At 56.9% G+C, this 283,944-nt stretch overlaps 3 protein-coding genes across 5 annotated transcripts; 1 reads left to right on the top strand and 2 right to left on the bottom strand.

The window, feature by feature from the left end:
• Window positions 1–8,141: 8,141 nt before the first annotated feature.
• On the top strand, window positions 8,142–16,310 carry LOC309963897 (ficolin-1-like; the record flags this gene model as incomplete). Its single annotated transcript, XM_082842426.1, has 9 exons — window positions 8,142–8,244; window positions 9,594–9,707; window positions 11,175–11,237; window positions 11,701–11,736; window positions 12,513–12,545; window positions 12,970–13,097; window positions 13,605–13,734; window positions 14,611–14,745; window positions 15,840–16,310. The coding sequence occupies 9 exons, from the start codon at window positions 8,142–8,144 to the stop codon at window positions 16,085–16,087; spliced, it is 990 nt and encodes a 329-aa protein (XP_082698552.1). The 3' UTR covers window positions 16,088–16,310.
• Window positions 16,311–30,317: 14,007 nt separating this feature from the next.
• LOC309964615 (ficolin-1-like) lies at window positions 30,318–36,879 on the bottom strand (the record flags this gene model as incomplete). The annotated part of the gene is made up of 9 exons (XM_082843723.1): window positions 30,318–30,565; window positions 31,124–31,303; window positions 32,133–32,262; window positions 32,770–32,897; window positions 33,335–33,367; window positions 34,144–34,179; window positions 34,643–34,705; window positions 36,174–36,287; window positions 36,786–36,879. The coding sequence occupies 9 exons, from the start codon at window positions 36,877–36,879 to the stop codon at window positions 30,318–30,320; spliced, it is 1,026 nt and encodes a 341-aa protein (XP_082699849.1).
• Window positions 36,880–51,943: 15,064 nt separating this feature from the next.
• COL5A1 (collagen type V alpha 1 chain) lies at window positions 51,944–206,414 on the bottom strand (the record flags this gene model as incomplete). Of its 3 annotated transcripts, none has more annotated exons than XM_082843342.1 (66): window positions 51,944–52,809; window positions 59,771–60,004; window positions 63,557–63,625; window positions 67,242–67,354; window positions 68,267–68,522; window positions 69,031–69,084; window positions 69,478–69,513; window positions 70,349–70,402; window positions 71,559–71,666; window positions 71,982–72,035; window positions 72,127–72,180; window positions 72,298–72,405; window positions 73,176–73,229; window positions 73,773–73,826; window positions 74,688–74,741; window positions 74,985–75,038; window positions 75,625–75,732; window positions 77,153–77,206; window positions 78,423–78,530; window positions 78,631–78,684; window positions 79,527–79,634; window positions 79,716–79,769; window positions 80,836–80,889; window positions 82,087–82,194; window positions 84,357–84,464; window positions 85,745–85,798; window positions 85,895–85,984; window positions 87,270–87,377; window positions 88,146–88,199; window positions 90,785–90,838; window positions 91,871–91,924; window positions 92,442–92,486; window positions 93,787–93,840; window positions 93,975–94,019; window positions 98,232–98,285; window positions 98,687–98,740; window positions 99,410–99,517; window positions 101,688–101,741; window positions 102,440–102,484; window positions 105,750–105,803; window positions 106,141–106,185; window positions 110,324–110,377; window positions 111,223–111,267; window positions 111,496–111,549; window positions 112,138–112,182; window positions 112,748–112,801; window positions 114,110–114,154; window positions 116,082–116,135; window positions 117,329–117,382; window positions 118,695–118,748; window positions 121,136–121,189; window positions 121,528–121,581; window positions 122,430–122,486; window positions 123,992–124,084; window positions 124,947–125,021; window positions 131,343–131,405; window positions 131,598–131,639; window positions 136,536–136,589; window positions 136,722–136,889; window positions 137,877–138,128; window positions 138,805–138,942; window positions 140,132–140,263; window positions 159,127–159,289; window positions 160,240–160,453; window positions 166,461–166,628; window positions 206,297–206,414. In XM_082843342.1, the coding sequence occupies 66 exons, from the start codon at window positions 206,412–206,414 to the stop codon at window positions 52,663–52,665; spliced, it is 5,535 nt and encodes a 1,844-aa protein (XP_082699468.1). In that variant the 3' UTR covers window positions 51,944–52,662. The 3 variants fall into 3 exon arrangements, with proteins under 3 accessions (XP_082699468.1, XP_082699469.1, XP_082699470.1); XM_082843343.1 differs by lacking the exon at window positions 63,557–63,625 and adding an exon at window positions 63,427–63,495; XM_082843344.1 differs by having other exon boundaries at window positions 136,722–136,883.
• Between the last annotated feature and the right edge of the window lie 77,530 nt (window positions 206,415–283,944).

Here is a 283,944-nt window from a genome sequence, read left to right as displayed (position 1 = left end):
GAGACCTGTCCTCCAGAGGCATTTGCCGTCAGGGTCTTGCCTTTCATACTTGGTAGGTCCCCACCCTCGCCTCCCCAGGAGGAGAAACGAGGTGATGGCCGCTGAGGCTGGAAAAAAGTAAGGCAGAGTTTATTCCTTTGCTGCCCTGACTCTTTGAACATGTGCTGCATTTCCCCAGCCAGAGCTGAGCTGCAGGTCAGGAGCCACCACCTGTGCGCCAGCACATGCCGCTGACAGAGCACGTGCCCCGGGGCCAAGCAGGACCCAGAGGACTCTGCAGGAGAGAAGAGGGATTGGCTATTTTTGCATGCGTGCCTGCATCTATGTGCACGTGTGTGCATGGGTATACATGTGCATGGTGTGTGTGCATGAGTGTATATGAGCAAGTGTGTGTGCCTGCATGCTTGTGTGCATGGAAGTGTGTGTGTGTGTGAGAGAGAGAATGAGTTCTCATTCTAGAAACAAAGGGAACTGGTTCTTCTCAGCTCCATTTTTAGTGAGTCATTACAGTTCTTCCTCATTAAATCATCTCTCTAGAAAAAAGCCAATAGAACCAGCAGTCGTATTGGGTATGTCTGCTGGACATACTGAACCGACAAAAGTCAATAACGTCTATTTTCACCAGTAATGATCAATTAGAAAATATAATTTTTCCAAAGGTGCCATTCATACAATAGGAACAGAAACCATAAGGAATCTAGGAATTAACCTAACCCAAACGTGAAACTCTGATAGGACCCTAATAAATAGAGAGACACCGTGCCCTCTGATGGGAAGACCTAATGTTATAAAGATGCCAGCTCTCTCCGAATTAACCTGTAAACCCAATGCAATCCCAATCAAATTTTTTTTTTGCAGAACTCAAATGTGATCTAAGATTTATGTGGAGGTATTAAGGCCCACAGATAGCTACTCCAACTTCATAAAAGAAGGGTAGAGTATGGACTGTCCTGTGAGATAGTAAGGCATCCTGCAAAGATGCAGGAATAAATGCCACGTGGTCTTGGCACAGAGCTGTGGACTGGAACCCAGAGTTCAGGGACACAGCCCATCAGCCGTATGTGCGATCTTACTTCACCACAAAGGTGGCCCCGCAAATCCAATAGGAAAGGACGGTGGTTTGGCAGAAGGTTCCAGAAACTGGCCCATGAGATGGAGGGTAATAATGAATCCCTGTGGGGGGTGGGGTGGGGGGAGGTTACCTAGAGATTAGGAGAACCACAGGGAATTAAGAGCCAGATGGGAGAAACAGGAGAATAAAGTTAGAAAATGAAATGCAGGAGATTATCTTTGGGACTTTTGGGGCGGGAAAGACTTCGTAAACCAAACTTTAAAAGCAAAAACGATAAGCTCGGAAAACTTAACAAGGGCAAAGCTACGTTGATGAGCTTCGCTAAGGGGAGCTGACGGAAAGGGAGCAGATATTTGCAGCGTCTTAAACCAACACGTGATTCATGTCTGGAAAGTACAATGAGAAGGCAGTAACCTCAAGGCTATGGAAGAGCAGGTTATGTAAGAGGAAAGCCTTGAAGGTAAAGCGTCAGGACCGCAGGCAACCGTCAGAGCGCTGGGGAGTGCACAGGTGTGGGGAGTGGAGTGGCCAGTGTGGCCCCCGCCGGGGGCACGTCCCTTCTGAAGAACAGTCCCGTGCTATGCAGTCGAATTAAGGCTCCACAGACCACAGGGCCTGAAAATCCCACTCTTGCTGTGAGCACAGGACCCTGGGAGATTGCACAGTGGGGCGTGGGAAGGTACGCTCCTCGGGGGCTGGCCAAGAAATCAGGCCATCTTTAGGATTGGTGACACTGAAGAGGTGGTGATTCCAAAATGATGGGGTCTGGGGTGATTCTCCCTCCTGCCCCTGAAGGTATGTTTGGCAGAAATGTCTGCTGACATCTCTAGTTGTAATGACTCAGGGAGGGGATGCTCTTGGCATCTAGCAGGTAAGAGGCCAGGATGCCACGCAAGGATGGTCCCCACGGCAAAACCGGTCTGAGCCAAAGCCAAAATGTCACTAATGCTGAGACTGAGTCAGCCTGCTCTAGGGGCCTTGTTCATGGTGGGGGAGGGGCTGTTTCCGGCCCGCGAGGGGTGGGAAAGAGCAAAACTTCCCTCTGACCGCTGACAGCCTGCCTGCAGCGCCAACTCCTCCCCCAGCCCCAGCTTTTCGAGGATGCTCCAGGAGTGTGCTTGGGAGGATCCCGCCTCTGGGGACCCTGGGCACTTCTGCCTTACCAGGCCCCTTCCTCCATAGAAAATATTAAAAATTATATTTTACAACGATGGAGGTTCAAAGATGAAGATAATCTGGGCCGAATTTTATTCATTTTTTTTCTTCTGATTTTAAAAGAATTCAGAATCATTTTCGTGAGCACCTAAAACTGTCAATGGGCTGTAGGCACTGTGCGCAAACGCCCTCACGGACCAGTGGGGGCCGCGTGTCCACATAGCCCTGCCCACCTGAGGGGCGCCGCCCTCCGCTCCTGGGTCTGTGCGCACAGCAGAGCGGGGGCCCCAGGGACACAGCTCCCTACACCCTCGACAGAGCATCCGTGGCCCAGCCCAGCTGCCGGAGGGGCAGGGAGGGAAACTGTGGGTGGGGAATAGAGGTTCCTCCAGCCACCAGCCAGCGGGCTCCACCTCCCAGGTTGTGAAACACCCACCGCAAACTGAGGCCTGGCGCAGGCGGGGGCGCAGGCGGGGGCACAGGCGGGGGGTGGGGAGTGGGGTGGGCAGGCCCTGGAGGGCAGCCCTGGAGCAGGCAGAGACGCGGCTGGGAGGGAGTCACGGCCAGCTGCGTGGGGAAATGCAGGCGATGCCCACGCCCCCGGTCACTGACCCCTCGGTCCGTCCCAGACCCCACGCTGCTCACTTATTATCCTCACTCCACGAGGTCCTCAAACCCACCCTGTTATCCCAAGTCACGTGACAAAGAAGACTCAGAGAGGTCAAGTGACTGGCCCAAGGTCACACCACTTGGGTCAGGAGAACCCAGGCCCGTGTGGTACTGCCTGGGGCACAGTTCAAGGCAAGCCCTGCGTTCTCTTCCCCCCAAACAGAAACTCCCCAGGCAGGTCGGGAGGGTCCCTTTCCTGGGCTCTGGGCTGGACTGGGGTCGGCAAGCAGCCTCTCCCCCAGCTGAAGGGTCCAGGTGTAGATGGCCCTCACAGCCAAACAAAGGTGCCTCAGGGGGATCTCAGGTGTACTGTGTGCAGGACCCCACCAGTTCCGGCCGGCATGTGGCCCCCTTTCCTGCAGCCCTCCAGACACGAGTCCTTCCAGGAGCAGAAAGGAAGGAGGACCAGCTGAGAGACAGGGGACAGCCCAGCTCCGGGAACACGCCCTACTCCTGGGAGGGAGGGGCACACCCCGAGGCTGGCTCTGGTGGCCTGGAGTAGCCAGTTCTCTGCAGGGGCGGGGGGGGGGGCGGTTTACACCTGTTCTCCCAGGTGCCCTGCTATTCCTGGAGACTCTTGCACAGAAAGATGGAACCTGCAAATGCTGTCGTTACTCATTGCATTTCCCCCAAAGACCCATCAACTCATCAACAGAAATCAGCAGTTTGAGTGGACCCCCGTTGACTCAAAGTCCTTTCTCTGCTGCATCCACCAGTCCTAAACAATGAGGTGGCACCCCCTGTCCCAGGCCCCACTGGAAGACCCACCCTAAATCAGACCCACCCTTCCCGCTCTGGAGCTCCTGAAGCTCTGGCGGCTGGTGTGGTCCTTTACCCCCGAGCCAGGAACTGGGTGGAGAGAGAGTATCACTGGGTGCGCTCTGACATCCTTCCTGCATCTGTGGAGTCACGTGCAAAGCCCTCAGGAGAGCTCCACTGTGCAGCCCCTGGTACCGGGATGGAGGGCAGGTGTGCGGGAGTCCCCGGCCCCCTGGGACCACCTCCCCTTAAATGCAGTGTAGCGAGCCACACCTGTGCGGTGACAGCCGGCATCCCAGGAGCTAGGCAGGACAAGGGGCCCTTGCAAATCTCTGTGCTTCCTGGGGACGGCTGCACTGCTGCAGGAAGCAATACAGAATGATTGAGGCCTCTGCACGCTCCATTTCATTTTATTTAAACTTCCTTTCTGAAGTGGAAGATAACACCTGCTCACCAGAGCGCATGAAACGACCCAGATGAAGCCGGAGCCCAGCGCCAGCCTCCGAGCCCCTTCCCAATGCCAAGGCCCCCCTCCCGAGGGGGCTGCCATCCTGACTGGGGGCATACTTGCCCTTCTCTCCACATTCCACTCAGCAGGCACCCCCACTACGGCTGTGCAGAGTTGCCCGCTTTTGAAATTTACTTACAAATGCAATCAAACAATGTTTCTTCCCCTGTGTGGCTTCCTCTGCTCAGTGCCGTGTTCCTGAGCTTCCATGATGGTTCGAAGGAAGCAGAGCTTTGTCCCGTTACCCTGTGCAGGTTTCTCCGGCTTGAACACCCCTCAGGCCAGGGGTCCATCCTGCTCTGGGTGGACATTTCGGTTGTTGCAGTTTGGAGTGGGACGTTGTTCTACGTGTCTCCTGTGCCTGGACATGCACTGCCGTGGAGGAGGACTGAGCTCCAGGCTGTGGGTCGTCTAGCAGGCACACGCAGGCATTTCTCTGATTTCTAATAAAGTTGAGCACCTTTTCGCTTTTCTATCAGCCGTTGAAATCTTCTCTTTTGGAAGTGTCTGTATAAGGCACTTTGCCGCTTTCTGCAGAGGTATTGATTTACAGCAATTCCTTATTTATCCTGGATACAACACTTTGTCACTTCTGTGTGTTGCAAATACCTCCTCCCCCCGCCCCCGGCATGTCTTTTCACTCTCTTGGGGGTATCATTTGAGAGCCCAAAGTTCTTAATTTCAACTGTCAATTTTCAGACTTTTCCATTATGTTTAGTGCTTTTCATTCCTACATTCACCAAGGTTATTTGATATCTTACAATGTGGTCTAAAACTATTCCCATTTGGGGCTATAATTCTGCCAACATTGATTTTTTTTTTATGATTAGGGTCAGGTTTCATTTCTGGTTTTCCCACGTGAATACCCAGTAGCTCACAGTGTTTATTGAAAGTTTATTCAAGAAGCAGAGGGTTGGAGGAGGGATAGAGTGGGAGGTTGGTGTTAGCAGATGTAAGCTATTATATATAGAATGGATAAACAACAAGGTTCTACCGTATGGCACAGAGAACCATATTCAATATCCTATGATAACCCTCATGGAAAAGAATTTCTAAAAGTATATATATATATAAAACCATATCACTTTGCTGTACAGCAGAAATTAACACAACATTGTAAATCAACTATATTTCAATTTTAAAAAGTTTATTGTTTCCCCATCGCTCTGCAGAGCCACCACTGTCACGCACCAAGGGTCCGTTTACGCCTGAATTTGTTTCTAGACCCTTTATTCAGTTCTGCTGGTTTAGTCTGGATCCTGGAGCCGGTACGGCACCATCTCAGTGACTATATCTTTGCGACAATTATTGACCTCAAGCAGAGCAAGTCATCCTTCCTTGTTCTAGTTCAAAACATCCTAATTATTGGCCTTTCAACTTTTAAACAAATTTCAAATTCACCCTGTCAAGTTTCCCAATAAAATGGGCATTTAATTGCTAATGCAGTGAATCTGCATATCAAAGAGAGAGAAACTAAGATTTTTACAATATTGAGCATTTGAATCCATGAACGGAGAATATTCTTCCAATTGTCCTAATCTTTTTAAACATCACTCATTCCCATCTGACGGTTTTCTACTGCCAGATGGAGGACTAGCGTGTATTTTGCTGGAATTTTTCACAGTTACTTGATTTTGGTGTCACTATTGCAAATGTTTAAAATTTCATTTTGTAATTCTTTCTGGTTAGCTTTTAGGAACATAATTGGTTTTTACTAAGCTTATTCATTCTAAAAATTTTAATTTTAGATTCTCCTGAATTTTCTACCTAAATCGTATCTTCTGAAAATAATAATGGCCTTGTACCTGCCTTTCCAATTCTTTTACATCGTATTTGTTTTTTCTGCCTTACTGCACTGCCAGTGACACAATGTTGACCAGAAGTGGTCAATCTCTGAGGACGCTTTTCAATTTTCACCATTAACTATGTTGTCGTTTCAGTATCTGTAGCTTCTGGGGATCTGTTTCTATACTCTGTTGTTTCTATTTGTTCTTGTACATGTTGTCTTTTATCCTCATGAACCTGGTTATCTTTTATTGTGTTCTAACGTTTAATTTGGAAAATACATATATTTGCAGAAATCATTTAAATCCTGGGGTCATACTGTTCTCCTTCTGACAAGATTTGTGTTGGTTTCAGCTTGGAGCAAGTGGATACTAGTGACCTAAGGAAGACCTTATTAGAATTTCAGGAGTTGAGATTTTTTTTCCTGGGACACCTAGATGTCTCAAAACCAGTTTGCAGTCCACATTAGGTCGGCCTATTGATGATTCATCCTTATTTCTAGGAAGAAATGCCTCTGGATCCCACCCCAAATCCACTCCTTTGACAGAACACAGACCCCAAACTTTGACCTTCAATGCTGCAAAATTGTCGAGGTAACTGACCAGCTTCTCAGCTACCTTTGGGGGGTTGGCAAAAAGAGACCCCACATGCTGGTTTCCCCTCTCGAGATCTCTGTTGCTCTCAAGAACGTAGCAAAGTAACCCATTCCTACGTGGTTCACTTGACTAGGTCTTCAGGCAAATCTCTTTTTTAATGTTTTGTCTGTTTGTCTTTATGAGGATAGATGGCCCCAAATACCTCACCTGCCATTGTCAGAAGTCAAATGACCTTGACTGATCCCGCTTTAAGATGTCTGAACTTGGCAGAGTCCTGCGTTCTTTTGTGTTCTTAGGCCCACATACTCTTAGGAACATTAAAGTGACACCTGAGTGTGCTGTCAACATCTCACCTGCATCCGTTCTATTGGCAATGTGAAAAAGAGGAAGCACCCTAGGATCGGGGTGGGGGGTTGTCACTGGCAGATGGGGTTGAGGGACGAAGACCGGCTGCCTCTCTCCCTGTCCTGACTAAGGCCAGGTGAACAGCCCTGAACAGGCCCCTCTCCAACAGATGAAATCCAGGCCCATGCTGGGGACAGGCTGCCCTGTCCAGGAGCTCAGGGAGGCTGAGCGGTGCCTGAGGCAATGCAACGCCTGAGGCAACACGACCTCTTTGTTCCCTCAGTCTCCGTGGGCTGGGGCCACCTCACAAAAATTTGCAAAGTCTAGTGTCATTCCAGTGCCCATAGAGGTGGTTGCTAAACCTCTGGTCAGGCCATCCCCGGCTTCTTTCCTAGTTGGACAGTGGGTGTGGTTGGGACACCAGCCCACGAACACTGGCCCGGAAAAATATCAAACCACAGAAGAGTTTCACGCTCAGCTCCTCCCCTCTTGTCCTCTTCCTACTCTCCTTAGTGACATTCTACACATCTGCAGAAGCCCTTTACGGAATGCCCACCACATGTCCCGGTCAAGGGCGATCATAGTACGAGATGTGGAGGATGGCCTCTGGGATCTGGGGGGAGATAAGACATAGCCTCGCCTTCCGGTGTAATGACCAGACCCAGTGGCCCTTGGAGCACTAGACAGACTCGAGGTAACGTCAGGCTCTTACTGTGTGACTTCAGTTTCTCCACGTGTGGCATTTAGATAATAGTGTCTTCCGAATGGGGCTGACATAAGTAGTATTTGGCACACAAGAAGTGCTCGGAATTTTTTCTCTTCCACTCTGTTAAGTGCTCAAGGACTGCCTCAGTCATTAGAATATTCTGGAAGTCAGGCGAGGGAAGGAGCATCTCTAGCCAACGTCTCCTTATACCCCAGTCAAGGTCTCAGAGTGTTGTTTCGGTGTCGTTGGGTAATGAGGAGGGAGTCTGGGGGACTGGGCTTTCCTTAAGCCACAAAGAAGGCAGACCCTTTCCCACAGAGGGGTCCTGGGAGCTCTCTCGACTGGGAACAGAGTATCCTGCCAGGGGAAGTGAGCCTGATTCAGCGGGCAGCATGGTGGGGCCCAGCAGGAAGGAAACACCCCTTGCCATCACTGGTACCTCCTGTTGGTGTAACCAAAGAGGCCGTAGGAAGTGGGTGTCCCCCACAGGCTCAGGCAAGGGCTGGCTTCCCCTGCTCACAAGAGCAAGGTCAGAGACCAGAGGACATGGAGCTGAGTGGAGTGGCCGTGGCCCTGGGGCCCACCGGCCAGCTCCTTTTACTCCTGTGCTTCAGGACCCTGGCCGCCCAGACTGCAGACACCTGTCCAGGTGAGATGGACCTGAATTTCCAGTCCCTGAGAGCTGGTAACTACCCACTCATTGACCACAAATAGTATCTAGGGTTAAACCCTCCGTAGGCATCTTCTTCCGAAGACTCAACAGCTCAACTTCATCTGCAGACTAGGACGCCACAGGCCCAAGGTCACACAGGTCGGGGGGGGGGGCAGGAATTTAACCCCAGGTCTGTCCAACTCTCAAGCCCGTGATTTTCCCCACGAGCTTCCCGGCCAGGTCTCGACGCTGCCACCTAGGAGGACCGTGCCCATCACTTTCTCCGTCTTCTCCTGGACTTTTCAGAAAGATGTTGGAAGATGTTCTAATCCAAGGGCTCCCACGTTTACTTGGGGTTTGCTAGTGCAGATTTCTGGCTTTTACCCCAGAGAGTGCGATTCGGCAGATTTGGGTCTAAGAAGGGGTTGTGGTCTCCCTCCCGATCCCACGCAGGTGGATGGGGCCCACACCTGGCAAGAGGAGGTCCCTGAGGACAGACCAGCCTCCCCCTGAGTGGAGGACGTATTTATGGGGGAAGCATAAGGTTGCCCCTGTGAGAGAGTCGCAGCTGGAGACAGACCCCGAAACGACAGTTGCCTGTGTCTCCGGTGAGAGCACAGCTGATTCCCACATCCTCTAAGTTGTCTCTCGTGACGATATTTCAGTTCTGAAATCAACAAAATTAACTATCTTTTTCTGAGAAGGAAATGAATCTCTGGTTCCAGTTCTACTGGAGTTTGCTCTGTGTCCTTGGATCAAATGTGTCCCCTCTCCAGGGGACCTACACAGACCCCTTCCAGTTCAGGAATTCTATGGTCAAAAGTCCAAGGTCTGGGGTGAAAATGTTACTTTGACCCAGATTCCCCAAGTCATTTAAATATTTATTGTTGTTATTTAGTGAAAGTACTCACTGTTTATGAGGTTCTTTTAAAATGCCATGAATTATACTAAGAAGTTTAAATTCTGCATTATCTAATCTAATCCTCCCCACAGCCCTATTCCTGCCTCCACTTGGGCACCGAAGCGACAGAGCTCAGAGGGGTTGAGTGACTTGGCCAAGGACACACAGCACTGAGGCTGTGGGGAGGCTGGCTCAGGCAGGGTGGACCACAAGGCCAGGGCTCTGCCCTGCATCACCTCCACACCTGACCAGTGCCCACCAGAGGCGGGAAACTCACTGCCAGGCTGACCCTTCATCTGAGACGGGTGACTCTGGCCACAGCCAAGGGCCCAGGCCGAGGTCGCCGCGTGGCAGATCCCCATGGCTCGGGTGGCCTGTCGCCGGCTCTGCAGGGCTCTCAGGCCCAGGACCAGCTCCCTGACTGGTGCTCTGTGTCTCTCTGCAGAGGTGAAGCTGGTGGGTCTGGAGGGCTCCGACAAGCTCTCCATCCTCCGAGGCTGCCCAGGGCTGCCTGGACCCGCAGGGCCCAAAGGAGAGGCAGGCGCCAATGGACAGAAGGGTACGTGCTTGCGCTCGGGCATGGGGGTCACTGAGCACCGGCTCTTCTCAAATTAGAGCCCGGGTGGACACTGCCCCCTGCGGGTCTCAGGTCGGGAGCTTGGGTCACAACCCTGCTCAGAGCTGGCGTCAGGAGCGACCCCTGAGGCCCAGCGGGATCTGTCATTCCCTGAGGAGGGGGCTGGTCGCAGCTAGTCTATGAGCTCACATCGGGGTCCACTTCCATAGAACACCCGCTTCCCGGTCCTCGATCCTGGCTTTACGTGGCCGTGGGCCAGATTCCAAGCCACGCGTACCCTGGTATTCTCACCTGAAAACTGCGGCCCCAGCGTTTTCTGTCTGTACCGCAGATGAGAAAACTGGGGCTCAGAGCAGGCAGCCAACGGCAGGGAGGGTGGGGCTGGACCTCAACGCAGTAGGAAGGCCCCCGAGTGCTCCACGGCCCTCCCGTCGACGTGGTGGCCCCCTTGTGGGGTTTCGGGCCCCGAGCCTGGTACGAAGGGCAGGTGTGCACGCAGCTCAAGGGGTGAGTGCCCCGGACCTGTGTGTGAGTGGGTGCTCCAAGGGCTCCGGACACAGGGCCAGCTCGGAGGTCCCCAGCCTCTCACGTCCTGGGAGGCATCCAGCTCAGGGGCCGTGGGCACCCAGGGCCGCTCCTGAGGATGGGAGGGCTGCGTGTGCTCACCACGATGGGCTCCAGGCTGGGGGTCCTGCCGGGGGGACACTGGGAGGAGGGGCCGGGCTGGGGCGGCTGCCCGCCAGTGCGTGTGGTTGGCCCGCCCCAAGCCGAGCCGGCGCCCCCTCGGCCCCACCCCACACACCCACACTCCCCGGGGAGGGCAGCCGGCAGACGCTCCTGCTGCCTTGTCTGAGCCTGGGGCCGCCTCTCCTGACCCTCCCCTCAGGGCTCAGGAGGAGGGGCAGGGCCCTGGGTGGTCCTAGCCCCCTGCTCACATCAGTAACGCAGACCTGGGAGGCCTCGTGGCGCCCGACCCCTCCTCTCTGGAGGTGGAGAGAGAACCACCCCAGAGGGAGGCATAATTGCGCCCGGCCGCCCCTGCGTCCAGGACTGAGCACAGGGCAGGGCCCCGCCTCCCTCCCAGAGCCAAGGGGCCGGAGGGGCCTGTGTGACAGGGTCTCTGAGGACGTGCTGTTGGCCCCAGGCCCCCGGAGGGGCTCCGTGACGGTGGCCTGGACCTGGGCTGCTACACGGAGCTGGTCGGGAGCCAGATCGCTGCTGGTGGTTCCCTGGAGCCCGAGCTGGGCGCGCCGGCCGGTAGGCACCGGGTGGCTGTGAGCGCTTTGTCCTCGCCGCCTGCTGTCACCCTCGGGCTGAGTCCCAGGGCAGTGATCCTGAGGATACCGCAGCCGGGATGGGAGGGTCGGAGCTGTATCCTTAGGGCAGAGATGCTCAAGTAGAATTCTGCAGGTTGCCTTTTCCTCAATGATGTATCTTTGGAATTTACAGGAGAGCGAGGTTCTCCCGGAGTCCCTGGGAAGGCAGGGCCGGCCGGGCCCAAAGGCACCAAAGGTGATGAAGAGCTAGGACCCCTGAGCAGGACCCCAGGGCCTGTCTACAGAGACATGAGAGACGGAGACAGACAGAGAGAGGGAGGAGGTGGAGAGAGAGATGGGAGAGAGACAGAGAGAGGGAGGGGGGCCAAGTGAGAGAGGCACCTGTCCTATTTCCTGTTTCCAAAGAGCTTCGAGACAGCGTGTGAACTGGGTCCTGGGTCCGGTGCCCCAGGTCCAGAGCAGCCTCTCATAACCCAGGGAAGAATCCAGGCCTCTGAGCCTCCCCCCCCGCAACTCCCCCAGCTGAGACCCAGGCATTGGAAAAGTGTGGGCCGCAGAGCATGCACGTGTGGTGCCCAGAGCCTCAGCCCCGTCCCCCAGGCCCCAGCTCCCGAGGAAGTGAGCACTTGGGTGGTTTCCAGAGCGGAGGGTCGACGTCCACTGACCAGACGTGCTGTGCATCTCCTGTCTCTCCCCAGGAGACCGAGGGGAAAAGGGCGCAGGCGGAGAGAAAGGTGAGCCCCTCCGCCTCCCTGGGGTCACTGGGCAGGCTTTGCAGGGGGCTGGGGGTTCCCAGAGGCCTCGGTCACGGCTACCACCATCTGGGGGAGGAACTCAGACCACACCCCTGGCCCTGGCCCTGCAGCGGAGGGGTGCGGGAGGAGGGGCCTCTGAGCCCGGCCTGCTTTGTCAGCGGCCGGTGAGCGCTCAAAGCCCAGAGGCTCCGGAGTTGGACCCAGGTGACTGGCGATACCGCTTTGCTACATGATTTTGGACATTTTGCTTATAATGCTCTGATTTATGCTCATTTATTTAAAAATCTGTAAAAGCAAGAAAAGGCAAAACGCCAAGACACAGTCACATGCTCTGGCTACAAATACAAAGTGCGAGGTTGGGGCCCAGACCCACATCCCAAATGCTCCCCGGTACTTTCCACAAGCAGAGGCTGTGCTGGAGGCAGGGGCTGTGGAAAGCCATAGGCCTGGGGGCGCTGCACCTCCACCGCCGTGAGCCGTGAAGGCCAGGCGAGGTGGCCGGCACGGCGGTCCAGCCAGGGCCCCGCGGGACGGTGCTGGCCGCCAGCCCCCAGGCAGGCCGGATGCAGTGGGGGCCGAGAAAGCCCAGGGACGCGGAGTCTAGGAGCTGATCCGCAGGGCTGGAGGCTGAGAGTCCTGCAAAGAGCTGGGTGATGCTTTCCTTTCTCCACGCTGTGTTCGCGCAGCAACGGGGCTGAGGGGTGGGGGCGCTGTTTCCAGACGTGCGACGTGCATGTCCTCGCTCCCCACAACAGGAGAGCCGGGGCAGCTTCATTCCTGTGCCACAGGTGACTGCGCACACGCCGACCCCCGCACCTCCGCCTGGACCTGCTCCTGCTGGGGGTGGGGGAGGGGGGGTCGACCAGAAGGCCAGCTGCACAGACTCAGGTTCCACCTTCCAAGGACAAAACCCTCTCTGCGCATATCTTACTCCCCACTTACCCGAGTGATAGGCAGCCATTGCCTGGATAACTCAAGTATATTCCTGGAGGAGGCCAGGTGCCCAGGAGACTAGGCGGGGGCAGCCCTGGGAGGTGGGGATGGCCAGGTCGACGGGGCCTGGCCGTCACAGCCGGGTGGCCTTGGGGGCCGCGTCTCTGTCCCAGGACTCTCCCAGGCAGGTGTCCCTGCCTCTCCCTCCTCCCCCTCCCCCTCCCCCCGCCCCGCCCAGAGCTCCTGTCCTGGCATCCATTCCCCAGCTTCCCTTCCCAGGACCTCGGACCTGTAAGGAGCTGCTCACCAGGGGACACTTTCTGAGTGGCTGGCACACCATCTACCTGCCCGACTGCCGGCCCCTGACCGTGCTGTGTGACATGGATGTGGACGGCGGGGGGTGGACCGTGAGTGGGGGGGACCCAGCGATGGCCGTGGGGTTCACCCAGCGATGGCCGTGGGGTTCCTGGGCAGGGGTGGGCGTGCCTGGGAGCCTCACCTGGTGGCAGAGCACTGTTTAGTGGCCTTTGTGAGACCGTCCACTCCTTCTAGGCAGAGGCTGACCCCGTCCTTTCACTGAGGTCGGGAGAATCAGAAATGTCGGGGGAGGGGGCTGTGGACCCACATGGGAAGGAGTCCCGCGGCTCAGGGCTGTGGGCTCAGGCCCGGAGGTGCCCACTCCTCTCCAGCTGTGTGGCATTGGGCTTGTCGCCTGCCCTCTCTGAGCCTCCGTTTCCTCCTTGGTCCCATGTGGGTGTCCCTGACTGCCCCTGGGCTCTTGGATGAGACCCACGTCCTGGTCCTCAGCCTGTGATGCCTGTGAACTACCAGCGCTGCTCCCGCGTGTGGCAGGGGTGCTCTGTGGGGGGACGGCAGTGGGGCCGCGTCTCCCCAGCCCTCCCCGTCGTGTGCAGGTTTTCCAGCGAAGGAGCGACGGCTCTGTGGACTTCTACCGGGACTGGGCCGCGTACAAGCAGGGCTTCGGCAGCCAGCTGGGAGAGTTCTGGCTGGGGAATGAAAACATCCACGCCCTGACCGCCCAGGGTAGGGCCGCGGCCGGGGGCTCTGTGGTGGGGTGCCTGAAATGCACATGCCCCTGACCTCAGCCCTGGGCCATGTGCGCCAGAGGACCCCGCTCCCCCTGGCCCCCGGGGTGGTCACGTGTGACAGCAGGAGGGGTTATTACTCTGAGAATCTAGGACGTGTATCCTCTTACACTCTCTGAGTGTTCAAATCGGAGGAGGTGGATTATTGGAGCGAAGACGACTTCTGGTCTCGGGACCGATCGTGTCTAGAACCCGAGAGTCGGAAGTGAGGGGGAGGCCATCTGGATCGGGGTGGCCCTTCTCCCACTTCCAACGGTTGGTCCTTCCTTGAAACTGGGATCTTAGGCCCACGGAGCCCCTCCCTTGCCTCTCCCGCTCAGTGCATGTGGCGGTCCCCACGCAGGCCCCCTCACCCCACTTCTCCATTCCACAGAATCAGCTTCACAGCTGGTCCTGAGTTCAACGGCAAACCTGTAAATCCTTTCTTAATCCTTCCACTCCCTCATGGCAACCTTGACGGTGTCCACTCATGTGCCTGAAATCCTTGCAGAAGAAACTGCACATACAAAGGTTTCCTGCCGTGGCATTCACAGCTCTTTGCAGGAGAATTTAGTGTTTCCCACTAGAGCGAGGCTTCATTCCGTCCAGGTCCACTGACGGTGGAATTTCAGGCATGGCTGGTGGAGCAGCAGGGGAGCTATTTGAAAACAGGGAGGCATCCCTGAGGTCCTCCCACCAGCCCAGCCTCTCACACCTTCCCGGTGAATTGTCCCCGTTGCCAAGTTCAGACGTCCCCTAAAGCCCACATTCCCACCCCCCGTGCCTGTAGGCAGAGGGTCCCTTCTGCTGGGCCCTGAGCACCCACCTCCAACAGGAAGCAGCGAGCTGCGGGTAGACCTCGTGGACTTTGAGGGCAACCACCAATTTGCCAAGTACCAGTCATTCAAGATGGCGGGTGAGGCAGAGAAGTACAAGCTGGTCCTGGGAGCCTTTGTCGGGGGCAGTGCAGGTGAGAGTCCGCACGGGGCACAGCAGTGGCCTGGGCTTCAACGCGGGGTTTGGGGAAGCAGAGAGGACCTGCTTAGCGTCCCGGCTCTGTCTCCCGTGAGTGACCCTGGGCTGGGGCTCCACTCCCTGGGTCCAGGTTCTCCGTCTTTGGATGCAGACACGAAGGTACCTGAGTCTCTTTGTAGCATGGGGACCAGTGACGCCATCAGTTACCACTCCCAAGGCTGTGTCTGCAGAGCAGTGAGGTGTTCTGAGTGGAGCTTGAGGTCACTGACCCCTTTCCCTGCTAACACCTGGAAGAGGCCGGTCATTTCATATCAGCCCTTAGAGCCATATTCCCAAACTGGGCTCCACGGAACACAAACCCTGTGGGATGTTCTTTGCCAAAAAGACACCCCGGTCACAGGATGTGGGGAGGCATCTCTTATGGCGCACTCTCTTGAGAATTCCCAGTGTGCACTCTTTCAGGAAAGGTGCTAGGAGCCTGTCTGCTTGTGTTGAACCAGAGCTGCAGAGAGCAAGGTCCTCCCGGGGCGTGGGGGGGGAGTATTGCTAATGGGAGCCTTCAAGCACCCCTTTGCCACACGTGCCTCCTCTGAGCCTCCAGGGAAGGAGAAGGGCAGGGACCCTCCTCTCCATGCTGCAGGTGGTACAGCTGAGGGTCTGGCAGGGGTGAGAAGGGCAGTGGGGTGCTACAGGAACTGGGGTGAGTTGCACACCCAGGGCTGAAAATGGAGCAGAGGGCCCCGGGATGAGGCCGTGCTGTCCCTCTGGGATGACCGCGCAACCCAGGGAGTGGGTATGAAGCCCAGAAAAGTGATACAGGCTCGGGGAAGGGAGGGCACCTCAGGGGAGAGGACGGCGCGGGTCCTGGTGGTCTTGGGGGAGCCGGGAGGAAACAGGTGAGGCTGGAGGAGGGAAGCATGCGCCCTGGGGCAGAGCTCCTGGGTCAGGTGGCTCCATCTGCCCCAGGGTGAGGCAGGATCTTGACGCCCTGGGCGTCAGCTCACACGTCTCTAGAGGGAGGTGGCGCTGGGCAGGCGGCAGGGCAGGCTCCCTCTAGCCCGAACAATACCCCCACTCCCTCCTGAGCAGGTGATTCCCTGACGCCCCACAAGGACCAGTTCTTCTCCACCAAAGACCAAGACAACGACAAGAGTTCCTCTAACTGTGCAGTGCAGTTCCAGGGGGCCTGGTGGTACAACAGTTGTCACTCCTCCAACCTGAACGGCCGCTACCTCGGGGGGCCGCACATGAGCTACGCCAACGGTGTCAACTGGAGGTCGTGGAGAGGGTACAACTACAGCTACAAGGCAACCACGATGAAGGTGCGGCTCACCTAGGTGGGCGGGGCCCGCAGCCCGACCCCACGCCTCCCCGGGCCCCCTGCCTGCGGCCTCCCCAAACCCCACTCAGTCCCCAGCGAAGGCCAGCACACATGCTCCCCCACCGCCCCTTTGCTGAACAAGACCTGCTTGCCCAGCCCCTTCTCTCTCATCAAAGGGTCCGAACCCTCGTGCCCCACAGCCTCACCAGAAGAAGGATCACGTGTTAAAACTGTTTGCTTTCTGGCAGATATCCTCCAGTTTTCATTTGCGTCTTCGAACATCAGCTGTTTTGAGTATTTTTCCCAGAGCCCATCCACAGCAGGGGCTGTGGTCGAGTCAGGGAGAGTTAGGGAGCCCATTTAGCAGATGCAACCACTGATGTTCCTAGAGGGCAAGTGGCTGTTCCACAGAGCATCCCCCCAGCCTTAAGCTCCCACTTCATTTCATCGACGGGTTGTGGGGGATGTCCCCTCCCTCACCCAAAGTCACCTGCTTCTTCCTGATATTGGTCACAGCATCTTCATTCATCTTAAACAGGTCACTCTGAGACTAGAAAACTCTCATTAAAAAGGGGGGGGAGGAGTTAAATAGGGACCTTTCCGCTTTCAGTCAGTGCTCTGGGCCAGCTTCCCTGGAAAGCAGCTGAAACAGCAAACACAGATCCACAGGGTGGGCTGCGTCCACCCAGCGGAGCAAGGGCAGCTGGCTGTCCACACACCATACAAAACCCCGAGGGGCCCGGCCTCACGCCGCACAACCCTCGGCTTCGGGGCGATTGCAGACCTCAGTGTGCAAAGCGAACAGCCTGACGGGAGATGGTAAGGGAGAGTTTTCTCAGTCTCTCGGGCCGGGGAGAGGTTTCCTAACTGGGACTTCAGAAACACCAGGCATAAAGGAAAAGATTGATGGATTCAACCCCATTAAATCAAAAGCTTCTGTTTATCAAAGGACACCGTAGGAAATAAAAGGAGAGTCACAGAGGGATAGAATGCCTTGGTCACACGTAGGTTATTAGTTTTCTACTGCTGTCTCTACTCATTAACAACAATTTAGTGGCTTAAGAACAAAGGAAACGTGTTATCACAAAGTTCTGCTGGTTAGAAGTCCGACATGGGTGTGACTGGGCTGGAAGCAAGTTGTCGGCAGTGCTGGTTCCTCCTGGAGGCTCCAGGGGAGGGTCTGTTTTCTGACCTTTTCCAGCTTCTGGAGGTCCCTAGCACATTCCTTGGTTCATGGCCCCTTCTCCATCTTCAAAGCAGCGACAGCACATCACTCCGACCCTGCTTTCATGGTCCCATCTCCCTCTGGGTATAGCCAGAACAGGTTCTCTGAAAGACTCACGTGATTCGACTGGGCCCACCTGGGTATCCCAGGACCATCTCCCCATCACAAGATCCTTCATTTAACCACACCCGCCAAGTCCCTTTTGCCACGTAAGGTGACATACTCACCAGTTCTGGGGATTAGGGCAGGAAATCTTCAGCAGGGGAAACATTATTCTGCCTACCACAGCCTATTAAAAAATACCATGGTCTCATACCGAGAATAGTTAAAGAACTCCCACCAATCAGTAAAAAATTTTAATAGCTCAGTAAGAAGTGGTTAAGAGATTTGAACAGACACTCCACAAAAAATGATATCCATAGGACCAATACGTTTATAAAAAGCTTCTCTATTTTGTTGGTTCTCAGCAAAATGCAAATTATAACCAAAACGAGATGCTATGACACACTCATCGGGACGGCTAAAATGTGAAAAACTGACAACACTAAATGTCAGAGATGCTGCAGGGTAAGGGGGGTTTCATATGCTGCTGGTAGCAATGCGAATTGATGCCACTAACTTGGAAAAGTGTTTGACATCAACTGTTAGAGTAGAAGACACGCATTCCCATAACCTGGCAATTCCACTGCCTGACGTGGAAATAACTGTCGTGTGCCCCAGGGGCCATGCCAAGAATATCTATAGCCAAGCTCTTCACAGCAGCCAAACCCTGTCATCCACCCAAAGTCCCGTCAGGAAGGAGGCAGATAGCAATGCAGAGATAGTCACGCACTAGAAAGCCACGCAGCAGTGCTAACTGGACAGCTACGGCCACACGCAGGATGGACAGAGGACGACGCAGCAGCTGGCGGAGAAAGCTGGATTCACGAGAGTATGTACTGTTGGCTCCACCTTGTACAAAACTGTTTTCTAAGCAAAAATGACCTGCCGTGTTTCGGATGCCTACTTAGGTGGTAAACGTATACCAGGAAAACAAGAAAGTGGTTGCCCTTGGCGTGGAATGGGGTGGTCACTGGGAAGGGACACAGATGGCCTTTGGGGTTCTGGGTGGTGATGACAAGCATGTGGGCCACACGATAATAAAAATACCTAGACTACACGTTTCATTTTATAGACTTTTGTGTACATGTTACGTTCACAATTTTATAACTATTTTTAAAGAGAGGGTACACCCGTGATCCAGGGATGTGGGCAACGTGCACATCTTTTCCTGACGTCCACGGTCATTGACTCAGTAACTGAGGAGAGGTCCCTGCAGCCCACCTGGGAATGACCAGACCCCACCAGGTCCTGGCCACAGTCTCTCAACAGAAGTAAAGTCTGCTAGTTGAAACTGCACTTTTCTTCCTCAGTAGGTAAGCATCTTATAAACCCAGGAAGATTATAAGTCTAGAAATGATTCATATACTAAAAGCCATAGAATTATGACTTTCATACTAAGAAATCTGGATAGGTTTGGTATCTCATAATGTTTAAAGAAGTTGGCCTGTTGTAAAGAAAGTCTCATAAATCCAAAGTTAAATATGTCATTAACTCATTGACTTAGTCTTGTAATGTTATCTGGAAAGCTTGGTGCATTTATTCACAGTACTGGAACATGTAAGAAACTCCTGGCTCGTTGCATTTCTAAGTGAAATCATTAGATTTCTAAAAATTAATTAGTACTAAGAAGGTGTTGTCCACTAGGCTTTTGAAATGCCCAAGAAGGAATTGAATATATTACACTTATTATCACCATTCAAAGTTTTGAAAGTTTAATGAATTCGATTTGTCGTATTCAAAGACCCTTAAAAGCGACTGTTAAGATTTGCAGGTCTTGGGCTTCCCTGGTGGCGCAGTGGTTGAGAGTCCACCTGCCGATGCAGGGGACACAGGTTCGTGCCCCGGTCCGGGAGGATCCCACATGCCGCGGAGCGGCTGGGCCCGCGAGCCATGGCCGCTGAGCCTGCGCGTCCGGAGCCTGTGCTCTGCAGCGGGAGAGGCCACAACAGTGAAAGGCCCGCGTACCACAAAAAAAAAAAAAAAAAAAAAAAGATTTGCAGGCCTTATGAATAGAAAAACAAGATCTGTATGCCAAACGTAAGTTATTAGGCTAAGCTTTTGAATCTGGAGCTTTCGGAAACCAAACCTTAAGTTTAAAAAGCAGAGTCTTTCCTAAACACAAATGCCTCTCAAACTCAAATCATCAAAACTCAGTGATGTTTCGAACAGCTCCATGCTGGTACCTGGGGGAGGATCAAATAAGCGAAATCCCCCAAGTCTGGTTCCCAGCACCCTCTCCTGAGTAGGAGGGTAGGTGGGGCCCCACCCGCAAGGTTTCAGCGCATGTGGGGTCATTCCCCCAGCCTTGTTCTCATCACCTTTTCTCTTATTAGTGAATATTTTTATTACCCAAACTTCCCCTCTCCCAGCTTACACTGTGGAGGCTCTTCCCTTACTCTTGTGGAGTCCGTGTTTGAGACGCCCTGTCCACCCCTGCCCTCTTACGGACCAAGACAAACGAGTCCCTCTACCACTGACCTGGAGGGTCTTTCAGCCCCGGTCAGCTCATTGCCCCTCCTGCCTCCTGTGTCACCGTGTCTGGCACACACTTTATCTCTTTATTTAACACCCCACCAGACGTTACTCTTACAGGGTTGCACAGCCCATATTCCTCTTGACCTATCTGCATTCTTGCTTTTTTTTTTGATTATATATAAATTTTTAATATTTATTTTTTAACTGAAGTATAGTTGATTTACAATGTTGTGTTAGTTTCAGGTGCACAGCAACGTGATTCATATATATATATTCTTTTTCAGATTCTTTTCCCTTATAGGTTATTACAAGATGCTTAGAGTTCCCTATGCTATACAGTGGGCCCTGTTGGTTATCTAGTCTATATATAGTAGTGTGTATCTGTTAATCCCAAACTCCTAAATTATCCCTCCCCTACCCCCTTTCCCCTTTGGTAGCCATAAGTTTGTTTTCTGTGTCTGTGAGTCTGTTTCTGTTTTGTAAATAAGTTCGTTTGTATCATTTTTTTAGGTGCCTCGTATAAGCGATTTCATATGATATTTGTCTTTCTCTGTCTGACTTACTTCACTTAGTATGATAATCTCTAGGTCCGTCCATGTTGCTGCAAACGGCATTATTTCATTCCTTTTTATGGCCGAGTAGTATTCCATTGATATATGTACCACATCTTCTTTATCCATTCATCTGTTGATGTACATTTGGGTGGTTTCCACGTCTAAGCTATTGTAAAATAGTGCTGCTATAAACATTGGGGTGCATGGATCTTTTCGAATTAGAGTTTTGTCTGGATGTATGCTCAGGAATGGGATTGCTGGATCATATGGTAGCTCTATTTTTAGTTTTTTAAGGAACCTCCATGCTCTTCTCCATAGTCACCCATTATGTAGCTCTTACCCCATCTTCCAACTCTTTTTCAGTCTTTCTTGCTGTCCAACAAACCCCCTTTCATTTCATATATATATATATTTTTTTTGACATAGGTCTGCTGGTGATGAATTCTGTCCTTTTTTGTTTTCTGAAAACATCTTTACTTTGCCTCACATTCAAAAAGTATTTTCACTGGGTGTAAAACCCTAAGTTGGCAGGTATTTTCTTCCAGCACTTTAAACATGTATTTCCAGATTCCATTCTTTCTGCTGAAAGTCTGTTGCTCCTCTGAAGGGAACGTGACTTTTTCCCTCTGGCCCTTTACAAGGTTTTCCCTTTTTTGCCACGATGTGCCTGCGTGGGATTTTCTTTGAATTTGTCCATTCTCTCCACTCTTTCAAAGACTTCAGTTACACACATGAGCCTTTTTTTCCCCGTGTTCCATGTCTCTCATGCTATTTTCTGTATTTTTATTCTTTTTTTCCCCTCCACATTCAGTCCGGATATTTTCTGTTGACCTCTATTCCAGTTCAATAATAAAACCCTTTCCTCTGCTAAGCTGTCAAAACACCTGCCCAGTCTCCCAGGATTGGCAAATGACCCCAGGCGAAGATACCCGCAAATACAGCCACCCGATTAGCCATCTTTAACGCTTAGGAAGAGTACCTCTGAACTTTGTCCAGCTTTTAATTTATTTTCAGAGGAAGTGTGGTGCTCATTATCTAATCCATCATTACTGGAAGTGAGAGCCTGAATGTACAGTTTTATCTTCTGATGTGAGTTATTTTCTCATGGCCCTAGAGTTTGCTTGTTTAGCATTTTTTAAATCGTCACTGAACATTCATTTGAGGAAATGGTCATCAGTCCTATGGTTGAATACTTCTATTCCAGCTGGTGTTTCGTGGCCACAATGTTGAATGAACACATCTATGTACACAGCTTTCTCTCATCTGTGGGGTTTTCTAGAAGTAAGTTCCTGGTGAGCGTACGGATTCAAAGTGTGTGCACTTTTCTTTAGGACGTGACACTGTATGTGAAAGACTAAAATCATAAACCACTTCACCATAAAGTTATCTGTTTAAGCTATGTAAAAAGTCACTGTAATAACTAGATCTTAATTCAGCATTTTTTTGGGACACTTGACTTCCCTTTTCATCTGGGTCACTCCTGCCCATGCTCTGAGGATTGACTGAGAAACTGGGGACATGTGGCTCAAGGAGCCTGGACATGGTTTGGGGACATGCTTGGTCATCACCTCTGTCCACTTGACATGCCGCCACGCAATTCCTACCATGGCTTATCTTCAGAATCAACAGCAAACTTCAAAAAATACAGGCTCCAGGCATCACCACTGAGATTTTGGTTTTGCAGGTCAGAGATGGGCCTCCTGAATCTGTATTTTTTAAAATTGATTTTATTGAAGTATAGTTGATTTACAATGTTGTATTAATTTCTGCTGTACAGCAAAGTGATTCTCACACAGACACACACACACACACACACACACACACACATATACATTCTTTTTATGGTCTTTTCCAATATGGCTTATCACAGGATATTGAATAGAGTTCCTTGTGCTGCACAGTGGGACCCTGTTGTTTATCCATTCTATATATAATAGTTTACATCTGCTAACCCCAAACTCCCACTCCATCCCTCCCCCAACCCTTGGCAACCACAAGTCTGTTCTCTATGTTCTGAGTCTGTTTCTGTTTCGTAGATCAGTTCATTTGTGTCATATTTTATTTTATTTATTTATTTTTATTATTATTATTTTTGCGGTATGCGGGCCTCTCACTGTTGTGGCCTCTCCCGTTGCGGAGCACAGGCTCCGGACGCGCAGGCTCAGCGGCCATGGCTCACGGGCCGAGCCGCTCCGTGGCACGTGGGATCCTCCCGGACCAGGGCACGAACCCGTGTCCCCTGCATCGGCAGGCAGACTCTCAACCACTGCGCCACTAGGGAAGCCCTGTGTCATATTTTAGATTCCACATATAAGCTATATATTTGCCTTTGTCTGACTTAACTTCACTCGGTATGACAATCTCTAGGTCCATCCATGTTGCTGCAAATGGCACTATTTCATTTTTTGGTAGCTGAGTAATATTCCATTGTATAAATATACCACACGTTCTTTATCTGTTCACCTGTTGATGGGCCTTTAGGTTGTTTCCATGCGTGAATCTGTATTTTAAGTGCCTCCCCAGGTAGCTCTGAGGGACAGCTGGGCTTAGGACCCACTGATATGCTAGTTTCAGGGCTAAGTGTCCCGTTGCATGATTTCAGGGCAAGCAAATGAAAGCCCTGGGCCGTCTGGCCCATCAGAGCAGAGCTTGTGTGAAAGGAGACAGTGGTGCTACAGGGCATCAGAGCTGAGCTAGTTAACAGGAAGACATTTGGGTTAGAATCCCAGGGACACAGGAGTGGTGGAGCCAGACAGGTTATCAGCTGAGCGACCGGGAGACGCCCAGGCCGCTCGCAGCACTCAAGCTTGTCAGACCCAGAAAGTCCTGCTTAGTTACTCGGCCGCTGCACCGAGAGCCTCCCAGCCTGCCGGACAGTCGTGGTTTTTGTTTTGTTTTCTGAAGATGCGCTCTGCCCTTGGTTCCCACGCCTCGGCCACCAGCTGATAAGGCCTTTCTGAGGTGGTGGGGAAACAACTTGGACATCCTGCTGTCCAGGGCACCCGGCCCCCTCCAAGGAAGGGCTCTACGGAAAAGCAGGGCCAAATCCACAGGAGGAGGTGCTCCCGACGTCGCGACAGCTGCCCCTGGCCTCGCTGCACGAGTCGTCCAAGGCGACGGCAAGCTTCCCACACCCGCAGGTCTTTAGGGCAAGATGGAACGGGCACCCATCAGGGGCTGCAGAGGAGCTGGTTCTCGCTCCATGTGAAAGCGTGGACCGGAGGAGCTGCGCCTCACTTCCAGTGCCAAGATTTGGTGATTTCTATTCCCACCCCAATTCGAATTTAGGACACCCCTCTTGCAGGCGCAGGACTCTGGGAGGGCCGTGTTCGCTCCCTTGGGACAGATGGACGTTCCCAGATGGTGCCTGGTTCTCCCAGCTTCCTGACTGGGACTTGTGCCACAGAGTGGGGTGGGCGGGTGGAACTTGCAGCCTCCCGGGAAGCTCCAGGAATCAGATAATTGGCCGCCCCCCACCCATATGGCTGGTGAGTCACCGTGACAATGACAACCAAGTTGAGTAGCTCAAGGGTGGCGGAAGAAATGGATAGGAAACTGACGGGAGGCAAAGTCGGCTCAAAGCCCAGAGCGGGATTCAGGACGAGGATGAGATTGCGGTTTCCCCCTCTTCCCTCCCTGCACCCCATCCCTCACCTAGGCCACCTCTTCGTAAAGATAAGTGACAGCTGACTATTTAATATACAACTTCATATCTCAGGGCTGTAATGCAATACAAACTTGTCTTGGTCGCACAGGGTGTGGGGGGCGGGTCAGCCCTGCAGCGATCCAGACACCCCCTGCCCCGGACTCCAGCGGCTCCTTCCTGAGGCACGTCTCAGGTTGCATTTCTTGCTACTTCACCTCCACGCCTCCCTGTGTCTCTCATCTTAGGCAGGCTTTCTCAGAGCTTCCAGGCTTGGGCAGAAAGGCTCTCACTCCCTAGGCTGAGTGGCTCTATTCCAAAATATATATATATATACTTCACTGCTCGTTGGAGCTCAAGGACTTGCAAAAAGTCCATCTCTTATTGTTTGGGGTCTAGAGCTGTTCGGGGATTTTCCAACTCGGTAATACCCCAAATTCCTGGACACTTTATTTTTTGCTGCTTGCAAATGGCTCGGGTCTTCCCTAAGCTCTTCCTTTTCTTGTAACGCCTCCTCAGACAGCCAACACAGAAACACACGCCGCTGAAATCCTGGATTTGCAGGATCTGTCCTCGGAGCCCCAGAGGACACTCCATGGGACTGCTTTCCAAGTTTTCAGAAGCAGCACTTGAATCAAACAACGTTTTTCGCCCTCGACGCCACGCGCTGGCTGCCAGGCTAATGCCGCCCACTGAGACCCGGTTGCGGTCGCACTGCTCTTCGGGTGCAACTTCTGTTCAAGACTTCCGGGATGACAGCTGCTGTGACAAGCAGCCCTCACACTGCAGTGCAGGGCACACGCGTGCGGGCTGAGGGCCTCGGGCTTCTCGACTGGGAGGCGGCCCGGGGGTCTCTAGGGCTGGTCCAGCAAGAGGCTGCATGACGTCTGCCAGCATTCCATCTGTAGCTGTTATGAATGTGGACGTCCAGCCGGGCTGGGCAGGCAGTGAGGAGGTGACGGAAGTCTGACTCCTGTAAGGACTCAGAGCTTCAGGCTGGGCCTGGAAGAAAGAAACACAGACGTCCCTCGCGTGTCACCCACTGCCTGAGTCTTTAATTTAGGACGTTTGTAGGATGCCCCCTCTAGACCGAGCTCCTTCAGAGAGCAGATGGCCTCACCTGCCCGCCAAAGAGGGCTTTGCGGTCGCAGACGCCTCCTGAGGGATGGCGAGGTGGTGGCTGGATTTTGTCTTTCCCCATTAAGCAATTAGAACTGCTCTAGTGGAGCAAAGAGAAGGCCTTCCCTGGCCTTGAGGGAAGGGGGTCCAGGTTTGGGGCTTTTGCTCTGTTGCTAGTGGCTGGGCTGCAGTTTTAATGGCCACTGAGCCTCCTCTCAGGGTGACCAACCCTCCTGGTTTGTCCGGCTCTGAGGGGTTTCCCAGGATGTGGGAAGTTCGGTCACCGGGAAGACCCAGGGTGACCAGGACAAGGTGGTCACCTCACTCTTCCTGATCGGAGGCTACAGGGAGAGGACAGAAGCCATAGGGCAAAGGGCACTTTGGGTGCAGGGGGAGGAAGGGATGGGAGAGGGGCCTGTGAGCCCCAGGGGTCCAGGGCAGTGATATTCCTCTGGGGATGGGGTCACGCTCCCACAATGCACAGCTCTTGCTTGGTGGCAGGCTGTCCTCTTCTCTGCCACTTTCAACCGTTTCTAAGAATGTCGTTCCCAGCTCTTTGATCCCATCCTAGGTGATACCCCCTCCTTGGTTGCTTTAAAGTGCAAAACTCAGACCCCAGGGCACAGGTGTGGACCAACCTGTGCAGAGAGCAGCACGGCTCTCTCCTCCCTGGTTCTAGGCTCTATGCCTTCATTAATGCAGCCCCAAACAACATCCCATTTGTGGTGAGCAGTATCGTGCTCCATCTGGACCCAGCCGAGCCTGAAACTGACCAGATGGCCCCTTCCAGGTCCTTTTCTGGTAAATAGCTCTTAAGGCGTGGGATTGTTGGGAAAGCTTGTAACCTCAGGGTGAAGGAAAGGCGAAGGGGCCCGAGACCAGTGGATTCCGGTGGCCAGGGCAAGAGTGTCAGGCTGGTTTCGGGGTTTGGGGCCAGTCTCAGCTCCCAAAGTTCAGCTCTGCTGGAGGGAGGGGTAATGTTCCTGATGCCAGCAGAGAGGGGGAGGATTCTGATGGCAAAGAAGATAGACAGCAAGGCTTCAGCTCTGACCCCGCAGAGCACACCCCGCGTGGGTGTGCGCAGAGGCGATAGAAGGACAGAGCCTTTGCCAGAACCCCGCCCACCGACTGGCACCGCCCTCCTGTCCTGGGTCTGTGCGCACAGCAGAGCCGGGGCCCCGGGGACACAGCTCCCTACACCCTCGACAAAGCATCCGTGGCCCAGCCCAGCTGCCGGAGGGGCAGGGAGGGAAACTGTGGGTGGGGAATAGAGGTTCCTCCAGCCACCAGCCAGCGGGCTCCACCTCCCAGGTTGTGAAACACCCACTGGAAACTGAGGCCTGGCACAGGCGGGGGGTGGGGGGTGGGCAGGCCCTGGAGGGCAGCCCTGGAGCAGGCAGAGACGCGGCTGGGAGGGAGTCACGGCCAGCTGCGTGGGGAAATGCAGGCGATGCCCACGCCCCCGGTCACTGACCCCTCGGTCCGTCCCAGACCCCACGCTGCTCACTTATTTTCCTCACTCCACGAGGTCCTCAAACCCACCCTGTTATCCCAAGTCACGTGACAAAGAAGACTCAGAGAGGTCAAGTGACTGGCCCAAGGTCACACCGCCTGGACCTGGCAGAGCCCAGGGAGTCCAGGTCTGTGTGGGCACAAAGGCCTTGCCCTTCACCAGCTGAAACAGAAACTTACCAGTTCTTGAGATTGGCCAGGTCCATTCTGGGACCCCTCACCTTGGGAGTCCCGAGCCCCAGAGCCCACAGACAGTACTGGGTGGCCAACACAGGCCCTATAAACCTGTGTTGACAGCTGGCCAGGGCAGGGAGCCCAAGGTGCTGGGTGGTCACCAGTGCCAAGGCCAGGGAACCCGCAGAGCCCCGGGCTCGGCCCCCCAGCCTGGCCTGGACTGGAGGGGAAACTGGGTGGGGGCCAGGCAAGAGCAACAATTGTGTCAAGAGCCCCAAAGCCACTGGGTGTGGGGATGGGGGTTCCTAAGGGTTCCATCCATAGGGCTACCCCCGCTGGATGGGAGAAGGGGCCTTCTTCCTGTGGGGAGAGTGTAAGGTAGACAGAACCAGAAATCAGACTGGAGTCTGGGAGGAATTGTCAAGGGACAGAGTAGAAAGGGGAGGGGACAGGGGTGTGTGATGCTATGGGGAATGGAAATCCGGGGGAGGGGGTGCGCCCTGTCCCGGAGGCGTTATCACTTCAAAGGAGGGGGGCGTCTCTTGGAGATGGAGGCCAGCCTTGCTCACCTGCATCTGGACGACCGCCTCCCCGCTGCAGCCGGGATTTCTGGGTGGGCTGTCAGGACCTTCCAGATAAATGGTGTCTCGGTGAAGTGCATTTCTCTACCAATCATCAGGGGTCCCTGCCACCAGAGCAAGGCCCCCCCAGGCTGGGCCTGTGCCCTCCCAGACCACAGAGGTCATGGCCACAGTGAAGAATCTGAGGCCTTTGCTCAGAACCCCCCCAGTCCTACGCCTCCCTTTCTGCCAGCACAGACACCAAGCCCCTGGAGAAGCAGGAGGGCAGGGCAGGGCCAGTAGACGGATGGGGAGAGCCCAGATCAGGGGACACGCCTGGTCCGGGCCCAGGCTCCAATCTTGCCCCAAACCCCTGCTTCCGGCGGGCAGCCTGCGGCCCTGAGGCAGCTCTGGTTGGCCTGCAGGAGCCAGCTCTCACAGGGGGCCAGAGGAAGCAGGACCAGAAGCTTCTCTCCCCAGGGCCACCCAGAGCCGGCTGTCCTACAGTGACCTACGCAGCCTAGTTCCTCAGGTGCCCACCAGCCGGTTACACCTTCCCATGGCCCCACATGTCCAAGCACACACTGTATACAGGTGGATGCACGTAAAATGCAAGTGAATTATTACATGAAGTCAGTTCCCTAAGCCCCCTCGCTCCCCAAATCCCTCGGACCTCATTTTCATAAGTACTTAAAAAAAAAGTCTTATCAAGTCCCAAAAGCAAGAGTGTTTGCAAATAAATTACAGCAACAGTCACATTAAATGTTTCTAAAAATTGTCTATTTTAACTCTTAGCCCATCTCTCAATTAAGCAGATTTTATACATAACACTTTAAAAAAGTTTCTGGTTTGCCAAGCAAAGCCTGTTTCTGTATTTAATAGTTTTATTTTTACCTTCCGCAATAATGACGGGGCACTTAAGAAATTAAGCTTTTTCTCAAGAGGCATTTCTCAAGATTTAATTTCACAACATGAATTATAACTTCAAAGTTAGGACTTCTGGAAGGGAGGGTCCTTTCCAGGAAAATCTTGGTTCTAGGACCGAAAGGCTGAGACACAAGATCAAACTCCTGTCCTGCCTTTTCCAGCGGAGGCAGTGGGCACCTCTCCGCTGTTGAAGGCTTAGTCCCTGTGAAACGCAGTTCGTAGGGGCAGGTCAAGGTGGAGGGTGCCTAGGAGAGTCCCCAGCACCAGCTCACAATCCTGACCGTGGCTCCTGGGGCGTGCAGGTGAGGTCTTTGCTGCTCTCGAAGATTGGGCAGCAAAGCCTGGGGCTGACGTATGAAGAGTTGCATTATGTGCTCCCTGGCAAAGAGATCGCACCCCTCCAGGAACTGTCATCCCGCCAAGACCTCAAGGAACCAGGTCTTCAAGAAAAGAAAGAGATGATTGGGTATCATTTTATAGCAGCGGAGTCCTGCATCTAACACTAACCATCGTGTTTTACGGTTTGACAGCTTCTGTCCTGGGGACCGATCGGGGCCCCTGGCTGAGCGGCTGTGGCCCCGTCCTCGGGCTCGGGGGAAGGAAGGGCCGCCCCCCTCTCCTGAGCCCACTCCCCGGGCTGTCCTGCACTGGCTCGTCTCAGGCCTCTGGGCCAGCGTGAGAAGCAAGAGTGGGGGTGCATTCCAGGAGCAGTGGCCCCTGACCCTCAGGACACGGCACCTTCCGGCAAGGCGAGACCACCATGGGCCCTCTCCCAGAAAAATCCCGGACATGCCACGTTCTATGTGGCTTTGCACGGTTCTTAGACCCTTGGGGAGCAAGGATGGTAGTAACCACCTTGCACCTTTCTAGATTCTCTCCGGGTAGATGATGCTGCTAGAACAGACACAAGCGGGCTTATGAGGACCCAAATAGCCAGGCAAGGGTTAGGGAGCGGCCAGCGCCGGGACAGGCTGCCCCCTGAGGATGGGGGGCTTCTTGGTGTCTGGCGGTGGAGGCAGCGGGAGGAGAGAGCGGGACCCTCCTCAGCAGACACAAGTACAGGTGCGGAGGGCACTGGCGTGTCTCTCAGAGACGGCTGCCTGGAGAGCTGGAGTCTCCCCGCCTGCAGGTCTGTGCTGGCGCAGCTGCAGGGCGCTGTGCACTGAGATCACCCTCCCCTCTCCTGCAGCACTCCGAGCAGCCCCAGCCGCTCCTCTCCCACTTCCTTCTTTGTTGGTGGCGAGGGATTCCCAGGCCGCCATCACCCTTTATGGACAGTGGGGGCCCAGGAGCCTGGGCGGTGTGGACTAGCTGGGGCCGGGAGGCTGGGACTGCGCAGGCCACGTCACCTCTGAGCCTGGGGTCAGAGGACACTTTCTTGAAGGGCTGAGAGTAAAGACTTTAGGATGTGTGGTCACGTGGCTCGGCCTCTGGCCCTCTACTCAGCCTGAGCTCGAAAACTGCCTGGAGGCAGACAGCGGCCCGGCCCGGCAGGGAGAGTGACACTTGACTGGTACGCAGCCCGACGTGCGGGCCCTGCTCTGTGACTCTGGCCTCAGACCATCGGAAACACCTTCAGCCCAAAGGGCACCTGCAGAGCCAGGTCACGGGGACAGATGGACAGACAGGGGCACAGGTCAGAGCATGGAAGTGACGAAGGAGTCCCGCGCCTGCTGTCGGGTAAGCAAGTGTCTTTATTGAGAACATGTACGTCTGGCAAGATCTGGATTAGCATTTCCTCTTATCCTCGTGAGTGGGACAGAAGGGTTGGAAGTCAGTGGAGGCACAGAGAGAGGGCCTCCTGCCCAGGGGACAGGATGCGGCTCTGCTGCTCCCGTGACGTTAGTGACGCGGAGGTCCGCATCACCTTCCTGGGGAGGGCTCTGGACCGGCTGCCCCGCCGGGCTGTGTGCAGAGGGAGCTGCTCCCAGAGGCTCTGGCCGGCCAGCCCCGCCCTAGGTGGCCCGCACCTTCATCTCCGACACCTTGTAGCTGTAGTTGTACCCCTTCCCTGACCTCCAGTTGATGCCGTTTGCAAAGCTCTCGTGGGGCCCCCCAAGGTAGCGACCGTTCAGGTTTGACACATGACAATCCTTGTACCACCAGGCCCCCTGGTACTGCACGGCACAATTGGCAGTATTTTTGTCGCTGTCTTGATCTTTGGTGGAGAAGGCGTTGTCGTTGTGGGACGTCAGGGAATCACCTGCTCAGAAGGAAAGGTCGCCTAATTGGCACACAGGGCTAAGAGGTCCCTGACGCTGGTCCAGGTCAAAGCTGCTGTGTCCGGGTGTGCACTGTGCAACTCCAAGGGGTGCCCCTCACATGACCCCAGGGAGCATCCCTCTGCTGATGTAGTGGCCTTGGTATCCCCTCATCTCGTCTGCTCCTGCCAGCTAACAGGCATCCTCTCACTTAGGGGGAGAACTCTTTCACTCCTCAGGGGAGAATTCCAGTTACAAGAGTGGGAATGGAGCCTTCAGGGAAATGGGCTCAATTATCATCCTTCCCCGTTTTTCATCAGAAATGGTAGTTAATAATAATGGCACAGCTTTTTGGACTTTGTCATGGGTCACATCAGCCTTGTGGGTACACTTAGGTATGCGTAGTATTACCTTACCGTGTGGATAAGAAACTGGTGAGGTTAAGTCCCCAAGAACATCACACAGAAGAGGCAGAGCCGGGACGCTAAGCAGGTCCTCTCTGCTTCCCCAAACCCCGCGTTGAAGCCCAGGCCACTGCTGTGCCCCGTGCGGACTCTCACCTGCACTGCCCCCGACAAAGGCTCCCAGGACCAGCTTGTACTTCTCTGCCTCACCCGCCATCTTGAATGACTGGTACTTGGCAAATTGGTGGTTGCCCTCAAAGTCCACGAGGTCTACCCGCAGCTCGCTGCTTCCTGTTGGAGGTGGGTGCTCAGGGCCCAGCAGAAGGGACCCTCTGCCTACAGGCACGGGGGGTGGGAATGTGGGCTTTAGGGGACGTCTGAACTTGGCATCGGGGACAATTCACCGGGAAGGTGTGAGAGGCTGGGCTGGTGGGAGGACCTCAGGGATGCCTCCCTGTTTTCAAATAGCTCCCCTGCTGCTCCACCAGCCATGCCTGAAATTCCACCGTCAGTGGACCTGGACGGAATGAAGCCTCGCTCTAGTGGGAAACACTAAATTCTCCTGCAAAGAGCTGTGAATGCCACGGCAGGAAACCTTTGTATGTGTCGTTTCTTCTGCAAGGATTTCAGGCACATGAGTGGACACCGTCAAGGTTGCCATGAGGGAGTGGAAGGATTAAGAAAGGATTTACAGGTTTGCCGTTGAACTCAGGACCAGCTGTGAAGCTGATTCTGTGGAATGGAGAAGTGGGGTGAGGGGGCCTGCGTGGGGACCGCCACATGCACTGAGCGGGAGAGGCAAGGGAGGGGCTCCGTGGGCCTAAGATCCCAGTTTCAAGGAAGGACCAACCGTTGGAAGTGGGAGAAGGGCCACCCCGATCCAGATGGCCTCCCCCTCACTTCCGACTCTCGGGTTCTAGACACGATCGGTCCCGAGACCAGAAGTCGTCTTCACTCCAATAATCCACCTCCTCCGATTTGAACTCAGAGAGTGTAAGAGGATACACGTCCTAGATTCTCAGAGTAATAACCCCTCCTGCTGTCACACGTGACCACCCCGGGGGCCAGGGGGAGCGGGGTCCTCTGGCGCACATGGCCCAGGGCTGAGGTCAGGGGCATGTGCATTTCAGGCACCCCACCACAGAGCCCCCGGCCGTGGCCCTACCCTGGGCGGTCAGGGCGTGGATGTTGTCATTCCCCAGCCAGAACTCTCCCAGCTGGCTGCCGAAGCCCTGCTTGTACGCGGCCCAGTCCCGGTAGAAGTCCACAGAGCCGTCGCTCCTTCGCTGGAAAACCTGCACACGACGGGGAGGGCTGGGGAGACGCGGCCCCACTGCCGTCCCCCCACAGAGCACCCCTGCCACACGCGGGAGCAGCGCTGGTAGTTCACAGGCATCACAGGCTGAGGACCAGGACGTGGGTCTCATCCAAGAGCCCAGGGGCAGTCAGGGACACCCACATGGGACCAAGGAGGAAACGGAGGCTCAGAGAGGGCAGGCGACAAGCCCAACGCCACACAGCTGGAGAGGAGTGGGCACCTCCGGGTCTGAGCCCACAGCCCTGAGCCGCGGGACTCCTTCCCATGTGGGTCCACAGCCCCCTCCCCCGACATTTCTGATTCTCCCGACCTCAGTGAAAGGACGGGGTCAGCCTCTGCCTGGAAGGAGTGGACGGTCTCACAAAGGCCACTAAACAGTGCCCTGCCACCAGGTGAGGCTCCCAGGCACGCCCACCCCTGCCCAGGAACCCCACGGCCATCGCTGGGTGAACCCCACGGCCATCGCTGGGTCCCCCCCACTCACGGTCCACCCCCCGCCGTCCACATCCATGTCACACAGCACGGTCAGGGGCCGGCAGTCGGGCAGGTAGATGGTGTGCCAGCCGCTCAGAAAGTGTCCCCTGGTGAGCAGCTCCTTACAGGTCCGAGGTCCTGGGAAGGGAAGCTGGGGAATGGACGCCAGGACAGGAGCTCTGGGCGGGGCAGGGGGGAGGGGGAGGGGGAGGAGGGAGAGGCAGGGACACCTGCCTGGGGGAGGTGGGCTCTGAGTCCTGGGACAGAGACGCGGCCCCCAAGGCCACCCGGCTGTGACGGCCAGGCCCCGTCGACCTGGCCATCCCCACCTCCCAGGGCTGCCCCCGCCTAGTCTCCTGGGCACCTGGCCTCCTCCAGGAATATACTTGAGTTATCCAGGCAATGGCTGCCTATCACTCGGGTAAGTGGGGAGTAAGATATGCGCAGAGAGGGTTTTGTCCTTGGAAGGTGGAACCTGAGTCTGTGCAGCTGGCCTTCTGGTCGACCCCCCCTCCCCCACCCCCAGCAGGAGCAGGTCCAGGCGGAGGTGCGGGGGTCGGCGTGTGCGCAGTCACCTGTGGCACAGGAATGAAGCTGCCCCGGCTCTCCTGTTGTGGGGAGCGAGGACATGCACGTCGCACGTCTGGAAACAGCGCCCCCACCCCTCAGCCCCGTTGCTGCGCGAACACAGCGTGGAGAAAGGAAAGCATCACCCAGCTCTTTGCAGGACTCTCAGCCTCCAGCCCTGCGGATCAGCTCCTAGACTCCGCGTCCCTGGGCTTTCTCGGCCCCCACTGCATCCGGCCTGCCTGGGGGCTGGCGGCCAGCACCGTCCCGCGGGGCCCTGGCTGGACCGCCGTGCCGGCCACCTCGCCTGGCCTTCACGGCTCACGGCGGTGGAGGTGCAGCGCCCCCAGGCCTATGGCTTTCCACAGCCCATGCCTCCAGCACAGCCTCTGCTTGTGGAAAGTACCGGGGAGCATTTGGGATGTGGGTCTGGGCCCCAACCTCGCACTTTGTATTTGTAGCCAGAGCATGTGACTGTGTCTTGGCGTTTTGCCTTTTCTTGCTTTTACAGATTTTTAAATAAATGAGCATAAATCAGAGCATTATAAGCAAAATGTCCAAAATCATGTAGCAAAGCGGTATCGCCAGTCACCTGGGTCCAACTCCGGAGCCTCTGGGCTTTGAGCGCTCACCGGCCGCTGACAAAGCAGGCCGGGCTCAGAGGCCCCTCCTCCCGCACCCCTCCGCTGCAGGGCCAGGGCCAGGGGTGTGGTCTGAGTTCCTCCCCCAGATGGTGGTAGCCGTGACCGAGGCCTCTGGGAACCCCCAGCCCCCTGCAAAGCCTGCCCAGTGACCCCAGGGAGGCGGAGGGGCTCACCTTTCTCTCCGCCTGCGCCCTTTTCCCCTCGGTCTCCTGGGGAGAGACAGGAGATGCACAGCACGTCTGGTCAGTGGACGTCGACCCTCCGCTCTGGAAACCACCCAAGTGCTCACTTCCTCGGGAGCTGGGGCCTGGGGGACGGGGCTGAGGCTCTGGGCACCACACGTGCATGCTCTGCGGCCCACACTTTTCCAATGCCTGGGTCTCAGCTGGGGGAGTTGCGGGGGGGGAGGCTCAGAGGCCTGGATTCTTCCCTGGGTTATGAGAGGCTGCTCTGGACCTGGGGCACCGGACCCAGGACCCAGTTCACACGCTGTCTCGAAGCTCTTTGGAAACAGGAAATAGGACAGGTGCCTCTCTCACTTGGCCCCCCTCCCTCTCTCTGTCTCTCTCCCATCTCTCTCTCCACCTCCTCCCTCTCTCTGTCTGTCTCCGTCTCTCATGTCTCTGTAGACAGGCCCCGGGGTCCTGCTCAGGGGTCCTAGCTCTTCATCACCTTTGGTGCCTTTGGGCCCGGCCGGCCCTGCCTTCCCAGGGACTCCGGGAGAACCTCGCTCTCCTGTAAATTCCAAAGATACATCATTGAGGAAAAGGCAACCTGCAGAATTCTACTTGAGCATCTCTGCCCTAAGGATACAGCTCCGACCCTCCCATCCCGGCTGCGGTATCCTCAGGATCACTGCCCTGGGACTCAGCCCGAGGGTGACAGCAGGCGGCGAGGACAAAGCGCTCACAGCCACCCGGTGCCTACCGGCCGGCGCGCCCAGCTCGGGCTCCAGGGAACCACCAGCAGCGATCTGGCTCCCGACCAGCTCCGTGTAGCAGCCCAGGTCCAGGCCACCGTCACGGAGCCCCCCCCGGGGGCCTGGGGCCAAGAGCACGTCCTCAGAGACCCTGTCACACAGGCCCCTCCGGCCCCTTGGCTCTGGGAGGGAGGCGGGGCCCTGCCCTGTGCTCAGTCCTGGACGCAGGGGCGGCCGGGCGCAATTATGCCTCCCTCTGGGGTGGTTCTCTCTCCACCTCCAGAGAGGAGGGGTCGGGCGCCACGAGGCCTCCCACGTCTGCGTTACTGATGTGAGCAGGGGGCTAGGACCACCCAGGGCCCTGCCCCTCCTCCTGAGCCCTGAGGGGAGGGTCAGGAGAGGCGGCCCCAGGCTCAGACAAGGCAGCAGGAGCGTCTGCCGGCTGCCCTCCCCAGGGAGTGTGGGTGTGTGGGGTGGGGCCGAGGGGGCGCCGGCTCGGCTTGGGGCGGCCAACCACACGCACTGGCGGGCAGCCGCCCCAGCCCGGCCCCTCCTCCCAGTGTCCCCCCGGCAGGACCCCCAGCCTGGAGCCCATCGTGGTGAGCACACGCAGCCCTCCCATCCCCAGGAGCGGCCCTGGGTGCCCACGGCCCCTGAGCTGGATGCCTCCCAGGACGTGAGAGGCTGGGGACCTCCGAGCTGGCCCTGTGTCCGGAGCCCTTGGAGCACCCACTCACACACAGGTCCGGGGCACTCACCCCTTGAGCTGCGTGCACACCTGCCCTTCGTACCAGGCTCGGGGCCCGAAACCCCACAAGGGGGCCACCACGTCGACGGGAGGGCCGTGGAGCACTCGGGGGCCTTCCTACTGCGTTGAGGTCCAGCCCCACCCTCCCTGCCGATGGCTGACTGCTCTGAGCCCCAGTTTTCTCATCTGCGGTACAGACAGAAAACGCTGGGGCCGCAGTTTTCAGGTGAGAATACCGGGGTACGTGTGGCTTGGAACTCTGGCCCACGGCCACGTAAAGCCAGGATCGAGGACCGGGAAGCGGGTGTTCTATGGAAGTGGACCCCGATGTGAGCTCATAGACTAGCTGCGACCAGCCCCCTCCTCAGGGAATGACAGATCCCGCTGGGCCTCAGGGGTCGCTCCTGACGCCAGCTCTGAGCAGGGTCGTGACCCAAGCTCCCGACCTGAGACCCGCGGGGGGCAGTGCCCACCCGGGCTCTAATTTGAGAAGAGCCGGTGCTCAGTGACCCCCACCCCCGAGCGCAAGCACGTACCCTTCTGTCCATTGGCGCCTGCCTCTCCTTTGGGCCCTGCGGGTCCTGGCAGCCCCGGGCAGCCTCGGAGGATGGAGAGCTTGTCGGAGCCCTCCAGACCCACCAGCTTCACCTCTGCAGAGAGACACAGAGCGCCAGTCAGGGAGCTCGTCCTGGGCCTGAGAGCCCTGCAGAGCCGGCGACAGGCCACCCGAGCCACGGGGATCTGCCACGCGGCGACCTCGGCCTGGGCCCTTGGCTGTGGCCAGAGTCACCCGTCTCAGATGAAGGGTCAGCCTGGCAGTGAGTTTCCCGCCTCTGGTGGGCACTGGTCAGGTGTGGAGGTGATGCAGGGCAGAGCCCTGGCCTTGTGGTCCACCCTGCCTGAGCCACCCTCCCCCCAGCCTCAGTGCTGGATGGTGCCTGGCAGTGCTGGATGGTGCCTGGAGGTGTTCAAAAATGTTTAGTCTCCGCTTTTGAGAAGTGATGATTGCAACTCACTGTCACGAGGAATAAGGATATTGTCCAGAAGGGCTTAGCTCGGGGCCTAGCCCAGTTGGCTGTTAGCACACGGGGCCTGCGGCTTTCAGACCCGACCGCTGTCAGGTCCTACTCACCTGGTGTCTGACTCACCTGGACAGGTGTCGGGGGCGGAGGTCACGGCGCACAGGAAGGTGGTGGCCAGCACTGCGGGCCCTATGGCCACGGCCACTCCACGCTGCTCCATCGCTCTGCTGTTGGCCGCCCGAGGAGCCCCGTGCTCTTATAGGGCTGTGGCCACGCACTGTCACCTCTGGCCCTGTTTCTCCTCCCGGTGGGGACAGCCAGTTCCTCCCCCGGCTTGTGGCGCCAGCTGGAGGTGGAAGCAGCCTCAGCTGGTTCTCTTCCAGGGCCCAGATCCTCCTTTCTGAGCATCTGACTTCCGTGCTCCCTGCGGACCAGCCCCACTTCCCCTCGGCAGGGACATTTCCCTCCAGCCACCAGGCCCCCTAGGCCCTGCATAGGGAAGGGCCAGCCCCGCCCCCCCCATCACCCAGCTCTCCCCAGGCCACACCTGAGGCCTTCTCAGGGGGCAGGGTTTGAGGAATTCATTTGCATTTTATGGGCTTCAAGTCTACAGAAATTTAGAAAGTTCTCCTGGGGTCTAGGGTGATTAGAGGGGAGGAGCGAGGAGAGCAGGATGTGTGCGGCGGAGATTTCCCCAGGCCGGTGTGCCGTGGGCGTCCGACTGCAGTGGACATGCAGCAGGAGAGAAGCAGGGGCGGCCAGGCCAGGAGCATCGCAAAGCGTGGCCCTGGGACCTTGACAGAGGCTGGACGTGAACCCGACTGCAGCAGTTTCAGCCTGGGGGGCGTGGAAGCGGGGCCCGGTGTGGGGTGGGGTGGGGGAGGGCATGAAATTGCTTGGGGGGGGACATTCAGCACCCACCCCAGGAGGGACCAGGCCGCATGCTTTTCCCACACCTCCCAGGGAAGGGCCACACGCTGAGGCTAGCTGTCACCGGGACTCCCGTTAGAGATGGAGGTGGCAAGTCTGTTCCCCCAACCCCGTCCCAACAGCCCCTGCCCAGGTGGGGTGTTGGGATCACGACCCCAAGTCAGACAGACTCATGTGAGTATCAAGGGTCCATCGGAGACAATTTCAACGTCCATGGGGTGTGTGGCCTGAGTCTATGGCCGCTGCTCAAAGACCTCCACTCCGCAGGGGAGAAAAAGTAACGTTCTCCCCACCCTCTGTGTTCTCAGCTGAGACCCCTGTAATGCAAGACAGAGTAACAAGAGAAAAGCACAGAGAAGGTTCTTAGCACAGGTACTCTGTCCATATGGGAGACACCCCGGGGAATGAGTAATTCCCCGAGGTGGCTTAGAGTTCAGGACACAGTACTGTCTCAGGAGGGGAAGGGGAGGGGGGAAGGCATCTTAGACAAGAGGAGATGGTTTTAGGAAAGGGGCCTGGGCCTTGCAGGGCAGGCGGAGGTCGGCTAGTCTGTGACAGTTTGAGTGTGGTGTCCACCTCCGGTGTCCTCTCCTGTAATGAATCAAGGGTCCATCTTCCTGGTTGATGAGGCCCCCAGGAGGGGCTGACAGCGGAGTTTCTTGTGGAGGCTCTGTCTTTAGGCAGAAAGAGGGAGTGCACAGAAAGCTCCCCCTGTATTTGCTGGTTTTCAAGCACCCACAGCTCAAAATAATCCATACAGTGAAGTGTCGTGTCATGCAGCGGATGGACGGGGGTGTGTTCTGCTGCTGGGATGTAAACTTCGCAAGAGCAGGGGATGCCAGACCCCATCCATCGTGGGGGCAGACTCGGCCGGCAGAGGTGGGCTCCCTGGGGATGTGCAGACAGAATGCGAGAGAGAGACCCCCCCGAGCTGGGGCTGGAACAAAGCCCCTTAGCACCTGTGCTATGTGGGTGAGGGTTGCCCTCCTGGCCGGGGCTGCGCTTCTCACTGAGTGTAGACGGGGCAAGAGGCTGACATTCACAGTGTTCGTACTGTAGCGTCAGTAAACTGATGTCCATTTGGCATTTGGGGTGTTGGCTTCATTTAAGAGAATTTGGCCTGTTACAGTAACAGCCTGATAATCCAGTTGAAAGTGCGACCTCGAATAATGGAACGAGTTAGTGATTTTATGCGGAAATCTTGCTGTGCTTATAGTTGATAGTCGAGACCCCTAAATTCATCACGTTCATGTGTTTACGTTAGCAGATTTCTAAAAATGAGCTTCTACTCAGAAGGTTTTGTTAAAGGCAGACAACTGAAACCTGAAAGCACAAATGTGAATACATTCATTTTGAAAATGCAATTAAAACGTTGAAAGCTGTTAACTTAGTGAATTAATCATAGGCCCCTTAAAGGAAGTGATTCAAATGGGCCTGTTATATAGAGAATAAAGTTTATAAGTCCAACTTAAAAGCTTCAGGTATCACGGGACTTTTGAATTGATAATGTTAATAAATTGAACAAATTGCATTTGATTTAATTTAAAAAGACAGAAGCGCACCGAGTAGTCTTCTCTGTGCCAGAAAGGAAACAAAAGTTAGCGACGAAGCCCCACGGAGGAGAGAGAGCCCCACACGGCAAGCTCAGGCACTGCTCAGCTGCAGTGCCTCTGAGGGCATCTCCTGTTAGAGACGGGACACTGAGACGCAGAGAAGGAAGGATGCTGTCTGGGGACAGCACAGCCTGCCAGGGGTGAGGCAGGATTAGAACTCTGCTCCCCAGAGGTCCTGGGATGCTATGTCCTGCCCCCACCCCCTCCCATCCTCCTTCCCCGTCCTGACTCCCCAGCACCTGCCTGCCGGTGCGCATCTCCGCCCCCCACAGTGAGGGGTTTAGGGACCTGGGCTCAGGTTACTGGTCCAGGGCACCTTTTCCTGCTCAACCCTCATCTTTAATGGCCCCCGCACAGGAATTAGACATTCCCAGCATCGCTGCAAGGCTCCCTGCTGGAGCTGTAAGGCTGCTCGCACAGCAAGTGAAGGATTAATCCAGGACGATCCGAAATGAAAGTCTGGTCATTGGCTGCCTTGCGCTTGGGCTACTCCTGCTCCAGAATTTCTGAACTCGGATGCCGCTGGTGCCCCATGAGCATCCCCTGGGCCAGCGCACAGGGATTCGGTTTCCCGTTCAACTGGCCTCACCAGCAAGAGAGAAAGGGATGTTTAGTGAACACCTGCTATGTGCCCCGTGCTCCTCTGGGCCCCGTGACACAGGGGGAAACAGAGCAGACGGCCCCTGCACGCTGGGAGGGGACTGTGTGCTACTGAGGGGAGACAGAAAAGAATCAAAGAGACAAACAATTACATCATACGAATAGAGTGTGAACTATGATGTCATTTGAAAGCAACGTGCGCTCCAAGGAAATACATGCAGAGCGTCTCGTTAGGGGTTAATCAGACTGAAGCATAAAACCTGAAATCTCTGTGACCTCGCATACAGTGGTCCTAACAGTCCAACGAGTCGGGGGTGACTTCAAGACCCACGTTCCTCCGGCACATGTCTGCCACCTTCCAAAGACAGCTGCTGTCCTGAGGGCCATCTTCATCCCAGCCAGCAGGGTGGGAAAGAACATGGAGCGCCCCACGGGGGCAACATCGGGCCTGGGGGGGGGGCACCTCCCTCCCACCTTCCTTCCTTCCGCTGGCTCTGGGCCACGGCCCCATCTGGCCACCAGGGTCCTGGGGAAGCAGCCTGGTCGTGTGACCAGGGAGGCTCTTCCGGCGGGTGCTGCCAAGCACACGGGACAATGGACTGAGACTCCGGAGGGTGCATTTTTCAAGGTCACTGTTTGCTTAGCGTGTGTTTTTCATTCATCAGCTTCCGCCCTGCCGTCCCTGTGCGGTCCGTTTCCCGCCAGCAGTGCATCGCGGATTGGATTCTCATCTGCGCTCACGTGATTGACAATTAGCGTGATCGCTGACGTCCCTGTGTTGGGTGTACCCATGTCCTCTTCCATTTACATCCCGTCGTTTTTCCCTTGTGCTTTGCTTCCTTTGTGTTGGTCGAGCATTTTTAGTATTTCATTCTATATCTGCCTTGAATTCGGGGTTCTTCCTCTGCGGTACACTGAGCGGTTGCCCAGGGAATACATTATAAATGAATACCGTCCCCCTCAAGGGGCTTCACCCATCACGTACCAACCCTTCCACAATCCTTTTTACTACTGTTGTTGTAGAATTCGCTTCTACCTATAGTTTAACCACACGGTGCGTTTTCATTATTTTGGTCTTAAAAATTCAATAGTCTTTTAACAACATTTTTAACTGAAAAAGAGAGTACTTTGCACCTATCCTCGTACTGACTTTCTGTCACCCTTTGCCTCTTCCTAAGAATTTGCTTTTTCAACTGGGATCCTCTCCCATCAGCCTGAAGAACTTGCTTCCTCGTTCCTGGTTACGTGGGTCTGCTTGTAACAAATAACCTTTATTTTTTAAAAAATATTTTTTTGAAGTATAGTTGATTTACAATGTTGTACTAGTTTCTGGTGTACAGCAAAGTGATTCAGTTATGCGTAAATATTTTTTTTCTTATTCTTTTCCATTATAGGTTATTATAAGACATTGAATATAGTTCCCTGTGCTATACAGTGGGACCCTGTTGTTCATCTATTTTATATATAATAGTTTGTATCTGCTAATCCCAAACTCCTAATTTATCCCTCTCCCCGCTTCCCCTTTGGTAACCATAAGTTTGTTTTCTGTGTCTGTGAGTCTGTTTCTCTTTTGTAAATAAGTTCATTTGTATCATTTTTTTAGCTTCCACATATAAGTGATATCATGGTGTTTGTTTTTCTCTGTCTGACTTACTTCACTTAGTATGATAATCTCTAGGTCCATCCACATTGCTGCAAATGGCATTATTTCATTCTTTTTTATGGCTGAGTAGTATTCCGTTGTATATATGTACCACATCTTCTTTATCCATTCATCTGTCGATGGGCAGTTAGGTTGCTTCCATGTCTTGGCTATTGTAAATAGTGCTGCTATGAACATTGGGGTGCATGTATCTTTTCAAATTAGAGTTTTCTATAGATATATGCCCAAGAGTGGGATTGTTGGATCATATGGTAACTCTATTTTTAGTTTTTTGAGGAACCTCCATAGTGTTTTCCATAGTGGCTGCGCTAATTTACATCCCCACCAACAGTGTAGGAGGGTTCCCTTCACTCCACACCCTCTCCAGCATTTATTGTTTGCAGAGTTTTTGATGATGGCCATTCTGACCAGTGTGAGGTGACACCTCATTGTAGTTTTGATTTGCGTTGCTCTAATGATTAGTGATGTTGAGGCATCCTTTCATGTGCCTATTGGCCAACTGTATGTCTTCTTGATCCAGTGAATTTTTTATTTCATATATTGCAATTTTTAGTTCTAATATTTACAATTGGTTCAGTTTTTAGCTTTCTTCTCTCTCTTGAAAGCCCCATTTCTTTACTCATTATATCCATCTTTTCTCATATATTATTGAATATATTTATCCTACTTATTTTGAAGTCCTTTTCTGTAAATTCCAACATTTGAGGCACCCATTCATTTGTTTCTGTTGACTTTTCCCCTCTTGATTACGGGTCATGTTTTCCTTCTTTTGTGTGTCTAGTGAATCTTGATTCTGTGCCAGACATTGTGGATACTGTGTTACAGAGACTCTGAATTCTGAGCTCCTCCTCAGAAGAGAGATGAACTTGGTGCTGGCAGGCAGGTGGGTGGGATCACCTGGGGGTCTTGGCTCTAGGCTTGTTATAATGGCTCTATTTTGTCCTTAATCCCAGGGCAGAAACTTCAGCCCTGGGATACTGTCCTTCTACTTAAGGGTTGGGCTCCCTGGGGGAAAGCCTGAGGTGTTTATCAAATCCATCCAAAATGATGGGACTTGAACTCAGACTATACCCTGACACTGGGCAGTGCTGAAATCTCCACTCAGCTGTGTTGGTCTCCCGGCCAGTTCCCCCAGTGCACCATGGGCACCTCACCTCACACATGTTCAGATCAGCCATCAGCCAAGGACAGGAGAGGGTCTGTAGCAGATTTGGGACCTTTCCTGACGTGGCTTCCTCTTTCTTAGGATTTCCACCCCACTCCTCACCCGGTAGCCTGGATCTCTTACCCAAGTCCCCCGCCCAGTGAGACAGCCTCCTCTGCTTGAATGATGCTACCCCTGCATCCCATGGACCGGGAGGGCCCTCAGCAGAAGGTCAGAGTAACTGTCGATCTTACCCCACATCCAGTTTCTATCTGCTTTTAGTCCCTCTCCATTGCCCTCTACTAGTTGTATTTTCATAGATACTCTAGACTTTATTGTTTAATTGGCAGGAGGCTTAATTCAATGTATGCCATCTTCCAGTGATTAGACCCTAGAAGTCTGGAGGGTAGGTTGTTTTAAGCTCTGAGTTCCACAAAGCCTCTCGGAAGAGGTGGCATTTGAGCAGGGAACTGAGACGCGTGGGTCGGATATGCAGTGTTTCAGGTGAGAATCTTACAGCAAGAGGAAGAGATCTTGGTGGATCTGAGAAAAAGCAAGAAGGCTGGGGTGTCCGAGACAGTAAAGACGGGATGACTGGTAGGAGATGGCGCAGTGAGACCGACATCACCCCTGCCGCAGGCAGGACACTGGTGCAGGGCACGGGCATCCCCTCCTTCAGTCACGTTCTTTCCTCCCCGCTGCACTGCTGAAGGACCTTCAATCAGGCCTCCCTCCACACTGAAATATCAGGTCCACATCTCTTCCACTCAGCCCTGATCACGTCCATTTCGTGCTCCCCAAACCCTTCCCTGGACGTCCATCCTTGACTCCAGGACAGGCTGTCCGCCCCAGAAAGGGTTCAGAGCCCCCATCACATCTGGGCCAGGCCCGTATCCTTGTCATCTTCGTTATCCTTTTGTCCCCTGGCCAGCCTGGGGATGCTCTCTTCACGACACATGGCACATGTGTCCCTGTCCCATGACTCTTCTCACGGTGACCGCTCAGCTGCAGTGCCCCTTCCTCCCTCCCTCACCTGTAAACCTCTTCTCACTGGGTCATTTCATTCTCTTCCGCCTGAGCCCCATTCATGTCATCCCAGAGGGAACGTGAGGTCAACCAGGGTGGAACAAACACCATGTGCGGCCCTGATGCTCCCCATCTGTGGTCATGTCCACTGGGGTCTCAGGCAGGAGAGAAATACACCCTCGTCCTCTGACAAGCGGTTAAGGAGGTGAAATCGACCCCACACTGATCACCTCCACCCGTCAGAAGCGTCCTGCATCCTTTCCTTTCCTCCTTAAACTCTGTCTTTCTGCACCAAATTCCACTCTGAATCAGGCTGTCAAACTGATTTCTATCGAAGGATCACTGATAAGAAGAAACACCGCTCAAGTCTTTGAGAGACTTGCATTTTAAAGAGATGCACTTTATACAAAACGAACAAATTTCTTTACAGTGGTTTTTTTTTTTTTTTTTTTTTTTTTTTTGCGGTACGCGGGCCTCTCACTGCTGTGGCCTCTCCCGTGGCGGAGCACAGGCTCCGGACGCGCAGGCTCAGCGGCCACGGCTCACGGGCCCAGCCGCTCCGCGGCATGTGGGATCTTCCCGGACCGGGGCACGAACCCGCGTCCCCTGCATCGGCAGGTGGACTCTCAACCACTGCGCCACCAGGGCAGCCCTACAGTGGAATTTTAGAGTCAGGGGAGCCGGGGCTGGAGGGGATCTGGGTATGTGCTCGAGCCTTTGTAAAATCCAGCATGCAGGAGGTACCTGCCTTTTCTGTGGCCAGACTGGCTTGGGGTCAAGACCGGAAGAGCTGCCGATGATGCTAGTGCTTGTGTGTTTCCAAGCAGCAGGAGGATACCTGGGAAATTTTGGGAACTACAAGTTCCAAGTACCAACCAGAGCTGCTGAATCACCAGGGGAGGGACGGCCCAGGAACCTAGGTTTTAACAAACCTTCCAGGTGACCTAGATGTGGGCTTCTGCCAGCACTTTCCAGCACCTTCCAGGCCCTGAGCTCTGAGCACACAGGCTTTCTGTGCGCGTGACGAGGAAGCACCACCTCCCTCCCATGACAAACCTCTCTTCCTTCATTCTGAAGCTCTCGTATTGCCCGGTCCCAGAAGCCCCAGGCATGGAGCCCCGGATTGACACGGTCTGTGCCACCGGGAGCCTGGCTATGGAGCTCGGACGGACAGTCCACTCCACTCCCAGCCAACTGTCACCAGAAGCAAAGCCTGGGCCAAGCTGAACTCTCGCTGATAATATTACCAGCCTCTGCCTCTAAAGAGTGTGCAGCCCGGGGTGATCCCAGCTCACTCACTGTACAGCCTTTGTGACGCGCCAGCCTCCACACTGAGCGATTCCAAGCCCATCGTGGGGGCCGGTGAGTAAGACTGCAGGACCTGACCCAGAGCCCCAGGCTGGGTGGGGGGAGACCCGCCTGGGAGAGCACGTGGTGGGATTCACGTGTTGCCCATGCAGAGATGAAGCGGCAGGATTCAGAGAAGCCTGAGCCCCAGGGCTCCAGGGGTGGAGTGGATGTGGTGGGGGTGAGCTGGGATGTTTGCCAGCCGCCCCAGCTGGCTCCGTGTACACTCCTCCAGGCCCAGGAAGCCCCTCGGAGGGAGGGTCCCAGCCCAGGCGGGGGCTTCCCCTGAACCGAGCTGGGACAGGCAGGATCACGGGAGTCAGATCCAACCCATCGTCCTGACCTGGCCCGAATCCTCTTCCCCATGAAGTCTCCTGAGGATGGGGGTTCGTGGGGACCCCACCCTTCTCCAGGCCTGGCCCTCTTTCCTCAGCTTGCTGGTGCCTTTCAGGCAGGGCAGCTCAGGAGACAAGCAGTGAGCACCTGAGAGCCCCGTTTCCATGTGCACGTGGACCTCCGCCTGCATGGGGGCGCCTGAGGTGAGGGCCTGCATCTCCTCCGCAGTCACAGCCCTGTGGCCTTTGCTGTGGGCCAAGGTGGCGGCTGGATCAAGGTGGACTGGCGGTATGCGCCCCAAGCCCCCCACACAGGCTGCTTTGGCTCCAGTGGTGGAAATGGGTTCCTTCTGCCAAGCCATGGACCCTGCCTCTCTTCACTCTTCTCCCTCATCTTCCGGAATGTCAGTTGCCGAGGATCAGCTCCAGCATCCAGCCTTCAAGTGCAAAGCGCCCTCTCTATCGACAAGCATTCCAACAGTCTTTTGGCAGACAGACAGACAGACAGACATCCCAGAGGTACGCACAAGGAATCCCAAAGGAATCTTCTGCACATCTCCAAATTCTACCCACTGTCCGAGGCTCGGTCACACCTCCTGCTCACGCCAGCCCGCTCTCAGCCTGTGGATCTGATCACCGCTGGATGTTTCTCTGGAGTGGCGGCCGGGAGTCTGGTGTCTTCAGATGCACTTAGGCTCATGGGAAGCAGGATGTCCTTCTCTTCCCTCTATCTGCTCCCTAGCCAGCCCAGGGCTGCAGGCCCCGCAGGCGCTGGGCACTTAGAGATTGGTCAGTGGTGAACGTCAGAGGCGTGACACCCTGTAACCTGAGGTCACCGGGCTTACGCACAGGGAGCGCACAGGTGGGGTGGGTGCTGGGGATACAGAACTATCACACGGCAGGGACGCTGAGGCCCCGGGACTAAGCGCTTCTCGCGCATGGTCACATTTGACTCCACAGCCTGGCGCAGCATTTCACAGGTGAGGGAACCAGGCAGCTGGACACCTCACTTCTGACCTGTCCCCGTGCATCACGGTTTGAAAGACGCCTGAGGCCTCAAAGTCGATGAGGAGCACGGCCGGGACGTGCACACACATCTCATGGGATCTTTCCCCGGTTGGGTCTCCAGATGAGACCTTAGTCATATGGTACCTTGCTTGTAGATTTGTTAGAAACCCTGATGTGAGGACCAGACAGCTATGTCCAGGTCCCTGACCCACAGAAATGTCAGACGATGCCTGCGTTTTATTTTCAGCTACGTTTGGGGGTAATTTGTTATGTGGCAATAAACGATACAAATGCTGAAAGCGGTGTCCCTAGTCCGTCTCCCACAATTAGAGTCCTTTAGATCGTCCTAACCATTGAGGTTTCTAGTTTTAAAACGAACTGGAGAGAGGCCCAAGGGAAGCAAAATTCTTGCACCATCAAACACGCCAGCTCCCAACAGAGGCCTGGGAATTGGACTTCTCCCAAATCTACGTGATCTCCACTTGTCAATTTGGAAAAATAAAAATAAAAAAAGCAAGCAGGATGTGTTGTGCATGTAGCTTTTGCTGACGTCTTGACTCCTGGGGGATTACTGGAAAGTGATTCTCTTCCTGGCGGAGGCACAAGCGGAGTCCTGCCTTCCCTTCTCCCTGGACCACTTCTCAGAGGAAATCCAGGCGGACGTGCACCACCTCCACGTGGGCACGCCTTCCTCCTGCAGCCTCCCCAGGCGCTGGGTAGGCCTTGCACCCTGAGTCCTGACACGTCATCATCAGGCTCTGTTTCCCCTTGTTCTGTGTTTCCAGGTTACTGTGTTTTCAAGTCAGTATGTCTACACTGTATCCATTTGAGGTCCTTGTCACCCCTCTTTTGGGTACCAGTGCCTGGCACAGAGCAGGCACTCTAAAGCGGCATTGAATGAATGAATCAATGAATGTCTGGTAGCAGAACTTTTGGGGGTGGGAGGGGTAGGTCGGGGCAAGGAAGGCAGGTGGGCTGCACGCTTTCTGCAGGAGTCCTTCCCCGAGGGAAGGCACCGAGAGCTGAGGCTGCCCCTCCTCCCTCCCTCCTTTCCTCTGAGAAGATGTAGGCACTCTAGGCAAGGGGCAAGGGGCCGGCTCTCCCAGACTGATCAGCTGCCAGCCTATCCAGGACCCAGAAATCAGCAGGATCCCAGCCCTCCTAGGCCCCAGCCAGGCAGGTTGGCTGAGACAGACATCTCCACACCCATCTACCATCCAAATGGAGGCGCTGCCCGAGGCAGGCTCAGCTGTCGGATGCCAAGAGCCTGGGCAGATACGAAAGGACTTGTGCCCCAAGATCCGGAACCCAGGAGCCCCAGCTCTGCAGCAGCAGAAGCCTCTTAGCAAAGCCCCCGCCCCCACGCCAGATGGGGGTGCACACACTCTCCTCCCTCCCTCCATCCCTTCCTGCCACTCCAAGGGCACCCTAGGGCATGGGGCAGCAGTGCTAAGATAAGGGGCACCGAGGGCATCTTTTCCGACATGGGAAGCTTGGATTAATTCCAGCTCCAAACGGTGAACGATGGCCTGCTTTCTCCTTTGTGGGGACAGGTGTTTCCCCTCATCCAGCAAGAACTAACGCAGCCCCGTGGGAATGCTAAAGGCCAATGGCCAGCCATTACCTAGCTCCTGCGGGGGTTCGAGGCACTATCTCTCCAGGGCGCCTGAGACAGATGCTGTGAGCTGCAGATACTCAGCCGCTCTGAAGCCGAGACCCAGGTTGGCAGCCTCGTTTCCACCGAGCCCACCTCTCCCAAGACGGGGAGCAGAGTCCCGGTGCGAGGGCTCCATTCACGTCTCCAGAAGACCCAGCCCAGCTGCCGGTGGCTGCAGGGGCTTGATGAGCTCCTGCGGACCAGTTGCTGGGGCGTGATGGACGGTGCAGGGGCGGGGGCGGGCCCTGGGGCTGGGAGAGCGGTACCCAAGTGAGTCTTGCTTCACTGCTCCCATCCCCGGGGATGCTCAAGGTGGGATTGCTCGCTGGTTTCTAGGCTCCAGCCATCCCAGCACCTGCAGGCTCTCCTCCTCTGGCCCAGCCTACGGGCAGGTGCCTTCACCTGCAAAGTCTCCAGGATGAGGAAGGAGGTGCAGAGAAATGGGGGCTCTGCAGGGCCTTGCCCCAGATGCGTCTCACGCAGGACACTACGGTCTTAAACGCTAAGCCTCCTCCCCCACCTCTCCAAGGCTCAGCCTGCTCACCTTTGAGCACCCGCCTCCAGTGAGGGGAGGCCGCCCCTGGTCGTCCCAGGCCCCGTCACCCAGCCCCGCGGGGCACCTGTGGGCCAGTGCGACCCCTGGAGGCCTGCGGGTCATCCTAAGTCTCGGTCACGGACTCCTCAGGCCAGGCTGGCGGCTCTCCCTGCAGGACACCTCTCAACCAGGTCATCAGCTTCCGGCCCGTTGGATTTCACTGGGCTCCAACGACCGGCGCGCAGGCCCATAGCTCCCACAACCCCCGCCTGCCCCACTCCCTGTGTTGACGTCAGTGCAGCAGCTTCCGACCTGCCCGGCTCTGACGGGAGCGCCACACTGTTTCCTGAGTCACTCATTAGGCGCCGCTGCAATTCAGGCCGAGGTTTCGAACAAGTGCGTTGCTCAGACCTGTGATGAACGGGCTTTCATTGGCGTTTGTCCCACAGAGTGTTTCTCAGTTTCATCTTTAACCGTCGATGCTGAGAAACGGTTGCCTCTTCCAGCCCTGAAAACCCTCCAATCTGCGGACTCTGTTTCCTCTCGTGCCAAGTGCAGTCGAGAGCAAGTGGCCTGCGTCACCGTCCTCGTTCGACCTCTTCCCAGGTCACGCGCTACTGCTCGTGATCGGCCTGTGAGCTCGCCCAGGTAGCAAAGAGCGATCTGACCTCACTTTCTGCTCCTGGAGACGGGGAGCCTTCCATCTTCGGACAATAGCCCCGCCTCCACTGTCTGGCAGGGGGACCCGCCAATTCGCATTGGTGTTTGTCAAAGCGATTACCCACTCCTGGTCTCACTTTCCCATCGGCTCCGTTTTGTCCAGGCCGGTGGATCTCAAACCCGAGCCAACCCTAGAATCACCTGCGGGCCTTGTCAAAACACAGATGACGGGGCCGCCCCCAACGTGTCCGAGTCAGCAGGTCTGCCGCAGGGCCCAGGAATCTGCATTCCTAACAAGGTGCTGATGCCCGTGCCGATGGTCCGTGGACCACGCTCTGAGAGCCACTGGGTCTAGGTTTTGCTGCAGTAACAACAATCCCTGACATCAGCGTTGGCTGAAAGCAACGTGTTTCTCGCTCATGCTGTAAGCTCATGGAGGGTTGGCCAGGGACTCCCTCCAGAAACCCACTCACTGGGGACGCAGCCACTCTGGGAACGTGGCTGGTGACACGCAAGAGGGAACCAGTATGTCAGACTGGAAGAGCCACTTGCTACTTCTGCTCAGGGTCATTGGCCAGGACGAGCCAGGGGGCCGGGTACTATCACCCCGCTCTGTAGCTGGACAGCAGAGGGGGAGCCTGGGGACTTGCCACCTCCGCAGGGCGAGAGTGAGGCCCGCACCCTGTCGAGGTCGGGATGCCCCAGGATTGTGGAAACTCCCCCAGGAAGCCTGGAGGGCTGGTGCCTGACCACAACCCAAGGGCACCCCAAGGCACAGCTCTGTCTCCGGACGCCCGCTGCCACTTCCTCCGAGGAAGAGCTCCCTTGGCGCGTGGCTTGGGCAGTGGCTTCCTTCCACTTTCTGTAACCTTGGCCGGGATTCTGAGAGTTTCTCCTGTCCTGAGACTGGGGTCAAACACTGGTTTAATGCAGGGGAAGGCCCTGGTCACACTTAAGAAGACAGCCGATCACATCTGTTTACGGTGGAAACATTAATCTTGATTTATTGAAAAAGGATTACAATTATTCCTCTGTTACACAGGTTTAAAATATTTTAAAACACCCTTTCCTGGGCATTACAGTTAAAACGTATGAACACGTCTACTGGATTTTTAGGCAATGTACAATGTGTCACTCAACATTCTAGTTTTAAAGGGCCTAATGTCCTAGAATCTTTACCACAGGTTTCCTGTGAACCGTTTTCTTTTTCTTTTCGCCAACATGTGTCCAATTATGTAGATGAGGGGGAAAAAATAAAATTACGCCAGAAGAATTTCTGCAAATATAAGAAGTAATTTTATTGCAATATACCATAGCTAAGTGGTCTGGGGAAAACGGGACACATTTTGACTTCAGTACAAATTACAACAGCTCTGAAGGGTCCAATGGAGGAAAAGATCGACAGAATAAAAGGAGAACTCGGGCAGGATGAGAAATCAAAGTGGAATCACATGACCTAGACAAAGCCCACAGGGCGCCCTGGGGCGATGCTCCGACATGGCTTTTCTTTTGACGAGATGAAGGAGAGGGTCGCTGGCAGACGCTGGCATCCTGGGTTCGGAAGAATCTCGAAGCCAGGCTTTTCTTTGGAAACAGCAAGACTCAGTTTCCAGAGGAATCCAGGAAGTCCTCGTGGGCGGTGTGTTGTTATTCTTGGGTTGCTCCGCAGTGGTTTCCTCAGCCGGAACCACGGTCCAATGAGGCGGGGCGGGCGGAGAACAGCACCAGAGCTGGGACCTGTCACAGCTCCTCCCGAGGAGGCTGCACAGGGCCCTGGGGCCTGTCTTGCTTCTCCCATTGTGGAAGGAAAGGGCATTGCACACGGGCAGCTTTTCACAGTAAAGGGATCGCCCTTCCTCGCTGGCCCTGCCAGCCCTCACCCTCGCTCAGGGAGGACCAGTATCAGATGAAGCCTGGCCGGCCCCGAGCACCCGCGCGGCTGAGACCCGCACCCAGCGTGTTTGCAGATGGAAAAATCCACATCGCTTTCGTGGGGGAAAGGCACCGCTGGCAACCCCGGAGGGACTCCCAGAGTTCATTGCACACGTGTCTGTCTGCTGAGGCTGCAGCAAAGGCGGCCCAGCTGAGGCCACATGCTGCCGCTTCAATTCAGTTCTTGCAACAAACGCAGAAATTAGCACCACAAACGTTCGGCAACAGAATACAATCCGCCATCGTTACACCGTGGACCACGCAGAAAGCGACCATGTGTTGTGTGTGTGTGTGTGTGTGTGTGTGTGTGTGTGTGTTTTCAGATCACAGATGCACAGCCTAAGTTTGGTACCCGGCCTGGGGCGGCTTCACTGCTGTCTGGGAGGAGAACGGGGCCATGGGAGGGAAGGTGACCCGCATTTACCTTAATGTGCTTGGCAAAAACCCGGATGGTGGAGGCAATAGCCAGGATGGAGAAAGATGGGAGAACGAGGCATGGCAGCTACCCCCAGTGTCACCTTCAAGGAGATCTTAACAGATAGCACCACGAAAGAGAAGTGTAAAAATAAGCACCAATTTTCATTTAATTATCATCTACAGAAAATGTGGTTTCCCTGCCCTGGACATCCTCCCATCAGGCTCTGCAGGAAGAAACACGGAAAAAGGAAGCAATTAAAATTAACTTAAGCCTGCGTTTCCGTCTAAGTGCATGTGGAGAAGACAAAGTATAAAATCCTTTTTTCTTTTTCTCCCTGTTAAAAAGCAAAACCCAGAGCTAATCAAAGACTTGTCTGAAAGGGGCACCGGCGCCTGCTTTGTAAATGGTGGGGTGAATTCTTGCTGCCCTTGGCAAACTTCTAATTTCTCACACGTCCTTGAGCGGGCGGGGGTGTGGACCGCATCCCACGATGGACACCCCACCTGTTTTCTCAATTCTCCCGGTGGGACCAAAGCGGGGTTTACAGGCATGATTGAAAGTCAGGGACACTGTACATTTATGACAATACAATACAAATATTTACTTAAAACTCACAAAAACAAAAGCACCTTTAATCCATCGGAAAGGCACATGCAGGATGACATTGGGCCTGTGAATGGATCTTGTTAAAAACAGAGGCTCTGGAGGGTGAGGCGACCTTTACAAGGCTTGCCTCGGAACAATTTTTGAAGGTCGGGGGAAGTACACATCTTCAAGTTGAATTTTTTCCAAAAAACAAAACATGATCTCCAAATACTGCAGCCACACCCGGGCCCCTGTGGACTCTCAGTGAACGAGATCCACGGGCTCGGGGGCGAGACGCGTGGGCCCCGTTCCCTTCCCTGGGGAGCGTGGTGTAGACGGAACGGAACTGGAGCAAAGCAGCGGCTGCGGGGCATCTAGGTCATGTGATTCGTCTCCGGGGCCGGGACTCCGGCTCTTTCCCTTTGCTCTCTCTGGGTGTGGAGTGGGCCCGGCGCGGTGGGGAGGGACGAGGGGCCTTCACCGTCCAGGACACCCGCGGGCGGTGCGCTGAGGTCACGAGGTTGCTCTTGGGGCCAGGCTCGCGCGGCTCCTAGCCCACGAAGCAAGCCGGCCCCACTTCAAAGCCGAATTTCTGTGACGCGTCACCGAAGTCGTTGAACATGATGTCCACGATGGGCAGTTGCTCCACCTTGGGGGTGTTGATTTCCAGAACGGTCTTCTGATACCCTTTCTTTGTCTGGGGAAGGGGAGGGAGGGGGATGCGGGTCAGCGGGGGCTCCGAGATGAACCAGCCATCCACGCCCGCCACGGCTCCGAAAACCCACCCTCAGCAGGGCGAGCCGTGGGGAGCAGGCGGCGCACCCCAAGGCGTCCGCCTCACCCCCCCGTCCGGGAGGGGCACAGGAGCGCGCGTAAGGAGGCCGTGCAAGGGTCCGCAGCCCGTTTGGACCCATGTCCCCTCCCCGCCAGGTGGCACATCCACACCAGGGACTCCTTGTTCGAAGATGAGGAAGTCTGAGAATCCCAAGACCGCGCGACAGCGGATCGCAGGCCCTCCCTGGGGCCATCAGCGGGCTGGACCGCGCTCGGAAGTGAGAGGGATCCGCGTTCACAAGTTCGAGGACAGGGAACCTTACCCGCCCTCAGAGGAGTACTGGGTAAACTGAGGTATGGAGGGACCGGGCGAGCTTGGGGGAGGAGCATCTGCTGGCATGAATCAGGCCCTCCCTTGCTCCGACCACCTGTTCCATCCCTGTGAGCATCTGAGTTCACGCTCAGCACCACCCTGGGGGACGTGAGCCCCACGTTTCCGAATAGGAGAGTGAGCCCCAGGAAAGGGACAGAACTGCTCCAGGAGTGGTGTCACCCCTCTCCCGCCCTCCACATCTCCCAGAATACAGGGGGTGAAGGTGCAGGTCCACCCTGGTCAGACAGCACCTACAGCCAACCCTGAGCATCAGGACACTTGTCAGGGATGCACTGACCCCGTCCCCCATCAATTCCCCCAAGACGAGGGTCCCGGATCCTCGTAGACACGGTCTGCCCACCTGTCTGGGACCAGCAGCCTTCTCCATCTCGCACTGGACCAGGCACATCCTCAGCTGGATCTGGCCCCGGGGAGGCCCTCCCTCCCGTCTTTTCCCCAGCGAGGCATGTCCAGCTGAGGGAGAAGGCAGTGCCTCCCGGGGCCTTGTTCCCCTCCCATGGGACAGCGTGGGTCCCTCCCTCTGGGGGAGGCCGTGACCATCACCTGTGTGACCACATAAAGCCCCTGGAGCCCTGCATGACCCTGGGGAGGCGCTCAGTAAGTCCAGCTGCTATGAGGCGGCCTTCACTCTCCGGGCGGCAGCTTCCACGATGGCCCCAGCCCCCATATCCCCCACGGATCCCTCCCCAGGGGGAGCCCACTTGGTGAGGAACAGCCCCTCACGAGGGCACCTTCATGTGACAGCAGCTCAGCAACCTCACGGCACCATTAGGGACAGGCCGCGTGTGGCCCCCAGATCCAGGTGGGCGAGCCTTAGCTTCCTGTGACCGAGTTGGGAGGCAGAGCCACTGGGAGCCAATCAGGTCAGAGTGGAGCCTCATGAATGGGACTCGTGCCCCTTTAAGAAACAGCCAGAAAGCTAGCTCTTAAGCCCGCGTGAAGGCGGCTGTCTGTAACCCGGGGGAGGGCCCTCACCAGAGCCCGTCAGCCGGCGCCCAGCTCAGACATACGGCCTCCAGAACCGTGAGAAACAACTGCTTGCTCTCGACAAGCCCCTGGTCTGCAGCGATTTGTGACGGCAGCTCAAGCAGGCCGGGAGAGACGCTGGACCACAGCCATGCAGCTACGCTGCCCCCAGAGTCCTGGCCCTCGAAACTGAGTCAAATGACAGATATTTGGTTTTTAGGTGCTGCCTTTGGGAGGTAATTTGTTACAAGCCATGGATAAGTAATACGCTCTCTGCGGCTCATTTGTCTCCACTGGAACCCCAGGAGGTGGAGAGGATGGAAGGAAGCCTCACGGGGGCAGGGCTCCTGGCCAGGCCTCCACGAAGGCGCCGAGCCTGGGAGAGACCTGCTCTGTGAGCTTCTAGACGTCGCCTCCTGAAGGGCCTCCCTGACCCCGCGAACCTGTCCTCCCCACAGCCCTGCCTTAAGGAGAGCGCTCACTCCTACCCGCAGCAGGCCAGGCTGGAAATACTTTAAAGCCAGGACTCGCACTTACGAGCCGACGTGCGTCCCCTCGGGAGCTCGTTAGCACTACCGGCTCTGGTCCCTCCCAGAGATGGGATTCAGGAGGCCTAGGGTGGATGCAGCGTCTGCCTGGTTTAGACGCAGCTCGGGCAATTCTGACACACGTGGGTCACGGCCATCCCCTGAGCGACACTGTCTGAAGGACCTGCTCCGGCGGCCAGGAGCTCAAGGGCACAGATGCTACGAGCTTCCAACATGGGGTCCCCAGAGAGGATGCCCAGCCACGCCCCTGCAGGGTGGAGCCCTGGGAGGAAGCTGAGCCCTCGCCCTCCCTCGGCCAGTCCAGCGAGGAGGGGCCAGAGTCCACCCTGCCTGCCGCAGCTCTACCCCCTCACTGGTCCGACAACCACCCAGCAGGGACTCAGGTGAGACGTCTGGGCTGGCCTCCCCTGGGCCGCTGCTGTCACGGGGAGCTGTGCGGCCTCGGCCACAGCTTGGCCTGAGCCTCGTGCACCCGTGAGCTGGGCAGCCCCGCCTTCTCCTTCCCCCCAGGGAGTGGGGCAAACAGCCCTTGGCAGGGCCGGCGCCCCTCTCTTCCGCCCATGAGGGACGGCGCCGTGTGCTCAGCTGGCAGGGTGACTTCTCTCGGATTGATGGGCCCCAGAGCTCCGATGATCAGAGCGCTTAGCGGGGGCACCTGTAAGCTGTAAGCCGCCGTGCGCACACCGCTCCATTACCCCGTTGCTCCTGAGGCATTAATAACCGTTACGGGCTGGCAATGGCCCCCGGGGGTGCGCAGAGCTGCACAGACAAGGGGATTTATGTGGCGCGGCTCCTTGGGCCTCCTGCCCGGTCACCTGTGCTCCTCCACAGGGCCGGCCCTGCTCAGTGGCCCACCCATCAGGCTACAGGGCCGCACTGTGCCAGCGTCCGAATCCCAGTGTCCTTGGCCCTTATTTTTTATTTTTTTAAATAGATTTATTTTATTTATTTATTTTTGGCTGCGTTGGGTCTTCGTTGCTGCGCGCGGGCTTTTCTCTAGTTGCAGCGAGCAGGGGCTACTCTTCGTTGCGGTGCGCAGGCTTCTAACTGCGGTGACTTCTCTTGTGGAGCGCGGGCTCTAGGTGCGCAGGCTTCAGTAGTTGTAGCACGTGGGCTCAGTAGTTGTGGCATGCAGGCTCTAGAGCGCAGGCTCAGTAGTTGTGGCACACAGGCTTAGTGGCTCCGCGGCATGTGGGATCTTCCCGGACCAGGGCTCAAACCCGTGTCCTCTGTATTGGCAGGCGGATTCTTAACCACTGCGCCACCAGGGAAGCCCTGGCCCTTATCACCATGTGAATCAAGCAGGCCCCCCCCTCCCGCCCCGGGGGAGGCAGCTAGCACGCATTCCTTCAGGCCTCCTGCAGGATTACCTGGGAGGGATGTGACTTTTCAAACTGTGGCTGAACTTCTGGTGGGCAGCGGAGTTGGGTGGGGTGAGCGGAGCGCTGACTGTTCCAGGCCGTTCTTCAGAAGTGCCCCTATGCCCCACCTCCATGCTCTGCTGGGCCCAACCCTCCCCGGAATCCCCTCCCCTGCCTGAAGGAACGTGGGCCCATGTCCTCCATCATCAGGATTATTCTGTTCAGAGTCATGATCTCTCCACCTCCTCAAAGGCAACATCTTTTCCAGAAGTAAAAATGTCAAGCGCCAAATCCAGATATTTCCATGATGCTAAGTCTTGCCTCTGCATTGGCGATGCCCAGAGGACCACTACAGAGCTCAGAAATGACTGCCAGGATTCCTGGCGTCGGGGCAGAAAATTGGATCGGTGCTGTTGATTTTCTCAAGGAGAAGCTCACGGTCGGGAGTCCCGTGGATCTCAGCTGCGGAGCTCCTGGGCAGCAGGGCTGACTTCTTTGGGTGGAGGCGAAGGAGCCCGGTCCTTCCAGCCTTCTGAGCGATCCCCAAATCTTTGACTGTCCTTCCTGTAGAATGGCAGTTTTGTTCCCCGGGGCGCATGTGGCCATGTCTGGAGGAACTTCTGGTGGTCACAGCTGAGTGGGTAGAGGATCTAGCTGGTCAAGTCCAGGAATTCTGCTCAACACCCTACAGTGCACAGGACCCTTCTACTCCCCTGCCACACCCACCCACAGCAAAGAATCATCCGGCCCCAAAGGCTGAGAAACTCTGGTCTAGAACCAGCTTTTCTCTGCATGCCTTAAGGGAACAGAACAGGAATGACAGGTGGAAATAATGGGCAAACGGGTTCCAGCTCATTTCTCAGAAGAGCGTCCTAACACTGAGACTTCAGAACCGTGGCCTGGGCTGACTCAGGAGATAGTGAGCTCCCCGTTGATGGAGGCATTCAAGATGCAGCTATGCCATGAAGGGACTGTGGTGGGAAGAATGCTGGAGTGGGAATTAGGAGACTCAGCTCTGCCACACCCTGAGGGTCTTGGCAGGTCACTCACAAAATAAAGCGAAGACCCTGATGAGGTTCTCACCCAGGAGTGGGGAGCGCTCCTCGTGCCCTGGGTGCATGGATGCTGGTGATGTCCTGACAGGCCCAGGCAATGGGCAGCTGCCCCAGATGCTGACAGCACACCCACGTCATCAGGAGACGTTGGGCCAGAGGGAGAGGACTTTGGATTGTAGGATTAAGGAAGGTCCGAGCCTGCCCTGTACTGGGAGCCTGCAGAGCCGGGAGGTCAGGTTCTGAGTTCGACAGCAGTACTGGAAACTTCTGGGCAGGGAGCTTCGAGAGGAAGAGGCATGGGGCACTTGAATCTTCCCAGGAAGCTCTCAAGAGTGCAGGAGGCTTCTGGGCTGCATTAGGGGGCCACGAGCCGCTGCCTTTTCACCCCAGTCGGTTCTTCACAAGATACATTTTCCTAGCATCCCTTCCAGGAAATGGTCTCTCTTCCAGAAAACCAGTCTGCACGCTTTACCAGATGACACGTATGGGGCCACCCAGAGTGTTTCCCTTTCTGCCGTGGAAGCCAAGGAGCTCCAAGCCCCATCCCAGGCTCTGCCTCTGCTCTACGAGAGTCCCTGTTTCTCCTCACACCTCCACCGTGACTGCCTCGTGCCCGTGAGCCCGTGTTGCCTAAATCAATCACAGGAACAGGGATTCTTCTGGGGCTCACGGCAGCTGAGCACAGCTCTGAGGTCGTTTCAGGCACGTTCCCCCGGAACAGCCCTGTGACGCGGTGCTGTTATCACTTCTGTTTGTAGAAGACAGACGCGAGGGATGACTTTACTCGGTGCCTCACGGCCTTCTGGGAGCAGCTTGGCGTCTGCGTCAGGAACGTGAACACATGCTGGACGGCTGAGGCTTCCGGATGCTTCTGGATCTCTTTCCACAGGGAACTGCATCCCTATCTGACCTTAAACAGGGACCAGTTCTGCGCACTCCATGGGCAGGTCTGAAGGACTGACCGTCACCAGTCCCAGGGGCCAGGGCAGCGTGGGGGGGAGGCCGCCCTTCCGGGCACCCTGGCCCCATGCCTGCCCTGCACTCACCTCTAGCCCGAAGGAATCCCTTGGGGGTTATAACTGGATCCTTTTGTAGAGAGAAGGACTGGAGCTTCCCACAGCTGAAGGGTCCATCCCAGTCGCAGCGGGGCAGCCAGGGAGCAGGCGGGACGTGAACTTGGATCCACCCGAGTCCTGCCCTCAGCGGCTACTAGCGACCCAGTGGGTCAGCGCTGCCCTCCCACTTTCCTGCCTTGCAGGGCCATCCAGACACTCTGTCTTGGCCAAGTAGCCAGACCACCTCAGCAGGCCTTAGGGAGAACCCTCAGATCCCACACACACGCCCCGAAAGCACAGGACAGGAACGCCCAGCGGGGAAGATGGACGCACAGGCAGGAGCACTGGCTGCTCACCAGCACGCAGAGGCAGCTCAGTGCCCGGGACACCTGTGACCAGCTCTGATACGTGTCCTGGCCACTCTGTACAACAAGGGTGTTGGAGCCAAGTGGTGAAACCTTCTGGAACCAGGAAGAACCAGAAGGGACTGCACGTGGTTCCCTCAATGTGGAAATCCACGGGAAGGGCCCTGACCGGAACTGGGGCCTGGGAATTAGCGAAGAGCTTTCCCGACCTCGAGACCAGAGGCACAGTGCCTTCCAGAGGAGGGTGTCCACAGGCGCCGGCACCACGAAACTGGCCCTGGACACTAAGTGTCCCCCAAGGGAGCCAGGCTGGGTGGGGGGCCTCGGGCAGGGTCTCTGGGGAGCAGGTGGTGAGAGGCCGGGGGTCTGATGTCAGATGTGACACTAAGACCCGCAGAGGAGGTGCTTCCTGCTGACACCCCCATCTCCAGTCCTGGAAAGGCCACAGGAGGGACACGACCGAGGGTTTCACCAGGACTGGGCCCCGTGCACGGCCCAGGACAGGAGGATGCAGCTCGGACCCGGGCTGCCCAGGGCAGACGCAGCCCCGGGAGGCACAGGCGGGGGGCTGACCCTGGCAAGCGCAGGGGCCGGGGGCCAAAGAGCGAAGCAACCCCAGGCCTGACTGGCTTCTCGGGCCTGAGCAGAACGTCCTTCCCAGAGGGCGGCACAGGGTCCAGGGAGGTGACCCAGTGAGGGCCGGGGGTGTCACAAGGGCTGACACTGTCAATGCCCTCTGAGTCCGCAGGACACCTCCCAGCACGGCCACGCTCCCAGGAGCAAACTCAGACTCAGCTCCGGACATTCCCCCAAAAGTGGAGGCGTCTCAACTTCCGCATCGGACCAAGAACGCTCCACGTCACAGCAGGCACGGGATCAGGGACCCCAGTCGGCCTTTGCCATCAGGTCTCAGCGTGGCCTTCCCGACCCCAGCTCTGCGGGAAGGTCCCCACCGCTGGCCTGGGGATTCCACGTCCGCCAGCCACGGTCAGCGGCACCGTGCCTGGGCCCTCGCTGCGCACAGGGCCCGGCCCACGGTAGGTGCCCGGGAAGTTCGTGGTGACCGAATGAACTACGTGAGGCACCGACGGACGCCGTCCCCCATCCCCACCCCCAGGCAGGGCTGCGGGCGACACTCACAGCGCAGCCGTCCACCAGGGCGCGAATGTAGGGGCTGTTATCGTAGGACATCTCCTCATCGTTGGAGCCCAGGAAGCGCATGGCCTTGTCGTAGCTGCCCGTGGCGGCGTCCTGCCAGGCGACCGACTGGTAGCAGTTATAGGTGATGTTCTGGTGGGCGGAGGCGCTGAGCAGCCGTAGGAAGGTCATCTGGACCACGCCCACGGGGTTGCCTTCCGTGTCCACGTAGGAGAGCTGCAGGGGCACAAGAAGGGGCGCTCAGCAGGGAGGGCACACAGGCTGCGCAGAGCCCCTCGTCCACACCGCCGGGGCTTCCAGAGCTTCGGCCACTCGCTGTCTCCTCTGGAGCGTGGGCCACGCCAAGAGCCCCACCTGGAAACCTGCTGCACGCCCGGGCCCCGGGCCCCAGGCCAGCATGCACTGGGCTCTCTGGGGGGTTCCCTGGAACACTGTGAACCACGCCTCATTCCTTTCAGGGACCTAGATAACCCGCCCACTCTACTTTACCTGGTTGGTCCCTACTCAGCCTCCAGGGTTCAGCTCATGTGCCTCTGCCTCCAGGAAGCCTGCCAGGGTTAGGTGCTCTCACCCACCTTGGCCCGGTTCAGTGTCCATCTTTCCTACTGGCTGTCAGGCCCTCCACACCAGCACTGGACTCCTGTGTCAGAGGCACCTGGGGCCTGGTCTGCAGCCCTCCCTGGACCATGAGTACCCTGAGGGCATGAGCTTGGCATGTACATCCCTGTCACTGTGTCCCGATGCCGGAGGAAAAGCGGTGCTCGTTAGATCATGCTAATACATGAAAACCACTGGCTAATCTCTGTGACGTACAAGGACCTGGCTGGGGCCATGAGAATTGGAGACAGGAAGGGCAGGTGGCTTCGGGGAGGAAGGGGCCTGAGGCATGGGGTCTTGGCCAGCAGACAGGAAGGCTGGCCTGTGAGAGGGTCACAGGACATACGGCCAAGAGCCAGAAGCCTGGAGGGACCAGGCACCATCGTGGAGGCACAGGGGAGAGGCCCTTCTTGCCCCTGCCCGGGCATGGAATCCAGTGGAAAGCAGAGTGGGCCGTGCCGTGGCCTGGAGTGGTCAGCCCACGCTGAGCGGGCAGCCCGGGGCGCTCTGGCGGCAGGAGCCTCGCTGAAAGCCCCGCTCTCTGCCGGCAAACCCAGGGCAGCACCGGGAGACAGTGTTGGTTCTCCAGTGGCTTCTCAGCATCGCAGGTCGGATGCACGCGGGGCTGAGAGCTCAGCCGGGCGCGGCCAGTACCAGCCGTCCCAAGAGACGGATCAGTTTCTGCATCTTCTAAACTGCAACTTTCTGAGCTGCTGGACACAGCAGGGGCGGGGACAGTCCTTAGCCCCTGGGACGAGGCGGCTCTCTCCTCTCCCTGAAGGCCCTCAGCGTGAGAGGCCAGGCTCTCCTCACACACCCAGCAGAGCAGGCTTGGCCCATCACGTCTCCCCGTCAGACGACGCACAGACGGACGTCAGGATCTGAGACCCGCGTTTCTCCTCCCTGCTCTGTCTCGGACCCTAGCCCCCAGCCTACCCTAAGAGAGCCGTCCTGAACACACGAGCGAGAATTTAAGCCGATATTGTGCACGTATGTATAGAGATGTCTACATAGTTAGAGCTGAAGGCGGCGAGCCAGGCCTGGGATCCTGCCCTTGCCGCCGGAGCAGGGGGAGCGCAGAGCTGCTGGCCAGCTCCCCACACAGCCACCAGACACCGACTTCCAGCCGGACCTTGAGGAGGGAGAGTGAATACCAACCGCAGTCTGGGCCATTGGCTGTTCCTCCTGGACGGAAGGCGACTGACTGTAGGAAGGACACATGCGCAGAGAGAGGCGGGCAGTGCTGGACGCAGAAGGACCTGAAGCCCCCAGTGCCGGGCAGGTGGAGGACGACAGGCACGGCCAAGCCCCGCCCCACGATGGAGTCCCAGAGCCCCGTCATGAGGCCCCGCCCTCCCGGCGGGAAGCAGCTCTGCAGTTATCACCTTCACGTGGGGCGCCCAGGGCAGCCGGCCCAGAAAAGCACCTCTTTCTTCAGGGAGGGACCTGTATTTACGCCCTGTCCACTCTGATGGTCACAGGCTGCTAGAAATGATGCAGCAGGAAAATGCCAAAGATGCGGAGATGTTTCCCCTAGACTGTCCCTTCACCTCCATCCTTGGTCAACTGTCTGCGAAACAAGACCCAAGCAGCAGACAGGCTCTGGGCTGGCGGCTGAAAGTGGGTGTTCTCTACCTGCTTCCACAGAGCAACGGGGTGGGTGTGCGGGGCCCTGTCTGGAGAAGGCCACCAGCACGGCTGCAGAAAGGACCACGGCCCCGGCTCCTCCTGACTCCTGCGCCCCCCGCCCCCCCACCTCTATCCACCCGGCTCAAGGGCCCCGGGCACTGCCTCCCCGAGTGGGCGTCCACTTCAGGTCCTTCTGCCTGCCAGTGGCTCCTTCCCGAGGACAGCACCGAGGAGGTGAAGGAGAGAAGAAACAGCAGGAGAAAGAGGGGGCGAGGGTGCCGGAGGTCCCCACACAGAGACGAGAGGAAGTCCCCAGACGTGGCAAGGTGAGCGCAAACCTTCAGTGTCTGGAAAGAGCTGCAGTGGCTGGGAATCAGGGCTACGGGCCGTGAGATATTAATTGAGCACGAGTACCCCCGGGCCTAGGAACGGGGGGTCCCCACGTGCAGCGGGCAGAGGCCGCTGGAAGGCCCTACTCTGAGTCCTGGGGGAACGTGGCCCTAGGACCCCCCGGGGAGCCAACTGAGGGCAGAGGGTCAGGCCCGCAAGTCGTGGACCCGAGAGCTGGCTTCTGAGTGAGAAGGACGTCCTTCAAGGATGGCCCAGGTGGGACACTAGCCGAAGAGTGAACGCAGGAAGCAAAGGGGGCTCTCGTGGCACCTGCAACGCGGCCACATCTGGAACCTAGTCCTTGAACTTGCCGGGAAGGGAGCATAGAACTCTGCACTTGATTCCGGAAACGGGCCCAAATCAAAACTCCCGAGATGCTCGGGGAAAACACCCTGCCGCCTGGCAGCCGTCGCTGGCCCCATAGGGTCGGGTCCAAATGGCCTCGGCCTCTATACCGGCTAGAAAAGCATCACATCCAGAACTTTAGAGGGATGCCCGTTGCCTTTCACCTCCGGGATGGCCTATTCAAGACTGGCTCCCCAGAAGTTAACACAGGGACCAGCACGGTCGCGGGCGATGCAGCGGACAAGCCCAGGGTCCCGTCGGCAACCGGAATGGCCCCTCGGCCCCCAGCCACAGCAGGGGCAGGGCACAAGTAGGACGGATCCTGGAAAGAACTGGATGGTTTAATGGTCCAGGACCCACTTCCTCCAAGCTGCCCGCTAGGACTTAGCAAAATAAACCCTCCACTCCTGGTGTCTCTGGTCTCAATTCCTGGCGGCACCCAGCAGGGGCTCTGAATGCCAGCTTCGTGTCCTCCACCCGAAGAGACAACCTTCCAGCTGCTCCCGGCTACAGTGAACCCTCGTCAGCGTGGCAGGAGGGGCCGGCCTGCGTCTGGCGGTCGTGGCCGTGGAGCAGTTTGGCCAGAGGGCGAGAGCAGGTGCGGCGCTGGGGGCGATTAGTCCCATGCAGAGCCGAGCCAGGCCGTGCCGCAAGCAGACAGCCCCGTGGCCACTTACCAGGGACCCTCGCTTGTACTGACTGTACCAGGTGGAGGGCTGCTCTTTGGGCCAGCGGGCCATTTTACTCTGCAAGATACGAAACGGGTGGGTTTAACGGACACTGCACACGAGTCGAAGGCCGTCTTACCAGTTTGCCACGCTTGAATTCACTGAACCAGGAACCCGGGTTTTCTTTGGGCCAAGAAGTGATTCTGGCCTAAACATCGAGGCGGGAGGTGGGGAGGGAGAGAAACAGAGAGAACGACAGTGTTACTTCTGCCTTCACGAGAAATGCTCCCACGTCCTGCACACACGCCTTCTCCCCGCCCAAGCGGGCCTGCGTCCTGCCCTCACGGAGATGCAAGATGGCCTCCTGGGAGAAGATCCCTTAGGTGCACCTAACTCCCCCAGAGCTGGGCACTCGCTCCAGCATGGACCCCTGACCGCGATGGGGACGGGGGAGCCCTGGTGCCTTCCAGGCGCGAGCACCTGCTTCACGTGCAGGGTCACGAGAGCCTGCATCTGACCCGTTCTGGGTATCCAGCACCTAGGACAGAGCCTGGCACCTCGTGACTGCAGAAAACTGCTCGTGGAGTGAACTAATGAAGGGGTGAACGGGCGGATCCTCGCTCATCTCGCCCAGAGACTATCATCTACTACTGATAGGCTGAGAGCAGACAGGTGGGCGTTCCCTGACTCGATCCCCTGATCTGGGGGCGTGGCTCCATCTCCAAGGCCTCTACCTGCGGACAGAGTGGGCAGGAGACCCTACTGAGGTCCGGCTGGGTGTGAGGCGTGCGTGTGTGTTTCTGCATAGGATGTGGGCGCACGTGGTGTGTGTGAGTGTGGTGTACAATGGTGTGTGTGCAGCGTGTGTGCCGGGTGTGTGGTGGGGTTTTCTCTCTGGGGAGAGTGACCACAGGGCCAGCCTGTTCCCAGCTGTCCCTCCGGTGCTCTGCCTGGGTGCCAGGTCCCATTCCCCATTCCCTGGCTTCTCCTCTGAGCTGGCCTCGTGCAGGGGATCCTGAGAAGCGGCCCCACTGGAGGAAGAGCAAGCCTAGCCTGCCCCCCGCCCCTCGGGACTCTCCCCTCTGGTTCCAAACCTGCTGCTGTCAGCGCTGCGCCCGAAAAGCACGAAGGCCGCCTCCTCCCAGAGCAGGACCAGAGGCGTGGGCAGGTTGGCGCCTCGTCCAGACTTCTGCCCTCCATCCCCAGCCCTTCCGCCACCAAGGGGGCCCTGCAACCCGGGAGACCGGGCAGAATGCCTCAACCCGCCCGAGGCTCCCAGCCTGTGGGGCCCTGGCGGTCAGCACAGGTGCAGAGGACAGGCAAGGAGCAGCAGGGGTCACTCAGCGCCCCAAGTCCACCGTCCGCCTGGCTCCACCACCAGCGAGGGCTCCTGGGGGCGTCCTACTGGCTCTCCAGCAGCGAGGCCGTTTGCAGAGGACAGACAGCAACAAAAGAATGAGCCAGCATTTTTCCACTTGAATTTCCTCCTGGGCCTCTGCCAGATGCAACGGTCCTGAGGTTTGAATTTCCTTGTGAACCACAGGCGTCTTTTTGCCAGGAGTGTGGGTTCCCAAGGATTTAAAATCCCAGGTAGGGAGAGCGTGAACATGAAACAGGTCCCCAAGGCATCCACGTCAGTGCAGAGCCCCTGTTCCTGCTGGCCCACAGGAGTGCCGGAGCTCCCCTCGGTGACAGTGAGATTTAGGGACAGGGCACCTCTCCCTCCAGAGGAAGTGGCTCTGGGCTCTGAGGCAGCCGGGAAGCCGAGGACCACAGGTTGCCCGACTCCTGCTGTGCCCGACCCTGAACCTGCACAGGCACCATGGCTGCGGCTCCAGGAACCCCCTGCCCTCGGTGTGCGGCACGGGATGGGGAGCCCTCTGGGAGGGACATCACGGAGGAGGGTCTGTCCAGGCAGATGCAAAGGGCACTGCGGCCAAAGTCTCCACCATCTTCCCAGCTAGAGACCTCGCTCCCCTTCCTCACCTGTCCTGGGCCACAGTGGGCCTGGCCTCCAACGTGTGCTTGAGAGAAAGCAGCACACGCCTGCCACACACGCCTGTCCCTGCACGCCATCCACACGCCACCCACACGCCACCCACGTGCCACCCACACGCCACCCACACGCCATCCACGTGTGATCCACGTGCCACCCACACGCCACCCACGTGCCACCCACGTGCCATCCACGTGCCACCCACACGCCACCCACGTGCCACCCACACGCCACCCACACGCCGCCCACACGGCATCCACACGCCACCCACACGCCACCCACGTGCCACCCACACGCCACCCACACGCCACCCACGTGCCACCCACACGCCACCCACGTGCCACCCACATGCCACCCACACGCCACCCACACGCCATCCACGTGCCACCCACACGCCACCCACACGCCACCCACACGCCATCCACGTGCCATCCACACGCCACCCACACGCCACCCACGTGCCATCCACAGGCCACCCACGTGCCACCCACACGCCACCCACACGCCATCCACGTGCCATCCACACGCCACCCACACGCCGCCCACACGGCATCCACACGCCACCCACATGCCATCCACGTGCCATCCACACGCCACCCACACGCCACCCACGTGCCATCCACACGCCACCCACACGCCACCCACGTGCCATCCACATGCCACCCATACACCATCCACGTGCCATCCACACGCCATCCACGTGCCATCCACACGCCACCCACACGCCGCCCACATGCCACCCACATGCCATCCACCAGCCATCCACACGCCATCCACACGCCATCCACCAGCCATCCACACGCCACCCACACGCCATCCACCAGCCAGCCACACACCACCCACATGCCATCCACCAGCCATCCACACACCACCCACATGCCATCCACCAGCCATCCACACGCCACCCACATGCCATCCACCAGCCATCCACACACCATCCACACGCCACCCACCAGCCATCCACACGCCATCCACCAGCCATCCACACACCACCCACATGCCATCCACACGCCATCCACCAGCCATCCACACACCACCCACATGCCACCCACCAGCCATCCACACGCCATCCACACGCCATCCACCAGCCATCCACACACCACCCACATGCCACCCACCAGCCATCCACACGCCATCCACCAGCCATCCACACACCACCCACATGCCACCCACCAGCCATCCACACGCCATCCACCAGCCACCCACGTGCCACCCACATGCCACCGCACACCACCTGCACACCCATCCACACACACTGGTTCACACCCTTCCACACACACAGAGACCCCACCACAGAGGCGAGGACGCTGAAAGACCAGAGGAGACTCAGACCGACACCCCACAAAATCTCCACGGATCAGAACCTCGCTAAACAGACTGTAAGGGACGCACGGCGCTCAGGAGCGACTACCCAGGAAGCTGACACTAAGAATTTCAGCAAACGCCAGCTTCTAAAAGACGTATTTGGGTCACTTTCGCTCCCAAAAGTCCTTCCATGGGTTTCAGGTTGCTCTGAGGTCAGAACTGTAGGGTCATTCTAGGAAGGATTTGACCAACGAGTGGCGGAAATCCCAGCCCCAGGCGTGGTAGGGGGAAGAGAGCCAGGAGCCAACCACCCCTGCAACTTCCACAAATGAGGCTGCACTAAGCCTGTCCCATTGCTGGAAATTTCTTCCTAAGGCAGATTCAAGTCTACTTGCGGAGGGACAGCCTTGAGTTTAGATCTGGCCCGTTTCTGGTCTTCATTCTTAAAGCTGCACGCACGTGAAATCCCTGGAGCCCTGGCCCGGCCCCACCGGGAGAGGAGGCCACGGAGGCGGGTACTCACCCCCTCGGACTTCTTGTCGGGGAAGACGCACGTCGAGCCCCCGGCTGTGAAGTTGCAGTAGACTTTGAAGGAGTCCCTGGAGCAGCCTTGGTTCGGATCCACCCAGTATTCACCTGGATCGCAGGGTCAGGGGTGGGGTTAGGGAGGGAGGCGGGTCGGGAGGGCTGCTCCTTGGACAGTTCCAGAAGCAGCTGTCACACCTCAGTCCAGCAGTGCCAGCACCCAGCCCGGGCATGTGCCGCAGCACAGCCCTTTCTGGGCTTTGCCCAATGGCATCCTGCTGGGCCCACGGAGTGACAGGGACAGACGCATCACCAAGAGCACAGCTGGAGCGTGAGGCCCACGGGGTCCAAGCTCTGCCTGCTGGCGGGTGGATGGGAACCCAGAGGTGCTCCAGGAAAACTCCTAGAAGTTCACGTACTTAGGATCAGAGTCAACTGGAACCACAGGCACCCCTTAAATCTTGCAGAAGAGTTCATCCTTCCCAGAGCAAGCCAGTGGGATCTTATTTTCTAGCAGGTAGGTAGTGCTTGGCTATTAATGGTGAGAATGGGACTGAAGTTCTGGAGTCTAAATAGTACTTTCCCAAGTACAACTTCAAATACCAGCACGAGGACTCCTGCTAACACTGACAGCAGCTGCGGCCAACACCACGTCAGGCCCAAAGCATTTCATACACTGTACACACGTCCTCTGATAGGCACGCGTTTTAATTCCCATTTTGTAGGTAGGGATCATGGGACTCCGGGTAGAGCAGGTTACCTGCCAGACAGTGGCTAAGATTAGACTAGACCCCGGCTCTGCGTGACCTCACAGACTTGACCTCTTTCCCCGGCCTCCCAGGACGGCTTCCCCTCCTACTATGATGCCTCGTCAGGTGACAAGGGGGGACCTGCATCCCCACTGCACCAACGGGGACCTGAGGCCGAGCGAGGTGCGTGCCCGCCCAGGCCTGGGTCCCTCCCGCCACACCGGCTGCTCAGCCCCGACCCCTCCGTTTGTCCCCGGGTCCACGGTCGCCTTACCGTCGGGGAAGTCAGGGTGGCAGAGCTGAAGGTCTTTGCAGGTGCGCGCGGGGTTCTGCTGCGTGCCCAGGGGTCGCTTCATCTGCTCGATCTCCAGCTTCAGCGAGTTGAGGGAGCCGAAGATCTCCTCCATGCCGTCCGCGTAGTCCATGTAGTTCTCACCCTCCCCTTCGTCCATCAGCTGGCTGGCGTCGATGTTCCGCCGGGTCCTGGACGCCTGGATCGGCAGGGGCTGGATGACCTCGCCTGGGGGGCCCTGGGTGTGGAAGAGGGACAGTGACGGATGGGAGAGGACGAGGCGGCCCCGGGTGGTGGCCGGGCCGGGACCGCCAGGGCCGCACCTGCAGGGTCCTGGGCCGCAGACGCCGGCCCCTCCTGGTAGTACAGTCCTCTTTCCTCTTCTCTGTCTCTGGAACATTCCACACCCATCCCTCGGGGCCCTGTCTAGGGCTGCCTGCTCCTGCCACACACATGCATGCATGCACACACACGCACACACACGCATGCACGCACATGTGCACACACAGAGGCACCTGGGCATACACACACACGCGCACACACACCCCTCCCCCTTCCTCTCTCCTCAACCAGACTTCCAAGGCGGAGGCGCCCTGGGCTGACCTGTGTCCCGGGGAAGGGGACAGGCCCCGCCCCGCCACACACGTTTCATAACGTTTTGGGATTGAACCACACAGTTGCTTCCACGATTCCCTCGGTGTTAGGAGAACCCCCATCTGGCTCCCAAGTCCTCAAGGGCTACTCACCGGCAGGCCGGGGGGTCCTGGCTGGCCAGCTTCACCCTTCGGGCCAGTTGGACCCTGGGGAGAAAGGAAAGAGAACCAACCTTGGTCACTGAGGCCTGATGTGACTTGAGTCCCCCTTGAGGTCTAGAATGATCCCCGGAAACACGTGGAGAAGGTGGAGGGACAAACCTAACATGCTGGGGCCCCTTCCCAGTCCCAGGTGTGAGAACTGGACACCTCAAGGAGGGGACTTAGGGGGACAGAGCCCTTTCTGCAAGGCAGGGAGCCTCAGTCTGAGATGACTCAGGGTAGAGGCGAGCTCAGGGCAGCCCAGTCACAGAGGAGGGGTGTGAACGACCGGCCCCATGAGTCAAGGGAGAAAGGGGACCCCAGGGTGGTTCTCATCCAAGGGAGATGCACGTCCCCCCCACCGGGTGGCATGGGCCGCTCAGGGGCAACACCACTTACTGAGGATCCCTTAGCACCTTTTGGACCAGGAGGGCCCTGCGGAGAGAGGGGCAGAGCGTCAGCTGGTGGGCGGTCCCTTCCCCTCCCGGCACCAGCCTGCTCTTCACGCCCTCCTTGCACCCGTGTCCCCCCTCCAAGAGTCTACGCTCGTACTTGCTTGACAGGGGAGGTGGGCGGGGGCAGGCGCTCACCCACACGGAGGCCGGGAGGGTCCCGAGTGCCCCGGGTCAGCCTCCCACCCGCCCCAGCAGGGAAATCACAGCTCAGGCAGCCAGAGGCCCTGACACGGAGCCGCTCCAGCCCTCGCAGCAGCCCACAGCAGGGGCCAGCATCGGACCAGCCGGGGCTACCTTGGGCCACGTGCACCCGGGCCCAGGTGGGGCTCAGAGGCTGACTAGTTTCGGGCGAGAAGAGACTCAAGGTCGGAGGATGTCTTTGCAGTCCTGGGTCTCCCAGCTGCATGGGGGGGCCCCAGGCTCGTGACTAGAAGACGGGACACCAACTCCTCACATCCGGGCCAGGCTGGCTCTGCTCATGCCAACGGGGAGGGTGGGGGGCCAGCCACCGTCTTTGCCGCCCCCAAGGTGCCTACCGTGGACTGTCCACACGCCCTACAATGCCCGGAGACAGAGGCTCCCCACTTCTCCTCCCCAGCCTGAAACCAGAGCCCAGTGACCGCACTTCCTTGCTTCCACTGCTCGGAACGCGGATGTGAATTAACGAGCAGATCAACCCGTGGTGCGGGGCACCAGGTCCACCTGGGCGGTGGCCCAACCCCAGGGGGTCCCATGACTTCCCTGTAACTCTGAGGCCCATCCCCCCACTCTCCCAGGACAACCCGGGGAGCCGTGCACCCCTCCCAGATACGCACCGGCAAGCCAGGGGGGCCCGGGGGGCCGATTGGGCCCGAAGGACCAGTGATACCCTGAAAGAAGCAGAAACGCAGTCATCAGTGTTCGGATCAGGAGGGAGCCTGTCCTGCAGCCACGCCCCTCGGTTCTCGTTGGCCTCTTCCCCCAACACGGGCTGGCCACGTGCGAGGGGAGCCCTTGCTCCCTGCTGGGCCCGGCAGGGCCTGAACACCTGCTGTGAGGCTGGGCACCCGGCGCTGCTGCCCGCAGGGCGGTGGGGGGGGGGGCAGCTGAGTGTGAACGCTGCCTTCTAACGTTCTAATGTGAACCGTCCCTGCCTGGTCCCCTCTGGCTGCTTTCTGCTCCCGAAGCAGGGGCCGCGGGGCAGGGGCGGCGAGTGTCCTGGGGTCCTGTCTGCTGTCTGTCCATCTGGCCTCCTAGTGGCTTCTCCCACACTCGGAGTTTGCAGCCTCTGAGCCGACCCTCTCTCCAGGTCTCGGTGCCGCAGGGAGACACCATGGATGAGGCCACGCTGGGAGGACGTCACCCCACAAGCTTCCTCCCCGCCTCACGGCTCTGCCGCCTCCAGCTCTGTCTCGGGCGTCCTGTCCTCTTCCAGGTCAGGTGCAGGCCAAGGTGGGCAAAGCACAGGGGCACGTGTGAACCTGTCACACCTGGCTTGGGAAGCGGTCATTCACAGGCTGGAGTGCGGCCCCGTGGCCCTGACATGGGGACGGGAAAGACCGGCCTGCCAGGTCCCCCCACCCCCTGCCTCCACTCGCTCCCCGCCTCTCCTGGCCATGGAATCCACTGCAAGCAGCTCCCAGGCGCAGGACGGGCGAAACCTGCAGGCTAAGGGTTCCCTGGCTGTGGTTTCCTGGGGGCTTCAAACTCCAATTAGCTGCAGGGGTTCCCAGGCAAGTCTAGGGTCAGGTGTGCATACACGGGGTCAAGGTGGGAGCAAGGATGTGGCTGAGCGTCGCCAGGGACCTCCTGGACAATTAGCTGGGTCAGAGGGTCTTGCACAGAGTGGGGGCAAATGACCTTCACTTCTGAGGTCACCAGGACCACGAGGGCTAACGAGGGCCCGGGCTGGGCTCCAGTTCTGCCCCAGGTTGCTGTCACCTGGGCGAGCCCTGAGGGCGTGCCCTCAGCTGTTCCCATCTTGATTTGATGGACATGGGGACGTCCTTCCGGCTCTAACGAACACAGAGCCAGCATCCCACGCACCTGTTCTCCCTTAGGGCCAGAGGAGCCCTGCGGGCCGGGGAGGCCGCGGTCGCCCTTTTCTCCCTGTTCGCCCGGAGGTCCGATGAGCCCGATCAAGCCCGGATGTCCCTGCGGGAAAATGAAGGGGCGTTGGCGGTGGCGACACCCCCCGTCCAGCCACGCGGGCCAGCTAGACGTGGCAGCACAGCTCTGCCTCGGGGGCTGCCTGGAATGGACACAGGCCCAGGGCAGGTGCCGTCCACGGGGCCTCGCAGGCCCCCGACTGCGGGCAGGTCTCCAAGTCACGTGCATCTGTTTCCTTTGTGTCCTCACGCTGAGCACGTGACAAACGTGGGGGAAGAGCAACCCCTTGCTGAGTTTGAAACCACAGGTACCTGCGGGGCCTGAGTTTCAACCACAGAGTCACCTGGAGCCCCACCTCACCTTTTCCCCTTTGGGTCCAGAGTCTCCTTTGAGGCCAGGGAGTCCTGGGGGACCCTGCGGGGGAGGCAGCGGGATCAGAATTCTCGTTCCCAGTCCCGCCCTCCGCCACCACCGGGGGCTCCTCGGGAGCATATCCGGGACTCACCATGGGGCCGGGGGGGCCGTCGGGGCCTGGGGCTCCTGGGAGACCTTGCTCACCCTGAAAGACAGTTGACCCTCCGTGTGAGTCCCGCCCTGGCCAACCCCGTTCCCGTCCTCACCCCTGCTCCCCTCCCTCTGCAGCCGCGCCCCCCAGGCCTCCCCGGGGGCCACTCACCACAGGGCCAGGGATTCCTCGCAGGCCATCGGGCCCGGGCTTCCCAGGGGCCCCCTGGGGGCCGATGGGGCCAGTCTTCCCAGGAGGGCCTTCCAAGCCGGCTTCTCCCTGCAGGGCACCAAGGAGGGCACGGTGGGACCCCAATGCTTGAGGCTCCGGTCACCCCAGCCCAGAACGGCTGCTCAGAAACCCCCAGGAGCCTTGGAGAGAACCCCAGATGCCCCCAGATATCCAGGGGCTGCCCCCGATTCTCCACATTCCTCATCGAGGCCGCCCTGCCCAATCCCCCACCCACCAGTGTCCACAGTCAACTGTGCTCCAGCCTCCCAGCTGTCATGGCCAAAGCGGCAGTTATGGCTGGCGCGGAAGCCCTGGTGGGCACGGCCGCCACGTCCTGGGCAGACGTGGGGCTGGACGAGTTCCATCACTGTCCCAGGCAATGCTGGGGCACCTCCAAGAAGAGGTCCCGCCCAGCACCTCCCGGCGGGGGGGCGGCCTCGAGGGCTCCGGGCACAGGGCTGCACCCTAACCTCACCGCACGGGCACCCCACCGTCTCCTCAGCCCTGACGTGGGCACCGTCACCATCTCTGCTTCACAGGCAAGGCAGCTGAGGCCTGGCCGGGTCAACGCCAGGCCGGAGGGCACCCAGCACTGGCCTCCCCCGCTCAGGCTGGTGGGGCAGACAGAATGTGACAGCAGAGTCGGGGACCCCGGACCCAGAGGCGCAGCCAGCGCCCCTCCCTCTGAGCCCACCTGCCCCTCTCCGCACGTTCACGTGTGTCCAGTCCCCACCCCTGCGGCCGCCGTGCCGAGGCGCGCTCCGTAAGGTCTATGCGTGGTCGCGGTCGTGACCGCGGCCGGGCTGAAAAGCACTTACCTTAGCCCCTTTCTCTCCCTGCCTGCCTTCGGGACCTATGGGGCCGGGGGGACCCTGGAAGGAGCAAGAGAGTGACACGTGACAAGTGGGTCCGCAGAAGCTCGGTGAGGAGCTGAGGAGGGGCCGTGGAGGCCACTCCCAGGCCCTTAGCACGAGGCCAGGGCCTGCACATCCAGAAAAGGCCCCCGGTCGGGCTGCGGAGAGGGCACTCCAGCAGCCTCCTTTCCTGGCTGCACACCAGGGGCCAAGTTTACTGCAGCCCCAGAGAGAGACTGCATCATTCAAGTAGCTGGTCCGGACTTTTCCAAAGGTCTGACCCAGGGGGAAAAGGGGTTTTTTCAGCTCCATGGGTGTTTTTCTCCCACGAAGGCCGTTACTGATGGCGTCAGCAGTGGGCTCATCCGAAACGGAGCGGAGCATCGACCCAGTGGGTCTGAGATTTGATGCTGAGGCAGGAAGCTGAGCAGGGAATGCACTTCAAACAGAAGCGCTTTCCTCCTCGAGCCGCCTAGGGCCCCAGGGTCCAAGCCGGGGCGGGGGAAGGGCACACTTCATTCAGGAGGTTGACGGGCAAGGGCACCTTGCAGCATCACTTACCCTTTTTCCCGGAGGCCCAGATGGACCTGGTTCACCAGTAGGGCCCGGGGATCCCTGGTGTCAGAGAGAGAACAGAGCATTTAGGAATCAGGGACAGTTAAGCTAAGACGTGGCAGGGCTGGGGGGGTCCGAGGCTAAGAAAAACGCAGAGTTTTCAGTCTGATTTGTCCTCGGCCAGCCCTGAAACTGCCTGTCTCTTCTTTTGCAGAATTAGTCTTACGTGGAGGTGGTCCTGGAATCCTCTGCTCTGACCTCTACACTCAGCCCATGGGCTGCTGCGGCGTAGGGGACCCGCCTGCCACCTGCAGTTCTGCTACATTTGGGGAACGTTCCCACCACGCCTGCCAGCACCCCTTCTGCAGAAGTGGACCCCGAGGCACAGGGAGGGCAGGTGTTGTCCTGGGTCAGCGGCTAGGGAGTGGCAGAACAGCAGACATCTCTCCGGGGGAACTGGCCCCAGAGCCGGTGTCCCGAAGCTTTCAAAACTTGAAGCAACGTTTCAGAACACTTGACATCAGGTGAGAGGCAACATCTAATGTGAGCTCAGCTCCAGGGGCTGATGTGGAAAGAGCCTTCTGAGGAGAGCATCTAACTCCCATCGGGCAGAAACAGGTCATCCTGACGTTCCGGGGGCGGGGGGGGAGCTTCTGGGGGGGGGGCGGTCGAGGACGCCAGGCTCCGTGTGCAGAACCACTGTCGGGACTGTGTGTGCGTTTCCCCTTCTGGGAGGAGGGTCCCCAGCTTTCGAGGTTCCTCAGAGGGAGCTCTCAGCCCCCTGTGGTGGTTGAATCACTAGTCTAAGGTAACTGGGTGTAGGTTTTTCTCAGAAATGAACAAAGCAAGCTGTAAACCCCAAGCCCTGACACCTCCCCGAGGAGCTGCGTCAGGGTCCTTAGAGGTCCTGGGCGGACTCACCGTTTGTCCAGATTCACCGTCATCTCCTTTGTCACCAGGGGGACCGTCTTGACCCTGTGGGGCCAAAAGCAAGTTCATTCTGCCTCCTGGATGGCACCCGAGTTCAGGTACCAACACACAACGCGTCCCCGGTCCTCACCCCAAAGTCAAATTCCATCCCAGAGGTGCCGGCGCCTAGGGCGCTCAGAGGTGGGAGAGGAGAGTCCTAACAGACAGAACCGGAAAGGAGAAAACAGGGCCAGCGAGGCAGGTCATGGGCTGTGGGGACCCAGGGGCTCTGCCACCTCGAGCACCTACCGCGGGGCCAGGCTCTCCGGGGGGACCGGGATCTCCGGGAAAACCGACCGGGCCCTGAAACAGAGGAAGAGAGGCATTGGGGCCCTCAGCAAGCCGGCCTGGAGCGCGCTGCCCTGCGTGGCTGCGTCCAGACTGCCGCCCTGCGCCGTCCAGCCCCGAGCATCCCACTAGCTCTGACACCTCGGTGCCCTTCACAGCAAGGCCTTTCCAGAACATCCTCTCACGTGAGCCACGCACGCCTGAAAGCGAGCAGCGCGGGCCAGGCTCGACCTCTGGAGGCCCTCAAAGGGCAGGCTCTTGCCCACACTTGTTCCTGGAGCCCCCGGCTGACCCTGGAAGCTGGACCTTTAACCCCTAGAAGGCGCTGCTCTGCAGGCCCTCCTGATGCAAAGCCGGGGCAGGCTGCAGGAGGGGAGGGGGCCACACAGAGCCTGCTCCGTCCAGAAAGCTGCCTGGGCCACAGACGTGGCCTCCGAGGTGCCCCCCTCGCCCACCTCCACTGTTTTGGCTCAGTAGCTGGTGTGGAAGCCTCTACACCTTAGGAAATCGCCCCAAGACCAGCGAAGGTCAGGCAGCCTCAGCGCACTGCCCGTGGAGCGAGGATGATCTAGGGGCCCCTGGGCACCTCCCAGGTACTCACGGGGCTGCCTTTGGGACCGTCGTCTCCAGGAGGGCCCTTGGGTCCAGGGGGTCCAGCAGCACCAGAAGGGCCCGACTCACCCTTCTCTCCCCTTTCGCCTTTGGGTCCCTGCGGGGGAAAGGCGGGCCCCGTGTCCCCAGAGCCAGCCTTGCGGTTGCCTCGAGCAAGAAGCCTGCCGGGGGTGTGCTCCTCACGGGCACCGGGAGGGAGGGGGCACACGCCTGTGGCCGGGCCTCGGCCCCTGTGGGCGCCAGCGGCTTCCCGAGCTCCGCCACCCCTCAGCAGCTCCCTGCGGGAGTCTGGCTTCCCGGGGCCTCTGAGGCCGACACCCGACTTCTAGGTGGGCAGGGTTGAGTCCTGACGAGACAGCAGGCAGCGTGGACCCCGAGGGGCTGCAGGGACCCAGGCCGCCCACCCACTCACTCCGTGGTCCTCAGGTGGAGGGAGCCCAGGAGACCTCTGTCCAACAGCCGTCTCCTGGGCTGGAGGGCCGCCCTCGGGGGGGCCTCAAGACACGGCTCATCTGACCTGCGAAGGTCTGCATGTTCCGGGTCTGGGCTGACCGGGTGACAGCGATGGGCCCCACATTTACGGAAGCCAGTGAGAGGGTCCTGGAGCACGGACGGCTGTCCTGGGCGCCCATCACTACCGTCTACGCACACACGCGGACACACACATGCACGCACACACGCTCCGGACGGCTGTCCTGGGCGCCCATCACTACCGTCTACGCACACACGCAGACACACATATGCACGCACACACGCTCCGGACGGCTGTCCTGGGCGCCCATCACTACCGTCTACGCACACACGGACACACACATGCACCCACACACGCTCCGGACGGCTGTCCTGGGCGCCCATCACTACCGTCTACGCACACACGCAGACACACACATGCACGCACACACGCTCCGGACCGCTGTCCTGGGCGTCCATCACTACCGTCTACGCACACACGCGGACACACACATGCACGCACACACGCTCCGGACGGCTGTCCTGGGCGCCCATCACTACCGTCTACGCACACACGCAGACACACATATGCACGCACACACGCTCCGGACGGCTGTCCTGGGCGCCCATCACTACCGTCTACGCACACACGGACACACACATGCACCCACACACGCTCCGGACGGCTGTCCTGGGCGCCCATCACTACCGTCTACGCACACACGCAGACACACATATGCACGCACACACGCTCCGGACCGCTGTCCTGGGCGTCCATCACTACCGTCTACGCACACACGCGGACACACACATGCACGCACACACGCTCCGGACGGCTGTCCTGGGCGTCCATCACTAACGTCTAGGCACACACACGGACACATACATGCACGCACACACGCTCACTCGCCACGGCACTCCCGCTCTTTTCCAGCAAGACGGTGAGGTAGGCACGAGAGGAGACGTGACTCCCATTTCAGGATGGAGAAACTGAGGCAGAGCAGGAGCCTCCCACCCAGGACCCAACCACACCGCATCCCCTCCTCCCCCAAAGCCCACCCACTCACCGGGGGGCCCCCTTCGCCGGGAAGGCCAGGCTCTCCAGCTTCGCCGGGCTCACCCTAAGGAGGAAACGTGATGTGATTACAGCAGCGATGAGAACAGCGGTTCCAGCGTCCGGCATTTAGCGAGTCGTCCCTGACATTGGGCTGGGTGGGGGAGGTTAGGGGGCCGGGGGTGAGACGCGGTCACTGTCCTCTGACGGTTCCCAGGACTGGAGGAGAGACAGGTGAGGGACCCAGGGATAAAGCGGTGACAGTGACATACACAGGCATGTGACACACACAGAGCAGGCACGGAGGGTACGTGGGGGCATTAAAGATGGCTTTCCCCAGCAAGGGATGCTGCAGGTGAGTTTTGGAGGACGATTGAGAGAAGCCAGGTGAAAGGAGGAGGGGGAGAGCTAGGCAGATCCGTTTGCCGGCAGGTGGGACAGAGCAGGAAGGGCGAGAGTGGTGGCGGCCGAAGCTGGGACGTGCCCTGTGGCGGGTGGGGAGGGCACGGGGAGAGCGTGCTGCTCTGAGCAGAGGTCGCACGCCATTCACTGGTGGTCTCAGCAGGTATGTTTCTCTGTGACTTTCCTATCGTAAGAAATGAGCCGCGATGGGAGACTTCTTTCAGCTGAATGGCCTGATGTCAGAAAACAAGTTCTGGAACGGCGTGAAAGGAGTGCAAACACGGGAGCACAGCCATCGCCTTCCTTTCACCCCCAAGGAGCTGGGGTAAGTGCTTTAAAAGTAGTGCAAACTCCTGGGCCCAGGTGGAGTCAGACTCTGGCACCATCTCGCCCGCTGCACACGTGCACACAAGTAAGGCACGTACACACTGTGTGCACGTGCATATGTCCAATGTGCTCGCGTCATCTCCAGGGCCCAAGCCCTAACATTAACCAGATCAGAGGAAGAGGACCCGGGGCTATGAGAAAACAGGATTTGACGGAAACGGGAGTTGAAAAGGTAGCAACTACACACTTCAAGGAATAGATAACTATGTCTATCAGAGCCAAATCTCAGAGGAGGGGGTGGCGGGGCCTTTACTGGTGGCTGTTATCGTTTGGAAAATCTCCTGGGTAAGGGCAGGGCTCCCAGGTCCATTGCACACATCTTCTAAGTTTCAAAATGCATCTGACAGGAATGGCCCAGCAGTGCACCTGGACATCTCCGTGTATGCGGTGGACACATACACATGGGTACGTGCACGTGTACACGCACACACGCGCGCGCACACACACACATGCTCGCACGTCATACACCGGGACAGTGACGGGGCGTGAATCACCTTCTCTCCCACTGCACCAGGATTGCCTATTCCACCTGGGGGGCCTTGCGGCCCATCAGCACCTGGAGCTCCGGAGGGTCCTCGGGGGCCGGGGGGACCTGGGGGACCCTGGGAGAAGAAGAGCCATTGAGCCCAGAGAAAACACAAACATCTACCAAAACAGCAACCAGCCACCATGGCCGGGTCTCCACGAGCCAGTGCCACTCACCATCTGACCCACATCTCCCGTCTCGCCCTTCTCTCCTGGAGGTCCCGGCAGACCCTGAGAACAGGAATTCATCAGAAACTCGGCACGTGGGCGTGGCTCTATCCCCCAACACACAGCTTGCGCTACCTCCCCAGCAAGGCCCCAAACCGAGCATTCAAAAGCCGCAGGAATGTGCTTTTCAACGCACAGCCACATGTGAGCACGTCCCCCAAATCCCAAGGTTCAGAATTAGCGCAAGGAAAGAATTAGAGAAGTATGCAACGATTTCCTGATAAGGTGCTTACTGAAGGCGTCCCATAAAACAATGAACCCTCATGAGCCGCCAGCAGGGAAATGTTTGAATCAGTTACGTCACCACCATATGCTGGGACACAAGGCAGTGACTGAGAGTCACGTTTTCAAATATAAATAAAAAGTGATGTGTTCCAAGAATGTTTAATGACATTTGACGCGACGTGTCATATAAAAGGAAGTGGGAAAAGCTGGATCCAAACTCTCTATACATGCAGCACGAGTCGCAGTTTGCAAAAACCGAACAGAATTATGCATGTGCGCGTGTGTGTGTGTGAGCACAGGCGTTTAGGAGGTGTGGAAAGGCACCACCACGTGCTGAGAAGCCATTTTTGTTTCCTTTGCTAACAGTTTATCTGTAGTTCCCAACAGTTCTACAATGAGCAAATTCACAAATGTCACCGGTTAAGAGAAGTGAATGTGGGTGTGTCTGGAATTCTGAGAATTCACAGCACGTCATGTATGGAGACGCCCCTGCAGCCTTGCCTTAGCTTTCAGAAGACAGGAGGGAGGGGACAGGAGGGCCGGGCAGGGCAGGGGAGGGGAGGGGAAGGCGTCACAAAGATGCAGGAATCAGCGGAAGCAAGCGCAAACTCCGTTGTTACCTGCAGCCCCACGGGTCCCGGGGGACCGGGAAAACCTCTTGGACCTTCATCACCTTTCTGCCCAAAAAGGCCCTGCTGGCCACGAGGACCTGGCTCGCCGTCAGCTCCCTACAGGGAGACCGTTGAGCATGGTGAGGGCCAGGTACGGGGCCACATCAGCTCGAGGGATGGGGACTCTCTGATACTCACAGAGGGGCCTGGCTGTCCAATGGGGCCTTGAGGTCCTGTGGGCCCAGGTGGACCCTGTGGGGAAGAGACAGAGAGAGTTGTTTCCTGAGGCACAGCTCAGGCCGAGGGAGAAAGGCCAGCGCGCGCAGGGGCTCTGCAGCCAAGGTCATCGGGGCTGCACCCACGCTTGGCCGTCCTGGGCCAGGCTGCCGGCTCTGGAACGCGTGATGCTCTCTGTTCAACCCTGAGCATGTGCTGTCAGGGGCGGGGGGACAGCCACACCGACGTCCCGCCAGAGGCCACCGTGCATCCTCTCGGCCCCCACCACACACCCATGACACAGGCCCCGGAGGCCCCATTTTAAAACGAGGACCGGGATCACGCGGCTCATCCGTGGCCAAGCAAGGGACTGATTCCAAAGTCCACACCTGGCAGCACAATGCCTGCCCCCAGGCACATTTCACTGTTGGCACAGGGAGAGCACGAGAGAGGCCAGCATGCTGTCGCTGTCCTGGGAAGCCTGACTGGCCCCAGGTCAACAGGGACGTGGTCACTGTCTGCCTGGGAACAGACACGCCTGGCGAAAAGGTCCGCTGTGCAGGCCTCCTTCCACAGCCACCGGGCGGAGCTGCCAGCCAAGTGACAGGCCATTTGCAAGAGCGCACCAGTATTTCTAAAGCAGAATTTTTTTTTTAAGGGAAAATTAAGAGGCATTTGGTCAGGGTGCTGCCTCTGTTGGAACATCCTGCAGCCCTCAGCATCAGAGGGCGGTGATTATGTCTGTGGGACCGAAAACCTCAAGGACAAAAACGCTGAATCTGCTTTACTTCACAAAACCTGTGAGTGCTTTCTGCCCATCTGTCAACAAGGGATTCTCTTACAGATACATGTTACACGCATACGTGTGCACCTAACACACATAGCTGTGCATGCACACACGCATGAAGGCACACGCACACATACAAGATTTCAACAGGGAAGGAAAGCCCAAAGCCCAGCTCTGTCCCATCAGTTACCGGTGTGAATGTTGTTATACTATAACGGTTGTTCACGTCAGTGTTGAGCGTGAGCCACACCGAGCACACAGCCCTGTGCCGTGGCTCCACTGGTGGCCCTGCACGTGGCTCGTGTGGCCCCTTACCTGTTCGCCTTTGTCTCCCTTGCTCCCCTTCTGTCCCGGTTCCCCGATCTCCCCCTGTGGGAACATGTGAAAGGCCCATCAGACGGTCCAATGATCATTTGCACGTTATCTGCTCCCCTTAATTAATTTTTCTTGGAGAGTGAGAATAATCTCTCCAGGGGGCCCTATAACTTTCCTAAGAAGAAACATTTCCATATATTAATTTGATTTCTTTTTTAATAAGAGAACTAAAAGGGATGAGGCCTTGATCTTACGCTTTGCAGGACTGTACCAGATTTGAAAGTGTGATAAAAAATCATAATGGAAATATTTACTTTGTCAAGTTGGATGACATGACAGTATAATAAAGACAACTCAATTACTACGCTTCCAAAGTTATTAAAATCTCTCCAGTGTTTCTGCCGTGCAGGGTTGTCTCCCACCCTGAGAGGCAAGGCATCATCGCTGCAGAGGTGACGAAGTCGGAAATGTCACCGGAAAGTTCTCATAAACAGAAAGTTAAACCGAAGAGATAAATGTCACTGTCTTCATTAGACGGAGGATGAAATACAAGCTACGGCAGTAACAGCGTCAGGATTATAAAGCACGTTCTTAATGGAAGGGGGCCTTGATCACTGAAGTGGACACATTTAAAAACAGACATTGACTAAAACCTCATTAAATCAGGCTCCACAGATTTAGAATCTGAAATGATTGAGAGCGTTCTCCCGTGCTCTGGCTGCTTCAGCAAACGTCTCTGGCAACACCAAAACTACCCAAGAGAAAAGCAGCGTCTAAATCCCCTCAAGCATGTCAGAGATCTCATTTATTACCATTATTTGTGAGCTATTCCGAAATCATCCACTAGCGCCAAGAATGTCGGATGGCAGTATGGGGTCCCTCTGTCGCCAGAGCCCCTACGTCACCTGCATCCCTTGGTTGAAAAGGAACCCCCCCCCCCCCCCGCCGGGCTTCCCTGGTGGCGCAGTGGTTGAGGGTCCGCCTGCCGATGCATGGGACACGGGTTCGTGTCCCGGTCCGGGAAGATCCCACGTGCCGCGGAGCGGCTGGGCCCGTGAGCCATGGCCGCTGAGCCTGCGGGTCTGGAGCCTGTGCTCCGTGGCGGGAGAGGCCACAGCAGTGAGAGGCCCGCGTACCGCAAAAACAAAAAGAAAAAAAGGAGGAACCCCCCCGCCAGCTCTGACCTGCCAGCACTGGCCAAGCTTGGCTGTGCATGGTCCAGGTTGGGGGACCTCACCGAATTCTTCTTACCTTATCTCCATCTTCTCCAGGGGGACCCACAGGGCCAGCTGGACCAGGGAGCCCCACGGGACCCTGTAGACCGTCTCGGCCAGCTGGGCCTTGTGGACCTTTCTCGCCCTAAAGAGGAGAGGAGATCCTTGTTCAAAGGCAGCTCCATCGTGGGAACATCCTGCCACCAGCTCATCCCCCACAGAGAGGCCCACAGGCAGGAAGTGGGCAGATCCTGGGCAGGGACCATCACCACGGTCCTAATGGATTTCCCTCGGATACACCGAGGGTGGCTCCGCGTCCGGCCTTGTATCACCCCTTCCCCTGCATCTCTGCATTTAATCCTCGCCCATCCTAGGAAGGGCTACTCTTTTACAGATGGGGAAACTGAGCCTCGTTCGTAAGCAGTAGAGCCGGGATTCAAACCTCGCCAACCAGATTCCTGGGTCCGTCCAAGCCAGTGGCCAGGAGGGCCTGAGCTCCGGCCTCGGCCAACTTGCTTATTACTCTCCCGATTCCCTGCAAACACCCTCCCTGCAAGAGCACACGGACCTGCACACACGTGCGCACACATGCACACACACACACACACACACGCTCCTATCTTCCCTTCCTCATGGTTTGGGTTCATTTTCCTATTTGCCCCCTTGGTCATCTCAAATGATCCTTACTGAGTTCTTGCTTAACTTTACCAGCCACGTTCCACGCTGTGAGTGGCTGGAACTTTCTCACCCAAGCCGGGATTCCCTTCTCCCAGCAGAGGCACAGAACGAGGCGTGGACGTTGGGGAGGGGACACGGGTGGGGAAGTGCACAGTCACACAGTCACGGACTTGGGCCGGCATCCTCTCCTGCCCCCTCTTCCCCTCTCCTGCTGCACAGTTCACTTCCTGCTCCTCGATTTAGTTCGTCCTGATAAAAGTTCTTCCCCAGTGAAGCCAGAAAATGCCCAGGCTGACTGTGGCTCACAGGGAACCTTCCTGCCCGACATGACACCTGACCTTTGTTTGACCTTTTCTTCTCCTGCAGCTACTCTGGAAGCATGACAAGCTTTTCACAGGATGATACAACCCTGAGAGGTTTCTGCTCAGGTATTTACTCTCTTGAATCAATGAACTCAACCGTTTCCAACCGCATCTGTGTGTGCTCTACATGCATCGAGCGCCCGACGAGAGTCAGGGTTCTGGGGCAGAATTCAGCGGGATTCGTGTCCTGGGAGCCTCACAGGAAGGAGCAGATGCCATCAGAACTGCCGATGACACACTGATCGGATCCTCCACGGTGCCCACGTGTCCAGCGTGGTTCCCATGGGGAGTTCTCGGCCGGGAAGGCAACCAGGGCCCTCCTTCTACCCATGCGCCATGGACAGGGAAACACATAAGGAAAACCGCCCCTTCTAACAGAAATCAATCCACGCAGGTGTCTTAACTCAACGGGACACCATCCTTGTAGCCCGTTACCCCGGAACTCGGGCTCCTATGACATTCAGAATTCGAAAGGGAGGTTTGAGCTGGAATTTGTCTCCATGGCTGATTGAATGCAGGGGCAGGCGGGCGTTTCCAAAATCACGTGGCAGACGTGAAACGTGGCCGGGGTGAGGGTACGTCCAGGCAGGAAGGGGGCGCTCTGGGGAGTCGTTTGGGGAAGGGGCTGGTGGTTGGCTTCCCAGGAGGTGTCTAGACAGGGAGGGTCTCTCTAACCCCCTTCATGGAAAGCAAGACTCCAGACCCCCTGCCCCTGAGCTTTCACAAAGCCTCCAGGTTGGGGCGATCACACTTGGGGTTCACTGGGAGGTCGGCTGTCAGGGGTCTGGGAGGAAGCTGCTTATCTGCCGGTCACGTCTCCCGTCCCTTCCTTTCTCCACGCCTACCCCCAGACCAACACCGCAAGCACCACCCCAAATACCCACCTTTCCCATACACTGACCAGCCGTGGGCCCGGGCCAGGGGGCAGGGGGCTGTGCACACAGGGCACCCAGAGCCTGGACCGGGGCCAACGCCACGTTTGGACACACTGTCTCCACCCCTCCCCGTGCCTGCACGTGCTGGGGCCCAGATGCGTGGGTGTGACCGGCCGAGCCTGGCCCGGACGCTCCCCGAACACCCCTCCAGCTCAGGCAACTCCGGGAAAGAACCTGGCCGCCACTGTGATCGGCCCTTGGACCTCAATCAAGACAGCTGGGCACACACCACACACTGCCCCCATGTCCCCGATCCCGCGAACCCCCAGGGAAATGCCTGGGGAGGGGACAACACGGGGGCAGGGACAGAGCTCCTTCGAGGCAGTACTTACAGGAGCTCCTTTCTCCCCAGCCGGCCCGGGAGGTCCCTGGGGCCCAGGTCTCCCTGGAATTCCGATGGGCCCAGCAGCACCGGCCGGACCTCTCTCCCCTGGAGATCCCTGGGGCGAGGCAAGAAAGTGGTTCATTTCAAAGGCTCTCCAAATGCATGGATACAACTTCCTAAAGCACCGCCTGGTCATACCACTCACCCTCTCACTCTAGAGCCCACAGTAGCTCCCCAGGGCCCTTTGCAAACACAAACTATCTGGTCTAGCATTTGGGGCTGTGTTTCTGACGCCCTCTTCGCTCCCAACCCATAATTCCAAGTCGCTCTGCAGTGTCTGAGAACACATCCTCCCTCCGTGAGTCCTGGCTTTGAATGACCTCCTCTGGGACGCTGGCAGCCACTCTGCCCTTTGGGGTCTGCCTGCCACAGAGCGTCCGCCTGCTGCCCTGCTCCTCCACGCTGTACGTTTTAAGGCGAGGCTCTGGCCCAGGAGCGGGGCTGACAGGTGGACACCTGGACTAATTCTAGGGGTTCAGCGTCGCGAGACCACTGTTGCCTGGGGTGTTCATCCTGTTCCTGGCCCTTATCACAAGGAAAGGCAGTATTTGACTTCCCCGTCACTGTCTCTCTCAAATGGCCCATAACTCAGGGGAAGGGGGGGGTCATTTCATGGTCCACCCTCAAACCCAGCCAGGGGCCAGGGGCAGCTCCTGAAGCCCCACTCTGTAGGTGAGTGAGGGGGCTGTCAGACGGGCTCATTTGAAGGGCAGGGGGAAGTAACACAGATGTCGCATTTCCATAAAAAGGCAAGAGCAGGGGGCCCGTGGGCGTGTCTCTGGAGCGTGGGCACAGCCTCTCGCGGACCCCGATTCCCCCAGACCACAGCCCAGGGTCTGGAAACTCTGGATCTCCAAGCCTCTTGTAGCTAGACTCAAAGTTGGGGGGGACCACCTAGGTTAACAGACAGCACAGCTCTGGGGGACAGGCCTCCCGCCTGTGCTGGGTCACCTCTGCCTTGGGCAGCCCCAGGCGTGCGGACAGCCCCGCTCTCGAGGCCGTGGAGCTGTGTGTCCGTGCCCGTCCCGGCTGCTCCGGGACCAGACCCACGCGAAGCCTCCTCCACAGGCTGGGGGGCCCATGCAGCCCTCCTCCAAACCGCCCGGCTCTCCAGCTGTCCTCATACAACACGCCCCCGCCCCTGGCCCTTCGTCACCGGCTGCCAGCTCGGGCACACCGTCCACGTCCCTCCCAAGCCCAGCTCCACCACCACAGCTTTCCCAGGACCCACGCGGGGCCAGGGCAGGTGTGCGTGCTCCCCGGGCCTCGGGACGCCCGTCTTGCCTGCAGAGCAGAGGGTGGGAAAGAGGCTCTGTGCTGAGCCAGCACACTCACCGCGGGGCCTGGCGGGCCTGGGGGGCCTTCACTGCCTTTCAGTCCAAGCGCCCCCTGCAAAGCAACAACATGTGGGCAGGGCACCGAGGGGAGAGGCCCCCCGGGTTGGGCAGCCTCCAGCTCCATCCCCCCGGCTGGCCCCTCACTCACCACTGGACCAGGAAGCCCTCGGTCCCCGGGGAAGCCACGTAGCCCTGGGGGGCCATCTTTTCCAGGAAGGCCGGTGGGGCCTGGGTCACCCTGAAATCAGAGCCATAGGTGAGTTTCTGACCGATGCCCAAGACCAGGGTGGACAGGGAGCTGGGCGGGGCCTGGTCTTCCAGATCCGCTCGGGACCTGGGTTGGAGGTGGGGCTTCCCCGGGCACTTGGCTTTAAAAGGAACCTCCGCGTCTTGACTCGAATCATTGGTTGGCAGGTCCACGCGCTGGAGCGCAGCCCAAGCTCACAGCCGGGGGCCTGTGCGGCGGGCTGGCTCTGCGTGTGGCTTGGGGACGGATTCCGACCGGGACTCCAGTCGTCTCCACGGAGGCCCAGGCCCCCACCATGTCCTTCGGGGCCACGACGGCTGAGCCGGGGCTAGGACCCCACGTCTGCCCTTCTCATCTATCTGGGGATCCTCGAAAACTGGGCTCAGGGGAAGGAGTCCGTGGCCGAAGCACGGGAAGCGTTGCCTTGGAGAGGACTTGCCGCTCAAGACACTTGTCTCGAGCCCGAAACCACATATTCTGAAAAGATTCTCCACCTGGGCATGTACCTTCCCTGAAGTTCACTAAAGCTTTGACATCTTCCAGAATTTTCTCTGGGGTCCAACATGGCAGCATATCGGTCTTCAAACCAGCATGCCCTTGGCTCCCTTCCCAAACTCAGAGAGCTCCCTTTGTGGCCAGACACCTGGCCCTGTATTATATACACACATACGCGTGTCGTTTTTCAAGCACATACACATGTACTCAAGCATATATGCATGCGTGCCTACATACGTGTGTGTAATTTTTTCACTATTGGATTACTTCTCAAGTTTAATTTCTTGTATGTGTTCACACAAGGGGCTGGAGAGCTTATCCTTCCTGTGTCCCTCACTGAAAAGCTGAAAACGGGAAGGCTGTTCATTTTTATGCTAAAACACAGAAAGTTATAACCACCAGCTTGGGGTACCCAGGGTGGGGATAGATATTTTTAATATTTATTCTTTCACGTCTTACAGTGGGCAGTGTTTTAAAGGGTCGCTTTCTGCTAAATCCCACTTAGACACATGAATTGTCAGAGTTGTATCCATTTCTGGGAATGGGCGTGGGCAGCCCGGGGAAAAGGTGGTCCCCAGCCCCCGTCACATCCATCCGGGCGGCAGGTGTGCTCAGCTCCCCTTCAAAGTGAGCAGAAGCTGAACTAAGTTCCTGGTTTGGGGGATCGATTGGCACGAGGAGCACCTGCTTGAGAATTACCCACTCTTCAGAAAAAAGCAGACCAAAGGCCGAAATGGTTCCTTGGGAAAGTCTACCTGGCACGGACGTCCCGGACACTCACCTTCGTCCCTTCTTTTCCGGCCAGGCCCGGGAGCCCTTGTTCACCAGGGGGGCCCGGGGGCCCAGGGTGGCCACGCTCACCCATGGGACCAGTTTCTCCCGTGGGACCCTGTTGGGAAAAGTGTGTCAGCCATAAACCGTGTTCGAGGGACACGCAAGGGAGTAACCTTCTCTTCCTACATCTAAGGACAGCCTGGCCACAGAGGCAAAGGGCCATTGCAAGCCCACTAGACCTCCACATTCCTTTGAAAGTCATCTCCCTCCGGTAAAGATCCAGAAAGGTCAAAGCGAACCAGGTGGGTGGTTCTCAACAGCCACTGCCTGGCCCAGTGGTTCTGTGTCTCCTCCCCAGTGAAGTGGGGCAGGGCCTGCGTTTCCCAGGGTGTCACGGGGAAACCAGCAGAGAGAGGGAGCGGGGAGCGCACCCGCATTTCCTGGGGCAGTACCTTATCCACTGCCACGTTAGGTGGGAACTTTCTGAGAAGCAAGGCGACTGCACCCTGCTGTGTGGCTCTGAGCCTGCAAGCCCGTCCTCACACTGATCCACGGGCGATGAGAACAGCAGCCCTGGGTACTGGATCCAGGGCGGGGAGTCAGGCGGCATGGACACCAAGGGGTGGGCTGCCCACGGGCCTGGCAGCCCCCATGGTTCTGCCCGCTCCGTGTATGTCCATGTCAACAGATCACTGCCCTGCTCTCTACACCTGGTCCCCTGCACGGAGCACATCTCTAACAAGCACTACGGGCCTCGTGATGCCCTCTTGGCCGCACCCAGACCTTGAGAACGGTGGGGAACTTCCGTCCCGAGCGAGACTCTCTTTCCTGTGTGGGTGGGAACCCAGGACGACCAGTGACACCAGGGGATGCTGTATCTCACCTGAGGGCCGACCACACCCGGGGGGCCTGGAGGGCCGGTCTTGCCTTGGAAACCCTGCGAAGAGAGAGTTGGCACACTGAGATGTCCAGAGCGACCCGACAGAAGGCTCGCCCCCGCCAGCCCTCACCCCACCCCCAAACAGTGGAGGTCCCAGCCCTCATTTCAAAGGGCCATTTCTCTCGTTTCATTTTGCGTGAATTTCAGGAAGGTCGTGAAGCCAGACGGATTCGTTTCACCAGCTGCTTCCCGTCGCCCTGGTTCGTGCTGAGAAATATGTTTTGAAGCCGTTCATCCTTCTGGCGCCACTAAGCGCTCACTTTCTGAGCAGACTTGGTGTCCCCTGTCAGGAGCCACCCCTGGGCTGTATCTCGTCAGTGACTTTGTGGAGACTGCCCTGCTGCTGTCACCAAGGCTCCCGGGGCAGGGCAGGTGGTTCCACTGCCGCGTCCCTCTGCACTGGCTGAAACCGGGACGCGGTGGGGACTTGCAGCGCAGCGGCTGGGAGATATCCTTAGCTCGGTTGCACAGGACTCTCTTGCTTCTGCTCTTCACAGCGGCACGGAGACACCCATCTGGCTGCACTGCACACTCTCTCCTCCAGAGGAGAGGGCTGACGGCAAAGCAACGCGACTTTAATTTCCGGCACGTCTACAGAGCGATGCCACCTGCAGGTGTCACGCGATGCTGGGGAAGACGGCAGATGCTACGCCCGGGAGGATTTTAGCGGAAACTCTTTAGAGTCTGGAGAGGGAGGTGCCCCGTTGAAAGCCACAGCGAGAGCTGCAGGGTGAGCTGCCCGCGGGGCTGACGAGCGAGCGCCTCTAATTCACTGCACGACGGCCAGCGTGCCGGCGACGGAGGCGTCACACTCAGCCGCTGGACCTCACAAACCCACAGGGGACTCGGCCCCTCGGCAGATCCCAGGAGGGCTCCCTTCTTTAGGCCCCGCTGAGCTGCATGCAATGGACTAATACGGCCATGGTCGATGCAGCGCTCCCCGTAGGCAGCCTTTACAGGGTCAGAAACAAAGAACGGCGGACAGGTCGAGGCCACCTCCCGCTCGGCGGGCCGGGCAGCAGTGCCCAAGTGGAGGCAGGAGCCTGGGTGTAAGGCAAGCAAGGCCCCCCGCGTGGTCCACTGCGGGGACCGTCCACGGCTGCTGAGGCCGGGATCCGTCTCCAGCCCCTCCCGAGAAACGGGCTTTGCGGTTGCACTTAGGAGATGCCGTGACCTCTCGTGTTTCCAGCCTCTACAGAAAGCACAAGGCAACACCCCAGGGAAGACCTTTCTGGAGGCGTCTGGACTGGCCCGTGGAGGACATGCCACCCCAGGAGGGTCTGGATGGGGGTGCCCCCGAGTCTACGGGGGCAGCTGGGCGTGGCAGGTGGAGCCGGGAAGAACCTGCCCTACTTTCCCAGCAAAAATAAGCAACGTCATCACTTTGCCAGCCTCCTCCCAGAACAAGGCAGACGGGGAAAAGCACACACGACGTGAAACCTTCCATCTTGTCTCCTCAGAGAAGCGTTAGAGAAGAAGATGCAAAGCTAGGAACGTTTTCATTTTTCTCTATCAACAAAAGAGCAAAGCAACCTCCATTCATCAGCCACGGAGCGCCGTGCGGAACCCGGATGGTACAATTAGAAGACGTTTCATCGGAACGAGCCGAAGAGGGACAAAGGGACTCTTTTAAGCAGAGTCACCAAGAACATATTAAACATATTAAATGTGCCCGCAAAATGCCCTTTCACGGGGATTGCTCTTCCTGGGAGCGCCCGCCAGAGACCTCTCGCCACAAGGACACCGGGTGCAGAGACAAGGGGGCCTCTCGGCCACTCTCCACCAATCTGGTGACAAGGACGTCACCAGGCGCTGTGAGTCCCCAACTGTCCAAAGCCTGGAGCCCCAAGGTCACAGGTTTGCCTACGCCCTTCTGGGGCACAGGCCTGGAGGGGACACAACGTGAAGCTGGGCCGAATCCCCAGTGGCTCCCGGGACCAGAACGTCATCACATTTCCGATAAATGCTTTTCCTAGAACTAAGAAATGCGGGTGTCCTTTAAGTCCAGCTGACAAAGGCTGGAACGGGCATTGCTACAAGTCAGGGCCAGGTCAAGGAGAGCCTGTGACAGCAGAGATGCTGGCCCTGAGCACAGCCAAGGGCCCAAACTCCACCCTGACCGGTCACCTGTCCTCCTTCCTATAAAAGGGGACTCGGAAGGAGCCCTCCAGGCCCCCTGCCGTCAACCCCGAGGCCGGAAGGGCCTGGACAGACAGGGCTGGGGGCGGCATAAAATAACCAAACGACAAACAGAGAATCTTCCCAACGACTTTTCCAGATCAGATGCACACAGAACAAACCGGCCACACTCAGACTGCTGTGGGAGGAAGGAAAGGCGGCTGCGCTAGGTTTTTGTTTGTGTCATGATGGTTTCACGTGTGACCTTGGACCAAACTGGCCAGGATGACTTTGCAGCCAGCGCCTGCCTTTGCACACAGAGTGTCACAGGGTTGCTGCCTGCGCTGGGCTCTCCCCGAGGCCACAGAAGATGGCCCGGCCCTCAGGGGCTTTCCCGAGGCTGACCGCCTCCCATAAGCTGATGGGCAGCGAAGGCCAGGTCCCCCAGCCCTGCCCATACTCACCGTCTCTCCTCTCTGTCCAGGGTGTCCCGGGAGCCCATCCTTGCCCGGGGGCCCCTGAAGAAAGCAAAGGAAGGAAGTTGCCTTTTGTTCTGAGACGCACACACCTTCGGGGTTTCGTGCCACACCAGGCAACAAAAGCTGCCACTTCATTTCCAAGGCAACGACGGCAAAGTTACGGTGAAGAGTACCACGTGGGACCCAGGGTCTGGGCACCGTCCCCTTGAACGCTCACAACCACCCTGAGGGTCACTGTCGTCTCCCACGGGGAGAAACCAAGGCAGCGAGAGGTCAGCAGCTCCCTGAGGTCCAGCCAGTGGGAGGTGAAGGAGGATCAAGTGTGTCTGGCTCAGAGGCCAAACTCCTCCCTAACCCCTGCCCCCAAGCAAGCGCCGTTAGGCACGAGCTCCAACCACGAGGGGTTTCGCTTTCTCAGAGGAAACATACTGTGTCTGTTGTGAGTTGAGCTGTGTCTCCCCCAGAATAGGCTGAGGTCCTAACCCCTGGAAGCTGTGACCGTGGCCTCATTTGGAAATAGGGTCTTTGCAGGTGGGATTAGGTCAAAGTGAGGTCTGAATGGGTTAGGGTGGGGCCTGATCCAGCGACCAGTGGATAGAGATAGAGAATTTGAAGACACAGAGCGACAGAGAGGCCAGGAGAAGACACAGGCAGAGATCCGGGTGAGCACTTGCAACCCAAGGGCGGCCAGCAGGTGCCGGAAGCTGGGAGAGGCCTGGGACGGATTCTCCCCGAGAGCCCTCAGAGGAGGAGCCAGGCCTGCCCACACCTGAATTTTGGACTTTGGCCTCCAGACTGTGAGAGAACACATTTCTGTGGTTTTAAGTGACCGGCTGTGTGGTCATTTGTTATGGCAGCCCTAGCGCCCTAAGACAGTACCAACTAGAGAATCGTGATGGTCTAAATGAAAGAGGGGTCCATGCTCCCCAAAAGCAGCTCTCTCCAGCCAGAGCTTCCGGGCAGGTCTCCCTCCCCACCCGCCAGCTGCCAGGAGGCCACTGGAGCCTCGGGGAAGATCCAACATCTCTGGGAAATCCTGGGCCAGCCCCACAGGGAAAACGCAGTACTCACCGGGGGACCCTTTGGTCCAGGGAACCCCGTGGGTCCTTGGGGTCCGTTGGGTCCCTGAGGACAGAGAATGGCCAGTATGAGGACAGACATCTTCTCCCCAGCATCTGGGGGGCCCAGCAGCCCTCGCCGTCGGCGCTCTGAGCACAGGCACCAGGCTCGATTTATCACTGCTCCCCATGACCTTCTCTCTATTTTTTCCAGCCCTTGCCCTCACCGATGTGAAAAGAAGTCCAGTCAGGGGCCGAGGAGGCCGGGTCACAGAGCAAGGTCCCTCGGGGCAGCACGGGCCCAGGACCCAGTTTCCTGACATCTCAGCCACTGTCCCCCCAAACCCTAAGGCAAGGGCCAAGTGGATGGGCTCTCCATCTGCAACCAATAGAAGACTCTACTCCCAGGGAAGGCTACCTCTGACCCCCTTTCCATTTTAGGAAAACCCTCTCCTTCGGCAGAGTCAAAGGCTAGCCTCCCTCTCCCCCGCCCACTGGGGAAGAATGCAGGGGGGCTATTTAAGGCAGGCTGCTTTCCTGCACATGTTCCTGGAGATGTTTCCGGGATGTGTCCAGATGCTCACCCGTTCACCCGGAGGGCCGGCCGGGCCATCGCCTCCAGAGTTGCCCTGGGAAGGGAGGGAAAGGTCAAGAAAAGCTTATTATTATTTCTACTCCTACTATATTTGAGCAAAGACTCTGGCCTGTAACATCATCAAAAGTTCAGGGTCACATACTGCACGTGTGCCCTCGTGGAGGCTCACCCCACCGGATTCTCAGTAAGAGCCAGGCCGTGGCTCCCAAAGGCCACCTGTCCCCTTGCCTCTACAGGCACACCTGACACTGAGCGGGCATCCCCGCGGCTGTGACATTCCAGGAGAACACTCTCCCGCTGTGGGACAAAGGCCACGACGCTTCCACCAGGGGGTGCAGCCCAAACTCATGAGAAGACGGGACACAGGCCCCGTCCCAGGGCCCACCCGGCACCGGGCAACAGCTGAGCGTTAAGTCAGCCTCCGGGGAGCGTGATCGTGGCTCAGAGCTCGTCAGGGAAGGATGTGTGTAGCCCCCGGGCCGTCACATCTGCCCGGCTCTGCACCTCGGCCAGCAGCGGGCCCATCTCCTTTGCAGGAATGCACTTTGCAGATCACATCCTGGAAAGGACAGGACAGGACCAGCCCGCCTGGCCGAGGTTTGTTTCCACACTGACGGTGGCGGGTGGGGCGGTGGGGGACGGCGCGAAATTGGCTTCAAGGCCCCAGGGCAGGAGGAGGGGACCCAGGGGATCTTTCACCAGGGCAGGAAGAACTTGCTTTAGAATCGCAGCAAAGATGTCTCTGCAGCTTCCAAGCCCCTTCTCAAGAGAAGAAATGAGACCTCCCCATCAGAACTAGGGCGGCGGGGAGAGGGGGAATCTGTCCAAAGCCTGGCTGGGCCACACCTCCTGGAGCTGCGGGGCTTCTGGCTGGAAAGTTCCACGGGGGGATGGCCCCGGGCAGCCTCTGCCACGTGACTCAACCTGACCTAACCCATCCGAGGGCTGGTGGAGGAGACCAGCTCCGTCTTAAATACCCCCAAGAAAACGTCTTTCTTTCTTTTATTTTTTCAAGTGAGAAGGGCCATGGGGCACCCTCAGGGGCTTGACATTCTGGTGCATCAAACACTTTGGTCCAGGGCTTCCCTGGTGGCGCAGTGGTCAGGAGTCCGCCTGCCGATGCAGGGGCCGCGGGTTCGTGCCCCAGTCCGGGAAGATCCCACATGCCGCGGAGCGGCTGGGCTCGTGAGCCATGGCCGCTGAGCCTGCGCGTCCGGAGCCTGCGCTCCGCAACGGGAGAGGCCACAGCAGGGAGAGGCCCGCGTACCGCAACAAAACAAAACAAAACAAAACTTTGGTCCATCCCGGGGCCACAGAGGATACTGAACACATACCTTGGGGCCAGGCTTCCCAGTGATGCCTCGGGGGCCTCTTTCACCCCGTGGACCCTGGACAAACAGGAAACAAGACAGGTCAGCGCCAATCCTCGGCACCCTTGATGCCTCCTTCCCCCCACCCCCCACCGGGCATGCTCCCACAACCCGCTCCCAATCTGGAAGATGGCCCTCACGCCCAGGGTTACCGTTGGGCCTCGCTGCCCCCGTGGTCCTGGCTTCCCAGGTGTGCCCTGGAATCAGAGAAAAAGGGTGTCGGTCAGTCACTTGACACACCTGTCACTGTCTGGGCGGTGGCCCCCCTCCTGGGTGATGGAGAGACCCCGCGAAGTCAGAAGCTAGGAAAGCCCCTCCTCCTTCTCTTTGTTTTAAAGGAAGACTTTTCAGGGTGACAGGATCCACTGCACATCCAATACACACAGCTTTATATTTCTGTACAAGGCCTGCTGAAATCCAATTTTCTCCCTGCTGCCTGATGGATGTTAACCACGCTTATCTGGTTTCCTTCCCTCAAAGCATCTAGCCCTCCCTCCTCCCCCCTCCTCCCCCTTCATCTCTCTCTCCACTCTCTCTCTCTCTCTCTCTCAGCAGGGGTGGGGGGAATCATTATTACAAGAAAAGAGAAGGAAGTCAACCCCTTTCCTACATAATTTACTTTTGCTACAGTTAAGGATATTAGCCATTAAATTTTCAACAGGCGCTGCAAATGAACAAACTTGCAATTTAATACATAAATCATGTATCCAAGAGTCATTTGCTTCTCATCTAATAGAATTGAGACTCCTTCTCTCTCTGTGGTTTTGCATTTTCCAAACCAAGGAAAACAAATGCACGGCATTTGTTTTTTTCTAAAGCAAATATATAACAGCCGGTAAGTGCAGTTTACCTATAGCACATGGAAGTAATGGATCGATCACGGCTCCTATATCTCCACCACTTCTCCATGCATTTTCCGGGAATTTTTTTTTTTTTTTTCTGGTTTCTAACGATAAAGCCCAAGATGGATCTGTATTGCCAAAGGCCACCTGATACATTTCCTCTCACCATCTTTCATTCACTGCCACAATCAAAACTGCTTTCTAGAGCCTCCCGTTTTGAAGTGAGCTTAATAAAACCTTTTATGATAATGAGGTGATTATGATGCTTTTTAAGGATGCACTCTGCTCTCGCTGCTTTCATTAGATGACGAGATCTTTCGGCTTCAAATAAACATTTGCCTACAACAACGAATGAAACATCTGCTTTCTTCAAATGATGGACTTCCACCAGCAGAGACACCGTGACCCACCCGGGTGCCTCCCTGGCATTTGCGGGTGAGTCCAGCTGGCACGTCATCTCACGCCCAGCCTCCACCCAACACCACGACCCAGGTCGCAGTTCTGATCTCGTCACCTGAAAGGCTCTGGGTTCCGACCTAAACTAACTGTGCTCCGGGCACTGGGAGCAAAACAGAGTCTCAGCCACGGATTCTGTCAGGCCTCCCAGGTGGTGCCAATGCTCTCCAGGTTTCCTTGTAAACAAACCCAGGGCTTTGCATCCCGGTGACTTACGTCACTGAACAGAAGGTGCCCCGTCCACGGCTTCCTTAACAGTATCTCCCGTGAGCGCCTGTCCTTGTGCCCTTGCGGGGGAGGCATGGGCCTTCCCAGAACTAGCCTTGCTCGAGCCAACATGCCCGACGCAGGCGGCAGAAGCCTCCGATCGCTGGTGGTGCTCCTAAGGGGTTGGCTCTTCCCAGGCAGGGCCGGCTGGGGACCCCGCCTCGGCCCGGGGTGCGGGCCAGTGACAGGGACAGACTGTCGACTGCTCACATGACAGCCGGCTGTACGTGGAATCCACAGCCAGCAGTCCCCCAACCCAGCCAGCCCCTCCGCAGAGGCCAGGATGAGGCGGACAGAAGGGCACCTGCCGGCTCACAAGCAGCTGTCAGACGGGAGGCACACGCGTATCAGCACACACGCCACCCGTCACGCTGAGCATCCTAGCACTTAGAAGCCTCCACCGGACCAGAATGTCCAAAAGGAGAGTAAAACGACCTCTGCACAGAAGCACAGCCCGCCGGCTCCCTTCCCATCCGCTCTCCACACCAGAGCGGGGACCAGAGCTACTCTAAAAACCTCCCACGTTGCTCCCCCGATGAAAGCCTGGGTGGATTCCTCCTTCCTTCCGTGGGGAAGGTTCCAGAATAAAGGCATCTGTCTCTCCGGAGGGGAGGACGGGCAGACGTGCCGTAAGTGCTGAGTCTCGTGACTCCAGGGTCCTCTCCCGGGCGCAGGGACATGCGGAGCCCACGGCTAAACAATGAACGCTCGGGGTCTCAGACCCGGGGGCTTGTCCGTCTGCCAGGACGTGCACTAAAACGGCGGCGCTAACTTGTCCGCCGCGAGCCGGCTGATCTCAGACGGTTCCTGGGGACAGACGTGGCCATTTTCCCCTGGAAAATGTGCCTGGACACATCTCTCCCACAATGAACAGACGTGTGCTCCAGTCATGCCTGACCACGGCCCAACCTCTCCCTTCGGGAAAAGCTGGCATCTTTGCCATCCCAGCTCTCTCTAAATGCTGGCGGCCACACCCACCCATGTGGCCACGATACAGCCACATGCAACCCTGTCAATCCCTAAGTAGATCGTTTCCTCGGGGTGTCCAGGTTTCAGACCCCAGGAACCACGTCCGAACCACAGAAAAGGAGGAAGTGTCCCGGTCCCAGGCCCCCCTGCTTTCCAACAACGCGTTTTCAGTGGTGACCCTGGTGATCACGTGCTGACGCACTGGAACAATGGCCCGTGAGGGCCGGGGGGCATCCAGGCATCTGCCCAAACTTCTCGGCTCGGGACTGGGGAGGCCGAGAAGCACGAGGGGCAGGAGAGGGCGGCAGAGCTTGGACCAGAGCGCCACGGCCCCCAGAGCCACGGCCAGGCCTCTGCTGCTCGACGTGACCCCACGGGGCCTGGACCTGCAGTGCAGCTCCTCCACGGAAGGGCCTGTGTCACATCACATGACCCCGTTAACCGTCATGACCCCTCTTGGGGACTCTCACGGCAACGTGGCGCGGAAAGCCCTGTGCCCTCCACGAGCTCAGGGGCTGCCCACCCCGCCACCCCGCGCTTCCCACGCTTGTACCAGACCCTGGACCACTTTTCTCAAATGACAGTCTTTCCCTGAAGACACTAGTCAGACTGTCCCTACCAGGAAGAACTAGACAGACGGGTAGGCAGGTAGATGATGGACACACAGACAGTTACAGACACAGACACAGACATGATGTAGACACGACATACATCTAAACATTGCAGATACAGACACAGGTATAGATACATCTAGACACCGATACAGACAAATAGATAAAGGTCTCCCTGTGGTTATGCCGTTGACTTGCACTCAGAAAAGTCCCTGTCTTTCTCTTTTGTGAGCCTGGCAGACACGTTCGTGCACGCGGATTTTGGATGGCTGAAGTCTTCCTCCCTGCTTTCAAGAGATCTCACTGTCTCCGCTCAAACGCAGTAACATTAGTTTGTAGCGAGCACGCTGAGGAGAGGCAGCCCGTCCGTCTGCGTGGGGAGGACCAGCCCGGGGTGGAGGGGACCGGGCTGGGCCCAGCGTCTTCTCCAGGCCTGCTCTGCACACACCCCCCACGCCTGTGGACAAGGCCGCTCCGAGTCCAAAGGCCCAGGCGGACCCTTCCTGTCCCATGATTTCCCTAAGCAGTGTTCAGGGCAGCTCCTGCAGGATGGCCTGGGCCGGCAGCGGGCCGGGAGGGCGGCTCCCCCAGCCTGAGCCCTCGGATCACCTTCCCTCAGGGGGACAACAGAGGGAAGCAAAGCGCGTGGCACCTGGCGGGGTCCCGTGACAGCGGCAGCGCGGGAAGAAGAGGAAGGAGGCGACTTGACCCTGGGAGAGCAGAGTCCATGAGATACAAGGCAGAACTCCTTTCCTTCCTTTTAAACTTAGCCTGGAGGGAAAGTCACTTGGGCTGAAAGAGGAGAATCTGGGTTTCGCCAGTGACCCAAAAGAGATGGCAGGATGGCGGCTGTGCATGAGAAAGCACTGTTTCCTCAGCGTGCCTTGCCCTCAGGCCCGCTGCCCTTTCTACTGCGGCACTGCCCCGCCCGGGGGGCCAAGAGTCACCAGCGTTCAGTGGACAGGCTTAAGGTCAGCTGTTCCAGAAAGCAGTTTTGGCAGCAAAGTGGGTGAGATGTATTGGAGAATATACCCGCAAAATATATATATACCCGAGAATAATATATATATATAAAATATATATTTTCATATATATATAATATATATATAATAACATATATATATAAAATAATATATATATATATAAAAAATAGATATATACCCAAGAATATACCCGAGAATAAACAGGATGTATTGGAGAATATACCCGCGAAATACCAAGGCAGCAGAAGAAGCCGCCTGAGCAGAGGCCAGACCGTCCTTACCCGGCCACCCTTCTCTCCGTTGGCACCAGGAAATCCGGGAAATCCGATAGAACCCTGAAAGAGAGTTAATCAGGGAAGAGGCTTGAGAGCCTGGTCAGGAGGACGAGCGATGCTGCCTGTGCAGCAGGAAGAGTCCGTTAGAGTTCATGGTCTCGGACAGAACTCACCCACTACTCACCACCCATCCACCCACCATCCATCCACCTGTCTACCCACCCACCACCCACCTATCTACCCACCATCCATCCAGGCCCCTTACCACCTAACTGTCCAGGCCCCTTCCTTCTGACTTAGCCGAATTACCACAGATGGTGGTGAACGGGGCAGAACCGAGACACAGCTACTGTGACCTTCTGCTTTGTCGCAGCAGCTACGCCAGGGAGGGCGAATGGGTGATAGTGTGCGGGGCAGGGAGACGCCAATTGTCAAATCTAACAAGGGAATTAGTACGTTACCTTTGGCCCTTGTCTTCCTGGGTAGCCGGGCAATCCTGGGACTCCGAGTTTTCCCTGGGGAAATAAAGGAGGTGAATCCACGGCCAGCTCTGTACTTCTCTGAGCAGAGAGAAAGCCAGCGTGGCTTGGCAGGGGACTGGAGCAGGCTGGAGTCTCCAAAGGCCGAGGACACGGTCATCACGGAACGCGCCCTGCCTGGTTTAAAGCAAAGGGCCCTCAAGCAGGGATGGACGCCACCGCTGAAGCAACAGTGGGTGGAGGCAATCGCTCCAAATAAAGGGAAAGAGTTCTTTATCTACGATATTTTGGTCAATCTTTTTGTAAAAGAGTTCCAGCCTTGGGGCAGGACAGGGCGGGATGACTGGGCCAAGCAGAGCTGGTTCCTGTTCGGGGGTGAAGGTAGGGGGTAGGGGAGCAGGACGGGGGTGGGCGGCCTCCTGCAGGTGTAGGAGCAGCTGTCGGGAGCCCTAACCCCGCCACAGAAGATGGTGCACGTGGGTACCAAGCTCAGACCCCAAGCTTTGTGACCAGCGGGAGGAAGGAACTCTTCCAGGAGTGGATTTGGGGACAAGGATGCTGGGTGGAGTCAAGGGGACAGGAACCACGTCAGGACTCGCGCCAGCTCCCACCTGGGGCTCAGCCCGACCAAGCCACTGCCTGGACGCCCAAGGCCATCGGGAAGAGACTGTCCCTGGGAAGCGGTCAACCTCCTGTGTCACGTACCTTCTCCCCAGGGGGTCCCAGAGGACCCGGGTCGCCATTCGGACCTCCACGACCCTTGGGACCTTCGGGACCGTCCTCCCCTCTGGGACCAGGTGGGCCGATCTCCCCCTGCAATTCAGAAAGAGAAGGTGAAGGAGACCCCCAGAGTCTCTAGCCCCCCAAAGTTCCCCCCTGCCCACCGTCTGGGAGTGAGGGGCCGGATCCCAGGCCAGGGCGGTAAGAGCCGCTGGGCCCCCTCAAGCAGATGGACCCTCGTCCTCGCACCGAGGAGACCGGGGCTCTGCTGAGCGACCGATGCCCTTCGGGACCCACACTTAAGCCCTTGCTCCCCTGTTCCCAATGATCTTCTCCAAATCAAGCACCGCTCGGCTAAAATCACTTCGGTGGCCACGGCAGCCCTGAACTGCTACTTCCCCAAAGAGAGCAGAAGTGCCTTGCACTGGGGCAGCCACTTTCTTCTGAAGCCCCAGGAGGTATCAAAATGGACCACAGGCCTGGCTGGGCCACGCCTGGGCGTCATGGCACACGGGAGACCCACAGGGTGTATCCAGAGATGGAAAAAACGAAACGTCACCTCATCCAACTTCCCCAAGTAACAGGTGGGGAGGCCTGAGCCCACACAAGGAAGAGGGCCTTGGGGCGTGGCCAAGTGCAGCAGCAGGGGCGTGGCCCGGCCTCGGAGTGCCCACCCGGGCCCTCTCTATCGATGTGTTCCCCTCCGATCACGGATTTCCGGGAGCAGCTGCAGGACAGCTGTGCAAACCCCCAACAGAAATGTGCGCTGCACGCATAAAGAGAGCTAATGACTCCCTTATTCCCCAGCCCCAGTGTGTCTACAGGTCGAGGACTCTCTGTCCCTAAGAGTTGCTTTTCTCGTTCAACAAAGAATCCTTCCCATGTTTTCTGAGCACTCAGAAAATTAGGAAATGCCAAGCACTGGGCAGAAATTCCTCTCTGGGAGAAATCAAGACTGAGGAGCCTCACTGCCCAGCTGAGGAAGTGTCCCCGCCCACCCCACCCCCGTCCATCCTCATCCAATTCCAGCCAGAGGTCCACTCAGGGTACGGCGTGCAACTGCGGAACGTCTTTTGAAAATGCAACCTCCTCGTATGGACCCAAATGTGTGCATCAAGTCGTTGGGAAGGAAGATAAAAGGGACTTTCACCAGCCAGACAGAGAGAGGCCCTCAGAAGTGGGGAGTCGCCACTGCAGAGAAAGTTCTAGAAAAGCTGTCTTCAGCAGCAATATAACTGGGACAGGACTATGAAATGAACCCCTCTCTTTTATTCCCCTCCCTTGTGACAGAGCCCCGGATCACGTCTGCCTTTTCAGCGTGGGACAAAGCGCCAAGTGTGCGGGCTCTCTGGTCCTGGCAGGTGCTGGTAAGGCATCTGTTTTGTGGAGCACAAGGAGGGCGGCCTGTATGACAGCCCTGTTTCCACGACAGTGTCCGTCCAGGCACGTGTGCCGCTGCCGCCACAGCGGGCCCACCGGGGGTGTGGGCATCCCCTCCCTTCTGCCTGGCCTCCGCTCATTCCGAACTTGTCGGGGGAACTTCCAAGTGTCCCCACGGCAGCAGGCAGCTGGCCTCCTAACCCCACTTCCTGAAGCACCACCTGCATCACCTTCTGCTCATCTGCACGAAAACACCGCCAGTGGCTTCCTGTGGGGCGCCAGCCGCGTGGCACGCGCCATCCCGCCCCAGCACCCGCCAGCTTCCCTGGAGCCGGGGCTAATCATTCAATAAGAACCAACTAGGTTGTTGCAACGTCTGACAGCCCAGCAGGAGGTCCCGGAACACAGGGGTCGTCCGGGGATCCGAAGAGCAGCTGAAGAGGTGTTTGGGGGCCAAGTCACTCAGAACGCTGGTCAGGGTGTGGCCCTGCCAGTGACCGGCCGGTGGCCTTGGTCAGGCTGCTACCCTCCCTGGTGAGCTGGGTCGTTTCTGTGACCCCTTCTTCTCTCCCAGATGCCTGTCACCCTTCCTGACCCAAAAGAATTGCTCTGCAAACCAGGGTATCAGCCAGAAAAAAACAAGTTCCCCCTGACCCACTAATGCAGGGCAAGGACACAGGGCAGAGGGCCCAGGTGACCCTGTAAGCAGGGGTTTAGGACCAGGTGCCAGCTGCCATGGCTCCGAACTGGAAGCTGGGGAGGAGCTGGAACTGCCGGCGGCCCAGGAGCCTCCACGGAGGCATCACCTCTGTCCTGAGAAGCTGCCCTGTGGCCCCAGCGGGGCCTCCGCCCAGCCCACCTTTCCCCGCCCCCGAACACTCACCCGGTCTCCCTTGATGCCCATGTCTCCTTTGAAGCCCGGAAAGCCGTCTTCACCCTGCACGGGGGACCGGAGAGAGCCTCGGTCTGTATGAGAAAACCCACCGCCCAGGTCCCCCCACCCAGACCCTCTGGGCCCCAACCCCAGTGCCAGACGTGCGGGCAGAGGACTGTCAGTGCCCGGCCCCCTGTCCCTCGCGAGATGTGTTCCTGTCAACCCTTTGCATTCTGTGGTTCTGGCTGGCTTTGCAGCCTGCAGTGGGAGCGCTGCAGCCCTGGTCACCCTGTTTGAGCTCAAAAGCTCTGCACGGCCGGGCGCTGGGCAGCCCAGCACCCAATCTGTCAGCATCCGTTTCTCGGAGCACATTTGTCTCATCCAAGCATCACTACAGGCCCAGTAGCGGCGGACGGGCAGACGTTTGAGTACGGGGAGCCAGCCGGAAGAGCCCCCAAAGGGAACGGGGCTACTGCTGATGGCCTTATGGGTGGGGGCGGGAAGAGCTCTCTGGAAGGGACAGGCATCGCCTGGAAGGGTCTGGGGGCGTGCGCTGTCCTGCCTGCAGGCTGGGCCAAGGACGAGCAGGTGGCCGGCGTCGCTCAGTTACCTAGTCCCGCATTCCACGGGGGAGCTGTACACATTCGTGCTATTCGTGAACTGGGGGATTCAAAATGCCAGTGGCCTACGGTCACTCGAGTTCCCAGGGTGGACCTTCCTGGCTCTTGGCCAAGCCCCTGAGGAAAGGAGGGGACGCTCACCTTCTCGCCCTTGGTGCCCTTCAGACCTCGGATGCCATCTGCCCCCTGCGCAAACAGAGAAGAAAAGTCAGCAGCCGCAAGCCCGAGCCCCTACGGACCCCCCAAAAACGGGCCTGACCCCCAATACCAGGGGAGCTGAGCGTCCCGCAGAGACCAGTCCCCTCCCACCGCCCCCAGGCTAGGGAGAGAGAGCTCTGTGGGTGTGCGGGGCGTCTTCTAGAAACACCTCGGTGTCTCTCTCGGTCTCTGCTTGGGGAGCAGAGGGGGCGTGAGGCCTGAGCTCGGGCTCTGGAATCAGGCAGACGGGGTCAGGCCCCCCACGTGTGGCCTCTGACGAGGCCCCAGACTTCTGCTCGCTTGGGAAGAGGGGGTGATGACAACCCTCACCCCATCGCTGCTGGGGGGAGGGGGGGGCGCAGGAAGCCCTGGGACGGGGCCCGGCAAACGGCAGGTGCTCAGTGAGGGGAGCTGTGTGCCACCCGGCGATTTTCGTTCTCCGTTATTATTAACGTAGAATCATACGTTACGATGGTAGCAATAATAATTACCACTTAACGACACCAGCCACTCCCACTGCCCTCATCTCATCGGCTCAGGACGTTCTCATCCCCGTGACGAATAAGACTGTCGGGGCAGGACCAGCCCCCTCCCTGTCTCCCAGGTGAAACCACTCCATCCCCGGAATGGACTTGACAGCCGTGCCCCCCACCTGCCAGCAGGGTGCAGAGCCTGCCCCCGACCGACTGCCAGAAGCTTCCTCAGGCCACCAGCCCGCGGGGCCCCAGAGACGCCAGGCCTCCCGTTCGGGTCCAGCTGAGGCTGCAGCCGGGTCCCTTGGGCTGCCAGCTGCCCTCCTGTAGCAAGAACCTTGCACAGAATCTGCAGTTCTGAGCCTTTTCTCTGACGCCCAGGAGAGCTGAGAAAAGCTGTGGAGGGACAGAGGGACGGGGCCGGACAGACGCAGAGAGCTGGGCTTGGCCTGTGCCCATGGCTACATCGGCTTCAGGACAGAGGGGAGGCCGGTTACCCCGAAACCCTGATGTTGGGGGCGGGGGGAGGTGGGCTATGGCACCAGGTCCCCTCCCCCTTGCCGGGCAGGCCAGCTGGGCTTCCCCTGCCCACGCACTTCCAGAAAGAAGAGGGTAAGACGGCATTGCTCAGATCCCTCCCAGACCTAAAGTTCTACTGTCTCGTGACCCGCCCGAGGCCAGGGGAATGGGGCCAAGGAGACGAGCAGACCAGGGTTTCCCTGCCTCGTGCCATCGCCTTCAGGGTCTGGATAGTTTGTTGTTGCGAGGCTGCCCCGGGCAGTGGAGGGGGTTGGATGGCCTCCCTGACCCCTGCCCTGCCCCTCCAAGCTGAGACGGTCAGAAATGTCTCCAGGCGTCCCTGGGGGAAGACTCTGCCCTGGGGCTAGAGCACCCATCATGGCCCTGGTGGTCCAGCGCTCAGGGAGCGAGGTCAGAGGTCACAGAACAGCCCAGTGGAAGGAGCTGCTGGGCCAGCGGCTGTGAGGGCACAGGGGGGGACAGGGCTTTCCCAAGGCCTCCAGTGAGTGCGTGTGGGGGGACTTCCGCCAGCCCACCCAGCTCCCGTAGGCTCAGGGCACTGATTTGATTTGCCAACAGTCAAGCCCAAACAGAGCCCTGAGGAAGGGACAAGTCAGAGGGTGGCCCGGGGGATGCTTAAAGGTCAGTGAGATCAAAGAGCTTGGAAGGGCCCCTTTCCCAGGAGGAGGGCAGGGCTGCAGTGGAGGAGAGCTAAGGACCTTGGTCTCTGACGGTGACACCCGGACTTCCCACCCCACCTCCGCTATCAGCGCCCTCAGGGGCTCATCACGCCACGGGCTCTGCAATCTATTTCTCCAATGAGAAGAGCGTTCAGTCTCGCTTCTCCTTCCACCCTCCGCTTGCCCGTCTAGTGGGATTGCTCATATCACGGGTGAATTTAATCAGACCGACAAGATAAGAGCATTCTCCACAAACATCTCAGGGTAGACACCTTCCCGGCTCACGGAATCAGCATGTGGCACAGGCTCCTTGTGCAACGGGAATTTGTAAAACAAACGCGCACAGAGCTCACACAATCAGCACAGTTGCTAAATCGCCGCCCTTATAAACTCACTAGGCAGCATGTGGGGCGAAAGCCTGCTTCAGAGAGAAGCTGCCCGTCTAAGGGTCCTGACCTGGGGCATCTCTCTGCCCTTGACCTTGGAACATCCCAATTCTGGGAAATGGAAGTTGAAGCCCCTTGGGGTCAGGATGGGGTACCTGGTTAGGAATAAGCAAGTCCAGGGTTGAGTCCTGGCTTCTGCATGGACTTACGGGTAATTTGGGGTAAGTTAACTAAAAACTGAAGTCTCGGGTTCTGTGTCCTCCACACAGAACCCTGATGTGGAAAAATGCTTGAAAGTATAAAGGACCGTGAACGACACGGGGAGGGGACTCCGGAGCTTATGGGTGTGTTCCTGCAGATCCCCCAAGATAAACTAGATGTTTTATACACGTTCGTATATATGATACTTCGCATCAAATTACAGTCATTTTGAAAGAAAGACCCACCCTTAGCTTTCCTGTGGGTGGGAAGCCTGAGACTGAAGACACGGCAGCATCTCCACCCCGAGAAAGAAGGGTTCTCCCCACACACACCCCTGGGGGCACATCCCTCTGCGTGTATACATCCAGAAGCAGCATCACTGAGACTGAATTGCACAGCTCAAAGCAAACCCAGTTAGCTCAGGGCAAACAGACAGGGCCCTGTGTTTGGAGTACTGCTCTGGACCTCTGCGCCCATTTGACACGGTTCCAGGAGCCTTTCAACACGCTGTGAATAAATGGACGTCTCCCACGAACGCGTCTCGCAACAACAAGGTCTGCCCAGATGTGATCGGCCTGGAAGAAACAGCTCCAAGCATCCCAGGAAAGGGCGCCCAGCTCGTCACCTGGGCTGAGATCCACTGCCTCTGAGGGGCTCCAGAGCAGCAGGTCATTTGGCAGGTGGTGATAGTAAAAGGATCATGGGGCAGAACGGTGCCTCCCCGTCCCGGCAGACGGCCACCACCGCGTTGCTCGTGCTGTCCCAGATGCCCCGGGGAGCGTGCCCTGTTCCACTGCAGCCCCTCCTGGCCCCGCGGGCCCGTCCCTCACCTGCTCCGGCCCACATTCTGGGACCCAACCTCCCAGACCAGGGCCACCCCAGTTTTGGGGCAGGAGGGACGTTAAAGCACAGAGGAATCTCTAAAACCGGCCCAGCCGTGCCCCGCAGTCCCGACCTTGCCCTCCAGGAAGACCTGAGGCTGTGAGACCCTCACCTTGACTCCACGAGGGCCTGGGTAGCCGATGGGGCCCTGGGGGCCGGGCGGACCCTGGAACCAGAGGGGAAAGCGCGTTAGGCCTATCTCAGGTGGAGGGCGCAGGGCTCACTCTGGGCCACCCCCTGCATCCTTCCAGAACAAGCCAGAGAGCTTGCCTGCCCCTAGCACACTGCCCTCTCACTCCGGGCAGAACGGATGGACGTGCCAGGTCGGACCCGCGGGGGTAGGCATGCGGGCACTGCCCAGCCCCACGGGGAAGGCGCGTCCACAGGGGTGTGTCAGGATGGGTGAGGACAGGGCTGGAAGCCCCTTCTGGACTGGGCGGGGGGGCAGCCCTGCCCATCCCGCAGGAGATGCTGGAGGGGCCGAGGGCACAGCCGGTACCCACCTGGCCTCCCTTCTCTCCCGGAGGGCCTTCTTTGCCAGGGTGCCCCTGTCAGGAAAGAGAAGGCTGGCGTTAGTCAGTGGCCTCTGGGAAAGCAGGCCTGGCCATGCTCCAGCTTCCCAAACTGAGGGTCAGAGCCCAAGTCCCTCCCATTTCCTCCCCGCCCCTCCCCACAGCGGCTTGGTCACCCCCAGTCCTTTAGCCCCAACCTCGGCTGCTTCATCTGTAAAATGGGAATAGTGCCGGGCCCCGGCAACAGCAGAGGGGAATGTGCGTCAAAACCCACAGATGGGCTCCAGGCCCCACTGTGCACCAGTGTCCCCTGACTCAGCCAGAGCCCAGCCACCCCCAAGTGCAGTGGGAGGGGACAGTGACACAAGGGCGTTTGTTCAAGGCCACCCAGCAAAACCTAATCGGTGGCCAAACAAGGACAGTGAAGTGGGACCAGGCCTCCCGGGTCCCAACGCACCCTAGGTCTTCAAAGCCACCCCCCAGGTGACACAGAAGCTGAGCGCAGGGGAGAATATACATCCTACCCCACAGATGCGGAGCTGAGGCCCCGCGGAACTGCTCATGGCTCCTTGGTCGCTGCCCCCTCCACCCTGGCGCCCATCAATTCTATTCTCAGGAACTTGACCTTCTCTGACTTTCTGACCCAAGCTGGTGACTAGGTTCAATGCCTCTGAGTCCACGAGCCAAACACAGATGATAAAAACAGAAACAGAAGTATTCATTATCCGGAAATACAGTTCCACCCCCAAGGATTCCAGTAAAGAGAGGCCATGTGGTGTGGTGAGAATGCTGGCAGGGCAGGGTAGGGCAGTCTGGTTCTACTCGTGGTAACACCCAACCCGCTGTGTGACCTTAGGTAAGTCACTTGCCCTCTCTGGGCCTCCACTTTCGTGTGTGTAAAATGAGAGGGTGGGTTGGCTGCTCATCCAGCTTGATTGTTCTCAAGTTCTAGGACGCTACTTGTAGAACACAGCAGCACTGCGGAGACCCAGAGCTCGTCAACTCAAGCAAATGATATGTGTGTGTTCTTTTCAATTTGTATTAGTCATGAACTGGATCTGATGCCATAGCGAATAGCCTATCATGGTGGCAACGCGACGGGAAGGATGCAGAAGTTCCTTTGCAGGGTGGGGTACCCCAGGGAGCCCTTGAGGACAGTTAGGCACCGGTCGGACCACGCCAGCTGCCCGGGCCTGGAAGGGACACACTGCCCGCCATCCCCCTTCCCAAGACGAGGCTCACGGCACCAGCAACCCAGGCCGGCAGGGCTGCACCCAAACGGTGCCCAGGAGAAGATCCTGCCCTGGGAGGGCTGGGAGGGAGGAGGGTCCTGCTCCCTTTGCCATGTGGGCTCTTCATGGGCCTTTTTTACAGGTTCCATCAAACCCAGAATTTTTCTGTGAAGGAGCTGAGGTGATGGACAGCTGTGGTGAAAGCCAGGCCCCAGAGACACACATGGGGGCAGACCCCACATCTCACTCACGCTGGGAAGAGGGCTGACCCCTTCACGTGGCAATGACCTCACTTACATGGTGGCGGTAAGAATAGACCTGATCACAGTGTTTTGGGAGAGATAAAAGAGAGGGACTGATCGTCACCACGATTACTGTTTGTTTGTTTGTTTTCCGCCGTACCAGGCGGCCTGCGGGATCTTAGTTTCCTAACCAGGGATTGAACCTGTGCCCCCTGCAGTGGAAGCGTGGAGTCTTAACCACTGGACTGCCAGGGGAGTCCCTGCCATGATTACTGTTGTTTGAATCAAGGCCAAGCTTCTTAAATGCATTCTAAGTTGTAACTTTCTGGGCATGAGAGTAACTTTCTTGGGGGGGGAGCCCAAGGCTCATTTATTTTAAATGTTTGAACAGAAAAAGATGGAGAGGAAATACATCAGAGTCAGAGCAGCCGCCTTCCTGCCGTGAAAGGCCGGGCCGTTTCCACCCTCCTTTCTGGCCTCCTTTGCTGGCCTTGCCCCAGTATTCTATAACCAGCAAGACTCTGTAATGGAAAAGTAATAAAACTTCAATTATGTGTATTGGATATTTTTCTGATTAAAAAAGCAATATATGTTCATTGTAGACAAATGGAAAAATAATAAAGCTTAAATTATTTGCATTTGATATATTTCTGATGACTAAAGTAATATACGTTCATTGTGGACAATTAGGCAAGTGGAAAAGAAAATTAAAACCCTTCATAACCCCACCACGCATAGCAACGGTGGCCAAGAGTGTGATATAGCACAGCTAATCTATTTTCTCTGCACATTTGCATGCAAAATTGCCATCAGAAGATGTATTTTTAATTTACTGTTATATCATGAGCATTTCCTCATGTCACTGAATAGTCATTGGAATTCAATTTTTTCCTGGCTCTGTAATATTCCCATGAGCCGGGCGGGATTCCTCGCCCGCATCCTTTTTGTGTGCTGCCCAGAACAACCTCACGATGTATTCCAGAGCATCAAGTCTGCCCCGAAACCCCTCACACTTCTCAAAGGCTCTGAAATCTCTCTTCCTTTCTTCAGCCCAAGCCACACCAAAGCAACACAAAGGGGAAAAGGAACAAACCCTCTCTTTCAGCTTGATCAGCCATGGGATGCCTCTGTTAAGGAGAGATTTTTAAATCTTCTGCTGCCTCCCAATTCACCTAAGACAAGGACTCCGCTCCCCTCAGCCTGCAGTGTTGACGTTTTCCCTTTTTATCTTTTGCTTTGAGCATCTTCAGTGTTGACCCAGCACAACCACACTCCCTCGGGTCCTTCACACGCTCATATTTTAAAGCGTGATGGTTGTTTGGGGGAGAGAAATGGAGACGCAGCCTCCTGGCTCCCTAACCCTCTTAAAGGTCCCTCTTTCCCCACAGAATCTGAAAGGAAACGGGTGACCCTTTAGGGACCCTAGTGACTGGAGTTTCAATTCAGAGAGAGGGATTCCAGGGTGTGACCAGGAAGGTCAGGGAGGCAGGGGCCGCGTAGGCACCGCCCCCTTCCTGACATGATGCGCTGAGGGAAATGCCCCACTGACACCCAATACTGCAGAAGATGAATAGAAAAAATGACTGGAAGGATGTACATTCACCTGCTATCAGGGTTTGGCCCATAGGAATGGGACCAGAGGTAGTTTCCATTTTGTGATTTTATTTATTTTCCTAATTTTCCAGAAGAAAATATCTTATCATTAGAAAATGCAATTCGGTGTCAATGTAAGTGAAAACACATAAAAGGCATATTGCAAAATATTCATCTGTTCATATCCAAACTCAGTCCAGGAGACTGAGTCCCCCAGAGCAGTCCCAGCAGGAACGGGATTGTAACCTGCTGGTTCAGACAAAGGCGGGACGATGGGTGACGTGTGATTCACGGGACCAAAGGATTCTCAGCCGTGAAAACGGAAAGACACCGTCGTCCTATGCCAGTCACCCATCACCGATGAACGGCTGACAGACTGAACTTCCTTGCTTCGCTTTTAACGGCGTTATTATTAACGCAACAAAATAACCGTGTCCGAAATAAACAATTGCGCTCATCTCATTTTCTGAAATAGGCTCTCTATTCAGCGTCAACTAGATATGCTAAAAATAACCGAAAAACAAAAAACCCACCGGCAACTCACACAAGGGGGGGTGGGTGCAGATAAGCTCCCGCAGATGGGCCCACACCCAGCGTTTGCCACTTCCCCGCCCCTCCCCCTCACAGCTTGGCCACAGATGGGTTTGTCCCTCGCTCCCTATTTCTAGGCAGCATCTACTTAGCTCCACAGCTGCGTGTTCACACCCCTCTTCTCCGTGCGTGATGGCTAAAAATACAGCCGGCACTGGTGACACACGCGACTGCTCGGAGCCCAGCCCAGCCCCCCGTAGATTTAAAAGTACGAGGCTGGGCTCTGATCACGAGCGTCAAACCCCAATAAATAACGGACGTTCCTACTCACGCAATCACCACCCTCTGATTGAACCACATTACGGAAAGTGTGTCCAAAACCCAGTAATTCCTAAGCAATCAAGCTCGCCAGCGGAGAGGTCTTCATCGAAGGGGCTGGAAGAGGAGACGGGGGCCACGCGTGCATGGCCGGCTCGAGAGCGAGGGGAGCGGACGTTTGCCCAGATTCCCAGTGCCCACCCCTGGGTGGACACGGGCAGGTGGGGTGTAAAGGGTGAGGTGGGCAGTGGTACTCACCGGGGGTCCATCAGCACCGGGCATTCCTGGGAGGCCTGGTTTACCCAGGGGACCCTGGAACAAACCACGGACTCCGTGAGCAGATGCCCCAGGGATCCCCTCAGCTGCCCACCCTCTCTACAAGCCCCCAAAGTTACTTTCCAACATTGCTGCTCGAAGAGTACTCGTTTAAAAAGGTTGCTCACAGGCACCCGCTCCCCCCCGGCTACGAAGCTTCCAGCCGCGGGCAGCACCCAAAGGTAGTGGACCCTTTGCTGTTTCCAGAGCCTTCAGTTTTGCTACTGGAAAAAAATCACCCTCCAAGTGAAGTCAGGAGTTCTCCAACAGGGGCGGCCGGGGGCTATGAGGCACTGAGAACCGCCCCTTGGAGGTCACTCTGCCGGTGCCGCCCCAGGTGCTGAGTTCACTGGGCACCTGGGGCTGAGCCACGAGATGTGCAAGGACTCCGGCTCCGGTTCTGTCCCCAGCATGTGGACTCGGGGTGCCGAGGGTATATTTAGGGTTGCCAAATTCAGCAAGAAGAAACAAAACAAAACAAACGACAAAACGAGATGCCGGTTGGATCTGGAATTTCAGACAACACAGTTCAAATTTAACTGAGTGTCCCGTATCTGCTTTTCTTCTCATATCTGGCAACCTTATACATAGCTAGAGAAAGGAGGGAGGGAGGGAGGGAAGGAGGGAAGGGAGGGAGGAAGGAAGGAAGGAAGGAAAGAAGGGAGGGGGGAAGGAAGGAAAGTGGGGAGGGGGAGAGGGGGGAGGGGGAGAGAGGGGGAGGGGGAGAGAGGGAGGGAGGGAAGGAAGGACGGAAGGACAAAGGTCCACACCACAAGCTGGTGACCAGTGCTCCTAATGCACCCCACAGGCAAGCACCCCTATGCCCAGCTCAGCCCACCTACCTTTTCTCCTGGAGGTCCAATTGCACCCTGGGGGCCCGGAAGACCCTGGGAGGGGAAAGAGTGAGCAGGAAAGGTCAGGGAATTGACTGACTCAGAACCCCTCCCTGCCATCTGTCCATCTTCCCCCGACCCGCTCCCTCATCTGGGTGCCGACCCCATCCTGGGTCACCTCCAGGCTGCGGGGCCCTCGGGGCTGCACTCAGCGGCCGCTCACGCCCCGGGCACTGCAGACCTGCACCTCCCGCTGCCCACAAGCCCGCCCGGCTCACTCACCTGGGCGCCTGGATTACCCTGCTGTCCCGGGGGGCCGGGCTCTCCCTGGGGACCCTACAGGAAACACAAGTGAGGCACTGAAGGGGGCTCTGGAGGGCGAGCAGGGGGTGTAATCTGCTGTCGTGCCCAGACGGGAAGGCAGGGGGCCAGATCCAGGCCCCCCCGGGCCAGAAGCACAAGCCTGTGTCTGTGCAGGCACGGCAGACGGCTGGCCAGGAGGGGCCAGAGACAGGACCTACCAGAAAATATCCCCCCCGGCTGAAAATTCCCAAATCCTCACGCCAGCTAAATTCTCCCGGGCCCTTAAAAGAGACGCATGAGACCCCTCTCTCTCTCAGTGGGCGCTGTCACAGCACCTGGCCACCACCAGCTTGCCACGCGCAGCGAGAAAGAGGCTTCCCTCCACACCTGTGCTGACGCGGTCGGGCTCTGGATGGAGCAAAGCACCGACTCCGGGATCTCACAACGTGCTCTCCTGCTGGAGGCCTGCACCTCGCGGGGCCGGGGCTCAGAGTCTGCACCCTCCCCGCCACATCCCCATCTGGTTTCGGTGGCACGGATCCCCCTCCCCTGCCCCGAGCAGCTGGGAGTGAGCCCAGGGGTCACCGCCACGAGACCGGGGCACGGGACCCCCAGACTCACCACATTGCCTTTCGGGCCCGGTTGGCCATCCATTCCCGTCACACCCTGGATGAATGACATTGAAACAAAGAAGACTGAAAATTAACAAGGCTCCCCAGGAAACGTCCACTGGACACAGCTTGGTCCCGCCCGCAACGCCAGGGGGCGCCACACCCTCTGAGGGAGGGGAAAGGCTTGATCCCAAATAAACCCCGAGATTGGCTAGGGTTTAGCGGGGCTGCCAGGCCCCAGCATCCCGTGGGGCAGCCCTGAGTTCTCGGACAGCTGGGCAGGGGGGCCAGCCCTGGGGAAGCCACCCCCTGGATGAGCCCCGCCAGAACCACGGGCTTCTGTCTCCCTCCAGGAGCTGCCAAGATGCTACCGGAAGTGTTTTCAAGGGCGGGAAATGGGCGTCCTGGTGACAGAGCGAACCCTGCACCTCCACCTGCAAGCCCACACCTGCCGGGGCTGCCCCCCACGGGTGAGCATCAGGGCCCCACGGACACCCAACGTGAACACTGGGCAGCGTGCACAGCCGTCAGTGCGGGCAGCTGCCGGCAGGCCCGAGTGGACCACAAGCTGAGGGTGGGATCTCGAGGGCAGGGATGGGACAGACACGCGAAGGACTTACAGGAGGTCCAGGAGGGCCTGGGGGCCCCTTCGGCCCCAGCAGACCACGAGGCCCCTGCGAGAGGAAAGAGCAAGGAAGGTTCAGACTCGGCCAGGAATCCCAGCCCCCTTCCCCGTCCCCAGCCTCCCTCAGCGACCCCTCTTCCCAGAGCCCCTGCTGCTGAGGCGGGTCTCCCGGGGAGTGTGGCCAACTCAACTCCCCCTTCTCCTCTGCTTCAACTCCTCACCGCACCCCAGCTCTCCACCTGGGCTCTCGGAACCAGAGGCAGGGCTGGCTAGAACTGATAGGGGCTCAGTACCCGCTCCCTGGCCGGGAGGGGCATGTGTGTGGGAACCGCCCCACGCACAGGGGCAGGGGCCACAGAGCGGCCACTACCTGCCAGGGGAAGGACCCACATCCGGACGGCTCCCTCCCTCCCTGTCAGCTGGAGAGCTAGAGCCTTTCAAGGCACCGCGATTTCGAGTGCCTTTAATTTTGATAGGACCTTCTCAGATGCACTACAAGAGAAACCCTTCCCACGTTCATTGCCACTTAAATGTTCCCTTCCTTCTTTTAATACCTAGTCACGTAAATGTTTTTCAGAAGTTGATAACCCAGAAGGCATCGCCTAGACCCGTGTTAAGGGGGGAGCTGTGTTGATGAACCCCCATTGTGGCTAACCAGACACCTAGGGTGTAATTTAGTCCCAAGCGGAGGTGCAAACGCCGACCCCGGGCGGGCTCTCCTCCACGCAGCGCCTGCAATATTTCTCCTCAGTTAACGTCCCCGGATGTGTATGGCCACGTTGACGTGGGTAACAAAAATGAGATGTTTGAAAAGTAACAGTAAGTGAAAAGGAATTAATGTCCTTTTGTCACTGAGGAAATCGCTCTGGTCTTAAACAGAAGTCAGCTTAGGTAAAGAGCTTCTGGAGGCCCGGGTAGGGGCGCCCTCCTGGAGGACTCTTTATTTGGAAAATGTAGCCATCAGAAAGTGTGGCAGGTCAAGCGACTGCCCCTGGACACCTACCCTGATGGACCCTGGACACCCAACATGGTGGGCCCTGGGCACCCACCATCATAGACACTGGACACCCACCATCATGGGCCCTGGACACCCACGATCATGGACCCAGGACACCCACCACATCTGTACCTGGAGTCTCAACCACGACCCTCGGGGGCCGGGGCTTCCTCCCCGGCAAAGGCTCAGGCTGACTCCTTAACACTGTCCGCCCACCTCACCCGTTCCTTTCCCGGGAGATCCCCAGATCTGTGTGTCTCAAGGCTGAGCCCCTCTCGAATCTATGCTCTGAGTCGATCCCTGATTCTGGCCAGAGCATCAAGGAGGAGACACAGAAGCCCACCCAGTCAGTGGACTTACAGGCTCCCCGGGCAGCCCTCTGGGCCCGACTTCTCCATCGTCACCCTATGGGGGAGAAAAGAGGCAGGATTTTAGGGATAAGCCATAAAACCTGGACACGAGAGAGACCATTTTTCCTTCATCCGTGCAGGATTCTTTGGCCTGGGGCTGCTTCAGCATACGCCAGTTACTAGTCCCTGCGCCAGCAGGCAAAGCCCCGAGTGTCCCCACTCCCAAAGGCTGCAGGTAAAAGGCGGGGTCTGGGGCTCACAGCCCCAGTGAGGGGAAAGCTGAGCAGGAAACATCAATGGTTACCTGACAGGTAAAGACACGGATGCAAACTAGAACGGCAGAGACTAGGCAGAGATAGATGGCAGACAGGTAGAGAGACAGCAAGAGAGAACCAATGGTTACCTGACAGGTAAAGACACGGATGCAAACTAGAACGGCAGAAACTAGGCAGAGATAGATGGCAGACAGGTAGAGAGACAGCAAGAGAGAACCAATGGTTACCTGACAGGTAAAGACACGGATGCAAACTAGAACGGCAGAGACTAGGCAGAGATAGATGGCAGACAGGTAGAGAGACAGCAAGAGAGAGATGATGTATAGATAACAGATAAATAGGTAGAGGATCGATACACAGTAGGTCGGTAGCTTGATGAATAGATAATAGGTAGATCATAGATAGATGATACAGATAAATAGATATAGATAGATGACAGAAAGGTGATAGAGATAAATAGATATAGATAATGATAGATAGGTGATAGAGATAAATAGATATAGATACAGGGTAGATAGATAGATGATAGAGATAAACAGATACAGATAGATAATACATAGATAGGTGAAAGATACAGACATGAATGATAGAAACTGGTGTAGGGCAGGATCCTGAGAGAATCACCAGATGCCCTGGGCCAACCCCAAGGGGCCCTAACGTCTTAAACACAGACGGGGAGCAAACCAGGATGAGTCTTTTCCTTCTGGCTCTACAAGGAAAGCTGCCTTAGCTTGCCTGGTTCACGACCAGGAGATGCTTGTTCACATCCCGCTTCTCTCCATCAAGGCACTGCCCCCTCCTCCTTCCTTCAGCGCACACATGCACACACCCTGTGCAGGCACGTGCACGCACACACACACACACATGCACACAGACACACTGCAAATGCACGCACACATACCCACTCACAGTGCACATGCACACACACAGCCCTGCACACACATGCACACACACACACGCGTGCACGCACGTGCACCTGCATGCACCTCCTCGTTCCAGAAGCACAGACATCTGGGGACCCCTCTCCCCTCTCTCATCTTACAGTGGACCGTGCAGGCTGAGGCCCCAATAGGAGACAGTGCCCTGATGATGCCACAGCCCAGGAGCTGTCAGGACAGGCATGCCCCTCTTTCCCAGGTACTGGGGCTTCTAAACCTGTCCCCCAAATACCCCTAACGCCCGAAGAAACTGTCTAAGTGACTGGGGCGCACGGAGGAAGAGGGGCCGCAGGAGGGCTGTGCTTCCGTCTAAGGACATCGCTTGGTCTGCAGCCCCACCAAGACGCAGCTGACAGAACCAGGACTCGGGGCAGAGCCCACCTGAGCGCCCGACCTAGCCCAGGCCCTGACCTTGGATGGCATCACCGCCCCTCGCTCTGTCCACACGCTTCCCTCACCTTGTCCCCACCTCCAGGGCCAAGGAAGGTCGTTTTCTGGACTCTCTGCACCTCACTCCTCACCCCAAATCCCAAGCTCTGCCACTCGCTGCCTCTGTCCGCCCCTCACTCAGACACGGAGCTCATCGGCTCCCCCAACATCAAGGTCTGAGATCTGCTTCTACAGGAAGGAAGTCCTGTGTGGCCGTCTGTCCACTCCCATCAACTCCCCTCCCGCCGATGCAGGTGCCGATCACTGCTGCCAGCATCTTGTGCAGTTTTCACCGAGGAGACGGGCAGCGGGTGTGGCCCACACACAGCAGGATACGTACCCTTTCTCCGTCTTCCCCTGGAGGTCCCGGAGGGCCGGAAGGACCAGGGTCGCCCTGGGAAGCCAAGCAGGGTCAGTGTTAGGCCCGCGGGCAGACACGCACGGCTGTCTCAAGCCCCCCATTTCGTCTTTCTCTGCTTCTGAGACTGAAAATCCCAACCGCCTCCCAAGACTTTCCCAGAGTCACAGAGGACCCCTTTGGAGACAGGGCCTCCTGGCGTGACGGGCTGCAAAGCTGGCTGGCAGGACTCTCAACCCGGGACTCGGTGTCCTGGAGGAGGGTCGGCTGGACCGGCACCCAGGGACCGGCGGGCACCCCAGGACACCTGGGTCTGAGCTGCACCCTACTGAGCTCTCCGTGTGAAGCAGGGGCACACCCCAGCCCCGCACCACCCCCTGAAAGGGCCACCACTCTGCACTGTGAAGGTCAGCGCTGGTCCACCTGACACCCCTGCAGCTTCAGGCCTTGCACACCATCGGTGCTCAGTACGTGCTCCTCTGTCAGCCCCACGGACTGGCCCTTCCCCCCGGTCTCCCCATGAGTGTCGGAGAACGTGGGCGAAGAAGCTCTGACTAAGGCACGCGAGCCACTTCTCAGGGCGGCAGAGACATGACGGGTGACCCTTACGACAGAATCAACAGCGTGCGTGCATGTGTGTGTGTGTGTGTGTGTGTGCGCATGTGTGTTCACATGTGCGTGTGCCTGCATGCCCAGGACATGCCAAAACATGAAAGAGGCATCATCTACATCAGAGAAAACAGGTTAAGGGCTGCAAAGAGCATCTCATGGGGACACGTGGGACCGGGCAAGATAACAGGCGGGCCCCCGGCTGCAGCGGGCACCCCGACCCCCACCCACGGGGCCGTCACGTGGGACCAGCCCACCTCCTGGAGCCGCCCCTTAACGGTGAGAAAGGTCCTCGGGTCCCCAAAGGGCAGCCCCTGGGTTTCCTGAAGGTGTGGAGGGCCCCTTAACAGAGTGGGTTTCCCACGGGAGCTCCACATTCCCTGCCTCACCCACTCGAGGCTCTTTTGCCATCAGCTGCGGGTGCGAAATCGGCTCTCCTTGCGCTGACCTTCCATCCCCAGGGATGTCATGCCCGCGTCCAAGTCCACTGCCCCAGCCTCATGAGGCTCACCAGCGACCACTTTGGAATCGAGTGCCCAACCCCCCAGGAAGCCTAAGGCTGCCCAGAAGAGCCTCCGGACAGCACCTCCCCCAGCAGCTCCCAGAGAGGAAACACTCACCCGGTGGCCCTTCTCTCCCGGCAGCCCAGCCAGGCCATCGAAGCCGCGGTCACCCTGCGAGGAGGACAGAGGGCAGCTCAGCCCGTGCCACACGGCCGCTCCACCTGCCTCGGGCCACAGTGTACGCAGCGCCTGTGCACCCGGGGCCCCAGGACCCTGCGGAGGGGGCCCTGGCCGCCGCCCCATCACACATTCCACAGCCTTGGGTCCATCATCCCAACGCTTTTCCCCAAAACACCAACAAAGGCTGCAAACAGAGAGATGACCTCTGTCCCAGAGCCACAGACAGTGGCCCGGAGGGTCCTGAGACCTCAGCGTTTGGGGTGATGGCTGCGAAGTCGGGGTGTGTGTGTGTGTGCGCGCGCACACCTGCTGTCTGCCTGTGCCTCGTATCACGACACCCTCGGGGCTCAGAGTGCCGCCCGCACACAGCAGGTGCGCCTACCCATCTGGCGGATGGCCCAGCTCCGCCCACCCTCGGGCACCCCAGCTCCCCGGCCAGCCCTCCTTCTGCCACCCAGGTGGCCTCCTGGAGTCCAGCTCCCCGCCTCGTGGGTGTTGCAAGCCATGTGGGATTGAAGTCAGGAGAAGACTAGTTCAGGCTTGAATACTTTTGTTGGTGAGAGAAGGCCGTAAGCTACCGGGACAGATTCAGGAACCTTCTCCTCCTCCGTCACCGCACGTCCCTGAAAACCAGGGCCGCTCGTTCGCTCGGCGCTCACGGGAGCACCGGAGGGCCGATCCACGCCAGTTACCGGGGGAGCAGGTGCAGTGCCCCGTGGGGGGTTTGGGGACCCCTGAGAACAGCCGCTGTCCCCACTGCGGGCTGCTCGCTGGAGAAAGTCAGCACTTCCTCCAGCACCTTGTACGGGCTTTAGACGAACGCTTCCAGGGCCGAGAAGGAAGGGTCGACCAGGAACAGCGGGAGTTTCATCCCAGATTCAGGGACAGAGGGATGGGCACACCGAACCTCCGCAGCGGGAGGGGTGGGGCTTCCCCGGGCTCCTGCGGCTGCCCCCGGGGCACACGCACACGCCTCAGCTCCACGGTCACCCACGCGCAGTCTGCTCGCTCCCTGCAACTCCGAAGAGCTCAGACACCCCAAATCTAGGCAAGAGGACGTCCTGCCCCGTGGACTTGTGAGAGACCCATGAAATTCTCCCCACCAGCCCCCGTCTTTGTGCCAGCGTGCCAGAGGAGCTGACCCAAACCGAACCTTCCAACCCCCGAGGTCCCACCCCCGGATGAGGGCAAATGTCCGAGTCATCACGTGTCATCACAACCGTATCCGTCACACAAGCACGTGCTGACGCCGTGGTGACGCTGACCGAGGAACGGGCACCAGGAGGCGGCGGGCGGCACCTACCTTGGGGCCAGTCTGTCCAGGCATGCCTCTTGCTCCGTCGCTGCCCGCTCGGCCCTGGAACGGAGCGGGCAAACTGTCAGTACGCGGGAGTGGCCGGCTTACCGAGACCTCTGGGCGGAGGCTTCCCGTGACACCAAGCGGAGGCTTCCACAGCCCCGGGGGGCCGGCTGGCCCAGGGGACCCCAGTCCGGAGTCCCGGCTGCCGTACGCAGGTTCTGGCCTTCCCGAGCCTCGCCATCCTGAACCTTGGCGCGGGGCTAACGTGCTTGCCCCCGTGTTGGTGAGGACGTGGAATGCCCGAGACGGTGTGATGGGGGGCGACCGAGGGGCCGTGTGGGTCCGTGGGACCCGCTTCACAAGCCGGGAGAGAGCCCGCCCCTGACATCGGCACATGTCCTGTCCACCAGCTGACATCAAGGGAAAGCCCAGAGAGCCACAGGGCGAGAGAAAGCATCTGGTTAGTGCGATGGAGGGGGAGGAAAGTGAGGCCCAGAGGGGTGGGCTGGCTCTCTAAGGCCATGCAGCCGCCCCCAGGCAGGGTCTGGACGGTGAGCTCGGCCCTCCGTGCCTGGGGGCCACTCCCACGGCCATTCCTTCCAGCCGGGGCAGCAGGCCCATGGTCCCCACCTGGGGCTAGAGGACAGGGCCCCGACCTACCAGGGTCCCCGATAAAGGCCGCAGTCCCCCAGGAGAGCCTGCCAGGCGTGAGGCCACCTAGATGGGGGCGGGGACCACGGCAGACGTCCACTCGCTGATAAGGAACGTCAGGCAGCTGAGCATACATCCCTGGCCTCGATCAACACCACGTCCTCTCCAGGCCACACGTGCCTGACCCATGAGGCCTCGCCAGGGCCACCGGGGCTGCGCTGACGGGCAGAAAGGCCTCACGGCACGACCAGGACGGGGAGGGCAGCACGACAGCGGCGAGGGTCTGGGGGGACCACCAGGAGGCGGCCTGCGCACCCCAGGTGAAAGGTTACAAGGAACCGCCAGGGAGGAAAAGTCATCTCGGAACATGCACCCGAGCAACGCAGCTCCAGGCGGAACGCGGACACGACCCCGTGAACAGAGGGGCCGACCGGGAGCCTCTCCTCAAATTTCCAAACGCTTTCAGAAATCAAGAGAAATCTGTCAGAAGAGTTGACAGGATTTCACTGCAGGACATTGCGGGCAAACGGCCGGACGCTTCTCTCACGCTGACGGGCTCCGCACTGTACAAAGAACTAAAGGGACAGCCCGCCATGCGGCCTTGAGCCCCTCCCGCCGTCCCCTCCTCTCCAGCCTCATTCCTCCAGCACATGCGTATCCACAGCCCTGATGCCGGTGGTCTCTGCCACGAGTCACCCTACGAACCATCGCTGGCATCCTCCCCTTTTCAGTTTTCACCTTGCCCTGACCGAGAAACCGTATCCACTGAAACTTGACAATAAGTGTTTACAGAGATACAAAAGACCCTCAAAGAAATAAAATGCCTTTCAGAACCAGACCCAAGAAAAACCACCTCACTGTCTACCAAGAACCCCTGAATTCCAGCATCAGTGGTCCTTTTAGAATCATCGTGCACCCCTCTGCCTCGTGCCTGGGTCCCCTCCATGATCCGTGAAGCTGCAGCCTTGAGGGGCCGGCATGAGACAGCCGTGCCTGAATGCTGTCACTCCATCCCTTGCCTTGTAGCTACAATTAACTCCCAGGACAGAGGCCCTGTAACCGCTAAGGAATTGTGCATTTTTGCCTTGTATACTTTGCAGCTAAAGCAAGAGCTGGCAGCTCAGTGGCGACCCACCATTCCTTGCAGGGGTTCATCTAGGTATAAATACAACACAAGAACGTGTAATTTTTTCATTCGGTAGAAAAGTTCACTCGATGAAAAGATCCACTAGTTAGAGCCTCATGTGGGTTAATGAGGATTTCCCGAGCTCAACTGGATGGTGTTCATTAATTTATATTAGGTTATAAACGCGCGCTCTCTGTCAGTAGCCACGGTCTCATGGAAGCAAAGCAGTTTCGTCCACTAAAATTACAACCTAAATAGAACCCAGGAGTCTAGGAGCACAGGTAAGGTGCGGGGGCCCGAGCAGCCGGCCGGTCATTTCCCCCAAACCAAAGCCATTTCTGGAGAAATGAGGCTGCCCCCGAAGAAAGGACCACTGATCATTTAGTCTTTTCCATAGTTGCTCCCCACGAGCCTGGGAAATTGCTTTAATTAAACATGTTTGTTAAACTACGTTCACATGCTCGGGACAGAGGCTGGGGGCAGGGACGGGGCAGCTCGCTGCCCCCGTGGAACAGGACCCACCCAGCCTTGGACACAGACACGCCCTCTGAAGGGAGGGGAGCAGCTGGGCCAAGCCTAGCAGGCAAGGTGCAGCGTGGCCGGGGCAAACGCACCGCAGGCTCCCGCCCCGTCCATGGCCCAGCCGCTGCCACTGAGAACTACTCACCCTTCTTCCAGGCTTTCCCGACGGGCCAGGTGGGCCCTGCAAACCCCGGGGACCCTGTCGCGAATCAGAGGACAAAGGTCAGCAGCGCATCTGTTTCTCAGAGGCAAAAAGCAAAGCCCGGTCCCCGTGCTCGTCCACCTGGCCCGTGGCTACTGTCCCAGCTGCCAGCACGTGGGCAACAGCAGGACAGGGTGCGGGACCCGCTGCCCTGAGGGCGGGGACCGAAAACAGCCAGCTCGGTCCCCTGCTGCTGACACCACTGCTGTCCTGCATCCAGCTTTGCATCAGGTGATGGCAACTCCCGCTACTTCCTTGACGAAATGCGGCATCGGGGGCACCGCCTTCCGGGGGGGGCGCCCCTTCAGACAGAGGAAGGTGAGGGGGGTACGTACCTGAGGCCCCATGTCTCCCGGCTCGCCCTTCAGACCTCCGCTCCCAGGAGGGCCCTGGGGAGACACGTCTGGTTAGGGGATGCCCGGCAGGTACAGGCTGTAGGGGTGACTGGGGAAGGGTCGGGAAGCAGAAGGGACACAGGACTGGCCCGTGGGCAGGGCTCCCACAGAGCCCGGCCGGCTGCCTTGGACAGAACCCGAGAGACAAGCAGTCACTTTTCCTCATGTGCATCTCTTCCCAGGTTTGAGGGAAATCCTGGACAGTGGCGCGCACGAGGGCCACGAGCTCAGAACACGCTCGCTCCTCTCCAGGATGGATCTGACCACGGTCTGTCACAGCCCGTAGCCCAGGGCCGTGTGTGGACATCCCCGCCCACTGCAGGGCAAGACCCCCAGATGCTGGGAGGGCACCGACGCAGACCTGGGGCCAGGGGCCAAGCCCACCCCACACGGGGAATGGGGATGGGAGCACCGTGCGCTTCAATCCTCCGGCTCCTTGCAAGCTTCAAGGGCCATGCACACCCCCAGGGGCCCCCTTCACTGCCCCGAGTGTGTCTGGCTGCCCGAGGCTCGTGCAGCAGGGGCCGGGCAGGGGACTAGAATCGGGGTCTGCCCCACACTGAGGTGGTCTCGACTATAAAGAGGGATGGCAGCCTCAAAAGAAAGAGGCTTGGAGCCCCCGGGGTCACGAGGTAAAGTCGTAGCCAGTGCAAGTGTGAGGGCTTCCCAGCCCCCAGGGCACCACAGGCCCCAGCCGCCCAGGCCCCTCCTGCCCCAAGGTCCCAGTGACGTAAAGTGTGCTCTGACCTGGATAAGCTGCGAGCCTGATGGGCTGGGGGGGCAGCAGGAAGGGAAGGCACCCCATCCCCCAGGCTCCCCCAGGCTCCCCCGTGACTACTTACCATGGGGCCGGGTCTCCCAGTAAGACCCATCGGGCCAGCCGGCCCCCTCAACGCCAGCTGAAAGGGAAAACGGGACACGCTGAGAAATGGCTGGTTTACCTGTACCGACAGGTGAGACGTGCCAGGTGGGAAGGGGGGCCGATATCAGAGGCCAAGGACAGGAGCCTCTGGGGGCGGAGGTCACATGGACCCCCAGACCCACTTTCTCTGATCCTCTGGGCTCCCGGCAACAACCACAAACGGAGCGGCAGAGGTGGGGTGGGAGCCAGGTGGGTGCCCACTCCCCGCTTTGGGGATGGGCGCTCCACCCACCTGGCTGCTCAGAGCCTCTTGCTGCCTGCCTCCTTCTCCCCAGCTGGCCTCGCACAGGCAGGGCCTGCCCTCAGCCCTGCACCCCGCAGAGGAAGCGTGAGAAGCAACCCCGCTTCCGGGCTGGGTTAGGGTTCCACGAGAGGCACTTCCAGCGACCGGGGAGGTATCGGGGAGCCCTCGTAGGGTGAACTAAGTCATGCCCACGAAAGGCAGCCAGGGAGCCTCAGCCACGCAGGGCCCCACCTAGACACCTGCCCAGGTGGCTCCACGCCTCCCAGCTGCACCACACAGCTCAGCCTGCTTTCTTAGAGGGCTTCCTCCACGGCACTCTGAGACTCTTTCCCCTGCATGATGCCATTTTAATTTTGGAAGATTTTGTGTTATAAAATCTTCTTGGGAGCCCATCGCCCACTTGACTTCAGTCAAAACACACACGTATTCGAAGGCCAGCCAGGCCGGCCCGTCAGTAAATCCGGTGGCAGGTGATGGGGTTTGCTACCCGCTGATTGTATCACACGACAATGTGTTCCGTAGCAATGACTCAGTACCCGCCGCCCTGTAATTCCTTATCCACACGTTCTGATCGTTAGCATCTATCCGCTGCGCCAGAGCTCCGTAAATGTTGCCAAACAAGGGACTGCTTAGCAGCTTGCTGCAATGCCCCATCACGGGCACTCCACTGTCACCCACCCCACCGGGGGCATCTGCTCTTATCACAGGCAGTCAGCAACCTGGAGCCTCGTCAATTAGAAACACAATTCGCTAATCAGCTCATCTGTCAAGAGCAGAGCAGTAATGGGGCAAGTGCTCCTCGGGACCCCCAGGCCGAGCCAGGGGCTCTGGGGCCCACGGGCTCTCTCCCCGGGGCGTCGGGCTCGGCCCAGCCCATCACAGGGAGCCCCTGCCAGGAGTACATGGCGGGTCTCTCCATCCCCAGAGCCCAGGGGAGGGCAGCGGACGGCTGAAGCTGGGCGCACGGGGTCAGGAGGTGCCAGAGGGGCTTAGCAGCCGTCCTCATCCAGGAACCTGGACCCTCGGTGTGGGCGAGGGACCCTAAGAAACCTCCCCCACCTCTCCTGGTGCTCACCCGGGTCCCCCAGATGCACAGGGATGACTGGACCCCCGCAGGCTCCTGACTCTTGGGCAAAGCACACCCAAGTTGGCCAGAGTCACCTCCCCTCCAAGCTGGGCCCCGAGGCCCGTGGGGCCGCGCTCTGCCCCCCAGCCCCCCGGCCCCAGGCCCCACTCACCCGGGCCTGCTGGAGGATGGCTTGAGCTTGGGACTCCTGGGCCGAGACCATGGGTCCTTTGGAGCCCGCATCGCCGCCCCCTCCGAACCGGAACTGTAGGTGTAAGACTGGGGTCACCAGGGGCACACCGACGTGGTGCCCACTCTGGACCCCAGGGCTGAGGCGGTGCCCGTCGGCCTCCCTGGCAACAGCAGAGCCTTGGAGAGTCCGGATGGGCAGCTTCCAGCCCCAGTCCCCGTCTCGGTCACGCCACCCGACTCTGCCAACGCAGAGCTGCTCCAGGCCCGCCGGCCAATTTCAGCCCTGGGGCCGCCCGGAGAGCCTCCCTGCAGCGGGAAGCCCCTTCCGGCACCTGCGGCATCTCACCTGAGACCCCACGGCCCCAATTTATTTAAAGGAAGAGCCCAGGGCCCAGTGCAAACCCCACACTGAGGCCCAGCAGGGAGGCGACAGGTCCACGCAGGGTCTCCCGAGCTGCACCCAGTCTCCCGGGCACACGGGCTCACGGAGAAACTGACATGGGCCCAGACCAGCCCTCCATCATGCTCGCCCTCCCGGCCTGGGCTCCCCGTGAGGACCCGCAAAGTCACGAGCAGGCCAAGTTCAAGGAGGGGCCGGCTGGCACGGGGGTCTGAGTGGAGAGGGCAGGTGTGTGGTGACGGAAGCAGACACCACACAGCTTCCCGCAGAGCTGGACTCCGTTCCCTCAGGAGGGGCCAGCCCTGGACACCGGCAGAGGTGGAGCCCTTGACCCTGGTGTCCACCCTGCCGTGTCAGCACAACAGCCCCAAGGGGTCTGTATCTACAAGACAGTCGGCCCAGGTTGGAGCTAGTCTTCGGCCCGGTGACCGACCCCCCTCGGAAACAGCCCAGGGCCCCACTCCTCCGTCGCACCTGGGACCCCAAGCCCACCCACACGGCCGCCACCCCCCAGCCCTCAAGTAAGGACACTCACAGGCAGCATGAGCATGGTTCCAGGAGGGCCGGGCAGCCCGTCAGCCCCAGGAAGGCCTGGGCGTCCAGGGGGACCCTGTGGACAGAAGGGCCAGGAGAGTGGGTCAGCACACAGGGCGGAACTGGGCTGGGATGAGGTGACGGGGCGGAGTCAGGGTCCGCAGGAAACGCAGGACCCCGGGAAAGGGATGTGCACACCCCAAGCCCAGAGGAGGGGGCTTCGCTGTGGACTGAGGACAGGATCCAGAGGGATCAGAGACACAAAGGCTGGAGCCTGCCGTGGGGGCGGGGCGTGGAGGGCAGAGGCCACACCGCGGGAGGTGCTGGGGCTTCCACGACCACAGGAATAACGCCAGGAACGTCCCTGCCAGGTGTCCCACCTGGGGGGGCAGCCCAAGGACACCTGCGCTGGCTGCTCAGAGGGCAGCTGGTCCGTGGTCAGCGAGGGGCCCCTCCTCATGCGCCCCCGGCTGTGCGGGTGGAGCAGAGGCCAGACGGGAAGCATCCACTCGTCTGGACAGACGTGCAGGACCGGAGTCGCCGGGAGGACGGTGCTCTCAAGCACTTCGAGGCCCCACCTCTGCACAAACATCATCCCTCCAGCTCATCCTAAGAGCACCCCACCCCCCCACCCCCCGCCGACAGAGTCTCTAACTGATTCTGGCCCAAGTCAGGCTTATGTGAATGTAACACGAATAATACGGCTTATTGACAAAAAAGCGTTTTATCGCTCAGCTTTTCACTAACGCAGGCGGACTCCCAACCGGCTTGCGGGGGACGAGGTCTGTCTGCAGACAGATGCTTAGCTCCCCTTCCTCAATGAAAGAGACCACCATCGGCCCCACCGCGAGGGATGCTGGGTCCAGCCCTCACACCGAGTGCAGACACCACCACAGCACGACGCTCCCAGCTCAGACGCAGACTGACTCCCCGGCCCAGAAGACCAAGCACCCGGGGGGTCCATCCCGGAATGACCCAGAAATGTTTACTCCAGGACCGATCCCCATTCTTGTGAAACGTGGTATAACACAGAGTCACACAAAGGGAAAGGTGAAAATTCCCTCCCGTTCCTCCCGAAGTAAGTAGGGCTAAGACCCTGTACATGTCCAGAGAGGCCAGAAGCACAGGCACTGAACACCCGACGTGCATCACGTCCGTCAGTCTAGGGGTCCGTGGCCAGGGAGGTGGTTTTCCTCCTTTTTCACGAGATCTAGTCCATATTGTTCTGCAATTGGCTCTTTTCCTCTGCTGCACACCGTGGCCTATTTATGAGTTTGGCCTCATTCGTTTTAATGGCCACACATCAGACTCATCATTTATTTAATCCGTCCCCCTCTGATGCACGTTTAGGTCATTTCCAGTTTTCATTAGGACACAGGCTGCCTTGATGAGTCTTCAGGCATCTTTCTTTTTTCTTGTGGCCACACTGCACGGCATGCGGAATTTAGTTCCCCGACCAGGGATCGAACCCGGGCTCGTGGCAGTGAGAGCACCGAGTCCTAACCACTGGACCACCGGGGAATTCCCAGGCAACTTTCTTAGGGAGGTCCTCAGAAGCAGAACTGCTGGGTCAAAGGATTCCCGTCCCCCTTTTTGCTAATGGATACAGCCAAATGGTCCTTGCCTGCCATTTCAGAAAACAAAAAAATTCTCAGAAAATAAAACCTGCTTAAAAAAGAAAAATCCAGAACGTGTTCTGCCACCCAGATTTCCTCCTGGAAATCCAGTGCTGATAGCTGTTCACAGCTGAGTTTTCTGCTGCTGAGTCGATCCCAGATCAAACCCCCAATTCAAAGTTTAGGGTCCGTGCCTCCCAGGGACAAGATGCCGTCCATGTGGTATCCACGTGGAGAGTGTGTGCTTGTGTGTGTGTGTGTGTGTGTGTAACACTGGAAACCAGGAGGCATACTGGGGCCGCCCCTCATCCACTGTTTCCACTTTCAAAGACCCTCTTCCTGCTGCTTTTAAGCCATGGAGGGTGAAAATTCAACCTCAGGTGCCCAAAAGCTATTTCACCCTCACGCTGGCATGCTTCAATTACACCCGGAGTGATTCCCAAGAGCGTATGCATAGATGGACAAGGAAAATCTGGAAACCCTGTGAGAAAGAGAAGGTTCACGGGAGAAAACCACCCCGTGAATCCTTCTGACGCTTTCAAATCTGATGTGAGTCCCGCGTGTCCCCTCGCCCGCACCTGTATTTACCACGGCTTGAAAAAATCGTCAGCCGAGCTTTGCCAAGCACTGAGGTCTGTAACTCAAAGACTTTGTCCCCTGAGCCAAAAGATGGGGCTCACAGCCGCCTTCCCACCCTTCAGGACACTGAACGCAGGCTAATGACGGGGCCCACTCTGTCCACGGCCTGTCAGACACGGGACATGCTCCAGCCACCAGGCTCAAGGCGAAATAAGAAAAGTCACCTGGCCTTTGTGTGTTCTCCGATCAGTGGCCTAAGTTGGTCAAACGGAAATGTTTTAAAGCACTGGCACCGCAGGGCTGGTCACACGTAGACCAGGTAAAGAAACAAGGCTCCCCTTCCACGGTTAACAGAGGGTTTTCCTGAGGCCGTCCTGGTGTCACTCTGGCACGGAGACGAGGGGACAGAGAGCTCAGACCCTCTGAAAGTGGCTGTAGGCCCAGGCCCCAGGCTGAACCCAGGAGCCCGGGGCTCAGGACCAGCTGCAAAGCCGAGGTGCTTCCCATAATAAAAGCAGCAGGGTCGGGGAGGAGCTGCAAAGACCAGGGGAGTCTTTATGCTGAGATATTTTTGCTTTTGCTCTTAGAAAGACCCAGAAAAGGAGAGGAACACGCACCAATCCTCAGGTCCTCAGTATCAGTGGTTTGCTTTTTTTTCAGGTCGGCTCCTGTGCAATTACAGCTTGGGAGAGGCCAGAGAAGTTCTCGGGGGTCAGCGCCTGCTCTGGATCTGAAACCCGGCTACACCTGCGGCCGGGGCCAGAGCCCTGGGGGAAGGGGGCACCATGCACGCTCCCACCCCACCAGGAGCCTCAGCTGGCCCTGCAGCAGGAGGGGGCCAGGAAGTCCCAGCGGAGCTCACTGAGGTCTTCTGAGCCCGGGAAGCCCGACAGGCCTGGAGGGAGGCGTTGAGGTGTTCCTATCGATACTTTCAGCCTTGTCCCAGCTCAAAAGGTTCCCCCACCCAATGTGCTCCCTAATATGAAAAAGGGTCTTTCTGGCTTCTAGGGGGTTCAAGAGGTTAACAAGACGACTCAGGTGGCCCTGGCTCAATCCTAGGGATGCCTCATTGATAGCACCGGAGGGGGGACGACCAGGTCACAGAGAGGACGTGGCCCCAACACACCCAGGGAAGGCCCGTGTTACTGTGGCTTGTGGCCAGGACATCACAGAGATACCTGGCTGTGTGGAACAGGTGAGTAACCAGGTGTCCCAGGTTGGATGGCCCCACAAAAGATGTCCTGGGCACACAGGGGCACTGGAAGGTGGAGCCGCCTGTCCTACCCCCAGAAGGCAGGAGATGGTCGGACAACCTTGCCTTGCGGGCATCAGCGGTCACTCACCACGGCCTTTGCGAAGCTAAAAGCTTCCTATGGGCCTCAGTGGACTCTGCCTCTAAGCTAAGTTGCAGGGACCCAGCCTGTGACCATTCCCCTGGCCCTGAGTGTACATCCAGCCAGCCGCGGGGGGAGGCAGTGACACAGCTGGGCATCGTCCCAGCGGGCCCTGGGGATTAATGCAGGCACCTGTGAATCACGCTTTCCGTGGGTGTAATAACGGGGGTTCTTACAAGCCTTTTAAAGGACAGAAAAGACCCTCAAGCAAAATCCCGAAAGGATGTCCAACCCTTGAAACCTAAAGAGGTGGGAGGGAGGGGTTGAGGTCTCAACAACCGGGAGAAGGGGCTGGAGAAGCTGTGCCCATAGCAGCGTCATTACCGGGCTGCGTGGACATGACATAGAGTCATTGATCCTGCTGCTCCCTGGCCCCGAGGGTATCAAGTGCATCCCGATTCTGCAGGGAGGGAGGCACCCCCCGCAGGAAAGGGCCACTCAGACGAGTCTGCATAAACAGACCTTACTGAAACAAGCCTTATCTTCCATTAGTTTCCCCCATGTATTTTGCAGTCACTTCTCCGTAGTTTATTGCTTTCTGTTAAAATGGTATATAAGTTCCCAAGTCTAACCACTTCTCTGGGTTTCTTCTTCTTTTTCATGAAGTCTCATGTAAAATTAAAAATATGAATAAACTCATTTGCCTTTTCTCCTGTTAATGTCTTTGGTCAGCTTAATTTGCAGGTCCCACTGACAAAACCTAAGAGGGTAAAGTTCTTTCCTCTCCTACACGGGAATTCCGAGGTCATGCTGCCAGCAACTGGCACTGCAGGATCCTGACTCTGCATCCAATGTTCTTTCACAGCTAATCAGCAGACAAGCAGGAGATGTGGGCACTGCGAGGACGCTGAGCTGCGAGCAGGGACAGTTCCTGGACAAGCTGGTTAGGCAGGGCCCAGCGGGCGAGCAGTGCTCAGCTCCTGGCATCAGCCCCTGTCCCCGGGAAAAGCCCTGGTAAGGTCAATGGGCCGCAGGTTTCCCCTCCAATTCCAGCGACAGCGGGCTCTAGAGCAGGTGATTCCTCTGCCTCCCTAACCCCAGGCCCTTTCTCCTGGACCCGAACTTGAACTTAAGAGAGACCAGCTCTCAAAGCACCGGGATTCCACCGTCAGGTGCCGTGGCTCTTCCAACTCTCAGGTCTCAGCACGCAAAGCGCCGGCAGGGTCGCTGCCTCTGGCCCTGACCCAGGTTCAGTCCAGAGGCAGGGACCAAGCGGGGAGGAGTGTCCCTCTGGTTCGTGAGCATTTAGACCCTCGGTGCTAGACCAGTGCCCAGCACTGTGGACACTCCGTGAATATCTGTGCTGGACGGACAGACGGACAGACACTTGGAGCAACACTGAGGCTGACGGGAGATGTCAGTCAGTAGCTGTGGCCCCTGTGGACGGCGACCTTCCCTACGTCTAAGAGAGAAGACGTCTGCTACGGCAGGCCGGCCTCTCTCACTGACGTCTGGACTCAGTCGCACCCCTAGGTCCATCTGAGGATGGCTCTGTGGGGGGACACGGCTGTCACGCCTCCATCCACTCCCAGACCTTTGGAGTGAGCTGGGTTAGAGACTGCAGCCCCTGGGGCAGAACCTGACTGGCGTGGGTTCAGGGGTGGGGAGAGGACAGGCCCCTCACCTGCTTGTCTGGAATTTCAACTGTGGCAGAGGCAGGAGCGGCATGGGAAGTATGGGAAGGCCAAGTAGGTCACAGGCCAGCCACGGAGCAAAGCCCACCTACTCTGCCCCCAAAGCCACTGGCCACAGGGAAGCAACATGGCGGAGAATCCTGTTTGGTGCCCAGTCTGACCCGGCTGCCCGCAGAGGTCATGCAGCCACCTGCTTTGTCTGCGGGCATTTCCTCACGTCACCTGAGCACCACCCCAAAGCCCCCAGCACCTGACAGCCAAACGCCCCCCCGGAAGCAGACCCCAGCCGCCTTTCCTCAGGACCAGACCCAGGCACCGTCCACCCCACAACCGTGAGGCCTTTGCTCTGGGCAGTGTGCCAGGCGCTGGGGAAAAAGGTCTGTTAGGATGCACACACACCCCCAGTGTCTCTCATCTACAACTACACCCAATTATAGCTCTCAGTCTGACTGTGCTCACATCGATATTCATTAGACCAGCAGGAAAAACAAAAAGAAAAAAAAGGTCAAGCTGGTCGAGAACCCACAGGGCAGCAGTACCCCCAAACGCCCACTAGGAGGCGGAGCGAAATTGCCGCGAACTGGGCTCAGCCTGCATCTCTCCAGCAGCCACCCAGGGCGACCCGGGGATGGTACCTTTGGTCAGGGTGACCCCAGGATGGTTCCTTTGGCTAGGGTGGCCCCAAGATGGTCTCTCTGACCCAGAGCAAGTTTTCTGTGTCTGTTGCTAGATTTCCAACAAGGAAGCTGGAGCCGGTCTTAAGGCCAATGAAGCCCGCGTATTGAGGGAGGATAATTCGGACCCTGTGGGATACCCAGGCAGCACCAGAGCTCTTTGGCCACTGCAGCTGTTGGTACTGCTACCCTATGCAGGGCCGCCACTGTGAGCTGGTCCCTGGAACCCGCCGGGGGACCCACAGCCCAGCTGAGGCTCACTCTTGCAGGGGTCTCCTGCCTCCAGCTCAGGGCCAGGCAACAGTCAGCCCCCTAAACATCTGAAGAGAGTGGACGCACTAAGGGGTGGCGTGAGATGCGAGGGGACGGGGCAATCTGGGGAAGGACGTCAGTGTACGGCGGTCACCCACACAGGTGAGGGCAAGGCTGCTCCCCGAGCACGGAGGACGCCTGGACGAGGCCACAGAGCCCGTGATCCGAGGGGACTGAGCCGCCCTTACCCTTTCTCCAGGGTCACCCACTTGGCCAGTGGGACCCATCGTTCCTGGAGGTCCTGGGAGACCCTAGAATTAAAAGTAAAATCAGGCAGAGTTAAAGATGCAGCCACAGGGCGGTTCCCGCCTTGCCAGGAGAGGGTTCGAGAAAGTGCCGGTCCCAGGGCGCTTACCCCTCTTTTCCATCTGGGAGCTTTAAGGGGTCTCCCTCCACCCCTGAGCGCCTCCCACAAGTCACGGGACATAAAATGGGACACTCACCGCGGGGCCTTCGGGGCCGGGTGGCCCCTCCAGGAGCATGCCCTGGAAGAGACAGGGAGAGCGTCTGAGACCCCAGGACCCCTTCCCTCCATCCCCAGACCCCGAGTGCGCCCGGCCCCTAGCAGACCCCAGTCCTGAGGAAGCCCTCCATGCTGGGTGGACCACAGGGCCACCGTCTCAGGCCCCTGGGTCTGCACCCTCCGTCCTGGGAGGGGTCCCAAGCAGCAGCCTCTGGAATGGGGGCCACGGCGACCGTCCTCTGAGCGTTTCCAAGGCAGCCACAAGCCAGACAGCAACCAACAGGTTTCCCTCAAGAACAGCTTCCAGAGGAGAGAGGAGGAACCAGGACGCCCCGGCCACACCTCCGGCCTTCCTGTGCCCAGGGGGCAGTGCCCAGGCAGGCCCCGGTGACGGCGGCCCGAGGGAGCAGTGCACCCCAGGACCAGGGCCCAGCGAGGCTGGAGAGACGACCAGCCGGTGGCTTCCGGGAGGACAGGAGGAAAGGGCACCACAGCTGAGGTCCCCGCCTAGAGAACCGTTAGGCCCAACTGCTAGAGCGGCCATGCTGGGGTCTCCAGCCCCCTCCTCCCTCCACCTGGGCACTCAGCTGCCCTCCTCCTCTAGCCCCTCACCCGGCTGAGCCGAGGTTCATGCTGCCTCTGGCCCCCAGGCCTCACTGTCTTTCCCCCCAAATGGGGACAAGGCCTCCTGCCCCCCCGTCAGCCTGGGCCCTAGAGTCGGCACGGGCAGCGGAGGGGAGAGCAGGCTTCAGGTCTCTGCGGACACAGCTCCCGGCCCGGGGTCTCCTGCTCCCGGGCCTCGGCTTCAGCTACCTTCCCAGCACGGGCCTCCTCTCTACCCCTGTCCGGTCAACACCAAGGTCAGCGTCCTCTGTGTTCCATGCCCACCGCCCCAGCGTCCTCTGTGTTCCATGCCCACCGCCCCAGCGTCCTCTGTGTTCCATGCCCACTTCAGGAGTCAGAGGCAACGCATGGCCTTCCAGGGAGGGAAGGACCTCTGGCCCCTGCGAGGGTCTGCATGCTGAGAACACCGTGGTGGATCGTTTCTGGGGGTCCTGGGACCCGGTGGGTTCCGTCCGGCCCGGCTGGGCAGCCTTCAGCCTCACGCGGGGCACCTGGCTGCCGTGGACCCCTCCTCCCAATGAATTCCTGTGACGGCTGAGACAGCGGTGAGAGGGCTGGACATACTTGGCCCCCGGTGGCAGACCTGCCTCCTGTTTCCCCGGAACAAAGCAAGCTCGGGTCGCTTCTCTCTGGGTCTGATCAATGCTATTGTGCCCTGGGCTTTTCTTTGAAAGTGAACAGTTCTCTTGTGACACCTAGAATTGCCTCCTAGGAGTAAGAGGGTGTGCCCAGGACAGGCACCAGGTCAGCAAAGGTGTCGGACACCCCCCAGTGGGGGGCAACCAGGCCAGGGGCTGCAGGTCCCCTCCAAGCCCCTCATCCTCCCGACCAGGGCTCCCCAGTCACTGGGAGGATGCACCCGCTGTTTACACAGATGTGCACTCAGAGAAATGTTTGTACACGAGATGTACACAGAGAGTTCATCCAAACGGCCTCATCAGTCCCACTTTCCTGCCTCCTCCTCTGACAAAGGCAGCTGAGGAAGCTCAGAACTGAGCTAGGCTTAAGAGAGAAATCCCTGGCTGCCACGGACCCTGCAGGACCGCAGCTGTCTTCCCGGACACACAACCGCTGTTCTCAGGGAGTGGGGGCCACGGTGGGTGGGCTCTCATGGGAGGATCATTGCAGGTCGGCCCGGCAAGGGCCGGAGGCCGCTGGACGGATGAGCCCAGAAGAGGGGTGCCGGCGCTCTCCCAGGTACAGTGAAGGGATGGACCCCTGACCACCACCCCGAAGAGAAGTGCTCCCAAGACATGGGAAGCCATGGCCTTCCTTCAATGGCCCCGCTCCACGCCCTACCGGGGTGGAAGGTCTCAGCCTCAGCTGAGAACTCGAAACCATCCTTCACGGGGGTCCAGTCATCTGCTACACAGCACAGACCGAGAAAACCTCCCTTAAGCCCCAGTGGAAGGCAGACGTGCCTGTTACGGGCCTTCGCCAGATGATACAGGACATTGAACCTGGACATGCCTGGCTCCCTGAGGTCCCAGGGCAGCCGGGAGCACCAGATCTGACTGGCCTGAATCCGCTCGGCTGAGGGACTCCTGTCCTGTCGAGGAGCCACTGGTGTCGCTGACCCACGACACAGGGTACCAGGTCTGCCCCTGTGTCCCCGGGATGGACGGATGCAAAGAGAAGGAGCTGGTTCCCAGAGCCCCATGGACAGTGAGCCACGCTCCCCAGAAGGAGGTCGCTGGGGCAGGCTGGGGAGAGGAAACGGCCACCCAACCTTCACGGGCCGTGACGCCTGCGCGGCCGAGGCAAGACCACGTCGGCCGTGGTCCGGGACTCGGCCATCTGTTTATAGGGCGCTAAGACTTTGAGGACATCTGGTGATGCTCCAGGTTGAGAAATTCCAACAGTTTCCATGATGTCTCCAGGGAGACCGTCCTCGGCCCCTCGGACACTCCGAACAGGCTGGGGGCTGGGCGGGAGCAAACGCTGGGGCCAGAGGGGAGGGCATCCTTCCCTAACTTTATCCGGATCACTCATTTCTCCCCGAACAAAGATGAAATGCATTTTCTGGAGACATGCTATCTGTGTTGGGCCGCTTCTATTTTCTCAGCCTGTTCCCCCGGCCCACGCTCGCCGGTGGAGCCTGGTGGAGCCTGGCCACTGGACGCTTCATCCACTCTCACCCTCCTCCACCTGGACCTGGGACGCTATGGCTCTCACACCCGAGCAGCCCGGTCTGAGGGACATGTGAAAAGGAAGCTCGTCCTGACTGAGGTGCCGGCCAGGCCTTCCCAGAGCCAGGACCAAACCCAGGACTCCACCGAGCCTGGCCCCCGCCTGCCCGAGGGTTCTCCTCTTCCCAGGCAAGATGCCCCTTTCACCAAAGCGATGGGGACACCACGGAAGGCACCCGAGTCGGCGGCAAGTCCACCGGGGACCAAAGCCATCTGGACCGTGGTCTGCACACAGCTGGACCACAGGGAAGGCACACTGGGTGCGGTCCACCTTCTGGCACAGCCCCTCAAGGGCTGGCGCGGGTCCCCGGCAGCCCCGTGTCTTGAGGCGGCACCACGGGCCGCACTGCTCTTCCCCGAGGGTCGCCTTCCTCCCTGAGTCTGGACTTGGTGTGAGGGGTTTACATGTCGCCGAGCAAGGAGCCGCCTGGTGCTGGTGCCCCCTTCGGCCCCTCTGCCCGCTTCCTCTGCATCCCCATCTTCCAGCCCCAGACAAGTCCTGACTCCCTTGGACCCTTGGGGAGCACCGGGAAAGGAGTGTTCTCAGCCCGAGAACAGATGTGTGTGCCCAGCGGCCACAGCCCAGTGGGAGCGGAGGCGCCCATCCCTGGGACATGCCCTGGGGGCCGGGGCAGGAGGCACAGAGCAGGACAGTCATCTAGTCCCCCCGTCCTGATGCCCCAGCCACGGGCTTCAGGTGCCTCTAAGGGGGATGAGGTTCCAAAAGAACCTTCCCAGTCCCACGGGAGGATGGGGGTCACCTCAGTCCCCCGTCCCGGAAGTCCCACGGGAGGATGGGGGTCACCTCAGTCCCCCGTCCCGGAAGTCCCACGGGAGGATGGGGGTCCCTCAGTCCCCCGTCCCGGAAGTCCCACGGGAGGATGGGGGTCCCTCAGTCCCCCGTCCCGGAAGTCCCACGGGAGGATGGGGGTCCCTCAGTCCCCCGTCCCGGAAGTCCCACGGGAGGATGGGGGTCCCTCAGTCCTCCGTCCCGGAAGTCCCACGGGAGGATGGGGGTCCCTCAGTCCTCCGTCCCGGAAGTCCCACGGGAGGATGGGGGTCCCTCAGTCCTCCGTCCCGGAAGTCCCAAGATCGGAAGCATCCTGGAGCCTCCACGTGGGGCAACCGAGTCCTGGCAGTAGAGGAAGCTGGAGCCTGGCCCCAGCCTCGTGAGCCGTCGAGTGCAGGACGCTGGCCTCCTCCCTCTGGCTCTTGGAGGACGTGGCAGGGGTGGACCTTGGCAGCCAGCCCCTCCCCACTCTTAGAGCTGCTTCCCAGCCCATGATGCCACATCCACCACGTGCAGCTGCAGGGCACCCCTCCCCCAGCCGGCTGATCACCCGGCACCTCGCCCGCCCCGACTCAGCGCCTGGACCTCGGCAGCCCAAAGGCCACAGGGTGGACCCTGGTGCTCCCCGGCCAGGCACGGCTCCCTGAGGGCAGAGGACATGCCAACGCAGAGTGGGGCCCCCGCCGACACCCACCGCCCCACGAGGTGCACGTGGGACCCTCTTCCCTCTGATCCCAAGGTTAAGACGTTCTCAACAGTCATTTTGTTTAACTCGCCCCCAGCCCAGCACAGTGAAGTTTCACTCAGTGGGAGTTTCAGGGCAGAGCTGTTTTATTAAATCCCCTCGGCGTGGCTGACAGCCAGGCTGCACATGGCTGCACATGGCTGCACAGCCCGCGTGGAGAGCTGGGTCCGTGGCTAACTCTCCCTGCTCCAGACCGGCCGCCGCACTCAGCCTGCTAACCCCCTCTGCCCTCCAGGGGAGCTCCCTCCTTCCCAGAAGCCGAGTCTTTTAACAAGGAGAAATCGACACACAGCGATGTGCCCGGATCCTAAGCGTGCGGCACAAAGGGTCCTGACCCATTCGAATCCCAGGCGGCCGCCACCTCATTCGAGGTCCAGAACCTTACCCCCGCCCAGGCGCTTTTCCAAGCAGCGTGTGGCATCCACGAGGTCACACAGCTCCTCGTGGTAGCCCCAGGCATAGAGGCGCAGGGGTCCCACAGGTCCAGCCACATCCTACCTAACCCGCCACGTGCCCCCAGCTTCGACCCACCACCCCGCCGTTTCGGGCGACAATAAGAAAGTGTCTTACTGGCTCGACGATGGCAGGTTCTCCCTTTTGACCTTTCTCACCCCGTGGTCCGATCTGAGGTTTGTAAGATGCAGAGAGAGGAGAGGGAGAACAGGAAGAAGGTACAGATTACACCAAATCCATACGGCTGGTGAAGCAGGGGGTCCCCCGCAAGGGCCCGGGGAGGCACCCTCCCTAGCCACTCACCCCTTCGTAGATGGTGTCCTGGTTGGCGGGCATGCCCGGCCCGATCTCCGACGGGGAGATGGTGGGGTCGTAGTAAGGGTCGTAGTAGTTCTCGTCCAGGTTCCTGATGGTTTCTTCTGTGAACTCTCCCTCCAAGTCGTCCATCCCCTCCTCCGGAGGCGGATCGGGCTGAGAGGGAAGGCGGCAGGGTCACCCAGAGGAACGGACACGCACAGGCCCCCAGCCCCCGGACTCCAAGCACCGTGGCATTCCGAGGTCACAGAACACAGGTAGCCTGGGGTTTCACTTGTTGGGAGTCATCGTCTCCCTCTCACGACGGGGAGACTCACCCCAAAGCCCCCAAGACCCCGTGGAAAATCAGGGCTGCAGAAGGACGGGCACGTGGCCCCAGGCTGCACCGTGTACTTGGGGAACCTGGGGCCGCCAGGGGCTCCACCCAAGGCCCAGGGTCTCGGGGTAACAAGCTCCTAATCCCATGCCCGCTGCCAGAGGGGTCTGGACCCATCAGAACCCCGTGTGTCTGCTCTGTGGCCATCAAGGATTCAGCATCACATGATGGTTGTTTTTAAGCACTCCCTATGGACCATGGGCTGAGCTCAACTCCTCTCCAGTCTGAAGACGTGGCAACAGCCCCAAGAGGCGGGGAACACTGGTGCCAGGTTGTAAATGATATCACTGATTTTGAGAGAGGGGATATCACTTTCCAAGGCCACTGGCAGAGACTTCAAGTCAGGTCGGCCTGATGGGAAAGCCCATGGTCCTACCGGGCCTCACGTCTGGTCTGCTTGTCCAGACCCCCAGCTCATGTACCTGTCTGGCCTGCCCTCACCCGGGCCCCAGACAGGAACACTGTCTGTGAACACGCATGCCCTCATCCGTCACCGCCGAACCCCAAGAGACCTGGAGGGCGGGGCTCATTCCACCCATTTTGCTGATGAAAAACTGACAACGCTGAGATGCACCCAGCAAGGCAGTGACGGCAAACTCACTCGGCCATCACTTAGAACGGCCTGGCTGCAAAGGGCTGCAGGGCCAGTTGTGGTGGGCAGGGGGAGGGCAGCTGCCCCAGGACAGCGAAGTGAGGAGTAGAGAAGGAAGAGCCCGGGGTCCAGCCCCCTCCCCCGGACCAAGCCCACGCGCTGGGAAGGCAATTACGTTAGAGGCATTGGAGGTGAGGACTGTGCTGGTGGGAACTTCGGCCCGGGCGCCCTGGTCGGGGGACCGGTCGGGGCTCTCGTCGGGGCTCTCGATGCCTTCGCCGTAGCTGAAGTCCTCGTAAGGGGGTGGGGTGTAGTAGTCCTCGCTGGGCACGTACTCGTAGTCCCCGATGCCGGGGTCCTCCTCCTTCCCGGCCCCCTCGCTGGTGTCGGGCACCGGAGGGGCTTCCGTGGGGGGCTGGGTCAGCTCCTGGGAGCCGGGCAGAGACATGCGGGGTTAGGGGTGCGGCCGGCGCAGCGAGGACCGGGTCGGGGCTTTCCTCTGCGGCTTGAGAGGGAGACTGACCCATTAACCAACCGGGCCCTGTGGATCGGGGTGCAGGGGTCCCCTCAGGCCGGGGGAGACAGCCCAGCCCGCGGAAGTGCTGTGCACGGCTAAACCCCGTGGTCATGCACTTGGACAGGGTGAACTGTATCTCAAATTTTTTTGAAGAAGTAAGAGAACAGAGAATTCCCTGGTGGTCCAGCGGTTAGGACTCTGCGTTCTCACTGCCGAGGGCCTGGGTTCAACCCCTGGTTGGGGAACTAAGATCCCGCAAGCCACATGGTGACCAAAGAAAAAAAAGTAAGAGAACATTCCAGACTCTTAGAGCCTTCTGGGCCAGTGTCCCGGCCACCCGTTGGGGAGGGGACTGGATTCCATCACAGCCATGTCCCCTGGTGTCCCCCGCGCCACGGAAGGCCCTCTGCCCTACACTCCCCGTGAGGAGAAAGCACATACGGTCCCCGGTCCCCCGTTTCCCTGCCAAGCTCCGCCCACCGCCCCTGCTCTCCACGCATCTCCAAACGGCCCCCATGTTCGCCACGGCGCCCCCGGCCCCCCCGCCAACCACGGCCTCCAGGGACCAGCAGCCACCCGGCCAGACCTCGGCCACCTCTGTGGTCTCTCGAGCTGCTTCCACTGGTGTCTTGGTGGGGGTGGGCTCCTTGCCCACGTCGTCCGTGTCCTCATAGTAGGGGTACTCGTAGTAATAGGTGTCTCCTTCACCCTCTCCTTCCGGGTACTGAGAGCAAATAGGGCCACGTGAGGAGGGTGCGGGCCCCCCACCCCGAGATGCCAGCCCGCCATCTCCCTCCCTCGTGGGCTCAACTGGGAAGATCGGACCCCCAGAAGTCGTGCCCAGCTCCAGGCACCAACCCCGTGGGCCCTGAAAGGAGTCTTCCCCCTCCATCCCCTGGGGGAGCAGAGCCAGCCCCACGAGGAGTCCAGGGAAGGAAACGGGGACCCCCGGTGGCCTTCAAAGAGAGATGAGCCCTAAAAGGTCCAAACGTTCTGACCCTTTGGCACCCACCCAAACCGAGGGCCCCCCCGACCTTCACCGAAGGCCCAGGCCTCACGGGAGGGACTTCACAGCGACAGAGACGGTCTCACCCTCAGACCCATTTCTGTGTCGGGCATGGGGAGGGTGAGGCGTGGCCAGGAGGCCTCGCCTGCAGCAAGCCAGCTGGGAGCACTGCCAACCCTGTTCTCGGGGTGGGAAAGACATGCCTAGCCCAGGACTCCACAGCTTCATGGGGTCCCCCCTCCTTCTCTTCCGACTGCTCGTGAAAGAAGGGAAGCTCAGAGAAAAAATAGAGAGCAGGATTGAATTTTACTGAAAAGAAACAGGAGTCCAACCTGAGCAGGGGATGGGAGAGGATTCTCATTTGGAAATGGTGCAAAGAACTGCAAATCCAATTAACCGAGGTGCTGCTGGGGCGTGAGGGCGGGTGGATGGGAAAGGCTGACCCACTGACACGCGGGTCACGGCCAGAGGACAGTGGCATTGGACACGCTCCTGAAACTCTCGGGCCGAGGCTGCCCCTCAGAGTAGCTGCCGCCCTAGGGGTCAGAGGGGACCATCATCCGCTCCGACAGCCCTGAGCCCCTCCTGCCTGGCCAGCTCCAGACGGCCCGCCGGGGGCACCTGTGGCGTTTCCGCTCACAGCACCCCACCCAGGTGTTGGTCCAGGGGGCACATGGCTCTCTTCCCCCAGAAACTTGGGTGAAAGATCCTTTACCAACATCCTTTTTGACTCCATGCTTTGGGAGCACAGAACCCTTCGTAAAGTGAGTCAGGAGTCCACCTTGCCCCGGGGATCAATTATAGTCTCACCCAGTGCGTTTGCTTCAAACGGGAGTCCCACAGCTTCTGTGTGCCTCCACGCCCAGCACCCCGAGATGGTCCGCCCACGGCTCCCACCAGGACTCACATATTCATCGGGATTGGGGTCCTGAGACTGGGGCTTGTCAGGGGCCGCAGCGTCACAGTCAGGGCTGTACTGCTCGCAGTAGTCGTAAGCTGCCCGGTGGTCCGAGACGAAGAGCAGCTGCTGGATGTCTCCCTGGAAGAGGACAAAAAGCCTGAACAGGCAGCACAGAGGGCACCCACGTGGGGACCCAGGAGAACTGCCTGATGCCTGAGAGCTTGTCCTCGGGGCCAGGCCTCCTCTGGGGGAGCTGCTACCTCCAAGAGCCATTCAACCGACCCGGCCATCCAGGCATTACTGATCCATCCACCCACCCACCCATCCACCTATCCACCCATCCATACACCTATCTACCCATCCATCTGCCCATGAATCCATCCATCCACCCACCCATCCATCCACCCAGCCATCCAGTCATCTACCCACCCATCCATCCACCTACCCACCCATCCAGCCAGCCATCTACCCACCCATCCATCCACCCATCCATCCATCCACCCACCCATCCATCTACCCATCCATGCACCCATCCACCCACCCACCCACCCACCCATCCATCCATCCACCCATCCATGCACCTATCCACCGACCCACACATCCATCCACCCATCCCCCACCCATCCATCCATCCATCCACCCATCCATCCACCCGCCCATCTACCCACCCACCCCTCCGTGCACGGACCATCCATCCTTCTCTCCGTCCACCCATCCACTCATTCAATAGTCATTACTGAGCACCTACTAAGTGCAAGCTACTGCATCACACGTGGCGGATGCACGCACGGCCCAGAACCACTGCCTAGGCGTGCCCACACCCTGCCTAACACCTCGGGCTTGCCCTGTGCCCCACGGGTAAGACCCCATCACACCCGGACTGCGTATTCATCAGATTTCCATCGATTCCTGCACCAGTCCCGCTGCCCCCTTCTGACCAGAAGCCTGAGGCTGCCCCTGCTGCTGAGCCTCTGCTCTGCCAGGATCCAGCCAAAGGCTCGCGGCACTCCTGAAGGGCGGGGCCACGGGCAGAGCAGGAACGCGGTGCCCATCTGCACATGTCAGAACCACAGGCCCAGGCAAGGAAGCCGCACCCTCCCTGCCAGTCATTTGGAGAAGGTGCGTGAGGCCCTTCTCTGTGCCAGACCCCAGGAGGAGAGAGAGGCGGGCCCCAGGCAGGGGCCAGATGTGGCCTCTCATCGCTGGACCATGGCACGGCTGGGGTGATGTGTCACCCAAAGTCACTAAGCGTGGGTCCACGGATGGCCTCTGGGATCTGTGAAGCAAGGTGCCGGCCGTGTGCACAGCTCTGGGGACAGGACCCTTGCCCTCCGTGGCTTCCCAAAGGCTCTATGGGTAACCTGACCTAGAGACGGGGTGACAGTCCTGGAGTCCAGCAAAGGCCCATTCCTACCCGATCCCTGAGGCACAGTTCCAAATACGCGGCCTCCCAACCCGAGTTTGAAACTGCCCCCTGACGAGCGAGGACTCAGAACTACCCCCAGCAGCCCGTCTCCACGCAGGGGGCTCGGAGGGGTGGAGCATGCCCCCCCCACCCCGACGTCCAGCACTGTCTCCGGAACACAGACGGACCCTCACCGTCAGCATCACCGACCACAGCCTGGCCGCAGGCCCCCGGGGCTCAGTCTGCAGCCCCTCTGCCTTCCTGCCAGTGGGAGGAGCGGGCGCGCAAGGTGAGCAGCCTGTGGGGCTGTCACGGGGGCAGAGCAGGAGAGGGGCGCCCCCCGCCCGGCGCCCACCCCCTCGCTCAGCCACCCCTTCTCTCTCCCTTTGGATGTCAGAGGCTCCCGGCCCACGTTTTAAACTCTCCAGCACACAGGAACCATACGACAGGCCCAGTGAATCAAAACCACACATTTTTATTGAACAACATGACTTCTAGTTCAAATTTCATCCAATTCAAATAAAGTATTTCTCCCAATGGACTGGCAGCTTGACATCTGAATACACGCTCTCCAAATGCGGTTACCGGAAAAAAGAACAGGCTCGGGGCATTTGGGGGGCAGCTGTGACCCCGGGCAGGGGGTGCGGCCCTCGACGGAGCCGCCAGCACACTCATCACAGTGGCCCGGCGGAGGGCCTGCCTCCCCGGAAAGCCCAGGTCCCCGGGTGGCGGACGCGGCCGGTGCATCTCTGTGTCCCTCTATCACAAGGTGTCCGGCCCAGCGCCAGGCCTCGCAGGCCCCGCACGGGGCGATGAGCAAAGCCAAGGGCACGGCATCCACTCCCACAAAGAGGCCCCGCCGGAGTGGAGGTGCTTCCCAGCACTCAGCCCAGCCTCCGGAATGTGCCTGCCGACCCGCCTGCCCACCCGTGCCCCAGACTGCAGCAGTGACCACGTGGTCCGTCGAGGGCCCCGCCGGCAGAAGGCCCCCTTCATCTCCAGCACCCACCTTCCCCTGCAAGTGCCCGCACGTGTTGAAAATCATTCTTCCCGCCAAATCCTCAAGTGGGTTTTCACACCAAAAAAACATGCCTGTTTGTTCTGTGGGCGTGTCCCTCAGAGGGCAGGGGTCTACTGTCCCCCACCCACTATGGAGAAGGGGAAACTGAGGCATGGCTGCAAAGCCCCCCAGAAGCTCTGCACCCGGATCCTCACCCAGAGCTCCCTCCAGCCCTCCCCCTACCTCTTCCTGCACACAGGGAGGGGCTCACATCCCCGGGCACCCCATCGGGGCCAGGAGCTTTGGGGCAGGACCCTGGGGTGACAGATGTGGCTCTGCCTCTAGGCTCCCAGACGGAGCAGGTGGCTCCCCTGCTCCCAAACCACCCAGGGGCGTCACCTCCCGAGGGCAGGGCAGGGTGGGGAGGGGGCTTCAGAACGCTGCCCCCAGCCCCCAGCAGCAGACCCCACGGAGGGCTGGGAGGCAAAGCCGGGGCTCAGGGAACAGCGGTCAAACCCACCTTACACGAGCCAAGGAGGCACCTCCCTGGCCTCACGGGAAACACCAGGGCTGCGCGAAGCGAGGGAGGACCTCGGCCTCCCTCGGGGGTTCTGACCAGAGGCAGGATGGTTCCTGGACCCCAAAGCACTGATGGGGTACTGGGGGCACAGGGGGACGCTGGGCGGCCCTGGATGAGGTGTCCTGGGGGAACCACACTCAAGCACGCCCTGAAAGCCATGACCTTAACACCCCATGAATACCCTGAGGCCTCCAGGGCAGAGGGAAGTCCTGTCTCCCCTGCCCCACACCCAGCGGGGGCTCCCGAGGAACCCGGGCCCCTCAGACACTCTGCCCTGAAGGGCTCGGGGGCAGGGCCTGGGATCTGGGATCCCTAAGGCTCTGGTCATTGTGGGGGCAGCCAGGCCCTAGAGCGGCCCCTTGAGTCTTCAGACAAGCTCTGATCTTACATTCGGGTCAAAGGCAGCCGCTGCTCTGCACCCCGAGAGTACCCCTCCTTCCGTCCCCCGTGAGGCCTCAGGAACTCCTCTGCCCCTTCTGCAGCATCCGATCAGAGCCAACCAATTTCTCTCTGCAGCAAGGGGGCATGTGGGCGACTGTCCTGGTGGCCGGCGACCCCAGACAGGACGCAGCCCCTGGGCTCCCCATTTAGCCAAAGGAAACCTGGGGCTCCCCTGCCCTCCTCCACCCTCGGGTGGTCCAGGAGGAGGGCTCTGCCAGAAGTCTGGAAAATCAAAATAGAGCCTCTGCCGTCGAGAGGCTGGGAGCCGGAACTGGAATTATTCGAGGCTGCGCTTCAGGCTGGGGACACGGAACACCTCGCGTGCCCCTCCCAGAGACCCCGTCTCCCGCTGTGCTTTGTCTCATTGAGACCAGAGGCAACTCAGAATCCTTCTCAACACAGGGCTTCCGGCAGCACCACCCGGCGACTTGGAGACGTCGTGCCCCCTGGCTGCCCTAAGGGGTGCATGTTGCCCTTCAAACATGCAACGAGTGATCACAGCTTTATGACTGTGTCTTGAGAGCATTTTCACGATGCCTCGGGGGATGGGAAACCAAGCTCCAAACTCCAGACCCAGAGGCCCATCACGGAGCCCCTGCCCTGGTGCAGCCTTCACAGCGGCTGCTGGAGGGAGATGCCGGAGCCCAGCTGCAGCCCCTCGGAGCCCAGGGAGCACCAGCGGGATGGTCCCCACTCGCCGAGCCGGCCCTCGCTGACCTCCCGGGACGTCCTGCCTCCCGCCTCTGGCCCCTCGCAGGTCCCTCGGGACGTGGGGACCTGGAGCTTGGCCTGGCCAGGGCTTCTCAAAAAGGGTTCCATGGAGGGGCCTGGGGTCCTAGCAGGTTTTAACATCAGGCTGCCCCAGAGGAATGTTAGTTAGGAAAGGGTTTACGGGCTTCCTCAGAAAGTCAAAATCCTTGATATAGTAAAACCGTCTCATTTTACAGATGGAACCTGAGGTCAGCAGGGGTGGGTCCCGCCAGCCTCAACAGCAGCTCAGCCCCAAGGGCTCCGAGTCCGGGGAACTGTGACGCCGTGACGGGGGTCCAAAGTCTGCCTGGCCACTGCTGGGTGCCCCCCACAAATCTCTCCTGAGCCTCACTGCAACCGCCACTTTACAGATGGGGAAACGGAGGCCGTGGGGTGGAAGAACTTTCCAGAACCAGGAAGGTCCCACTGTGTATCTCCTCACCCCGCAGCATCCGTGCTGTCTTACACTTGACCAGGGCCTTGGTCCCCTCATCCATGATGCAGCGAGCGCTCACCGAGGGTCCCCACTGTGCTCTATCTCTGCTCCCCGAAATCCCCACCGTGATACGGGTGAGGCCGTGACCCCCCTGCACGGTCACCGGCCCAGGCGCACTTCTCCCCCGGCTTTCGCCCCACCCTGCCCGGAGCCTTGCCCTCTGAGCCCCGCAGAGCCTGGAGCAGTGGATGTGCACCCTGCATGGGGAGCTGCTGACCGACTGCCACCCACCCTGCCCCTCCCACAGCCTACAAGCACCCCCCCCCCCCCCGACAGCAGCATTTCTCGCTGCGACCTGCAGGGGCACGTGCCCCGCTCCAGCCCCTGACGGCAGGCCTCCGGGCTCCCACGGATGACAGGACCCACGAGTCACATACGGCCCAGCCCAGAGCGGGCAGCAGACCTACGGAGGGCGCCGGGGGGGGGGCACCAGGCGGCTGGGGCTCCGTCTCCTCCTTCAGCAGCAGCCCAGGGCCCGGGGCTGCACGCGCCCACCCCGCCCCACCTGCCACCCGACGGGATGGCTTTCCAGGCACCCACTGCCCGCCGCAAGCCTCTGCCTTTCCCCATTCCAGCCCACTGCCCCCCGGCCCCTCCAAGAGGGAGCTGGACCTCGTTTCCTCCCTCTCATCCCCATGTCACAGATGCACCCACTAGGCTCGGGGGGGGGGTCACTCTCGCGAGGGCACGGAATGGGGGCTCCCTGGAGCCGACTTCTATGTCCCGCACGCACATCTACCAGAGCTTCCAGCTCCCATAAACGACACCATCACCTCGTCCAGGCAGCCCTCTGTGGGGCACGTCCCCGCCCCACCCGCCCCACCCGCCCCATGGGTGCTCCTGACACCAGACTCCACATCTCCAATGCAGGCCACGCCCTGTAATCGCTCAGGTTACCTCTAAAAGCCGAGCCCCAGACTCGGCGCCCCGCGCAGCCTGCCCTGCGGTGGCCCACGTCACCTGCCCAGAGAAGCAGGCGCACTGCTTTCACTGCATCCCTCGCTCCGACGATGCCCAGGGCGTTCTCGATTAACGCGCCTTATCTCTGCCCCCACCAGGTCAGTAAAGCTCTACAGACCCCCTAGAAGCTTCTGCACCAGCCCGGGGTCACCACGGCCATCCCACTCCCCACACGGCCCCAACGCCCGGGGTGGCCAGTGGCTGTCCCTCTTCCTGCAGAGGACAGGCCGGGCGGCCCGCGAGGCCCCAGTCATCGGGACACACAGGACACAGGTGTCCTCAGCTGAGCCGGGCATTCTGCTGAGGGAACCAGTCCTGCCTTTTCCCATAATAAGATTGTACCCAAGCTGCGCTCCTGCTGAGGAAACTGCAAAGTGTTCGTTGGAGAGCTTTGCAACCCTAAGGGCTGTGGACTCAGAAAACACCTTTGCCCAGATGAGGGAGGCCCTCGCCCCTGCTTCCCGGCCTGGGCGTCTGTGCCGCTGCTCCCTCCAACGACGCGGCCGGCTTTTCATTTCCTCTCTCCAGTGCTATTTAATCTTGCATCCCTCCTTCCAACAAACAGCCATGGGTCCCCCGGGGAAGCCAGCCCTGCAGGGCCTGCCCCGCACCACGGGCCCCTCCCTGTCCAACCCGAACCGGCCCCGAGGGGCTCCCACTGCGCACTTGGCTCTTCCCGTGGTTTTAGCCAGAGCGCTTCACCCTCGTAAATGGAGACACACGGTCTTTTGAGAGGACGGACGGACGGATACTTCTTGTCCCCGGCTGGGGTAGGAGCGCGCAGTCTACGGAGCAAAAACAAGAAGGAAGCATCGACCTTCGGCTGCCAGGGGTCTGGTCACAAATCTGCCCCCGGTGAGGACAGCCCAGTCTGAGTCCACTTGCCAGCAAGTGACACAGAGCGGGCACACGTGTGCACAGAGCACCAGGGACACGCAGGCACACATGGTCACTTGTCCACCCTGCAAAGCTTTCCTTCCCCGGGGGAGCCTGGTGGGTCTGACACTGGGACCAGCCTGGCGGACACAGGGCAGGGGGCTTCTATGAGGCACCTTCCTGATGTCCCAGGAGACTTCGCACATGAAAGCCCTCCCGAGTCCCCCTTCCTGTTCAAGCTCTCACGGCCCAAACGGGTCACACTTCACATCTTGTTGTGACATTTTTCATCAAAAGTCACACAATTGGTCTTCCCTGGTGGCGCAGGGGTTGAGAGTCCGCCTGCCGATGCCGGGGACGCGGGTTCGTGCCCCGGTCCGGGAGGATCCCACATGCCGCGGAGCGGCTGGGCCCGTGAGCCGTGGCCGCTGAGCCTGCGCGTCCGGAGCCTGTGCTCCGCAACAGGAGAGGCCACGACAGTGAGAGGCCCGCGTACCGCAAAAAAAAAAAAAAAAAAGTCACACAATGGAAATGGAAGGACCCAAGGCAGGGGGTCTAAGTCACTTCTTCTATGATTTTCGCAGCACCCACAGCGTGAGAAAGAGTCAAGCACCATTCAGGCGAGTGAGTGAGTGAGCGAGCGAGTGAGCGAGCGTTAAAGAAAGGTCCCCACGCGGTTGGAAGCCACTTCCTGCTGCCCCCCGGGTCCCGCCTCCATGGTCCATGTCTGTGGCCTCCCCCACTACGTGGCCACCACTGGTCCCAGCCCAGTTCTCACCTGCGCCACCCAGCCCTGGTGTCCCTTCACACCTGCACTGGTGCAGGCGGTGCACACCACACCTGAGTCTCCACGAAGGCGCCAGGGGCAGGGATGGTGGGGGGATGGTCAAGTCCCAGCCTCATCAGACCTGAAACTAGCCACAGTGACTAAAGGGTCACCTTACTGAACTCAGAGAGTGGACACCTCATCCCCAGACCAAGGGACAGGGCAGCAGAGCCAGCGGCAGGGACCAGGCTGGCTCACGGCCCACCGGACTCTATAAAGGGCATGGGTCTCACATCCTTTCCCCACTGGCTACGCGGCCCTAGATATTTCACTCCAGACATTTAGGTGAGCAGCCCAGCCTAGGCAGCACGTGAGTGAAGCTGTCCCGTCCTTCTCCCACCCCAGACTTTCAGAGCAGCAAGCCTGTAGGCACTGGACAGACCACGCAGCACAGGGACACATCTGTCGTGATAAGCTCCGCAGAGGAAGGAGCACGACTCTGGGCACCACTGCAGGAAGGGGTGAGGCAGTGACACAGGTGGCCTGGGTGCAGGATTCCGCCCCTTGCAGGCTGTGGGGCCTTAAGCACATCACTGAATCTTCCCAGGCCTCTGAGTGTGCATTTGCAAAGGAGATAACGAGATCTACCTCACTGAGGACTAAGCGTGACGGTACACACAGCATGCTCGGCGGGCCTGGCACCCGGTGTGGCCCAGACAAAGTGGAAACTGCCATCCCTGCCATCACCACCACCATTTCTACCATCACCACCTTCACCATCAACATCATCATAATCACCACCATCACCACCTTCACCATCACCATCATCATAATCACCACCATCACCACCTTCACCACCATCACCACCATCACCACCACCATCACCATCAACATCATCATAATCACCACCATCACCACCATCACCATCACCACCATCACCACCACCTTCACCATCAACATCATCATAATAACCACCATCACCATCATCACCACCTTCACCATCAACATCACCACCATCACCACCACCACCACCTTCACCATCAACATCATCATAATCACCACCATCACCACCATCACCACCACCATTACCACCATCACCACCTTCACCACCATCATCACCACCATCACCACTATTACCACCATCACTACCATCCCCATCATCAACATCACTACCATCACCACCACCATCATCACCATCATTACTATTATCATCACCATCACCACGAGGACCACCACTGACCATCACCATCACCAACACTAACATCACCAACATTATCATCACCACCATCACCACCACCATAACCACCATTACCATTCCCACTCCCATCCCAGCACCACCACCATTGCCGTCATCATCACCAACAACATCACCATCATCATTACCATCACCACCAACACCACCACCTCCACCACGACCACCATGACCGCCATCACCACCATCACCGTCAGCCCTGGATCCCTGACAAAGGCTCACTACCCTCTCCCTCTGAAGGCAGTCAGCTCTGATTATTCATTCTTTCACCCTTTCAACCAGCATTTTTAGCACCCCTATGATAAGCTTATTGACACCAAGACAAAAAAATCAGTGCCCTTGACTGCAAATCTCAAGCTCTCACTGATTCCTCAGGAGGCGCCCAGGTGACCTCCTCTGCCTGGCAAGGTCAAGGAAGGCATCCTGAGGCAGTGGCCTCAGAGCGGGGCCCTGGTGGAGGAGGTGGATGCTGCAGGTTCATACGTGTGAACGCCCTGTTCCGTGGTCCTCACTTTGCCACTCCTCACCCCACACCCCTGGACGAGACGCTCTACCTCAGGCACCAGCTCCGTCTCCACCCTGCCGCCCCACTCTAGGCGCAGACCTCAGGTCTTAGTTCAGCCTCCGCTGCGCACATCCAGCCCCTCGATCATCCCACCCTCTGTTCCGAACGCATCACACCCATGGTCGCTAATGGGCTTGCCACGCACAGACCCCTGCACCTCCTCCACGGGAGTGTCCTACACCCGCATCTCCCCATCCCGCACCTGCCAGCTGCTTGTTTTGAACCCAAGTGCAGAAATGCACAGTCACCTTCACTGAATTTCACTTCCTTGGCTCTAGAACACGGTCCCAACCTGAAAGACCTTTCTGCGGCATCTTATTCTGTCAACCAACGAGAGAAACTTGGCATTGTTTGTGACAGACCCCACGCAGGTGTTTCTGCAGGTCCACAGCCATGAGGACTCACACTGCAAGCAGAACACACACTTCCCTGCAGGGCAGGCAGGGGAGTGGTGGGGAGGAGTTGATTTTAGAGGCCCAGGCTGCCCCACAGGCTCCAGGCCAGCACCCCCGTTCTGAGCAGACTCTGTGCCGTAATCCAGCCCCACTTCAAGCACTGAGGCCATGCGGCACAACGCCGGCCAAGGTCCCAGGCTCTGCCCCAGACCCGGCAACCTCGACTGCAAACACACACTGCTGGACGTGGGAAGGATGGGGTGACACAGTGTGGCTGGCTCACGGGGACAATCTACACGACCCAATCCCTGAGAAGTAGCCTCAAACACAGCCTCCCGGGAGCATTAACTGCAAGCAGTGGGGCTGGGCTCTGGAGAAGGTGGTGTGTGCTCAGGGAAATTAACTTGTAGAATTATTTATATTAATCGATTTGTAGAATTCCAGGCCTCCACGAGGGTCAAGAGTCACTGCAGTGCCCTCAAGTACCGGCTGCCGCCTGGTCACTCCCTGGACCTTTTGGAAAGGTGGACAGACTCTGGACCGGCCGCAGCTGGATAGACGTCACCTGGAGGGGCCTGGAAAATGCAGCTCAGACTAGAGAAAACGGCGATTCCGGGTTGAAAGTGAGCAGGGCCAGGCCTGGGGGGGAGGGGGCTCACTTTGAGTGGAGACACGCATAGTCCTTGGAGTTCAGGAAGGACTGAGAACCAGGGGCCGACTGGAGGGTCACCCCCGAGAGGGGAGTGAGCAAACAGGGGCTCCATCAGGCTGGAGGGTGAGACCCCCAAAGGGACAGGAACAGAAGTCTGACACTGGGGACCCAGCAGCCCCCATCTGACCCAGGGAATGCTCCAGACCTGGGCCCCAAATCCAGCCCTGCACTTCCCTGCTGTGTGACCTTGAGCAGGTGGCTTTACGTCTCTGGGCTCCAGGTTCCCCACGGGTGCTACGGAGCCAACACAATGCACATCCCCTGGGCTCCGTGAAGACTCATCAGGTGAAGGAGACCAAAGAGCACAGCCCGCTCACACAACTGAGCTTCCCGGAGCTGAGAGCTTCCAGGAAAATCCACGGCGGCAGAGTCAGAAACAAGCTGAGATGGATTTTCCGTGTCCTCGGAGATCGAGACCATCAGAGACCTCTGACGAATGCTCTGCACAACTGTTATCGGGTCCCCCCGCCACCGGCCCCCTCCAACCCCAGAGCACCCTCGAGAAGGGGGCACCCAGCAACCTCGTGCGCTGACCCCCATCTCGGAGGCTCTGGCTCTTTTCCTGGAGGCGGTGGAAGGGGTCACAAGGGTTCCAGGCCTGGAGGCACGGCGCTGGGGGCCAGCCCCTCCGCGCCTTCCCCTCTGCCCCTCAGGAGGGTCTCACTGCACCCCCAGAGCCGCCCAGCTATGGCCCACGCCCAAGGTTTGCAGGTGAGGATCGAATCCCCGCTGCTCTCCCTGCAGCTGAGCCTGCAGACCGTCAGGCCCCCCTCCCATCCCGGAATCCGCCCGCCTACAGCACAGCGCGCTAACGACAGCAACGACAGTCCATGTTATCACGAGAACCATCTTAAGAAGAAAACTCCCTCCCCGAGAATTCACGCGACGCCTGTGTCCCCCCCGCCCGCCAGGGGCCCTCCACCAGCATCACCGACAGCAGCGGGACGCCCAGTGCTGGCTGGCGGGCTGAGGACTCGGTCAGGCACTGTGGCCGTCCATCGTCACCGCAAGCACGGCAGTCCCACCTTCAGGGTGAGCGGGCCGAGTCCCGGGACTGCCCAAGGCCCTGCGGACGGTAAGTGAGGCCGGGGCTGCCCTCAGCGGCTGGCTGCGGTAAAGAAGGAGGCCATGCACCGGCGGGACCCCCTCACCCTCCAGCCGTCCACAACGGCAGCTCCCTGGCTCGAGTGGGTGGGCTCCCCTCGGCCACTCCCCTCACCTCCCCATCCCACCCACTGCCACTGCCGGCGGGACCGCGGGACTCAGTATCCACAAGCTTCGGCAGCAACGGCCTGACCCTCGTCCGGCACGACCCGGTCCGTCCCCAGCGTCCTCCTCTAGAGCCGCTGCGGCCTGCGGGTCACCGGGCACCACCCTCCCTGGGGACCCACAGATCAGAGAGTCCACTGTAAGCTGTGTGACGCCACAGGGCCGGCCTCCAGCACCGCGTCAGCCTGCCGGGTTGGGACGCGGGCCTGTTGCTCACAGTTTCCATGGAACAAACCTGCAGCCCTCTCGGGCCAGGCAGCAGAAGGAGCCAGGTCCCGAAGCACGTGGGCCAAGCAGGGCCTGCCTGATGCTCTGGGGTCTCTCTGGAACCCTCCTTGCCGGGCCCAGGTAGAGAGGTCCCCCACCCACTGCTGGGCTCAACGCAGATCACGAACACCCGGCACGACCCAGGAGAGCACCCCACCCCCTGAAAATCACTGCCCACCCGAGGAGCGATTCCAGGCGAAAGCCCTTGGCCTCCGGAGACCTGAACGTGAGATCATGCGATTCCTTCACTGTCACCCTGCTCCCACCAGCCTCTGCTAAGTGGTCACACCCTCCCCAGCCCACAGGCTGCCGGTCACCTGCCCCAGGAGGAGTCCTGGCCCCTGCTTGCCCACAGCCCAGCCTCTCCTGCACCCGAACTGGAGACAAAAACGCACTTCAAACTCCCTGCCCACTGCCTTCACTGGTCAGTCAGCCGCCCATTCAAGCCGGGAGCCGTGCACAGGGCTGGTGGCCCCCTAGCCCCTCCAGCCGGCAAGAGCTTACCCCCCAGCCTCCTTGCGCAGACACAACTCAGCAGCCCGAGACAAACCTCGATTTGAAAACAAGCAAATATGCATGCCCAGAGGCCCGCTTTTAATTCCCCACACGTGCCCCGCAGGCATTACTGGGGAGCAGCCCCTCCCCACGCTGGCCTGGGCAGTGGGCTGGATACGGACCCCCACCCCAGGGCCAAATCCTCACCCCTGGAACCTGGGAATGTGGCCTTACTCGGAAACAGGGTCTTCACGGGTGTAGGTAAGTGACGGGTCTCAAGAAGAGAATCAGCCCGGATTGAGACAGACCCCGAACCCAATGACTTGTGTCCTTACAAGAGGCAGACAGAACAGAGACGCAGGGAGGAGAGGAGAGGCCAGGTGAGCACAGAGCAGGGACGGGAGTGATGCGGCCACAGCCAGGGACACCTGGGCTTGTGCTTCCCCAGGAGCACCTCCCTGCCCTGCCAGGCCACCGGAGGCAGCACCGCTCCAGATTACTCCACCTGCTGCTGGGCCTGGCCACGCCCACTGCCCTCCAAGCCGGAAGCTGGGGGAAGGACCCTCCCCTGGAGCCCCTGCTGGGAGCTCTGCCCCACCCATTTCAGGCTGCAGAGTTCCAGCTTCCAGAACCAGGAAGTAATAAACTCCCGTCTTTTCAAGAGACCAAAGTGGAGACGTGCGTTTCTGGGGTCCCAGGAAACACACGGAGCCTGCAACATCTCTGTTCTCGCCAGGAATCGGGGAAGGTCCCTGTGAAGTGGGCAGAGCTGAAGCAGAGGGGCCTCTGACCTTGACTCACTCACGCCCCTCTGCTTCCCTGGGGTCTGCCTCGCTGGGCGCAGGGCTGCCGCCTCACGTGGCCTGACGCAGCAGGACAGGGCTCCCGGGCGATGCACAGATGGACGTGAAGGAGAGGGCCGGGACCGGGGTGGACACGGTCCTCAGCCAGGCCCTGCCCAGGACGTGCGGTTTGCGGTAGGAAAGGCTGGGTCTGAGCTGCCCCCTCGGGGACTTGGACCCAAGACTTAGCCCTGGGAGCTTCCACACCACCGACTAAGGTCCGAGTGCACGGCCTCGACTGTGAGAGCTGCCGTGCAGACACTGGGCCCTCCACGGCGGCTCTGCGTGCCAGGGCAGAGCATTCATTAGGGGTCTTTGATGGTTCGCTCTGAGTCTTGATCTCTGAGAACATGGGGGCTGTGTGCGCAGCAGGCCGACCTCAGCATCAATCTTGAACGCACTGGCCCGTTTTCCAGATGGAGCCGCGCTTCCCACCCGGTCTGGCTCCAGAGCCCAGCTCCTCCTATGCCCAGCACCAGTCTACCCAGCAACGCCAACTGGAAAAACACCCGTGGAAACAGGGAGGGGTACCTGGCCTGTGAACACTGTCAACCAGTGGGGATGGAAGCGCAGAGACACCCCCAGACAAGCCTGCAGAGCTGCTCGCTGCCCACAGATGCCCTCTGGCCATATCCCCATCGTACCCACCTGTGTCTGAATGGACACGAAAGTGAACCCAGAGTGGCCCCACTGGCCCTGCAAATGCACCACCTTCCAAGGAAGGGAAAAGCGCACTCTGGAAGTGTCTGCAACCCCTCTCCAGAGAGACGCTGGGGTCAAACTGACAAAGCCGCGGGAAGGCAGACAGAAAGGGAGTAAAGTGCAAATGAGGGTCACGCTCAGACACAGCCAGCTCCAGGCTCATTGCCACCGGCAGGACGAGCGCTTCCTCCAGCCGCGTCCCCGGGTGGGACAGGACACAGGAGGCCTCGTGTTACCCAGCCCTGCAGCTCGCCCATCACCACACCCGTCGCCCAGGTGCACGCCTGTCTGCTCTGTGGCCTCTAGACCAACCAGTGTCCTGCACCCCAGGGGGCTCTGGGCAAGTGATCAGTGACGGGATGTTCCCAGAGTCAAGGGTCACAGGTCACAGCCTTGGCCTCTGACACCAACTCACTGCTCCCTCTCCTTCGAGACCCTGACGCCAGGCACCCCTCACATCAAGGAGGGTGAGTCTGTGCTCGACAGGCATCCCGGGCCGGCTCCGTGGATCGCTGGGAAAGCGCCTCCCCCGCCGTGGCCCCGTTCCCGCCCCGGGAAAGCTAAATTCCAAGGAAGACCATGTCAGTGGAAAAGACAGGCCCCTGGAAAAAGGGAATCAGGGATTAAGTAAACCACTGGGTCTCTCCAAACGGCCAAGGAGAGCAGACAGACGGCAGGACCGTGACTTGAACGCAATGCCGTTCTCTCCCTGCCAGCACCCGGGGATCCCGCGGAGAAAAGCTGCAGTTTGCAGTTTGTTTGGTCTTGCTGCCCCTTGAAACATTCAACAGCTTAAAAGCAGACTTGGCTCCTGGCCCAGAACTCGCCGGCTCCCCGTCCCCCAGGGCAGGTCTCCTCTTCCATGATCCCCTCCATTCGAGGACCCAAGAGGAGGGCCCTTCCCCTGCAGAACCCAGAGCAGATGCTCTGGCTTGCCCCCCAGTCCCACCCTCCGGACCCCTCCGTCTGGAACACCGGCCGGCTCCAGGACCGCAGGTGAGCCCAGGGCGGGTGCGGGGCCCACCAGTTCAGTCCCACGTTTGAGAGCCTGGCCCGGGGGAGGGTGCCGTGCAGGCCACCAGTCACGCAGGGGAGGATATAGCTCTGGCAGCCACCGCGCCTGCTAGCAGCTCGTGCTGGCTCTTCCTGGAAGGGTCCAGGGCTTCAGACCCCACAGGCCAGGGGACTCCGGTGTCCCCGGGGCCTGTGCAGGACGATGGGAACCGAGCAGCCTGGAGCAAGGCCAGGCACCCACCGGCACCGTCGGGACCACCAGGGATGAGCCCTGGCTGGGGACGGTCCTGGTTTCCTTGGTCAGGTGGATAGAGAGATGCAGGGGCTGCCGTGACTGTCACACCCGCCACGACATCAGGACAGGCCATCGGCTCTCAGCAACAACAGACCAACCCCGCTGCGCTGTAGTTTTGCTGGGTGACCTTCGGTAGGTTACTCAACCTCTCTGGTGTGGGGAGGGCAGAGCACACAGGCGGCGTGTTGTCACAGGGCCCTGTTGGTGGCCCTGCCTGGCTTCCCACCCAGGTTTGCCACTGAAGAAATATAGCCACTTCCCCCTCCTGCCAGACACACTCGCTCTCCTGGCAGTCTTGTCTGTTTCCGAAAACACAAAGCTTGTCCTAAGCCCGGGGTGAAAACAACACTTTCTCCTGCACAGGGAGGCCCGCAGGACCCCACTTCACAGGGGTCCGAAGAATACCCTCCACTTCCCCCGACGGCGGGCCCTTGGGGCGTGGGACGAAGCCCCGGGACCCCCAGCTGCTCACTGGTCCCAGGGCACGGGTACACCCCAGGAGAAGGGACAGGACACAGGACACACAGCTCCCCAGGAACATCACTGCGGACGCCCCCCGCAGGCAGGTCCTCAGGCAGCCCTGTAGTGCACACGCTCCACCTGGAAGCAGGCGGGCAAGGACGGGGGCTTGGCCAGGTCAGCAAGGTGGGAGGCAAAGCAGTGACCAGGGAGCCAGCTCGAGCCCCTTCCACAGCACACCACGGCACCCTGAGGGACAGTCCCCGCCTGGGGGCTCTGGCCAGGAGCATGCACCCTGGCCAGGGCAGCATGACCCACAGCCAGTCCCTTCCCCTTTGGGTTTCTGGGCACAGGAATGGGGGGCCCCCGTGAGCCCAGGCGGCTCCACCCCCTGCACGGCTCAGGGCCCTCACCTCTAAGGCGGAGGTCCAGCACCTAACTCGCACGGTGAGATAAGGGACAGCTCGTGACCCTGTGCCACCACAGAGGGAGCGGACCTTGGTCACAGCTGCCGCCATGGTTGACAGGTAAATGCAGGGGGATGCTGACGGTGGGCCGCCCGCTCTGACTGCCAGGGGTCTGGTCGGTGTGGTTCGCGATGGTCCTCACAGGTGCAGGCATCTTACAGAGATTCCCTCGGGCCACCCCACGACCCCTAGCACTGGCCGCGTCGCGCCCATCTTCCAGATGAGGACGTTGGGTTCGGACAGGTTCAGTGTGGGCTCCAGGCCATCAGCCGGAGAGGAAGAGCATGAAAGCCTGGGGGACCTTGCTACGCACCCCACTTCCTCCCTGGCCCACGCACACCCCAGGAAAAACCCCAGTGGTCCCAACAGACTTGCTGGAGTTCAGCAAAGCCCTGTTTGGAAACAGCACACATCACAAAACCCAGCGTGTGCCAGCAGCGACTTGGCCCTCCACCAAAGTACCCAGAATCCTTCCGGCTCCCCCAGAGCCTCCAAGAGCTTCGGGGCAAATTGGCTTTTAATGAGGGGAAGTCATCCTTCCTGGGGAAGAACGCGGCTGCCGGGGAATTGGTTTCAATGGTGCTGGCCCCTCCTTTTAAAGAGACTTCTCCAGAAACCAGAGCGGTGACAAATGCCAAGTGTCGTTATCTGGAGTCTTCTGGAAAGTCAAGAGTTAAATCACTTTTATTTATAAAAATTCTGTTTCACTCGCCACGAGACAAAGCGGGGCTGGGGATACGAGGCCAACCTACCCAACTTTATCCTTGCTCTCTGAATAAAACAGCAAAAAGGGATGCTCTGGGGCCCCCGAGGGCATCACCACCTCTAGCTCGCTGCTCTTCATTAGGAAAGACAGGTCACATTTCCCGACGTGGACACATCCAACAGCCGGGGAAGTCCAAGGCTACGGAATCACCTCCTTCAGAACGCGAACGGCTTGTGGTCAACAAGAATCTCTGGTGCCCGGCGGACACCCTCCCTCAAATCGAAAGCCATGACCAGGAAGAAGGGCTCCCCAGAACGCCGTACGTATTTTTGAGCTACGGATTCCATCAAAAGCCTGCATGCTCTGAGCCGCACAGCAAGACCTACCCAGCTTGCTGGGAGGCTAAACAGAGGAGGAAACCAGAGTTATCCGATTTGAGAGCCATTTCTTTTTTTTAATTTTTGATTTGGATTTTATTTTATTTATTATTTTTATACAGCAGGTTCTTATTACTTATCTATTTTATACACATTAGCGTATACACGTCAATCCCAATCTCCCAATTCATCCCGCCACCCCCCACCCCCCGTTCCCCCCCTGGTGTCCATACGTCTGTTCTCTACATCTGCGTCTCTATTTCTGCCCTGCAAACCAGTTCACCTGTACCGTTTTTCTAGATTCCACATCTATGCATTAATATACGGTGTTTGTTCTTCTCTTCCATTTCTTTTTGGTAATTATAAATTGTTTTCTTTCTCTAATCATAAACGTGGGTAACAGCTACGGAACGCTGGCCGTGGGCCACGCGTATGCCTCGGTGGTCCTTAAACACACCTCACGCACACAAGCATTTCAGAGAGGCGAGGCAGTCACCCAGGATCTCACAGCATGTAAACTGCAGCTGGGGCTTGAACCCAGCCCTGACGTCCCTAGCGCTTTCCCTACAGCACCGGAGTCTTAGCAGACGTGTGCTCATGGGAAAACTGGCTCAGAAAATCAAGGAAGCAGGATTCGGTTTAGGATCCTTCTATTTTTAAAAGACAGATAAAGCTTCTTCCTGAGTCGTTACGATAAAAGACACACCATCGGCGCACAAAAGGCACTAGAAATCGGGAAGATGTGGCAACAGCGCAGAAAAGCTACCACGCGGTACGTGAATTCAAACCCCAGCCTCGGCACACGGACCCACCTCCGCATTCAGACCTCGAGCAAGGGTGGCGGCAGCGACCCAGGCTCCCGGGCGCTTCTCGGATGAGCCCAGGTGAGCCCCCGGCACCTCTCGAGGCAACACTACCAGTACCCGCGTTTTACAAGTAAGTCCTGAAGCTCACCAAAGCCACCTGCTTCACCTGGATCCTCCCACCAGCAAGAGGTCTACGCCGGCAAAAACTTAATCCCAGTCGGGGCGACCCCCAAGCCTTTGACAGCAGCTCCCCGGGAGGACCCGAAAGCCGCTCAGGCTGTCTGCAGTTCATCCCGGGTCTCTGGGCAACTGTGGTCGGAGTCGTGCTTGGAGGGGGTGTCGCCATAACTCGCAAAATTTGGCAGTGCCTGCAGAATCCAGGCGCCCAGCCCACCCTGCTGTCCACAGGCTGCGGCCGTCCTGGACTCCTGCTGGGCTGAGGGGCTGACAACTTCGGCAGGATCCACGGACCCAGCTTCACATGCTGGTTCGCCCATCCCCCAACCCCCGCCTCCACACAGACGTGGCTGTTCTGATGTTTCCTTGCTCAGCCACATCTGACCAACTGGGCTCTGTCCACCTTTCCACCTGCCCCGACGCGGGGTTGCTATCAAGGCTGACACACATCAAGCGCTTGCTATGAGGAGGCCGTGGTGCTTTACGCATTCAGCCCCACGTAATTCTTGCCACGTTCTGTGAAGGAGCTGCATGCGTGATCCCATTTTACAGATGGAGAGACTGAGGCTCAGAAACGTCAGAGCAACCTGCCCAAGGCCGGGAATCAGCAAATGAGACAGTGGAGAGTCCGGCCCCGCGGGCCTGCACCGAGGCCAGCTCCCCCGCCCCCGAACCTCTCATAGTTACACACGTGGCCCCAGTAGGACCCCCGAGACAGGTGAGACCCAAACCTCATCCTCCCCACCGGCGCAAAGCCCGAGGGCCCGTTCGAACGCCCGCCCGTCTCCACCGGCAGACATCACTCCTGCCGTTAACAGAAGCAGGACAATCAGTAGGCGTTCCCTCCCCCCCACCCACGCCCCCAGCAGAGCGCCAGCATCCAGGCAACACGGCGTCGGCTTGGCTGGCCCCCAGCCCCCTGCTTACCTCAAACACCTCCTCATCCAGAATTCGGGTGCCAAACACGATGATGCCGTTGACGTCTATCACGGGGTGATTGCTGCGGTCCAGGGATGTCGTTATCTTCTTCTTACAGTCCAGGATCAAGGTGACATTCTTCCTGTGGATGCTAAGAGCAATTCTGTGCCACCTGCAAAGAAACAGACAGCCAGGCAGGTGAAGGCGGGCCGGTGTCACGAAGTACCAATACGAGTGCCTCAACCGCAAGTCCCTGGGGACCCAGGAGGACATCTCTTTCCTGCAGTGTCACGGGGCTGAGCAGTTCAGAGCCGAGCCTCTGTGGGCAGACAGCCGTGGGCACAGGTCCACACCGCGTGCCACGTGAGACCCACTGGACTCAAAAATCAGGTCTCTCATCTCTGGGATGAGACCAGCTGTGCAGCCCGGAGCACAGCCCTGAACCCTGGAGTGGGCTGGTCAGTGGGTCAAGGGCGGAGAGACCTGACAGTACTTCCCTGTGTACCATCTCAACCCCCAACAGCACATGCAGGCTGCTGGAGAAACCGAGTCTGACAGGAAACGGTGGGACTGAGGGATCTACGTGAAACTCTCAATTAGAAATGCAGAAATCATGGCCTGAGGTCTTCAAGGATCACGGCACGTGGCCTCAGACGTGTCAGCCAATTAATTTCAAACTACCGGGGTTTAGGGATGCATCCAACAGAGAATTCTGGAAAGACCTGACTCCTTTTTCCTTTTTTTTTTTTAAATCATTCACTCTCACATCTGTGTCTGTATCCTTGAGGATGCCTTAAATCCTTTCTGGAAGAAGCTGGGTATAACTACACAGTCTCCCGTGTCCCTTCGGACACTAAGAGGCTAGCATTTGACACAGCTCAGTGCATTTTACAAAGGGGACGTGGAGGCCCAGGGAGAAGAAGGCCTCCCCAGAGCCACAGAGGATGCACCCAGACCAAGACCCAGCTCCCAGGACTCCAAGCCCGGTGCTCTCTCCGACCTGTGGGCGTGCCGGCACCATCCTGCTATATAAAGCACATTCTGCTCTAAGGTCCCCGGTTCGGCCGGGGGCCCCGACCCTCCAGCAGGAGAAGGAGTGGGTTGCTGAGCGGTGCCACTTACTTGCCATCTGACAGGTTGATGCCTCTGAAGAGGGGGTAGTCCTCCGGCCCCGGTTTCCCTGTGTGGTCCTCATAGAGGAAGACCGGAGAGCGGCCCATCTCCAGGCCGATCTGCTGGATGCCCTGCTCATTGTAGATGGAGACCAGGAAGGCCTGGCTGCCCTTCTTGGCTTTCACAGTGGTTAGAATGGAGAAGTCCTCGGGAAATGCAGATGCTGGAACAGAGGACAGAGACAAGGCAGTCGGGAAGCCCCCAACCGTGCCCAGCCACAGCTCTCTGCAAACAAACCAGCTCAGGGACCTGGCAACATTAGCTGGATATGGTGGTGCATTTGCTGCACATCTGCCCCTTGATCAAACTGTTCCTGCAGCCTTCCCCTAACACCACATGGTCAAACCTACCCCCTCCGAGGCTCAGTCCAAATGCAAACCTGATTGGTCCTTCCAACTGTGAGCCTTCACTGCTATCTTTTTCAGTTCCCACACCTCAATATATCTATGTATAAATCCTTCTTAGAACTTTCTAGAATGTGAGCTTCCTCTGGGCAGGCGCTGTTTCAGACGCGTCTTTTACCCTCCGCAGTGCCTAGAGCTGTGCCTGGCAGAGTGTGGCTCATTTTGCGCCCTCTGGAGGGAGGGAGGAGAGAGAGAAGAGGGGAAGGAAGGCAAGAGGCAGGGAATCATGACGAGAATTGCACTTCTTGACATCTCCTGGTTGACATGCAAATCAGAGAAAAAGTAAAATAAACCAGAAGACTTCAAATTTAAAAGGGAAACCCAAACCCTGGTATGTTGGTGGGAGGGAGGGTTCCTTACAACACAGGCCGGAAACAATTTGAGGCCATTAAAAGCCAGAGCCGCGCTGGCCCTGCCGAGGGCACAAGGCTGCTCCAGAATCCTCCACACGCACGCCCTCCACGCCCTGCCTCACGGACGGGAGAGGAAATCGCAGCCCCGTCCTTCCATCCATCCTGGTTCTCTCTGTGTGCAATTTCCCCGAGAGCGAGGGCCCGGGGCTGACAAGGGAGCTGGGCTATCGATGCACAGCCAGGAAGGCTCAACCCAAGTCAGTGTGCTTCTCAGAACCAGGCCGAAGAAGCGAGCCCGAGGGGTGTCAACGGGGACACCCGACAAAGGAAGGACAAGGCCCTGCGGCTGAGGCTAACTCGCTGCAGAGCGCTGAAGCCCAGCCCACGGTCCTGGGCAAGGACAGAGCCCATCATCAGACCCACCCCTTCTTTACAACTGTAACAAGGTCAACCAGATGGCCCGCGTGGCAGAGCGCCGGCCAGTGCAGCTTTCAGTGGGGATGTTGTCTTTGGGCGCCCTCTGCTGGCGGAACTGCTGCACGACGGGGCAGCTGGGCTCTGCTTCTGGTCCCTGTGAGCGCTGCTGATGCCCTGCTGAGGGGAGGGGGGATGCCACGAAAAGAACTGCCCCTGCAGCCCCTGGAGGACCCAGGGTAGACACACGGTCTCTCTAGCGTGAGGACAAGAGGGGCCACGGCAGCTTCAGGCAGAGAAAGGAAACCCCAAAAGCCAACAGAGTTGTGTGAGTTTTCGAGGCCGTGATGGAGAGCAGGTGGAGAAATCCATCCCACGGCCCCCAAAGCTTTGGCTAAGGTGCGGATCTGGAAAGGCCCAAGGCTTACAGCCCGGGCAGAATCTGGCCCCGTGTTAAGGAGCTAGAAGTTGGGGTCTGTTTGCTGTGCTCAGCACCGTGGCCCAGCCCATCCCCCAGGGCAGGAACCAGCTGGATGCCTCCGCTCTCGGAGAGGGGGTAGGTTTAGCCATGTGCTGTTAGGGAAAGGCTGCAGGAACAGTCTGATCAAGGGGCAGATGTGCAGCAAATGTCTGAGTGCCACCATATCCAGCAAAGTTTGCCAGGTCTAGGTGGAGGGTGAGGAGGTCAGTGTGGTCATCTGTCTGAGGAAAGGCTGGCTTCATTGAGGGACCAACTCAGGCTGCCCTTCCACGGACAGGAAGCCATTTGGAAAGAGGCCCGTGGAGGCCACTACCGTCACAGCTGTCCCTCCACGCTACCCTCTAAACGTGGGATGTGAGAGGGAATCAGAGATCCCGGCCTGAGTGAACGGCCGTGGTGGGGAGGGGGTTTGCGTGCAGGCCCCAGGGGGAGACCCCAGCCAGGCCAGTGGCAGGACCTCGGTGGTGGCCCTTTGGTCCCTGGGGGTGAGCGGGCACTAAGGGGCCCAGGGTGGTGTCTGACCCCAAGCATCTCAGAGGTCCCTGCTCACGTCCAGGATAGACTTCAATCACCATGTGAGTCCGTGAGCCCCTCACTCTCACCTCAAAGGGTCGCCTGCCTCCCGTCCCCACCCCGTGGTGACTCCACGCCTCTTACAGTCACCCCCCTGCCTCAGATAACGAGAAGAGCAGACATGGGAGTGCCCCTCCCCCTCCCTGCAGCGTGACGCGCCACCCAGGCCCACGAACGGCCCTGCTCCCGACTCACTCAGACGCTGCCTCCCAATTTTTAAATCGCTACAGTAACACACGCTCTCAGCTCAGAGAAGCTGAAAGGAGAAATTACGTGTAATATTCATCTCCCTCCTGGCAGAATGACAAAGGATCTGCTGTCACCGTAGAGAGCGTTCATTCTCGTCTGGACGTGAGCCGGACGCTGACACGCTTTATAATCTACCCTGTCTGGGAGAGACTCGTCTGCTATCCAACGCTTCATGTTTTGTTTCTCAGAGTGAAGTCAAAACAGGGGTGAGCTGAGCAAGAGGCCCAGTTACTTCCTTAGACCGTTTCCTTTCCACCCGGGCTGAAGCCCAAAGACACGGAGCAGTTTAGGTGTACAGTGGGCGTTTAGTAAGTGCATCTGCTACTAAACTGAACCCTAGTAAGGCAACAGTTACAGGCTCTGCTGGGCAGAGGCCGATTCTGGAGGTCCCGCCCCATGGTGCAGGGCAGGCCTGGAGTGAAGGCGGAAGAGTGAGCGGGGGGCATAGCTATGCCCAGGCCCCGTCTCAGATCCTGAGCAGGAAGGGAGTCTCAGCGGCCCCGAAGGTACCAGAGGGAGTGCGAAATGGAGAGAGGACCCCAATCCTAGGCACGAGAGCAGAGGAGGGGGCCGCGTGACCACGGGGAGGCTGGCTTGCCGGGATGTCTTCGGAGGGCATGGCTGGACCTCGGTGATGGCCGCAGGCCCGTGGTGCCGGGGCAGCCTCGTGGGACACGCCTGCCTCCTGCCTTCAGGGAGGGCCCATGACGGCTTCTTCTAGGGTCTCAGGCCAGCCTTACGTTGACGTGCTGCCCCCCACGCCCGCAGGCAGAGGCCCAGGAAACGCCCCGCTCCAGGCAAGCTGTGCAACCCTCTCTGGTTTGTTTGTGGCCTCCACTTCCCCCAAAGCGTCACCTTCCCAGGTTCCGCTTTAGTCCTTACGGCCTGGTCTACCCAGTGTCAGGACCACCCAGCGCCAACCGTCAAGGTCTGTAACCTGGAGTTGCACTCCTGGCCCTGGTGATTCAGAACCCGGATTACAGGCTCTAAGCAAGACTAGAAAATCCCCTTAGGATCGGGCAGGAACAGTAGGCCCCGTCTTGCCGGCAAGTGCAGAGAACACCAAACTGCTTCTCTTCACCTGCTGGGAAGGGGGCGAGTCCTCTGAAGAACCCCAGCCCAAGGAACCTTGATTTCCCCAAAAGAAACGGCCTGGATCACAGGCGATCTGTACAAAGTGGGAGAATCAATGACAGGGCGAGGCCGGCGTCCGGGCTGGGGAAGGGGGACAGGTCCTGCAAAGGCTCCCAGATCCCTGCTCAGTTTTGGCCCCCAAGCCCACATCCACGACCCAGACCCACCCGGCCTGCACAGGGGCGCCTGCAATCCCAGAGAATCCAGGTGGCCCTCTCGGGAGAATGATGGGAGTTTTCTCGTTACGGAGAGGTCACGCGGACCCGGACCTCCTTTGCACTGAGACATTTAAAACGTCTATGCTCAACTCAGGCCACCACGGCCTCCCACCACGGTCTCGGCCCAGCTGGGGCCCCCTGACCACACCAGCCCTTCCCTCTGCAGCTGCCCAGCAGACACAGCATCTAAAACGCAGCCAAACGCCACGGCTCCCAGGAGGCCAAGCGAAAAGCAAGACAGGTGGGTGCCCCTTCCGAGGTTTCCAAGAGAGGAAAGGCCAGAGAGGCTGTGTGGTTTCATCAACCCTGGGGCCTGCAGAAAAGACCCTCCAGAAGTTCCCACTTAAATCATCCCCAAAGACCTCCAGTTCTATTTGGCATTAATGAGACAATCATTATATATGGACCCATTGTACCCCATAAGCTAATGATGGCTAGAAGGCCCTGTAACAGCCTTTTAAACTCTTTGAGGATCTAATCAATATCCTAATTTGACAGGTTAGGAAAAATGTGGGCTTAAAAAAAAAGATCCCTGGGCTTCCCTGGTGGCGCAGTGGTTGAGAGTCCGCCTGCCGATGCAGGGGACGGGGGTTCGTGCCCCGGTCTGGGAGGATCCCACGTGCCGCGGGGCGGCTGGACCCGTGAGCCATGGCCGCTGAGCCTGCGCGTCCAGAGCCTGTGCTCCACAACGGGAGAGGCCGCCAACGGTGAGAGGCCTGCGTACCGCAAAAAAAAAAACAAAATAGATCCCTGTCTGCTGTTGAGGAATTCATACCAGATCTCCAATGACTGGCCTGTATTCTGAGACCCTCTGACATTTCTCGCCCCAAGATAACCGGGGTCCGGGGGGTGGGCAGGGATACTAACTCCGATGAATTGGTTGTGACCCTGAACTGGGTGGCAGGGATCAGATTTAACTAATTTTCAGCAAAGCAACTACAGATGACCTCGAGGCAGGACACCTAATTCCACAGGTCGGCCTTGGAAGGTGACCACGTCACACACACGTCAGGCAGTGGGTGTCTGTCCCAAAGTGCAGTCACCACTGTCTGGGGCCGTGAGCTCTCACAAGCCTCCCCTGCCCCTCAGTCCCCCTAGGACAGGAATTCTAAACTGGGGACTCGGGGCAGGCGAGCAGACAACTTCTGGGTGATTCTAAAAGATACGCTGGCCCCAAGCAAGGATAAGAAACGCTCCTCTGGCCGTGAGGGAAAGTGAAATCCCCACGGTTCTTTGTGGCGAGTGACCCAGGAGCCCTGGCAGTGACCCCTGTCTTCAAGGATGGTCAAACGCTCTGGAAGGGGGATGTCTGGCTCCCGAAGGCGGTAAAGCGGGGGGGCTGTTTAAGATAGTGATGGGGCTCAGGGCCCCGGACAGATCTCACCGACCCCAAATGACATTCCAGCCCCTCTCGCAGAGACAAACCCTTAAAAGTCCCCACTGGACTTAAAGGAAAGCTGAGAAAACAGCTGGGGTGAAGCAGAGTTATGAGTGAAAGGGTTCGAGGGAGCCCAATGCAGGCCCTGAGGGAGTGTGTCCTTCCGGGCCCCGGGGGGGACGTGACGAAACAGAGACGCCATTACTTGTCAAAAGGTTGCCCGATTCAGGGCTCAACGTCCAGGGTGCTAATGCAGTCACCAAAACGATGTCGTATGTCTTCTAATGATTGCAAGACACCTCCTGAAGTGAGTCCATCTGCCCAAGGTCCCCTGGGCCCTTTCTGATGTGAGTCAGGAAGAAGAACTCCTTTGAGGTGGAGGGAGAGGTAATCAAACCTGGGCCTAGTCCGCCGGGCCAGGCCCCGAGGGTGTGAGGGGGGCAGTCGGGGACCACCTGGATGCTGCATCCGACCAGCAAACGTCACTTCCCGCTCTGGGTACGTAACTAAGAGCAGCGACGTGACACCGGGCAATGGATTCTCATTAAGAGCCTGCACTCTCCTGCTGGGAGCCGTGACGTCTGATTCACGTGTCTCTTAACGTCCTCGCCCCCAGTTAAGCTTCTGTCTGGAAGCGTTTCCTTTCCCGTGACCCCAGGGTTTCTCTTAACCCCGTCACCCGGGAACCATCCATCTCCTTTTTGCCTTTGGAGTCCTGACAGCCTGTCCACAGCTGGAGAGACACCTGCTTGGAGAAGCAGTGTCGACAGATGTGGCCCCGCTGTCCCTTTGGTGGTGGACGGTGAGGGGTGCCGGGCTGTGTTTTCACTATCCTGACACCAAACCAGGCTCATCTGCGGAACACCAAGCACGTTTCTCCACCCCTCCCACCGGCTCCCGGCTCTGCTCCCGGGCTGGGGGCGGGGGATGGAGCGCACCCCACCAGGCACACACGCCGCCTCTTACCAGGGTACAGCTGCTTGGTGGGCGCGCTGAGTTGGGCATCTTTTGTGACCCTGTAAGCGACATCCGGGCCTTTGGAAGATCGCCGCGCTGCACAAAAGCCTGTGGCCTTGGTTATTCCGTCAGGCAGGTTGTGAAAATCTAGAACCTTCAGGAGATCTGCTGGCTGAGCTGAAAGGACGAAGAGGAGGTGTAGGTTAGCCACGGGCAGGAAGGGAGTGCCTACGGGGCAGGCCCACCCTCTGGTGAGCCCCCGGAGGGTTTAGGTGAGCTGGGAACCCACCTTCACCACCTCCCGTCACCCACACCTCAATCTCTGACACTCAGGAGATAGATACCAAGGGATCAGCTCAGAAACCGGGTGCTCTTGGGGGCGGGACACCCCACTTTGTAGAAATTTTCCCGACCTGGTCCCTGCAAGCAGCCTCCCCCCAGGAGCAAAGCCTCCCTGATTTTGCATTCACGCTGCTCTGCTTCCCCAAGTGCCGTGCGAGCCCCGGGCTCCCGGACACCTCTCCTCATTCGTTGTCACAGAAGACCCACCCCAAACACAAGCTGAAAGGCGGTGTTAGATCCCACAGCTGATGGAAGCAGCTGTATAAAGGCTGGTCCCACGAAACGGGAGTGACTGACAGCTCACGAAATCTGTTATGTAACTGCTGGAGCGCGTGCCCCTCCTGGGTGCCACTGAGAACAGCGGGCATGCCCCTGGCACATTTTATCCCCCATCTTCATCCAATTAAGACATAATTTCCCCACAACAGTTTACACAAATAGTCAGATTCTATCTGCCCCCAGAAGACCGGCGCATACAGGGCAAACAGCACAGAACCGAGAGCGAGAGAGGGGCGGGTCCCTGCATCGCTTCTGGAAAGTTCCTGAGCTCCCTCCAGGGCCCCGCAGAGAAGGGAGCAGCCCCTGATGGCAGGGGAGAAGCTGGCATTCTGGTGAGCTCAACCGTCCCCCACAAATGCAAAACGTAGCCTCCATGTGCCTGCACATGCCCCAACCACGTCAGAAAGACCCCAGACCTCCAGGCTGTGAGGACCGCAAGCGTGCGAGCCACACGCCCCCCTGCCCTAAACAAAGCCAGTTTCGTATGGAAAGTTCAGCTCACGCTGCTACAAACAAGAGTCCTGGAGTCCAGGCAGAGAAAGTAAACTTGAACTTGGAGTCAGCGTGACAGGACATCTGTGCAGCTGGGCTTTTGGGGATCCCAGTGGCCAGCACCCGCCTATCCATGTGGGTGTGGGTGGGGCTGCCACACCCCCTCCACTGGAGCATGTGGGCCTCTCTGGCCAACCAGAGCACAGCACCACCCTGTCCCTGGGGCTTGGTCCAGGGCCGGGCATGTGACTGGCCCAGGCCCAGGAAGCTCCATCCTGGGGCTCTTTCCTCTCTGCTCTGCTGCCTTCACTCACGGATGATGACCCTGCAGCTGCAGGTGGCTGTCTTCTGGGGGTTGGGGGAGCGCCTGTCTGAGGATGTGGACAGACAGACTCCCGCCACAAAGCTTGGGCTCCTGGATCAAGCCGTGCCTGAAGAAAACTCATCTACACAAACCAACAGGTTGTCATCATGCTTCTGCCAATTCAGGTTAGATGCTGATACCTGCTACTAAAAGTCCACAAGCACTGCTGGGTGCAGCAGCAGGCTGACACAAGCTCGCCCCTGGGGTCTCCGGGCTCCGTAACCGTTCAGTTCCCCGGCCCACTGACCTCCTCCCCAGAGGGTCGGTACATGCCTGGGACTCGCTCAAGAGGAAAGTTCCACCTTTTTAACAAGGGTGATAGCTTTGCAGGTGAGAAAGGACCACCAGGGCCGCTTCCCCTTGGCCGCGCTCTGAGCAATCCTGCAGCCAAGCTGCTGCACGTGGAGCCCAGCACAGCCGTCGGGGGCGGGTGGCCATGCAGCCCCGCTGCGCGGCCAGGTAAGTCCTTAGCAAGAGAGTCACCCAGATGGAAGCCTGGGCGGGGAGCAGGTGCCGGGCGGGGCATTTAGGGCAGGCATGGTGGACGGCGCCAGAGGAAGGGGGGGACGGTGCCCTGTAGGCCATTCCCACCATGAGGAGCTGGGCATGAGGGGAGGACGGCAGGTTGGGCCAGGCTCTGAGGGGGACCAGGGTGGAAGCGAATTGAAGCTGCTCTCCATCACTAAACACACACCAACCCCCCGGCCCCGCCCACAGTTCCCTGCAAGGCACCGTAATGCCCAGATTCCAGGGTTCTGAGGTCCCCTGTTCCAGCGGTGTCATTTCTACAACTCGGCTTTGCTGCACACCTCTGTCACTTTAATCAAGGGACCAGAAACCTGGGGGATGAGGATTTCTCACCTCTGCAGAGGGAGGGGCACGGTAGGGACCCAGGACACCCTTGGTCCAGGCTGGCATCCACCACGAATAGAGTTGCTGCTTCTCAGAGCCTCTCTGATTCTCCTGGGGGGCTTCAAGCTCCTGCCCAGAGCCCTCCCCCCACACAGGGGGGTCAGCCCCTTGCGCATGGGTGGCACCTCCGAAGCGCTTGGCACCAGCGACCCCTCCCACCCCGCGCCCCCGCCTCCCCCACCAGAAGCTTGTCCACTTGACATCAGAAGCAGAGCCAGACGCAGGTGCCTGGCACAGCCCAGGGCCTCGACTTGGCCTATGGGGAGAGATGGCCATGCCAGCCGCTGGCTCACCTGCCCCGTGACACAGCCAAGCTCTGGCTCATCTCTGAGATGGTCGGCTCCAAGGTCGGCTGTGGCCAGGAGAGGCATCAAAGATCCGGGCTGGGCATCTGGGACTCACATCCCAACAGACGTGATGCTCTTCCCAGACGCGCAGGCTTGCGGACCTGCTTCTTCCATGGCCAGCAGAGAGAGCTGTTTCCCAGAAGCTCTCCAGGCCATGTTTATGGACCTCTGTTGCAACAAGCTGAAAAGGCCGCCGACATTTCCAGGCCCAATGCCACCCCTCCAGCTTGTGCCAGAGCTAAAACAGTATTTTCTTTATTTTATAAAAAGTGTGGTAACGGCTTCCATGGTCTCTCCTCCCTGGGGACGCCAGAGACCCCCCCCCCCCCTTTGAACTGGGAGCCTTGGTTCCTCTATCAGCGCAAGAATTCCGCTGGGAGACAGCACCAGCTTTGGGGACAAGTGGGCGGGGGCTTGAGCCCAGCATCACCCCCCAGGGAGAACATCTCAGGGCCACTTCCTCTGGGAAACAGCCCAGCACAGTTCCTGGGACACCAGAGCCTTCTCCTGGCTCCTCCCTCCGAGCAGAGAGCGTCCCGGGGCTCCCTGGGGATCACCGTGGTCCACTGGTTCAGGGAAGACAGAAAAGGAACTGACCGTGCAGCCCGTGCACCCTACCGGGGGCCCCTCCCCACCTGAGAACCACAGGTGACATGAGCAAGGCAGCTCCAAGGGCTTCGTGGAAACAGAGCCTGGTGGCTTCCACGTAACCCTGGTCGTGGCGGGGATCGCCCCCGCGCTGGGAGCCCCCGGGAGCGGCGGGCGCCAGGCCCGGGCTCACTCAGGCTCTTCCAGTGTCTTCCTGTTCCGCGGAGCCTGGGCGGCTGAAAACTACATTTCCCAGACTCCTCTGCGGGGAGGGCTCGGGATGAAAATTATGTTCCACACTCAGAGGGGAGCTGGAACGGGAGAGAAAGAAACCCTCTTCTTGCAGGGTCTGGGACCAGGTCACGGGGTCCATTGACATTTGCAGACTTCTTGAAGTCTGGGTGCCCTCCCACTCTGGTGGTGTGACCATGAGTGGCGGGGGGTCTGGTGACCCCACCACTCCTGCTCTGCCAGTGGCTGTGTAAGCCCCCGATTCCTGCACTGTCTCCTTCCCCTACAGTAGCCTGCTGCTCCCTTTCTGCTTGTGCACTGAACCTGCCTGAGACCGCGTAGATGTAACCAGGTATTATACCCCCAGACCCGTAAAGGAATGGACGCCGGAGAGGTCAGTTTTAAGGCAGAAAGGGGGCAGCTGAGAAAGGATTTGGAAACATAGAGTTGAGTTCCAGTTGCCCTATGCCAGAAGGGCAGCATGAAGGCCCTGAAAAGCAATGGCACAAAGGAGGAGCTCAAATATAGAAGTGTACGCTGTACACCTGAAACTAACACAGCATTGTAAAACAGCTAGACTTCAATAAAGATATATATATAGAAGTGCAGGATTGATGGATGGATGGACAGATGGATGGATAGACAAACAGATGGATAGACGGACGGATGGATGGATGGAAAAATGGTTGGACAGATGGATGGATGGATGGATGGACGGGTGAATGGACAGATGGATAGACGGATGGATGGATGAAAGGAAAGATGGACGGATGGATGGACAGACAGATGGATAGACAGATGGACGGACAGATGGATGGATGGATGGATAGATGGATGGATGGAAAGTTGGATGGACAGATGGACAGATAGATGGAAAGACGGACGGATGGACAGGTGGATGGATGGATAGATGGATGGATGGACGGATGGATGGATGGATGGAAAGATGGATGGACAGATGGACAGACAGATGGAAAGACGGACGGATGGACAGATGGATGGATGGATGGATGGATAGATGGATGGATGGATGGATGGGCAGATGGATGGAAGGACGGATGAACAAGCAATACACATGTGAATGGTGCAGATCAGGAGGTAGATGTCCCAGAGACAAATTTTACAATTGGCCTGCTAAGCAGTCAAACATTTCAACTGCCAATGGCAACGTCTCCACCAACCACACAAAGGTGACCTCTCTGCCTCCCGCAAAAGGCACTTCCACAATCATCCCTACAAGTCAGCTGCCCTGTGCTCCTCTGGACACAGCATAACGGAATAAGGGAGCTCCATGTCACCCGGGGTCCTGCCGGCCCTCATTCCACAGCTGCAGGACACGAGATGCCAAAGCAGCCGTGCAGAATGACTGCAGCACGCTGCGCGCCCAGGACACTCATGACCTGGACCACCAGTGGGTCACTCCGGCCAGGCATGTGGAACCAGAGATGGCAGGACCAAAACCACACTGGTGAGACTGGAGGACACGGCACACACCCCCGCCAAGAAGAGTCAAGCTCCAGTGGCCAGCTGGCTGGTGACACAGCCGGGGACGCATCACTGCGCCTGCCCGACGCTCCGCTCCCCTGCCCAGAACTAGCAGCCGGGGACGCATCACTGCGCCTGCCCGACGCTCCGCTCCCCTGCCCAGAACTAGCGGAGCTGCCGGGGGGCTGGCGAGGGCATCCAGCACCTAGGAGAGCAGACGGAATCAGGTGACTGCTTTTAGCAGGAATTTAAATTGGTTTCTGGCAGTCAGCTGGCTTCTGGACACCCCTCCACTGTGCTCAGAGCAAGGAAGGGGCCACTGAGGCCAGGGCGCCAGCCTGCCCAGGCTTGAGGGTCCATCTCAGGCTCAGCAGCTCCTCTTTTGCGAGGGGAGCCCCTCATGGAAGAATGTTTCTCTGCCAACAATGGCAAGTCACAGCCCGCTTTCAGGAACGGGCGGAGGAAGGAAAGTAGGGAGAGGACTTAGGGTCACCACCCTGAGCTACAAAGGACGCGCCCTCAGAGTGGTATCAGAATGTTCCAGCCGGGCGCTGCCGACCAATGCCACCTGTCTTCTGCCAGCCCCAGGGCACAAGAACACCGGGGTTGGGGGCTCCTCACCAAGTGCTGACATCAGCACCTCATCCCCCCCAGCCTTCCTCAGCCCTCAGAGCTTGATGTGGGAGGTGGGGTTCAGAACAAAAGTGACTCAGCCAGAAAGACCCACCTGAGCCCAGAGGCCCAGGGAGAGGGAGCCATTTCCATGGTTTAATGATTCACCAAATTTAATGTCCCCAGGTGTCAGCGGGGACACCAGTGCGGATGGAGCTTAGTCACCAGCCATGCAGAAGCTGCTGCACACACCGGGCACTCAGCCACGTTTGTTGAATGACTAAGTGAGCAAACCCACAGCTCTTACATATGACAGGCAGAGAAGGGGGACGTGACAACTTGAACACTGCCGCTACCTCAGCTTGGCGCGCCGTCACCGTATCACGTTGGACTTAACTCTCAGAGTGACACTGAGCTGCAAGCAGGGGACACACTACCGTTCCACGTGCTGGGAAGGAGCTGGGCCGAGGTCCTGAGAGTCAGGCCTCCTGAACGAGGCTTGCCAGGGTCTGCACTGGCTCGAACTCCACTCCTGTTTCTGCTTTTCCCCCAGTAAGCTATGAATATTCTTCAGCACATGCTGTCAGTAAAGACTGCCTTTGAAGCCCAAGCCAGACAGTGTGTTCGGTCACCATCCCCCTCCATCCTAGAGGCTCAGGCAGGAGTCTGTGACGTATCAGAACTGCTTGCGGTGCGCCTTGAGATTCCACCAGGTAACCCATGACCGAGTCCCACGCGGAGGCAACCTCGTCCTCAGCCCCCCGTGTCCCACTCACCGTCTGCACAGCCCCCATCCCATGCCTGCCTTCGCTGGTCTGGGAAGGCCACGGCCCTGGTGACGCATGCACAGGACACTCCAGACCCCGGCTCCCAGGCAGCGCTGCTGGGTAGAGTGAAGCCAGCTTGAGCCCCCGGCACCCCAGGGGGCATGATGCTGGCCTGGCCTCTCCGGCCAGGGGCGGGGGTGAAGGGGCCTTTGCTCACTCCAAGGTCAACTCCATCCCGTCTTCAAAATTCTCGGAACTGTCTAATTTCAGAGCTAGAAGGGGTCATAAATGACACCCAGGCTGATGACCTTTCTTCTGAAAGAGGAGCTATGTGGAGAAGGGCTGTGGCCATCTCGAGTTCACACAGCAGGCGGGTACAGAGCTGCCCGCAGCTTCTGATCCACCCCAGTCCTGAACTCCCTTCCACGCGGCACCAGCAGATGAAAGACGGAGCTGGTGACGGGCCCTGAAACCGCAGCCCACTGCCCTCACTGCCCTTGCCGCCCTGGTGTGTCTGTCATTCCCTAAGTATAAATACACCTAATTCCCTGCGTGAGGTGGGTCTGCCTTCCTGGGCTGCGAGCCTCAGGAGGGCGGGGGCCCGGCCTGGCGTGTCCCTGCTGAAGCCCTGTCACCCGGCCGGCTCTCACGGTACCTGCCACCAAAGGCAGCATCTGTTCTGCATTTGCGGGGCGCCCAGCAGGCTCACCCGCGAAACACACCTGCCCTTCCCGCTGTCCCTGCTAGATCCCATCTTACGCTTCCCGGAAGCAAAAAAGAGTCATGGCTCTTACGGGACCGAGGGACGGCCAGTGAGTGGGGTGGGGAGAGCCGAGGGCCCCTCACCCCGGGCCAGGGCCCCTCCCCACCAGCCCTCCCCGCGGGGCCCCAGCACAAAGCACGTGGCCCTGTCAGGAAGGTCAGCCCAGCAGGTTGGAAAACAAACAGGCTGCCTTGGAGGCTCCGAACGAAATTCTTCTTCAATGACCCCACTGCGGGAACGAAGCGAAGGGGAGGGCCGGGGGCAGGTGAGGCAGGACACTGGGTGGCCATCCCCTGCCGGACCTTCCCCGGCTGCCACTCACCCGGGATGTCACAGGGGCAGAGACCTGAGCCCAGCGCAGGGGAACTCGGGCCGTGGCCACAGGTTGACAGGCTCCTGCGCTGACAAAGACCACCGCCCTCAGTTCTCCTCGGTGGGTCCCCTAGAGCCTCCCTCTCCTCTACCGGCCTCGAGGGCACTCAGCCCCCTGACCCCAGCCCTTCCCAGGGGCCCACACTCCTCACCCAGGCCACACGTTACACGGTGCCCATGAGCGGCATCCCGGGGGGTGCAGTGCCCAGCGCACCCGCCCTGCTCAGGCTGGGGGGCCGCCTGAGGGCCTCTGAGGGTCGGCAGAGCAGAGAGTGGGGATTGGAGGGCGGAAGGGCCAGGCTCGAGCCCAGCTCTGCCCGCCCTGTGCCAGGGTGCCCAGCGGGAATGGACGTGAGGGGCCTGCCCGCCGGGCAGGGGAGCGCCTCCATCCCCTGCTTAAACCCCGCCTGCCTCACACCAGCTCTGACCTCCTGTCCATCTCTGTCGCTTCCTGGGGACGAGGAACAGCCGCCAATGAGCCCAGCTCGGGCCCACGGGGGCCGGTGACAGTGCGCTTGCCCCTTGCCTCTGGTCCATTTTGAGGACCCACCAGCAGGGCTTCTGGGAGGATTTTTACCGAAGGAGACAGCGCCATTGTGTGTCATCATCCCTGCAGACCCGCCTGACTTGGCCTCCCCCGCGCCCCCAGGGGTGACACAGAACACCCGGGTTAGGGTGCAGTGGACGTGACGCTGACCCAGCCCCCTTGTGGGCCACGTGGCCCTGGGAGGGGTCACTTGGCAAGGAGGCAGCACCAGGACAATGGCTGCAGGGGTCTGGGGCAGGGCTGATGGGCGGTGGCACCCAGCCTGGGGGAGGGGCAGCTGGGCCCTGAGCTCTCCGCTCCCTTAGTCATCAAGACCGCTCACCAAGTAGGCACCTGCCTCTGCAGATGAGGAATCTCAGGCTGGGAGACGTCAGGGGAGTCATCCCAGGTCCTACTGGGATGCAAACAGCTGTCTGGCGGCAAAGTCTCCCGTCTCCCCCGACACTTCGGGGAGGAGAGAGGGCAGGGTGCTCCCGCGACACCTCCAGAGAAACCACTGCCGAGCTCGCTCCCCTTCCAGGGAGGGAACAGCAGACAGCACGGCAGCAGTGACAGGGTGGAGCAAGGTCGCTCCAAGGCAGCGAGCACCTGCTCCTTCTAGAGGTTCAGGACCCTGGGGAAGCCCGGGGTGGAGAGAAGATCCTCAGCCTCCCCCGCCAAGGGACGGCGGAGGAGCTCAAAGCCCCGGGCTAAGAGAAGAATGACAGGTCAGAGGATGCCTCTCCTGTTTTACTTTCTACCTCGTCAAAATACTGGTCGGAACATCAACTGAGAAAGCATCTCAGAGACATAGTTCTCTCCTTTGTCTCTTCAAAGTACCACATGGGATGCTCAGTAAACCCTCACTGAAGGATGGACACATGGGCACAGGGATGAAGTGAATGGAAGGATGGAGGATGGATGGATGGAGGGATGGATGGAAGGATGGATGGAAAGATGGATGGGTGGATGGATGGATGGAAGGATGGATGATGGATGGATGGAAGGATGGATGGATGATGGATGGAAGGATGGATGGAAAGATGGATGGATGGATGGAAGGATGGAAGGATGGATGGAAGGATGGAAGGATGGAAGGATGGATGGATGATGGATGGACGGATGGATGATGGAAGGATGGATGATGGATGGATGGATGGATGATGGATGGATGGATGGATGATGGATGGATGGATGGATGGATGGACGGACAGATGGAAGAAAGGATAGAAGGACAGATGATTAATGGAAAGATGACAAAAAGGAAGGACGGATGAAGCATGACTTCACAGATGACTGAGCAGACGGATGGATGCATGGATAAATGGATGGATGAGTGAGTGAATGAAGGAAGGAATGCCGTCATCTCGAAGATTCAGTTGATAAACTTTCACTTCTCAAAGATTTTAGCTACCAGCCATTCACCTGGCCACTCCCTGCCCTAGTGGCCTCACTCTCCCTCTGGGCCGGAGGTGAAGTCCCGTGTGATGTGGGTGTCTTATTCCGTGGCAACCTCCTCCCCGAGCAGAGGCAAAGGCTGCACCCTGGCTCAGCACCCTTGAGAAGGGTCTGCCTGGGGGTAGCGTGTGGTATGTGCTCAGGGCTCGCTCAGGTCCTCCAGGGAGTGAGGCAGTGCAGAACGGACCACAGAGAGGACTTGCTGCCCAGCCCCCATCACCAGCAGGGGCCTGGCGTAAGGTGGCAGACCTCGCAATTGGAGCACGTTGTTGATCACCCAGCTCCTGGCCCTCTCCCAGCTCCACGGCTCTCCTCTCCTGGCCAGAAACTCAAGAGCTCTGAGAAGCTTTTGACAGGTGGTTGGGAGACTTTATGGTGAAATGTCAGCTGGCGAGGGCATCGCCCTGCTTATAAACACGATGTTACCAGGGGGCGGCCACAGTGGGGAGGCAACTCCCCCATCCCCGCGTTCAGAGATGGGACACGTCTGAAACTTGCTTCCCCCGGGGTGTGATGGCCGCCTTCCACTTCTCGTTGAAGCTGACCCGAGTGTCTGGACACCTGGCACCTCCACATCATCCCACACTAAGCCCAGATGCTGGCGGTGCCTTTGCAGGTTTCTAAAGGATGCAGGTGCCACCACCCAGCCTGAGGGCACCCACAGTCCAGCCTGGCCACCCTCAGCGGCTACTTAGAAGTCAGTCATGTCGCCCACGAGGACTCACTCGAGCGCCAGGTGACCTGCAGAGCCCTTGGGAAGGAGTCCTGCAGCAGGAGGAGAGAGGAAGACGGGGCTGCCGGGAGCCGGCAGGGGCCTCTCGGCTAGTCTGGGGCCACGCGAGGAATGTTCCAGGCTCAGACGCTCCCTCACCCAGCAGGGCAGCATGGGGACATCCAGGCAGGATGGAGCCGGGCCACACAGAGCAGGCTCGTTCCCACCGTCCTGACGGCTGCGGGTGCCGCAACCAGACTTAGACCCCACTGCGAACTGGGAGGAACCGTCACAGCCGAGGGGCGGGAGCCCTGAGAAGTACGGGCATGTCCAGCTTCTCCCTGCGTTTACTCCGCACCTCTTCCTCTCATCGGTCATCCCTGCTTTTCACCTGCCTTTATAAAAACGTGTGAGCATATACGTTCCTCTCCCCTGTCAACCCTCAAAGGTTATGAACAGAACAGACACGGCCACGGACATCAATCCTGCATCTGACTGCCAACGATGGTGCAAGGCGGAGAGGGCCAGCGCTGCCAGCGGGGGCTGGTCCAGGAGCGGAGCCCGCAGGCATGATGCAGAAGCAGACGATTAATCTCAGTTTCCTCAGAGGTAATTTATCTCCTTGTTCTGGAGGAAAGGGGTGCAGATGGCGCCCAGCGCCAGATTCCACATGCTGGGGTTGGCCGGGTTTGCTCGGGCAGGCTCTGCACAGCCCCACCTGCTTCCAGGAGGCCCAGAGGGAGGGCTGGCGGCCATCGGGCCAGCTGGGGTCACACTGGCAGAGGCCCCTCTGCATCCAGGGCCTCGCCCAGGCGGGGCACCCGGGGAGCCGTGCTAAGGAGGGACACGGGTACGGGCCAATTACAGAACCGCACCAGCTGTGGACCAGACCACCCCACCCCAGACAGCATCTTGAAAGGGACCAGCAGGACCTGTCCCTGAGGCTGGCCTGAGCTGCCACGCGGGCTTCATTCACTCAGCGATGCTCTATGAGCATCTGCGCTTTGGCATGTGGGGAAGGTCCAGGACGTTTCTGGACTCACCCTCCCATCACTGCAGAGGCCAGGCTGGGCCCTGGCTGTGCTGACCTGTGCGTTTGCTGCCAGCGGGTCCCCAGGAGGAGACTGGGCTTCCTGCACGTGTTAGTGGAGTCCTCAGGACCCGGGACTAGAGGCAGTGACACCCACGATGGAACACGTGCTAGCACACCCCAACCAACAGCGGCTCCATCACCCCGCCGGGCCTCCTGCCTCCCTTGGGAAGCCGTGAAAGGCCGCTGGAATTAACAGCACCGGAAACGCTGGATCTCCAGACTCCTTCCGTCCCTCGAGAGTTACAATGACAAGTCAAAGTGGTGGCCACAGGAGACCCCTTTGCTTCATGAAGACCCAGGAGAACAAGAGGCCACCGTACACCGGGGCGGGCCTCTGCCTCCTCCGTGTCACCCCAGCTCCCCACCACAGTCTGCCCTGGACGGCAGCAGGTGTTCCTGCAGCCCTGCCACTTCCCCACCTGTGAGCTCCCTGAGAGAAGCGACAGTGGTATCCTTCATCACAGCAGAGGAGAGAACTTAGCCTGGGGCAGTCACTCAGCATACTGAATGAAGGAACGCCCAACCAACCGGCCATTATGAAACCAACCAACGTCCAAAGGTGCCTTCTGGGGACCCAAGATAAACGCCAGTGGGAGAGAAACCTTCTGGGCGGGGTGGCAATTATGCAGCATTCCAATTAGGCCGTACACATAGATGGACCTGGTATCCCCCCCCCTTTGAGGGGAAATCCTGCACAAAGGCCTGTATACATGCAAGGACATCCAAGGCGGTGTCGTCTGTAATAGAACTGGAAACAAGGTAACTGCCCATCAGTCAGGAGGCTCATCTGTGAAATACTCTGCAGAGGCTGCAGGAGGGGGGTGATCAGATGCCCTGACACAGAGAGACAGCCGAGACGTGTCATTACGGAAAAAGAGCGAGTCACCGAACATTCCCAGAGCACCACATCCCTCGGATGTTAAAACGAGAGACGTCTGTTGTAATCTGAAAACACACCAGGTAAATGCACACACGAAAATGCCCAGAACAGTACCCGCCAAACAGTGAAGGGCGTACGCCTGGGAAGGGGCTGAGAACGGGTAGAACGGCGAATGGGAGGGTCTGCTCCTCTCTGGGTGCCTCTCCTCCCGAAAAATGTTGTAAGTCTACATCCACCTAAAATGTGCACCATTCTATTAACAACAACAACAACAAAACGCTAAAGCATATGTTTTAAGTGTGGCAGTTTAAAAGTGGTCACAAAGTCTTTAGCACAAGTGCCCATGAAGAGGTGGTATCTGTGCCGCCCCCCTTTAACGCAGGTGGGCTCCGTGACTATGGGACCCACAGGATGTGGTGGAAGTGATGCGTGCTTGCTAGCGTATGGATCTAGGCTTTAAGAAACCGACACTCTCTACTTCCTGCGTCTGGAATACTCTTCTTTAGAACCAGACACCATGCTGTGAGGAAGCCCAAGCAGCCCCTTGGAGGCTCCCATAGGAAGAGAAACCCAGGCCCCCAGCCAACAGCCCCAGCCAAGCTCCCAGCCAACAACCAGGGCCGACTCGCCAGCCGTGTGGGAAAATCAGCTTAGAAATGGACCATCCGTCCCCAGCCCAGCCCCTCTACCTGACGTCATGGGAGCAGACAAACCGTCTCTGCCAGGTTCTGCCCCAGGTGCAGACTCACAAGCAAACTAAGATTGCTTTCGACTTTAGACACTACATTTTGGGGTGGCTGTTATGCAGGAACAGGTAACCACAACAATGGCAAGCAATAAAGAAGAGGAGACACTTGTAACAGAAATACAATTTATGTATGTATGAAACTCCTGTGGCTAAAAAAAAGACGGGGCAAACAAATAAATAATATTCAATGTCACTAGAAGTTAAATAAATCTAAATCAATCAAGACTCCTTTGTCTCCCATCCAACTAGCCAGGGGGTGGGGAGAGGAACATGGGAGACTTCTCGAGGTAAGGGAAATGTTCTGTATCCCGACTACGGTGGTGGCTACCGGACTATACATTTCTCAAAACTTACGTCCTTCTTTTCACCCGCTGGCCACTGGCGACCACCAATTTTTTTCTGTTTCTATAGTTTTGCCTTTCTCCAGTGTCATATAAATAGTATCATGTCCTATAGAGTCTTCTGTGCCTGCTTCTTTGACTTGACATAATGCTTCTGTATCCGTATTGTTTCATGCATTCATTTTTCTTACAGCCCAGTAGTATTCCATTGTATGGATGTGTCACAATTTGTTTATCCATCTACCAGTGGATGGACACATGGGTTATCCCCAGTTTGGGGTGATAAATGGCATATGAACATTCACATACATGTCTTTGTATGGACATATGTTTTCACTTCTCTTGGGTAAATACCTAGGAGTGGAATTGCTGGGTCCCTCTGGCAGGTGTACAACTAACTTTATAAAAACCTGCTAGAGGGCTTCCCTGGTGGTGCAGTGGTTGAGAGTCTGCCTGCCGATGCAGGGGACACGGGTTCGTGCCCAGGGCCGGGTAGATCCCACATGCCACGGAGCGGCTGGGCCCGTGAGCCACGGCCACTGAGCCTGCGTGTCCGGAGCCTGTGCTCCACAACGGGAGAGGCCACAACAGTGAGAGGCCTGCATACCGCAAAAAAAAAAAAAAAAAAAAAACTGCTAGACTGTTTCCCAAAGGGGCTGTACGAGTTTGCGTTCCCACCAATAATGTATGGAAGTTTCTAAAATCACATAGCATGAGTCCCCCAGTATTCGTCTTTTTCAAAACTGTTTTGGTTATTTTAGGTCCTTTGCATTTCCATGTAAATTTCAGAATCATCTTGTCAATATCCATTTTAAAAATGCTTGCTGGGATTTTAATTGGCATTACACTGACTCTGTGGATCAATTTCAGGGGAAAATGATACCTTGACAATATTAAGTGTTTTTGTCCATAAGAATGGTATATCTACCCAATGCTTCAGATCTCGTTTAGTATCTCTAAGTGATGTTTTATAATTTTCAGGTATTTTATCATATATATCTCTAAGTATTTCATATTTTTGATGCCACTGTCTAAGTTTCTATTTCTAACTGTTCGTTTCTACTATCTAGACACAGGACTGCTTTTGGTATACTGATTTTGATTCCTGTGACCATGCTAAACTTACTCATTAACCGTAGAGGCTTTTGAGTAAATTCCTTAGAATTTTTAACACAGACAATCATGTGGTCTTCAAATAAAGACAGTTTTAGTTCTTCCTTTACAATCTACATGCCTTTTATTTCCTTTTCTTGCCTTATTGCACTGGCTAGGATTGCCATATAATATTGAATAGGTGTGCTGAGAGCAGACATCCTTGCTTCTTTCCTGATCTTAGTGGGGAAAGCATTCAGTATGTGGATTATACATGAATATCCTTTATCAGATTGAAGAAGTTCCCTTTTACTCCCCATTTACACAGACCTACTCATCATATTTTTCATTTAAAACTATTACAAAGGAGTATGTACTCCCAGTTTTGTAAAAGCGGGTGTAGAAAAAATACTGGAAAATAAATACATCAAAATGTTCAATTAGTCATTTATTTGGCTGCACTTAACAGAAACCACCATGGCGTCAGCGTCATGAGCACCACGGTTTAAACAAGTAAGGGATGATGAGGATGGATTTGGACGTGTATTGGTATAACAAATTAATGGCATCATAAATGCCAATCGATGTCCAGCAGGAAATGGCATTATATGATTAAATAACTGTCCTCTCTCCATGTCTACCTAAAAATGCAAGATAGCCACAGATCTCTTGTTCTTTGCCTTGATAATGGACAACGTTTAACTGGTCTTTATAAGACAGAACCACGTTTGCACTTCTCTGGACTGTCTATGCTTCCCAGAGTCTGACATTTGAAGTGGGCCACCCCACACCAGGAGTCCTCACAGGGCCCCCTTCGTCAGGCCTGGCCAGCTCGCCCCTGCCCTTTTGCACTAACGTGTGGACAAGAGGCAAGCGCTCTGTTGGGCTCCTTCATTTTCTTTCCCTGGCATCAGCTGCGCTTTGCCTTGAAATTCTCATTGGAAAAGCCAGCTTTGGAAATAGAAGATGGTCTAACACCTATTAAATGTCACAGCAATATTTCCTGCTCCAGATTGAAGCCACTGTCTGGACCATCAACACCTTCACACACTCGTCCAAGTGTGCGGTTCCTCACACAGCCCCAGACGGAGCTGCTTTCAGAGCACACGCTGCAGAACCATCCTGGTGTCTAGGCGGTTCTATGTATTCAGCACTGAAATGACTTTATTCAATTATGTGATTCAAGGAAAAGAACATTGCACTGGGTCACTCTGACCTTTAGAGAAATATGTCACAGTGCTTCCCCCGGGACCAGAAGGCATCTTTCAATCACTAGAGCTACGAAAGCCTTCAAAACACTCTAACTAGCCACGTGGACACAAAATGAACTGCGCATGGACTCCATCAACTCCCCTGGGAGGCACCACATACAGGGAGCGGGACGGAGCCCTGACTTCCACAGTCACTACCCACGAGTCCGTACCACCAGTCCCAGCTGAATTTCCTGGGCCCCACACTCAGTGGGGTGACGAAGCCAGATTTCAGGGTCCCCCCCTCCCCTCCACCGGGTGGACAGCTGCAGGCTCTCCAGGAGTCACAGTCACCGTCTCAGAGAGCTCCATCCACCTTCCGGAAGTGGGTGAGGGGCACGAGTGCTGAGCTACACGGAGCCCGTTTCCACTCCTGGAAGATCCACGGACAGGAACACATCCTCTGCCCCAGACCAGGTGAGGAGACGCTGCCCTTTCCTCCACACCTGCCCCACCCCAGCCCAGGCCAGCCCAATCCAGCACCCATCTCTAGCACCCCCAGATGCGAGCCCCACCCTAGCCCACTCTTCCCTCATCCTCCAGTGCAGACGCCAAGCACACTCATTCGATGTGACCTCCTTGGTGGGGAGAAGATCCTACCAAGCTGGACCCCGATATCACTGTTCACTCAACCAGCCACAGCAGGCACTCAGCAGATGCACAGATGACCCAAGAGAGGGAGAGAAGGGGAGGGGAGACAATTAGCATCTGCTGACTGTCTAGTAGGTTCTAGAAGATGCCCTTAGGTTTTCTGACTACATGAGAGGAGGTGCCTAAAGCTAGGCACGTACGTGAATTATAACTGTTATTAATCATCCAACTTCTACCAACGACCCCGTCGAGTAGGAAGTGCCACTCTATTCTCCAGACGAGGAAACCGTAGTGCCTGGAGGCCCAAGCGACCTGGATGAGCCACAGGCCCAGCAACGGTCACACCAGGCCCCAGGCATTAAACGACAGCTTCCTGCTGCTTCCCAGGAGGAGAAATGGGGAACTGACTGGCTTACATGGGGGTGGGTAACCCCAGTTCTATCGCATGGGGTCCACCTGGGTTCAGCACCTGAGGACTGACAGTGCTCAGGGCACAGTAGCTGGGGCAGTAACTGCCCACCCTTGGCTGGAATGTAATTCTGCAATAAAAGGGCTTTACAACATTCTTGTGCTCAGATGCAGTGAGTCAATGTCTAGGAATCCACCCCAAGGAAATAATCAGAGAGGATTCACCAGAAGATGTTCATCCAAGTGTTATTTATAACACAAACAACAAACGACCCAAATCCAACATGAGAGGCACAGTTAAGTGAACTCCGAGGCAAGCCTCTGATGGAATGTCGGAAGCCATGAAGATACTTACAAAGAGTCTGTAATGAATGACACGGGAAGCGTCCACGAGGAAGGCACACACAACACTGTTTCTATACATGAGCTCAGCCATGAAAAGGGGAAAATGTGAGGAAAGTCTGTGTCCCCCCCAAAATCCAGAGAGTGAAATCCTGACCCCAAAGACGACGGCTCCAGAGAACTCCCTTGCCCCTTCCACCATGGGAGGACACAGCGAGGAGGCACCAGCTATGAACCAGGAAGAGGGTCCTCCCCCCGACCATGCTGGCATCTCGATCTTGGACTTCCCACCCTCCAGAGCTATGAGGAATAAATTCCTGTTGTTCATAAGCCACCCAGGTTGTGGTACTTTATTATAGCAGCCCAAACAGACTAAGACAGAAAGGAAAGAAAAAGGCATTTTTATAGTTTCCTATTTCCCAAATTTGCTAGTAAGTGTGTTTTATTTTTATAGTCAAGAAAAGTTAACAGAGGTATTTTGGAGAATTAGTAGAATTTCTGAATGGACAACCAAATATCCTGAAACGTGAACACTCCACCTCCGGGTTCCCAGGACGGAGTTTATCTTATGTTACTGCCAACTGGAAGGCTTCCCGTGCTGCTCTCCACCTGTCCACGCCCCACCTCTGCTGAGAGCTCCAGGTCACCTCCCACATCCCCAGCTGCTCCAGAGCCACAGGCTTCCCTTCTCTCCTAAACTCCTAAAAAGCTGCCAGCACCTCACTGCTATCCTGACTGCACTGCCCTCTGCTGCTGCAACTGTACTTATCCTGTCTCTGAGTTCAGGCCAACAAAAGTGAGGAGAATCTCGTGGCACCTGGTACTACGCTCGGCACTGCAGAAGCTGAAGGGAGTCAGCCGTTCCTGGCCCTCAAGGAGCCCTAGGTGGAGGGTGGGAGTCTGGGGTGGGCATATACACCCTGATGCAAAAAAGAAAAGTGATTTGGTGTAGGGGGCAACCCAGAAGTGTGATGGAAGAATGGACGGATCAGTGGGTGGGCAGATTTGATCTGGATCAGTGGGTGGGTTTAAGGTCTGGGTCATGGGTGGGTGGGTGAATGGATGGATGGATCAGTGAATGAATGCCTGGTTGGATGGATGGATGGATGGATGGATGGATGGATGGATGGATGGATGGATGGATGGATGGACGGATGGACGGATGGATGGATGGATGGACGGATGGATGGATGGATGGACGGATGGTTGGATGGACGGGTGGGTGGGTGGATGGATGGACGGATGGATGGATGGACGGATGGACGGATGGACGGATGGATGGACGGATGGTTGGATGGATGGGTGGGTGGATGGATGGATGGACGGATGGAAGGATGGATGGATGAATGGATGGACGAAGACAGCAATACACCTTCACCAGTTTAAACTGAATTTAGGGACCCAAAGCCTCATCTCTTATAAAGCCCCACCCTCCGCCACCATCCTACTCACGCTATGCTCTAGTCAAGCGAAAGCCTGCATTCAAAGACCAGGATCACAGAGTGTCAAGGCCCTTGCACATTTCGTTCCCAGCACTCGGAATCCTATTCCCCTGCCCTCTACGCCTGGTGAATCCTTTCACTTGAAGGCCTCAGCTCAGGCATTACTGCCTCTGGGAGGGACTTCCCCGAGCCCCCCTGCTGGATCAGTGGTCGTCCTCAGTGCCCGCCCTCATGGAATGAGATTGAACCATGTAAGATGACCATTTGATTATTTCAGCCCTTAAAGTGGCAACTCCACGTGATTCAACCAAACACACCCATCCCCAGGCTAAGGCTGTCCATCCCACCAGAACGTGAGAGTCGAGGGCAGGGAGCCTGGATCCTTTAGTTACCAGCTCTGGTGTCATGATCAACCCAACACACCTGGCACACCCATGGCCCCATCAGATGAACGGGTGAACCAAGGGCTCCCAGCCCCTCCCCCACCCCCACAGCTCTGTGTTCCAACAGGACAGAGCAGCACCCTGGTGGGAATAATAGTGACTGAAACTGGGGGAGAGCTCAGGGAAAGACGACATGGAGGGCCCTGGGAAACAAGTGGGGACTTCAGTCTCCATCGTCCCGTGACCCCACAAAGCCCCCTCCCCTGACGGTCAACACCTGAGGTCCTCCAGGTGCGGGACCCCCAAGGCCTCTCGTCTGGGCTGGCTTTCCAGGAGGCAGGGCACCTCTCAGCTGGCAAGGGAGGCTGGAAGGATCCCGTGCCTCGCAACCGTGGAAAGGGACAAGCCTTATGACAGCTGGTGAGGGAGTGCAGGGCCGTGATGCAGGGTCATGAGTGACCACAGAGCCAGGGTGGTACTACAGGGTCAGAGGTCACAGGGCCACACCCACCACCCGCTACCACATGCTGAGCTGGGCCCCAGCCTCCCGGCACAGAACCTGTCCCACGAAAAGCTGTCATGTCTACGACCCTCTCAGGCTTTGCCACTGACACCCCGAGGGCCCCGGCTGCAAACGTTTCTGTGGCCCCTGGTCCTGGGAGTGCCTGGTACCTGAGAGGCTGTTACCTGAGCAGAAGATACAGTGCGTGAGTGTTCAGTCCACAGGTGGGCGCCAGGTACCGGGCAGGGTGCCGCCCTCAGAGTGTGCAGTGCTGGGGAAATCATGCAGACTGGGCTGAACCTGAGACCCACTCCCTGCCCTGCGGTTCTGGGCAACATCCTTCATGTCCCTTTTTATAAAGTAAACACATTATCAGAACCTACTTCTGAGGGTTAAAACAGACGAAGTCTGCAGGCCTCTGCCCCCCGTCTGCTATGCGACACCAGGAGATGTGTGTACCAGCCTCAGTCTCCCACCTATAGAAGGCGTGGACGGGGGGTGACAAGGACAAATTCAGTTCTGCAAATTGACAGGTGCACGTTCCTATTTTCAAAGGATCACTGCATGACGCGTGCTCAATCAGTCCAGTCCGTCCCTTCCTGAATTGGTCTATTGGTCTTATTTCTTTTCTTTACTTGTTTTTTGACCATAAACTTTTTTTTTTAATTAATTTATTTATTTTTGCTGTGTTGGGTCTTCGTTTCTGTGCGAGGGCTTTCTCTAGTTGTGGCAAGCGGGGGCCACTCTTCATCCCGGTGCACGGGCCTCTCACTATCGCGGCCTCTCTTGTTGCGGAGCACAGGCTCCAGATGCGCAGGCTCAGTAGTTGTGGCTCACGGGCCTAGTTGCTCCGCGACATGTGGGATCCTCCCAGACCAGGGCTCGAACCCGTGTCCCCTGCATTAGCAGGCAGATTCTCAACCACTGCACCACCAGGGAAGCCCCTGACCATAAACTTTTCTAACTGACCAAGTCATTCCAGCCAAGCACATCTGCCTGTCAGCAGGAAAGGCACGCAGCTCCCAAGGCAGCCAGCCCACACTCCCCTGTCTCGTGTCCCTGTTACCTACACACCTGCCCACCTTCCAACCAGCCCACCCGTTTTTAACAACACATTCACCCAATTCAAAAGACGCCGAGACTTTGTGACCGCCTGGAGGGGTGGGATAGGGAGGGTGGGAGGGAGGGAGACGCAAGAGGGAAGAGAGATGGGAACATATGTATAACTGATTCACTTTGTTATAAAGCAGAAACTAACACACCATTGTAAAGCAATTATACCCCAATAAAGATGTTAAAAAAAAAGACGCCGAGAGAACTGCACCCCCATGCACCCAGATGTCCCCTCTAGAGAAAACCGTGGGTCCCCATTTTTGTGTGTCCTTCCTTGACATCTACGCATATGCAAGCCTAGATATCTGTGGGGTTTTTTACTAGAGATGGATTCATACCAAGAGGAGCATTCTTTACCTTGCTTTTCTTTACTTACATACCTTGGAGACTGATCCATTTCAGGAAATGTAGAAGCATGTAGACCCCACGCCTGCAGCTGCTTCACTGACTCCCCCACAATTGCTCAGTGACTTATCTAAACTGGTTGTTTCGACCCTCTGCTCTTGCAGATGGTGCTACCTGCCTGTTGTCATCACAGGCATCTATACACATGTGCGCACGTATCCACAGGAGACATTCCAAGAAGCAGAGTCATCAGCTCCAAGAGTATGTGCATTTTAATACTTCGACAGATGTCACAAAAGCCTTTCCTGGGAGAACAATCTGTGAGCACACCCACTTCCCTCGCCGGAGCCAACAGTGCCTGTTCTCAGGGTTCTTTGTCTACCTGGCCAGGTGAGAAGCTGTGTCTCCCTGGGGTTCACCTGCATTCCCTTCTTGTAAGGTCAAACATCTTCCCACCCGTGTAAAAGCTACCGGTGTTTTCTTTTCTAAGAATTATTCATGTCTTTTGTCCATTTATTTGGTTTGATTCTTGGCCCTTTCTTATTGATTAGTAGGAGTTCTTTGCATATTATAGCATATCAATCCCTTTTTATTAGACTATAGTTGCTTTACAATATTGTGTTAGTTTCTACCGTACAGCAAAATGAATCAGCAATACGTATACACGTATCCCCTCTTTTTTGGATTTCCTTCCCATTTAGGTCACCACAGAACACTGAGTAGAGTTCCCTGTGCTACACAGTAGGTTCTCATTAGTTATCTATTTTATACACAACATCTATTAGTTATCTATTTTATGTACAATAGTGTATATATGTCAGTCCCAATCTCCCCATTCATCCCACCCCCCTTCCCCCCTTGGTATCCATACATTTGTTCTCTACGTCTGTGTCTCTATTTCTGCTTTGTAAATAAGATCGTCTAGACCAGTTTCTTCAGATTCCACATCTATGCGTTAATATGCGATATTTGTTTTTCTCTTTCTGACTTACTTCACTCTGTCTGACAGTCTCTAGGTCCATCCATGTCTCTACAAATGACCCAATTTTGTTCCTTTTTATGGCTAATATTCCACTGTATATATGTACCACATCTTCTTTATCCATTCCTCTGTTGATGGACATTTAGGTTGCTTCCACGTCCTGGCTATTGTAAATAGCGCTGCAGTGAACATTGGGGTGCATGTGTCTTTTTGAATGATGGTTTTCTCTGGGTGTATGCCCAGGAGTGGGATTGCTGAGTCATATGGTAGTCCTATTTTTAGTTTTTTAAGGAACCTCCGTACTGTTCTCCACAGTGGCTGCATCAATTTACATTCCCACCAACAGCGCAAGAGGGTTCCCTCCCTTTTCTCCACACCCCCTCCAGCATTTGCTGTTTGTAGATATTGTTGACGGTGGCCCTTCTGACCCGTGTGAGATGACACCTCACTGTAGTTTTGATTTGCATTTCTCTAATAATGAGTGATGCTGAGCGTCTTTTCATGTGTTTGTTGGGAATCTGTATGCTTTCTTTGGAGAAATGTCTACTTAGGTCTTCCACCCGTTTTTTGACTGGGTTGTTCGTTTTTTTGGTATCGAGCTGCATGAGCTGTTTGTATATTTTGGAGATCAATCCTTTGTCAGTTGCTTCATTTGCAAATATTTTCTCCCACTCTGAGGGTTGTCTTTTCGTCTTGTTTATGGTTTCCTAAGCTGTGCAAATGCTTTTAAGTTTAATTAGGTCCCATTTGTTTATTTTTGTTTTTATTAAAGGAAGAGGACTCAAATCAATAAAATTAGAAATGAAAAAGAAGTTACAACTGACACCACAGAAACACAAAGGATCATAAGAGACTACTACAAACAACTCTATGCCAATAAAATGGACAACCTGGAAGAAATGGACAAATTCTTAGAAAAGTACAACCTTCCAAGACTGAACCAGGAAGAAACAGAAAATATGAACAGACCAATCACAAGTGATGAAATCGAAACTGTGATTAAAAATCTTCCAACAGGGCTTCCCTTGTGGCGCAGTGGTTGAGAGTCCTCCTGCCGATGCAGGGGACACGGGTTCGTGCCCCGGTCCAGAAGAAAAAAAAAAAAAAATCTTCCAACAAACAAAAGTCCAGGACCAGATGGCTTCACAGGCAAATTCTATCAAACATTTAGAGAAGAGCTAACACCCATCCTTCTCAAACTCTTCCCAAAAAATTGCAGAGGGAGGAACACTCCCAAACTCATTCTACGAGGCCACCGTCACCCTGATACCAAAACCAGACAAAGATATCACAGAAGAAGAAAATTACAGGCCAATATCACTGATGAACATAGACACAAAAATCCTCAACAAAATACTAGCAAACCGAATCCAACAACACATTATAAAGGTCAATCCCTTTTCTGTGATACACGTATTTTCATATTCTTTTTTTATAGTGATGGGTTGTCTGGGGGGTTTGTTTTGGCCAGCGAGAAAATCTTGACTTCTATGGGGTCAATTTTTTTTCTTTCATAACTTCTAGGATTTCTCTGTCATACAGAGAAAGGCCTTCTCATCCCAAGATCATAAAACCCAGTCTCCCGTATTTTCTTCTAGTAGTTTTATGGTTTCGTTTTTCAAGTTCACATCACTGGTCCATCTGGAATGCATTTTGGGGCAGGACTGAGACAGGATCCAAGTTCTTTTTCCCAGATGGCTTCTTCCCTAACCCAGCCCATTTCAATGACTAATCAATCCTTCCTTTCCCAGCCAACTTGAAAGGCTGCCTTTATCAAACCCTAAATTCCTGCGGGTGCCAGGCCTTAAAAGCCACAGAGCGATGCCTACGCACCTCCTTCATGCCCCACATGGAGGGGAGGTTCTGCTCCTCGGCCAGACCGCCCCCCCAGGATGCTCTCCTCCCCCAAGTGCAGCCCAAGAGGGTAAGCGTGAGCCTGCACAGCGGATGTGGCTCAGAGAAAATCCAAGTCAGCATGCTTCACTGACACACAGATACTGACAATAACCAAAAAATGGGAAACAGCCCAACACCCAACACTAGGGGACTCTTCAAGTAAATTAGGCTTTTTACAGGCCTTCATGGACGTGAACAGAACGCCTTCCTTTCCAAGTGAAACGAGAACGTCCAAGCCAACTGTGCTGGGGTCGGAGGCCTTCCCCTTCAGGGGGGGAGTGCCCCGTGGGGGACAAGGCCCCTGAGTAGGACCGCCCCCCACCCGCGCCAAGAATTTCCAGATCAGCCACCATGAGGTATTTCCTTCCGTTCCTTATTGTTTGTACTCAGACCCAGTGGAGTTTGAGCCTGGGGGTTATGGGTGATTTTTATTTTCTTCTTTATCCTTTTTCTTATTTTCCAAAATGCCTATAATGAACATGTATCATTTTTAATTTAAAAAAAAATATATAACTAAAGAAGGAAGAGAAGTAGGGGGAAAACACTCCAGGAGAGGGACACAGCTGGACAGTCAGGGGCCGGCCTTGCCCTGGTTCCACCCACGCCATCAGCACGCGTCTTCAACTGACCTCTGACCCCCAGGGTCCAGAAATGCTCTTCCTCCTTCGGGGTACTGTTGTAAGAACAGGGCAGCACAAGGAAAGTGACACTTGCTTGGACCGGGAAAAGCCAGGGGCCCTGACTCCAGGACGGGGAGCCCCAGTTTCCAAGGCCTCAGGGTCAGCCCATGTCGGGCAGGGGCTTCCGCCTGCACCCCCCAGGGCCCGGCTGTGAGCCCTTCACGCAGGGCTGCATCCGGCTGCCCTGGCACAGCAGTGTGCAGACCGTAGGTGCCCCTTAAATGCTGAACTGCATTTCAGGAAAGCGGTCTCTTCAACCAGCCCCTTGGCAAAGCCACGCACGCTTCCCACGCTGTGGGCGCCCACAAAGACACTGGGCAGGTTTAATCCAGAAGCAGTGTTTCTAGAGAGTTTCCCACCATGCGCCTAACTGGCAGCAGGGCACACGGAGATGCGCAGACACAAGTTCCCCAGGCAACAATTCCTCCCATGGCCAACAGCTCCGGAGTTTCGGATTACAGGCTTGGGCCCAGACACGATGAACACCAGACCCAGGGCACCGTTTCCCAGGCCAAGAGAGCGCCCCAGCCAGGCCGCCCTGCCCCACGCTCCGTCAGGGAGGCTGGGACAGCCGCGACAGAAAGCGCTGCACACCTGGCCAGCATCAGGCCGGATCTGGCCCCTTGGCACCGGCTGGGTGACAACACCAGCACGGAGCTTCCCAAGGCACTGGGAAGTCAAAGTGGAAGGAAGAATCTGGGCTGCGAGAGGAGAGAAAGCAGTGAGTCGTCGGAGAAAAATGCGCCAAGCGTGCAGCTGACGAACCCCAGAGATGGGTGGGTGCTCAGAACAGCACAGATGTCAGGGCTTCTCCTGGGGGCAGATTTTCATGGCTGCTTCCACTACGACAGACATCAGACCAGAAAACACTTTAATAAGGGACTAGAAAGAGACCAGACTACCCCTCTTCAGAGGATTTTTTTTTTTTTTTTTTGGCCAAGATATTGACCAGGCATCAAAGTTTATGGGGAAAGGCACATGCCTGGAGCCCAGCGCTTTTATTGGGGCTTAAATTCAGCACAGGAGGGCAGATCGTGGAAACCCAGAGGCAGCCCAGGCTTGGCAAGGGCAGCCCAGGCTTGGCAAGAGCAGCCGTCCCGGGGAGGGCAGCTTTGAGCACGTCATGCTCGGAATCCATGCTGGGGGGGCGGGGCGCAGGAGGCGGCGTCCTGGGACAACGTGAGCGACACCGCCACCTGCCCAGAAGTCCTGGAGGACAGAAGCAGGTCAGGGTCAGGGCTCGGAAGCGAAGAAGGGCAGGCAGAAGCTGACCGTATTTAAAGAATTCCAAATCACAGCCGAAAGGGTTTCTGGACATTATTTATAGGGTAAGATCATTGATTCTGGAACGAAAGGGGCCTGAGGCGGAAGGGCCTGGACAGATTAAAGACAAGAAGCAGGGTGACAGCTGGGGAAATGAGCCAGAAGACGGAGGAGTGGGTCTTCGCAGAGGAGGTAGCCTGGGGTCCCGCAGGAACCGCGTTCTAATCCCCGGTCTCTTCCCTGTTGGCTGACCCGCCCGGACAAATCCTCACACGACTGACCTCACGGGTTTGCTGGGTGGAGTAAGAAATCGTGAGTTTAGTAAGGCACCAGGACACAGCGCATCCGTGCTCACGGGGCAGGGGACACCGGGAGGACGGTGCTCACGCCTGCTTAGGTGCACATGACGTGCACGAGCGCAGGCACACACACACACCACACACACTCACATACACACACCCTGCTGCACATGGGTCATCTGCTTGGGGATCCCGTGAAAGACCTGGGGTGGCTCAGATGGCTCTGTGAAGCGTGCTGGGCACTGTCAGTGTGTGACAATCCAGCACAGCCCTGAGCCCACAGATTCCATCCTGCGCACTCCCTGGGCTGTGCTCCCACAGTCGCCTGACTGAACTCCAGAGGGACCCTGGCAGACCTCCTGCTTCCTCTCTCCTCTGGCCTCTCCAGGGGCATCAGGCCCAGAGTACCCGCCTCTGCCCGACAGTGAGGGGCCCCCACCCTCCGCCCGGAACAGCCCAGGCCCCCTCACGTCCGCCCACCCCACTTTGGAGAGCCTGCTCAAAGCACGTCGGCCGACACCCTCCAGGCTCCCCAAGCATCTTCAGCTCCACCCCACAGCTCCTGCAGGCACGGTGGGATGTGACACACCCAGAGACCCTGTGTGTGTGGAGATCCAAACTGCGCCTCCTTGAACTCTCTACGAGGAAGACATCCCCAGCTCTATTTTGCACGTGAAGAAACAAGAGACACGGAGGAGACATGACGTTTCTGAGGTCACAGCTCAAGAACGAGGCAGCCCCAGCCCCCCCAGCCTCGCCCGGGTTTCCACGGCAGGTAGAGCTGGGCTGCAGTACCTCCCTTGGCCTCTAGGTGACCACGCCCACACCTGGTCTTGAGGCTTGGTTGTCATGACGGTGAACTGGGGACTCGCTTCCCCCACTGTCTACCGTGACTTCTGCCCAATGACGTGACCTTCATCTAGAAACGCCTGGGGCCACATGTGCAGGATGACTGTATTCCCGTGGTTTCAAATAAGCTGCAACTCCCTAACTTTTCCCAGTAGAACCTGCCTGGCCCAGTCAGTGGGGTAGGTGGGCCACCCAAGGAGCAAAATTTCAGAGGGCTCTGACAATTCTCTAGGACTCATGATCCATCCTCAGGGAAAACCAAGAGCAGAATTCTTTTTTTTTTTTTTTTGCGGTACGCGGGCCTCTCACTGTTGTGGCCTCTCCCGTTGCGGAGCACAGGCTCAGCGGCCATGGCTCACGGGCCCAGCCGCTCCGCGGCCTGTGGGATCTTCCCGGACCGGGGCACGAACCCGCGTCCCCTGCATCGGCAGGCGGACTCTCAACCACTGCGCCACCAGGGAAGCCCCAAGAGCAGAATTCTTGAGCCCAGTCCTTGGCAAGCCTGTTGACTCTCCTAAGATAAAGGGCGGGCTCAGAAATCAGACCTCCGGGCATTGCTTCTCTCAGGGTTTTTTACTTTTCTTTTCTGAAATGCTGATGGTTTAAAGATGTAGAGTCTGCCCTGACCCAGCAGAGGTGACGGCTTAGCTGTACCAGCTTCACTCCTGGAACATCTCATGGGTGGCTCAGTCCCCACCTCGCCTTCAGAGGGGCAGCGGCTTGAAGCGTGCCCTACCCTCATCCTGTGCAACATGTGGCTTGTGGGCACCGAGCCCCACGTGTCTCTCTCAGCGTGTGTGAACCGATATTAAACAGGCAGGACCTCCCTGGCTATAATCCTCTCCTATCACTCCTTCCTCCCCACTAAAATGGAAAAAATGACTCATCCAGGGCAGCTCACCCCTGTATACAAACACAGCTGAACGCTGGGCTCAAGATCTAATCCTGCAGATCTGATCCAAGAAGCATGAGGAGGACCCAGAGCAGCCCAGGACTCAAGGGGGCTTTGGAAAGTGGGTGCTGCATACAGCACTGCTTCCTCCTGACACCAGGCAGGCGCCCACCCCCAGCCTGGGCCCCGGAGACAGGGGGAGGGCAGCCACCAGGTTTCACCCACCTCCCCCTCTCTGCCGGGATGAAGACCCCAGAGAAAAAGATGGGGCTGAAACCCCACCTCACAGTGATATCTGCTCTCGGAAGGCCCTGTTCCCCAGGAGGCTGGACGAAACCCAATTTCCACAACTCAAAGGCTATTTTAAAGGTTCCAAAAAAAAAAAAAAAAAGGCTCCAAATCTGCCACTTACTGGCTGTGGGGCTCCTGTGAGCCTCAGTTTTCTTGCCTGTAAAATGGGGATACCTCTTACCTAGGAAAGATGTCACCAGGACATCTTTCCTGATGACAGGAAACAACCTGTGAAAGCACTTAGGATAAGAAAGGAAGGGAGGGACGGAGGGAGAGAGAAGGAGGGAGGGAGAGAGAAGGAGGGAGGGAGGGAGAGATCTCTCTGACTCTTCACCTTCCGAGAAAATTCTCAAGCAGACACTCCTCTTTCTTGCATCATATGCTCTTTGAACATAATTCACATTTCAGTTGCTGGGTTAAGGAAAGGCCCTGAAGGGGCGGTGACCCCAGGGCCAGATGGGACCAGCTGTCCCTCATCCTCCAGGCCCAGAGGCTGACCATCCCTCAGCTGATCCCCACTGGCTCACAGAGGGGTGGGAGGCAGCTCTCTAAGGAGCGGACCCCCTCCCATGCCTCCCAGCCCTCGACCACAGCCCTCCCCCAGGTTCATAAGTCCTGCTTGCGGGCCAGGCAGCTGTTTGTAATCGGACAGGCCCTGGCCAGGAAGGGGAGGTGGGAGCCTGTCCACACCGAGGGGCCCAAGGCGCTGCAGGGTGTGTGAGGACAGGCTGCCTCCTGGCGGGAATACCACAGCGGGCAAGGCGTGAAATGAAAGAAAAGAGTGAGCGTCTCCACTTGGGTGCAGCTTTTGTTTTAGTTCTGCGAGCAAGGAAGCTTGAAGAGGCCCACAAGCCCCAGGTCTGGTGACATAAAGGTTGAAACCATGGGCTCTGGAGGCCAGGCTCAGGCACATTCCGTCTGGGTACCATCTGCCTGCACGGGGTGAGCTCCCCGACGGGGGTGCCTGGCAAACAACCGTCACCAGGTCTGCCCTAGACAGAGGGAACCCTGGGACTGGACACCTGAGCTCCCTTGCAGCCTCGGGATCTCAGAACAAGTCTTCGAGGCTCAGACACCGTCCCCTGACGGCAGAGCTCCGAGACCACCGGGTTCCCCCAGCCTCGGGAGCTGAGCACAGCCCACCCGTGGGTGACGGAGCCAGACGCTGGGGCCTGCTCCCCCTGCCGCCCTGCTTTCAGCAGCCTGTGACCCTGGAGACCCCCAAGTCCTCTAGGTCTGAGTTTATTCGTCTGCAAAACGACCCCAAGGCCAGAGGCCGGATCACCGACTCTGTGAGCCCTCCCGGTAAAACAGCCAACTCCTTCCCGGGCGCGGGGCCTGTGCACCATCAGAGCCCCACACTCCTGGCAAAGGAAACGAGCCGGAGGTAGCTCCCACGTTAAATGCAGTCGAAGGGACTTCCCTGGTGGCGTAGTGGTTAAGAATCCGCCTGCCAATGCAGGGGACACGGGTTCGAGCCCTGGTCCAGGAAGATCCCATACGCCACGGAGCAACTGAGCCCGTGAGCCACAACTACTGAGCGCACGTGCCACAACTACTGAAGCCTGGGCGCCTACAGCCCGTGCTCTGCAACAAGAGAAGCCACCGCAATGGGAAGCCCGCGCACCACAACCAAGAGAAGCCCCTGCTCGCCGCAACTAAAGAAAGCCCACGCGCAGCAACAAAGACCCAACGCAGCCAAAAATAAATAAGTAAATAAATTTATAAAAATAAATAAATAAACGCAGTGGAAGGTTCCACAGAGCCCCCACCCCAAGTATTAGCTGCAAACTGGCACCCCCTGCCCCACCTGGACACACTCCCCGCCCGGAGCCCTAACTGGGCCCTTTGCACTGACAGTTCAGCCTCCTCTGAGGCCCAGCTGTAGCCCCGAACCTGCAAGTGGCAGCTTTATTCCTACTTTGAAGCCCTTTATAGAAACTTTACACAATTACTGCCTCTGTGAGCTCCACCAGTCATAATAACAATACAAAATAACAATGATATAGAATAATTAACAAAGGCAGTTACTGTTATCAGTATGATCTAGCATTTGCTGTCCTGCATTGAAAATGGGAATGCAGGAGACCCCAGGAAGGGCCCTATGTCCACACGCAGGTCACCTCCTTCCAGGTGGTGCCAGTACCTCTGGTTTGGAGATGAGCTAACTTGGATCAGAGAGGTTAAGTAAAGCATTCGAGGTCACACAGCCCGGGGTCCTATTCTCCGTGCACTGATGCATCACTGCTTCCCAGCCTCATCTCCTGAACTTTCCTTTCGAAAGTCAGAGGAGAGGCTGACTGTCAGCTGGCCACAGAGGCTGGACCCACACAGGGAGAGGGAGGGCCAGGAGGAGGTTCAGACCTTCCCATCTGGTACACCCCACATTTCCCAAAGTGCCCTCGACTGGTCACTGGCATCAGAACTCGAGCGGCAGGCCCCAGGCTCCACCCCAGACCCTTGGAGCCCGGAGCTGTGAGGCGGGGCCCCATGGCTGCGGAAGCTCTGGTCTCACCGGGCCCCTTGCTGAAGCCCGTCAAAGCCCACCTCGCAGGAAACTGGACCTCCTCACCAGCCTCCTGTGCTCCCAGGCAACCCCAAGCCAGCGCCCCACGCCCAGAGGACTCCACCCTCTGCAAAATACCAGCGAAGCTGCTGTCTGGGGCCCAGGCCTCCGGCTAGAACATTCCTGGGGGTTCCGAATGCTGACGTCGTGGCTTTAACACGTGGCAACATAATGACAAGAGCCTTTAGTCCTCCCAGCAGGCCTCTGAGACAGGTACTAGTTTATGCCCATTTCACAGATGGGGTACTGATGCTCAGAGAGGCTTTCCCAGGTGCCGCAGCACCTGTGCTGAGCCCAGGCACACTGGGACAGGCAGGAAGCAAGGGGCCTGCCCTCTCAGCTCACCAGGGAGCTGACAGCCTGGGGGTCGGCGGCGCCCACCCTCCCACGTAGGGCACTGGACCTGGCTAAGCTCCTTCTCTGTGTCCCTCGGGTGGGGATGCCCACCGTCCCTCACCCACTGAGACGGAAGTACTCACTCTTGATGTGCGGTGAACACAGAGGAATAGTTGCGCGAGATCTGACGTCAGGGACTGGCTTCAAAGTAACTGGGTAGAGGGGAGTGGGTGGCGGCTGGACCATGAGAGTGTCCTTGGGCTGATCATCGAGCCCAGGAGGATCTCGATCTGCCGTGCTGTGTTTGAAACCTCCCCGAACAACAACGACGGCAATAATAATAACAACACTCTCAGAGCTGAGCCCGAGTAACCTTCCCACTTGAGGCTCCGCACTGCGCTCTTGCAGAATAAGAGTCTTTCCTTAGGAGAAGAGCAAGCTTGTCCCCAGGCAGGGAAGGAAAGCAAAGCATGACTGCTCCTTCCAGAAAGTGAGGCCACCGTGAAGAAAGCGGGGAGGACACGGGGGCTGGGGAGCATCTGCCTCTTCCTCTCTTCCTTCCTGGCACGCCTCCCCTCGGAGGTGCCCACCCCATCGTGTATGCTGACACCTGCAGTCCCCCTGTTTCAGGTGAGGGAGGAGGTCCTGAGAGACCACTGGCCGCCCACCCATGCCCCCTCCTCTCGGTCGGCTCCAACCCCTCCCCCGGAGATCCTGGCATCGCTGGGCAGAGCCGCCCCACCGCCCTGCCCGGGTGTGAGCCCTGCATCCCCACCCCAGGCCCTCCCGAGCGCCAGAGTCATCACACCGAGGACCCCAGGATGCTCCCCGGGATACCAGAGTTAAGTGACATGTAGCCATCGCCCAAGCAGTGCTTTCTGAGCTCAACGGCCACAATTTAAACTATGAACCTAAATAACATTAGTAATAATTCCCTGGAGAAGAATTACAGTTAGAAGCCCTGTTCCCTGCACTTCCATCCAAGAATGAGCTATTCGCCCTGCCTTCTCGATGTGAACATTTTCTGGTCTAAAATGTATGGAAGGCGCAACGCCCCTTCCTCCCCCACTGCTCAAAACCAACCGGGACCGTCTCTCCCTAGAAGAGCAAGGTCTACACAGGACACTGACGCCAGAGGCTGTCTACTCCACCTGCATCCCAGGAGAACACAGGACTGCCTCGAAGGAGGAAGCCAGAGCTGCCCGTCAGCATTTCAGATTCTCCCCAAAGAAAAAAAGCACAAAAGAAGAGAAGTAACGGTAAGGCGGGTCCCAGAGACTTCACCCCAGCGGACATGAGGACACTATCTCCCCAGGCAGGGCCCTTGCAAACTAAACCTGGGGGCCCAGGGCCAGAAATGGCCCATCTTTCCTTCTCAGCTGCACCCTCCCCTGTGCAGGGCTCTGGGCCCCGGCCAGCTCTCCCCTCACCTGCCACCCAACAGGGTCCCCTAAAGGACCCCCGTGAGCCAGGGCCCCAGGTCCCACTGGCGCACAGCTGCCCACTATCCCCCCAAAGAAGAAGACCTTGACATTTAGCAAGACAGGACTGTACGCACACCCAGTTTTATGCATCAGAAATGAAGGGGGAATTGAGGCCGAGGTGCAGAGGCTACTCACAGTTGGTGGAGGCCGTGGACCTCTTCCGGAAGCACAAGGACCCTGCCACCAAGGGACTGTCCCACGGCAAAGAAGAGCTGGAAGCTGCTGGAGCCCCCCTCCCCTGGCACCTAGAATCAGTTTATATGCCGGTAATGACCTACACCAAGGCGGGGCGTGATTTTCACTGGGATACAGAGGGCAACCATCACTCCTTTGTGCCAGCTGGGCCCACAGGGCCTCCCCTTGCACATCTGCAGGATGGGGCCAACCCCACCTGGTCCAGGTGCACCCCAGAGCAGGGCACTCCACAGGTAACACCCCAGAGCAGGGTTTGGTTAAATATGAACCGGAGTCAGAGGACAGACACACATGGGAAAGTGCCACTTGCCTCCACCAAGGGACTCCTCCCTTCAAACTCATCGGGTGGGACCCCAAAAGCCGCAGGCCCTGGCAAAACGGGCTGGTCTCTGATTGGCCAGAGCCCCACTGGGGCTGGCAGCTACCTCCCTCTGATTGGCCAGTGACCCAGGGGCTGGCAGGTGCCTCCCTCTGATTGGCCAGTGGCCCAGGGGCTGGCGGGTGCCTCCCTTTGACTGGCCAGTGGCCCAGGGGCTGGCAAGTGCCTCCCTTTGATTGGCCAGAGCCCCACTGGGACTGGCAGGTACCTCCCTCTGATTGGCCAGTGGCCTAAGGGCTGGCGGGTGCCTCCCCCGATTGTCCGGTGGCACCACTCTACTAGCTGATGAATGTTTCACTACCTCCCACTTTGCACTTCACTGGATACAATCGCCTGTTCACAGGTCTGATTCCTTCACTGCACCGGAAACTCCTGCAGGGCTGGGATGCTCACCTACCTACCGCTCACCTGTGCACCTGCTGCCTGGTGCCCGGCACAGGTCTGCCTCCCATTAGAGGTCTGCAAATGCTTCAAGCACAGCCACTGTCACTCCGGAGTTTCTCCACAAAGGACCAGCCTCTCCTGCATTTCCTCTGCACCCACACAGGAAAGGATTCCACTAAAGCCTCACCCATGGCGCTCTGGGTTACCCTGCCAGCAGAGTGGAAGACAATGGCTTCCCACCTTCCATTCAGATTAAAATGCTCACTCTATTTCATTGTTAGGTCACTAGTCTTCCAATGCAAGAGTCAGAGTTTTTAGTTAAATCACTCCCGTCACACACGCACATTTTGATGTCATTTTATAGCATTTATTAAAAAATTAATAAAGAGACCAATAAAATCCCTATTGCCAAGGTGCTGGCAGAAAAGAACAGGACAGAAGAGTGAATTTCCCCCAAAAGAACACAGGTCTAGGAGACAGGAAATAAAGGAATCCCCCATTTCATGCACAGAGACATCGCAGGAAACGGGCCCCTGGAGCTCTGTGTAATGAGACGTGGAGAAAAGTGGGTCAGACTGTGGTACCATTTCTTAGGTCTGAGTCACCAAAGAGTGGCGACATTTACTCCTACTGTGGGTTATGACATAGGTTGGGAACCTGCCAGAAAAACTAGCGGGTGAGTCTAAGCTGATGGGATGACGGCTCAGACAGCATGACATGTAACACGGAGCGACCCCCCCATCACCCCACCACGAATCCCCACGCATCCAACGGAGCATTCATTCATTCATTCTATGGGCTTTGCCCCAGACGCTGGGGCCGCGCGGGTGCAGGAACAACGTCTGAGTTACCAAAACCCCCAACGCACCCGCCCCAGATGTCCTTCCAGATCACCAGCCATCACCCACCGTCATGTCTCTGGGGCAGAAGACCAGAGTCTTTGAGGCGGGACATGGGCAGGTCCATTCCCATCCCTGAGGCCCCCACTCCTCCTTGTACAGTGGGGGTGGCCTGAGGAAGAAGGGGAGGGGCGTGCTGCACGTGACCCGCCCCACGACTGCTCCGGGATGCAGGCGCCTCCATGCTGGGGCACAGACCGCAAAAGTGGCAGCGAGGGCTCCAGTAAGCTCACCGGGGGCCGTGTAACCCCTTTTCATGCTCACCCGCGAGGGGGCACCAGGGTGACGGTTCACAGGACAGAGGGGGTGACTCATACAGCCAGCCAGTGAGCAGAGCCAAGAACTCACCCTGGACCCCAGACCTGCTGCTGCCTGGGGGCCCCGGGAGGACGTAATAGTGACAACAGTGACAGGGGCTTGCTCTGCGCTTTGGACACGCGATGCGCTGAACCCTCTCGAAAATCCTGCAGGAGTCACAGCCATCACCCCTTCCTGCAGATAGGGAAACTGAGGCAAAGTGCACCGCTGGCGGGGGTGGGGTGGGACGTGGGCCCAGGCTGCCGGCCCCGAGCCGTCCCCCACACCGGGTCTCCATGCCGTGTCCTGTGGCAGGGGCAGCTCTGCCTGGGAGAAGGGCCAACGCAGGCTCCACCTTCAGGACCTCAGTGTCTCCACGAGCCAGGCCAGAAAGCTTAAAACTAACATTTGGCCAAGGGCTGACACCAGATGAGTCGATTACAAGGGAGAACTAAACAGAGGGAGAAGCAGAAGCTATAATATAACATCGCCCTCCTGTGAGCAGAAAGAGGCTCATCAGAGTATCAGACCCAGCTGGACTGAGTCTGTGCCGGGGCTGGACCCAACGCCCCGTGGCTGCCCAGGGGGCTCCGTGGCCACGGGTCATCTCCTCGCCTCCAATCCCGCAGGGCTGGGGCACAATAAGGAGAGAGCTGCGGCCTTGCCGTGAGCACCTCAAACACACCAGGCCCCGCCTGAGCAGACCCTGAAAACACAGGGACCTGTGCGTGGATGTGGGCGTGCATATTCGTGGACACGTGGACAGACACACACGGACACGTCACACACATGCATCCAAAGGAACGCTCATATCACATGCACACACACGCTTGGACACATACACACAAACGCGCACACAGGCGTACAACCCTCCAATGGGCTTGTAACGCATTTTCACATACGCTGCCTGGGGTGACCTTTACCGCGACCCCACGAGGTGTCATGGGAAATGGACCCACGGAGCATATGGGGGTGCAGAGGAGAGTGGGGGGGGGGCCCGGGCTGAGTCACTTGTGGATGGCAGAGGACTGGGGGTCTCACCAGCCCCCAGAGCCTCCTTGGACAGACACGCCTCCCTCAGCTAGGCTCCCGCTGGAACACTCGCATTTAGAGAGGATCGTGGCAACCCTGCGCTTTTTCCTTTTGCAGAAACACCACCCAAAACAGTAGCTATAATAAGACCCTCCGCTCATCAGGGGCTTCCTGTGCCTCAACATTCCACACGCGGTCTCTGTAGATCGCCTCAGTCTCCGTAACCACCCTCAAAGCGAGAAAGCCGTTTCTCCCCGTTTCCCAGAGAGGAAAGCTGAGGCACGGTGGCTGGCCCCCGCCCAGCCAACCCCTTAGAGGCAGAGGAACCGTCCACGCTGCCCTGGGTTCAACAATCTGACTGCCACGGACTGTCCCCCCACGCCCCTGCCTCCCCAAACAGGGGACCCAAAGTGTGCAGGACCCGCCCAGGCCAGGGCAGGCGGCATCCCTCAGATCATCTCTTAACCCAGAGAGGGTTAAGGAAGGCCCCGGCCTCCCTCCTGTCCCCTCAGAGGCCCCCTCTATCTCACAGCGGCCACTTCTGCTGGCACAGCACTGCCGGGGCAGGCGGTGCTGGAGGCGCCCTGCCAACCAAGTTAATGAGGGGCTTTCGAGCCAAGGGAAGCAGCTCCGGGAGAACAGTGAAGCGGCGGGGTGGGATGTCTGCAGGGAAGAGGCACGGGGGAGACAAAAGCCAGAGGTGGAGGAGGGCACCTGCGGAGGAGGCCCTTTGGAACAAAAGGAAGGGGCAGAAAGGAAAGGCCAAGTTTAGCATCACCTCCTCCAGGAAGCTGCCCCAGATCTCCCCCAGGGGCCAACCCTCCAGACACGCTCGGCAGGAGAATGAACAGTACAACCAGCGGTGTCCACATGCGTGCCTCGCAGCAGCCTGTGGGCCCTGGAGCCGGGCGCTCTGTCACCTCAGCCTTCCCACAAGCAGGCCCGGCGCAGGCAAAGCCTCCCGGGGTCATCGGGTCACGCCAGTGAGTGAAGGGCCTGGTGAAAGCGGAGTGGAGACTGCAGGCCCCAGGTGCCCCTTGATAGCATTCGGATAAAAAGCAGGGGTGTAGGGGGCAGGAAGGAACCGAAACAGTCTGCTGGGGCCCAATGGAACCCCTCCCTGGTCCCAGGGCCGTGTCTGGGCTGAGCCCCAGGCTGACAGCAGCTCCAGGCACTGGCCCTCCCCCGTGGAGAAGCTCACTCAGCGCCCAGGTGCAGAGACCAGACTGACCCAGAGCGTGCAGTCCCAGCCCCCTGTTCCCTGGGCCTCTCAGAGTGCCAGCACCCCCCCTCCCCTTGCAGGCCGGGATGTGAGGGTCCAAGGAGATGATGTGGGCACAGGGCTAAGAGCAGACCAGGCAAATGCCAGCAAATTCATTCCAATCGGTACCACGGGCGCGGGCGTCCCAGGGGCCAGCGACCCTGCCCGGCTCCGTGCTGCAAATCCCAGGCTCCACCGTGGGCACAGCAACGGGGCCTCGGGGTGCGCGTGACTCATCCTCGACCCTCAGGGGCTCGGAGCGAGTCTGCGCTCACTGTCATCGTTATTCAGTGAGGGGCAGGGGGCAGTGGGTGTCGGTTCCGCACACCCCTCTGCTCCACCCAACAATGTCCGTGGCCCAGGGAACAGGCAGGAGTGGGAGACGGGGGGGGGGGGGGGGGGGGGAGGGGGGGGGCAGACAGCCAGAGGGCAGGGGCGGGGCAGGCGGGCATCAGCTGTGCTCGGCTAAGGGCGTGGCTGCGGGAGAGTCCAGAGCTATCTGAAGGGTGGGGTAACGGGGCAGGCTCTGGCCAGCACCCCAGGGACAGCCATGGAGCGACATGACGGGACAAGGGAACTCTGTGCTTCCTCCCAAGGAAGAAACTCCTGCCCGTGGCCACTGCCGGGTGGTCACAGCGCTGGGCAGCGACCCGAGCTCCAAGCCCTGCAGCCACTAAAATCTGGACCAGAGGAGATAGAGGGCTTCGGGGAATCAGCTTGGCTTCTGAACTCCTCCCACTGACTGCTCTTTTATGGGGAGGAGGGGGAAGGGGAGGGGAAGATGGAAAAGGCTGTCTTTTCAGCCAACATGATTGAGTCAGAGGAAATTTAACCATTCGATGTCTGTCAAGTCCCACAAAATTTGGACAAGTCTTCCCACCAAATTATTGCCAACAGCGATCACGTGACTGGCGTCAACCAATGATGTGCCGAGGAGATGACCTCAATTTCCAAATATTGGGGTCATGTTTCATTTCACTTACTCTCCTTTGCCCGTTACAATGTTAAACGGCCCCAAATGCAATCTGACTTTTCATTCCTTCACACGCTTGGCCAAGAAGAAGGTAGGAAAAAGAGCCATGTTCAGAGGGAACTCAAAAAACATCTGGTGGATCTCAAAATGGAGAAGAGAAGAGCTGCCTGCGGACGGCCTCTCCCGCCCCCCCGCCCGCCCCCGCATGTCAGTGGACAGCCGTTCCCGCTGGCCACGCACTGACGATGACTTCCAAAAGGGTCCCACCCTCATGGCGGTGAGGGGAGGTCTGTGAAACCCACCCAGAGAGGTGGCTTCTTCACAGGCTCTCAGCGTCTTTTCGACAAGAGCAAAATGTCCAGCTCTACAGCCACGGTCCAGGCATCCACCTCACGCCACACTCAGTTAGGAAGGGAAACCGGAGACGGGCGGGGGGGCGGAGATGGGGAGTGGTACAGACAGCCGACCCCAAACCCAGGCGAACGCACGCTCTGTGTGCTCCCCAGCCAGTGCCCAGCCCCGGCTTTTGGGGGTGGCGACTCCCCTGAAGGATTCCCACCTGACTTCCTAGAGGAAAGCCCGGCAGAGGAGCTGGGACAGGGCTATGGCCCTGGGCCTACGGGGTCCCATGACCACATCCCCACCCTGCTCCGTGCCACTTTTCTGGAGGCCACTACTGTCCCCCATCTCCAGTGACCCCGGGGGAAACACAAAGCCAGTTAGCCTGGGATCCAGGGCACGTAGGTGGTAGCCCAGGGCTAAGACCCCAGGTCCCCAGAGCCAGGCCAGGCTCCCCTCCGCTCCCCCAGTCCCTGACTGGCTGGACACCCTGATTCCTGCTCACCCCCTCTGGCCCACCAAGCACTCACTGTACCAGGAAAAAGGGACAGAATGTCTTAACTGGCAAGTGGAACACGGAAGTGATTCTTCCCACATGTCTTCAAATGACAAAGCGGAGAGAAGAGCGAAGGCAGTAAAGCGGTGTCTTCTCACAGGGGACCCCGGCTGGTCCTGCTGTCCACTGAGCCACTGTCCCATCCCTCTGCCCGCACTTCCCTTGACCCTGCAATAGCGGCTCTGAACCTTGTCTCCGCGTTTGTTAATGGGGCCCCAGAGGACTTTCGGGGCCTCGGGCTCCGACGACCGAGGCTTGTGAGGTCCCATCCCACAGGTAACCACAAAAGGTGATGCTTAGAAAAACCACTGTCCTGTCAGGAAGCTGTGTGGGAGAGAGCTGGAGCTGCAAGCATCTAGGCAGGCACACCGTCAGTGCTGGCCTGGCGGACGCCATCCACTGGAGACAGCTCCTTCTAAGGGCAGACCTCTGGCAGAAGGAGTCCCACATCTGTGTGTCATCTGAATCTCTCACAGCCAAGACTCCGAGAGCATCTCCCGCCTTTGCTCCAAGAATCCCGTCTCTGGGCAGCTAACCCAAGAAAAACTGCCTTCCAGGAGGTCGAGAGGTGGGATTAGAGCAGGGCTTCTCCACCACCCCTCCCCGGGGCTCCCCAGTACCACTCACTGAGTACTTAGATGGTGGGGACCACAGGAAGCTCTGTTCCCTGGGAAAGGGAGAGTCAGCCGGGTCCGGAGGCAGAGGAAGAGGGTGCTTGGAGAAGTCCTGGGCTGGGGGGCTCAGCTGCTGGGATTCTCCCCAGCGGCCCCCCATCCCAGGAGGCCCGGCCGGAACTGGCCCGCTGCGACTCTAGGGGGCGACCCTTCCCGGGTTTCAGGAAAGGAAGTTCTGCAGCGGGGCTGTGTGGGCCAGAGCTGCGCGCTTGTGATGTGGGACAGAGAACCAAAAGTTTCGGGACAAAAGTTTGCCTGCCTGGTGGACAAGCCCTCCGGCTGATCCAACGCAGAGCCCTTCCTCGGCTCCCCGACAGTCCCACCCGCCGGCCCGTTTGACGTGGGGAGTATTGTGCCGGCGCGTTTCCCTCTCCGGGGCCCCCAACGAATGGCATTCGGAGTCCCGGCCCGTGCATTCCACAGCCCAGTGGGGGAAGGTCGTGCACGCGCGGAAGAGGCCGGGCGCCCGGGGATGACAGCCGCGCCGGCCCCGGCCCCCCGGCCCCCGGCCCCCCGCGCCCGAGCGCCCAGCCCTTACCTGCGCGGCTCGGAGGCGGCGCCCACAGCAGCAGCAGCAGCAGCAGCAACGGCGGGGACAGCAGCGGGGCGCCCGGGAGGAGCGGGCTGCGCGCTTTCCAGCGGGTGTGGACGTCCATGCCGGCGGGGCGCGGGTTGGGCGCGCGGGGACGCACGGGGCGCGGGGCACAACTCAGCGGGGCCGGCACAACTTTAGGGAATCATGGGAGCAGCCGCCGACCCGTTCTCTTTGTGGCGGTGGCTCTCTGGAGGGTCGGCTGGCGCGCTCGCCCACGGGCGGGAGGGCTCGACCTTGGCCCGCGGGGCGGCCGGGACCCCCGCTCGGCTCGCTCGCCCTGACCTCCCCCGCCTCCTCCGACTCCTTCTGGCCTCCTCCTCGCCGCCGCCGCCGCCGCCGCCGCCGCCCCACGACTCGCTCCCCGTGGGCGCTGCGCTCGAGTGAGGTCCTGCGCCGGCCGCGGGGACGAACGAGGAGTGCGGACCTCGCCTCGGGCGCCGAGCACTTTTCCCCCTTTCCCTCCCTCCCTCCCTCTCTCGGGGACGGCACCCGAGGAGGCCGTGGCTCCCCCGCGCCCGCAGCAAATCAGAGCCGGCGCTCGGCTCGGCCGGGCCGGCCCCCGCCTCCCACTGGGCGCAGCGGGCGAGGGGGTGGGGCCAGCGGGCGAGCGGCAGCGAGGAAGGGGCTGGCCCGGGGCGGGCGGGGACTCGGCGAGGGCCCGGCGCCCCCAGCTCTGCCGGCGAGCGCGGGCGGACGGGGCCCGGCGGCCCACGCTGCACCCCGCTTTCCCCCCCCAGGTGCCCGCACCTGGCCGAGCCCCAGAACCAGTGTGGAGGGGCCCCGAGTTCGATCATTTGGGGTTTAAAAAGGACGTTGCAGCTCACCCCGCCTTTTTCGTTTACTTGGAGTTCAGAGCTCCTCTTCTGGGTGGAGACTGAACTTCCAATCCAGCCAGATCGGGGCGCCCAAGACTGTGGCAGGCATGTCCACCCCGAGAGAGACGACCCGCCCTCCACCTTCCCCCACTGCAGATTGGGCATCCGTGCCCAGGCTGGGGTCGAGGCTCCCAAGAGTTCTCCGAGGGAGCTCGGATGCCACACATCCTGGATATTAATCAGGCGAACTTGGCCAGCTCCCGCTCCCCACTCACTCCCTCCTACTGCGTGGAGACCCCTCTGCCACAAAAAGGAAAGCAAAGAAGACACCCCTTGGGGAGGTGACAGCAGGCAGAGGGGTGAGGGGTTGGGGCGCTGCTGCCCTGGCACTGACAACTGGGCACTGCCTCTCTCCCTCCGCTTCTTTAAGCCTTGGTGAGGTCTCCCTGGAGCAGGACGCCTGCCAGGCGCCGCTGGCCGGTAGCAGCCCCTCCCACCTGGCTCCCCACATAACCTGCTGAAACCCACTCACACCCCTTCCTCGAAGAGCAACAGAGCTGGTTTTTAAAGAGGAGGGAAGGTGAGTCGGGGCTTTTCAAACCCTAAGCCATCCGCATCCCCTTTGAACAGTTCAGCAGTGATGCTCCAGTTACATCTCCAGACTGGGCGTGACACTCCCCAAATGCCCTTTAATTCCCATCATTCTGGAAACAGGAAGGGAGGGGAGGTGGGTAGAGGTTAGGTTTGCTGGGATGGCCACACACTGCCTCTTGAGCCAGGTGGTGGTTCACTGGTGCTACCCTGATGGTCCACATCTGCCCCACGTACCCTTCGCGGCGGCACTAAATGTTGCTCAGGAAAAGGTAAAAAAAAGTAAAGCTAAACTTTTTTCTGGTTTTTTACAGTCCTTTGTTGTTGTTTTACAACCTGTATAAATCACATATATGATCGGGGAAATGTGTGTGTGCGTGTGTGTCTGTGTGTGTAAGTGGTGTGTGTTGGTTCCGTTGGAGCTGGTCCTTTGTGTGCCTTAATGAGAGAGAAATTCCATCAGACACTCCCTGAGCCCCCAGCTCCACCTGGCCCCTGGAACGACCCCCCCACCAGGGGAAGGCCAGCTTCTCCCAAAGCCTTGGGATGCTACCATAGGTCAGTGGTCTAGTTATCAGAAGATAGTGCAGACTCAGGGCTCCAGTTTCCCCCAAGGACACAGGGTGCTCCTTCTGTGACAGTTACAGGTGCCTCTGTGCTGGCCAGCCAGCCTTCCCAACACCTGGAACTCAGGGCGGGCATCTGGTCCCTCAAGAGCTGATAGTCAAGGGACACCCAGGGTCCCCCAGAGAGCTGAGCTCACAGTAAAGAGAAAGCTTGAGACAAAGGTGGGCTCCTCCACACCTAGACTTGGGTGAGGAGGTAAGTTTCTATCCCACTGGAAAACTCGAAAAAAATCCCCAAACTGACCAGCCTGGCCTGTCTGCCCAGGACTGTAGGAGAGTAACCGTGACGCCTGGTCACGATTGTTATTCCAGTGGGAACAGCAGAAGTACCAGCCAGCCACATGTGTTTCCCACTTTAAAGCCACTCTTGCATCAGGTCACACACAGCAGTAGGGAATACTGTCATTTCTCCCCTCTACAGACAAGGAAATTGGGGCTCAGAGAGGGTAAAGGACTTACCCAAAGTACCAGTCCATCCATCCGTGGCCGAGCCTGAATTTGAAACCAGATTTACCTTCGGGCGGGAAAGATGCAGATCGCCTCGCCCAAATCCTTGCAACAATGCCCGGTGGTGGTTGGCCCCAAGGAGCATCCCTTGGCCCTCCCATAACTGATTAAACTGGAGAGTCCTTTGAAAACTGTTTCTTTCACTCTGGGCTCTAGGATGTCTGCAGTGAGCAAAGGCACCCAGCCCCCTGGCCAGCCCCCAACCCAGTCTCTTCCCCTCAACTCCTGTACGGTGAGCAGAACCTGCTTGCCTGTGTGCCTCCCTCCCCTCCTGAAATTACTGCCACGTTCCCACCCGGTCCCTCCCTGTGCGTGGACTTCTAGCCATGGTACTCCAGCATGGGAGGGACTCACCGCCATCCAGGGCTCTGCACACCCCTGGTCGCCCATGGCTGTGTATCTCCCACAGTGCCTGGCAGGCCGGGTGTGCCCCCAGCTTTGCACCTGGGACCTGCTGCCCACCTTCTCCTTCCCCTGCTGTAAGTTCTTCTCGATGATTTTTTTTCTTTTCCTTTCTTTTCTTTTTTTTTCTTGGCTGTGTCGGGTCTTAGTTGTGGCACGCGGGATCTTTTCATTGCGGCGTGGGGGCTCTTTGTTGGGGCGCATGGGCTTCTCTCTAGTTGTGGCTCATGGGCTCCAGAGCACATGGGCTCTGTAGCTGTGGCGCGCAGGCTTAGTTGCCCTGCGGCGTTTGGGATCTTAGTTCCCAGACCAGGGATCGAACCCGAGTCCCCTGCACCGGAAGGAGATTCTTAACCACTGGACCGCCAGAGAAGTCCCCCCTCATTGATTTTTCTCAAGCGGCAGAGTTGTGGTTCTCAGCGTCCTTGGCAAGCCCCAAGTGTTACCCTCTTGCGGGTTGTTTCATTTCCCACCCTCCCACCTTAAGGGGCCACCCAGCCTCCCAGGGTCATCGCCTGGCTGGGGAAAGCCTGGGGAAGCCCTCCGGGACAACTGGGCTCCTTCTCTCCTTCCCCCTCTCACAGGCGGGTGCTCACAGACCCACAGAGCAGGTGGAGGAACCCGGTGACCTGCTTGCCCTACAAGAGGTCGTGGCCCACTGGGCCCAGGAGGGACTGGGGAGCTGCTGCCTGGTGGACTGAGGGACTAGAGCTGCCCCCAGTTACTCACAGCAGTGGAGGTGGCCTCGAGGTTCCCCCAGGCTGCCCGAGGAGGGTGCTCCAAACCTGCACCCCGCACCCGTGGCCGCAGCTGCATCCTGCAGGGGGGTGTCTGGGGCCAGGCCAACTCCAGAGTTCCCGACTCAGCTGCAACTCCAGCATCAGGAACCGCCGGCCAGGGGAACTTGGGCCAGTGAGTCCTCACCTCTGCTCCCCAGTGCTGCTTCCTGGGAAGTGGGGTGAGAAGCCAGCCTCCGGGGATCCCTGTGGAGCTTGGAGGAGAAGCCAGGCAGGAAGGCCTAAAAAGCCCTGCTGGGCATTGGGAGGCCCCGGTGCCCCCTCCTGCCCCCTGCATCCTGCAGCTGGGTGGTCTTCCTGCGACCCCTCTGAGCCTCCTGCTGGAGCCTTCACCCCATTCACCTGCACCACTGGCTCAATAGAGTAAAATCGCTCCCTTGGGCGCAGGAGGACGAGGAGACCTGCTCCAGATGCAAAAGTAGGGGGAGGGGTGGCCAAGCCTGAGCCCAGAGCTCCTGCCGGGGCCGCCAACCCCGTGTGAGCCTGCTCTCCAGGACGAGGGGGGCTGTCGGTCAGAGGGCCGCCGGGCTGGCTCCCCCCGACTGACCTTCCAGCCCTGGGCCCTGCCCACTGCGCCCTGCAGTGCTGGGGCTTCAGCACACCAGGGGCTGCTGCCCCGCCCACCCAGTCAGCAGGGCTCTCCCTCCATGCTGGGGTGGGTGGCTGTTAATCCCAGGGGACTCTCCACAGCTACTAGGGGAAATCCACCGCTTTAAGGCGTCCACTTTGACACAGTGGAGGAGCCGGGGAGAGAGCCTAGCCAGGCCGGCCAACGGCCAAGGGCAGCTCCCAAGATGCCAGGCTTCTCAGGGGATCAGTTTCCTAGGGCCACTATTGTGTTGTGGCTTGAACGACAGAAATGTACTGTCTCATCCCGGAGGCTGGAGGTCGAGCTCAGGGTGTGGACAGGGCTGGTTCTCCTGAGGCAGCTCCAGGGCTTGAAGACGACCCTCTTCTCCCCGCATCTTCCCTCTGTACAGATTTGTCCTCATCTCTTCCTATAAGGACAACCAGTCACATTGGACGAGTTCACCTTAGAATGAAGATGGCCTCATATTACCTTTGTCTCTTCTTTAAAGGTCCTTTCACCAAAGACAGTCACATCCTGAGGTGCTGGGGGTCGGGGTTCAATAGGTGAATCTGGAAGGGGGGCACATAATTCAGCTCACGACACCTTGGCAATCCTAGTCTGTGGGCCTTTTGGAGACACCCAGGGATGGGGGCTCTCTGTTCTCCAGAACAACAGGGACATTCTGATGCCCGTGAGGGTGGGGGCAGGACCCTGCCCAGCGGGAGGGACCTGGATGGCGGCTCACCCTGGCTGTTGGTCCAGGCCTGCCGACAATCTCGCCCCTTCTGCACGTGGAGCTAAGTGTCATATCTGTGATGCTGTCCACACCGGGCAAGGGGGTGCGGCGGCAGGCAGCGTGAGGAGGCAGAATGCGGCTAAGACAGAGCCACCTCCTGCAGAGGCTCCGTGCCGGGGTCTCCTCTGTCCATCCCTAACCACAGCACCTTGCCCTTCCCGAGGAGAGGCCCAGGGCTGCAGGGAAATGCACCGCAGTCCCCGTGACAAGTGTGGGCAGATGCAGCCCAGTACCGCGGGTGGAGCCGGGCCTCAGAAGGCCACGTGGTCGTGCCACGTGGTCCCTCCCTCCAGGGACCTGATCTCGGTCAGCATCCCGGGCCGGCCCCCAGCATGTGCTGCATTTGCTGGGTGAACCAGAGAGTGAGTGGGGCTGAGCTGGAAAGAGTTGGCACAGGGAATCAGGAGCCTGTGTTCTGGTCCTGGCTGTCACACTGCACTCCAGGGCCCCGTGATTGCACCTAAAATTCTATGGGTTTTCTCTAATGGTTTACCCATGAAGCCCCCCTCCACTGCGTCAAAATTTCCACACAGCTCCAAGAAGTGAAGGCCTCTTCACCCAGCCAACCCAGAGTCCAGCAAAGGAGCTATTTCCCTCCCAGAGCTCACATCCAGGACCAGCAGCCCTGTACAAGCAAACCACTCAACGCTGAGCTGGTGGCATCACGCAGACCCGACACTCAGGTCCACCTGAGGCTGGAGTTCTTCGTGGCTGCACAGCGCCGGCCCAAGGCCAGGCAGCATGGTTCTCAATGGCCAGGGAGCCGCCCCCCATCGAGGGCAGGGACAGGACAGCATAACTGCTGGAGCCGCCCACAACAGGCGCGCCCAGGACCGGCTGAGACGTGATGGGTGAATCAGGCCTGTCGGTCCCTCGCTGCACGGCCCTCTCCCTGCTCCGTGCGGCACGGCTGTTTCCATGTCATGCCCTCGATGTTTCTATCGGGGGCCAAGTAAACGTCACAAAATAATGGCATTTCCAGACAAAACGGACCGTGATGGGCCCCAGTCGGACTCTGGACGCACAGAGCGAGTTTACGATTGTTCAGACAACAGGATGTGGACCTACCTCTCCCGGCCTCAGACTCGCTGGGCAGGTTACCCTCCTGGAGAGGTTTCCTAGACAAATGTTGAGTTTGCAGCCCAGAAAAACGTCAGTTGGAAAAATCCCTGTGGACTCTCGGTAAGAGCAGTCTGTGTAAGTGAGAGCTGCCCAGAGGTAAAGGGCTCTGTTCCCCAGACGTAAAGGGCGTTTCTAGACTGCCCAGGACAGTGTCTGCTGAACATGGGGATCTCATCCCATCTTCCCCGCCGGCCCACACGGGACCCCACCTTGGGAGGGGAAGGCACAGGTGTCCACGGAGCCTGGAGCAAATGGCCCTCTGTGTGCACGGAGCTGACTCGGACCCCAGCTTCCTGGTCTGGAAAATGGGCCAGGAGAGACCCCTTTGCAGGCTGTGTGATTGCTTTGGGGGGATGAGGCAGGGACAGTTCCAGGCACAGAGCACGTGCTCACGATCAGGGAACAGAACCTCAGAGAGGTTAAGGCACTGACCGGTGAGTGGAGGCGAGGGGGGCCCAGCCCCACGTCCGAGCTCTAGCCACTCCCTGGCCGCAGTGCTCTGTTTGCCTCTCGGGTCTGTGGGCTCAGGCAGAGGTGCTTTGCAAACCGTGAGAGGTTCCCGCTTTCAGCTGCCGCAGGGGCCGAGGTGCCCTCAGAGATCCGCACTCCTGTGGCCCTGCAGGGAGTGGCGGCTGCCCAGGCCCTAGCTGAGTCCCCCGAGCCCCTCCCTGCAGGGTAAGCTCACTCCCACGCCTGGTTGGTGGGTGGGCTCCCGGCCCTTTTGCCTTGCGTGGATTCAAAGCAGCTCAGAAGGGCCTTTGCCATAGCTGCGTGGACCCCTGCCTGGGCCTGCCGCCCTCGCCCTCCCTGTAAGGCCCTGTGTGCGGGCCCCGGGCTCAGAGCCAGGAGCCTGGTCAGACACCATCTCCGAGGCAGTTCTCGCCGCTGGCAGCAGGAGCTCAGAGCCTGGGGCTGGGGGCTCAGGGCAGGGCAGGTGCCCTGGTGGGGAAAGCAGAGACGGCTGTGTGCTAGCATCCGAGGGCTCCGACCTCTGGGGGGCTGGGGGCTCCCCGAGGAGGTGACCCTGAAGCTCAGACCCCAAAGTCGCAGAGGAGTCGCTCAGGGCCTGGTGCCACCTCTCAGGGATGTCCTCCCTGGATGGTCCCCACCAGCAGAGGGAACACACGCACCCGGGCCCAGCGGAAGACTCTTGGGGCTGCACTTCGGGCCGTGATGGAGCAGAGAGTGGAGGAGGCCGGGAGCCTGGGGGCCTCTGCTGGTCCAGGCAGGGACTCTTGCTAAGGAGAACGGGGCCGCGTAGAGGGTTTTAAGAGGAAAAGGCTACATCAGAGTTGTGTTCTGGAAAGTTCTCTGACTGCAGGGTGGAGAATTGCTCAGAGAGGCAAGAGCAGGTGTGGGGAACGAAGAGGCCAGAATGGGGATGGAGGTGGGAATGGGGAGGCAGGGGCTGGGGTCAGCCTGGACTTGCCAGGAGCCCAGGGCCCAGCCTGGAAGCCGACCCGCCCGTTATGCACCCTCGTCACGGACGCTGTCCACTGCACGATGTGAGTCCGGGGCCCGGCACCTCGCGGGGCCCCCAGCAGCCGGGGGGGAAGTACTGTCTCCCCTCCTGTCCACAGATGGGGGAGCGAGGTTCCCCACCGCGGGGGGCCCTCGACCCGCCCAGGGTGGGTCTATATTCTGTTCTCCACACAAGCACCCCCTTCTCACATCCTCCTACACAGCCACCTCCCGGTCCCCATTTGCCTGGCCCTTGGCATTTCATCAGCTGTGTCCTGTGAGGAGTCAAAGGCCAGTGCCCCCGTTTCACAGGTGAGAGCACCAAGGCCCTGAGAGGGGGGCGCAGACCCCTGCATCTCCCTACAGAGTCTCTCCCGACTGGTCCTCCCCTCACAGCACCCACCACCACTAAGGGATCAGATGCGAACACACTCTGCCCCCGAGAAGCAGGGCTGCCTGCTCTTTCAAAAGTCCTGGCCACGGGACACGTCCACATGGCCCCATCCTCTCACCCACGCCACACACAGAAACTGAGGACGACACCAGGAGGATGTGGTGCGTGGGGACTGGAACCTGGGTGGTCCTAAACCCCTCTCCGCCTGGCCCCGAGGACAGCTGCACGTGGAGGACCACAAAAATCTGCCGCTTAACAAATAAACAGGAAGATAAATCAACTATACTTCAATTTATAAGAAGGAAGTCACAGAAGAATTCACGAAGTGAAAACAAAAATCTGTCACTAATTATAGGGAATGTGTCTTAGCCTTGTGAATAAATACATGAATTAATCTCTTAAAAAATAAAACTAAAAAATAAATAAATGAGAAGAACTTAACAGCAGTGGAAGGAGAAGGTGGGCCCTAAATTCGCACAGGCTTCGTGGTGGGATGTCTATTTTTATGCTTATTAGTATTCCTGAAAAGTAAACCAGATGCTATTTTAGGGCAAAAACCTTCAGCTCTGTTTTCTTCACCTCTCAGAGCAGTGGCGTGGGTCTGGGTGGGACAGCATCCAAGCAGGGCCCTGTTCCTTGAGACAGCCATGCTTAATTTTTATTCATTTATTTTTTGCGGTACGTGGGCCTCTCACTGTTGCGGCCTCTCCTGTTGCGGAGCACAGGCTCCGGACGCGCAGGCTCAGCAGCCATGGCTCATGGGCCCAGCCGCTCCACGGCATGTGGGGTTTTCCCTGACCGGAGCATGAACCCGTGTCCCCTGCATCGGCAGGCGGACTCTCAACCACTGCACCACCAGGGAAGCCCAACCGTGCTTAATTTTTAAGAAGCTCCTGTCCTGTGGTCATCATCTTCACCCTGGTCCTCATATTAGTGTCCCAGGGCTGCTGTAACAAATGACCACAAACCGGGTGATTAAAACAACAGAAGTGTATTCTCTGAAAGCCAGGTGCCAGAGCTGCCCTCCCTCTGGAGGCTCCAGGGAAGGGTCTCCTGCTGGCCTCTTCCAGCATCTCGGGGCTTCCAGCATTCCTTGGCTTGTGGCCACATCACTCCAGTTTTGGCCGTCATCTTCATGTGGCTCCTCCTGTGTGTCTGTTCTTTAATCTCCCTCAGCCTCCCTCTCTTATAAGGATCCCCGTGATGGCGTTTAGGTCCCACCTGGGTAATCCAGAATGCTCTCCTGCTCTCAAGATTCTTAACTTCATTACATCTGCAAAGACTTTTTTTTGCAAGTAAGGTCACATTCACAGGGGCCACCATTCCACCCTCCGCCGTCCCGAACACAATAAAAGAGGCCTCCATGCCTGGAGTTTCAGGTACTCCCCAGCTCAGAGACTGAGAAGACACTGCAGTCAGCATGGGTTGGAATGCCGGGCCAGTGGTGCAAGAGCAGAGAACCCACTACATTCCCTGCGTCCCGAGGGTAAGGTCCCCAACGGCAGGGGACAAGGCCAGGGACAAGGCAGCTGGTGAAAGGACATGCATCTCGGTGGAGCCATGCCTGCGGCGGCACGGTGCCCAGGGGTGCCAAACACCGCCTGGGGTTGTTGTTTTTTCCAGTAGGGGTTAGTTTTATTTGTTTTCATTTTTAGTATGAAACCAATATTTTGAATGGAAATAGCTCCCAGATTAGATTTTCTTCCATAAGAGGAAATAGAAGAGAATATAGAATTTAAAATGAGTGTCCCAAAGTGGAGTTCAACCCAGACACCGAGTTCATTCATTCCTCCGAATCTTTGAGCTCAGTCCCTGAGCTGAGCAGCTGTGGAGCTGCAAGTGACTCCGGGTTCCTGCAGAGGGGGAGGAGGACGAGGATGGCAATGTTGGCTGGAAGGGACATGGCAGCTGCGTGACCTTTAACCCTCACTCCTGCCGTGACACAAAGAGCATCTGCGATTCGCAGGTAAGGATTCAGACTCAGAGCATTTAGAAATGGGGGCCAGCGCTGTCAAGTCTCCAAGTGGAGAAGCCAGGATCCCACCCATCCACCCCAGGGCACACGCCCTTTCCCTGCTGCCCTCCAGCAGAAACAGTGCCAAGCAGACCCACACTGACTCTCAGGGCCCGATGCGGGGACCAGGGCACCGAGAAGGAGGGTGTGCAGAGCTGACACTGGGGACCCCGGACAGGTCTGGCTGTGGGATACTGACAATGGCTCCCAAAGACACGCCCACACTCTGATCCCCAGAACCTGCAACTGTGACCTTATTTGGGAAAAGAATCTGTGCAGATGTGCTTAAGTTAAGGACCTTGAGATAAGGAGATCATCTTGGTTTACCCCTAAAGCCCATCGAAATTGTCCTTAGAAGAGGAAGACAGAGGGAGGTTAAAAACAGACGCACAGAAGAGGAGAGATGGGAAGACGAGGCTGGGTCTGGAGTGACCCACCAGAGCTGGAAGGGACAAGGGAGGTCCCTCCCCTGGAACCTCCAGGAGGAGCGCGGCCCTGCAGACCCCGTGGTCCTGGACTTCCGGGCTCCAGAACAGGGAGAGGGTGAAGCTCTGTGTGTTAGCCACCTGGCTTGTGGTCATTTGCTATAAGAGCCACCGAACACTAATACGCTGCTCTTCTGAGACCTCCAGAGTGTGGGGCACCTGGAGGGGGACCCGGAGGGAGGTGGGACGTATCAGGAGACAGGTCCGTCTTGAGCCCAGGCCCCTTAGCTGACATGGCCCAGTGGCACCTGTCCCCTCGCTGGGCCAAGGGGGTGGTTCTGGGAAAAGGCGTCGGGCCTGGGGCAGCCCTAGATGGGCTGAGGGGGCTGCTGCTCCAGGCTGGGTTCCGAGAGGCGGGGGTGGGCCTAACTCCAGTGACAAGCGTCCTTATAAGAGATGCAAGGAAGGGAGACACGAGGAGAAGAGGAGAGGCCACGTGACCACAGACGCAGAGACAAGGGCGATGTGGCCACCAGCCCGGGGCTGCCTGGAGCCACCAGTAACTGGAAGAGGCAGGAAGCCCCCTCCCCTAGAGACTCCTGCCCCTGCCACACCTTGGTTTCAGACTTCTGACCTCCAGAACCGGGAGACGATGAAGTTCTGTATTTCGAAGCTCCCCTCCATGTCCCCCGCCTCTGGTGCCTTGTTACAGCAGCTGCAAGAAGCGAATAAACTGGGCAAGCCAGGCTCCCCATATGTCCTCATCAGAGACCCAATGCTCAAAGATGTGGGAGACCAGCTGGTTCCCACCCGACCCGGGGGCCGTGGGGCCCCCCGGCCCGGGTGCGCAGCCCATCGGTGGTACCTCAGTCTCACCAAGCTGCCCGAGCTCGGAAAACGCTGGCTCTGCAGCTGAGCTTGCCAGCAGCATCCGTTCCGCACTCACATCCCACCTCGCAGCCCAGGAAAATGCAGACATGGTGCCAAGGAAAATGAGACAGAATGTGTTGGGCGCTAATGAGACCCTGGGCTTGGACATCTCCGGGCCGCGCCCCCCCCGTGGGGCACTTCCATTCTCCAGCGCACCCCGCCAAGGCCCCTGCCCGCTTTGGAATTTCCCCTTTGAAGCCCGTGGGCCTCTGCCAGTTGGGAACTCGGGATCCAGCTTCTTGTGGGAGAGTAAACGCGGCACGCCGACGGCAAATACTGGCATCGACTGAGTTCTTTTTATTTTTGTCAACAAGGAGATTTGTTTTAATGGGATCCAGGAGCACCAAAGCTGCAGATTTTCCACTCCTGCAGGTCTGAACAGCAGTGGCCTGGCTTCCCACCCCAGGCAGGACAGCTGCGAATTCTGTGGGCAGAGGGGGAGGGGGAGGACGGCATCCTGGAGAGAAGGGACCTCAGCTCCACTCTGTCCCTCACTCCCTGCTGTGGGCTCCCAGTGCCACCCCCAGGCTGCTGCCCCCTCACTGCACTGACCACAGGGACAGAGGCTGACTCTTGTCCCCGGCTCGTGACAGGGAGGCACCAGGAACAGACGTGCTCCGAGCGAGCGGACCGCACGTCTTGATCAAGATACCCAGCCTCTCTGTGCTTCAGTTTCCTCATCTGTACAATGGGAACCTCACAGGCTTTCATGAGGATTCAGCGGGATGAAACACGCCCTCCTGGCCAGGCGGCAGAAGTGCTTGGTCCACGTCTACTAATGTCAATCAGACCTTGGTCTGGATTGGGGAGAGTCAAACTGGCGAGACCTTGGTGGTACACATGTTTCTAAACTGGCCAGCGTGCAAACTTCAGACACTCCAAGGTGTAGACATTAGAATAATTCCCGGGATGGTAGGAGCCTCTGCCCCACCGTCCCGGGGACCAGGCCGCACAGACTGCCCCTCTCCTTTACCTCTGCAGACCCTGGAAGATCTCATCTTCACCCTGACTGTTTCCCCTGAGGCCTGTCCACTTGTCAGATGTTAGCAGAGGTCCAGAGGTGGGCCTGGAGCTGGCTGGTACCAGCTCACAACAGCCAGTCGTGTACTTCTTAAAATCAGCCATGGTGGGAGTATTTACACCGCAGAAATTGGCAAACGCTACAAAGCTAGGCCTTTTCCTTAAAGACTCGGTCGTTAAACGTTTACCAGCACCCCACTGGTTTCACCCTAAGTGGCCCTCTGACCCTGATCTACCTCCTGGAGTCCCGGGTGGCGGCCAGCATCTTCCCCTGAACCCTTTCGGTGGTGTCTCAGGGCTTTAGGGGAGAATGGGAAGGCGGATCTTCCCCTATTCCATTTGTAAAGCTCAGATTTCCTGTGGGGTAGCCACCTGCTTTCCTAAGAAGCTGTCTTTTCTAAACAGCTGTCCTCACATATTTGAAGGGCTGTCATGTGGAGAAGGAGTCATTCCATATGGGCCCTGAGGACAGCAGAAACACCACAGAGCAGATACTTGGGAGAATGGTTTTCCTTTTGCTCCAGATGTACCTTAGAGCCACAGGGAGCCTTCCCAGGGTTTATCTTGTCTGAGGGCCCCTCAAAACTCAGCTCATTTCCAGAGCGAGGAGATGCTTTCATTGTAAATGAATTCCTCCCGTGCCCACTTAGGAGGTGTACCTAACTCCTCCCGTTGGTATAACCTAGATGTCTTCCCAGGAAATGGTGACACACACACAGCTTTTTGCACAGGCCTGGCCTGTAGCAAGAATTCACTGCATGGTGACCAAGAGGCCCCTTATTTGCATCAAATCACGGAACGTCAAAGCTGGGTGGGCTCTCGGAGGTGGGCTAAGTGCCAACACTGTCACTCCGCAAACACCCGAGGAGGACAATGTCTCCATCATAGACCCTGAAGCAGGTGCCCTGGAACAATGAGTTCCCGGTCCCCCGCCCTGGTGGGGGCTGGGGCTGCATCTCCCAGCAGCTGAATGGCTGGCTTTCTTTCAGACCATCAGCTGGACACCCCAGATACAAAGTATGCTGTCTTGTTTTGTTTCCTTTTTAACAAATATAATTGATCACAATAGATTTTTATGTATTTTTATTCCTTCTTTTTCTGGCCATGCCATGCAGCATATGCAGGATCTTCGTTCCCCGACCAGAGATCGAACCTGTGCCCCCCGCAGTGGAAGTGCGGAGTCTTAACCGTGGGACCCCCAGGGAAGTCCCCACAGTAGATTTAAAATTGGGTTGACTAATGGTCTTTGGGGGGCCGGGAAGGGAGTGATTGCATTTTCCTCACATCAATCTTAAGTTAGTGTCACGGGAAAAGGATGGGTATTATCCAATGAATGATAAGTATTTCCTTCCATTTGCTTACTGTTTACACTTTAGGCCATGCTTTCAAACACATCCTTTCTTTTGTCCCCCGCGAGAAGCTCACGAGAAGCTCACGAGAAGTATAAGGAAACTGTGGAAGCCAAGTCTTGCCCCAAATCATAGCACTGTGTGTGGCAAAGCCCAGGTGAGAGCTCTGGGCCCCTGGCCACCGGTTCAGCCTCCGTTCCCATGTGGAATGGCTACATCCAAGATACAAAAATGACAGCGTTGTCCAAAGAATAGGTCCCAAGAACTGAGTGCCTGGTGCCTGACAGGCACTCTGGGGGTACTTGAGACACAAAACCATATTTTATCCTTGCAGCAAATCCCAGAACACGGATGCCGTACCTTTGCTTCGTAGATGAAACCTGAGGCTTAGAGAAGGGAAAGGAACATCCGGGCTGGAATTGGGGCCGAGTCTCTCCAGCGCCACAGCTGTGCTTCAAGGCTCCGTCCTCACACCCCAATGCCCTCATCGCTTAGGACCCCACTAGTTCCCTCCTCTGCTGAGATGACTTGTTGGCCTGAGCCGGGGCCAGGGGAAACCGTGCTGCTTGATCAGAAGGAAGATGTAGGCTTCTGTGCCAATGCCCACGGCAGTGTGTGAGAGGTTGCTGGGTCTGCCTGAGAAAGTGTTGGCTTTAAAGGCAGGAGGGTCTGTGGGGTTGACCCACTGCCTGATCTAAATAGCTGGCCTGCTCTTCATCCTCTTCTCCGGGGTGAGCCGCACGGCTCCAGAAAGACTGAACCACCCACCGCAGCACGCAGGCCGAGTGAGTCCGTTGGCAGGAAGGCGTCAGTCACCCTCAGTGATGAGCAGTTGTGCTGGGGTAGGAGAGGATGTGTGGGTGGGGAGGTGGTACTGGAGGCACCGAGACGGCACCCATCCTCTGCAGAGTATGGGGACGTCCACAGACACGTCTCAAGCCCCAGCCCCACGGGCAGGCCAGCTGGTGACTAACGAGCTCGGAGTCATGCAGATCGTAAGGTAGGTGGACCCTGAGCTGGGAGATCCTTGTTCAGGGTACTGTAGGATACAGGATACAGAGTCAAGTTGAGCAGAAGGCCAGAAGGTAAGCCTGGCATTGGCCTTTCTGAGCCCATGCAGTGGTTGCAATAGGGCTTCTGGAATACCATGGAGGCTTCCCGAAAGTTCACAGTTCCTTTGTGCATAGATGCTGCACGAGGTAGACCAGATGTCCCGATGATGCTTCGGTTTCATTCTTTCCCATGGGGTTTAGAGATTCCTTTTCTTTTCTTTTTTCTTTTGTTCTTTTTTTCCCCCAAAGTTCTGAAGGCTCTCTCTGAGAGAATTGGAAGGCCCAAACGTAAAAGAGCTGACTCTTTTATTCCTACATCACAGTGAAAGTCTTCAAACGGTTTGAGAGACAGACTGACAAACTCCTGCCTGGAAATCCTGGCCAGTCTCACACCGCTGAGCGATTTACTGGCCCCTCTGAACTAAGCTTCTGCCTCCTGGGTTCTGGTGATGAAAAGGGATAATGTACACGATAAGCTCCTCTGCCGCTACCGAGCACAGAGCATGCTCTCTGCAGGTCTCGGCTGTAAAATTCGTACCTGACCTTTGTCTGGTGCTGCATGGCTGTGGGCCTAACTAGCTCGACGGTTCCAGAACCGTGCTGTACATCGTCCTAGCCGCTAGCCACACAGGACCATTTAAATATCAACTTAAAATCCATTAACATCGAATAAAATGTAAGAGTCAGCTCCTCAGTGGCACTAGACACGTCGCAAGCGTCCGACGGCCACAGGTAACTCGCGGTCACAAATTGCAGATATAGAACGTTCCCGTCAGGGCACCGAATCCTTTTGGACTTCGGACAGCGCCGGTCCAGAACCTCAACAGGCCCACCATCAGCCAGGACATGGGTTAAAAACTCTGATCTACTCCACGCCTGGAGAACCTGCTCAGAGGAGCCCAGGACTTACACGTATAAGAAGCTGTCGGGTGATTCTGCTAGGCACCCTACTAAACCAGTAGCATCCCTTCGTACCCACGAGGCCGCTGAGGCCCAGCATCTTGACCAAACCCCATAGCTAGCGAAAGGGCTACCCATCCTTGGGCTTTTGCTCCAGGGGCTCTCTCATGTGTGTCCCTCATCAGCTGAGTGGTCCGCTTGGCCCCAAAGCCTCAGTCCATCCTCCATCTGCATCTCCAAGGCCTCCATGTCTGCGGGTGAAAGGGACTCACACCCTCGGCTCCCTTGGCCTCTCCAGATTGCGGTCTGCCGCGCTCCGGGCACACAGTGATAAAACTACTCATCTCATCGTTAAAACCAGTGGCTCAAAAACACTATAATTGTCGTAGAGCTCGTGTGTGAACCCAATCCACTGAAAAAGTATCCTCCACCCTCCAGAACGTTTTAATGGAAACAGCTTTCCAAAGGAGAGAGAACAGGCCAGCAAGCCAAGAACTAGTTTCTTGAAAATGATTCATACGGTGCTGGCCTGAGCCCGGCCCTTGGTCTCCCCACAACCGATGCCGATTTCTGTCTCTTCAGAGTTTGTAGAATCTGCTCTGGATTCATTCGCGTTCTGGGAAATTCATCAGCGTGACCCAGAGGAGGGTTCTGAATGTCCATTGCTGCCCCTTCAGCCGGGGCAGCCCTGCCCTTCCTCCCCTCCACCTTCTGCCAGCCGTCACCAAGGAACTGTCCTCCGTTACCTGGAGCCCCCGGAGGCCTCTCGTCCAAAGCCAGCCTCTCTCATGTGACTGCTGGCTGATTCCATGTGATGTCAGATGGCTCCGGGCCCTCATTCCGTCATCAGAGAGCTGAGGCTCGGCGGCCTGGGGCGGGTTTGGCTTGAAGCCCTGACTACAAAGTGGGACAGACCGAGCACAGGCCCTGCCTGTAGGGGCTCCGTCAGCACCTCCCTACGGCGCACCCCAAGAGCTCCATGTTAGAAGCTTGTACAAAGTGGTGTGTAAGCGCGGAGTGTGTGTGATTCTGGGTGGGAAGGAAGACGGAGGGAGGGCGGCTTCCAGAAGGTTCCAGTTGCAGGCGAAGTACAGAGGGCCTTCCAGGGACTCCCGTGAGGCGAGGATGGGTGGGTGCGGGGCTGTGAACCACAAAGGGCCTTGTCTGCCATCAGTGATGTGGTTTCTGTCCCCCACCTTCAGTGAGATGAACCAAAAGCACAAGCCCGCTTTCTTTTGCACCCCATTCCTCAGGGCGGAGCACGGGGCTGGCACACGGGTGCGGAGAGCCACCGTGGAAGGCTCAGGACTGCCCGATCACAGCAGAGGGCCCGGCGGGTGCAGCCCATCACATCCCACCCTGAGCGCTCCTGACTCAGCGAGCGGGGTCAGACTCCTGCTCTGCTGGGTTTTCTCAGTTTCTGCCTCTTCCAGTCCCATCTGACCCCTCCCCACTGATGCAGGCCTGGCCCGATGACGCACACAGCGGCTGGAATCAGGCTTCTTTACAGCAGAGTTCACAGCTTCAGCCCTGTCAACATTTGGGGCCAGAGAATTCTCTGTTGTAGCCATCCTATGCTGTAGCCATCCTGCGCTGCAGGAGGTTTAGCATGATTCCTGGCCTCCACTCGCAAATGCCGGTAGCATCCCCCCATCTGCAGTGAAAACAGCATCTCCAGGCCTTGTCGTATGTCCCCTGGGGGCAAAACGGCCCTGGTCGAGAACCACTGATATCCATGGATTTGGGGGTCGTTGGCTGGCCTATCGGACAAGCCACAACCCCCCTCAAGCTGCATGCACAGGTTATCTCACGCACCCAGCTGCTCTTGTGCGGAGAGTAGCCATTACTCTCAGCATATGCTCGTAGGGCCCACAGCCTTTGGTTGTGCAGAGCACCAGGAACTTTTCCTGCAAAGGGTTAGACAATGAATATTTTTGGCTTTGCAGGCTGGAGAGTGTATGTCGCAGCCACGCAGCTCATGCTTGTAGGGTGAAAGCAACCACAGATAATTATAATTAATGACGGGTGCAGCTGTGTCCCAATGAAGCTTTATTTATGGACCCTGAAGTTCGAATTTTATATAATTTTTACATGACAGAAAACAGTCTTTTTCCTTCTTTTTTATACCAACCATTGAAATATGGAAAAACTGCCATTAACCCGTGGGCAGTACAAGCACAGGTGTCCAGTTCTGAAGCCAGAGCGGCATCCCTGATCTTATGACCACGGCCTGCACTTGGCTCATATGCCCAATCCCAGGAGGGGGCTCAGTCCAGTCGGCCTCTCTCCGGGGACACACTTGAAGCTGGAGAAACCGTTCTCTTCCTGGAAAGAAAGGGAGCGTCTGGTGGTGGGTGGAAAGGGATTGACATTAACAGGAAATTAACCCGTGAGAAAAGTCACCTGCAGTCTCAGGAAAGCCTGTGGGCACTTGGCTTACCAGAGCCCAGAGCTGCTCTGCGGGTCTGGCTCGAGGAATGATATAGTTCCATCCCGGGGACAAGCGCGTCCACCAGGGCCTGTCTCAACGACTGTGCTGTGCTGCTCTAAAGCACAGCACTGGTCTGAAACACCCTCACCCAGAAGGAGTCTGCCCACCAAGGACAGGCTGCCCTATTTATAGCTCTCCTGGGCCTTCTCAGGACGGCAATTTCACGCCCAGCCACAAATCTCCCCTTCCAAACTGGTACTTGAAGGTCAGCAGAGGGAGGACCGAGAACCACAACTGCCAGCCTCCCCATCTAGGGATAGGGAGGACCCCTGGTGGGCAGCGGCCAGGCTTCATCCGAGGGCAGGACACGTCGGCTGTGGGCGAGCACGGAGCCCGGGAGGCCGTGTGGGCGGCCATCCTCAGAGAGGCCGCCCAGGCAGCCGTGAGTGAGCTCTGCCCGCCAAACCCCGGGGGGATCGCAGGGGCCCAGGCTGCCCTGACCGAGCCCCGCTGTGTGTGCCGTGCTGGGCGAGGTGCAGGCTGTGCCCCAGCAGGACACAGAGATATCCAGAGCGACCCCAGCCCGCAGGGTCCACCGGGGCCCTGCTTACGGCTCACGGTGTCCGAGTGCCCACCCTGGACGCTCCACGGACAGGACACTCACCAGGCCTCTTGTCGAGGCTCTGCATAAGGATGAAGGGCTGGATGCATCGTAAAGACACCTGCAACTCCCCCGGATGCTTGCCTCACGGAGAAGCCTGGGGGCCTGGGAACCCACGTGAGGGGGGCGCCAAGCACAGAAGGGCACCAGGCGTCAGCTCAGCCTGAACAGAAGTCAGGCCTGCTACTGTGCCAGCTGCCAGCTGGCTGGGAACCTCGGGCACGCAGGTGAGCTGCCCTGGGCCCTCTTTCTTTCAACTCTAAAAGGGGCGACTGGACTAGATGTGTCTGTGGTTCAGTTACGATATTGCCGCAGGTCCAGCTCCTGCCTCCTGGTGAGCCTGTGCCTGAGGGTCTCCCCAGCGCCCAGAGCCACCCGCTGAGCTGGCACCGGGCTCCTGTGTCCTCCTCCAGGCAGGCTCAGCCCTGGGTCTGGTCTTCATGAAGCAGCGCTTTTCCTAACCCCGCAAGTGTCAAGGGTGATTCTTGACAAGATCTGGGGACAGCCCACAGCTGATAGCGTATCTTTCCATATGGCGTGTTCCCTCCAGCCACACCCACCAGAGGCGCAGCCAGGAGGCTGCTGGTCACACCGGAGTGGACCCGCATCCGGGCGACATGGAGGAGAACGTCCTCAGACCGCACACGGATGCTGCCGTGTCCTGTCCAAGCCGATTGCCTCAGCGAGGAACAGAAAAGTCACCACAAACACTGTCACCTCTGCATCCCTGGGTGTCCCCCCACCCCAGACCCACCCTGCAGGACAAAACCCTCGCTCCCCAGCCTGGCGCTCCCGTCCTCTGCCATCCTGACCCAGCTTGGTCTCCAAGGCAGTTACTGAGCTCCTGGGATTTCCAGGCGTTGCCATTCACCGCCCCCCCCCCCCGGAGCTTCCCAGGGGACAGAGTACAGCCCCACCCGCAAGGAGCCCTGTCTGGCTGAGGAGAGACACGAAGACAGATCATTAAAGTCCACCTTGGGGAAGGCGGAAGGGGCCAGCGGGGCGCCCCAGAGACCTGGGTGAACCCCGGCTCTGCCGTAGACTGCAGTCTGATGGCCAAGTCCCATCTCTACATCCTCAGAACGCGGTAGAGACAGCAGCGACTCCACAGGGTCAGACCCAAGAATAGCAGACTGGCCGGGGAGCATGCTCGCACCCTGGGCCAGGGAAAGGCCGACACGCAGTGGGGACGCTGGCAGTGGCAGGACGGCAGAGCGGACCCCGGCGGCCTCCCCACCCCAAGGGTCTCCTCCGCAGCACAGCTTTCACGTGTTTTCCCAGGCCCTTCTCTGGGAAGATGGTCCGTCCTTCCTGGACCCAGAACCCTCCCCCACACAGCATGACGGACCCCCTCTTCCCTCTGCAAAGGAACCAGGGCCCCTCAGGTACCTCGAGCTGCCCGATGGGCCCAAGCTGCCATGCCGGGCAAGGTGGGCGAGGGGCTTGGTCCCTGCGTGGGAATCACGTGGCCTCCACGTCCACCCTGGTCCCCGGGTTGGGGGGCGGGGGCGGCCAGGAAGGCTGGGCACATCTGTGAGTCCCAGGAGGGGAAATGAAGGAGCCTTGGGACAAACAAATGCTGATGAACTGGAGGAAATGGAAAACATCAAATCTGCTCTCTGGCAGGAGAAGCAAGAGAAGTGCTGAATGGAGACAGGGAGGGTTCCGTCCCGGCCGTCAGGCTGCGGAGCAGCTGGTCTGAGCGTCAGGACGGGGGTCCAGCGCTTGGCATTCCAGGTGGAGAAAACCCACGTGTGCGGACCTGCAGGAAGCTCATAAAAAAGTCACTGTTCTGAGTCGGAGAGAGGAGCCGGAAACAGCCTGAGGGATACGGGGGCGCTGGAGAGAGGGCTTTGCCGGCAGCCTTATAGCACGGCCTTTCCCAGCGCACCCGGTCTGGGGACGCCAGTGACCGCAGGGGCAGGGAATGGGGTCTGTTCTCTTCTTTGTCTCCCGAGATCCAGCTCCATGAACTAGAGACGAGCTCTCTGGGGCAAAGGAGCCTGGACGTGCAGGCCGTTGACAGGGACCTGGAATTCAGAAGGCAGTGAAGCTGGCAGAAGGAAGGGGTAGGAGGGGTTGTTGAGTCTGCCCAGAGGTCGGTGTGAAGGAGCACAGGCCTTAGTAAGTAGGAGGCTTCATCTGCAGCCCCAGAATGCGAGCTAAGGGGTCCGGGAGTCGGGGAGATGAGGTCTCAGGAGAGAAAGACGCGCCAAGGTGATGCCGCCGAGGGCTGGTTACGTGGGCAGCTCAGGGGCACCTCCGAGGCCCGGGCCCTTCCCATCTTTCCGTGCAGCCACGCTCGGCCTCAGGCAACCCCGGGCATCTTCACACACCAGTCTCTCTGAGAACTGTTTTAAGAGCTAAGAACTCTCAGGATTACCCCTCCACCCTCACTCTGGCAGAACTCCCCTCCTGGCCCTTCCCACCTCTGTTTCAAGGAAGAACAGCAGAGAATCACTGTGATTAGCTGAGCGTAGAGACGCGTCCCCTCGCTGGGGCCGGGGATCGGGCCACGGCATGGAACAAGGCGCAGGCACCCCCTGAAGCCCCTTGTGTCCTCCCCTGTCTGCTGGCCCTGTCACCACCGAGGGGCCAGCTCTCTGTGGACCTTGAGCCAGGCCAGCGTGGCCTTGTCACTCTTCACACCCAGCCTGGGTACCTGCTGTCTCCCACCTGAGGCCTCCCATCCAAGGGGACCTCGCTCCTGAGTGTTCTGTGTCTCTTCCTATGGCTTCCGTAGAGCTTTACCTTTCATTCTTCACCCCTATGTGCCTCAGTACGCATGCTTTGAAATTTACATGAATGGACTCCCACTCTCCTGTGGTTTTTTGCCAACATTTTTTCTCTGAGATTCACCTCTTTTGTTGAAGGCAGCCTTGGTTCATCCGTCTTTGCTCTTGTACCCTCCACTGTGTAAATGTGACACCATTTCTGCACCCATCCCACTGTCGATGGAGATGTGGGGGATTTTTCGTAATTTGCCATGGTAAACACCATTCCATGAATACACACGAGGATACAGCCTGAAACAACCCCGCCAGCCCACCCTTGGGCGCACACCTGGCACGGACGGCTGGACCATATGGTAGCATCTATTCAACTTGACCTGATAATGCTGAATTTTGTTCCAAAGCAATTGTGCGAGCCGTTTATATTACAAGGAACAATGGTAAGGATGCCTGCTGTTTCACATCCTTGCCAAACATGTTATTTTTATAATTTTTGATTTTTACCAATATGGTATATGTGAAAGCTTATAACATTTTGGGTTTAATTTGCATTTCCCCATTACTGATAATGTTGAGTATCTTTTTCTGTGTTTATTGACCTTTCAAGCGTCCTGTTTTGAAAGTACTTATCTCAAGTCTTTTGACCATGTTTCTACATTTTAGGGGTCTTCTATTGATTTATAAAAAGCCTTTGTAAATGTCGAACACTAATACTGTTTTTGGTTAGGTGGGTTACAAATACAGTTCTTCACATTGTGTTCTGTTTAATGAGCAAAAGTTCTGAATTTAAATACAGGCAGTGAAATCCAGCTTGACCCTTTTGGTATTCGCTGCTTCGGCAGGGTTCGTGAAATCCTTTCCTATCCTGAAGTCGTAAATATATCACCCTACATCATTTTCTAAGAGTTGTACAATTTTCCTTTTTTTTGTTTTGTTTTGTTTGTTTTTGTTTTTTGGGTTTTTTTGTGGTACGCGGGCCTCTCACTGCTGTGGCCTCTCCCGTTGCGGAGCACAGGCTCCGGACGCGCAGGCCCAGCGGCCATGGCTCACGGGCCCAGCCGCTCCGTGGCATGTGGGATCCTCCCAGACCGGGGCACGAACCCGTGTCCCCTGCATCGGCAGGCGGACTCCCAACCACTGCGCCACCAGGGAAGCCCCCAATTTTGCCTTTTAATTGGGATCTTTAAGTAACTTTTCAACATACTGTGAGATGGCCGGAGTCCAGTTTATTTTATTTATTTATTTGTCTATAGGCAGCAAACCACCCTTTAACAATTCATTTAAAAGTCCATCTTTTCCTCTCTTGATCTGCAGTGCTGTCTTCTCCACAAACCCAGGTTCCAGATAAGTCTGTTTATGAGATCTCTGTTCCGTGCCATTGGTCTTTTTGTTTGTTCCTGCAGTGTCTTAAGGCCTAATTACTTTAGTTTTGTAACAATCCTTGAGATCTAGAAGGCTAAATTCTCCCACAATGTTTTCTTTCAGGAACATCTCTATTACCTATGTTTCCTTAATCTTCTGTATAAATATTCAAATATGAAATTTTTTAAGTTGCACTCACATACTCATGTACACACACACACACACACACACACATGCATACGTTAAGAGTTTTATTAGAATTGCATTATCAATAGATGAATTTGCGAAGAATTGACGTGATACCTATCATTCCCAAACATAACAGCTCTCCATTTATTTAGATTTTCTTCCAAGTCTCTTACTACAGTTTGTAATTTTCTCCACAGTAAAAGTATTGCACACAGTTTATTAGATTCATTTCCAAGTATTTTCTATCTTAAGTGTTATTATTAATGGTACATTTTACCAGTATTTTATTAAAGTATAGTTATATAGGGTAAAACGCAAAAATCTTTAGGGTACATCTCAATAAATTGTACATGTTTGCACCCATATGACCACTACCCAGATCAAATACGTGACTTTTCCATCACTGCGGAAGGTTCTGTCCTGACTTTTCAGTCAACACCCACCCCCAGAGGTAACTCCTATTATCAGTTTGGTCACCGAAGATTAGCCTTGCCTTTTCGTGAATCTCCAATAAATGAGATCATGCAGTATTTATCCTTTTGTGTCTCGGGATAATTTTGAAACCCATCCGTGTCGCTGTGTGTATTAGTACTTTGGCTTTTCTCTTTTTATTCCTGAAAAGTATTTCACTTGTCCACGTACCCCAGTGTGTTCATCCCTCCCCTTTGGTGGGTATTTGAGTTGTTTCCAGTTTGGGGCTACTAGGGAAACAGCTCCTATAAAATTCTTGTGCCATGTTATTATTATCTTGTTTGAAGTAGTTCTCTACGAGTGATGGCTGGGTTCTCTTCAGTTTAGATCAGAATGGTGTGTGTGTGTTTGCGTCTCATTATGGCTTTATACGTGCACTTCTCTGGTGACTGATGATGGTGAATATCTTTTCATGTTATTAGCTATGCAGTAACTTTTATTAGGAAGTTTTGTTAATTATTTTGTCAATTTTTAAACTTGGGATACTTATCTGTTTATTAATGGGCTGTACTGTTCTTTATATATCCTGGTCCAAACTCTTTGCAGATGTGTATAACACAGACATTTCCTCCCTATCTGTCCACTGCCTTTTTAATTTCTTAGCAGTAGTTTTTGAACATGGGAGGTTGAAATTTTTGATTAAATCCGATAGATCAATTATTAGTTTGATGCTTAATGACTTTCGTATCTTGTTTAAGGGGTCTTTACTTACACCCAAGTCGTAAAGATGTTCCCTGATGTTCCCTTTCAGAGACTTTATAGTTCTAGCTTTCACATTAGCTTTGTGATTCACCTCAAAATAATTTTGTTCACGTGGTGCACTAAGAGTCAAGGTTGTTTTTTATTGTATCCATAGCCATTTACCTCAACACCATTTACTGAGAAAAATCTCATTGTCCCAACTCAATTCATTTGGTGTCTCTGTGAGTCTATTTCTAGAGTCTCTATGTTCTATTCTTTTTTTTTTTTTTTTTTTTTTTTTTTGCGTTACGCAGGCCTCTCACTGTTGTGGCCTCTCCCATTGTGGAGCACAGGCTCCGGACACACAGGCTCAGTGGCCATGGCTCACGGTCCCAGCCGCTCCGCGGCATGTGGGATCTTTCTGGACCGGGGCACGAACCCGTGTCCCCTGCATCGGCAGGCGGACTCTCAACCACTGCGCCACCAGGGAAGCCCTATTCTTTTTTTTAATATACATTTATTTATTTATTCATTTATTTATTTATTTATGGCTGTGTTGGGTCTTTTTTGCTGCATGTGGGCTTTCTCTAGTTGCGGCAAGCGGGGGCTACTCTCTGTTGCAGTGCACGGGCTTCTCATCGTGGTGGCTTCTCTTGTTGTGGAGCATGGGCTCTAGGCACACGAGCTCAGTAGTTGTGGCTCACGGGCTCTAGAGTGCAGACTCAGTAGTTGTGCTGCACGGACTTAGTTTCTCTGCGGCATGTGGGATCTTCCCAGACCAGGGCTCAAACCCGTGTTCCCTGCATTGACAGGCAGATTCTTAACCACTGCACCACCAGGGAAGCCCAAGAGTCTCTATGTTATATTCTTGGGCCAAAATCACACTGTCCTGAGGACTGTTAACTTCATAAAGAGTCTTGAAATTTGAGAGTGTAAATTCTTCAAAATTTTCTTCTTCTCAACAATGATTTTGGTCATTTATTCTAGGTCCTTTTCATTTCCACTTAAATGTTTAAAAAAGATGAAACCTTTTTGTTAGCCCATGCTCATCCTGTATCAGCTTTTCAGTTCAATGTTTACTTTAGAAACTACAATGTGTATTATTGATTTATTATAGTCATTGAAACGTATCACAGTCTAAATGCTAAAAAATCAAAACAAAATCTTAAAAATAGTCTGTGGGTGGTGGTGGGGAAAAGGTAGGAGGCATTTTATCTTCAAAGGAGCAACAGCAAGCATGATGGCTGACTTTTCCACAAAACTATGGAAACCAAAAGGCAATGGAATGACGTCTTTTAAGCACCTAAAGAAAAAAGTGCCAATAAAGAATTCTATAGCCAGTGAAAATATCTTTCACAATTTGAGATGAGATAAAGATGTTTCCATACAATGAAAAAGAAAGCTAGTATTCCAGATTGACTATAGTTCCAGATGGAATCACAGAACTACAGGAAGGAATGAAGACAGCCCCAAAAGGTAACATGTGGATAATTAGCAGCAAATATTTATTTAAGACAAGACTAATAGTAATGTCTTCTTGGTATTATAATGCTGGGAAAAGCAAAATATATGGCAACAGTAGCACAAAAGGCATGGAGGTGTAAGTGGAGTTAAACTGATGGAAAGTTCTTGCATTTGCAGTGAGGAAGGGAGTTATCCTAGTGAAGTTTTTTTGCCTTAAAGTCAATTTATCAGATATTAATATAACTCTTTCTTTTCTGTTACTGGGTACTTGGTCTCCTAACTTTCACTCTTTCAACCTCTCTGTATCCTCATGTTACAGGTATGTTTCTTTTAAACAGCTTATAACTGGATTTTTTAAAAAATACACTTTGGCCATTTTTATCTTTAATGGAGGTTTTAGACTATTTACATTCATTTTAATTAGTGATATATGGTTTTATTTTCATCATTTATTTTGTATTTTTTATCTTGCCTTTTTTGTTTCTTTTTCTTCTCTCTTCTATTTGATTGAATATTTAATTCTAATTTTCCCTTTATAGTTATACACACTCTTTATATTATAATTGGCTACCTTAGACCTTTTAACATATATGGTGAACTTATCAAAATTCAAGGTCAATCCATATATTTACCCTACTCCCAAACAATAAAGGTTTAAAACTCTTTGACTCAGACTGTTCCTTCCTGACTTTTCTATTCTATTATGGCAATTTTTTTAACCCAATAAAGTATTTTTATTGCTCTTCACAGTCAATGTCTAATTACCTTTGCTGCATATGTACTTTGGTCACCATTTCTCCTTGCATCTAATCTCCCACCTGAGATTACTTTCATTTTGCCTGACATGCATCCTCTAGAATTTCTTCGAGGGGAGATTTATTAATAGAGACACTTCTATTTTTCCTGCATTCTTGAAAGATATTTCCTTTGGGTATACATATTCAAGGTAAATAATCACATTTTTGCCATGGAATAATGATTCCATTTTCTTCTGGTGACCACTGTTGATACTGATGAAGTAGATGTCAGTCTAATTGCCATTCCTTGGTGGAATATTTGTCTTTTCTCTTTGATACTTTTATTTTTTTAATTAATTAATTTATTTATTTTTGGCTGCATTAGGTCTTCATTGCTGCTCGCGGGCTTTCTCTAGTTGCGACGAGCAGGGGCTACTCTTCATTGTGGTGCATGGGCTTCTAAGCACACAGGCTTCAGTGGTTGTGGCACATGGGCTCAGTAGTTGTGGCTCGCAGGCTCTAGAGCGCAGGCTCAGTAGTTGTGGCACACAGGCTTAGTTGCTCTGCGGCATGTGGATCTTCCTGGACCAGGGATCGAACCCTTGTCCCCTGCAGTGGCAGATGGATTCTCAACCATGGTGCCACCAGGGAAGTCCCTCTTTGGTCCTTTTAATATATTCTCTTATACTTTAGGGCTCTGCACTTTCATTCACATGTCTTTGAATATTGAGAGGTTTTTATATGTCCTGTTTGGATTTGATGAACATGAAGATTGGTATCTTTTTATCAGTTCTTGGAATTCTTGGCCATTATTTCACCAAATATTGCGTCTACTCTGTATGATTAGAATTGAATTAAACCTTCTCACTCTATTCCCATAACTCTTATCTCTCATTTAAAGCTTCTGCTCCTTTTCTCTCAGTGCTACTTTCAGGGTAATTTCTACAACTCTATCTCCCAGTTTATTGATTCTCTCTTTAACTGTGTCTAATCTGTGGTTAAACCCATCCATTGAGTTTTTAATTTCAGTTGAAATTATTTTCATTTACAGTGATTATATTTGGCTTCTTTTCCAAATTTGCTTGGTCATTTCTTTAAATACTCCCCTGCTCCTTACCCATATTTCAGTCTCCTCTTTATTTCTTTAAACATGTTAAGCATACTTATATTCTTTTCAATACTTCCAATATGTGAGGTCCAGTGTGTCTGATTCTTACAGTTGCTGCATTTTGCTTTTTGTTTTTCATTTGGGTCTTATTCATGGGGCCCTGTTTCCTTGTGTGTAATGTGATTTTGATTGTGAACTCAAGCCCCTTGTAGTGGGTTTATTTGGGGGATTTTTTTTGAGGCCTGATTTAAAGGTGAGTTTCCCCAGACAGGGTTTATATTCCCTTCCTTCAAGTACATCACAGTGCTGCCCACCCACAACCACTCATCCCGTGACCACTCTAAACTAAATTTTCAGGTTGAGACTCTTTGGATCATCCAGGTAGTGTGAACTTGGGCTGAAAACCATGTGTGGACTGGCTTATGGTTATAAATTCTCAGGGAGAATTTTTTCTCCACTCAATGCCAAATTCTTTATAGACAGTTTTCCTGGCTTCGCCGGGGGGACCTTGGGGGTATGTTTAATAATGCAGATGTGAGTCCCTTGGAGTTTTAGCAATAGACTCCGTTAGAATCGCCTCAATAGACAGGCTGTGGCCTTTCAGCGTCCACTGCCTCCTGGAAGGCCATAAACCCAGAAGCTGGTGTTCACCTAAGGTCATCATGGTGAAGGCCCATTTTGGTGCATAGGTGCCCACTTGTACTGAGTTATTTTGCCAGGAATGCCCTTCATTCCTGCCAGGAGGGCATTTTGACAAAGTGATTCTAAAATTAACCTCGAATAAATGAGTGAGAATAGTAGCCAAGGCCTTTGGGGAAAAATCATAGTGAGTCATGACACACACTGTCCCGCATTTTGATAGTTAATTGTATGTGTCAACTTGATAATTGTATGTGTCTAAGGGATGCCCAGATAGTTATTAAAATATTATTTATGGGAGTGTCTGGTGTTTCTGGAAGACATTAACATTTACATTTGTAGACTGAGTAAAGAAGATGGCCCTCCCCAATGCACGGAGACATCATCCAATCCATCAGGGGCCTGAATAGAACAAAAAGGTGGAGGAAGGGAGAATTTGCCCTCTGCTGGACTTGGGACATCCATCTTCTCCTGTCCTCAGACATTAGCATTCCTGGGTCTTGGGCCTTGAGACTCAGACTGGGTTTTACACCATTCTCCCCTCCCCCACCCCAGTTCTCAGGCCTTTGAACTCAGACTGAATTACACCATCAGCTTTCCTGGTTCTCCAGCTTGAAGGCAGATCCTGGAACTTCTCAGCCTCTATATAGTGTGAACCAATTACTGTAATAAAGTTGTGTGTGTGATAAAGTCGTGTGTATACACATACATATATCCTCAGTGATTTTAAATGTATGACACCAGCTCATGTCACAGCTAGTAAGAATCGGTAAGAATGCACAAAAGGTCTAGGAACAGACTGTGTAAGAGGAGGTTTTCAAATAAGTGGAGCTAGAAAAGATTCTTCACCAAAGAGCCAAGAGCTGGATAACCAGTTAGTCATTTAGGAAAACGGCCAACTAGAGTTCCATCTTACGCCAAAACAGAGTCCAGATGAATCAGAGCGGAATGTAAAAAGTGAAGACATAAAACAGCATTAAACATAGAGGACAATATTTACACAAGTTCCAGGTAGGAAAGACATTTGTAAGCATAAAAAGCAAAGGAAAAAACATTAAAAATATATTTAAACCTCCATCAGTAACAACAACAAAAAAAGAACATGATGAATCACAGTGAAAGGCCAAGGCAAGCTGGAGAAGCCTCTGGAAACGACACGAGATGAATGTTCATGTTCCTGGCCTTTAAGGAACTATTACCAATTCATAAAGCAAAGGTGTAAAATGACATGAACGGAAAATTAACACCAAAAGTGCTCAAGAAACTTTGAAATAAACATCCAAGTTCACTAGTAGTCAAAGGAGGGTACATTGAAAGAGCATAGCTTCCAGACTCATCAAGATTTTGTCACTGATAGTCCTCAGCATTGGTGAGCTTTCGGGTGGATGAACGTTGCCTATCCTGATGGCAAACTGCATTGCCATTTCTGAGGACAATGTGTCCAGGGCTCCAAATGTATTCCAACACTTTTGACTCAGCAAGCCCCTAGGTAAATCCACGACAGTACGACAGTTACTAGCAAAATGATACAAAACAGACAATCAACACCCAAAATAGAAACTGGATACATATATTATGGTATGTCCAAAGGATATGACACATGATGAGCCAAGTATGAAAAATAAGGCTTTGGGCTTCCCTGGTGGCGCAGTGGTTGAGAGTCCGCCTGCCGATGCAGGGGACGCGGGTTCGTGCCCTGGTCCGGGAAGATCCCACATGCCGTGGAGCGGCTGGGCCCTTGAGCCATGGCCACTGAGCCTGTGCGTCCAGAGCCTGTCCTCTGCAATGGGAGAGGCCTCAGCAGTGAGAGGCCCGCGTACCACTAAATAAATAAATAAGGCTTTGGATAAAGGCAACACAATGGACAAAGATAGTCTTTCAACAAATGGTGCTGGAACAACTGAACAGCCACGTGCAAAAAATAAATAAATAAAAGAATTTAAACACAGACCTTCATGGAAACTATGTCAAAATGGATTACAGACTTAAATGTAAAATGCAAAATTATAAAACCCCTAGAAGATAACACAGGAGAAAATCTAGATGACCTGGGGTACAGTGATGACCTTTTATACAAAACACCAAATCATAATCCATGCAAGAAAGAATTGATAAGCTGGACTTTATTAAAATTAAAAACCTGCTCTGCAAAAAAGAATGTGACGAGAACGAGAAGACAGGTCACAGACAGGGAGAAAATATTTGCAGAGACACATCTGATAAAGGACTGTTACCCAAAATATACAAAGGACTCTTAAAACTCAGCAATCAGAAAACGAACAACCTGATTGAAAATGGGGAAAAGACATGAACAGAAACCTCACCAAAGAAGGTAAACAGATGACAGATAAGCGTAGAAGATGCCCCGCCTCATACGTCATGAGGGAAATGCAAATCAAAACAATTACGCAATGAGACACCTCTACGTACCTGTGAGAATGGCCAAAATCAAAAACACTGACAACACCAAATGCTGGGGAGGCTGTGGAGTGGCAGGAACTCTCACCCACGGCTGATGGGTGCAAGGCAAAACGATACAGCCGCTTTGGAAGACGATTTGGAGTTTTCTTGCAGAACTAAACACACTCTGACCGTATCATCCAGCAATCACGCTCCTTGATATTTATCCAAATGAACTGGAAACATATCCACAGAGAAACTGGCACGCAGATGTTTATAGCACATTTATTCATAATTGCCAAAACTTGGAAGCAACCAAGATGTCCTTCAGAAGGTGAATGGGTAAATCAACGGTGGTCCATCCAGACCATGGAATAATATTCAGCACTAAAAAGAAATTAGCTATCAAGTCATAAAAAGACATGCAGGAGCCTTAAATGCACGTTAGTAAGTGAAAGAAGTCGATCTGAAAAGGCTCTAGACTATGTGATTCCAACTATATGACGTTCTGGAAAAGACAAAACTATGGAGACAGTAAAAACATCAGTGGTTGCCAGGGGGTGGAGGGGGATGAATAGATGGGGGAGTTTCAGGACAGTGAAATTACTCCATACGAAACAGTAATGATGGACAGGTGTCATCGTATATCTGCCCAAATCCATGAATGGCCACCACCAAGAGTGACCTCAGTGTAAACTATGGGCTTTCGGTGATAATGACATGTCAACAAAGGTCCATCCGTTGTAACCAATTACCACTCTGGTGGGAGATGGTGAGAGTGGAGGAGGGCTGTAAGTAGAGTGTGGGGGGAGGAGGGATACGGCTGATCTCTGTACTTCCTACTCAGTTTGGCAGTGCACCTAAAACTGCTTTGAAAAATAAAGCTTATTAACTAAAAAAATTTAAAAATAAAGGGGAAGCATCAGGGTCTATCTAGCCGCAGGGAAACTGCCCATGACGCCCCTTAGCACGTACCACACAGTAGGTCCCAGTTTTGCAAGAGTTCCCACGGGGAAGCTGCTCCCCATCACCTCCTCTGGTGGGTCCCTCTCCTGTGATCCTTCGTGGGCCGCACAGTGGCTGCATTGTTGCTCCCCCGATGGCTCAGAGACCCACAGAGACCGCCGCTTCTCTGTGGCCTTTATCTCTCATCGCTCTGCTGTGGAGCAGGGGTGATACCCACTCCAGATAAAAGCTCAGTAGAAAACGGCCGGTTTTCACTGGCATGAGGAAATCAAACAGCCATTAACCAGACAGGGGTTATTCATCTCTTTACCAGCACTGCTAGCACGTGGAGTCCTCCCGGGGGACCGCCTTGCTGGGGGATGGCAACGTGTCCTCGGCTAGAACAAGGGATGGACCACCCACCTCCACTCTGGCCAGTATTTTCTTTCTCTAAGAAGAAAAGCGACAGCAATGGGAAGAAGAGATAATCCGTGGTCTTTGTCAGCAAACGGCAATATTATGGACCGTCAGCTGTCCTGCGGGGTCAGATAACTACTGGGTTTGTCAAATAAAATCAGCCTAAACGGATTTACAAAGAGCCGTCTGAGACGCCGGGAGTCATCCAGGCTCTTAGCCATCTCCTCCTCCCTGATGCGGACGGTGCTTCATGCAGGAAGAATGCGGTGCGTGTTTTCCCAGCTTCCTTCTCGGGCTGCCACCAAAGGTGGGAGTAGGGCAGCCTCTAGGAAGCACAGACTCCTCAGCTTTCAGAAATTCCACAAGTCGATCTGGGACGTGAATCACGCTTCAGGTTTGGAAAAAGTTGCAGGACCAAAGCCGACGGAGGTTCAGGGCCACCCCACCGTGGTGGCAGCCATGGGGGTGGGCGGAGGCGGTTCTGGAGCCTGGTTGGGCTGAGTCCCTATCTGTTCCATCTGGGGGTGGCAGTGGGGGCTGTCAAGCTATAGGCAGCATTTAGTCACAGGTCAGCTTTTCCCAAAACTGGATTCATCCCGTTAACTCCCTCAAACCACAAACATGGCCGTTGAGTCCTGGTTCTACAATTCTCTGAGGAGCCTCAAATGATTTCTTGGGGCGTCCTGGAATTCCATGAATAAAACCATTCCTTAAGCAAGCACACAGAAACCCTGGAGTGAATTGTCACTGAAAACTTCTGGAATGTTGGTGAGAGACCAGGACGGGGGATGGGAGAGTCTCCCTGCCCAATAGTCAACGGTGTCCCAGTATCTAGCTGAGGAGTAAAGTAGCCCTTGCAAGGTGAAAGGTCACGTTTTCCTTTTATAAACAGAAAAACTGAGGCCCAAACAGGCATAGGAACCCCCCCACACCCAGGTCTCAGAGTATCATACAACACAAACCACTCACATGCATCTAGTCCAGAAATGTTCACTCTTCCGTTTACTCCCTAAAGACCTTCCAAACACATGTATGCATTTTTCAACTTTATAACCAAAATGCATAAGGATTCACATGGAACGAATGTGTCACTGCCACCCCCCACCTCGTGACCTCCCCTCAGTGAGTGTCCCCATCTGGCTCTCTTGAAGGGCTGGAGCGCACCCTTCAAGAATATCTTTGGAGAAGGACATGTAGCCTATAGGAGGATGACTTCCTGTTGCCACCTCGCAAGGTAATCGGGCATGGACGGGCATGGAATTTAGGGTCAGGACCTTTATCTTTCAAGTTCACTAGGATGTTGGTCCAGCTGGCGTTTTGTACTGCAGAGAAATCTTGAAACAAACTTGGCTTCTGCTCCTTTGTACAGAAACATTTTTCCCCATCCTGCTAGGATGGAATCATAAGAAGGGGCCTCGGGTCATTCCCAGGAGAAAAAAGGAGCAAATCAGCCCAGATTCCCCCCCACCCCAATCTCCCAGGGTCCTGCTTTGGGTCAAAGGCCAGCCTTGGGTCAGATAGCCTTGACTTTGTTCTGCCGCTAGTTGGGTCCATGACCTTGAGAATTCATGTTACCTTTCTAAGGACACTTCACTCCTTTTTAGTAAGGAGGGAATATTTCCTTCCTGTATCTGTTAGCACAGGCTAGGTTATTCTGAGTAACAAACATCCCCCAATTTCTTCATAGTTTAAAACAACAAGGGAGTGTTTCTCCCTCAGGCTACATGTACCTCCTGACACTTGCACACAGTGACCAGACACTGGCCCATCACCTGTTCCATGGCAGGAGAAATGACCAGCCTTCTCTCTGCCCAGGCATGGAGGGGGCTGGACACTGGTGAGTAGCGGGAATGACTGCCACACCTGTCCAGACATGGTGTGCAAGCAGGCCCTCGGCACCCAGGTTACCAGATGGCAGCCAAGATTCCCTGGCAGAGGCTGGTGGGAAGCTGGAAAAGCCCAGAGGACGGGTGGTGGTGCCTGAGGGCATGCAGGGAGCAGGTGCATTTCCAGAGGTACACCTTGGGAGGGCAGAACGCAGACAGCGAGGCTGGACCGGCCCAGCAGCGGGTCTTCTGGTGACTACCTGACTGCCGGAGTGAACTCCATCCACACGTCTCCCTTCAGCCCACATGGTCAGGGACCCTGCTCTGCTCAGGGGTCACAAGCAGGCACAACTCTACAAAGGAAGAATGTGCCAACCTGGCAAAAACGTGATCATCTAATTTTCTAAATCCCTGGTTCCTCTTGATCTTTAAAAATCAGCTTTTTTTAATCTGAAGCTCAGGATGTGACAGAGCTCAGGTTGGAGACTTTGGTTTCCAGTGAAAACTCCAGAATGGAATGTGCATCTCAGCCAACATGGCTGGGGCTGCCGACCCTTCAGGCTCCTGTTCCCTCTCTCTGTCTCTCTCTGCTTGTCTCTCTGTCTCTGTCTCTCATTCTGTGTCTCTGTCTCTGACTCTGTATTTCTCTGTGTCTCTCAGTCTGTCTCTGTATCTATCTCTGTCTCTGTGTGTCTCTCTGCATCTGTCTCCCTCTCTGTATCTCTGGGTCTCTCTCTGTATCTCTGGGTCTCCCTCTCTGTCTCTGTTCTCCTTCCCTCCCCCGTCTCTCGCTCTGCATCTCTCCCTCTGCCTCCCCACCTCCTCTCAAGCCAGACAACAACAGATGATGTAACTTGGATCCCAGGCAGCCAGCTAGTTGTATCTGAAGAATCCACGTGTTTTAGGTGTTTCAGAATTACACCCTCTTTCTCATGGGAACACATCTGGGGGCTCCCCCTCCCCCTGGAACAGAGCACCCAGACCCTGACACGACCAGCCAGGTGCCCCAGGATCTGCACCCCCTGGAGCCCAGAGACCTCCTTGCTCCTGGAAAACAAGTCTCTTCCCGTCCAACAGCCCTGCTAACAAGCAGGTCATGGCCGCTGGCAACAGCACCTTAATGACAATCGCAGACTCGGCCAGAGCGGCCAGCCTGGCGCAGACGGACAGAACAACCTCCCCCTTCCAGGTCATCATATTCGAGCACTGCACTGCAGGTGGGCCTGGTGGGGACATGCGGGCCACTCACCCCCCCGCATGGGCCATGACTCCGAGCGGTGGTGCCTGGACCCGTGAGCACGCAGTGGCCATCCCTGTCCACCAGGAGCGCCTTTGGCACAGGAGAAAAGAAAAGCCTACGTGTCCTTATGCAGTGTGAATGCAAGTTTCTGGCCCTGAATGCGACTTTTTCTAACCAGCGATGCGTCAGAGCCCCACTGGGGCTGTCAGGAACCACCAGCACTTGGGTGTGTGTGGCGTGTTCCCTCGTTAAGAAAGGGTGGGCACATGGAGGCTGAGATCAAATGGGATTCAAGGCTAGAAAAGCATCTATACTGTTTGATCTCAGTTTTGTTTGAATAGGTTTTCAATGCAGAAAAGTCTGAAGATGGAGGGGAGAAAAGAGGGAAAATCATTCCAGATTTTTACCTTTACTGAGGCACAAATAAATTGCAGGTGAGATAAGGAAAGGGGGAGAAAGGAGAAGACTCAGTGCTCCGAAGACAGCCTGGGTCCTCGCAGGGCGTGGGCAGGAAGGAGCGTGTTCTGGAGCTGCCCCCACCCCTACCCCCGAGAGAGACCAGCGTGCGTGGCTGAGGGGCAGGGATGTCCTGGAAGATGCAGAACGTCAGGACACATGTTGTGCTGTGTGCAAGTTAGAGGCTGTCTCCCAACTCCTCCAAGATTACAGATGGAGTTTAGCACCAGTAGAGACCATGGATGAGAATCTAGGCTTCCTTTACAGATGGGGAAACCGAGGCACTCATGGGGAGTGACTGGTACCTGGCCCCGGTTCTGTCCCGTTTCCTCATTCTTTGTCTGCAACTTTCCCTTTAAATCTCAGCCGTCTGGGGAAAGGAAAAAGGTTGTGGAACAAGTGTGCAGTTTCTTTCAGCCACTGAGGTTGAGGCAAGGAGTGGGCAGCACGATGGTCATTCATAACCATCTTATTAGTCAGCTCGGCTGCTGTAACAAAAACCATTGCCTGGGTGGCTTCAAAAACAGACATTTGTTTCTCCTGAGTCAGGAGGCTGGACGTCTGGCATCAAGATGCCTGAAACTTTGTCTCCTGTGAGGACTCTCCTCCTGGCTTGTGGATGGCCACCTTCTCCCTGTGTCACTTCTCACTCAAATGGCAGAGAGGGTGAACTCTGGTCTCTCGTCCTCTTCCTATAAGGAAGCTAATCTCAGTCTGGGGGCCCCACTCCCATGACCTCAGCTAAATCTCATCACCTTCCAAAGACCCCACCCCCAAATACTATCACCTTGGGGGTTAGGGCTTCAACCTGTGAAATTGGAGGGACACAAACATTCAGTCCATAAGCCTGGTGCACCTGGATAGATATGGCCACTGCACAACTCTAGGGGGCACAGGTCACATCCTGGTCTGTGGACAGATCCCCGGGGTTGTGCAGTGCACAATCTGTACAACCATCCAGAGTGAACCTGAGCCTGGCATCCACCAGTCACTTTGAGCTAGCCTGCATTTGGGGTTCTCTCCCTGCTCGTGGGGCCTCCTTTAACAAACAGGTGATGCATTAGAATGTTAAAGCAGTGAAGAGGCTACAACCCAGGTGCAGGAGCCCAGGAGCCCCGGAGAAGACAAACCTGTCCCAGGAACATGGGCCTGGGACGACTTCGCCCCGCCTTGGGTCCGTTATCCGATTTTGCTCTCCTCAAGGCCATCAGGTAGGCATTGCTGTCCTCGAGTTACAGGTGGGTAGCACTGGGGCTGTGAGGCCAGACCATGGCTAGACCCTTGAATCCCAAACCCCAGCCGTAGCTGGCTCCAAAGCCAAAAGGCGGCCCTGGGCCCTGCAGCCTCTGTCTGCTGAGAGGGGCCCAGGAAGCAAAAGCACTTCACAGTCAAGCGATGGGCCACCGGGTGACCACACATGCGCCAATGTCACCCCGTGAGGCCCCTGAGCGCCATACCATCTGCCTCATGCGACGCAAACCTGGTGAGTCACAGGGGCTGGCTCTCAGCTGGTGTCTTCCATGGGCAGGGACAGAGCTGGACATTTAATGCCCATCAGCTCATTGAGCCTCGTATCGGCAAGCGTCAGGCAGAGAACCAGACAAGCAGGAGATGCGGACGGATTGACCACGTGTTGGCTCGTGGGCCTGGGTCGCTGGCGGGGCAAGTGGGAGACCCACAGGGCAGGCTGCTGGGGGGCGGGCTGGATGCTCTGGGACAGGGTCTGGGCCCCTCAGGGAAGCCTCCACTCTGCTCCGGTTGAGTCCTGCCCTCCCCTCCTGGATTATTGAGGAGGGTCGCCCTCATCCAAGTCAACACACCCACCAAACACCTAGGCTGCCGTGTGATTGACTCACTGGGCTCCAGCGCCTCCTCAGGTGGACTCAGGAATCGCAGTCCCGATGTTACCTGCAGTTGACGGATGGTGGCACAGAGACCCAGAGAGGACACGCAGCTCGGCCAAGGTCAAGTGGGGGGATGGGAGGCTGGGCGCCGCCTCCCCTGCAGCTCGCGGGAGGCCTCACTGAGGTCCAGGTCCCCAGGAGTCCCCACACTGTGCCCTCCAGGGGGGACAGACCGCTCACCAGGTCCTCCGCACAGAGGCAGCCGAGACAGATACATGCCAGTCCTCAGGAACCTCTGTGCTGGGCACCCGGCAGGCTCTGGACAGATCATTCATTCACCGGCAGGAGGTGAGGTGCCCCGGGATGCATGACAACAGGGACCCGACTGGCGGCACTGAGGAAAGGCTTCTCGGAAAGTGACATTTAAGCTGATTTCAGGATGACAAGAAACAGTGAAACAGGCTACCAGTGCCTGCTCTCACCACGGAGCCTGCAGTGTTCCGGCAGGAGCACGGCCTCCCATGTATGAGTGTATGTTACTAGACTGGGGGACAGTGGGTCTTCAGACATGAGTCCTGGGCAGCATTCAGTGGCCGAGGGCAGAGCATCGATGAATCGATCCATCGGACCCGTCCTTCCTGGGCGCGTTGGCTGGGGGGAGGGGGGAGCCCTCGCAGGGAGACAGGGGGGTGATGGCTCCTGGGGTCCTGCACGGAGCACCCGCTGAGATGGGCCTCGCCCGTGTTCCCCCTGACTGCCCACGTCATGTCCACGGCAGGCGCTCCTCGTGACTCCCTGGGGCCATGCTGGGCTACCGGAGGATGAAAACCAGGTCTGGAGCTCCTCCGGCTTCCTCCATGCCCTGCCATCCCCCCAGACCTTGCAGGGGACCCCCATGATCTACGAGATGAGGTCTCTGTGGCCACCACCTGGCTAGACTAGACGGGTGACACCTTCAAGCCTCCTGTGGAGGAGGAAATGTTGCTCTGTGTCCAGTCCTGCATGGGGAGTGTCCTTTTAAAGTGCTGCCCAGGGATGGGGCATGGTACAGCCTCACAGCACAGTCCCACACACGTGCAGGCACCTACCCAGGCTCCAGCAGCAGAGGATGCCCCGGATCAAGGGTCCTCACACCTAACACCTGCCCCGACCACGGAATTATCCCAACATGGGCATGTGGCCTGGAGGATGGCCCCAGAGAGCAGCACGCGTGGCAGACCCTGCTGCGTGGGCCCATGTGGGCCCCCCACCCTTACCCGCCCTCCAGAGAGAGACCTGGGGGCGCCCTGAGGGACTGGAGAGGACCCCAGCTGGCTGGACCCCGAGCACAGCACACATGAGCCTGGCGCTCCGGAGATGCTTCTTACATATTTGCTGAAGGCAAGACTGAGTCCTCACAGGGGCTCCTGCCAGGCCTCTTCACTGAGCCAGTCGTTCTACACGCATTGATGGAGCACATTTTATGTGTTAAATTATGCTGAGCCCTAGGGAAACCAGCCTAAAAAGAGAGAGATGGATGGACAGAGGAAGGAAGGAAGGAAGGAAGGAAGGAAGGAAAGAGGCAGGGAGGGAGGGAGGAGGGAGGAGGGAGGGAGGAGGGAGGGAGGGATGGAGGAGGGAGGAGGGAAGGAGGAGGGAGGGAGGGGAGGAGGGAGGAGGGAGGGGGAGGGAGGGAGGGAGGGGGGAGGGAGGGAGGGAGGGAGGAGGGAGGAGGGAGGGAGGAGGGAGGGAGGGAAGGAGGGAGGAGGGAGGGAGGAGGGAGGAGGGAGGGGGAGGGAGGGAGGAGGGAGGGAGGCAGGCAGGGAGGGAGGAGGGAGAGTCCCTGCCCAAGATGCCCGCTCACCCGAGAGTTGAGGATGGAGGACAAGAGGGTGTGGGAGATGCCTGCAGGCTATCACAGTGGGGTCTGCCCGAGTTATTCATCCAACAGTGACCAGCGGCCAGCTGTGCTCCCAGCGCGCCTGGAGGGTGGGGCCTGAGCTTGGCAGTGGACGGGCAGAAGGCAAGCAGTGATCACAGTGCTGACGCGGATTAGCACAGAGGAAAAGCAGGACTGCAGGGTGAGGGTCTCGGAGGGTGATGCCCAGTGAGAAGGGGCCGCCAGGTGGAGCGGGGAGGGGGCACAGGTCCAGGGGGCTGTTCGGAGCCTGAAGACAAGGCGGCTTGACTTCGACGTGGACGTTCACCCACAGCCAGGCCTTTCCCGGCCCTGAGAGCAGACAGAAAGTGACCCATTGCTTTCCTGAGAAGGCCAGCCCCCGGCAGAGGTGGCCCCAGGTGAACTTCAGACTGTCAGGAGAGGCTTCCAGAACCAGGTGGCCAGCTGGCCCAGTGCCTCACCCAGCACTGTCCACCTGGGGGGGGGCGGTGTCCCCCATCAGAGAACCCTGAGGCCCGGGCCTGGGAACCCAAGGGGCCTGGTGGTCGGGCGGGAGGGGGACGGCAAGGCCAGAGGGCAGAGGATGTTTGCACAGTGAGTCAGAGCAGATTTGGGGCTCTCATTGCACACTGGTCCACGGAGGCTGGAGTCGAGGCCTCACGACGGCCGACGGCCGACGCCTCTGCTACCTCCCGCCAGAGGGGCCCTGGATGGGGGCAGGGAGGCGGCTGCAGACAAAGGCGGGGACGCACAGCCCGTGGCCAAGGGCCAGTTTAAATTAGTGAACATCTGAAACGAAGGAAGTTTTGTTTTGTTCTAAGAACCCAAGTGTGTTGGAACAGTCGGCCCCAGATTAGCAGCCGGGGAACACCGCCAGCCCGGCGTCTTACGGGGCCTGATTGAGGAACAGATATAAATACCTCGCTTTCAGATCCTGGATCATTCAGGGGGTGAAGGGACACAATTACAGGGACCCGAACGCAGCCCCCTTTGGGTCAGCTCCCTGCCACTCAGGGTCCCCAGCGGCTCTGCGGTGGCTGCAAGCCCAGGGCGTGTTATCCCGTGGGCACACGTGCCATGGAGCGGGCTCTGCTGAGGGCTCAGGATGAAGAATCTAGAGCATCAGGAACCTCACCAGTGACCCGCCCGCCGCTTGCCTCCACATTGGAAAAAAACCCGCTCAGAAATTCTCCTGCGGCTAACTCATTCCAGAAACCACCAGACCGAATATCGCTACTGTAAATACATTTCTTCATTATCCTGGGGCATCTTTTGGCCAAAAGACTAAGGAAAAAACCAGGAAAGACTCAGTAAGTGTCTGGGCCCCCGGCAGGGGTGGAGGAAGGGGGCAGAGGGAGGTTGGAAAGACAGCATGTTCTTGCCGAGGATGTAATCTGTGCCGTTTATGAAAGCGCTCGCTCGGCTACAGGCTCTGGGCTGTGCATCTGTGAGAACCAAGGCGGGAAGAGGCACAGCTTAACCACCCAGGAGGGGTACAGTGGGCGGCATTTCACCACGGTACCCGGGATTTAATTTATAGAGGTAACCAAGGGAGGACACGGGTGAACAATGGCATCGAAGAAGAGTTTACCACTTAGAGTTTTCAAGGGGAGGAGCCATGCCGGGCCGTGCAGGGCCACACGGGGAAGCACCAGGGTGGGCCGTAGCCTGGGCGGGAGGGGGAGCTTGGCCCAGAAGCTCCACTGTGGTTTCTGAGGTTAGGGCCTGAGGCAGGCTCAGCACTGGTGGGTTTGAGTCACTCCAGTGGGCCCTGGGCCATTGGGTACCTCTGGCTCTCAACTACCTGGCTGGAGATTCAAGGCTGGGGATCCTGGCTTGTGTAGGAGTTAGAGAGGCAGGTGGTCACGGTGGGCTCTGGACTGTTGGTCTGCATGTGAAAGGCCTGTTTGCAGGGAATGGCTTGCTGTCTCCAGGAATTTGCTCCCCTCTGGTGAGGGACAGTCTCACCAAAAAGCCCCCAAAACGTCAAAGCATCATAAGATCCAGAAATGTTTAAACGTGACTGATACAAGCAGATGGACGCTCTTCTGTCCTGGGGTTTGCACTCTTTTCCAGCACTCAACGCAGCTGGCCACTCCCAGTCCTCGGGACGGCCTCCCCGGGAGCTCCAGGACTCCTTCTGCTCCTGGAGTCTCCTTGGACACCCTCAGGGCCCAGTCTTGGGTGGTCTTCTGCCTTTACCACCACCCTGTGGCCTCCAGGGGGCACGCACAGGTGCTGGGCCCCCATCTCCACCTGCTTCAAGCCCCTCTCCTGAGCTCCGCACCTGCAGACCCACCTGCCCCACCTTTCACAGACCTTGGCCAGGCCCCAAATCTTTTCTCCCACGTTGTGTTCTCCTGCGGGCTCTACCTCCGTGAACGGACCCTCTGTCTTCGTCACCCAGGCCAAAGTCCAGGCTCCTTACTGTGCTGTTCATTGTGTCTGCTAATCCGTCTCCTACCCCTAACACCCAGAAACTTAGGGAGCGCCTGGTATCCCCAAAGTGGGCAAAACCCAGCTGGCAGACAAGACAGGGGCAACTCCAAGGCCCTCGGGGCCTGTCCTGGGTTGGCGTGTCTTCCCCAGGAAGGCCCACCCTGGCAGCTCAGCTCTCTCCCTCCCCCTTGGAACCACAGCAGTCAGAGAGAGCAGATTGTCTGAGCCCCCATTTTACAGAGCGGAAAACTGAGGTCCAGAAAGAGGAGGCCATTTGGGAAGAGCTGTTTAATGGGCGGAGGGACCTGGCCTGGGACTCAGCCCTAAGCATCCTGCTGTGGTGTTTTCTCGACTCACTGCTGGGCCCAGCGAGGCCCCAGGCATAGCAGCAAGGCCAGTGTGGCCAGAGCAGCCTGCAGGCCGGGTATAGGGTCAGAGGTCGGGACAGGGTCACAGCCAGTACCCTCGCCGGGGTTTCCTTCTCAGGAAAGGGTGGTGACCAAGAAGAGGGAAGTTTCTCGGGCACCCGCTATGCGTACTCGTTTGCTCCCACAGAAGCAGAGTACAGCCTCGGGGCGGGGATGAGGAAGTGGGCTCAGGGGTCCCACAGCACCACTGGAGTCCTGGGGACAGTGCCCCTGAATGTCTGCGCAGTGCAGGACCGCTCGGGGACGGGTAGCCGTCAGGCCGGGCTCTGGGTGGCAACAGTAGCCCAGGAGGGACACAGCACCCTCCTGGGGGCTGACGCCTGGGCCCGCCCACCCTGGGCGCGGGCACTGTCCTGGGTCTCTGTGTGGAGTGACGCCGTCAAGAGGAGTTATCTGCTTTGCGATGCCAAAGGGCATCCGAGGTCGGGAGGAAACGTGCCCACCCTACAGGGCCAGCTGCGGAATCTGCAGGGCTCAGCGCAAGCGCAAAGATGGGGGCCCGTGTTCCGCAAGTGGGAACGATTTCAAGGCAGCAACAGCAGAGAAGAGTCAAGGGCAGGGCCCTCTCAGCTCAGCCCGGGGAGCAGCCCGGGGCCGTCTCGGGAGAGGGGGCTTTCACCAGGCAGTGGGAGCAGGACAGGGGGTCCCAGCCGAGGGGCCAGAAGGAGGTGGGCTCTGCCCCAGGCCCAGTGTGCACAGGTGAGGGGTGTGCAGAAAGAGGGACAGAGGCCGGAGCCTGGTGGGACCCCTGGGTGGTTTTTAAGCAGGGAATGGAAAACACTAGAGCCTTGTTTGGGGGAGAATAGGCCAGCGAGGTGGGGGGCAGGGTCTTCGTGGCTCCCCATCCCCTGGGCTACGCCATCCAAGTGAACCCCACCTCCCGCCCGCCTCACTGGCTCCAGGGACCCCATTCTCCATTGCATTAGCTTGGTGAGGAGGACCTGCAGCTCAGTGTACCCATAAAAGAGGGGGGGCACCAAAACCGGGGGTCCTGACCTGATGGTAAGCGTTTGGGACCAACCCCCAGAGAAATGCCATGTGCACCCATGTACCCACACCACGCGGCTCTCAGGCCCGCTTGAAGCCCACCCTGCACCCTGTGACCCCACGTGCCGCTCCTGGCCAACGCATCAGCTTCAGGGCCCGACAGGTGGCGTGTGGCCTGGTGTCCTGACCCCCTGGCCCCTCGGTTCCCAGAGGAGCTGCACATTCCAGGGGGCCCACATGGGAAGCAGGGCCACGACCCCTCAGAAGTCACCCCATGCGGCCTCTGGGGTTCTCAGTGAAGTGAGGCTCCCACATCTAGCTCTAGCCCAGGTCAGTCCCTCCACAGCAGGCCCCTCACAGCCGCTTCTCCCTGGCGGTGACCTGGTGCTTGGATGACCGCGTTCACCCAGGGCCAGGCCAGGTGGCACGCCCCTGCCCCCAGGCCCCGCTCCGCTTACTGTCTGTCCGCTCCAGCCCCATCACCCTCTTCCCAGAGGCCAGGAAGACAGGTCGGAGGTGGATGGCGCCTCTAGGGCCAAGCGTGGCCATGGTCCAGAAACAGGTTTTGGAGTCCTCAGGGCAGCACCGGCCAGGGTTCCTGCTGGAGGTGGACCCTGTCTGCCTTTGCTGCCCGGGACAAGGCCAGCCGTGCGCCCCCGGCAACAGGAGAGGCCCCAAGGGGCAACAGGGGTCCACAGGCAGGAGACTCAGGGTGGTCTCGGGCTCGAAGTGGGGAGGATACCACTGAGACCCACCGGCCAGGCAGGCCCCACCCCACCACTCCAGAGCTCTGGTCCCAGCAGCACGCCCTCTCCCAGTGCCCTGTCCCCTCCTGGTCATGGGATGCTGAGGACCCCACCTCAGAGGGTAATTGTGGGGTTAAAAGATAAGGCCTGTGGAATCTCCCAACCAGTGGGAGCCTTTAGTTGGTGTTTAGAAGAGATCTAGAGCTTTCTACAGCTTCTGTGCTCCCTTGTACTGTCTGCTTGAAAACAGTTATCACACCTGTGGTCATTGTTCGCCCAGCTGTCTCCCCACCAGACATTCGGCTTCAGAGAATAGGGTCGTACAGTGTCATATGTATTTCCCCAGTGCCTGATAAGGTCTGAGTGCGTCCTAGTCACTCTGACGGTATTCACTGAACAAACGAATGAGTCAAATGGAAGGGAACCAGTTCTGTGCCGAGCACTCAATTTCTGTCTCACTTCTCCTCTCCCTAAAGGCTGTCCCATAATGGTTTCCTGGCTCCCGCTGGTCCTACTACATAAGACATCATGTGGGTCTCAGCAGTCCTCCCCCCATCCCCCAACACTGTTCCCCGGCCCCCACCAAGGGTGACCACTGCCCTACCTTCAAATGCAGTGGGATAAAATGTGCTTGTTTTGAACTACGGATAAACGGAATCGCACAAGTGTTTGTTTTTATTTCTGCCTAAAGTTCTTTCCCTCTGCGTTCTACTTCAGAGTTTCGACCGAATCGGTCCACGTGGCAATAGTTGTTCACCCACGTCGCTGCACAGTATTCTCTTATGGAATATGGCCATCCACTGACCTATCCTATTTTGATGGACGTGGGTTTTTCTAGCTTGGAGGTATTACAAAACAGCTAGGATGGACATCCTGGCACACGTGTTTGCTTGCGCCTGCGTACGCATTTCCGCTGGGCATGGACCAAGGAGCAGAATTGCTAAGTCGCCAGGATTGCATGTTTTCACGCGTGCGCGTTCCAGTTGCTCCACATTCTCACTGACACGTGGTTTGTCAGTTGTCTTTAACTTGAGCCATTTAGGCAGGTATGTGATTGTGGTTTTTAAAAAAATAATTTATTGAGTGAAATGCACACACCATAAAATTAACCACTTTACAGTGAACAGTTCCATGGCACGTAGTACATCTACAAGGTCGTGCTACCACCACCTCTGTCTAGTTCCCAAACATCTCCATCACTCCAAAGTAAAACCTCTCAACTCTTAAGCCATTTCTTCCCATCCTCCCTCCCCACTGGCACCCACCAAACTGCATTCTGTCCCTATAGATGATCTATTCTAGAGAGTTCATAGAAACAGAATCGCACAATGTGTGACCTGTGGTGTCTGGCTCCTTTCAATTAATATAATGTTTTTCAGATTCACCCGTGTGGTCGCATGTATCGGTACTTCATTCCTTTCTTATGGCTGAATAATATTGCATTGGATGGATGGACCACGATGATTTTCACTGTAATTTATCCTGCATCTTCCTGATTACTCGTGAGGTGAAGCACCTTTTCAGAGGTTTATCAGCTCTCTGAAGAACCTCTTTTCTGAAGTTCCTGTTGAAGTCTCTTGCCCACTTTTCAGTTGGGATTTGGGTCTTTTTCTTACAGATTTGCTTTTCTATATTCTGAATTCAAGTCCTGTATCAATTTTATGTGCTGTAAATATCTTCATGCATTTTGAGGTTTGCATTTAATTCATTCACCTGTTCCTCACCCATTCTTTCTGCTTCAAGTCCATGACGGTAGTGTTCAGGCTCAGAGCTGGCTATGGGCTGTCAGATCAGTCATGACCACACCCCTGCCCCGGATTCTATGCAGTCTTAGAGAAGAGGCTCAACCCCGGCTTCCCTGCCCCTCTGGTCGTCTGGAGGCGCGTCCCAGAGAGGCTTCTCTAGAGCTCATCTTCTTGACTTCCTGCAGCTACCTGACCACAGACACCCCCAAACCCCAAGCGCACTGCCAGGGGGAGAGCCCAGGGGACCCCATCGATTCAATGCCATTGAACAAATCTTTTATCCGCACCTGCTCTGTGTCAAGGATGAAAGTCAACCCCAAGTCTGCACAAATGGCTCAGGACCTGCTGGTGAGGTGCACTGGGATGAGATGCTGCTGCAGCAGGGAGAGGGGGGCACACAGCCAGGCTCAGGGTGTCCTGGGCCATCCCCCTCTCCCCCCACCCCCCAGCATTAGCTGGGAGCATCCCAGTGGACGCACCTGTGAAAGAGAGAGCCAGCACACAGGGAAGGACGCGGGGCCCCCAGGGCCTTGCCTTTGGCCAGCAGCTCACACAGGGGTGTGGAGGGCAGAGGGAGATGCTGCATCCACACCACCCATCCTGGGAACCTCCGGGAGGACGGGAACTGCGTGGGTGGATGCGGTCGGCTGATAATGGCCCCAAATATCCCACGTCCTAGCGGCTAGAACCTGTGAAAGTCACCTGATACTGCCGAAGGAATGCTGCAGATCTGATTAGGGATGTTGAGATGGGAGAGTACTCAGATTGTCCGGCTGGTCCCAGTGTCATCACAAGAGTCATTGTGAGAGGGAGGCAGGAGGCCAGAGGAGAAGACGCAGGCCAGAAGCAGAGGTGGGGGGGCTGTGTTTAAAGATGTAGGAGGGGCCATGAGCCAAACGAGGCGGAAAAGGCGAGGGAACAATTGTCCCCGGAGCCTCCAGAAGGAACCAGCCCTCGGGAGCATCTTGACCGTAGCTCAGTGACACTGATTTTCTACCTCCGGCCCCCAGGGCTGTGAGCAGGTCAACGTGTGTTATTTTAAGCTCCTCGGGTTGTCATCTGTTACAGCAGCCGCGGGGGGGAAATGAGACGGGACTGGAGTTCAGGGGCTGTGGGGAAGATGCTCAGGAGAGCGTCCGGGTTTAGACACCCGGATGTAGGAGGGGCATCTTAATGGGCTCCCCAGACCACATGCGAGAGAGCCCAGCTAGGCACTGGGGCAGATAGCAGAAACGACGCTCTCGCCTAGACTCTCGGGGATTCTTTGACCGTGATCCCTAGTAGCACAATGTCTAAAATCACTCCCCTGCAGCCACATCACAGGGCTTGGAGTCTAGGTGAACAGAGGCTCAGGAACCCCAGTACCTCATGAACTGCCACCGCTCGTGCAGAAAAGAATAATCCCACCAGCAGCACCCGAAACAACACCTCCCGCTCCCTGGGCACCGGGTCCAGTTACGAGCAGCGTGTGGGCTCCTGGCAACCCCTCTCACAGGCCTTGCTGCCCCGTCTCACAGGTGAGCCCCAACGTCACTTAGAGGATGTATTTCTTTTTTTTTTTTAATTTTATTGGAGTATAATTGATTTACAATGTTGTGTTAATTTCTGCTGTACCGCAAAGTGACTCAGTTACACGTATATATATATATACTTTTTCATATTCTTTTCCATGATGGTTTATCACAGCATATTGAATATAGTTCCCTGTGCTCTGCAGTAGGACCTTGTTGTTTATCCATCCTATATATACTAGCTTTTTCATCTGTTGATCCCAAACTCCCAATCCTTCCTTCCTGAGGATGTATTTCTCATTCCAAAGCCATTGCCTTTAACTCTGATGCCTCACGGTCGTTCTACTGCCCCAGAGCCTCTATGCTTTTAAGTAAAACAAAACCACAAACACTAATTTGGGCGACACTAATTCTGCTTTTGCAAACCTTGGGCCTTTTCTTAACAAACCATTTCCTCATGGGCGATTCATGTCCTCGGCACCACCGCCAACCAGCCTTTGGAAAGTCTGAGAAAACCTGGACGCTCTCTCACAGCCTCTCTTGACTCTTTGCACAGAAGCAAACAGTCCTTTGCTGTTCTGCCACCTGGTCCTTTAAGGATTTCCAGGAGACGATTTCCAAAAACCGACACATACCTTTCCAAAGCCCGCAACGTGCGCTCCAAGCCAGGAGAGTGCATTTACACTAGCCCATTTATCCAGACGTCTCCCAAAGCCAGACTGGCCCATCTAATTAATTCAGGGGAGTGGTGCTCATCCAACCACCGGTACCCACCGGCCTCCACCCCTCCAGCCAGCCTCTCAGTGCTGGCCTCCATCCTAAGTGTTGTGGAGGCCGAGGCCACAGAGCTCGTCCACTGCACAGAAAGCGGCCAGGAGGAGACCGGTCCATGAGGCAGGCATGGCCCAGGGGTGGCCCCCACCTGCTAAGTGTGTTGACTGCCCCAAAGGGATAGGCACCACAGCCTGAACACTAATACCTTCCAGGGCTCCTGGGCCCCGCTCACCAGGTCAGAATGAGGTGTCAGGGAGGACCCAGGGTCACCCCGGGACACACCCGGCGCCCTAGCTCTCTGCTCTGCGTCCTCTTGTCCCTGGAGCGTCCCTGCCCCTTCCACAGCCTCACGGCGCTCACGTTCAGCTTAGCGACTGCCAGGTTTGGGAATGTTATCAACAGGTAAAGTTTTTTTTAAAAATCAGAACCTAGCAGTAGCCAACTTTTAAGCACGATTTAATGTCACCTCTATCTCATGACAGTAGAATAAAGGACACTGCTGAACGTGGAGTGAACAGAGTTTTATGCAAAAAAGCTGTCCTTGTTTAGTTTCCTCACCATGGACCTGTGGAGATGTCACCCACGTTTGGGACACACGGGCTGGAGGGCTCTAAGCTCCTGACAGCTCCTGACACTCTTAAGTTGCCGGAAATCCAGGTCAGGCTGATTTCACCGACAGGTGTCCTTGTCCATCTTCTCGACCTGCAGAAGCTCTTGGAGGACCACGCTATGGTATCCTGTCATTCTGAGCATCCCTTCTCACTGCTAAAGGCGATTTGTTGCCTAAACACGCATATGCACAGGCTCTGGGCAGGATGCCGAGTGCCGCCGGCGCCGGCCGTCGTCCTGACTGAAGAGCTCCTTCATCCCTCTTGCCTCTTGCATTAATTGTCTGCTTCTATTTTTCTTTTCCTCTTTTGGAAAATGTGATTTGTCACTTTCAGGGAGGTCTTTATTTACAGACTCTCGTTTCACTTTCGGTGAGCGGCCTCCCTGTTTGTCACTCACCTTTCCTTCTAAAAACACGGGTATCTCGGTCACCTTGATGTGCACCTAGACAGTGACACTGTGACAGTCACCCGAGTGATGCCTCTGTCCCTCAATCATCTTTGCCTTTCCTCCTGTATTTTCTTTGAATGCATAATGTCCTCCAGATTGCTGTTGGTTCACTTTGTTTTGTCTTTTGCCAAAATGCTTTATGAATTTCCTACATCCTAACATTTCAAAAGTAAACTTCTTTCTTGAAAAGCGTCCAATCCTTTGTTAAGCCTTCAAGCAATCGACAACCTCCGTGTCTGTGTCAGAATCCGGCACGGAATCAACAGATGTATTACAGCACATTAGCGTGGTGACAGTTGACTGTTACTTCAGGGCAGCTGTTTAAATTATCAACCTCAACTGATCAGAGTCAGCTTTGGTTTCTAAATGTGACCTTTAGTTAGGGTTCCACCAAAGAGAATAGCCACAGATTGAATATTTGGACTCAGTAGCTACAAATAAGACTTTTGGAGAGTGTGTGTGTGTGTGTGTGTGTGTGTGTGTGTGTGTGTGTGTGTGTGTGTGTTCCCGTTTATTTACTTAAATATCAATCAAGCAGACAAAACCTACTCCTTGGGCTTAGGGTTGGCTGGGCTGACCCCGTGCTCTAGGGAGCGAATAATGTCACAAAATTTAAGGAAATACCTGATTCTGGAAACAGTCTGTCCAGGGCCACCAAGATCCTGGCGCTTGTCCCATCCTCACTCAATTCCTTGACATGAAGTAGAGGTGGATTAGTGCCCACCCCATATCAATCCCAACACAAGGGTTCTGCAACCCAGCCCCCCAGATATCTGGAGGTAAACAGAGAAGAAGGGTATCTCTGAGGGCCAGGAAAGCTAGCTCAGGCACCACGTAGCTCCCAAGACCACAGCTGTGGCCTGTGGGAGCTGTCAGGGCTGAGCCCTCAATCCTCCGGCCAGATCCTTCATGAGCCTCAGGACACCAAGGCCCAGGAGAGGGCTCTGGTTGAGGTTACATGGTGATGTTGAGGTCACACTGCCTGGGCCACAGCTCTGACCCCTGCCCAGAGCTGTTTCCTCCGCACCATAGACATTTGACTCAAGGGGCTGCTTAGGGTGTGTGGGACGCAGTGTAATCAGTTAAGGGCCTGACCCAACTGGGGCGGGGGCACTCAGAGCTGCCCTGCCTGGACAGGAGGTGGAAACCACTTCTGAAGCCACATTCCAGGCAAGAAGACCCACAGGGACGTATTGGTGGTAAAGAGGACAGGTGTGGAAGGAGGGAAGTCAGTGCAAAACCTGCTAATGGAGACAAAAAGGAAGTGTGAGGGGCACCTGAACTTACCAAGTCCCGCAGCTGGGACCTAACCCAGGTCAGTCCAGATCTGCCATGGGTTGAGACTCACAAAGATGCCACAGTTAGGACAGCTTCATTTCGTGATGACTACAAAATACTTGATCTTATAAGTTGTGCTAGCGTTTCCTTTGATGTTTTTTAGTAGAACCCAACAGGAGGTTCCTGAAAATCTATTCTTTTAAATCTTTTGATAGAGGGGATGGGGAGAGGGAGGAAAGAGGGAAGGAAGGAAGGAAGGAAGGGAGGGAGGGAGGGAGGGAGGGAGGAAAGGAGGAAGGGGAGATAAATAAAGACTATTACTCCATCTCCATCTCACTGGCCAATAACCAGGAGGCCACATGCATCTAGCTGGAAGTGACAGATTATCTTTTCCAAAGGTGGAGACAGCAACACCTTCTTTCCCACACACTCTTTTACAATGGGACCTTACTACTGTCTATCAAGAGATGTGGCCTACATCCCTTCCCCATGGACTTGTCACTGCTTTGAGCAACAGAGTATGGTGAGTGAGGCAAGTGACACAGAAGGCTGGGTCACAGGGCCCTGCACCTTCTGCTCTTCTGCTGAGGCACTGACTACTGGAGCCCTGAGCTCCCAGGTGAGACATTCGACCACCCTGCGGTGGCTGTGCTCTGAGGAAGCCCAGGGCATGGGACCTGCTCCATGGAGGTTAGGAGGTCTATGTGGATGGGGAGGGGTACCCCTCAGACCAGGATCTACAGCCATTGCCCATGACTTTTAAACTCTGTGTGCAAACCTGGGTATTACCTTAAACTTTTTTTTTTAATGATATGTATTTTAAAATGTTTTAAATACACTCACAAGTCCTAAGTGCATGGATCGATGAAATTACTCAAACTGAACACAGTTCTGTTTGCGGCACCTGTGTCAACAAAGAGATATTGTCAGACCCCAGAGACACCCCCATTGGTGCCTTCCCTGTTACTACACCTAGGATAACCACTGCTGTGATGATATAAACTTAGATGATATAAAACACAAAAGTAGTGAAAGTAAAGAAAACAATAGTGTGTTTACTTTTTTGTATTAGATTGTTTTCATTTCTCACGTTGTTTGTGAATTTAAAGTTGCATAAATTTGTATATCATTCATTGGCATTGCTGTACTGGATTTCACTTTATGAATATCAAAGAGTGTTACCAAAGAGTGATTCTAGAGAAATGGAATTTAAGGAAGAGTTTTAGTTTGGTTCTTGGGCCAATCCATTTTGCATGTGAAAAAGAAACAACTTGGGGTTCAGAGGTCTGAGAGTTATGAGCTGAACTGCATCCCAAATCATTATTAGTGTATTAGTGTATAGAAATGCAACAGTTTGGGTGTCTTAATTTTGTATCCTGCAACTCTACTGAATTCAGTTGTTAGTTACAATGTAGTTCCAAAGCATCTTTAGGACTCTATATATAGTATCATGATGTCTGCAAACAGCTACAGTTTTGCTTCTTCCTTTCCAAGTTGGAGGCCTTTCATTTTCTTTTCTTGTCTGATTGCTGTGGCTATGACATCAATGCTAATTTGAATAAAATTGGTGAAAGTGGACATCCTAGTCTTAATCCTGATCATAGAGAAATGCTTTCATCTTTTCATCATTGACTATAATGTTAGTGTCGTCTTACCATATGTGGTTTTTACTATGTTCAGATATATTCCCTCATTACCCACTCTGTTGAAAGCTTTTACCATGAATCCATGTTAAATTTTTTCAAAAGCTTTTTCTTCAATGCTTGAAACTTTTTACTCACTGAGTTTCACCACCTAAGACTTCCCCATTGAGTGGATTCCACATTTGTTTATTTATCCACTTTCCTGGTGATGTGCCTGCATCCTGTTTTCTTTAAAAAAAGAACAAACACCTGGGACTTCTCTTGCGGTCCAGTGGTTGAGACTTCACGCTTCCATTGCAGGGGGCTTGGGTTCTATCGCTGGTCAGGGAACTAAGACCCTACATGCCTCACTGCATGGCCAAAATATAATAATAATAAAAGATAAAAATCTTCATTGAGGTATAACTCACATACCATACAAATCACTCATTTAAAATGTTCAGTTCAATGGTTTTTAGTGTAGTAATAGATGTGTGCAACCGTCACCACAGTCCATATCATACTGTTTTCATCACCTAAAAAAGAAGCCCTCTACCCTTTAGCTATCACCCCCAGTACTACAGCCCCCCTGCCCTAAGCAACTACTAACCTACTTTCTGTCTCTATGGATTTCCCCTTTCTGGACGTCCTCATAAATGGAATCATATAATATATGACTTTTGTGGTCAGCTGCTTTCCCTCAGCATGTCTTCCAGGATCATCCAGGTCATAGCGTGTGTCAGTTTCTTCATTCCTTTTTATGGCCACATAATATTCCATCATATGGAAACAGCACATTTTATTCACACATTCATCAGTTGATGGGTATTTGGGTTGTTCCTCCAGTCTGTCTGTTACAGATAATTCAGAACACTCATGCGTCTTCATTTCAGGAATTGGAATCTCTGGGTCACATGGTAGCTCTGCATTTAATTGTTCGAGGAGCTGCCAGACTGTTTCCCACAGCAGCTGCCCCATTTCACCTCCTCTCAGAAGTACAGGAGAATTGGATATACGCATCTTTAACTCCACAAGATACCACCAAATTGTTCCCAAGGTCCCTCTGGCAACCCAAGTTGAGCCCCGCTGACAGGGCAGAGTATGAAAGTGTCACATTCTCACCAGGAAGTGGCATCACCAGACGTGAACGTCTGATGACCACGTGGGTATGCAGTGGTCACTCACCAAGTTGGACCTTAGACTCCCCTGATTACCAGGACAGAACCATGGGAAAGCACCAATATTCTGTCGTGCTGACCTACGGAGAATATTATTTCACAGGGCTCAATCTCATAGTAGGATCGAGCTTCCTTTAAGGAATGAATGAACCATTTATTTCTTTATTTACTTCATCCACATTGATTTCCTCTGCTGTGAGTTTCGTATTCATATATTTTGCCGATTTCCCTGCTTTTTTAAGGAAAGGGGTCTTTTTCCTTTTGATATATGGATATAGGGATATTATTTATGCATTCGGGATATTAAGCCATTATTGCACGTATGATGAAAGTATCTTCTACTGCTCTGAGGCTTGCCTTTTCACTCTGCCCATGGTGTTGTTTCACGATAAAAGGTTTTTCATCTTAAAACAGATGAACTTATAAACCGTTTTGGGGTCTGTGCATCCTCTTTGCTGCCTCCTTTAAGAAATCTTTCCCCACCTTGAGATGACTCAAGATAGCTTCCTTCTTTCTCTTTCAGTAATGCTGACATGCTCATCACACCAGGTCCTTAAACCATCTGGAATATATAATTTGTGAGTGATGTGATGTCACAACCTGATTTTCTCTCTTTTCCGCCCTGATAACAATGATGTCCACATCGTTTGTTGTCTGAGCTCCCCTGAGGATCACTTGTCCCTCTGCCACTTGGTGAGTTTCCCTGTGGGAGCGGACCTGTCCCCGGGCTCCCGGCTCTGACCCACTGGGCCCCTTTTCTCTCTCCGCTACACCAATCTCCCTTTTTTTGGCCATCACTTTTTAAGACTTAATAGCTGAAAGTGCAGATAACACCACCTCCTTCTTCAAACTTGTTTTGCTTATATTCCTGCCCTGGTCCTTGCGCAGCAATGCTTATGGTAGAATCAGTTTTTCAAGTGTCGTTAAAACAAACACAGGCCTCCTTGAGATTGCGCTGGCATTCCAACGGATGAAAGCATGACGTGAGGACGGATGACATCTGTAGGACGCGGAGGATCCCACCCATGAGCCTGGGGCCACTGCCTCCTTCTTTTTTCCCAGCTGTTTTCCCAGGATTTCATCTGGGGCTGCACCAGAAGTTATGTAAGCAATTCTTCCCTGGTGAGCGCTCAGCTAGGGTTGAGGGTTTTCTACTGTAAACACTGCTGCAGTGAGCGTCTCCTTGCGCGGGTCCTGGAATCCGTGTGAGAGGGTGGGGTTAGGATGCATCCCTAGACGTGGGCTCGCTGGGCCGTAGAGCATGAATGCTCAGAGCGCGGGAAGGTGTGCCACGTTTCCTCCTGGAAAGATTATACCAGTTTACGTGGCGAGGGGCCAGACCTCACGGGTAAGCAGTGGGCTCAAGGCAGTGGGATTCGCTTCGTTCTGATCCCACTCACAGGCTGGCAAAGGTGGAGGTGTCCTGCCGTGAGTCCATAATCGCAGCAAGACGCGACCACCCCCCATACCCACCCCACCACTGTGGTCCCTCTGCTGGTCTCACTGACCAGGCTCGGGGGAAAGTGGCTGGAGGCGTGTCTCCTCCTTCAGCTTCGCCCCCAGACCTGGGGTGAGGTCCCACCCCAGCCAGGGTCTGTGGAGCTCATTTGAGCTCTTCTATGGGTGTAACCTCTGCAAGGGAAGGAGTGGAGGCCAGCCCTTCACACTGCATCCCCAGGGCTGTGGCAGCACCCAGGCACAGAGCCCGTCCTCAGGATACACTTGGAAACTAATTAGATTAAGGACTGTCCCAGCTGTGACCGGAGCCTCAGGCTGCACGCTTGGCAGAAACGTCCCTGTTCCTGTTAACAAGACACACCCTGATCGGGTCCTATGTGCACTTTCTCCAGACTCCCAGAGGCACCTGAAGACACCTGGCGCCCCATGAACCAGGGAGCCACGTCTCCTGGGAGCTGGCTGTGCGACCGCAGGGATAACCTGTCCTCCCAGGAAGCTGCCCCTGAGCCTGACCTCAGCCAGATGCAGAAGCTCTTGGGCACAATCTCCGCCATGTTTCATCAGTCAGTGTGCACACAGGGCCAGCCCCGATGCAGGGGAGGGAAAACGAACTCCACCTCTCAACAGGGAAGTGGCAACAATGTACCCAAGAAAGTGATGGTGGCCACCTGGACCCTGGTCATAATGTCAGCATCACCCATAATGGAGGTCATCTGCCAGGGTTGATTCTGGGCCAGGCATTGGGCACCTACCCTTCTGGGTACATACTTTTGTTCCCATTTCATGGATTGGTGAACTGAGGTTCCTGGGGGCCTTATAGCTAACAAGTAGCAGCACCAGGGTTCAAACCCTCTTCCGTCTTGTTCTCAAGATCTTACTCTTTCTACTTCATCAGGAGGCTTTGTGACAAGAGCCACCAGGGGCCTCCTTTAATTGTTTTCTAGGATATCTTTCCAAGGACACTCAAATTGCTTCAGCTCTCCCATATAGTTTAATGTTTTAAATTATTCTAATTTTGAAGATATATAAGAATATATACATTATTATAAAGCAAACAGCCACGGATCCACCACCAAGGTCGAGACAGACAGCTGTCAACAGCCAGATGCCTCCGCCCTGACCTTCCCGAGCACGGCCCCCCTCAGCCCTCCAGAGGTAACTACCACCCTGACTTCTATGGTAACTGCTCCCTTCTTTTTCTTTTTAGCTTTACTATCTAATTATGCAGCCCTAACAATACAGTTTAGTTTTGTCTGTGTTTTAACGTTATATAAATGGAATCATACCGTAAGCGTTCTTTCATGTCTGGGCTTTTTCTCCCCCTCAACATTATGTTTTTAGGTTTATCCGTGTTGTTTTGTGGAGCTCAGTTTACGCGCGTGTGGATGTGTGTGGGGTTTGTGGGTCCCGGTTTTTGTTGTCACTGGCTCCTCGTGCCGTGTGCAATTTCTTTGCATGAATACACCACACTTTACCATTTCTCTCTCGACGGGCATTTGCACACACGAGCCCAGGCTCCATCAGGATGCTTTTCCAGGGGTGGGACCGCTAGCTCAAGGGCAGGCACACTTCCAGCTCCGCCAGGTCGTACCCACCCATTTCCCCATGTCCACTCCGACTGGCAGAGGTTAGGCATCCCAAAGCTTTACATTCTTGCCAGCACGTGATATTGACAGATATTTTCATTTTCCTCCATCTGGCTAGACATTATGATACCTCGCTGTAATTTTACGTTCCACAGCATTTTAAAGCCCATTTCCACGGCACGATCGATGAGTAAACAGCGCTGAAGAATGACGCCCTCTCGCATCTAGAAGCACAGTGGGGCTCCAGGGCTCCTTCCCCAGCTTGTTCTGGTTTTATTCCTATTATTTTTATTTCAGTGATCGCAGCACCTGTCTTTCTTTGGTGATGAGGTTGCAAAGCCAGGGGATGGTTGTGAGTCCCCCCCAGAGGTGTCCAGTCACAGCCCTGAGGTTTGGCCCCCTGCCCAGGGCCTTCCACAGTTCCGAGAGCTAAGCAGGGTGAGCTCACCACGCCATCCACAATTATGGACAAGGACAAGAGCCACGTCCTGTGCGCCTGGCTAGCAAGCCCCCCACCCTGAGGTCTCTAGTCGACGACCAGGGCCTTTGGTGAGTGGCTACCCTACATTCATGCATCCCTTCAATCCACCTTTATCACGTGTCAACTCCCAGATAAGAATGGCGGACACCACTGTGCACCAGGCTGTTTTGTGCCGGTCTCAGTCTATCCATAGCGATGCTATTGGCTGGGAAGGGGATACTGGCCAGAGAACACTCACGTGGTCGCCTGCTTCTTGTGGCAGCTCCTGCAGACATTTCTCCACCAGAGCCAATGTGGGGTTGCACCCACCCTTGTGGTTCTCCTGACTGCAAGTCGCATCTCAGCAACACCCTTCAGGGAACGATGGAAAAGCAAGGCTTGTCACTCGTGGGTCCTGGAGGGTCTACGCCTCACGTAGGTCTGACCCCACATAGCGACGTCACAGGTAGAGAGAGCATCGACTGGAAGTTCTGCCTCTTCTGAGGGATCCAGGGTGGAGTCACTCTTTATTGGCAAATTTTAAACCCGAGAGAGAGAATTAAGGTTCAGGAAGGGAAAGGCGGGGTCATTTGAAGGCCAGTTACCTTGGTCCCCCAGGATTTCCTAAAAGAACGTCATGAGAGGGGCGGCCGAGCTCTTTATCTAGTTGTGCAGTGGGAAGGTGTTTATTGAGGAGGGATGTCTTTGAAGTGGGTCAGGCACCTGCCTTACAAAGCCACTGTCCTCAGCATTCATGCCGTGTCAGCTCACTCAACCCTTAGGCAACACCGTGAAGGAGGTACGGTAATCTTCCCTTTGGACAGACAAAAACACCAGCACAGAGAGGTTAAGTGAATTACCCTAGGTCACACAGCAAGCAAATGGTGGAACTGAACTGGGGCTCAAACCCAGGCACTCTGTCTCCAAGGCCCACACATAGAAGCGTCCTGGGCTCAGGGCACCTGGAAATGACGCCTGTCCCCCTCCTCCTAAAGGGCTCATGTTGCCCAATTTCAAGACACACTACAGAGCCACAGACCACGTGATAGAGAAAGGATAGACACGGGGATCAATGGAGTAAGATAGAGAGCCCAGAAAGAGCCACGAACATCCCCAACCGTTTTGTGCAAACCCACTTTAAATTTTAGAATAGCTCTGAGTTTACAGAAAAGTTGCAAAGATAGTACAGGGTTCCAGTACACCTGCACACCCAGCACCCAGTTCCCCCATTGTTAGCATCTTACGTTACTACATTACTACAGTATAGTTGTCAAAAGTAAGAAACAACATTGGAACATTTGTAACTGCACTGGTTTGGAAACTATAACAAAACTCCACTTCATTCTGAGCTCATCAGTTTTTCCCTAATGTCCTTTTTTTGTTCCAGGATCCCATCCAGGACACCGTACTACATTTAGTCATGTCTCCTTAACTTCCTCTGAGCTGTGACAGTTCCTCAGACTTTCCTTGTTTTGGGTGAACTTGGCAGTTTTGAGGACTGCGCAGGTGTTTGGGGGGAAATGCTCCTCCACTGAGATGTGTCTCGGGTTTTTCTCATGACGGTGCTGGGTTCGAGGAGTGGAGACCACAGAGGCGAGGTGCCACCCTCCCAGAGGTACAGGACGTCCACCTGACTTATCACTGTTGAACTTGACCTTGAGCCCTGGCTGAGGTCGTGTTTGCCAGCCTTCTGCCCCGTGAAACTTCTCTTTTCCCTTCCACACTCTCCTCTTTGCAAGGAAGTCACTAAGTGTAGCCCACTCTCAGGGCTGGTGGGGGTAGACAGGAGGGTTCTGTGTGGGAAATTTGTCTCTTCTCCCTGGTTATTATTTATTCAATCATTTATTTATATCAGTATGGAATTGTGGGTATTTATTTTATAATTTGGGTTACACTCCCAATTCTACATTTTGGTGTTGCTGCCCCAACTATTGCAGCTTTGGCCACTGGTAACTCTTTCAGGTTGGCTCCTGTGCCCCATTTGTTTTCTGAACCCACCCTTACCTTCTGTGCCTACAGGATGCTCCAGGCTCATCGTGTGTATCTCCCACCCCAGCCCCAGAATCGGCTGTTTCTATAAGGAGCCCTGCTTCCTTTCATTGGAGGATGGTGTTAGAAACCAAGATCTGGGCACTGGGTGTGCTCATTGCTGCTGGGACATCATTGCTTCTCACTCTTCTCAGCTGACAGAGCTGGGAAATACATGTGTGTACAGTAATCTGCGTATACAAACATATCTATAATTATTTCTGTATCTGTCCACCTCTATCCACATTAAGCTAATATGAGTCCACACTTTTTTTTTTTTTTTTTTTTTTTTTTTTTTTTTTGCGGTACGTGGGCCTCTCACTGCTGTGGCCTCTCCCGTTGTGGAGCACAGGCTCCTGAGGCGCAGGCTCAGAGGCCACGGCTCACGGGCCCAGCTGCTCCGCGGCATGTGGGATCCTCCCGGACCGGGGCACGAACCCGCGTCCCCTGCATCGGCAGGCGGACTCTCAACCACCGCGCCACCAGGGAAGCCCCGAGTCCATTCTTATGAATCCAACTTTAATCCAGTACCGTATGGTCCTTTCTAACTTTCCCCTTTGCTTGTGTGTAACCTCCCCCTTCAACACTGAGAAACCCAGATTCCACTACTCACCTTATATTCACTTATTTGTTCCCTGCCAGTGTGCCTGCATAGCACCTTCAGAACTGTTAACCCGGACCCCCACGAGAAAGAATATTCCCAACCAGCTCAGCATTTATGCACAATGCCTTTCATCTTTACTCTTACAGTTTCTAATCAAAATACCCTTTTCCATAGTCACTTAGGTCAGCTTCTTTTTCCCCATTCCCTTCAGAGATGTTATATTACACGTATCTAATACAGTTAGTCTTTTGTCACCATCTGCCTTCCATCTCGGGATCCCCTCACATTTTGGTTGATTTTTTACATTTTATATATCAAAGTTCACTCCATGTGCTGACAAGCTGTGTGCGTTTTGACAAATGCATGGTGTCACGTATCCACCAGTCAGTGCCATGCAGAGTGATCCCACCGCTTAAAAATCCCTCTGTGCCTCTCCACCACTTCTCCCACACCCAGCCCCTGGCAACCACTCATCTTTTTCCTATCTTTATAGTCTGCCTTTTCCAAAACGTCATATCCATGGAATCCTACCATATGTAGCCTTTCTGGTCTGGCTTCTTTCACTTAGCAGAATGCGTTTAAGCCTCATCCATGATGCTGCATGAACGAGCAGTGCTTTTCTTTTTCTTGAGCGATTCTGTGCCAGTGTCCAGAAGCACCACCGTTGGTTTGTCCACCTGTTGAAGGACATCACGGTTGCTTCCAGCTTAGGGTGATTATGAATCATGCTGCTTAAAAGTTCCCATGTGAGCTCTTCTGTGAGCGTGAGTTTTCAATACAATACACAGGAGTGTGATTCTGGATCCCACGGTAGGTCTACATTTAACTTTAGAAGAAACTGCTAAACTGGCTTCCAGAGAGGCTGGGCCACCTTGCTCCCACCAGCCCCGAACGAGCTTTCCTGTTGCTCCACATGCTTTCATGTGCCTATTTGCCATGCACCATTTTGGGTGAAGAGTTTGTTCAGATCTTTACTCGTTTTTAATCGGGTTGTTTTCTTATCATTGAGCTTGGGGTGTTCTTAATATGTTCTAAATACATGTCCTTTACTGATATAAGATTTGCAAATATTCATCCCCATCTCTGGTTTGTCTTTGCTCTCCACATAGTTAAGAGTTTGATTTTTTTCACCAGTGTTTTGTGCTTTTCCATCTATAGATCCTACACATATTTTATTAAGTTGACGCTTAAGTAATTCACTGCTCTTTGGCGCTGTTCAACTGATTTTTGACAATGATGTGAAGACAATGCGACGGAGAAAGAATAATCTTTTGAACAATCGAGGCTGTAACCATTGGTCATCCATATGCAAAAATAATTAATAACTTCAACGCGTACCTCTCAGCAAACAAAACGAAGTGAAGGGGATCTGAAATTCCACATAAACCAGCTCTCCCCTTGGCCTCCACTGCCAAGGACCCAGCGGGCCCAGGGCATTGGGTGAACCCACAGGAGAAGCGGCCAGGGTTTGAGTCCCAGCTCCTCCATTTCCCAGCCATGAGACTGGGGTGAGTGGCTTCAGCACCTCTGTGTCCCAGTTTCCAACGGGAAAATAAGGATAATAATACAGCTGCCTGGTACGTTGTCCCGAGGAGTCCATGAGCTAACACACGAAATGCGTTAGAACAACGTCTGCTACACACAGAAGCTGTGTATCCTTTGCTATGTTGTCGCGGTCACAACAACCTCATCGACCTTTGCTGCTCCTGCATCCCACAGCCCCTCCCCTCCCTGCAGAAGGTCCCACCCTAGGATCGCCAAGGGTCCTTCCGTGGTTCCGGGTGGGTCCATCCCTGGATCTCAGTGATCTGCCTCCGCCATGAGGGGCCCTGTAGTACTTGACCCAAAGCTGCAGCCCAGTGCCTGGGTCCTAGTGAGGCCGCGTCAGGGTCCAGGCAGAGGAGGGACACATCCCGTGAACAGGGACTCCCCCTGCAGGCAGCATTACCCCACCTCTTGACCAGGGAGTGAAAGTTCAAAGGCCCCGTGGCTGCCCAGGGTCGCAAAGCTCTGAGTGGTGAGTGAGGATTTGCACCCAGGGGGTCTGATGCCATCGCTGGGTCCTTACCCACTGGGCCGGGCTGCCTCCCAACCCGGGCTTTACTCTCTCCAACACGCAGGGGCCAGCTCTTCGCGAGAGGGCCTTGGTTGGGAAGCCTAGGAACCACATTTTACCGGGAGCGTTGCAAAACTTTCTAACCTTTCATCTTTTCCAGCGTGTTCTTCTCATCAGCCACAAGCCTTGACATCATCACCCTGACCCAGGAGAGCAGCACAGACAGAAACGTGAGGGGACCCGATTGCATATGGCAGGTGGAGACTCGCCCTGTGACTGCGGGGAGACTCGAAAGGTAAGGAGACTCTGCCCTCTGACAGACTCCTCGTTCCCTCATGTGGGCCCCTATCTGTCCTCCGCGTACATCTGCAGGCCAAGTGGCTGCTCCAGGAAGCTGATTGGCTGGGCCGGGGACTCTGAATCACGGTGCGTGAGGCGCACAGCCCAGCTCCAGCTCACTTCCTGCCGATTAGAACATTTCCCCCCCGGGGGATTCCTGAGCCCCCAGCGTTCTGGCGTCAATCTGTTTCCTTGCAGACTTCACATCTCAGGCAGACACATAATGCATAGGAACAGCCCGGCCATCTGGGCCAGAGGCTCTGCAGGCGCAGGGCTGACGTGGTCCAAGTGGCCCCACCCCCGACCATGCTGGTGCTTTCGCTCTAATGCACGGTCCAGCCACCATCAGTGAGAGACGGCTCCCCAGTTCCCGCCCCAAGGCAGCCAGGAAAGTTTGGCAGGAATCCGCCTCTGCCGTGGGCACGGAGCCCAGCGGCGAAGCGCGGGGGCTGTAGCCTCAGGCAAAGCTAGACGCAAAGCTGCTCTGCCCTGACTCTCATGCAGCCCCGGAGGAAGCGGCTGACCCCGCGGGTCTCTGTTTCCCCATCTGTAAAGCGGGGCGCTCAAAACTGCCCAACGTGCTGGGAGGACGCAGCGACCACTGCCGCTCGCCACGTTTGCTGGTTCCCCGCCCACACCCTGGACCCTGCCCCTGGCACCCGCAGTGCGATGTCTTCAGGTGGACGGACAGGCCCCCCAGAGAGCGTGGACTCTCCTGACGCGGGCTGGCACCCAGCAGGTGCTCAAGAAACGCTCCCATTGACCCCGTTCTGCTCACACAGACCTCAGGTTTTGCCTCGTGAGATCGGAAGCTCTTTGAGGAAGGAGCATGTCCCGGAAACACCCAACAAGACGGCAGCTGGGCTGGGGGAGACCTCCACTCTCTACTGCTTTAGAATCAGAGCCTCCGGATTAGGCTGCGTGCGGGGACCCCGGAGAAGGCCCCGCCTGCTCTGGGCCTCACTTTGCTGTCTGAAAACAAAGGGGTCTGTTTCATCTGCCGTCCAAGCTGGCCCTCAGTGCCTTGCTTCCAAAACGTGGTAAGTAATGTATCAAAGGCTTCAAAGTGTCCTCCCCACCCTGACAAGCTCTGTGGTCGAGAGAGAATTCCCATGACCTTCAGCCTCTTTAATAGGTTCCAAGGCGTTTCCACACCAGGGTCCCACACTCCCCCAGCTGTCCCTTCATCTGTGCCGCTTCAACAACTGTTGGCCTAGAAAGCAGCATCCACGTGGTGATGGCCACCAAGGGACGTGGCAGATTCATCATAGGGAAACAGTGGCCCAGAGAGGGCAAGCGACCTGCCGCAGGCCACACAGCACAGTCATGGTGAGTGGGACGGACACCAGGCCCGAGTCCTCCTCTCCACCCGACACACCTCAGGTGCCCTCCCAAAGCCCCAGTTTTCTTGTACCCAGAGCATCCGAGAGCCCTGCAGCCACTGGACATTCCCCTCACGAGGGCTCATCACCTGGGGACCACTTACCCTCTGGGCTTCCCTGGATAATTGGAGCCCCACCCTGATCCCCACCTCCAGCCCCAGCCAGCTCGTGTGGCCTCATGGGAGCTGCTGGCCCAGCATGAGAATGAGCTCAGCCTTCGTGTCTGCTCTCCAGATGCCCCAGTCCCAGACCTCCTCTGATCCCCGCCCCAAGCACACATTCCACGGTTTGTCCTCAAAAGACAAAGGTCACACATCATGTGTGCTTGCTTTCAGCCCAGCTCCTCACTGGGACCGTGGTGGACCCCTGGCCAGGACGGCCACTGGATGCCACCTTGTGTGCCGCTGAGGTGTCTCCCCGGGGCTGACAGGACAACAGGGCGAGGTCAGCCTCCGACCGGGCAGGAATGAGGCGGGATGGATCGGTGATGTCTGTCCTGCTGCGAACGGACAAGGGGCTCACCTGTAACTTACCAGGTGACCACCTGAGCCCGCCTCCAGAGTTTACTGCCGGTTACTAATTTGTGCTCAGTCCAGAGCTCGGCCTGGGTGGCACTCCTCACTTGCAGACTCGCAGACGGCTCGCCAGGGTGGACCCCTGGGGCCTACATGGACAGGACACTGTAACAGCTGAAGTGTCGTCACCCAGTCCTCCCAGAGGCACAGCAGGAGTCAGCCCGCGTCTCAGATGAGAACCGAATCCCAGGGGCCAGGTAACAGTCAAGGCAGGCTCAAACCCCAGTCGCTCTCAGACCAAGGAGAAGGGAACCCGGCTAAGCCCCCAGCCTGCGCCAGCCTCCACTCCACCTGCCTCCTCTGGGCTGGGGCTGGGCCACCCCCTCTAGTCCTCACACTCCAGCTCTCACCCTTGCCCATCTCTCTATATGTGCTTATCTGAGCCCCCTACTTCCCTGCATTCCCGCATCAGCTCACCTGTGTCGCCTGGAGCGCCCGCCCCACCTCCCTGCACCTGGCTCTCTCCCCCAGGCCTGCAGGACCCAGCTCGCTCTACGGCTCCCTCAAGACCCAGCACTGTCCGAGCCCCCCGAGTGGGTGGGTGTCCCTCTGTGGCCAGAGCACTCCGTATATTCATGGGAAAATTAAACGCCCCCTCCCCGACCTTCCTCCATCTCCTCTGCCTGGAATGGCCCTCAGCAAGAAAATGTAAGGAGATAGATAGAGATGTTCTCAGCCTGGGATCTCATCAGAGGTGTCGGAAACAGCAAAACATCACCGTCATCACCAGGTGCATCTGCATGTTTTTCTGCGAAGATGGAGGGACCTAGAACCTTCCAGAGTCGCCTGGGAAGTTCCCTGAAGGCTCTGGCAGTGCACCTGGGGGAGCTGGGATTCTAGGGACTACCAGGGAGTTGAAGGGTCCCAGAGTATGAGTGGAGAAGCTCACACAGATGTGAACCCTGTGTGTGTCTGTCGAGTCCTGGGGGCTGGAAGTGGCCACCTGCGTCATCACAGCCGGCTCCCAGGGGGACTCACTGAAGGTCTGGACACAAGGCACAGTGCAGGGGTAGGGGGCTGGCTGCCTCTGTCCCCTGCCCCGGCCCCCGGGGAAGCCGGGAGTCCAGGAGAATGGGGCGGAAAGTGCCGAAGGAGACCACAGCCCCCGCCTCCGCTCTCCCGACCCAACACGGAGGCCGGGCCCATACGGGCTGGGTCCGCCGGACCGGCACTGTGGCTGGCACGCAGTGGGCATTCTAGAAGCGTCTGCTGTGTGCAGGTCCAGTGACAAGAGCCATGGCTGTGGCAACGTTCACAGGCCACCGGGGGTGTCCTCGGGGCAGTGCCCTCTGTTCCTCCTGCCCCAGATGGCTGGCAGTTGCCTGGGCTTCTGAGCGGCAGCAGAGCCACCTAGGACCAAGAGGAGCGGCGTGGGAAGCCGTGCCCCTGGCCCATCGCCATCCAGCCCCCAGACGCCTCTGAGGCCTGAGGAAGCTGCGGGGCTCGGGAAGCCCCTGAAGGCCTGCTCACCGACTGCAGTCAGTGTGGCCACTGTCCCCACCGGCTGGACCCGTCCGGCTTGGTGGCGGCGTTCCGTCACTCCCAGCCCCTAACCAGTCACTTCCAGTCGCTTGGAGAGGAAACACGGCAGGCTGGCTCGGCCGAGGGAGGATGTGTTTTGTGAGGGGCCTCGGCAAAACCAGAACCTAAACCATGGAGCCGCTTAAGCTCAGAGTTTATCCTTCGGAATGTTTACCAAGGGCCTGAGGCCAGCGCCCGGCGAAAGGCCGCGCACGGCCCTGCCCGCGAGGAAAGCGTGGTCCAGGAAGGGTGGCTGCGGGGATGCAGGCACCGGCGGGAGCAAACCCTCCGTTTTCTCACTGCTAAAGGGACAAACAGCACCAGGGCCCAGCCTGCAGCTGGTGGTCCCTCTGCGGCCACGTGGATCGTCTTAGGTCACCGACAGCAGGTTCCCCGGGAGAACCTCCCCCCTCAGCTCTTGAAAGACCCTCTCCATCTCCAGGGGTCCCGGCCGTGCCTGCCCAGCCCACCGCTCCCAGGGATGCCCACCCGGGGCCCTGTCCGCCAGCCCCCAGGTCAGCAGAGCAGAGCACTGCTTGGCCAGGCAGGGGACCCAGAGTCCTGCTGGGCACGGACCCCAGCCCCTCCCCTCGCCCCCTTCTATTCGACTTGGCCATCCTAGCTTCCCTTCTGTTTGTCATTTCAATCATCTCAGGGCAATTTCCTTTCTCATCTGCACACTGATTCCCCTCCAGATGGCTTCTTCCCCCCATCCCCCTCTACCAGGGTCTCGGGCCAAACCCCAGGGCTGAAGGCGGGGAAGGAACAGCGGAGGGTGGCTGGCGGACAGGAAGTCGCTGGCGGCAGCGCCTGCTTGGAAAGGGCCGTCCTCTGCAGAATGGCTGGCTGAGTGAGCTCGGGTTGGTCCCACCAAACCAGGGGCAGTGGCCACAGCTATGCCATGAGCACATTTTTAGACTGTGAGTCAGCTGTTAATAGAGAGATTTTTTTTAATCATCCCAGAGAGAAGGCTGATTTATAGCTCTCCTCCGCCGGGGCTGCAACGTCAGGGAGGGGGTTTGAAAGAGGCTTGGGTGGAGGGAGAGGGCAGCGGGCCCCAGACCAACCACTGGCTGGCAGCGGAGCGGGTCAGAGAAGGGCGTACCGACCTCCTGTCCCATCTCCGTGAGGAGGCTCCCGAGATGAACGGTCCCATCACCTAGGGCTCAATGGGGCCTCCATCGGCTCTGACACCCGCTGGTGTCACTGTGACTCTAATGCCTCATTACAAGGGAGCACGAATCAGTCACAGAAACGGCTTTTCTCTGTCCCCAGCCTGTGCCAAGGCTTTGGGGATTGAGGGATGAATAAGACAAACCTCTTATGCAGAACAGTCAACACGTGTGAAAAAGAGCTTTCCAGATCTAAGCAAGGGTGAATGGACGTGTCCCTCTGCGCCTACAGAGCAGGGGCCAGAGGGGAGAGGGGCCATCAGACCGGACTGCCTGAGCTTCAGGACAGCTGCGATCACCGCTCGGCAGCGGCAGGCGGGGCCGGGGAGGCTGATGCAACAGAGCCAGGCCGCCGGAGCTCCAGCCCTCCCCGCCCCATCCCCGCAGAAGCCTCACTACCTGGCTCGAGCAGCATGCCCTCTCACCTCGGGGGCTCCTGCAGGGCGGCTCCCGGCACCTCTGGGGTTTCTGCTTGGGTTGGGGGACGGGGAACCAGGACACGAGACCTTGGTGACCCAACCTTTCCATTTTCTGGGACGACGGCGCCTCAAGCCCACTTTGCACCCAGCCTGACAGCGGGCTCTGCCCCCGGCTGTGTAGCTTCTCCAGGCCTCGCTCCCTCAGCTCCAAAACGAGGGTGGGCACCGTGTCTCCCTCACAGAGGGTGTAAAAGGGGTGGAGGTGTCTACTGCAGGACAGCAGAGGACAGGCACCCATCTGACCTGGCCCCTCTTCCTTCTCATTCCCAAGACAGACATTGCTAATCAACCACCGCTCTCCTTCCTACAGATTCGAGTCTGCCTCAGAATCCCTCTCAACACCGCCGTGGGCCACCACTTGTAACTGATCAGAACTGTCAATGAAAAACATCTCTCTACGTAGAGATGAAAGGGAAGCCCAAAGGCGAGCAGGGGCCTGCCTGAGCTCTCAGAGCTGGCAGTAGAGGGGACACCAAGCTACAGTTGTCCAGAACATCGGGGAGGAGAGGACAGGGAAGGCAGGGCTCTGGGGGTGGAAGAAGCAGCAGGACCCAGCTGGGTAGCGTGACCACCACAGAGATCGAGGATGCTCCCTGCTGGGGATCCTAGCCCATCCCCAGGGGGTTGCCCTGTCCCTGCCCTTTCCCCCTCACCACTCATGCTGTCTGGGCACAGCCCAAAGATGCACCCAGTCCTGGGAGGAGGGCTGGGTGAGCGCAGAGAGGGCTGGGCCTGGGGGTCCGAGGGCTGGTGAGATCCAGGCCAGGGGCTGGCACTGCCACTCACGGAGCTGTGAGTGCTGGTCATGGGGCGTGTCCCCTTGTCCCCCTTCAGTTACATGGGAACTGCAGCAAGTGGGCCGTGGGTCCCAGGTCTGGGGGAGGGACACAGATGGCTCCCCAGGGGCCTGGGGGTGAGGGTCTCCCACAGGCAGCAGCTACAGCCTGTGTTTCCTTCAGGTCTGCTCACATGTCCACCCTGGTTCCCCAGTGCTGAGCAGGGGCCATAGCTGAGCCCTCCCGGTGGGCCCCGTGCCTGCGCCAGGCTGACCTTGTGCAGCTCAGCAAGGCTTGCTGAATGCGTGATGCCGAGGACGCAGTCCTGAGGGCTGCCCAGACGCGGGAAGGGGGCGGGGCTCAGAAGCTGAGAAGCAGTGAGGTCACCGTCTCGAGCCACCAGGCCCCCATTTTGCCCCAGAGCAGGTTCCCGTGACAAACCAGAGTTGAGGGTCAGCGGCTCACAGTGAAAGTGATTGCCATCAGACAGAAAAGCTCCCTTTCTGATGGTGGGAAAAGAGCATGAACTTGGCCCAAGCACTTGGAATGAATATTCCAAACGTCCCACAGGCAGCAAGAGGCAGAGGAGTAGGGGCAGCCGGAGGCCCGAGAACCTCCTGTCTCGAGGTCGGCTCAGGGAGGCCCCCGCAAGGTCCCTGCGGAGCGTCGGAGCAAGGCCCCCAGCTCTGACGGCAGAGCACCCCCGGCCAGGGAAGGCCTTCAGAGGCCCACACGCCGCCAAGGGCAGCGCCCACCTACCTCCGCCCCCCAGGATGCAGGGCTAGCTAAACAAAAAAAAAATCGTGTACACTAGAATAAGGGGAAAGAGGCCTAATAAAACATTTATTTTCTCCCAAATGACAGCCTTAATGCTCTTTATGAAGTATTTTAAGAATGTCTCAGTGTCTCTGTCTTGCTAAGTGTGTGTACTATGAATTGCACGTGATTTCAGCCCAGCGTGGGGCTGGGAAGTCTGGCTTTCTCCCATAAACCACCCGCACAACTCTGGAGGCAAATGGTACGGCTGGGGCCCTCAGCTCCTCCGGGGACCAGTGTCCCGTCCCCTGCACCCCGTGCCGGCCCCAGCCCCAGGCTGGCACCGTGGCTCCCGCTGGGCAGGCAGAAACCCAGACAGAAGCGCTCAGGAGGCTCCAGGGCTCCCTCCTACGAGGCTGGCCTGTGACGGGGATTCCACAGATTCTGGCTCCCCGGGAAAGTCAGCAAGAACCCGAGAAGTTCTGATGCTCTGCTTTGCCCGGTCGCTCACCCCCTGAGAGGCCAAAGTCGGTGTCCCGACAAGGAGGGACTTGGGGAAGAAGTGACGCTGTTGATGTCTGTGATCAGAAATGGTTTGGGTGTCAGTGACGGAATGAATTTCAGCCAGAAGGGGAACATAACCAGACACATCTACGGGACAGTGAGGGTTTCAGGAGGCGGGGTCTGGAGTCAGACACACCTGGGTTCAACGTGGGACTCTGGGAAGTTCCCTGAACTCTCTGCACCGATTTTCCCCATCAGTGAAGTGGAGACAATGCCTGTATGATGGGGTTGTAGTGAGGGTGAAAGACGGCAACAGACACGCGTGCGATACACAGACCCAGGCACGTGTGCTGCCTACCCGGGAAGCGCAGCTGTGGGCACTCCAGCTCTGTGCCGGAAAGTGTTTAACTACCAGCTCACGGGGTGGGGGGAGGGCAGCCCCGCTTTGAACCACTTGCCGATTTCCGTGGCTTGAATATTCCCACCTTGTCGGATTCCGAGCTCTCATCGTGACATCTCTGACACAGAGCTGGGGGAGACGCACACCATCAGCTCTGGCGGGTCAGCCCGCCCCGGCTCGGGCATTCCACGTCCCAGGAGCTGTGGCCTGACGGAGCCACGGACAGGCCTTTGAAGATGCAGCTGAGGGGTCAGCTTGGAGACGACACCCTGTGAGCGTGAGGATGGGGCCCCCTCCTGGACATGGCATCCCCTCTAAATCAATGACCTGTTGCCAAGAGGGTCAACGCACAGACGGGTCTAAGAGTCAAGGGGAGGGAAGGCTGGGTGGTCCCTCCCACCAGCACTCCCAGCGATTAAGTAGGGGGAGCTTGTCCTTCTATCCACACAACTCCGGGTTCCAGAGAGAATCGCTTTCACCAGGCACAGTAAGAGCTCCCCCAGCTGTCCCCCCAACCGCCCCCCGGTAACTTCAGCCTCCTCGTGCCGGGAGACCAGCAGCTGAGAGGGAAGGAACTCCACCAACAGGGTGACTGGCCGTCCTTTTCCCCTTTGAGACCAGCAGCAATGGGGCAAGGGGGGGGCATGCTGTGTTCGCCCCCAACCTGTACTGTTAAGTGTCCCCGGGAAAAGGGCTCAACCGGAGCCCAGGAGGAGCTGTTTTCCCAGGTGGAGTGTGTACCCCTGGGGTGACTGGAGTGGCCACCGGACCAAGGCTTGTGCGGCAGGAGCCTGGTGCCCACGCTGCAGCCGCGTCTCTCTGGCAACCGCTCTGGACTAGGGGAGCCCGCTGTGCAAGGTCATCCCTCCCTGGGCCACCCACATCCAGTGACTTGTGAGGCAGGATACAGAGTCTCTGCCCCTTCCCTGGAGGCCGCCACCCGCTCCAGCATTCCCCGTGGGGCGCGCTGCAGCCCTGGTGCCTCTGCTCCACAGCCCATCTCTCCCTCTGCCCAGGCCCGTGCTCCTCACTCTTTTAGGCCTTGGTCCCCAAAGCACCCCCCAAAACCATCTGCGCATAATTCTGTATTTCCAAGGCTTCCACAGAATCCATCTTCCAGTCGGAAGTCCAGACCCCGGCCCCAGAGTTGCCACGACCAGGTGTAGAGGGAGGGGTCTCGAAGCTGCACCCTGCATGGGTGGGGGGGGGGCACGGGCACTTGATAGGCAGCTGTCCCTGACGGTCCCCCAGACCTCCCTCCAGCAAACGGGGCAGGACAGCACCAGGAGCCTCGTCCCGCGGTGAGTGTGCTTTTCATTAGCTGTACGAGGAAGTCATAGGGATTGACTGTCCACTGACTGCGTTTCAAGGGGGTGTTGGAAGAACTTGCTGCACGTAAACTAGCCGTGGAAAAAAGCGCCGCCACTCCGTGTGCACGTGGAATTCTCGACTGGGATTTGCAACATGGGCGGGAGCCAGGCTTAGATTCCTCTAGGAAAACATCTGAGATTCTACTGAAAACCAGTGAGAAAAGAACTCCATGTACACAGTAGGCAGCCTCATTCTAGAAAGAACTCAGGCCTGCCTGGATCTATACAGACTGGAGATGAACGTTCTAAGGTGCGGCATTTAGAGGGTGAGAAACAGATCCTCTGGGCAGAAGCTGAAGCGTCTGGTAGTTTTCAAACAGTGTTTTCTGGAGCCCCAAGGGGTCCACTGGGCCTCAGAGGCTGCCCGCGGGGCTGGGGGTACTGCTCCCCCAGACGATGCCGAGAGCATCCCACCTCAGTCCATTTCACCTCCTGGACTTCCACAGGGACTTCCTGTGACAGACGCCGGGGAAACTTAAAAACACGCTGGTAATGACAGCCCCGCTCTCGCAAGGTCCTGTCGGGAACGGAGAAGCAAGACAGCGGTGCCTCTGCAGCCACCTGCCAGTTGGGCACTGAACTGCCCAGTTCCACGTAGGCAGCAGCTGGGACCACGTGGTGGGGCAAGGGTAACCATGGCAACCTCCCCCCAGTCATCGCTAAGTAATTCCTCCACAATGTACAATTGCTCTGTTTATAGGAAGAATGCTGACCATATATTCTGGTTTTCCATGCACAATACTTCACTAGGAAAGAATGCAGAACCCACCAGAAGGAGCTCACGTTGCACTTTTCCCAGTCAACCAAACCTCTTCCTGGTCCTTGGGGAATATGATGGATGGGGTTCCACCGCTCTCCCTGCAACCCGAGAAGATGTAGACTGCCCGGCCTCGGATCCACTGCCCAGAGGAGGGTCCCCACGTGTCAGACCACGGATGCCTCCCACCTGACAACCTCCTGAAGACATAAGGGGCCGTGGACTGTGCCAACCGCGGGTCTGGAGTCTGTAATCGGGCCAAACCACCAAGGCCCTGGTTGGTCAGAATGAAAATTCAGCCCGTTGAAGCGCAAGGGAGTTTGGCTTCTCGCTGGCTGAGGCCACAAACGCTGCTCTGTAACTTCAGCTGAGCCTCCGTTCTCTGGGGAAGAGGCACACACGCTCTCTTCCTTGCGACATGAAGTTCAAACTTAGGAGGGCAAGATGAGTCTCAGGCGCTAAAAATAATCCATGGGTTCTTTTCGAGGAGGGCAATCCGCCCCGCTGCCGGGCCCGCCTCGGGAGAAATGCTTTCACTCTCCATCCCGCCTTTGATGGATGTGGGGGCCGTGTCGTTGGTATTCCAAACGAGGCCTGTAATTTCCTGCGACCTGGAAATCCAGATGTTCCCCGGCTTAGACTTTACCGCTCAGAACAATGAACTTTACTAAAATGCACCCTGGAACTTTTTTGAAACTATTTTTTCATGGGATGCGCGTGACGGGAAAGCGCAGAAATCAACCAAGTGTGGCTCAGTGAACGATCACGGAGTACGCGCCCAGGTGTCGACAGCCAGGTGGCGGCCGCTGAGAGCCCGTGAGCCCCTCCCGCCTCTGTCCCTTCACCTGCGCCCAGAGCGGCCCCCACTGCCTCGAATGACGCCTTAAGTGAGATTCATCTGTGTCGCCAGGTACGCTCTTTTTTGCCATTGCTGTGTAACCACATCGAGGCCTTTCTTAAAAAGAAAAGAAAATTAGTTTGTTATTTGAAGGGGAAACCTAACCCGGCGGGAGCTCCGGGTGGGAGGAACTTTGGCTCTCCCGGGCCACCGTCCATCAACGGCACCCACGTGTGACTCACCGCTGGTGTCTTCAGGCTGCCTCCAGCGAGCTGGAGAAGGAATCTCAGTTATTAAAGGCTGTGCTAGTTACAAGCACCTCCCGCAGACGGTCCAGTGCGGGGTAATCCTTTCCTTTCCCTGTCCCCAGTTTCTACATTTTTTAATGAGAGGAGGCAGAGAGCTGGTCTAGGATGCAAAAGATAAGCTGTTCTCCCAACTTCAAACACCCTCCCTGCATCTGGAGCCTAGACGCCCCACCCAAGCCCCGTCCTCTGCAGAGACAGTACCCAAGAGATACACGGGCTTGGCATCCACCCTGCCCAGGGCCTGGTCACAAAATCAGTGGACAATATCGACCGCTTTCCTATAAAGAAACAAAGCCAGCAAGAACACGTAAAGGAAGAACAGAACCTATTTACAAAACACTAAAACATTCCAAAATGACTAAGCCTGTTTGACAAAGATAGCTATACGAGGAAAGCATTGAACCTAAGTTCTAGAAATCAGACAAAAATGGAAGAGGAAACTCTTCGTGGATAGGAGGCATATTAAATATAAGACTGCCATTTCTTCCTAGAATTCTCCATTCATGGAACTGAATCCTCAGTAAAATATCAGTAGTATTCTCCGCGGTGGTGTTGCAGGGAATTTAAGACATAATTTTTCAGTTCAAATAAAATAATGAACTCATGAGGACAGACTAGAAATTTCTGCTTCAGTACCGAAGTCACCAAAGCAGCCCTCTCTGACATTAAAGCCACCACATTTAAAACAGCTTGGCACTGGTGATGTCAGCCCATCGGCGGAACTGAGCAAATCCAGAAATAACCCCAGAAAGACATGTGGGCTCTTAGAAAATGATAAATTGGAGGGAGAAGATGGAATGTCCTGTAAATTATGGTCCCGCAAATGACTAGTCATTTGGAGGAAAGAAGCTTAAGGAAGAACTGAAGTCCTACTCTCTCCTTGCACCAAAACAAATTCCAGAAGGATGGAGTTTTAAACATGAAAAATAAGACCATAAAAAGTAGGGGCAAAATCACACATGGATTTATAATACAGTCTTGGAGTGGGAAAAAACATTCTAGACTGTACCCAAAAGAAGTCATATCAGAGGATATTGACTGATTTGAATACAAAACATTTGAAGGTTCTGCAAAGCATACACATGTACACATATGTGTGCCTATGTACGTCCTTATAACATACGGATGCTATAGATGCTATTACCTATGCATGTGTATATTACACATACACATATATATGTAAGCATCTCACATACATATCCAAATTCAAAGATAATCTAGCCAGAAAACAAAAACAAAAACCTGCTGCAGGATAGCCCGAGGCTCCATTCCTTAATAAACTAAGAGCTTATACAAATCAAAACGCCTCCAATTAGATGAAAAGATGTGAAACCCAACTCAAGTGATTTCTGAGCTATTATATTGGCAGAAATGTGAACGTTTTCAATGCCCGGTATTGGCGAGGGTTCGGCAGAAGAGGCCGGCCCGAGGCCACGGTGCGAGGCCAGTTCGTGTTCTTGCTGGCAGGACATTCTGCCCACCCCAGTCGACGCTTAACATGTACCTTCAGCCTCTCAGTTAGGAATTCCGCTCCACGACTTTACTTACTCTTAAGGAAGTTCGCCAAGATACACACAAGAGAGTGTTTACAGCCCCATTGCTTGTAAAGGCAAGAACACTGCAAACAACGGAGGTGTTGCCCCAGCACCGAGGCACTAGCCGCGGGAGCTGCTCTGGACGCTTCCCTGTGACGTAGACACCCTCATCCTCCTCGTGATGCAGACAAGGAAACCGAGGCACAGAGAGGTTGGGTCCCTGCCCAAGGTCACACAGCAGGTGAGGCCTGGCACGGAACCTGGCACGTGGCGGAAGCCGCTCCCCGGAAGCCAGTGCTACTCTTATCACGGTGGGCATGAGGGGCTCGGGCTAACGGTTTATTTCTTGAAGTGGTTTGTATCATCCTTGCAAAACGTGTGAGGCTGATTCTCTCCACCTAAGCGCTCTAACAGCAAATTGTAGGGCGGACCTGACTGGGCGAGCAGTCCTGGAAAACAGGAAGATTTGGTGACTCCACTGTGTCCTGAGCAGACCATCACCATCCTGGAGGCCACAGGAAGGCGCCAGGGTCCTGGAAAGGAGTCCAGAGCACCCGTGGGCTCCACAGACGCTGGACAAGGGCTTTTCCCTCCCACGCAAAGCTGCAGCCCCTCCTGCCTGCTGCAGCCCAACCAGGCTGGCCAGGCAGTGCTTCTCCCCCGCACGGAGCATTGCTCCCCGACGAGGCCCCGGGGCTGCGAGCCACACTCGGCCACTTCCAGGAAGTCATCTGAAGCCAGTCGTAAAGGCTGGGAGGATCCCCCTCCTCTGGGTTCCGGCTCTGGAGCCGCTCCAGACGCGCTCCCCACACCCTTGGCAGAGGTCCAGGGGGATTCTTCCCTCTAGTTGAACCAGAGAATCTACAGGGGGGGCTTGTCCTGCAGATGAGGCGTGGCTCCCTGGGGCACTGCAGGCCAGTGTGGAGGTCACTCTGAGGGCAGGGCCTGGGGACGGGCGGGGGGGGGGGGTGCGGCGGGCCTCAGTCCCCGGGAAACTAAGAACAAGGTATTAACAAATGTCTCCCATGGTGAGACCATCCCAGGGTCCTCACCAGCTGTAAGGGGAGGCCCCTAGGGGCTGCTTTAGGGGCCCTAGAGGGAGTGGCGTGGCCCAATAGCGGGGAGCACAGGGCTCGTTCTCCAGACACCTGGTCACCCTTCACACCGCTCATGACTCGCCCGTCCCGGGAGAGGGGCCAGCGGGGAAGGGGGACTGGACTGCCCAGCTGGGAATGACGAGCAGCGGAATCTCCACTCCGTTGATAAGGAAATAATTCTCCATCATTGTCTCCGGTTCAGCCGCGATCACCTTGTGTGTTACAACTGACGTTCCTTCAGGAAAACCAGAGTCACGGACAGTGAGAGCTGGAGGGGCCTGGACGTAGCCATTCAGTCCAGGAGCCGTCTGGGCAAGCTCCCTTCCCACTCGGCCCTCAGTTTCCCGGAATGAGGGGTGGCCTGGATGACAGCTCCCAGAGATCCTTTCACCTGGACCTTCTGGGTCCCCAGGGCCTCTCTGGACATCTCCATGGGGTGGCGGGGTCCGCGGGGGAGAGAGCACGGCTGGTCACAGTGAGGCCATGGGCGGGGGGACAGAGAGGAGGCAGGTTAAAGGGGAGCAGATGGGCAGGGGTGGGGGAGGGAACACCGTGGGCCCACCGTGAGGACAGAGCCTCAGCCGGCCCAAGGCTCGCGGCGCTGGGGAGGGGACCTGGGCCTGGGCAGCAGGCAGACGTGCCCCTAGATGAAGCCCTGGAAAGCCCAATACGGCCGGAGGGGGACAGAGCAGCCCCGGGCCCAGCCTCAAGGCCCAGTCCCTTCTCCCACAGCCACAGCTAGGCAGCAGCTGTCCGTATCTGAGGCCTCCCCCTCTGCCCCCACTTACAGCCACAGCTAGGCAGCAGCTGTCCGTATCTGAGGCCTCCCCCTCTGCCCCCACTTACAGCCACAGCTAGGCAGCAGCTGTCCGTATCTGAGGCCTCCCCCTCTGCCCCCACTTACAGCCACAGCTAGGCAGCAGCTGTCCGTATCTGAGGCCTCCCCCTCTGCCCCCACCTCCTTTGCTTCTTGCCCCAGTTGCAATTTCGTTCCAAATGGTAAATATTTTATTTCCATCTGTGAGGCTCCCATGCAGATGACTTTCATGTGGAAAATACCTTTTGCTACTCAATCCAGCACAGGAGTCTGTAGTCCAGAAGATGAGTTCTTTGTGACGCCAGTGGGCAAGCTTTTAGCAAAACACTCCGCCTTCCTCTGGACCACGATAAAGCAAGGGAATTACCCCCCGGGCCCCTGGTAGATGACATCTCCAGGGTAAGGAAGCAGAGAGTCCACTTCTGAGTTGTTGTTTCAACCCCGCCTGGCTCAGTGTTGGCACACAGCCCTCCAAGACCCCTCCACTGGGTGGAGCACAGGGGTTCCCAGCGTAGACTTGGGGAGCCGCTTCCTAGCTGAGTGACCTGGGGAAAGTTACTCCCCCTCTTTGATCCTTGCGTTCCCCTCTGTAAACTGGAGGTGAGAACGGAACCTTCTTCAGAGTTTGCTGCAAGCGTGGCATTAAGTGATGCTTATAGTGTTTAGCCCACTGTTCAAGCTCTTGCAATAGAAGTGGCCAGAAATATGGAATCTTAGACATTTAGTGCACCCCTTCAGCTTACAAAAACGTGCTTGGATTGCTAATTAAAGTAACAGCTGCTGGGTACGCCAGGGGCTGCTGGCACGTCAGGGACGCGTGCTGAGGCCCAGAGCAAACCCTGTGCTTGTAGCAGCACAGGGTTCAAAGGATGTATTTGAAGAAGATCAGCCCGTTGGGTGTCTCTCTCCCCCGAGAGCAAATCCAGTCACCTCCTGACTGCGGCTGCCCTGAGCGTGGAGCCTCACCGGTCTGCCCCCAGCGCTGCGTTCCTAGGGGCCCTTTACAGACGGAGGATGGACGGGGCCTCTGCAGTTCACCCCTGGACCCACTGGCCTCTCAACAGAGTTCACACCCGAGAACAGCTGCTCGTAAATGCGGTTTTCATTAATTTCCTGGAAGATGGAGTTTTAATTTCCACATGATGGGTCTTGGGAGACCTGGGGAAGGAGGACCCAGTGCAGAGCTGGCCTCCGTGGTCCCTGGCACCCTTGTTCATATTTATTCCCACATTATTTGTTTAATCGTCTCCAGCCCGTGCCCAGTGTTCTGGCTCCGAAGGGAAGGGGCCAAGCCCATGAGAAAGCGCCCCATGTACTTTCCTGGGGGGAGGATCCCCCCAAGAAACTTGAACTTGCAGCAGCTCAAAGGGGGGCGGTGTTGAGACCCCACAAAGGACAGCGAGGCCCCTCCAATGGGTGGACATCACGTCACTCCTCTAGAATGTTCTTTGAGCAGTCCCAGAACGTCCATTCCAGGGAGGGGACCACTGTGGTCCAGGAAGCCCGGGAAGGAGGACAAAACTTGCAGCAGAAACGCCGCGTCGGGATGGACACACGGACACACGGGCTGCCCAGTTCCAAGTCTTCAGAGTGTGAGCGTGAGTGGAGAGCGCGGCCGGGCATCACCCCAGGCAGGGCTGCCGGTCCCTGCAGCCTCCCTGCCGACAGGTTGAGGGCTGCCAGCTCCTTCCTCTGCTTCGAGATGTTGCTTCCATCCAGCCAAAGCACAGGGGGGCCGGGGAAGGCCGAGCA

The sequence above is a fragment of the Leucopleurus acutus genome (genome assembly GCF_964270905.1).
Source record: "Leucopleurus acutus genome assembly, chromosome: 7".
Taxonomy (NCBI): domain Eukaryota; kingdom Metazoa; phylum Chordata; class Mammalia; order Artiodactyla; family Delphinidae; genus Leucopleurus; species Leucopleurus acutus.
The sequence above is the reverse complement of the archived record's forward strand: the minus strand, read 5'-3'. Positions and strand labels throughout refer to the sequence as shown.